Here is a 271,704-nt window from a genome sequence, read left to right as displayed (position 1 = left end):
ATCCTTCTTGCTCTCAGGAATCAGAAGCCCAGGAATTAGGATCTATTAGGGGATGCCCCTAATTGTTTCTTAGGATGCTCTAGAAATGGTCCTTATTCCCTGATAGGCCCCAGCTTGGATTTTTTTTTTTTAAATATTTCCTAAAGAGGTATATATATATATTTTTTTTTTATTTTATTTTCCAACTGTACAGCAAGGGGATCAAGTTATCCTTACATGTATACATTACATTTTTTTTCCCCACCCTTTGTTCTGTTGCAACATGAGTATCTAGACATAGTTCTCAATGCTACTCAGCAGGATCTCCTTGTAAATCTATTCTAAGTTGTGTCTGAAAACCCCAAGCTCCCGATCTCTCCCACTCCCTCCCTCTCCCATCAGGCAGCCACAAGTCTGTTTTCCAAGTCCATGATTTTCTCTTCTGTGGAGATGTTCATTTGTGCTGGATATTAGATTCCAGTTATAAGTGATATCATATGGTATTTGTCTTTGTCTTTCTGGCTCATTTCACTCACGATGAGATTCTCTAGTTCCATCCATGTTGCTGCAAATGGCATGATGTCATTCTTTTTTATAGCTGAGTAGTATTCCATTGTGTATATATACCACATCTGCCAAATCCAATCATCTGTTGATGGTTGTTTCCATGTCCTGGCTATTGCGAATAGTGCTGCAATGAACATATGGGTGCATGTGTCTCTTTTAAGTAGAGTTTTGTCCGGATAGATGCCCAAGAGTGGGATTGTGGGGTCATATGGAAATTCTATGTATAGATTTCTAAGGTGCCTCCATACTGTTCTCCATAGTGGCTGTACCAGTTTACATTCCCACCAACAGTGCAGGAGGGTTCCCTTTTCTCCACAACCCCTCCAACATTTGTTATTTGTGGACTTATTAATGAGGGCCATTCTGACTGGTGTGAGGTGGTATCTCATGGTAGTTTTGATTTGCATTTCTCTTATGATCAGTGATGTTGAGCATTTTCTCATGTGTTTGCTGGCCATCTGTATATCTTCCTTGGAGAACAGTCTATTCAGGTCTTTTGCCCATTTTTCCATTGATTGATTGGTTTTTTTGCTGTTGGGTTGTATAAGTTGTTTATATATTCTAGAGATTAAGCCCTTGTCAGTTGCATCATTTGAAACTATTTTCTCCCATTCTGAAAGCTGTCTTTTTGTTTTCTTTTTGGTTTCCTTTGCTGTGCAAAAGCTTTTCGGTTTGATGAGGTCCCATGGGTTTATTTTTGCTCTAATTTCTATTGCTTTGGGAGACTGACCTGAGAAAATATTCATGATGTTGATGTCAGAGAGTGTTTTGCCTATGTTTTCTTCTAGGAGTTTGATGGTGTCCTGTCGTATATTTAAGCCTTTCAGCCATTTTGAGTTTATTTTTGTGCATGGTGTGAGGGTGTGTTCTAATTTCATTGCTTTGCATGCAGCTGTCCAGGTTTCCCAGCAATGCTTGCTGAATAGACTTTTTCCCATTTTATGTTCTTGCCTCTCTTGTCAAAGATTAATTGACCCTAGGTGCCTGGGTTTATTTCTGGGTTCTCTATTCTGTTCCATTGGTCTGTCTGTCTGTTTTGATACCAGTACCACACTGTTTTGATGACTGTGGCTTTGTAGTATTTCTTGAAGTCTGGGAGAGTGATGCCTCCTGCTTGGTTTTTGTTTCTCAGGATTGCTTTGGCGATTCTGGGTCTTTTGTTGTTCCATATAAATGTTTGGATTGTTTGTTCTAGTTCTGTGAAAAATGTCATGGGTAATTTGATAGGGATTGCATTGAATCTGTAGATTGCTTTGGGTAGTATGGCCATTTTCACAATATTGATTTTTCCAATCCATGAACATGGAATATCTTTCCATTTCTTTCCATCTTCTTTGATTTCTTTGATTAAAGTTTTATAGTTCTTGGCATATAGGTCCTTTACCTCTTTGGTCAGGTGTATTCTGAGGCATTTGATTTTGTGAGGTGCAATTTTAAAAGGTATTGTATTTTTGTATTCCTTTTCTAATGTTTCATTGCTGGTATGCAGAAATGCAACTGACTTCTGAATGTTAATCTTATATCCTGCTACTTTGCTGAATTTATTAATCAGTTCAAGTAGTTTTTGGGTTGAGTCCTTAGGGTTTTCTATGTATAGTATCATGTCATCTGCATACAGTGACAGTTTGATCTCTTCTCTTCCTATATGGATGCCTTTTATTTCTTTGGTTTGTCTAATTGCTGTGGCTAGGACTTCCAAAACTATGTTGAAGAGCAGTGGTGAGAGTGGGCATGCCTGTCTTGTTCCAGATTCGAGTGAGAAGGCTTTCAGTTTTTCCCCATTGAGTATTATATTTGCTGTGGGTTTATCATAAATGGCTTTGATTATGTTCAGGAATGTTCCCTCTATACCCACTTTGGCGAGGGTCTTGATCATGAATGGATGTTGGACTTTGTTAAATGCTTTTTCTGTGTCTATTGAGATGATCATATGATTTTTGACTTTTTTTTGTTAATGTGGTGTATGATGCTGATTGATTTGCGTATGTTGAACCATCCTTGTGAACCTGGGATGAATCCTACCTGGTCATGGTGTATAATTTTTTTGATATGTTGTTGGATTCGGTTGGCTAAGATTTTGTTAAGAATTTTTGCATCTATGTTCATCAATGATATTGGGCGATAGTTTTCTTTTTTGGTGGTATCTTTGTCTGGTTTTGGAATGAGGGTGATGGTGGCCTCATAGAATGTCTTTGGGAGTATTCCTTCTTCTTCAACCTTTTGAAAGAGTTTAAGGAGAAGGGACACCAGTTCCTCTTTATATGTTTGATAGAATTCGCCTGTGAAGCCATCTGGTCCTGGACTTTTATTTGTAGGGAGTGTTTTTATGACATTTTCAATTTCATTTCTAGTGATCAGTCTGTTCAGTTGATATGTTTCTTCTTGATTCAGTTTTGGCAGGCTGTAAGATTCTAGCAAATTTTCCATTTCTTCCAGATTGTCAAATTTGTTGGCATATGGTTGTTCATAGTATTCTCTTATGGTTTTTTGTATTTCTGCTGTATCCGTTGTGATTTCTCCTTTTTCATTTCTAATTTTGTTTATTTGGGTTCTTTCTCTCCTCTTTTTAGTGAGTCTGGCCAGGGGTTTGTCAATTTTGTTCACCTTTTCAAAGAACCAGCTCTTGGTTTTATTAATTTTCTCTATTGTTTTTTGAATCTCTATTTTATTGATTTCCTCTTTGATCTTTATAATTTCCTCCCTTCTGCTGACTTTGGGTCTTTTTTGTTCTTCTTTTTCTAATTCATTTAGGTGGAGGGTTAAGTTGTCAATTTGGGATCTTCTTTTTTGAGAAAGGCCTGTATTGCTATAAATTTCCCTCTGAGCACTGCTTTTGCAGCATCCCATAGATTTTGAGAGGTTGTCTCTTCATTATCATTTGTTTCAAGGTAGTTTTTAGTTTCCTTCTTGATTTCCTCATTGACCCATTGCTGTTTTAGTAGCATGTTGTTTAGTCTCCATGTAGTAGGTTTTTTCTCATTTCTTTTCCTATGGTTGATTTCTAATTTCATGGCATTGTGGTCAGAGAAGATACTTGAGATAATTTCTATGCTCCTAAATTTATTGAGGTTAGCTTTGTGTCCCAATATGTGGTCGATTCTTGAGAATGTTCCATGTGCACTTGAGAAGAATGTGTATTCTGATTTTTTTGGATGTAGTGTCCTGAAGATATCAATGAAGTCTAACTTTTCTATTGTTTCCTTTAGGATCTCTGTTGCATTATTGGTTTTCTGTCTAGAGGATCTGTCTGTCCATTGATGTGAGGGGGGTATTAAAGTCTCCTACTATGATTGTATTCCCATCAATGTCTGTTAGTATTTGTTGTATGTATCTGGGTGCTCCTGTATTTGGGGCATATATGTTGACGATAGTAACATCCTCTCCTTGGATGGATCCCTTAATCATTAAATAGTGTCCTTTGTCTTTCTTTATGTCTTTTGTTTTAAAGTCTATTTTGTCTGATATGAGTGTTGCAACTCCTGCTTTTCTGTCTTGTCTATTGGTGTGAAATATTTTTCCCCACCCTTTCACTTTCAATCTATATGTATCCTTTGTCTTAAGGTGAGTTTCTTGTAGGCAGCATATTGAAGGTTTTTGCTTTTTTATCCACTCAGCCACTCTGTGTCTTTTGATTGGGGCATTCAGTCCATTGACATTTAAGGTGATAATTGATAGATGATTATTTATTGCCATTTCGAATCGAACCTCATGTTCCAGTTGATTCTATGGTTCTCCATTCTTCTTTTTTTTTTTTTGGTTGGATTGTCTCCGGTTATTATCTGCGCTTGAGTGTTTTTTTTTTTTTTTCATTTTTTGTGAATGCAATATTTGGTTTTGTCTTGTGGTTGCCCTGTTTTTTAAGTATGCTAACCCCTTCCTATAATTGTGTGTTTTAGCCTGATGGTCCTGTACCCAGCTTGGATTTTTAACTCCTGATCCTTTCTGGTGAATGAAGCTGGACAAACTAGAGGGAAAGTTGATGGTTCAAACTAGGCAGTAGCCACTAGATGCCCCCTCTCCGGGCCTCATGCTTTCCAAATGAGCTTCAGAATGTCTTTTCTTGAAGCCAATCCATCAAATAACCCAATTCAACCAGCGCTTAGATATTTATAGTCCCTTCACCACTCATATTCAGAGGCTCTTCTGCCTAATATCTTGATGGTTTTATTTTAGTGCTGGAGGTGGAGTTGCGAGAGAGCACTTCCTGCCTCATCCTCTCCTCCCTGGATGATTAGCTCATCTCCGTTCTCTGTTTCAGTGATTATCCTCCACATGTTCTGCTCTGGAGCCTCCTGAGCCTTCTCCATCACTCTGTCCCATGGCAGTCCTTACTGATGGTCACCTCTTCACCCCGAGGAGGTGGGAGCCAGGAGGAGGGGCTTCAGTATGATCACAGATGCTCAGCTCTGGTAGTGGTCGGAGCCACAGGTGAGACTGGACAAGTCACTCAACTGCTCTGGGATGGACAGTTCACCTGTGAAATGGGTCTATCTTAGGTCACCCCCAAGGGCTCTTGTGTATTAAAGAAGGTTATGACTTAAGTCTATGATTGTTCTTTTCTCCCTTTTCCAAATATTTTATCAGTGGTAAGAGCAGCTTTTCCCCCTTTCAGTAGGTATACCAGCTTTCCCTGCCCTTCATCCCTTCTGCCCTCAGGCTCAGTCACGACTTTATCACCTTGCATCTGGCCAACAGCACCTGCATTCCCTATTCTCTTTCCCAGTCAAAAATGCCTTCGCTTTAGAAGCTGATTCCTTTACCATTAAGTTCAAGTTATCCATTCTGTTTATCAAACTAATATAGCAGCTTAAAATATTTCCAGCATCCTTATGGATTCTGTGGGTCAAGAATTCAGAAAGAATAGCATGGGGATGGTTTCATCTCTGCTCATAACATTTGGGACCTCAGCTAAGGTAACTCGGAAGCTGGGAATAATGATCCTGGGAGTTGATGTGGGCTATTTTGCTGGGACATCTGCTGAGGCTTGAGGCCAGAATGCCCACAGGACCTCTGCAGGTGTTTTGCTGATGTAATTTTTAAGTGTTTTAAGTGAAAAGATTAGCTCTGGGGAAAGGGGGTTTCCACAGTGTAAGGTGGGAACCAAGAAAATTTTGTGCTTTCTTGTAGCCTGATGGCCTCAGACTTCTTACCTGACAGACCAGATCACCAAAGGCTGTCAAAAAACTCAGTCATGAACTGTGTTGCCTTTGATGATGTAGCCTAAACTATTACATCACTTCCAATGTGCTCTACTGGTCTATCAGTCACGCGCCCTCCCACATTCCAGGGAAAGGTATAGACTCCACCTCTCAATGGAAGTGGTGTCAAAGAATTTGTGGGCATATTTTTAAAATTTTTTAACTAAGTATAATTGATTTATGGTGTTGTGTCAATTTCTGCTGTACAGCAAAGTGACACAGTCATACATATATATGCATTCCCTTTCTTATATTATCTTCCATCATGATCTATTCCAAGAGACTGGATGTAATTCCCTCTGCTTTACAACAAGATGTCATTGCTTATCCGTTTTAAATGGAATAGTTTATGTGTACTAACCCCAAACTTCCTGTCCATTCCACTTCCTCCCCCCTCCCCCTTGGCAACCACAAATCTATTCTCTATGTCTGTAAGTCTATTTCTGTTTTGTAGATAGGTTTATTTGTGTGGACATGTTTTTAAACTGCCACAACTAATGACTAAGATAATTCTCTTCTGCCCCCACCCATGTGTCTTTATATGCACCCCAGTGATAACTACCATGTTAAATACATTACTTAAGCTATGATGGTGTAGTGGTGTCAATCCAGGGATTTTTTTTTTCTGGAACCCATTTCTCTCCCTTGGAAATACAGACAATATTTTTGGATGCTTTTACATTTGGATACAACGAAAACTGAATATACTGAAAAAATATTCTATCAGAAAGTTGAGTTTAATTTATACTAATGTAACTGGGGATCAAAAAACAAAGTTGTGTCCTACAGAGCGATATGTGTAATGGCATTGGCTTCTGTTGTGAGAGGGAAAATCTATCTTTACTGTTGGAAATGTACTAATAAAAGAGAAAAAGAACTTACCTATCAGTAGCTCTATATTTGAATATCTGGACAGCAAGAGACTATTATTCAAAGATGGAATTTCAGGCTCTGATCACATAAGAACTAAAAGAACAGTGACTAGATTCCAGCACTGACAAATCACGTTAATTGATTCTAGCAGTCATAAGAATACTTATAATATTGATAGATTTTCTTTTAAAAAGGGAACCTACAAGTGAGCCTGCCAGCAAGTTTTCTTTAGGGAGAATCCACTTCACTGTCAAAGGAATTTTTATTGGTCTTCATCCCAAACCTTGAAAAGCAAGAAAGGCTTTTGAATCCTTAGCACAAGGCTAAGCAATTGGGAGAGGAAAAAAATGATGGACTTTCATTTTCACATAGAAAATCAAGTCACAAATACCATATGATATCACTTATAACAGGAATCTAATTTCCTTCTTTTTCTGTTGAGAAAGAAAAGCCAAGATGGTGACATCATGCTTCCTGATTTCAAACTTTATAACAAAGTTACAGTAATCAAAACAGTGTGGTGGTGGCATAAAAACAGACACATAAGTCCAAAGAGCAGAAATAACCCCAGAAATAAACCCATGCACATGTTAATTAATTTACAACAAAACAGCCAAGATTATTCAATAGGAAAAGGATAGTCTCAATAATTGTTCTTGGGAAAATGGGAAAATCAGACAGCAAAAGCAGAAAACTGGACCCTTGTGGTCCACCATAAACCAGCATCAACTCAAAATGGATTAAAGATTTGAATGTAAGACCTGAAAACCTAGAAGATGGTAAGCTCCTTGACATCAGTCTTGGCAGTGATTTTTTTTGGATTTGACACAAAAGCAAAGGCACAAAGGCAAAAATAAACAAGTGAGACTACATCAAACTAAAAAGTTTCTGCACAGTAAAAAAAACTATCAAGATAAAAAGACAATGTATGGAATGAGGAATGAGGGGAAATATTCTCAAATTATATATCTGATAAGGGGTCAATATTTGAAACTTAAACCAATTTGATTTTTAAATGGACAGAGGAACTGAATAGACATTTTCCAAAGAAGATATGCCAATGGACAAGAGGTCCACGAAAAGATGTTCAACATCACTAATCATGAGCTATCACTTCATTAATTAATTTTTCATTAATTTTTCTTTAAATGTTTGGTAAAATTCACCCATGAACCTATTTGGTCCTGGATCTGTCTTTGTTAGGAGATATTTGATTATTGATCCAATCTCTTTACCAGTAATTCTTTCTTTAAATTTTCTATTTCTTCTTGCTTCACTCTTGGTGGATTGTGTATGTTTAAGAATTTTTCATTTTTTTTCTCTGTTGTCTAGTTTGTTAGTGTATATTTTGTTCATGATAATTTTTTATGTCTCCTTCTCTATGGTATGACTTGTAATTTCTCCTCCTTCATTATAATTTTGTTGATTTAGGTCCTTTCTTTTTCCCTTGGTTAGTCTAGCTAAAGATTTGTCAATTTTGTTTGTCTTTTCAAAGAACCAGCTCTTAATTTTGTTAATCTTTCCCATTGTTTTCTTGTTCTCCACTCTAATCTTTATTTACTTCCTTCTGCTAACTTTGGCCTTGAATTGTTCTTTTCCTAGTCCCTTGAGGCACAGAGTCAAGTTGTTTGAGATATTTCTTGTTTCTTAGTGTAGAATGTATTGCTATGAACTTTCCTTTTAGAATGGCTTTTGTGGCATCCGATGAGTTTTGGTATGTATTTTTTTTTCCATTTTGATTTGTCTCAAGATAACACCCTTCCATTAACCTTTTTCCTGATCCATTGGTTAATCAGGACAGTGTTGTTTAACTTCCATGTATTAGTGAGTTTTCCAGTTCTCCTGTTACTGATTTCTAGTTTTCTACCACTGTGGTCAAAGAAGATACTTGGGGGAGTTCCTGTCGTGGCTCAGTGGTTAGTGAATCTGACTAGGAGCCATGAGGTTGTAGATTCAATCCCTGGCCTTGCTCAGTGGGTTAAGGATCCAGCGTTGCTGTGAGCTGTGGTGTAGGTTGCAGATGTGGCTCGGATCCCGCATTGCTGTGGCTCTGGTGTAGGCCAGTGGCTACAGCTCTGATTCGACCCCTAGCCTGAGAACCTCTATATGCCATGGGAGTTGCCCAAGAAATGGCAAAAAGACAAAAAAAAAAGGTACTTGCTATGATTTCAATCTTGAATTTGCTAAGACGTTTTGTGGTCTAACATAGGGTCTGTCCTAGAAAATGTTCCATGTGTGCTTAAGAAGAATGTGTATTCTACTGTTGCTAGATGAAATGTTCCATATATCTGTTAGGTCCATTTGGTCTCTGTTGTTCAAATCTGCTGTTTCCTCATTGATTCTCTGTCTGAATGATCTATTTATTGTTAAGACTGAGCTTTTTAAGTCCCCAACTATTACTATATTGCTGTTTATTTCACCTTTTAGCTCTATTAATTTTTGCTTTATGTATTTGGTTGCACTAAGGTTGGGTGCATAAATATTTATAATTGTTATCTATCTTGATGGCTTGTCCCTTTTATCATTATATAATGCCATTCTTTGTCTCTTTTTACCATTTTTAGTTTAAAAGGTATTTTGTCTAATGTAAATATAGGTACCCTAGCTTTGTTGCTATTAGCATTTGCTTGAAGTATCCTTTTCTGCCCCTTCATTCTCAGTCTATTTGTGTCCATAAGACTAAAGTGAATCTCTCTTAGACAGAATATCTTTGGATCTTGTTTTTTTTTTTAAAATGCATTTAGGCATTCTGCTTTTTGATTGGAGAGTTTAATCCATTTACACTGAAAATAATCATTGATAAGTAAGTACTTATCATTTTTTTTTTCTTTTGAGGGCTGCACCTGACAGCAATGCCAGATCCGAGCCATGTCTGTGAACTATACCACAGCTCATGTCAATGCTGGATCCTTAACCCACTGAGTGAGGCCAGAGATCAAACCTGCGTCCTCATGGATACTAGTCAGATTCATTTCTGCTGAGCCATGATGGGAACTCCAGTACTTAAGATTTTGTTAATTTCTTTCTGGTTGTTTTATTCTTTTGTTTTATTTATTTACTTATTCAATGTGTTTTGGTATCAGTATACTTTGACTTCTTTATCATGTTCTCGTGTATAATTACTACATGTTTTACCCTGTAGTTACCATGAGGCTTACATAAAGTATCTTAACATTTTAACACCCTCTTTTAAGTAGATAACAATTGCATGCCTAAACTTGATACATTTATACTTCTCATTCCCCTAACATTTTAGGTTGCTGACATTACAGTTTACATATTTTAATGCTAAGTACCCAATAATAAGTTATTGTAGTTATGGTTATTTTTGCTACACTTGTTTCTAACTTTTATTTTATTTTACTTTATTTTTAGTTTTTTTTAAATTATTCAATGAATTTACCACATCTGTAGTTGTATAATGATCATCACAATCCAATTTCACAGGATTTCCATCCCACAACCCAAGCACATCCCCCACCCCCCAAACTGTCTCCTCCAGAGACGAAAAGTTTTTCAATGTCTGTGTGTCAGCATCTGCTCTGCAAAGAATTTCAGTCTGTCCTTTTTTTAGATTCCACATGTAAATGAAAGCATTTGATGTTGGTGTCTCATTGTATGACTGATTTCACTTAGCATGATAATTTCTAGGTCCATTCATGTTGCTAAAAATGCTGGTATTTCATACCTTTTAATGGCTGAGTAATATTCCATTGTGTATATGTACCACATCTCCTTGATCCACTCCTCTGTCGATGGACATTTAGGTTGTTTCCATGTCTTGGCTATTGCAAATAGTGCTGCAGTGAACATCAGAGTACATGTGTATTTGCCAGTTGTGATTTTCTCTGGATAGATTCCCAGGCGTGGGATTGCTGGCTCAAATGGTAGTTCTATTTTTAGTTTTCTGAGGAATCTCCGTTCTGTTTTCCACAGTGGTTGCACCAATTTACAATCCCACCAATAGTGTAATAGGGTATCTTTTTCTCCACACCCTCTCCAGCACTTATTGTTTGTAGACTTTTGGATGATGGCCATTCTGGCAGGTGTAAGGTGGTACCTCATAGTGATTTTGATGTGCATTTCTCTAATAATGAGTGATGTTGAACATCTTTTCATGTGTTTTTTGGCCATGTGTGTGTCTTCTTTGGAGAACTGTCTGTTTAGCTCTTCTGCCCATTTTTTGATGGGGTTGTTTCTTTTTTTGGTATTGAGCTGCAGGAGGTATTTATAAATTTTGGAGATTAACCCCTTGTCAGTCGATTCACTTGCAAAGATTTTCTCCCATTCTGTGGGTTGTGTTTTCATTTTGTTTAGGGTTTCATTTGCTGTGCAGAAACTTTTAAGTTTAATTAAGTCCCATTTGTTTATTTTTGTTTTTACTGTCATTACTCTTAAGAGGTGGATCTGAGAAGATGTTGCTGTCATTTATGTCAGAGAGTGTTTGGCCTACGTTTTCCTCTAAGAGTTTTATAGGGTCTGGTCTTATTTCTAGGTCTTTAATCCATTTTGAGTTTCTTTTTGTGTATGGTGTTAGGGAGTGTTATAATTTCATTCTTTTCCATGTGGCTGTCCAGTTTTCCCAGCACTACTTATTGAACAAGCTGTCCTTTCTCCATTGTATAGTCTTGCTTCCTTTGTCATAGATTAGTTGGCTGTAAGTGCATGAGTTTAATTCTGGGCTTTCTATCCTGTTCCACTGATCTATATGTCTGTCTTTGTGCCAGTACCATGTAGTTTTGACGACTGTTGCTTTGTAGTATAGTCTTAAGTCCGGGAGCCTGATTCCTCCAGCTCCATTTTTCTTTTTCAGGATGCCTTTGGCTATTCTGGGTCTTTTGTGCTTCCAAGCACACTTTAAAATATTTTGTTTGTCCTAGTTCTGTGAAAAATGTCCTTGGTAATTTAATAGGGATCACATTGAATCTGTAGATTGCCTTAGGTAGTATAGTCATTTTGATAATATTAACTCTGCCAATCCAAGAGTATGGTATGTCTTTCCATCTATTTGTGTCATCTTTGATTTCTTTCATCATTGTTTTATAGTTTTCAGAGTACAGGTCTTTTGTCTCTTTAGGTAGTTTTACTCCTAGGTATTTTATTCTTTTGGATGTGATGGTAAACGGGATTGCTTCCCTAATTTCTATTTCTCATCTTTCGTTGTTAGTATATAGAAATGCAGTCAATTTCTATGTATTAATTTTGTATCCTGCGACTTTGACAAATTCATGGATGAGCTCTAAGAGTTTTCTGGTAGAGTCTTTAGGATTCTCTAGGTATAGTATCATGTCATCTGCAAATAGTTATAGTTTTATTTCTTCCTTTCTAATTTGGTTTCCTTTTATTTCTTTTCCTTCTCTGATTGCTGTGGCTAGGACTTCCAAAACTATGTTGAATAGTAGTGGTGAGAGCAGACATCCTTGTCTTGTTCCTGATCTCAGTGGGAATCCTTTCAGCTTTTCACCATTGAGAATGATGTTAGCTCTGGGTTTGTCATCTATGGCTTTTATTATGTTGAGGTAGGCTCCTACTATGCCCACTTTCTGAAGGGTTTTTATCAGAAATGGGTGTTGGATTTTGTCGAAGGCTTTCTCTGCATCTATTGAGAGGATCATACGGTTTTTATTTTTCAGTTTGTTAATGTGGTCTATCACACTGATTGATTTGTGGGTATTGAAGAACCCTTGCATCCCTGGGATAAATCCCACTTGATCATGATGGACAATCCTTTTAATATATTGTTGAATTTGTTTTGCTAGTATTTTGTTGAGGATTTTTGCATCAATGTTCATCAGTGAAATTGGCCCATAGTTTTCTTTTTTTTTTGTGGTATCTTTGTCTGGTTTTGGTATCAGGGTGATGGTGGCCTCATAAAATGAGTTTGGGAGTATCCCTTCCTCTGCAATTTTTTGAAATAGTTTCAAAGGAGACGTGTTAGCTTTTCTCTAAATATTTGATAGAATTAACCTGTGAAGCTGTCTGGTCCTGCACTTTTGTTTGTTGGAAGTTTTTAAATCACAGTTTCAACTTCAGTTCTTGTGATGGGTCCGTTCATCTTTTCTCTTTCATCTAGGTTTAGTCTTGGAAGATTGTACTTTTCTAAGAATTTGTCCATTTCTTCTAGGATTTCCATTTTATTGGCGTATAGTTACACATAGTAGTCTCTTATGATCCTTTATACTTCTATGATATCCGTTTTTACTTCTCCTTTTTCATTTCTTATTTTATTGATTTGAATCTCTCTCTTTTTCTTGATAAGTCTGGCTAAGGGTTTATCAATTTAGTTGATCTTTTCAAAGAACCAGCTTTTCATTTCATTGATCTATTCTATGGTTTTCTTTGTTTCTAGTTCATTGATTTCTGCTCTGATCTTTATGATTTCTTTCCTTCTACTAACTTTAGGTCTTGTCTGTTCTTCTCTCTTGAGCTGCAGAATTAAATATTTCTGCTCTGATCTTTATGATTTCTTTCCTTCTACTAACTTTAGGCCTCGTCTGTTCTTCTCTCTTGTAAAGTTAGCTTGTTTATTTGAGCTTTTTCTTGTTTCCTGAGGGAAGCTTGTATTGCTATAAACTTTCCTCTTAGAACGGCTTTTGCTGCATCTCATAGGTTTTGGAGTGTCATATCTTTGTTGTCATTTGCTGCTAGGTATTTTTTAATTTTCCCTTTGATTTATTCAGTGATACATTGGTTGTTTAGTAACATGTTGCTTAGTCTCCATGTGTTTGCATTTTTTGCAGATTTTTTTCTTGTTGATTTCCAGTTGTATAGCTTTGTGGTCAGAAAAGATGTTTGATATGATTTCAGTTTTCTTAAAGTTACTGAGGTTGGATTTGTAGCCCAGGATGTGATCAATCTTAGAGAATGTTCCCTGTGCACTTGAGAAGAATATGTATTCTGTTGCTTTTGGATGGAATGTCCTATAAATATCTATTAAGTCCATCTGGTTTAATGCATCATTCAGGGCCTGTGTTTCCTTATTGATTTTCTGTCTGGTTGATCTGTCCATTGCTGTAAGTACGGTGTTAACGTCCCCCACTGTTACTGTGTTATTGTCGATTTCTCCTTTTAAGGTTGTTAGCAGTTGCCTTATATATTGTGGTGAACCTATGTTGGGTGCATAGGTATTTAAAATTGGTATATCTTCTTGGATTGATCGTTTGATCATTATGTAATGTCCTTCTTTGTCCCTTAAAATATTCTTCGTTTTAAAGTCTATTTTGTCTGATATGAGTATTGCTACTCCAGCTTTCTTTTGATTCCTATTTGCATGAAATATTTTCTTCCATCCTCTCACTTTCAATTTGTATGTGTCACTAGAAGTGAGGTGGGTCTCTTGAAGACAGCATGTAAATGGGTCTTGTTTTTGTATCCATTCAGCCAATCTGTGTCTTTTGATTGGGGTGTTTAGTCCATTAACATTTAAGGTAATTATTTATAGGTATGTTCTTATTGCCATTTTATTAATTGCTTTGGATTTGTTTTTGCTGCTCTTTTTTCTTTCCTTCTTCTCTTGTTCTTTTCTGCCTAGAGAAGTTCCTTTAGTATTTGTTGTAAGACTGGTTTAGTATTGCTGAATTCTCTCAGCTTTTGCTTATCTGAGAAGGTTTTGATTTCTCCTTCAAATCTGAATGAGAGCCTTGCTGGGTAGAGTAATCTTGGCTGGAGGTTTTTTCCTTTCATCACGTTGAGTATATCATGCCACTCCCTTCTGGCCTGCAGAGTTTCTGCTGAAAAATCTGCCAATAACCTTATTGGGGTTCCCTTGTATGTTATTTGTTTCTTTTCCCTAGCTGCTTTCAAGATTTTCTCCATGTCTTTAATTTTGGTCAGTTTGATTAATATGCGTCTCAGGGTGTTCCTCCTTGGGTTTATTTTATATGGTAACTCGTTGTGCTTCCTGGATTTGAATGAATGGTTCCTTTCCCATGTTAGGGAAGTTTTCAGCTATTATCTCTTGGAATATTTTTTCTCTCCCCTTCTCTCCCTCTTCTTCTTCTGGCACCCCTATAATACGGATATTGGTGCGTTTAACGTTGTCCCAGAGTTCTCTGAGACTCTCTTCATTTGTTTTCAATCTCTTTTCTCTTTTCTCTTCCACATTCATAATTTCCACTAATCTGTCCTCCACCTCGCTTATTCGTTCTTCTGCCTCCCGTATTCTGCTGTTAGCTGAATTTTTTATTTCAGTTATTGTATTTTGCATCTCTTCTTGTTTAAGTTTTATATCTTGTACCTCTTTGGTCAGTGTTTCCTGTAAGTTATCCATCTTTGCCTCCAGTTTATTTCCAATGTCTTGCATCATCTTCAGCATCAACAGTCTAAAGTCTTTTTTCTGGAGGCTGAGAATCTCCTGATCACTTAGCTGATTTTCTGGGGTTTTTCCTTTCTCCCTCATCTAAGTTAAAGTTCTCTGTCTCTTCATTTTTATAGGTTTTTGGCATGGTGACCTTTTTACAGATAATAGAGTTGTAGCCTCTCTTACTTCTGATGTCTGCCCCCCTGTGGCTGAAGTTGGTATGGGGTCTTGCTGTAGGCTTCCTGATGGGAGGGAATGATGCCTGCCCACTGGTAGGTGGAGCCTATTCTAATCCCTCTGGTGGGTGGGGCTTAGTCTCTGGATGGGATTAGAGGCAGCTCTGTGCCTGATGGTTCTTCAGGTAGCCTGTTTACTGAGGGGCGGGGCTGTGATCCCACTGGGTTGTTGTTTGCCCTGGGGCTTCTCAGCAGCTGGCTGACGGGTGGGGCCAGATTTTCCCAAAATGGCCACCTCCAGAGAAAGGCACACTGCTGAATATTCCTGAGAGCTTTGCTTTCAATGTTCTTCCCTCACAACAAGCCACATTCACCCCTGTTTTCCCAGGATGTCCTTCAAGAACTGAAGTCAGGTTTGACCCAGATTCCTATGGAGACTTTACTTTGCCCTGGGACCCAGTGCATGTGAAAGTCTGTGTGTGCCTTTTAAGAATGGGGTCTCCATTTCCCCCAGTCCCGTGGAGGTCCTGCACACAAGCCCCACTGGCCTTCAATGCCAGATGCTCCAGGGGCTCTTTCTCCCCATGCCAGATACCCACCTGTGAGAGTTTGATGTGGGGCTCAGAACTCTCACTCCTGTAGGTGAGTCTCTGTGGGGCTTCCTACCCAGGAGGTATGGGGTTGTTTATATTGCATAATCGCCCCTCCTACCTCTTGATGTGTCCTCCTCTTTTTCTTCTGGAGTAGGATATCTTTTTTAAGGTTTCTGGTCCATTTGAGTGAAGAAAGCTCAGTCTTTAGTTGTGAATTTTGTTGTTTTTAGGAGAGAAGTTGAGCGCCAGTCCTTCTATTCTGCCATCTTAATCCCATCCTCCCTCTAATATACTTGATTAATTGGTGTATGACCAATCAGATGAAGCTCTACTTCTTTTTTTCTCAGTGGTTGTGGAAAACAAGTATTTTGTTTGTTTTTGTTTTCCTTTGAATGGAAATGAAGTATGTATTTTTGCTTTCTACTGGCACCCCTCTTGTGACTGTGAGGGTATTTATCTTGAGAATTAAGCCAACCAGAGCTTAGGATTCATAGAGGAATAAATAATTGGATCTGGAGTCCTAACTAAATTATGTATTAGGTCTAGACTTTGAACTTTTCAGGTACCTAAACCAATAATTTCCATTATTAGTTAAGCCAATGTGAGTTGAGTATTTGTTTCTGATTTGTTTTTGTTTTTGTTTGTTTTAAGTTAGCACATTCTAAACAACAGAATTCTGAAATCTGGAGGGTGATGCACTGCACAGGCCAATATTATGTTCTTCAATACTAGACAAAGTAGAACTTTCAGGAAAGAGCCAATAAAGAGAGTTATGTCTAGCCAGCAAATGGAATCAAGGGGATTCAGTCAGATACTCCCTGCTAAATGTTTCTAATTGAAGAGATAAGTATTTTCTAAGAATATTGTGATAGAAAAAAAGTGCAGTGGCTTCCTGAAGCATTTATTTTTTTTTCTCCTAGGTACCCCAGGAGACTGTATTTCCCAGCTTCCCTGCAGATAGGTTGGGAATAATCTGTGCAATGTGGGCATAAGGTGCTGAGCTTTCTTCTAGATCTTACCATAAAATTCTTTGTATAAACTACCTCTCAATTTCCTTTTTTATGCTGACTTTGGTTGTTCTCTGTCAAAAATAGCAGAGTCATTAGAAGAATCATAGGTCCCTGAGTTACTACATGGAAGAATATTTTTCTGGTTACCAACTGCTGCATAATAAACCACCTCAAAACTTGGTGGCTTAAACAACAGTGTATTATTATCTCTTAGGATTCTATGAGTTGGCTGGGCTCATCTGGTGGTTCCCACTTGAGAGCTATCATGCTGTTGCAGGCAATTGTTGGCTAGGACTTCAGTCATCCAGGAGAATCCACACACACTGGCAGCTGACACTGGCTATCTGCTGGAAACCCCTCTGGGGTGGTCAACTGGAGTGCTTCCATGTGACCTCTTTGTAGCTCGAGAGTCTCTTAGCCTCATGCCTGGGTTCTAAGAGGAAGAGTCCCATAAGTGTGCAGTCTAAGAGGCAGGAAATGGAAGAAGCTAAAAGTTAAGGACTATATCTGAATGGGTACAGCATCATTTGTACATGATTCTATTGGTGGAAGTTACCAGGCCTGCCTTGATTCAATGGAGAAATAAATTCTACTTCTTGGTGGGGTAGTAGTAAGGTCATTTTGCTGAAGAGTTCATGGTATTGATGACATTGTCATCACCATCTTTGTAAATACGGTATTTTGTGCTCTCCCTCCAAACACCTCTTGGACTATGACTTGAACTAGACATACTTTTATATTATCTCAATCCACTGAGATTTTGGGGTTGTTACAGTGGTTACTTTATCCTGACTACCATGTACAATACTGAATCAACTAAGGGGACAGCCTCTTGTTTCTGGGATTTGCAGTAATGACTCTTCCCAGCTTGAGTAAGGAGCCTTATCTTAAAATGAAGATATTCATTTCAAGCAGAATATTTAGTCTCAGATGTAAGGAGGTACCTGCTATGTCCACTTATATGGTCACTTGGGTGCATCAAGTTCCCACTGCCAAGTTGAAGGTCTGGCTCAAGTTTACTGGGAAATAACCACATTATAAGTAGTGCCATGGAACAGGCACAACTGCCCATCTCCAGACATTTGGTTGGTTCAGGCCAGGCATCTACCTCAAATACTAGGTTCTGTTCTGCAAATTCAAGGATCTTATTTCAATTGCCAAGGGTTTTTCCAAGTGAAATTACCCCTAATTCCAAGTCTATATTCAAATGAATTTTATACATTACCTTGTTTGTAAGCATTCTTTAAGAGACTCTTAGAGCCCTCGCTGTACCCCATTCTGTGTAAGGCCCACACCGAATCATTTGCATGGTAACTTTATATTGGTCAAAGGTACAGTCTCATACTTCTACCTCCCAAGAGTCTCATTTATAATGTTTAGAGGCAAAAGAGCTGATACCAGAAAGAGTGTATGGCTACTGTTCTTTTCTCCAGTTTGTATGATGCTCAGTAGAAACTCTCCTTGGATTTCCTACACATATGCTATAGTCTGGGAGGGCCCACCCATTCTTGGCAACTAGTAAGGTGAATGTTGTTCCCTTGGTCAAGAAGGTAAGTTTGAACACAGACCATTTTTTGGAATATATAATTCTGCATTGAGATCAGTCAGACAGGATCTTGACCAAGGGACCTACCGTTATCTTACTAGTTTGCCTAAGATGGATGGGTTGGTGCAAAAGAGTACAGTTTTTGCCATACAGCCTCTAATAGCTCAATACTAGACTTCATAAACTCCTCTTTGCCTTTTGGTGGCTGCAGGAGGGCCAGCTTCATGGGCATGTGACCTGTGCTGTTTCACTGGACCTACTCTTAGCAGAGCTCCATGCTTAATTTAAGGCTCTGTTATTGCCATTTTGAAATTCTTTTTTTTTTTTTTTGTCTTTTTGCCATTTCTTGGGCCGCTCCCATGGCATATGGAGGTTCCCAGGCTAGGGGTCTAATCGGAGCTGTAGCCATCGGCCTACGCCAGAGCCATGGCAACATGGGATCTGAGCCACGTCTGTGACCTATACCACAGCTCACGGCAACGCCGGATCATTAACCCACTGAGCAAGGGCAGGGATCGAACCCACAACCTCATGGTTCCTAGTCGGATTCGTTAACCACTGCGCCACAATGGGAACTCCTGAAGTTCTTAATTTTTAACATTTTTCATTTTGCCCTGGGACATGCACATTATGTAGTTGGCCCTGGGTATACGGACCATCATTCTTGTAATCAAACCTGTCTACCTGACGATGTCCTGCTCTGTTACTGATACCTTGAGGATAAAATTCATCTGAATGAAATCTAGGAGTTGCCACAGGAGTTTATACCTTCTGATAATAGATGATATTAAGGCTGGAAATTTTAGAATATGCGTGGAATTCAGAACGATGTATCTCTGGATACCACAATTCAGTTTTGTTCTGTTCTGTTCTATTCTGCTCTACTCTACTCTATAAATAGTTACTGAGCACTCTCTAGGAATGAGGGATGTAGCTCAACAGAGAAAAAGTGATCAGAGACCAGTGAAGTGAACAAGTGTTGGTGGATGAGTTTGGAGAGGTAAGCAAGAGTCAGATCAGGCATGACCTTTTAGGCCATGTATGTGTCGGACACAGATTTTAGGTGCCTTTTCAGGTGTCCTCCTAGACTAGTAGCTACTTGCTTTACTGCAGTTATCACTACCTCTGCTTGACTCCTCTTGGGCCTTTTTCTGAGGCCAACTAGTTCCTTGCCCTTAGAGTTGTAAGTTCTCTTGCTTTGCCATTGTCATGTATCTTGGCCACCTAGCCACACACACCTGGAGTTTCCATCTCATTCTCTCCTGCACTTGGAGGAGACCCAGACCACAGGGCACAGGATCTGGCACTTAGATAAGATGTCAAAGGTAGAAAGTGATGCAACTTAAGTGCAGGAATTTGGGGGCCATTAGGAAAGATACAGAAGGAGGTGAGCTGGTAAATATCCTTTTTTTCCTGCTCAGAGACTGTCTCCAAACAGTTTTCCTTTTCAGTCCAACATATTGGCGGTATGAGTATTGGCTCCAGGGGAAGCAAATGTCTTGGCTTGAAAATTAGAGACAAGAGTCCTGAGGGAGAGATACATGTTTAGATCTAAGGAGCGAGTGCAAAGAAGATGGATCTTTGTGTCTCATCTTAAGGCTGATGAGAACATCTAGTCAGAATGTAGACTCAGCGTTTGAGAGGATAGGATCATCCATCCTATGGATGTCAGCCAGACCCTATCCTCAGCCACCCCAGTGCTTTCCTTAAAGGGCCCATAAACAGCAGCCCTGGTAGCAAGTATGAATTATGCACAGACCCAATGACCTGGGTTTTCCTTCATCAGGGATGAGAAGCTGTACTTGTCAGTGTATATGATTTGCTTTCCATTTCTTTTAAAAGTTTACTTTAAAAATTAGTAAATCGTGGATTTCCCTTGTGGTGCAGCAGATTAAGGATGGTGTTGTCACTGCAGTGGCTCGAGTTGCTGCCATGGCATGAATTCAAACCCTGGCCTGGGAACTTCCACATGCCTCAGGCACAGCCAAAAAAGAAAATTTTAGTAAATAAGTCAAAGTGTTTGAAACGGTGTCAGGTGCATAGGAAGCACTTAACGTTATCAATTGTCTTTGCCCTGGTTTCCTAGAAAACAGATGGAGGCAAAACTTAGGTGCTAACTCGTTATTAGTCCAATCCCAGAAGAGAAAGAATGATAGAAGAAGAAATCAAGGCAGAGAAGTAGAGGAAATATATGGAGTACCTTATTGAGTCACTGAATGCAGGTAGCTGAGGCCTGTAGATGGCTTTTTTTTTTTTGGCAGGTGAGGTGCACCTCCAGCATATGGAAATTCTAAGCCAGGGATCTAATCTGAGCCATAGCTGTGACCTATGCCACAAGTGTGGTAATGTGGGATCCTTTAACCCACTGTGCCAGGCTAGTAAATCAAACCCACACCACTACAGAGACAATGCCATATTTTTAACCTAGTGTACCACAGTGGGAACTCCAGATGTCTTTCCCTTAGGGGTTTCAGCCAGGGACCTGGTGCAAGGTTGGTTATATTTCATCTTAGGGTATAATTCTGGGTCAGAGTTTGCCTTTTCTGCCCACAGTTTCTCTGCTGGCATCACCAATTGAAGGTTCACAGAAAGTCTCACTGATGACAACACTGCCTTGAAGTAAGGTATCCATTTTATGGCAAAGATGGTAGGACAATGGGGGAAACACCAAAATGTGTATAGGTGCTACCTACCATGGACTCTCTGAGCAACAGCTATCCTGAAAGGGTGGTGAGGTGGCCTACTGGATACTCAGTCTTGCTGGTCATTTTATTTTTATTTTATTTTTTGTTCTTTTTAGGGCTGCACCTGCAGTATATGGAAGTTCCCCAGGATAGGGGTCCAATCAGAGCTTCAGCTGCCCGCCTACATCATAGCCATGGCAATGCCAGATCTGAGCTGAGTCTGTGACCTACACCACAGATCACAGCAATGCCAGATCTTTAACCCACTGAGTGAGGCTAGGGGTCTAACCCTTGTCCTCATGGTTATTAGTCAGGTTTGTTACCGCTGAGCCGCAACAGGAACTCACTTGCTCCGATCATTTTAAAGTCTTCTTCTTTTTTTTTTTTTGACTGCAGCCTGCAGAAGTTCTTACACCATAGCAGTGACCACCCTGGATCCTTAACCCAGTATGCCATAAGAGAATTACCATTTTAAAGCATTTTGAGGAGGTTACAGGGTCTATGACCTAGACAGTTTAGTCTTGTATCTCTCCTGCCAGGGAAGAAGGGAGGGCATTTACTCTTGGATATAATAAGTGAGTACAGGTGACTCTGAGTGAAGCAAGGGCTGCTGACTGGCCTTAGTTTAAGCACCACCCAGAGCCATGCATATGTTCCCGCCAGAGGGGGCCCTAGCATGGGATTGTGCTGGTAAATCGTCCTGGATAGAGTGGCCGCAGCCTGCCTTCCTTGCTTCTGCAGACTGAAGGGCTCATTGCTGTGGCTGCTCTTGTGGGCACAGTCCTGTGTTACACTCATGCCACGTGGCTGGCATGTTCTCTCCTGGGGCCTAAGATTCCTGCTGAGGCACCCATGTAATCCAGATGTGCAAGGGAATCTTCCTCCTGGAGCAAATTTTGACAGAGACATGAATTAGCTCATAAGTTCTTTTTTTATTGTCTTTTTTATTTTTTTATTAAAAAAATTTTTTTAGGGCTGCACCTGCGGCATATGGAAGTTCCCAGGCTAGGGGTCCAATTTGAGCCACAGCTGCTGGCCTATGCCACAGCCACAGCAACGTGGGATCCAAGCCGCGTCTGCGACCTACACCACAGCTCATGGCAATGACGGATCCTTAAGCAAGGTCAGGGATCGAACCCGAAAACTCATGGTTACTAGTCAGAATTGTTAACCACTAAGCCACTAAAGGAACTCCGATAAATTCTTTTTTTAAAGTTATTTTATTGACATATAGTTGATATACAGCATTTCTGCTGTACAGCAAAATGATTTAGTTATACATATATATTCTTTTTCATATTCTTTTCCGTTCTGGTTTATTATAAGATGTTGAGTAGTGTTTCCGCTGCTATACAGTAGGACCTTGTTTGCTCAGTGATAAATTCTTCAGCCTTCACCCAGAGAGATGATTGAGAAATGCAGTAGCTTTATAAGATATCAGTGAAGAGGCAGAGCAATGCGATTGTTGTAACCAAGCTGTGGCCAGTGTGGGGAGGCACTATCATGGATTCATTCTCCTTTCCTGCCTCCCTTGCTGCTTCCATCATTCTTGCACCCTTAGGATTGGACAGACCAATAACATCTTACCACCTATGGCTTTCCACAAACTCTGTTTTTATTGAACCCAGGCTAAGATAATTGATACAACATTTAAGTCTTACTGTGTCAGACACCATTTTTTTGTTATGGCAAAATACATATATAGCATAAAATTTGCCATTTTAACCACTTTTAAGTGTGCAACATCAGTATTATTTTGGCTGTACCTGCTGTATGAAGAAATTCCTGGGCCAGGGATTGAACCCATGCCACAGCAGTAACCAGAGCCAAAGTAACCAGTGGCAATGCTGGATTCTTAGCCCACTGAGCCACCAGGAAGCTCCTTTTGTTGTTGTTGTTGTAAGTAATTGTTAAACTTAAAAAAAAGTAAAACATTTATACAGACATGTGCAGAATTCCTAAGTGTACAGTGAGTGTCTATGAATTTAACACATCTGTTCAAGATACAGGCCATTACTAACACCAGAGAACCCCTCCCTTGTATCCCTGCTGGTCGTTCTCCCTTCCCAAAGATCACTATTATGATTTCCACCACCATTGTCTGTTTTTAAGTCTTTTTAAAAGATTTAAAGAACTCTTTTTAGAGTAGAAAGAACTCTTTTATGCCTGAATTCTTTTGTTTAACTTTGTGTTCTTATGGTTCACAGCTGTTGTATGTGGCAGTGCTTTTTCATTCCCATTGATAGTATAAGAATTCTAGTTTTAGGAGTTCCCTGGTGGCTCAGTTGGTTAAAGATCTGGTGTTGTCACTGCTGTGATGAGGGTTTGATCCCTGGCCCTAGAACTTCCATATGTCACACATGTGGCAAAAAAAATAATAATAATAAAAAAATAAAAGAGTGCTAGTTTTAAATTCTTGCTGACATTAGCTATTGCAGGTTTTTTTTTTTTTGTAATTTTAACCATTCTCTATGTATGTATAGTGGTATCTCAGTATTGTTTTAATTTGCATTTCTCTAATGGCAAAGAGGTTGAGTACTATTTTATATAGTTATTGACCATTTGAATGCTCTCTTTCATGGAGTGCCTATTTAAGTCTTGTCCAGTTTTTCCACGTTTGACTTGATTGACTTTTACTTATTGATTTATAAGATTTCTTTACATAATCTGTATATGAAGCCCTGTCAGGTAGATATATTGCAGATATTTTGTCTCACTTAAATGTCTTGCCTTTTCAGTTTCTTGGTGGCATCTTTTTATGAACTTAATAAAGACCAAGTTGCCTATATAATATAAAGTATCTTTATGTCCTGTGGAATAGGCAAAATTTTCTTAAATAGGACATAAAAGCCCAAATCAATAGACTAAATAATTGTTGCCTATCTCAAGTTCATGAATATATTTTTATATTATCATCTAGAAACTTTGGTTTATTGATTTTTGTGTATAGTGATGACATATTGAAGATCAAAAATTAAAATGGAGTAACTGGGTTTCAGGCATCCAAAATGGAGCTGGGTGGATCGTTGTGGTCATGGCTTCAGGCATGTTCTTGCATCACCGAGAACTTGACTTTTCTGAACTGTATCAAACTCGAGGATACCAACAGCCACTTCAAATTAATATCTGTCAGCAGCTGCCAGCTGCATTCTTATGGTCTCAAGGTCTCCCCCTATATTTGTGCACCATTTCGGACATCAACCCACCTTGTTTAACAAGCATATTTACTTTTTAAAAAATTTCTTTTAATTTTATTAATTTATTTTTAAATTTTTTTCTTTTCACAGCCGCACCTGTGGCATATGGAAATTCCCAGGCCAGGGGTCAAACTGGAGCTGCAGCTGCTGGCCTATGCTGCAGCATGGAAATGCCAGATCTAAGCCGAGTCTGCAACCTACACCGCAGCTTGCGGCAATTCCATATCCTTAACCCACTGAGTGTGGCCAGGAATGGAACCTGCATCCACATGGACACTGTGTTGGGTTCTTAACCAACTAAGCCACAGTGGGAACTGCAGCATACTTACTTCTTGCCAGCTCCCATCCTAGTTCTTGACAAACAACTTTTGTAATTTTGTGGGTTTTGCCCATATAAGCCTCCCCCATTTTGCAGTCTGGCAGAACATAGTTCAAGTGCTTCTTTTTTTGGGGGAGGAGAGGTGGGGCATACCTGCAGCACATTCCTGGTAGGGATCAAACCTGCACCACAGCAGTGCCAGTGCCAGATCCTTAACCCACTAAGCCACTAGGGAACTTCCTCAAGTACTTCTTGAATCTGTTTTTCACGCTATAGTTCTCAGCGTGGTCACACCCGCAACATAGGGAAATTCCTAGGCTGGGGTTGAATGAGAGCTACAGCTGCTGACCTACACCACAGCCACAGCAACATGGGATCCAAGCTGCATCTGCGACCTACACAGCAGCTCATGACAATGCTGGATCCCCAACCCACTGACTGAGGCCAGGGATGGAACCTGAGTCCTTGTGAGTACGAGTCTGGCCTGTAACCAGCTGAGCCACAATGGGAACTCCTCCCTGTATCATTTTTGTTAAATTGTGTTTCTCAAGGAATTTATCAATTCCATCTAAATTTTCTAATTTATTGGCATAAAATTGTTCATCCTCTTATTAACTGTCTAATATCTGCTGAACAGTATAAATGTCCCCTTTTCACTCCTAATGTTGGTTATTTATGTCTTCTTTTTTACTTATTTTTTTCTTGATCAGTTAGACTAAAGGTTTGTTAGTATTATTAGTATTTGCAAAAAGACTCAAATTGGATTTACTTTCTCTGTTGTATTTTCCCCAATTTCATTGATGTCTATGCTTTATTATTTATTTCTGTTCCCTTGGATTTAATTGCTTAGCTTTTCAGCTTCTTTAGATTGATACTTATATAATTAATTATCAATCTCTTATCATTTCTAATATTTGTATTTAATGCCATTTCTTTTAAGAATGGATCTACCTGGATCCTTCACATGTTGATATGGCATTTTTATAACAATCAGTTCAAAAATATTTTCTTATATCCATTTGGTTTCCAGTTTAATCCCTGATTATTTAGAAGTGCATTGCTTAAATTCCAAATAGCAAATATTTATTTGTTAATTGTTTCCCCTGCAGTATGTGGAAGTTCCTCAGTCAGGGATTGAAACTATACCACAACAGTGACCCAACCTGCTGTAGTGACAATGCTGGATTCTTAACCAACTGTGCCACAAAGGAATTCCATATTTGGGGATTTTTTTTAGTTCTCTTTTTTCTTATTTAATTTGAATGTAGATTAGATTTCTTGTTTAATTCTAATGTAGTCAGAGAACATACTTTTTATGATTTCAGTCTTTGAATGTGATGATACTTACTTTCAGGTACAGTATAAAGTCAAGTATTATAAATGACATATGCACTTGAAAAAAATTCATGTTATGAAGTTTTGGGGAGCAGTAATTCATGTATTTCAATGCGGTGAGATTTATAAATCATGTTTTCCAAGTCTTGTGTATGTCTTCTAATTTCTTTTTGACTGCTTATTACATCAGTTAATGAGAGATATGTGTTTAAATCTTCCTCTGCAATTTTAAGTTTCCCTATTTCTCTAAATTTGTGTGATTTTATATAAACATTTATTTATAAACAAACCACATATATACGTGTATATGTATATACATATACACCCATACATACATGTATACATATTTGGGGATTTTTGGGCCCTGCCTATGGCATGTGGCAGTTTCTGGGCCAGGGATCAAACCTATGCTACAGCGACAATACAAGCTGTGCATTGACAACACCAGATCCTTAACCCACTGTACCACAATGGAACTCTGTTCTTTTTTTTGTTTTTAGTCTTTTTAGGGCCTCAACTACAGCATATGAAATTTCCCATCAGGGGTCCAATGTGAGCTGCTTCTGTGACCTCTACACCTCAGCTTTCCACAACACCAATTCTTATACCCCCTGAGCGAAGCTAGGGATGGAACCCAAATCCTCACAGACACTCTTTTGGGTTCTTATCCTGCTGAGCCACAGTGAGAACTCCCTTGTTTTTCATTTATACATTTTGAGGTTGGTTATTAAGCAAGTAAACATTTAGGGTTGTTACAGCATCTTGTTGTCTTGACACTTTTGTCAGTATGAAATGGCCCTGTTAATATCTCCTAATTAGTAAGAAAGCACTTTTTTGTTTTGGGCTGCACTTGGGGCCTATGGAAGTTCACAGGCTAGGGGTCAAATCAGAGCTACAGCCTATGTTGCAGCCACAGCAATGGTGGGATCTGAGCCATGGCTGCAACCTACATCACAGCTTACTGTAATGCCAGATCCCTGGCTCATGGGAACGAGGCCAGGAATTGAACCCGCATCCTCATGGATTCCAGTTGGATTCGTTTCTGCTGTGCCATGAAGGGAATTCCCAGAAAGAAAGTACTTTCTGTAACTTCAGCTCTTTGAAGTGGGCAATAACCACTCAGAATATGCATTCGCTGTCTGGTTTAGAAATGAATTCAAATATGTTAAGCTGCAAATCATTTTTTTTTTTGGTCTTTTGTCTTTTTAGGGTTGCACCCGCGGCATATGGAGGTTCCCAGACTAGGGGTCTAATCAGAGCTGTTGCTGCCTGCCTACGCCACAGCAACATGGATCCTTAACCCACCAGGAACTCCAACGCTGCAAATCATTTTATACTTGAGTCTAGAGTAATGGTAGAGGAGTCATTATTGAAATCTATTAAAATTTATGGGTAAACTTTCCCGAGGGGATTTTTACAAATTTATTGGTAATCTTTTTATTTGTAACAGTGATTAGGGAGATGAGGCTTTACTGACTTCAGTGGATTAGGGCCAGGCATTTTATGTATTCTGTAAGTCATAGGACAGTCTTTTACAAAGACTAATAATTACTGTGTTTTGCACAATTTTTTTTCTTTTATGGCAGCTCTGCCCCATGGCATATGGAATTCCTGGCCAGGGATCAAATCCAAGCTGCAGCTGCCACTTAAGCTACAGCTGCAGCAACACACTGTGCCGGGTGGGATGTTTTCCACAACTTTGAATAGCTTTTCTGGATATTCATATGGGTGATGTAATGTGCTGATTCCCTTTTACCTATGAACCTAACTTTTTTTTTTCTGTGTCTCTTAGATAGAGACTGAATTCTCCATAAATTATACACAGAGGGAATACTGTGTTTTCTTTGGAGATTCATGGAGAGTTAGTCACAATTTTGGAAAAGCATATCATTTACTCTATTCTCTATTTTTGTTTTTTGTATAACTGACATTTTGTCAGCAGTAAACACATTGTAGGTATGTTGAAGAGGATTCCAGATAGATGCAAACATCTGATCACTTCATCTTCTACATTTCATAATGAAACAGTTATAAATTTCCTTCTCTGTTTTCTTCAAAGTTGGAGCATTGTTGTGTATATTGACTTAAAATTTGGGGGGTAGGTACATGATTTTATGTACAATTTTAGCTCAAGATTATATTTCATTTTAGGATTTTTGTTCTAAACAGAGAGGTCTGCGATTTGGCAGGTTGACAAGTTGAGTGGAATCACGATGTATACTAAGATCCAACACAAACAAGCCTTCTTATTACTACTATTTATTGTTATTTTTTATTTTTAAAAGTTAGTATTGTTAGCTAAAGTGATTTTGATTCCAAGGGCCCATCGCCTCAGGGCGGGGAACATTTCCGCCCCAGGTTAGAGGCACTCCTTAGCAGTCCAGGTTGAGACCCCACCCGGAACCTTGGTGCCGTGACGCTAGTTTCCGGCGGGCTCCTTAGAGTGTGGAACAGCTTTGGGGCAAAGGACCATGAGAGGGCCGGAGCCGGGTCCCGAACCCACAATGGAGGGGGACGTGTTGGACACACTAGAGGCGCTGGGGTAAGTAGTCCTGGGACCGATTTTTCCCCCCCGAAAACGTAAGCTCTCCCTCCGCTAGGCTGCTGCAGTCTCCTCCCTGTGGGCCTCCGCCAGGCTCCCGCCGCTCGGCGCAGGCCTCTTTCCCCGCCTCGCTGCCTCCGGCGCCGACGGAGTTAAGAGGGAGGCGGGAGAGAAATCCGTTTGAGGGGTGGAGCAGGGCTGGAGAGAGCTGGGGAGCGTGGCCCCCTCTTCCAAACTCCTTCCGAGCTCTGCACTGGGGCCCGCAGAGAAGGCGTGGAGCGGCCTGCCTGGCAGCACTCCTTTGGGGAAGCGTGTCCCTGCCCTGCGGGTCATATTTTTGTTGACGTGGTTGTTGTGCCCAGGGCGGGGGGTGAGGTGGGCACTGGGGACCAGGGTGCAGCTGCCGACTATTGTCTCCTGTGTCTTATAACCTGTGGCTTACTTAGGGCGCCAGAGACAATTTCTCCTGCTTCCTTGACTTAAGAAAGGGTTTTAGTTCAGTGTAAGTCTATTCCTTCAACCGTTTCTCGTTAATGCATATTTATGTGCTAGGCAGAGGAAAAAGTTTTCATATTACTAGTAGTTTACTTAGTCCTGGGGACTACAAAGAGCCTGCTGGTGTTTGCAATTCAGAATAGTACGTGCTATGAGAGTTCCTGGAATGATGTTAATACTTTCAGGTCTGGGGATCAATATATGCAACTTAGGCTCTCCCTCAACATCGGTCTTATTCTTCTCCACAGCCCTTGTCCCTATCCCAAATTATCTTGTCCTGCACATTTGTTTATTGTCTCTTGAACATCCATCCCCACCCTCCAACCCCTAAAAGTCAGCTCCAGAACAAATGCTTTACCTGTCCTCTGCCCAACAACATTCTGCAACTGTTGTGTAGTGCAATAAATAGTGGTTTGGTGAATGGGTAAATGAATGAAAAAGAAGAGTTCAAAATAGAGAGTGCACAGAGGTGAGTACTCTCAACTATATGGCTGAGAGTGAAAAAACACATTAATTAAAGAAATTGGCGCCATCTGCACAATTGTGTGCCCTGCCACATCCTGGGGTTTCTTGAATAGAATAGGCTGTCCTTTGCGGTGTTGTCCTGGAGCTCCAACTACCCCTCCTCCCTCCTTTATTTTTCTTAAAACTGTACTTACTCGTCTATCAACTGCTTCTTGTGGACCCTGACAATATCCACTTAGCAGTGACTTACTGTTACTGAGCCTCTCACTTAGTAAGTCCTGACTAATGAAAGAACAGAACCTGTAATTAATTATTTAGGGGCCATTTTTACTTGTGTGAAATCTCTTGGAAATTTTTACTTAACTTGGTTACTAGTAACCAAAACAAGAAGTTCAAATACTCACTCAGTTTGTGGTATACACCAGACAAAAACAGTTTTTTACAAGCTCCAAACATGATTTTGATGCACAGATGTTAAAATCAGACTGTTAGAACTGAGACTTCTGAAATCATCTGTTCCACCCTGTTCCTTTCAAAGATGAGGAAACTAAGTTATTTCTACCCTCTTTTCATTTATAGTGTACTTCACTAAATTGTTCTTTCACACAAATTTTCCCTTTTAATTTCTCCATTTAATTTTCTTTTTTTTACCTGTATACACTTTTTTAAATGGCCACACCCACAGTATATGGAAGTTCCCAGGCCAGGGATTTAATCCAACCCAAGCTGCTGCTGCAGCACCTTTAACTCACTGCACCAGGGCTGGGGATCGAACTCTTTTAATTTTCTATTTTATCTGACAAACTAAAGTGCCTTCACTGATATCCTATATGTTTTAGTCGCAGTAGAAAATGCATTATTCACCATCTATATGGACATTTTGAAACATGTTCAATTACAAAATATATTGTAAATAAACAATTACTCTTTTTTTACATTCATTATACAGGAAATATCAAACTTAAAAATCTTGCCCACAATTATTCCAGGAAAAATAATCCTAAAAGTGTGTATACTGTTTTACTTTACTTACTGAACAATCTGAAACTAGTTTTGCTTGCTAAAAGTCAAAATTAGAGCAAACTTCATTTTTCAAAACATCTATAATGTAAACAAATTCAAGGAATGAAGGAAGGGAAAGCAAGCCCTGATTTTCCATTTTTTAAATAAACTATTTACAGAATCCCACTAGTCTTATCTGTAATACTTGGGGGTTCAAATTGTTTGAGGCCTAAACACAAACTGAGTGAATCATAATCTTTAGGGGTGTAGTATAGGCGTGCATATTTTTAAAAAGCTTCACAGCCTAGGTTGAGAACCACCATCAAGGAGGGAAGTTTATTTCAAACATTTATTGAACACAACTCTATATTGGACACTGTTCTGAGAAGTCACTGGTGAGCAGAACAGACTTTGTTCCTGTCCAGGTGGAGTTTATAGTCTAGTGGAGAAGAAGACATGATCACACAGGAGTTTGTGACATGGCTCAGTGGTTAACTAACCTGACTAGCATCCATGAGGATGTGAGTTTGATCCCTGGCCTTGCTCAGTGGGTTAAGGATCCAGCATTCCTGTGAGCTGTGGTGTAGGTCGCAGACTCAGCTTGGATCCCAAGTTGCTGTGGCTCTGCGTAGGCCGGCAGCTACAGCTCCAATTTGACTCCTAACCTGGGAACCTCCATATGCTGCCAGTGTGGCTCTAAAAAAGACAAAAAAAAAAAAAAAAAATGAGCACACAAATATTTATGAACTAAAATAAGTGTTTTAAAGGAAAATAACAGCGTGATATAACAAGACAAGAGGACTTGTATATTTCTAGGGGTTAGGGACAGATTGCTGAGGAAGTGACACTTGAGTTGAAATAGGGAGAATAAGTAGGAGTTAACTAGGTGAGGTTGGCTGGGAAAGGAGGACAGAGTTGTCTTTACAGTGAAAACAAAACATGAAAGACCTTGAAATGGAAAAGAGATGCTTTATTAGGAGAATGGAAGGAGGCTGCTGTAACTGGAGAGCAGAGAGCAAGGGCCAGTGTTAGAAGGTTGGATTGGAGAGTTAGGTGAGGAACGGTGTGCAGCACCTTTTAGGGCATGTTGTGGATTTTTGGTTTTTTGTCATAACAGCAACGGTACATGATTGAAGAATTTTAAATAAAAAGAGTGATTAGATGTCTAGTTTGAAACATTACCTCTGTCAGCAAAGAAGAGAATAGATTGGAGAATTCTGTTAGTCTAGGCAAGAAGTGATTGGTTGCTTAATGGCAGTGGTTGTGGAAAGAAGTGCATTACTGGTCTTAGTGACTGGTTGGATATTAGAGCTGAAGGAGACGACAATATCAAGGATTCATTTCTTCAGTAGGTATTTATTGAGCACCAAAATGAAATGATACACATTGGAATTTCTATTGGACAGGGAAGAAAAGTGAAGACAGCCAGAAGCTGGTAAATACAGAGATTGTGGAGGGACCAATGGAATTGAGGTGGAGAGGCTATCAAACGGGTGGTCAAAAGAGCAAGCTGAAAGGATAGATAATAGGTTGTGGTCAGAGAATGACCTGTAAGTGATTTCAGAAGTGGTGTAATTCCAGGTTTGGGCATAGCCTGGGCATGGCTTACTTATGTGTAGTGGCCAAGACTGGAAAAGAGGAGCTTAGGGAATTGAGAGCTTAGGGTATTGGAAAGGGTGTACACATAGACTTGGAAGAAACTCAGTATAATTGAAATAAATAGGAACAGAGAGGAAAACTGAGCACAGGAAATATTGAGGAGTGTCCAAGAGATTGATAGATGAAAACCATGAGAGAAAGAGGGTGGCAAGTCTGACTGGGTTGAGCCTGGAGATAACAGGAGATATTTCTAAGATAGTAGGGGAGCAACAATAAGAATGCTATATGGGGAGATGAGGAGGACAAAACCCCCACCATTTGACCTTCAGGAACTTTGGAAAGTAAAATAGTTAGATAAATCCTTCTGAGAGGACATTGACAATATAGGACAGTTTTTTGTGTGGGTGGAACATAGTGGAAGAGTTTGGGAACCCGGAAGAAGTGGAGAGCTGAATCAGAGGCAAGCCTTAGGGATGGTAAATGATGGGTTGGGGTTGGGGGTCATGGGGAGAAAGCAGCTCATATTTTATATGTTGGCTGATGAAAATAGAAAACAGTAAGTAAACTAGATCCTAGCTGTGTCTTTGTGAAGGTTCACCAGTGGCCCTACTATACTGAAGATTTGGTTCGCCCAGCTTGAAACAGTGTCAGATCAACAACTATGGTTCCAATGTGTTTGGCTTTGGAGGATTCTAGGCCTAGGAGAGGTGTCCTCAATGTTTAGAATAAGAGTAGCACTTTCAGAGTTCCTTTGTGGTGCAGCAGGTTAAGGATCTGGCATCATCACTGCAGCCACTCAGGTCACTACTGTGGCACAAGTTCAATCTCTGGCCCGAGAATTTCCACAGGGTGTGGGGCCTGGCTGAACCTCCCCGCCAAAAAAAAACAAAAACAAAGTAAGAATTTATGGAACAAACTAAGAGCGTAATAATAATAATACCTATCTTATAGGACACTGTGGCAATTAAATGAGGTAATATACCCACAGCACATAGGTTGGCCTAGAAGAAGATTGATCAGTTTATAATGTTAGTTGCTATTATGATTATGATTGTTATTAGATATCCTGGTTTGTTAAATGATTTTCTTTCTTTTTCTTTTTACCTGATTGATGAGCTGAGGCATTAAGGATTATGTATTCAGGATTTAGTATTTAGTAAGTTTTTGTTGAATTTTATATTTCAGTAAAAAGAAGCTATCACTAATGGTATGAAGTAGTTGATTTAAGAGTTTATTACTTTGTTGCAGAAATGAAAACAAGTAGGTTGGTAAGTTTCAATGAGAGGCATTGTAAGACATGGTAGAAAGGAATCTGTACAGGGTAACTAGTCTTGGCTGGAGGAGAAGAGATAGTGGTCTAGTCCCAGCTCCCTTTATCTGACTGCATTACCTGGCCAGCTTATTTGCTCTGCATCCTTATTAGTGTAGACAGAAGTTTAAGAGTTCACACAGAACATTTGAGGTCAAATCTGAATTTAAATTAGCGTGTCATCACTTTTTCATCTTTTGATGTTATCTTTGGTCCTACAGAATTAGGATAATACTAACTTCAAAGCATTGCTGTAGGGAGTAGATAAATTACATGTGTGTGTGTATATCTATCACATATATACACACACACGCACATATATACACACACATATGCATACCTAGACTGATGTCTGGTCTGCTACTTAAGGCAGTTATCCCAGCTTTGTTAAGCCTTAATTCTTACCTGTAAAATGGGGGTTTGAAAATACTGACCCTTCGTGAGCTATGACCAAAGAATTTAGAGAAAAAGAAAGGCAAATAGCCTTTAAACATATGAAAAGATGTACAGTCTTACCATGAAAGGAGTGTAAATTAAAACTCTGCTGAGATACTAAATGGTCAAAAATCCAAATTTTTGGTACCTTTGGTGAGTTATGGGTAATGGAATACTATTCTACTTTAATGGTACAATCTCTGCAAAGGAAAATTCAGTAATATCTAGCAGAGTTACTAGATATACAGAGTAAGTACCCATTTACCCTTTGATCTAGCAATTTCACCTCTAGGAACCTATCTTAGATATACACTGACAAAAATTTTCTCAGTTTTTTATTGTAGCAAAACACTACAAAAACCAAAATGTCCTTCAGTAGAGGTATAGCAAATAAAATGTGGTATGTTCAGACAGTGAAGTACTAAACGACTATAAAAATGACTGAATAGTATCTCTATAGGTCTCTATATAGATAATGTTTGTGAGTATATGTGCTTAAAGCAAGGATTAGAATAGTAGAAAGTGGCTACTTTTTATCTAAAGTGTCTTTATATGTAAAAACATTGTTGGAGTTCCTGTTGTGGCTCAGCAGTAGCAAACCTGACTAGTATTCATGAGGACGCAGGTTTGATCCCTGGCTTCGCTCAGTGGGTTGATTATCTGACGTTGCTGTGGGCTGTGTAGGTTGCAGACATGGCTTGGATCTTGCATTCCTGTGGCTATTCCTGTGGCTATGTAGAACAGCAGCTGTAGCTCTGATTTAACCCCTAGCTTGGGAACTTCCATTTGCCAGGGGTGTGGCCCTAAAAAAAGAAAAACAAAATAAAAACATTGTTTTTAAATATGTATTTGTTTATATGTTTATACATACATACACACACATTTTTTTTTGTTGTTTTAGGGCCACACCTGTGGCATATGGAAGTTCCCAGGCTAGGGGTCAAATTGGAGCTGTAGCTGCTGGCCTACACCACAGCCACAGCAATATGGGATTTGCGCCATGTCTGTGACCTACTCCACAAGCTCACAGCAACACTGGTTCCTTAACCCACTGAGTGCCAGGGATCGAACCTGCATCCTCATGGATACTAGTTGGGCTCATTACTGCTGAACTATGATGGGAACTCCTATATTTATAATTAAAAACATTATGGGGAGTTCCCATCATGGCGCAGTGGTTAATGAATCTGACTAGGAACCATGAGGTTTCGGGTTCAATCCCTGCCCTTGCTCAGTGGGTTGACGATCCGGCATTGCCGTGAGCTGTGGTGTAGGTCGCAGACACGTCTTGGATCCCGTGTTGCTGTGGCTCTGGTGTAGGCTGGCAGCTACAGCTCCGATTGGACCCCTAGCCTGGGAACCTCCATATGCCGCGGAGTGGCCCAAGAAATGGCAAAAAGACAAAAAACAAAACAAAACAAAAAAACATTATGGGATGACAGCTCCAAACTAATAAATACGGTTTCCTGTGAGGGAGGGAGGGAACAGAATAGAGGGAACAGTATTAAGATTGCAAGCTATTCTCCAAGTCCGTGATTTTCTTTTCTGTGGCACCATGCCATACAGTAGAAAAAAATATAATGTACTGGGGAAATAAAAAATAAATAAATAAAAAAATACTTGAAAAAAAAGAAATTCTACTGATCTTATGGTGTAAAAAAAAGATTTCAGGTTAGAGTTGTCTGAAAGTACTTTGTTTTGTAAATTAGACTTTTCAACCATATAAATGTTTTACTAATTATAAAAAATTAAATAAAAAATCAAAACAAAAAAAGAGACAAATCCCCTAAAAATTAAAAGCAAAATGAAAAAATGTCTGTTATATTGAGTAAGAGGTTTAATCATGGAAAGGAATTCTTTTTCTATACATCCTTCCTAGAATATATTCTAAAGATAAAAATATAAATTGTTTTCACTGATTTTTATTGTTAAAAATAGTGCTGGTGTTTCTATCCTAAAACTATATGTAATTTATTTTTATATTTACTGGGATTATGTAAATGTGATAAGAAACCAGAATTTTCTTTAAGAGAAAATAGCTAAAAATTTAAAACTATATAGGTAAAAATTCTGCAATTCTAAATTTGAATTGGAAATACCAATGTAAACTCCTGATGTAATTGCTCTCTCTCTCTCTTTTTTTCTTTCTTTTGGGCTTTTTAATGCCTAACCTGCCACATATGGAAGTTCCCAGGCTAGGGGCGGAATTGGAGCTGCAGCCGCTGTCTTACACCACAGCCACAGCAAGGCCAGATCCAAACCGTGTCTGCAACCTACACTACAGCTCGTGGCAATGCTGGATCCTTAACCCACTGAGCGAGGCCAGGGATTGAACCTGTGTCCTCATGGATTCTGGTTGGCTTCATTACTGCTGAGCCACGATGGGAACTCATTTCTCTTAAGAAGGTAAGTGGCTAATGTTTAGGACCAGACAGTGTACTCTAAATACCACTGAAAAGAATTGGGGCCTCTTGGAGAGATGGCTGATTATAGGTATAGGGCAGGAACTTCTTGTCACAGGGAGCAAGGAAAATATTCAGAGAATACTGGGGACAAGTCACAGGACTCATTGACTAGCATGAATGGGCTCCCACTAATCAGAGATAGGAGAGTTTGAGTATCAAAAGAAAAATAACTGCAATGGAGTAAAACACATTAAATGTGCTAAGACTTACAAGTTTATAATGTGAAAAAGAAAGGTCAGTAGCAAAAGAACAATAAAGGTAGAAATCTGGTATCAGATTCAGTTAAAATAATAATACATAAAATAATAAATACATAAATAATAATACATAAAAATAGTTTGAAAATTTAAGGTTTATTCAAATACGCTTTGTAGCAATGTTTATTTTTGTTTTTTTATTTTTATGGCTGCATCTTTGGCATATGGAATTCCTCAGGCTGAGAGTCAATTTGGAGCTGCAGCTGCAGGCCTACACCACAGTCATGGCAACACCAGATCCTAGCCACATTTGTGGCCTACCCCAAAGCTTGTTACGACACCAGATCCTTAAACCCACTGAATGAGGCCAGGGATCTAGCCTGAGTTCTCAGGGACACTGTGTTCGGTTCTTAACCAGCTGGGCCATAACGGGAACTCCTGTAGCAATATTTAAAAGTGCAAAATTATAAAAGAAATTGTTTTTTTTTTTTTTGTCTTTTGTTGTTGTTGCTATTTCTTGGGCCGCTCCCGCGGCATATGGAGGTTCCCAGGCTAGGGGTCGAATCGGAGCTGTAGCCACCAGCCTACGCCAGAGCCACAGCAACTCGGGATGCGAGCCGTGTCTGCAACCTACACCACAGCTCACGGCAACGCCGGATCGTTAACCCACCGAGCAAGGGCATGGACCGAACCCGCAACCTCATGGTTCCTAGTCGGATTCGTTAACCACTGCGCCACGACGGGAACTCCCAAAAGAAATTAAGTTTAAAATAATCTCGGGAGTTCTTGTGGCTTAGCCGATTAAGAACATGACCAGTATCTTTGAGAATGCAGGTTCAATCCCTGGCCTTGCTCAGTGGGTTAAGGGTCCTGGCATTGCCGCAAGCTGTGGTGTGGGTTGTAGATGTGTCTTGGATCTGGCATTGCCCTGGTTGTGGCGTAGGCTGACAGCTGCAGCTTCAATTTGACACCTAGCCTGGGAACTTCCATTTGCTGCAGGTGCAGCCTTCACAAAAATAAATAAATAAAGAGAAAATCTCGTAGGTCCTTTGCAGCTTTAATTTTTTAAATTTAAAATTTGCATCCATTCTTTTTTGGCTATATTTCTTTTGTTTTTATTCTTGTAGCTAGTGTAGTTATTAGGCTGTATTTGACTTTATAAGTAATATTTATCTTAAAATTGGTTGATAATTTTACTAAAATTTTTTTTAAAACAGAGAAAAAGTCAAATGTTAAATATATAGAGCAGAAATCCGCAAACTATTTCCATAAGAGACTAGATAGTAAAAATTTTAGGCTTTAGTGGTCATGCTAGCTCTGTCACAAATACTTGAAAGCAGCCAGAGTAGGTCTGTAAATGGATACATTGGCTGTGTTCCAGTAAAACTTTATTTACAAAAACATCCAGCAGACCTTGATTAAAAAGTATTAGGTGTATTAGGGTTTTGCTTATTTGTTTTAATCTTTTTATGTCTTCCTTTCTAGGTACAAGGGACCACTGTTAGAAGAGCAAGCCCTTATCAAGGCAGCAGAGGGTGGACTTGCTTCACCTGAGTTTTCAGAGCTCTGTGTTTGGTTAGGCTCTCAGATAAAATCATTGTGCAACTTGGAAGAAAGTATCACTTCAGCTGGTATTGCCATTGAGTTTTATTTGCTTTACTAGTAAAATGAAATCTGTTATAATTTATAGTTGTATCTATAAGGTGCTCACTGTACAAAGAAAAAGACTTAATATGAAGAACTTCAGTATGTGATTTAAATATCTTTGGATTAAATTTTATATTGATTAATTCAAAATCGTTTCTTAAATTTTTACAAAATTATAAACAGGTACTGTTTATCTGCTGTCTTGAGCGTAGAAGAAGAGTCTGAGTTTGGTTTTTAAAAAGTTTAATTTTTGAATCCTAGTTATTTTGAATTAAGGTTTGTTCCTTTTTTCCCCTAAAGTTTTTTTAATTTTATTTTTTATTGTTATTTTTTTAACAGTTATTTCCCCAATACAATTTTTTTCCTACTGTACATCATGGTGACCCAGTTACACATACATGTACACATTATATTTTCACACATTATCATTCTCCATCATAAGTGACTAGACATAGTTCCCAGTGCTACACAGCAGTATCTCATTGCTAATCCACTCCAAAGGCAATAGTTTGTATCTGTTAACCCCAAGCACCCCATTCGTCCCCTAAAGTTTTAATTTATTACTATCTTGGCTGCTGGAGTTTTTGTGGGTCTTTGGCAGTATTTCAGACAGTGTAATAAAATGAAAAATGAAAAGTTATTGGGTATTTGCTAGGAGACAAAGTAGCCTTCTCTTCTGAAAATATCCTTACTTTTAAATTGTTTTTTTCTTGCCAAATCTAATAGAAATCACTTGAAGCCAAGTAAAATAAACTGAATTCAGAACATTTGACAAAGTTCCCACATACTTAGATTATGAAAGAAAAATAAACCCTAAGGCTTAATTAGACCTTTGCATTTATTATCTGTATCCACAGAGATACTATAGAAATGGGTTATTTGCTCTGAAGCCAATTAATTATTATAGCCATAGTAATGCTTTTAATATTTTAGTAATAAATATTGCCTCTTACCTGTTTTTACTGAAAGCCCATTGGAAGATACTTATCAGAGAATTAAACATAAAAATACTGGAGTTCTTCTATGGTGCAGTAGTTAAGGATCCAGTGTTGTCTGCAGGGGCTTGGGTTGCTGCTGTGGCATGGGTTTAATCCCTGGCCCAGGAACTTCCACATGCCACGGGTGCAGCCAAAAAAAAAAAAAAAAAACAAAAACCAAAAAACAAATATTTATAATCTCATGATTAGATGGTTATGTTCTTGAACTTGAGTTACTTTCTATATGTAGTAGAAATATGTTTGGTTACTTTTACCTAAGCTTTTGGAGTCATACATGTAAGGATTTAAAGTCAAAGTAAAAATTCAGAATTGAATGTGAAATTAAAATCAACTAGTAGATTTGATAGTATCAGATTATATGGCAAATATTCAGTAAATGTTTTATGCTTTTTCTATTTTAAAGGGAGAGATGATCTAGAAAGCTTCCAGCTTGAGATAAGTGGTTTTTTAAAGGAAATGGTGTGTCCATATTCTGTACTCATATCAGGAGATATTAAAGACCGTTTAAAAAAGAAGGACGACTGTTTGAAACTTCTACGTAAGTTGTATTTCTTTGAACATTTACATTCATGTATTTGATCTGGCTTTTGTTATTTTCAAGTCAAGATTTATGAACTTTAGTTACTGAAGCATTAGACATTTTGTGTATTTGAAAGTTTTTAATATTTGTCTTAAAATATGAAACTGACTCAGGTATTTATAGAAATGTAGTATTCTTCTTATGTATTCTCTAAGATTTCTAACAGTTATGATTTATTTGGCCAATATAGGATGTCCTGTGTTTGTGATTTATATAGTACTTTATTAAATTTTCCTTTACTTAATTCATCTCTTTACATTTGTGACTAGTTGACTGAAGTAGTCATCTCCAAAGCCCTAAATAGGGCTTAAAGCTCTGTGAAACTAGGCTGCAAAGCATATTATTAGATGATAGGCATGGAATGATGTTTGGTTCAAAAATATTTATTATTCATCTGCTGCTTTACAAAAAACTGCTCTAGGCATTACGGATATATCAGCTAAATACAAAAAAAAAAATTGTGGCCTAGGGCCACTTAAATTCTAGTGAGCGTGACCTGTTTTTGTCAGGGGTGAACTCAAAGTGCAGATTATCCTAAAACAATTACTGTAAATAACAGATCCATTTAATTGTGTTGAGTCTCTTAGATTATTATTATTATTTTTTTTTTTTTTTGTCTTTTGTCTTTTTGGTTGTTGTTGTTGTTATTGTTGCTATTTCTTGGGCCGCTCCCGCGGCATATGGAGGTTCCCAGGCTAGGGGTTGAATCGGAGCTGTAGCCACCGGCCTACACCAGTGCCACAGCAACGCGGGATCCGAGCCACGTCTGCAACCTACACCACAGCTCACGGCAACGCCGGATCGTTAACCCACTGAGCAAGGGCAGGGACCGAACCCTCAACCTCATGGTTCCTAGTCGGATTCGTTAACCACTGCGCCACGACGGGAACTCCTAGATTATTTTTTTAATTCAGTTAATTTTACACTATTTCGTAGGTTCTACAGTGACCACTTGAAGGAATTTTCTCACATCTTCTATTATTGAAGATTTCTACTTTTAGGCTGTGCCATTTATAAAAAGATGCATGCCATATATTCTTTCTGTGCTCTAGTATTATAATGTTAGTTTTATTACAGCAGAAATCATGTGTATATGTTTAACTAGTGGTGGTGATCGAAGTGTTGACATTTGAATTACTTTGTATGTGTTGGCAGGGAGTGTGGGGGTGGGTACAAATTATGTGCCCTTCCACTTTTTACACTTTTTCCTTGTCTTACACCCATTCAGTGTGAGTCACTGATTTAACAAACCATTGTTATTAATGGGAGGTCACAGTAACCCTTAAGTGTACTGGGACGAAAAAGAAGCTAACAAGCACTGGCCATGAGGAACTTGCATACTCTGTATGTTAGTCAATGAGAACTATATAAATCATGTTTCCCTTTTTTACCTTAGCTTCTAAGAAGCTCAGCAATAATAGTAATATGTTTCTGGTCCAAGTAAAAGTAAAGAGATATAAGAGAAGTTGGTATAGTTTTACCTGATCATGAAAATACATGCTCAGGAGACAGGGTGAAATGGGGAATTAGTGTTAAATGGGTAGAGTTTCAGTTGGAGAGGATGAAAAAATTCTGGAGGTGGATGATTGTGATGGTTATACCCATGTGAATGTACTTAATGCCACTGTACACTTAAAAATAGTTAGAATGGTAAATTATATGTCACATGTTGAAAAATTACATGCTCATCATAGAAATCTTACAAAGTAGATAAATATGTAAAGAAGAAAATCATTTATAATTTCACTCTTCTGAGGATAATGAATAACTTTTTGGTGTATTTCCTTTTCCTTTTTTTTTTGTATATATACACACTTAAAAAGATTGAGACCTGTTGCAGATGCAGTTCCTGCCCTTCCTTCCTCCTCTTCATTTAATGTATTGTGAGCATTTCTCATCGCTTAGTATTTTTTGAAAAAATAACTTAAATTGGCTACAGAACGTTCTATGCTATGGACAATTTTATTTAATAGATTTCAGATTTGGAGGTATTTGGATTTTTTCTATTTTAATTTTTTTCATATTTTTGGTTACTTTTCCTTAGACAAAGATTATGAACATTTAAAAAAATCTCTGGTCTAGATACATATTGCCATATTTTGCTCTGGAAAGGTTATACTGATTTACTGTCTTCCTAGCATCTATTTCATCTTTATCTTTAGTTTGACTACCTTTAAAACATACTGATATAGGAGTTCCTGTTGTGGCATAGTGGGTTAAGAATCTGACAGCAGCAACTCAGGTCACTGTGGAGATGTGGGTTTGATCCCCACTGTGTTGCAGTGGGTGAAAGGATCCACAGCTGCAGTGTAGCTCACAGCTCGGATTTGGTTCTCTGGCCTGGAACTTCGTAAGCCGTGGGTGCAGACATTAAAAATAATTTAAAACATACTGATACAGTAAACTTCTTGATGTTCTTAGAATTGTGTGCAACATATATAAAGTAAAAAGGGCCAAATTCCTTATATGGAGAGGCTTTTTATTTTAAAATTTTTTGGCTGCACTCGTGGCATATGGAAATTCCCAGGCCAGGGTTGAATCTGAGCCACAGCTCTGATCTATGCCACAGCTGCAGCAATGCTGGATCCTTAACCCACTATGCTGGGCTAGGGATCAAACCCATGCTGCCACAGAGAGAACACCAGATTCTTAACCCACTGCATCACAGCAGGAACTCCCCCCAAAAATATAAATTTCTGAAGAACTAGTTGTCTGTTCTAATGAAATTTTAAAAGCAGAGGGACCTTAGCATAGTTCTCATAAGCAAGGTTTAGTACATACTGGTTTTCTTGTGGGTTCTTTAGATTATCATGTGTAGATTACATGAAATAAAATCTTAAAATAGTGGCTCTCAATTCTGCCTGCCCATGAGCATCACCTTGGGGCTAAAACCACACAGATACCTAAATCCTTCTTTAGAACTACTGGTTCAGAATCTTTGACGGGTTACCTGGTACTTGTACCTTTAAATAGTTTCTCAGATATTTTTTTCTGCTCAGCTGAAGTTGAAACTGTTGTGTTAAATTGTGTGTATATAATTAAAAACAAAGTTGAAATATTTTAACTGTACTGTTTTGAAAGTTAATTTAAAAAGACTATAATAATTTAACTTTTTGCTTTCCAAAATGGTATTTTTTACTGTCTTTTAAAATTGAAATATGATTCACATAAAATATTATGTTATTTTCAAGGTGTACCACATAGTGATTTGACATTTGCATACATTATGACATTATGACATATGATTTTAGCTCCTTTGAATGTATATCCAGAGGTGTGATTTTTAAGGTGTTCTTGTACATTTTTTAACATTATTTTTTAACATTATTTGTTTTTCCCTTTTCTCATAGTATTTTTAAGTACAGAGCTTCAAGCTTTGCAGATAATACAGAACAAGAAATGCAAAAATTCTCAATTAGATAAAAATAGTGAAATTTATCAGGAAGTTCAAGCTATCTGTGATACCCTTGGTGTTCCCAAGTCAACAACTTCTGACATTCCACTTATGCTAAGCCAAGTGGAATCAAAGGTATTGTATTTGTTTTATTTTTCCTTTCCCTCCAAATTCAACTAAATGCTAACATGTAATTGTATAAAAATGAAAATACAGTTGATCCTTGAACAATGTGGGGGTCAGGGGTGCTGACCCTCTGCAAAGTCAGTAATCTACATACAACTTCACATTTGGCCGTCTAAATCCATAGTTCGTATCTATAAACTCAACCACCTGTGGGTCAGGTAGTACTATAATTTTATATAGTGAAAATAATTCATGTGTAAGTGGACCAGCACAGTTCAAACCCATGTTGCTCAAGGATCAACTGTATTTCCTTTAAGTACAAGATATATATTCTAAGAAGTTTATCTTCATATAAACTAAATTTTTCATTTGGAGTTAATTTGCGTATGACCCAATTTGTCTATAGGTGATATCCAGGAGTCAGATCTTAATGAATGAATGCTAGGCTTTGTGAAAGTTTGCCCTGATAGAAATCATTTTGCAAACTTAAGGTCCCTTTTTAAAAAAAGGTTGTAGTACAGTATAATGAGAGAAGTGGAGTTACCTTACAGAGTCAAAGGATAACTAAATTTCTTTTAATGGATGTTGTTAATAGAATTGAAATGTGGTTGTCTTTGGCAGTGAGCAAAGAAATCCACAGTTTCTGGTAGATAAGTTTAGCGTTTGTTGTGTAGTGAACAAATGAATGGGTACCCTGATGGGTGGTTAAAAACGACTACAAATTCCAGCTTTTTGATTTTTTTTTTTTTCAGTTATTAAACTATGCTTGTTCCCAGTCAAGCCATAAATTAGAGAGAATGCTATTCTCGAAGATGAAATTCTGGCCTAGTTCCTAGGTTTTTATTTAGTCCTTTAGGGAAATAATATAGGATTCATTTTTAAAGAAAAAGAAAATTCCCAGTTTCAAGAATAAGTACAAAAATCTGCTTTTAGACATGCCATTTTAAACTTTTGTGTGTGTGTGTGTGCTTTTCAGGGCCATACCTGTGGCATATGCAAGTTCCCAGGCTAGGGGTCAAATCAGAGCTACAGCTGCCAACCTACACCACAGCCACAGCAATGCCAGATCTTTAATCCACTAAGCGAGGCCAGGGATCGAACCCACAACCTCATGGATCCTCGCTGGGTTTGTTAACCACTGAGTCATGAAGGGAACTCCCTAAACTAAATTTTTCAATAAAGTGCTCTTTTGCATTGATAATTTATGACTGAAAAATAGACTTGTTTTAATGAATGTAATAGAATTTTAGTGTATTTAAGATGAAAACGCAATATTAAAAAAATTTTTTCTCAGAACTTGCAAACCAGAGAATAAGCCTGTGAATCACAGCTTAAAAACATTGTTCTAAAGTTAATAAACTACTCTTCAGAATTTGTTCCTCTGGATTAAGAATAATCTGGGCTTGGCTAAAATATCTGGGACTGTTTCAAATTGAGACAGATTTCTAGACTCTTCCTGATCTCCCAATTCTTCCACATATTGATCACAAAGAGCCCTTTCCCTTTTATGTGTTCCAGTTAGTATTAAAAATATCCCCAAGCCTTTTCTCCCTATTTAAAGCAGGCTGAAATGCCTGTGTTCAAATGCTGGCAGGCTAATTATAAGGTAGTGGTTACTATGGCCATCGTAGCTAAATATTTAGCTAAAAGGATGTCCTGCTCTATTCAGTTCCTCTCTATAGCAAAAATTGCCATATTTTCTTTCCTCTATGTGTGGTGTGTCCAGAAGACACTTTGTCACTATTTGGGAGGAAATTTATCATTATCCATTATCTTGTAGCTTGAAGCTGTTTGGATGCGAATCTAAAGTAATTATAGAGATAATTAACAGTGAACATATATAGCAGATGCTGTGCTAAAGGTGAATATGTAATAACTTAATGAATTCTCACATCACTTATAGTGACGTAGGTAGTATTATTATTTACGGTAGCCATTTGAAGAAACTGAGGTACTGAGAGATTTAATAAATTAGACAAACAGGTTTCTAAATAGTAGTGGCAGGTCTGAGTTTTGAACCCAGGCCATCAGCCTCCAGAGTCTGCTCTTAACTCCCTCTCTATCACAAGTAATTCTCAAACTTATTAAAAGCATTATCTAATGTTGAAATACTGGGAACATGATTATAGGTAAGAAACCATGAGCATGCATTTAGAATCCCTCTTGAGAATGGAGTTATGATTAAAGCTTTTAGTGGTATACGAAATAATATAATCAGAGTCGAAGGTATTTACAATAGTGAGGAATCTACAAAAATGGTATATTTTAAGAAAATAAGTTAATGATTCTTTATAGTCTGTAAAAATTGTAACACTAATCATTGTTGTAGTTGTAGATTTACTGTGAAGCTAATAAAGCTTTTGTGTTCAAGTTCTTTCTAAGTTAATTTTTCAAAAACAACTTTCTCTTTCACAATTTACATGCCACAGAATTCACCTATTTAAGTGTGTGATTCGGTGAATATATATTTACAGAGTACAACCATCATCAAAATTTTAGAACATTTTCATCACTCTGAAAAGAAACCATTTGCCCATTTACAGTCACTTCCCATTACTACCAACAGTTTCCATGCTAATTTTGTGTTCATAATTTTTAATTCCCTTAAAGAGGTCCCCCAACATTAAATAAGCTTCATCCTCCTCAAACTCTGAACAACTCCTGTTTTTTCCAGTTATAACAAAGCAGCTATAAATATTTCATTCTTTTTATTTTTTATTTTATTTTATTTTGGTCTTTTTGCCTTTTCTAGGGCTGCTTCCTGAGGCCTGTGGAGGTTGCCAGGCTAGGGGTTGAATCAGAGCTGTAGCCACCGGCCTACACTACAGCCACAGCATCGTGGGATCCGAGCCACGTCTGTGACCTACACCACAGCTCATGGCAACGCCAGATCCTTAACCCACTGAGCAAGGCCAGGGATCGAACCTGCAACCTCATGGTTCCTCGTCAGATTTGTTAACCACTGTGCCACGATGGGAACTCCTGTAAATATTTCATTCTGTATGAATGACGTCTGATATTGCTAAAGCAAAGGTGAATGACTAAATCTAGTTCACCAAAATAAAAATGTTTCAAGTAGTTCAAATCAGTGGTTTGGCAAAAGTAGTGAAATGTGTATATGGTGACTGATTGAGAAGGCTTGCTCTCCTGTGTTGTCTGGCAGACAGTGGAATGTGTACCAAATATTTGAGTAAAACCAGTGTACTCAGCAAGGTTTTAGTATGCCCTTTGAGAATGCATAAGGTTATAAGAGAGTGCTATCTTAAGAAGAAACTCCAAAATTATTTCATGTAAAACAGAGATTCTCATAATAAAACCTTTTCGTAGCTACTACTTTTATTGTCCATGTACATTATTTCTTACTCTGGAAAAGATGTGTTATAACTTCAATTAATGTAACTAATGCTTCTTTGATTGCTATTTTTTTTTTGGCTGTGGCATATGTAAGTTCCCAGGTTAGGGGTCGAATCAAAGCTGTAGCTCCCGGCCTATGCCACAGCAACGCCATATCCGAGCCGTGTCTGTGACCTACACCACAGCTCATGGCAGCGCTGGATCCTTAACCCACTGAGTGAAGCCAGGGATCGAGCCCACATCCTCATGAATACTAGTTGGGTTCATTAACCACTGAGCCATGATGGGAACTCCACTAATGCTTCTTTGAGAAAGATACTCTGCATTGTAGTGATATTCCTTCCTTGTATGTGAAGGTATATTTTAATTATTCCTCTTTAACATTTTGTTAATTCTCTAGCATTTGTAACATTTTAAGTAAGAATAAGATTGTTTTATATTAGGGATATACATTTTCACAATCTTTTATATTTATTTTTAGGTGAAAGATATTCTCTCAAAAGTCCAGAAAAATCACGTGGGAAAACCACTGTTGAAAATTGATTTAAACCTGGAACAGGCGGTAAGCCACCCCCACCTTTTTTTTTAATTAGTGTTATTTAATTAGTGAATATGATTTAATTTTATAAATGGACATTTAGATTTACAATGTGTGACATGCATTTAGTATTTTGGAGAATTAAAATGGGTTAATATTCTAGAGCAATAGGTCCTAACATTTCTTCAGGTTAATAGTTTAAAAAAATACTTGGCTAAAAGTATTTATGGTGCCTAATATATTAGCATAGTTGTAATTTGAAAAGTATAGTAACTCAATGCCAACAAGATGAGAAGTTGTTGGCATTTTCTTTCCTTGTTGGTCCAGACTGCTTTGCAAGTAGACATTTTTCTTAAATTAACATGTTTAATTGAAGATGAGGTAAACTCTACCAGTTGTAGAGTTTAATTTGTATGTTTAATACCCTCTGAATATCATAAATGTTCTATCAAATATCTTTATTATTTAAATAATTTACTGTTGAGTTTTAGGGATGACTATCAAGTACAATCTTTTGAATTAGTTCAAAGTATTGACCACAACTTTCAAATTTCTTTTCTGTGCATAATGAGTCTAAATATTATGACTTTTATTTCCACATTCTTTAGGAACAACTGGAAAGAATTAATGATGCTCTTTCCTGTGAATATGAGTGCCGCCGGCGGATGTTGATGAAACGATTAGATGTAACGGTGCAGTCCTTTGGTTGGTCTGATAGAGCAAAGGTAAGGCTGTTCTCCCATCTGTGTCCTATAGGTGGTACTCTTTGACAGCTCTTCAGGCTGTCTTGCCTGGTGTTATGTGTCTCTGCCACATGTGTACTTACCACTCCAGCTAAAGCACCTGCCCAGGCCAACTACTGGTCTTAAATAATGATTAATGATCCTAGCCCTGTATAAATTTTGTTTGCAAATGTCTTAATTTTTTCCCAGAGTTTTATTTAAAACTCATAGATGTTATGATTTATGCAAGGATATACATAAAAGAAGGCATCATATGTGGTAATGAGTTAGATTATAGTGAGGAACTTGTCAAGAAAGAAGGATTTAGGAATAGGTACAAGTAGTAATGATGCCTGAACAAATGGGCCCACATTCGGCCCTCTCATAAAATCCATCTCAAGGTCCTTAACTTGGATCTGTATCTGCAAGGTAACATATTCACAGGTTCCAGGGATTAGGATGTGGATATCTCTGTAGAGCCATTCTACTTAACCAGATGTCTTATTTTCTTTCTAACTGGATTTTATTTTTTCCCGCCTTGTATTTCTTTATCATATGCTATTGCTTTTTTCTCTCTCTCTTTTTTTTTCCTTTTTAAATATACTTGGAAAAAAATCAAGTATTCTACTAAGTCCTCTTTTCTGTATACTTTCTCTCTTAAAAAGCTCGTATCCTCCTTTTGCAATTTGGGCTGTTTGCATAGCTATCCTTGGCTCCTCCACTATTTTCTGGATCCGGTTACTGTCTCTTTCATTGTTTATTCCTGCAATCTGCCATAATAAATCCACAAGTAATTTCCTAACAAAGGGTACATAGGATTGATTTTTTTTTTTTGGAATCCTGGTATTCTGAAAATGTTTATTCTGCTGCCACACTTGATTGATGATTTGGGTAAAAATAAAATTCTAGGTGAAAAACATTTTTCATAAGAATATTGAAGGCATTGCTTCATTGTTTTCTAATATTTAGTGCCACTGTTGAGAAACCTGATGCCATTCTCTGTCCTTTCGGATGACTTGTATTTTTCCCTGGAAGCTTCGGGCTCTTTTCTCTATCCTCAGAGTTCTTAAATTTCACAGCATATGTCAGCATGGGTCTTTTTAAATTCATTGTACTAAACATTAGGTGGACTTTTCAACCTGTAAACTGTTAGCTTTCATTTGTTTCTTTATTATTTTCTCCTTTTGTTTTCTCTTTCTGAAACTCTTATTCAGATAGTAGACCTCCTGGATAGATCCACTTAAGCTGCTTTATTTTCTTTTTCATTTTCCATCTTTTTTCTTTCAGATTGACACTCTCAGAAGTGTCCTCAATTTCATTTTTTGATTGGCATTGGTTTTTTGTTTTTGCCATTTTTTCATTTATAGAAAATCTTTTTGCTTCTTGAATTTTCCTTTTTCATGTTTTTTGTTTGTTTGTTTGTTTTCTTGTTTTATGGATGCACTATCTTCCTAAATGGGTATGGGGATGAAAAAAAATTTATAAAAGAATTTTTTTTTTTTTTTTTTTTGCCTTCAAACCTCTGTCTTAACCAGAGTCATTTTTGGCTTATTTTTCTTGATCTCTCTCTTGTTTTTCTTCAAATGCATAATGGTGCTTGGTTGTCCATATATAAGAGAAGACACTGAAAAATTGGAAACTAGTCATTGATCGGGATTGTTGATATCAGGTTTTGGAGCTGGCTACTGTGTTGTGGAAATTCCTAATGCTCACTTGTAGAAGTCTTTCTCTCTGTAGCTGCTCGTTTTTTTCTCAAGGTCAGAAGCCTAATTTTTTTCCATAGGCTTTTCTCTTTTGGCTAGGGAAGGAGAAGTGGCAGCATGGCACCAGGGGCTGGGGGAGTAGACTCTTCCACAAACAGACTGAGTTAACCCCTATTTTTGGCTCTCCACTGCATTTTCTCAGATGCTGGTTCCCTTCTAATCTGTATCTTTCTTTTCCATTCTCTTTATTGTAGTATATATATATGTGTATATATATATATTTTTAATAGTTTAGTGTGTTTAATTTGACCTATTTATCTAGAAATACTCCTTCATATATTGTACATAGAGTCTCCTTCCAAATACCTGGCAGATACAAAAAATTGAAGAGTAATTAGAATGGGATTGCTGGTAAAAACTATTCACAGAATTTTTTGGAATTCACAGAATATTTCACAATTTTTTTTTTTCTAGCCATGTGGAAGTTCCTGGGCCAGGGATTGAAACTGCACTGCAGTTGTAGCCTATGTCACAGCTGCAGCAGTGCGGGATCCTTAACCTGCTGCACCATAAGGGAAATTCCTCACAGAGAATTTTTTTAGCATAGTAATAGAATAGATGTAAGGGAGAGTTGAGCACAGTCATTCATTTATTTTCTTTCAATAAGTGTTTATTTACCTCATATGGATCAAGCACTGTAATGTACTGATCTGGATGAGCATCTCATTACCCTATGTAATTAGGTATAGAACATTTTTAGAAGATTTCAGTATTGTAGTATCAGCTTCTCAGAAGGTTAAAACCTGTTTCTCTTCTGTGAGGATAGAGAGAAACTCCAGATGTGTGTTGTGTGTCCATGTCATTGGAGTGTCTGTTGTATGCAAGAAACCCAGATGCTCTGAGAGTTGTAAGTTACCAAAGAAGTAGACGACATGATTGCTGATCTAAAGAAAGGGAATAGAATTCAGATATGTAGGAGGTACCAGTTTTACTGATTTCTGGAAACTTCATAGAGATTGTATACATGTTGGCTCCCCAGTTTAATCTGTTAGAATTTTAATGAGAAAAAGGAATTTAGGAATATAGGAAAATGGTGAACAGTAATGTATTAAAAATATCTATACATACTAACTCGAGGTAAGTTTTCAGTGTTCCAAAACAAATGAGTTTTAACATGTTCTTTTCTTTGAACATTCAGAATGGCATGGACTCATGGTCATGTTGACTCTTTACTAGCCTTAGACCTAGAGACTTGGAGAAAATAGGCCTTTAGAAAATGTCTTAATATTTTATCTTCTCATCATGTTTTTTTTTTTTTTTTTTTTCATCATGTTTTAGAACAAGGGGGTTGTGTTTTCTTTTTTCTTTAGTCTGGAAGATTTTTTTAAAATATTTTTTTCTTAAGACTATTTATAGGTCAGATTTTGACCTTTCATGTCATCCTTTTCAATTGATTATATGAGTATATGCATTTATACCCTGAGTTTTCATTTCTTATTAAATTTAATATATCTTTATCATATCCCCCCCCATTTCATGTGTCTGATATTGTTGAATAACTTACTAATACTGTTCTACAGCATTTAAAATCTTTGTGGAATATTTTATCATATACTCTATTGACTGACACTGAGATGATTTCATTTAGTCTCCTTTAACCTTGTAACGAAATTCTTGGCAGCTAAATTTTTGTTCCTGCCACAATGTATTCCTAAAAGTGACATTTCTTGATCAAAGAGTATGTATTTTCATGCTTTTGATGTGCACTGTAGAGTTGCCCTTCAAAAAGATTATATGTATTTATTAGTATGGTTAATTTGGTTTCTTTGTTATTTTGCTAGTATTGAAATAAGACAATATAGTTTAATAGTTTGCATTGTTCTTACTGTATATATTGTGATTATTGTCCCATATCTCTAAAAGTTCTATTTCAATACCCTTTTAAAAATTAATTTTTAATTAATTTATTTTTTGAAATATAATTAACCATCCTAATGTATACAGTTCAGTGGTCTTTAGTATATTCACTGTATAGGGTAACCGTGATCTAATTCCAAAATGTTTCCATCACTCAAAAAAAAAACCCTGTACCTATTTAGCAATCATTTGCAATACCCTCCCCTCCCTTTTCTGGTATTCATTACTATAACCTTCTTTCTGTTTCTTTGGATTTGACTATTCTGGATATTTCATATACATATGGAATTATACAATATGTGGGTTGTTTTTTTTTTTTTGTCTTTTGTCTTTTGTCTTTTGTCTTTTTAGGGCTGCACCGGTGGTATATGGAGGTTCCCAGGCTAGGGGTCTAATCAGAGCTGTAGCTGCTGGCCTATGCCAGAGCCACAGCAACCTGGCCTACGCCAGAGCCACAGCAACGCAGGATCCAAGCCGTGTCTGCAACCTACACCACAGCTCATGGCAATACCAGATCCTTAATCTACTGAGTGAGGCCAGGTGTCGAACCCGAAACCTCATGGTTCCTAGTTGGATTTGTTTCTGCTGTGCCACAACGGGAACTCCCAATATGTGGTTTTTTAATGTCTGGCTTCTTAGCATAATGGTTTCAGGGTTCATTCATGTTGTTTCATGTATGTAATAGCACAATCAGCCCTCCCATGTCTGCAGATGTACAACCGCAGATTCCTAAATGGAAATTTACTGTGTCAAAGGTTATGACTCTTAATGCTCTGATTCATATGGCCAAATTATTTTCTAGAAAGTTTGTATGAATTTAAACTCCTACAGACAGTGAAATTTTGTCTTCACTTTAGCCTCTTTAATATTCAGAATATTAATCAATTTTATGGCTAATAGTTAAAGAAAGACTAAATTGTTTAAATTTGTATATTTTCATTATTGGTAAAGTTGAGTTTTTTCATAAGTTTATTAGTCATTTGAATATCCTCTTTTTTTTAAATTTCTATTTTTGTTTTGTCTTTTTTTCCCCCTTAAGGGCTTCCTGTTTTCCTTCTGATTGAGCTTTTTATGCATTAAGGAAGTTAGGTAGTTGCTTTTTTTGTTGAAAATATTTTCCCCAGTTGTCTTTTGATTTTTGTGTTTTTTTTTTTTTTTGATGTGCAGAATCTTTATAATATAGATAAGTTTTTCAGTTTAAAACTTTAACAAATTATTGTATTTGGAATCACCTTTGTTATATGGTGTATCTTATTGTTATTATTACTGTTGCTACTATTGTTGTTATTACTATTATTATTCTGTTAGCATATTCCAGCACCATTAAAAAAAAATCTATCCCTTTTTTTCCACTAATCCTTGATACCTCCTCTATCAGTTTTTACATTCATGCATTTATGAGGCTCTCAATCTCAATTGCCTATTTTGTTTCATCTGTTTTTCCCTCTAAGTCCCATTTAATTAGGCTGAAGTAGTATAGTATACTATTATCTGTACAACAATGCTATATGGATATTTTGAGGATTAAAGAAATGATATTAAATGAGTATTTTGGCACATTTAATGAGTACTCAATGAATGTTAGTTGGTAGGGCAGTGATGATAATTTCATATTACATATTAATAGCTGGTAAACCTTTTTCAAAGTTGTTTTAGTCACTGGGAATTCCTACTGAGGCGCAGTGGGTTAAGGATGCCACATTGTTGCTGCAGCAGCTCAGGATGCTGCTGAGGTGTAAGTTTGACCCCTGGCCCAGCATGGTGTGTTAAGGATCTGGCATTGCTTCAGCTGTGGCTTGGATTTGATTTTTGGCCTGGGAACGTCCATATACCACAGGCGCAGTCAAAAAAATTATTTTAATCATTCATACAGATTTCATTTCTAAATTAACTTTAGACATCCCCCTCTGTTTGTGGAGGAAAAGTTCCAGGAGGATTCCAGTAAATCAGGAAACTGCCAATACTCAATGTCCCCATCCAGAAACTTGATATTTTTCTCCATTTATCCAAATTTCCCTTTGGTTTCTATAGATTTCCTAACCTTTTCTTCTTCTTCTTTTTTTTTTTTTTTGTCTTTTTGCCATTTCTTGGGCCACTCTCACGGCATATGGAGGTTCCCAAGGCTAGGGGTCTAATCATAGCTGTAGCCGCCGGCCTATGCCAGAGCCACAGCAATGTGGGATGCGAGCCAGGCCGCGTCTGCAACCTACACCACAGCTCACGGCAACGCTGGATCGTTAACCCACTGAGCAAGGGCAGGGATAGAACCCGCAACCTCATGGTTCCTAGTCGAATTTGTTAACCACTGCACCACGATGGGAACTCCCCTTTTCTTCTTAATAAGGATTCTGTATGCATTTTCAGTAAAGCTCTTTTTAGATATTTTGCTTTTTGTTAACATGAATGGACTCTTTTGTGTTACTTGAGTTGTTACTGGCAGTTATGTATTCTTTTAGTGTCTCTTGGCCTTTTTTTTCCATTCTACTTACAGATTATCAGATTTTCAAATGTTTTGCTCTTCTCTATTTCTGTGCTGGTGTTTTATCTCCTTTTTTTCTTTCTGAAGATTATGATTACCATTGCTTTTTCACTGAAATGTTCTTTGGTTTCCCTTTTACCTGACTTTTTTCATATAGGTAAAAACAGATGACATAGCAAGAATTTATCAGCCAAAGCGTTATGCTTTGTCACCCAAGACAACAATAACATTGGCACATCTACTTGCTGCCCGAGAAGATCTGTCCAAGATCATCAGGACAAGTAGTGGTTCCAGCCGGGAGAAGACAGCATGTGCCATTAATAAGGTTGGTTTTTCTTTCAGTACAGTAGAGAATGAATTTATAATATCTTTGTTTGATGTTTTTATGGATTTTAATCCATTTTTCTAATACTATAAAAGAGGGAATGGTGGAGGGGCTTCAGTCAATTTAGGATTAATTATGTTTTCTGTGTGCATGTTTATTTTAATTTCTGTATTCATAAATTAAACTATAGTTTTATCTGAATTAGGGAAATTAATAACTGTTTTATCAGTAGCTTTTGCAAGAATTATTTGCCTTCTTTCCAAGAATGTAATTATTTTTTGTCAGTAAAAATCTGTAGGAACATTTTGGGTACTGACAGGTGCCTTAGATCCTTGGTGTAAAGGGAAGAGTATGTGCTTTGGAGTCATATAGTTTGGATTCACATCCTAGCTCTGTTAGAGCAATCACCTTGCATATGTTATGGAGTCTTTTGAAGGTTTCATTTCTTGATTCACAGTATAGATCCATTTCTCTGACTGGTCTTTTTTTTTTGCTTTTTTTAAGGCCTCAGTCATAGCATATGGAAGTTCCCAGACTAGGGGTTGAATTGGAGCTGCAGCTGCTGGCCTACGCCACAGCCACAGCAACTAGGGATCCTAGCTGCATCTACGACCCACACTGCAGCTCACGGCATTGCCAGATCCCTGACCCACTGCGCGATGCCAGGGATCAAAACCGCATCCTCATGGATTCTAGTTGGATTTGTTTTTGGTGTGCCAGAACGGTAACTCCCTGTCTCACTGGTTTTAAGCTGAATCTGAACTTTTTACTTTACAACAGCAGCAGCAATAATAAACTAATTTAGAATGTTTATGTAAGCTTGACTAGCATATATTCTTTATTAGATAGAGCACTTATGACAAACTTTACTACAAAAGAGCACAAGGACAAAAGTAAGGGATTTGGGTAAATTTTTTCCTTTTTTTTTTTTTGGCTGTTTTAGGTGCATACCCTTGGCATATGGAGGTTCCTAGGCTAGGGATCAAACTGGAGCTGTAGATGCCAGCCTACACCATAGCCACAGCAACTCAGGATCCAAGCTGCGTCTGCAGCCTACACCACAGCTCACGGCAATGCCAGATCTTTAACCCACTGAGTGAGGCCAGGGATCAAACCCGCATCCATAATGGATCCTAGTCGGGTTCGGTAACCACTGAGCCATGAAGGTAACTCCGGATTTGGGTAATTTTAAAGCATCATTTCCTACTCAATGCAGTGAAAAAGGTATCCTGTATCAAGGGATATTTTCATATAAAGTCAATTTGTTAATTATCGCTAAGCTAGGCACCAGTGTTTGGGCTTTCCTGTTTCCATTTTAGATTAGCTTCCTCTCTTCTGAAAGCGTTCTGTTTTTAAATATGTTACTTAATAACTTGCATCAGGTTATAAGATAGTTTTGCTGGATCAAGGGTTCTTTTTGTTTAAGTGATATTTCCCATCTTCTTTCTTTTTTTTTTTTTTGTCTTTTTGCCATTTCCTTGGACCGCTCCCGCGGCATATGGAGGTTCCCAGGCTAGGGGTCGAATCAGAGCTGTAGCTGCCAGCCTACGCCAGAGCCACAGCAATGCAGGATCCGAGCCGCGTCTGCGACCTACACCACAGCTCACGGCAACGCTGGATTGTTAACCCACTGAGCAAGGGCAGGGACCGAACCTGCAACCTCATGGTTCCTAGTCAGATTTGTCAACCACTGCGCCACGACGGGAACTCCCCATCTCATTTCTTATTTATAATTTTTAGTCTGATTATTTGAGGGCAGCCTTTTTATCAGATTTTGGAAGAGCATCCCTGTACATCCACCAACATAGTATGTTTGGTGGAGAGCCCAATGAGAATAACAACCAGGGAAAGCTGGTTTTTTTTTGGATTTGGTAGTTAAGACATTATTGCTAACATTCAAAGAGTGTTTGCATACTTCAAACTTTGTCGCATAGTGAGGATGTTAGGCTTTTTGTTTTCCATTTATGACATGAAGTAGTAAAACATGGTTTTGATAAGAGAATCAATGGAAGTAGAACACAACTGATTCAGAGATCATTTTGGTTGAGGCAGTTATTGGTTTACCTTTTTTCCTGAAACACACTAATGGGAAACTCTGCTTCCTCTTGGCCTCTGTTCATGGGCATATAAAGTAGCTCCTTTCTACAGAAGGTTGGGGACTTAAAGCAAACACTTCATTGGTTTATCCTTCAAAGTAGTATAAAGCCTAGTTAAGGAAGTATATCAAGTCTTTAGCACCTAGTATCATTGAAAGTTAATAGCTTAAGTTTCTCATAAAAAAGAGAATCATTGAGACTCTTGTATCTTTTTTCAGTGATAACCTTGGATTATGTAGCCTTTATTTAATCTCTGATCTCATTGCACCCATGTCATATGTGCTTCATACTTTATTGACATAAAATGTGCTTAGAAATACAATCTTTTATTGGATAATCTATAATTAAGCCAATGGTAATAGAAAGGAAAGAGTTGTTTATAAATGGATATGAAGTTAATTAATGTAGGGTATGTAGTTTATGTATATTTAAAGTGTTTTGCTAAAAAAAAGTTCTTAGTGTGATGGGTACTACATTTGCTATAAAATTTGCTAAACAGGATTTCCTATTGTGGCTCAGTGGAAATGAACCCAACTAGGATCCATGAGGATGAGGGTTCGATCCCTAGCCTCGCTCAGTGGGTCAGGGATCTGGCATTGCCATGAGCTGTGGTGTAGGTTGCAGATGTAGCTTGGATCCCATGTTGCTGTGGCTGTGGCTGGCAGCTGTAGCACTGATTAGATCCCTGGCCTGGGAACTTCCGTATGCTGCGGGTGTGGCCCTAAAAAGCAAAAAAAAAAAAAAAAAGCTAAATAAATTTAAACAAGTCCTTAAGTTTCAGAAATATTCCTCTACATTGTTTAAAAATAATACCACATTGTGGGGGATTTGTCACACATCACATTTTATATTTTCAGTATTAATTCATACTGCCATGTCTGATACTTTCATGTCCTTAAATATTTGGCTTCTGTTTCTCTATTAGAACAATAACTTCAATATTTCTTGTAGCCTTTATGTAAATTTTAACCTTTAAAATAATGGAAACTAAAAGAAAATATTTTTTCACACAGGTGCTGATGGGAAGGGTGCCTGACAGGGGAGGACGGCCGAATGAAATTGAACCACCACCCCCTGAAATGCCCCCTTGGCAAAAGAGACAAGAAGGCGGCGGAAGGGGTGGTTGGGGTGGTGGAGGTGGAGGTGGAGGTAGAGGAGGTGGTGGGGGTGGAAGAGGTGGTTGGGGAGGTGGAGGAGGTTGGGGAGGTGGTGGGGGAGGAGGAGGGGGGTGGAGTGGAGGTGGAGGAGGGGGTGGTAGAGGAGGGGGTTTCCAAGGCAGAGGAGATTATGGTGGTAGGGGAGATTATGGTGGAAGAGGGGGATATGGGGGAAGAGGGGGCTATGGTGGAAGAGGTTATGGAGATCCATATGGAGGAGGTGGTGGTGGATATAGAAGATACTAAAAACTACAAAATATAGATAGCAGTGCTGACTTCTTGATACATTAGGCATAGTGTTCTAAATAACTACTTGAAAGTCATCTTTGAACTAAACACCATGTTAGATTCCCTGATACATTCTTAGATTGGGTTTAATATGTAAAGAGGATTGTTTTATACTACTATTTGATCTCTTAGACAAAGTGATGATTTTTTCCATATTCTGTGTACCCTTGAGCATGTTGTCTTTTTAAAAAACAAAAAAATTAGCAAAAATTATTTTTAAAAATGTAAATATATTATTACCATCAAACTTGGAAAATGGAAAGTATTTTATTGCCATGATTGAATTTAGATTGTAACCTGTATTTTTATTCAGGTGTGAGACACTTAATAATTGACCCTACTTTGTAGTGGAAAGGAATATAGACTATTGCCTCATCTGTATTCCTGTGGCTCTGTTTTGTATTTGTTAATTCTACTTTACAAAGTAGGGAAGGAGACTGATAGTTGTGTTCAGTAGGAAGTTGTCCTGACTTGTTTTTTCTTTCATGTGAGCAGTTCCTCTGGCCAGATTTCTGTTAAATTTCCATTAATTGAAGCCCACATCAATTTTGTGCTATGCATATTTAATTTATTTTCCAACTGGATTTGAAATATGTGTGATTTTATTTGACTGACAGAGCAGAATTCAAGATTAAGGTCATAAGTACTCAAAAGGGACAAAGACATGTAGTAATTTTACATGATGATCTGAGAAAAAAAATTCTGTGAATCGGTTTCTTCATCATTTGTGCTATGGGCATCCAAATATTAAAAGGCAGGCTGCACTGTTACATAGGATTAGGACACTTCAGGTAGCTGTGAGGTAAGGCTAAGGCATCCCTTGGCAGTTCTGATTCATAGCCAGATTTGGGAAACACAAGGTTTAGGGAATGGTTAAATGTGGTTTGGTGGTTGGAGCAGTCAGAGGCTTGGGGATAGGAGCTGTGAATTTGAATCATGGCACTAGCCCAGGGGTGCTATGGCTGAAATGGTCATAGCTTTCAAGGATTGATTAAATCCTTATTTGTCAAATGAGGAATGGGACATTTATGCCCTTCTCAGGTTTTTTATAAAGACCTAAGTGCAAGTCCAATTTGTTGAGACCTGCTGTGAATGTTTGAGGTGGCCCAGGTAATGCATTTTTCTCCTAGTATATATAGAGAAAAAGATACAGTCACATTAATTTTTTTCAATCCTACTATAAATTCTGTAGGCTTCTGTTCAACCTCTGTGCATAACAACTTTCTATGGTCTAATCAACTTAGCAGATAGACGGTTGAGTGCCAGTGGACAAATGGTTATTCTTATATGTTTTATAGAAAACCCCAGTGGCAAAATCTAAAATAATGTTAAAACTTTGTTAATTTTTTTTAGGGCCGCACCCATGGCATATGGAGGTTCCCAGGCTGAGTGTCAAATCGGAACTGTAGCTGCTGGCCTACACCACAGCCACAGCAACGTGGGATCTGAGAGCTGCAACGTGGGATCTGAGAGCTGCGACCTACACCACAGCTCATGGCAATGCCGGGTCGTCAATCCACTGAGCGAGGCCAGGGATCGAACCCTAGTCCTCATGGATGCTAGTCAGATTTGTTTCTGCTGAGCCACAACGGGAACTCCATGTTAAAACTTTAAATAGTGTGTATATCACAGTCTTGGTCATATATTTTTCAAGCTAATCCTTCAAAGAAATTTGTTCAGGATAGGAAAACAAATTTTTTTGATTATTTGTAAACTTAGATTTTTAAAAAATGTTTATATTTAATGAAGAGGCTTAATTTCATTTGTGGTAGTTGAAAAAAAACCTTTCCATATTTAAGGAAACAATTTTATCAATAGCTATAAACTGAAAAATAATTTTTAAAAATATATAAGCAAAGAACACTAAAGTAAAAATATCTGAAGTTATTAGTTAAAACGTTCATTTAAAACCTTTACATTTTTGCTTAATTTCTTTTCAGGAGCTTTAGTTGCTGATACAGGTCAGGTTACAACTACTTTGCAGCTTTTTTTTTATCACTAAAGGTTTATGGCAAATAATGGTAGAAACATTAATTTATCAATTTCTGTAAGGTTTCTTTGTACTTTCACAGGAGTGCTACTCACTATAAAACAGTGTAAGTTTAGCACTTGCTCCTGGAATCATGTTGAAGCTGGAACCGTTCTTATTTACACATTCCTATAAACTTGACTTGAATGAAGTGGTCTAGACCATAATAATACCTTTTCTTTCCTATGAGGTAGGATTTTCATTGTAACCTTCTTTCAGTTAAAATTTCTTTCTTAAAAAATGTTTGCTAAGCAGTATCTAGAATAGCAGTAAGGCAATTTGGGGCATTAACGTGAAAGACCATAATGTGCAAATTCTTTATAAGTTGAGTGCAGAACAAATGTAAAGTATGATAAATAGCATTTCACTCCATCCTAAAATCTAACTACTTTTTCTGTGTTACTTCATCATCATTTTTTTTTGCCCTGTTGTCAGGTTTTTTTTTTTTTTTTTTTTTTTTTTTTTTTTTTTTTTTTTCCTACTATCTCATTTTCCCCCTCTCCTTTTTTCTTCTTTCTGCTTTGGTCTATCCTGTCGTATCTAATTGCACCTCTACATTGACCTTACTGGAAGCTTCTGGATTAAAGAAGTCACTGGCCTCTTACCTGGACCTGTTTATCCATACGTAATTGTCACACCATTAACACATAAGTTGTCAGTAAAGGAAGGGATCAGGTGGAGTTATGCTCTTGGCGCAGTGGATTAATGATCCAGCTTCTGTCTGTGGAGATGCTGGTTTAATCCCTGGCCCAACACAGTGGGTTAAGGATCTGGTGTTGCTGCAGCCGTGGTCGCAGCTCATAGCTCTGGTTCAAATTATGGCTGTCTCTAATTACTTTAAATAAGCATGAGGACAAATAAATTGCTCTGGGTGGTCTGTACACTGGATCAAACCATTGTCTATCAATTACACCCACAGTTTCAAACTTTCTCTTCCTTACTTGCCTAGTTTTCTTAGATAGAACTGTGGAACTAAAGATGAAAGCCACAGAGAAATGACAGCTTCGTCTCCTTCAGTGTTAAGTATTTATAGACAATATCAGGGGGTCACTGTTAAGTCATTATGCAATAAGATAGGGAAAGGTTGAATATTTCTGTATATTACCACTTCACGTTACAAAAAGGTTTAGAAAAATGTATACTGAAGAATTAGTTGCTTTGCTTTTCCCTTCAGGAAGATTTTGTTAATACATTAGAGAGTGGTTTCAGTTTTTGATTATAGTAAAAATTCAGGTGAAGCTTTTACTTATTCATGAACTAGAAAAAACACAAGACAGACATCTATGTTGCAGGGTTCCTAATGCCTTTATCATATAAATATTACACAAAGAAAACTTACATGAGGTATAAAAAAAAAAACAAACACCTTTATAATCTATACATATTTTACCTTGCAGTTCTTGTACATTATACATCTTGAAACAGAAATTCACAAATGGACAGTAAAAGGGCAAATCAATTACCCAAGAAAATTCTGGAATGCTTGAGACATTAATTAATTTGACTAAGGATTCTGTGATCTTTTCAATTCTCTAGGTTATAAATTATTTGCACAGAAAATAACCTGGGCTCTGTATTTTGGATGGGGGGTAAGAATAAAGAAATTCAATTGTGTTATGTAATAATGCTAAAGAAATTGAGCTGTACCATCTTCGCTTTATATCAGAGGAAAAGAATAGGTGAAGAATAAGATTAGTATAAAATAAGCTGTGTGTTGCTAGGAATTTTTATATGTATGTTTTAAACTTACATAGTGCCCAGTTTTGTCTTGGGGAGTTTTAATGGATGCTGGAGCTAGGGTAAAGCTACCTTTGTCATATAATTGCAAACCTTTCCAGTAGCTCAAAGGAATTGGCTCCTCAGGCCATCCACCAGTGAATGTGTGACCATCTTTTAAGAAACGATCTGTTGGGAGTTTCTGTCCATTGTAGATTAAATTTTGGTAACTTTTGTTTTCCAAATATTTATTCATGTAGCCTCACATGTCAACTATAGGTAGGAAGTTCTTCATTTTATATATATATATATAGTATAGTATTTCTTGCCTCATTCTTAATAAGCCAGTTTTTTATTGGCTTGGAGGAAAAAAGATTATTATAAACTCATGTTTGTTCCATATAAGGTAAGTATCAAAGTATTTCCTATGAGATTATACATCAGGTGATGGACTTAAGCAGCCCTGCCATAGAGATTTCTGTGTTGGATTAAAAAAAAAAGGTATATTTGTATTTAAAGTGATACCTTAAAACTAACTGAAAGCTAGTTACCATCTTTCTCAATAAAGCCCAGTACAAGGAGTTATGCACATGGGAGCTGGTCTTTCATCAAAAAAACTTTTTTTTGCATCCTTCAAGGAAGCTATACTGTATATATAATTTATTTCTCATTATTAAGACTTGGTGTTGTTGGCTTTAGGTTTGGAACTTTTGGTTGTTGAGATTATATTCTGTATAAATTTTAAGTCAGCTTGGTATCGGCATGAAAGCATGGAGGGTAAGTTCCCCCCTCCCAAAGAAAATGATCGCATGAAATTTTTTTTTATAGAAATAAAGAGTCTGACAAGTTTGTGAATAGTTGCCCAGATAATTAAATGAGCCCATTTATCATTAACCATCATTAATAGAAAACTCAAAAGGACTCTTACTTATGATTTTGCTAAACAGTGCAGTTTACATTATAAAGAATTTCTTCATCTTGCAACAAAGTGAACTTTGTGAATTTGTACATGACCAAAAGTCGTTTAATTCACTTCATATTTTATGAAGGAGGAAACAATTCTAAGTCACATGCATGTCTGATATTGTATATACATAATATATACATATGTACATGCTGTCAGCTATTATTGAAGCCTCTGGTCCAATTAGCTTATTTCTAAATAGTATTAATAGTGAAGACAGTACAAGCACAAATTCAGTTCAAAAAGTTACTTCAAAAAATATATAAGGATGGCACATGAGAGTTAAACAGATCATTTTTTAAAAGCTACAAATATTTAATTCTATCCAATGTAGGTTATATGAGGGACAAACATCATGTTTGCATTGTTTATTTTTGCTAATTAGCCAGCCATGTATGAGATGCTAATAGCCATGTTTCCAGGTACTTAATTTAGTTACTTACTTTATTATGACTGTGAGACAAACTTTGAACTGACCTGTAATTGGATGATGTCATGTTGTTTAATAACCCCCAAAGTTTGTGGCTACATCTCTAGAGGTTCTCTTATAGGTAGATATTCTCATCTGTGTGAGAATGTAGTGAGGAAGGAGGGGAAAAGGCAAGTCGATTAGATCTGAGGTAGTGAAGTGGGAACCGGATTCATAAAGAATGCTGAAATACATAGAAAATGATTCTACTTTTGGAAGGTGGTTATTTTTCCATTATAAGCAGACTTTGGATGGAACAAAGTAAATGCCTCAGAAAAAGAGGAAGGAAGCAAATTAATATTCCAGGGATTTTAGTTCTAAGGAAGAAGCAGCCGGGCAGGCCACATAGAAGAAGCTACCTTGTCAGAAAACTTTAGTCATGTTTTTATCATGCTTTTGACATTAGTCCCAGGGAAAAAAAAGTTTGTGGTATGAAGGCAAAAATTTTGCATTCTTCAGCTTTCTTCTCCTTTGATTCAACAGACTGGAATACACCACACATTAAGAGTATTTTAGGTTAAAAAAAAGAGTAACCAGCTTTCTTTTTTTAAAGTATCATTTTTAAAGCCAGTCAATCTAAGGTTCCCCAGGTCTTTGTGTTGAGAGGTTTATTAGGAAATGAGATGGATCTCTGATATCCTCATCTATAGGTTGTGCTGCTTGAATTTCTGGGCTAAGAACAGTCACCGTGCTCCATCTGAGCCAAGACATGATTACTTCTTGCAAGCTGGAGGGTTTCTATCTTCTTCTGTGCATATTTCAGTTGGATCTTAAGAGCATTATTATCTGCTTTCAGGGTGTTTATTTCCTAAAAGGAAAGGAGAATGAGGTATATTAATATAGCAGCAATGAATGGCAAGTCAGTTAGAGTATTGGAAGTACTATGCTTGACTGGCATATATTCACTCTGGCTGAAAATTAAAAAGTATTTTCAAGGCAGTTATTTTGCCCTCAATAGAAAATAACAAGTTAAATAACAAATGAGTATGTGTAAACAGCAATTAGTTTTGTTATATCAAAGATGTGAGTGGCTCACAGAAAAAAAAATTCCTGGGCAATAAATGGATAACGAGAAAATCTTTGAATATTGTATAGCAGACCTAAACTTAGCAGATAAGAGTCTCTGGTCAGGTCTGAGGTATGAAAGCAGTGACTTAGAATACTATAACATGTGATACTACAGTTCACATGAGATATTATATATTATCATATACTATATATTTTCTCCTCCAAATCACTGAAAACTCTTGATAAAGGTAGGAATTTTATCCTACCCCCTTAAACTGGGATTTAATTACATTATTTGCAGCTATTGATTTCTGGTGTTGTAAATGACAGTAATTCTTTTTATGGCTGAGTAATATTCCATTGTATCTATGCAGATATACATACACATAAACCTTCTTTATCCATTTACCTGTCAGTGGACACTTAGGATGCTTCCATAACTTGGCTGTTGTAAGTAATGCTGAGAACACTGGGCATATGTATCTTTTTGAATTAGCGTTTTCATTTTCTTTGGATATAAACCCAGGAGTGGAATTGCTGGATCATATGGTAGTTCTTTTTTTAGTTTTTTGAGAAATCTCCATACTGTTTTCCATAGTGGCTGCACCAGTTTTCATTCCCACCAACAGGGAGTAAGGGTTCCCTTTTCTGCAGGTCCTCATCATCACTTGTTACCTCGTCTTCTTGATGATAACCATTTTAACCAAGTGCAAGATGATATGGTATTGATTTGCATTTACCGATGATTAGTGACGTTTAGCGTCTTTTAATGTACCTGTTGGCCATTTGTACGTTTTTCTTTGGAAACAGTGTCTATTTAGTACTCTTTTCTAAAAAAAATTTTTCTAAAAAAAATTTGTAAAATTATAGTTGGTTTACAATGTGCAAATTTCTGCTGTATAGCAAAGTGAACCAGTCATACTTATATAGATACATTCTTTTTCCTATATTATTTTCCATCATGGTCTATCCCAAGAGATTGGATATTTAGTTCTGATTTTTAATTGGATTTGGTATTGTTATTGAGTTGTATGAGTTCTTTATATATTTGAAGAACTCCTTATTGAATATATCATTTGCAAATAACTTCTCCAGTTCAGTAGGTTGCCTTTTCATTGTGTTGATGGTTTTGTTGTTGTTGTTGTTTGCTGTGCAAAAGCTTTTTAGTTAATGTCACATTTAGTTAATGTAACAAAGTCCTGTTTGTTGATTTTTGCTTTGCTGTTTGTGCTTTTAGTGTCATATCCAAAAATTCATGGCCAAAGACTAGTGACAAAGTTCTTCTTCCCTACATTTTTTCCTACGAGTTTGCTAATATTATGGCTCATGTTTAACTCTTTGATCCATTTTGAGTTAATTTTTATGAGTAGTGTAAGATTGGGGGTCAGATTTCATTGCTCTGAATGTGCTTTTCCAGTTTTCCCAACACTGTTTGTGAAGAGATTCTCCTTATCTGCCTTGAGTGCTCTTATCCCCTTTGCTGAATATTAGTTGACTGTATATGCAAGGATTTAATTCTGGGCACTTTTCTGTTCCATTGGTCTATATCTTCTTTTGTGCCAGTACTATACTGTTTTTATTACTGTAGCTGTGTAGTATAATTTGAAACTAAGAATGTGGGACCTCCAGCTTTGTTGTTTTCTGTAGGATTACTTTGGGTATTCAAGGTCTTTTGTGGTTCTATACAGATTTTAGGCTTTTTTTTTTTTTTTTTCTATTTCTGCTAAGAATTCAATTGATATTTTGATGGGGATTGCACTGAATCTGTAGATGGCCTTGGGTAGTATGGATGTCTTAACAGTCTTTTTTTTTAAAGTTTATTTTTTGAAGTATAGTTGATTTACAATGTGTGTTAGTTTCTGTTGAACAGCAAAGTTATTCAGATATATATATATATATATATTTTTTTTTTAATATTATTTTCCATTAGGGTTTATCACAGGATATTGAATATAGTTCCTTGTGCTATGCAGTAGGACTTTGTTGATCCATTTTATATGTAATAGTTTGCATCTGTGCATCCCAAACTCTCAATCCACCCTTTCCCCCCTTGGGAACAAGTCTGTTCTCCATGTTTGTGAGAACATATGTAATATGTATTGCATTATCTGTGTATGTATGTTGCACACATGTTTATCAGTGGACCCTTAGGTTGCTACCATGTCTTGGCTATTATAAATAGTGCTGCTGTGAACATAGGGGTGGCACATATCTTTCCGAATTAGTTTTGTCCAGATATATGCCCAGGAGTGGAATTGCTGGATCATATTGCAACTCAATTTTTACTTTTTTGAGGAACCTCCATACTGTTTTCCCTGGTGGTTGCCCCAATTTACATTCCCACCAACAGTGTAGACGGGTTCCCTTTTCTCCACACCCTCTCCAGCCTGTTATTTGTAAACCTTTTTTTTTTTTTTTTTTTTGGCCAGACCTGTGGCACGTGGAAGTTCCTGGGCCAGGGATTGAACATGCTGCCAGGATTTGCAGTGCTGGATCCTTAACCCACTGTGCCTCAAGGGAACATCCTGTAGACGTTTTAATGATGGCTGTTCTGAGCAGCATGAGGTGGACCTCAGTGTAGTTTTGACTTGCATTTCCCTAATTATTAGCAATGATGAGCATCTTTTCATGTGCCTCTTGGCCATCCGTATTTTGTCTTTGGAGAAATATCAAAGTAGACATTTAGGTCTTCTGCCAGACATTTTAATGATTTTAGTTCTTATCCATGATCACAGGATGTCTTTCCATTTGTGTCTTTGATTTCTTTCTGTAATTATTTTGTTGTACAGATATTTTATTTCCTTGATTAGATTTATTCCTACATATTATTTTTGATGCTATTGTGGATGGGGTAGTTGTGTTTCTTTTTCATATGTTTCATCCTTAGTGTATAGAAATGCAACTGATTTCTGTAAGTTGCTTTTTGTATACTGCAGCTTAACTGAAAATGTTTATTTTGACTTTTTTTAATTTGTTTAGTCTTTGGATTTTTCTGTATATGGACTTATCATCTGTGAACAGCGACAGCTTTGCTACTTTCCCAATTTGGATGCTTTTTATTTTCTTGTCTTGCCTAATTACTTGCAGTACTATATTGAGAAGAGTGGTGAGAGTGGGTATCCTTATCATGTTCTTGATCTTGGCTGAAAAGCTTTGACATTTTCTCCATTGAGCATAATGTTAGCTGTGGGTTTGTCATATATGGCCCTTAGGTATGTAGAGGTATAGTCCTTCTATCCAGTCTGAACAGCATATTTTGTATTTTGTCTCTTGTTTTTCTGTATCTGTTGAGACGATCACAAGATTTTTCTCTTTCATTTTACTAATGTGTTGTATTACATTTATTGATTTGCATATGTTGAACTATCTGCATCCTGGGGATAAACATACCTTTCATGGTGTATAAAATCCTTTTAATGTGTTCTTGAATTCAGCTTGCTAACATTTTGTTGAGAATTTTTGCATGTATAGTCATCAGTGATGTTGGTCTACAGTTCGCTTTTCTTGTTGTGTCTTCATCTGGCTTTGGTATCAGGGTAAAACTGCCCTTGCCAAATGAGTTCTAGAAGTATTCCTTCAGTTTTTTGGCCTCCTTTAAGGACTGGTGTTAATTCTTTGAGGGTTTGGTAAAATTTGTCAGTGAGGCTGTCTGATTCTGGGGTTTTCTCTCTTGGGAGAATTTTGATTACTGACTCAATGTCTTTGCTTCTTATTGGTCTCTTCAGGTTTTTTTTTTTCTCCTTGATTCAGTTTTGGTAGGTTGCGTATTTCTAGAAGTTTATCGGTTTCTTCTAGATTATCTAATTTGTTGGTATATAATTATTCACACTAGTCTCTTATGGTCCTATGTATATGTGTAGTAACAGTTGTGATATCTCCTTTTATATTTCTACTTTTACATATTTGAGGCTTTTCATACTTTCTTAGTGTGAATAAAGGTTTGTCAATTTTGCTTATCTTTTGTCAATGTGCACAAAGTTTTGGTTTGCAATGGTGCATCTGAGTATGTTAAGGGCAGATGATTATTCACAGTTAAATGATTATTCACAACTGTTAATTTTGTTTATCTTTTTTAGTTTTTTCAATCCTTTCTATTTTTTCCCCTATTTTATCTATTTCCACTTTGATCTTTATTAATTCTTTCTTCTAACTTTGTGCTTAATTTGTTGGTTTTTTTTCCTTAGTTTCTTATCTGGAGATGTAAAGTTTATTTGGGTGTTTATAATTTTTTGATATATCACTTTCATCTTTCCCCTTAGAACTTCTTTTGCTGCATCTCATAAGTTTTGATATGCTGTATTTCCATTTGCATTTGTTCCAAGACATTTTATTTCACTTTTACTTCTTTGACACACTTCCATTTTCATTTGCTCCAAGATATTTTATTTCACTTTTACTTCTTTGACACACACTTTTAGAAGTGTGTCATTTAGTTTCTGTATATTTGTAGATGGTCTAGCTTTTTTCTTACTGATTTCTATTTTATATCACTGTGATCAGAAAAGATAATTGGCATTATTTCAGTATTAAATTTGCTGAGATTTGTTTTGTGCTCCGTCAGATGCTCTGTCTTGGAAAATGTTTTGTGTGTATTCAAGAAGAATGCGTATTTTGCTGCTCTTGAATGGGATGTTCTATATATGTCTGTTAAGTCTATTTGTACTACAGTGTGGTTCAAATCCAACATTTCCTCGTTAATTTTTCTGTCTGGATGATCCATCCATTGCTGACAGTAGAGTGTTGAAGTGCCCTACTATCATTGTATTGTTATTTCTTGCTTTAGCTGTATAAGTATTTAATACATTTTAGTGCTCCAGTGTTGGGTGCACGTATACTTAACAATTGCTGTTTCTTGTTTATGTATTGACTCTTTTTCATAGTGTAACAACATTGTTTCTCTCTTTTTATTGTTTTTGCCTTGAAGTCTGTTTTGTCTGATTTAAGTATGGCTATATTTGCTTTCTTTTGGTTTCCACTTTTGCATGGAATATCCTTATTCCCTTCACTTTGAGCCTGTGCATCCCTGTAGACAGCATATGGTTAGATCTTGTTTATTTATCCATCTGGCCATTTTGTGTCTTTTAATTGGTAAATTCAGTTAATTTATATTTAGTGATTATTGATATGTAAAGATTTAATACTGCCATCTTATTTTCCTTCTGGTTGTTTGTATATACATTGTTCCTTTTTCCCCTCTGTTTCTGTTTACTTTCATAAAGTGGTAGTTTTCCAAAGTGATTTGTTCAATATCTCTTATTTTTTAATGTTTCATGACTCTACTCTAGATTTTCACTTTGTGCTTATCATTGTGGCTTACATAAAACATCTTATAGGTAACATCTTTGCTCACCTATAAAGACTCTACCCTACTCTACTCTTCCCCTTTTACACTCTTCATGTCATAGCTTACCTCTTTTTATGCTGTGAATTTGTTGAGAAATCATAGTAGGTATCATTTTTAGTGCTCCTTTCCTTAAGCTTTTATACTATAGTTAAGGGTTAATTAACCATTCTAACCTAGAGTTATAGTTTTCTAATTCTGTTTTTTAACTTTTTTATACAATTGTGTACTTTCATTGCTTTTGTTTCACCAACATCTTTTCTTTTTGATGCCCTTCATATCTGAAAGATAATTTTGCCAGGTAAAGTATTTGTGGCTGGCAGTGTTTATCCTTCAGCACTTGAATAAGTCATTCTATTTTCTGTTGGCCTGTAGAGTTTCTGCTGAGGAATATGCTGATAGCCTAATAATAACTCTGTAGGTTTCTTTCATTTTTTTCCCTCTGGCTTCCTTTAACATTCTTTCTTTATTATTACTTTTTGGCATTTTCATTATAACATACCTTGTGGAGTCTTATTACGTGCCTTATTTCATTATAATGTGCCTTGCATTAAGATAATTATCAACTTCTTGGTCTTGTAAGTACAGTTTCTTCCCAGGTTTGAGAAGTTCTCAGCTATTATTTCTCAAAATATGCTCACTGCTCTCTCTCTGGTAGACCAATTATTTTTCTGGAGTTCTTGTTGTGGCTCAGCAGTAAGGAATCAAACTAGTATCCTTGAAGACATGGGTTCAATCCCTGGCCTCACTCAGCGGGTTAAGGATCTGGTATTCTGGTCGTTGAACTGTGGTATAGCTCTCAGTTGTGACTTGGATCTGGCATGGTTGTGGCTGTGGTGTAGGCTGGTGGCAACAGCTCCAATTCAACCCCTAGCCTGGGAATTTCCATATGCTGCCACAGGTGTGGCCCTAAAAAGACCAAACAAACAAACAAAAAAACCCCTCCTTCTGTTCATTAGTTTTATTTCTGAGTTCAGTGAAATGCCTTTTTGAGTTTTCTTATAGCTTATTCACTCTCTTTGGAATAGCTAATTTGATTTCTTTATTATATTCTGTGTCATTTTCTTTTTGTGATATATTACCATGATTTTTCATAGTGTTTGCCTCAACTGTCTGAAGTAGCGCCACATCTTTCTTAGTAGTTTACTTTGATTGTTACAGTCCAACAATCTGGTAATTAGAAACCTTTATTTTTGTTTTCTAGAAGGTAGCACATATAATAGCTTGTTTTCATTTTCTCCACCTGAACTGGCTGTAGGGCTGCACCTGGGAATGCATGTAAAAAAAACTGGCATATAAAGAGCCAGGGGCAGAGCAGGGGTAGTTGTGGGCTTAGCACCTGGGGTGTTGTGTGTGCCCAGGGCACAGTAGGCAGTACTTGGACCTCCCTCCTGCTGAATGAAATCCTGAAGCAGACAGTAAGGAGCACATTCTTTCCACACCTGTTGTTCTTGGCTGCCTCTTTCTTTTTTCTAGTCACAGAGGTCCCTCAGAAATCTGGGTACTGCTGGAGAGAAATGAGTCCTTCCAGCTGGGTGTTCAGTCACTCACCACTTTCACTTTCCACCTTTTCTGAGGGAGAAAACCCAGCACATTCACTCTGGGGAGGGGGACTGACACCTTGAGTTTCTCCTTTTCCCCTGCCTCCAAACTTGTCTTTATCTTGTTCTGATGGTGTGTCTGGTTCTCCTGTCAGGCTGGCTGGACCTCTGCAAATGCTCTTACATATCCACTGCCCTGCATTCTCTCTTCACTTTTTCCTCTGATAGCAGCAAGTCATCTTGGGGCAGGCTCACCAGTTCCCTTGGCTCCAGAGCTCTTTCTGAGGTCCTCTGCACCTATTTGCTGAAGCACAGGTGGGTAGAAATCTACTGGGTGTTCTATAGAGCCACTCTTGTTTGTTTATGAATGACCAATAAGTTGTAAATAAAAGGGGAGAGGATAAAAGGAATGACACAGGCCACCATGATGCTGATGTCCCTGGTCTTAAGACTTTGAATCTTGTGTTGTTACCTTATATCACATTCATTACCCCAACAAATATGAGGCTTAAAATTTGGGAGGCATCCAGTTTTCCAATGCAAATGATTTAGATTATTGTTTATTAGTTACTTAGTAATATGAAGCATTTGCTATGTGCCAGGTACTGTGTTATGTAATGATAGTTTCAGACTGAGGATCTGAACCCAAGAGGCTTTGTTTGTACTTTGTTTTATCCTATGCTGGTTTAGAGGTATATACACACAAAACAATGTGCAATATTTATTACCTTTATAATATTAGTATTACATATTATTTTAAATACTCTGAAACATGCATAGTGAATCCTAGTCCTGTCCCAATGACAAGGATAAAAGTATAAAGAGGTTTTATCACTGGTTAGGAATTGTTCTGGACCTAACTCATCTGAAATCCTTCTACTACCCACTTCTTGCAGCAAGAAGTCGTTGTTGCCAATTATGTTGCTCCTTATCACGGGCATGTCAAGTGTCAGGATCTGAAGCAAACCACAGTGAGCATGGACTCCTAGCCTTGTATTTTACAGAGGACCAAATAGGTGACATTTTAACAGCAGGCGTAAGAAATATAATCTGGGGACTAGAAACAAAGGTCTTTCTTCCCAAGACAAAGTTCTTTCCACTTGATTAAGTTCAGTTTTCAAGGTTTCTTTCATTGTTCTTAGAAGTTGAGGTTCTGACCATTTCTACCCCTAACGAGAGAGGGCTTTGCTACCTTCTGATTGACTTGATTCTTATAGCATGTCTTAAGTACTTTCTCATTTGGAATTTTTTTTTCATCCAGGAAAACCTGTTCTTTTCTCAAATGTTCCTCCTAATATTATGTTCTTTGTTCTAGGCACCAAAGCAAGAGTTTTGCATACATTATCTAAATTGTTTCTTCAATTCAATGCCTAGGAGTCTGACAGGGAAGGTGCAACACTGAGAACAGGGCACGGAATCCTGAGACTCTCTTGGGCAGTTTTACTATGTAGTTTGTAGAATTATGTAGGAATTCTAGCTGTTTGGATATTGGGTTTGTGTCTGTACTGCTAGGCCTCCAAAAATACATTGCCAACCTTGATGTTTTGGGCAAAAAGGCAGACAGGCATTCTTCCCCTTTAATAAAGTAAATGATGGTATCTCTAAAGTGACTAAGTTACCTGTCTTTGGTAAGAAACTCCTGTCCCATGACAAGAAGTCTTTCTAAGCCAGCTCTCACTCTGAGCTCTGTACTCTAAACAAAAAGAAGTACATCAGTGATTGACCCTATAGAATTGGGAATTTGGACAACTGCCTGTTGTCCCCAGTTGTCCTCTTTCCTACTTTCCTGTCTTTTCCTTTCTTCTTTTTTAACCTTATCCCCTTCTTTCAAACCTTGGCATCATATTCCTAAACTCTTGTTCTCCTTTTCTTGGAAAACCTTATTTTGTCTTTTCTAATGCCTCCATTAGATTCCTTATAATTAGGACATTGTGACCCTAACAGAAGAAAAGCAACTCTTGGTACCACAATTTTAGCACTTAATAGAGTACATTGCTAAATACTGTAATCAGCTGTGCATTTTCCAGCTACTGGTGATTTAGCTGTTCACATACATATAAGCACATTTTCTGATGTTTTAGAAACGAGTTCCTTCATTTATATTAAGAGGGAGGTTTTTCCTGTGGTGAGCTCAATACTCTTTTTTTTTTTTTTTTTTTTTTTTTCTGTTTTTGGCTGTCCCATGGCATATGGTAGCGTTCCTTAGATCAGATCCAAGCTGCAGTTGGAACCTATGCTGCAGCAAAAGCCAGATCCTTAAACCACTGTGCCGGGCTGGGGATAGAACCTGTGTCCCAATGTTGCAGAGACACTGCTGATCCTGTTGTGCTGTCATAGCAGGAACTCCATCTTCCTTTTTTTGATGGCACGGTAATCACCTCCCTTCTTTTAGGGAGATGCCCATGAACCATGAAGGCCCCCAAATATAACCCTGATGACCCAAAGACCTCTGGTGGGGAGGGGCAACTTGCTTCTAAGTTATGTCTAGAGAAAAGGCTGTGGTGTCAGCACAGTAAAGCTGATCAGCAGAAACTGGTTTTTCTCAAGGAACCTACTGTGAACAGCTTTGGGCCCTGATACCAACACTCTGAAATTGTACCTTTATGGCAACTGGGAGCTCTGTCTGTCCTGTTCTACTTATATAATGTGAACCAGGGCCTCCACCGGTTTCTTTCTCTTTTCTTTTTTTTTCTTTTCTTTCTCCCCCCCCCGACCCCCTTTATCCTGCTAGTAATCAACCTGGTTTAGCCCCACTTTCCTGAGAGTCTGAAAAAAAGGAAAAGGAAGGTACCTGTTCCAGCTCTTGGTAGGTGGGGAGTCTGAGGTGACGGAGCTCTTCCTTTGATTTTATGAGGGATTCTTTATTCTCCCACTTGACGAAAGCCCGCTTTCTGACCAAGACTGGGCTGGGACACGGAGATGTAGGGCTGGGAAGCACGTACAGAGTATCCTGGGCTGTCTTCCTTGGGGAAGATAGCACAAAGTGACCAGAAGGGCCCTCGCTGCTAAGCCAAGACAGTGATTCGGTCTGAGTGGCCTTATGGGCAACAGTCCTCTTCAGCCGAACAGAAATCTTCTGTGAGGACACTCCCATGAGCATGATGGTCCGATCCTTACTCTCCTCACTGTGTTCCACGGCCTCCCCATTGGGGAATGTGAAAGGCCCTTCCTCAGGTGCTGTAAGAAGATGCATGATATGTTAGTACTATAGCTCAGAAAAGCAAAGACTCAGTATTGACACATTAGTTTCAAGTGAGACCTTTCTTATTGATTCAGAAGTTCCATAGGCCCGAAGTAGACTCATTTTCAGGCAGCCAATTTAGGGGGTGAAGGAGGCTGAAATCCAAGGGTCTTGCTGGCCAAGCTATGGCCACAGGTGTCAGGTTGCATCCGCCTTGAGGAAAGGCCATGTTTTTCTACTTGCAGAAAAGCTGACTAGAGGTTTTCTGTTTCTGCAGGTAAGTTGAAGGCCCTGCCTCAAAGAGAGCAGGGTTAGTATATAGACATAAATGTTCCAAAAATACTTTGGGAACTCTCAGCAACCAAGTTTTTGTTCTGATACAGGACAACTTAACAGCTTAACTGTGAGAGGAAAGTTCTAGCTTTGTCAAAGTGTGTTCTCAAAAATGTATTGTCCCTATTTGATAGTGCTTGGAAAAGGAGAGGCAGAGTCATTTTGGTTTTCTTCTTTGAATCAACAGACCTCTGCCCAGGACCCAGCCTAGATAGTAACCATAAAGAATAACTTCCTAGAAAAGCAGAGTAAAAGCAGATGTATTTGAGATGGTAATAAGCTTTAAGATAGACTGCAGAGCATCTTTGGTTACCATTTTGCAAAGACTCAGCAGTAATTCTGGGCTCTCTAAATGAAAGTCATTAGCTCCCACACCTCATTTATTAATAAACACAATTTTGGATTCTGTTTATTCTTTCTAAATAAGGATAAAAAAATATTACCTTCCAGGGGTTGGGGAATGAAATTATTATATAAAAGAAAGTGGTTTTTTTAAAAGTATGCATTTCTGTTAAAATGTTATATATATTATTTCAATTATTAAACTTTCTAGCCAAGGCACTGGATTGTAGTCAAAATGGCTTTGGACAACAAAGTTGTCTAATTAGCATTTGTAATCTGAATCAATAGTTCTAATATTAGAAACTTTACAAGGATCCTAGCTTAATTACTCCCCTATAGAACACAATTTAAATCTACATTAGGAGTCCCCCCCCCCCAATGGCACAGTGGGCTAAAGGATCTGGCATTGCTGCAGCTGTGGCTCAGACTCAATCCTTGGTCCAGGAACTTCCATATGCTGTGGGTGTAGCCATAAAATTAAAATATTTTTAAAAAGTCAACATTAAATATTTACCCAAATAAGGGCCAAGGTTATAATTATATTGCTTTTTAGTACCAGAATATTTAAGTTGTTATGTCACCTTAAAATAATTATAGTCTTCTTTTTATGGAGGAGTATTATGGATGATAATTTTCTGTAACACTCTTTTTACTAACCTGCATTATAAATGTATAAACTGGAGTTCCCATTGTGGCACAGTGGAAACAAATCCAACTAGTATCCATGAGGATGCGGGTTCGATCCCTGGCCTCACTCAGTGGATTGCGGATCAGGCGTTGCCGTGAGCTGTGGTGTAGGTTGGCAGCTAGAGCTCTGATTTGACCCCTAGCCTGGGAACTTCCATGTGCCTGAGGTGCAGCCTTAAAAAAGAAAAAAAAAAAAAAAAAGGAGCAAAAAAATTTCATATATATATGTGTGTATATACATATATATATACATATGTATACACACACACACCTATTAGGTGAACTTCCTAGATTATATAGAAAGCTTGGGACAGAATCTTAGGTACTCTGCCTTTTTAGAAGCAAAAGAAAAAAAGCAAAGAAAAAAGCAACAGAAAAAGAGCCCTTAAAGTGACAGGAAAAGTTCCAGGAGACCACAGCATTGTAAGAGTTGTGAGAGGTATTAAGTTTTAAGAATATTAAAATAGATAAATATAAAGTTATAGGAAGATGAGAAAGATGATAATGGGCTAAAAAGAATCCTTGGAAATTCCAGTTTGATGAGCAGATGCCCAGGTTCCAATCCAGAGAATTATTGTTAAGAGATGGAAGCAATATGAATGGATGTCAGTGATATCCAGCAGTCAGCTTTTTCATTACAAGCAGACCTTGCCTTATAGCACTTCTACAGCAATTTTCATTCATTGCTCATTGTACACCTATATTTAACCTATGTATTTAGTCTACTTCCTGGTAGTTCTAGGAAAGCTTCAGGAGTCCTCCTCTGACCCGTGTGGGGCAAAGTTTCTGGGACAGGGGAGATATGGCCTGCAGAAGAGAAATCTCTAGGTGCAGCCCCTCTTCAGGCATCACACTCAGGCCCCAGACCTTCATACGGTTCTTTGCCACCTTTCTCCCAAAAAAGTCTGCGTTGTATGTGACACAACTCTTAAAATAACTGGGTGCATAATACACAGGAATGTCTTCCACAAGGGTATTTGTGGCGGTTTCTATTATGAGTGGTAAGGATAAGGTAATTTTTCCTCCCCCAAAACTGTATTCTTTCTCCTTCACTTTCCAAGGTGAATGTTCCAAACCCCTGCTTACCGTGGAGCAGATCTTTGGCTCCCAAGGAGCAAAGGTTGGGCGTTGGCCCCACAGAGGTGCTGTTCTCTGTGGGAGCTGTTGAATTCTTGGCTCGCTTCTTGCACTCGAACACAACCAGATCTTTGCACTGTTTGTGGCAGTTCATCCCACAGTCTGTGGACAAGACACCATGCTCAGCAAGTCTTTCATTTTCTTCTCCAGGGCTTCACAACCACATTCAGGCAGTGCTCTCACCACACACACCTGTCCTAACTTGTGGAGGGAGGACACCTAACATGAGAAGTGAACCTGGCACTCTTCTCACTGGTCAACCCTGGAGCTCACAGTCTTATCACAGCCTGTAGCATGAGTCTGAGAATCAGAAACGGCATCTTGGTCATCCTGCACATACTTCCTACTCTGAGGGACCCTCTGGAGGCACCCAGCTGTTAGGGCTTATTCTTTCTCCCTTATTTACTAATGAAGGGAAGGCTGACAAGCACCTTTGGTAATCACTTATCTTCTGTTCTAAAAGTTATGCGGTATCTATCTTTGGGGACCCATGCCCATATCGGGGTATAATCTACCAGCCATCCCTCTTTTCAGGGCAACCAAGGAAGAGAGAGGATCTTTTAAGAGGAAGCTGCATACTTAATCACTTGGGGATTCCTCTCTGTGGTAGAGTCACTCTTGGAGGTGCTCTAGCAAAGCCAGTTTGGGGTGAGCTGGGCAGAGGAGCTGCGGACTAAATGGACAACTACTATGGGTAAAACATGACATGCAGGTGAGTCAGACCAGGGAAGACAGCACACTTGACAAAGCTGGAGCCTTACCTTTACACCGATACCCTTGTTTGATCACTCCCCAGAGCTGTGAGACAACAACAGACAGTTAGGATACAGCACATGCCCTTCATCTACCTGGCAGGAGGCCAGACCGTGACCTCCATTCCTTATTTTCCCTCATCCTGCTCTACCTCAGATGGGAGGGAAACCTCCTTTACCTCTCATGTCTTATCCCTCCTGGCCTTAAGCTGAACACCAGAAAAGTGTGCTGATCAGAGTCAGATGCTCTCAGGAAGCTTACTACAGTGGATTTAGGGCCCAGGCCTTCTATAGGCCTGAGGCAGGTTGATCATAGGACACAAAGGCTTCTTGAAACTCCAGCCAGAGAGCAAGTATGTAGAATCCTGGGGCTAGGGGCTGAGTTTAGGAGGAAACTTGGCCAGGGGTAGGGCATAGCCCAGGTGACTTCTTAAAGGCAGTTCCTTTTGAGGGGGAGGGGTGGGGGATATGTCTCATATTTCTTTATTCTAACATTTGAAACTGCACATGGGTATAATATTTTAAAAGTATATCCCAAATTCAATATTTTGTTACCATTTATCCCAGGCCCTGTGTACTAGAGGACAAATAAATCAGGAAGAAATGGTGAGTGATGAGTGCAAGTAAAGCCCACACCTTTGAGAACTAGGTTATTGTAGGTGTCATGCTTAGGCTCATCCTAGCTGATGCAGGTGTGTGAAGTCTGTGCCTGGCTTAATCATATAAACTGTCTTGTACCCCTTCCTGAGTTCAACCCCAAAGTAAGTACTCCAACAACAACTTACAAATCCAGCACAGTTGTCACAGAAAGTAGGCTTCAGGTAGGTAGTCTCTTGGAAGTTGTGAGGAAAGCCCAGGCCCAGCTTGGAGTATATTGAGCTTGCCCTCATGAAGTAGGCTGTGATCTCATCTCTGCTGATGAGGCCTTCCCTGCCAGCCAATGACAGAGACAAGGATATGAGCAGGGCTGGGTAGCAAGGCTGGCTTCCAGCCTTTGAAACTCGTTCCCTTTGTCCTTGAGTGGTGGTACAGTTTGTATTAGCTGACAGCTACTTCCATGAGTACTCTTTTTTTTTTAGGCCCACACCTGCAGTATGTGGAAGTTCCTGGGCTAGGGGTCAAATTATAGATACACCGCAGCCACAGCAATGCCAGATCCGAGCTGTGTCTGTGACCTACACCATAGCTCATGGCAACTCTGAATCCTTTAACCCACTGAGCGAGGCCAGAGATCAAACCCGCATCCTCATGAATACTAGTTGGGTTCTTAACCCACTGAGCCACTATGGAACTCTGCATGAACCCTCCTGGATAGCATGTAATAAGTAGGTGAGATGGCATTACTCATTTCTAGAGTTATTCTTGGCTAAACCAGGTTTTCCTAACTAACTTAACCACTATCCATAAGACGTGAAAAAGAAGTGATAGAAAAGTGGGTTTAAGGGGGGAAGTACCTTTTGTGTGGTTTCTGACTTTAGTACATACTACATAACTGGGACTCACCAGCCAAACATTTGGTTTCATAAAGAGAAACAACACAGAACTTACATAACCTTGAGAACATGAAATATGCAAAGTATTAATATTAGTTGTTTCTCAGTCTGTAAGGACAAAGCAAGAAAGAAGACTAAACTGTTTCTTGCTTGGAGTTGACTATTCCTGAACTGGCAGAATCTTCAATTCTAAGGCATTTAAAAAAGCATGCACTCTTCATGGTCCATTGTGCTCCAAAATGAAGCAGGCCAAGCATTTCCTTGATGATGGCTCTCTTAGTGCTCAAACTCATTAAGTCACCACAGCAGCAACACAGCTGAGTTTGCAGATTCTTCTAGTGACACACCAATAAAGCATTCCCACCAACAGGCTCATAGCCATGCAATCCTATACACAAGCCCTCACCTGTCTTTGTCCATTACACAGAAGGAAAATGGAAAACTTGCAGCAATCTTTTCAAATTCTTCCTGGGAGATGTATCCATCCTGGTCATGATCATAATTCTTGAAGACAGACTGTGAAAAGAGGATTTTCTTTGGTGATTAACAAAAGAAACCAGTCATTGCTCTCTTTAGTCAAATGACAAAGGGGCTGGAACAGCTGAAAAAAGCCTCTCTGTCTGAGTGAGCAGAACAAGTGAACATGCTCTTTAAGTTGCAGCAGGTCACATCCCAGGTCTTTGCAGGTACCAGCATCTAGAGACCGGCCAGGTGCTCTCCGTTCCATAGCATGTCAGGCCACCACGTTGGCTGCCCCATACCCTTAGCTCATTGCACTGAGGGATGCCCACCTGCATTGCACAGCTCAGACTGCAGCTTCTCTGTGTAGTTTCTACTAACAGCCCAGTCGTAAGTGCTCCCTAACCCCCTTACTTAATCTTCCACTAATTGTTCCGTCACTTGCTGGCTCATAATTTTCTCGTGTGACACTGAAATGGTCCACAGGATAAATGTAGAAATATGAAGGTATGTGCCCTCCTCCCAGCATCTAGCACAGTGAATTCAATGGGACAGTGCCAAACTTTTTAGTTTTAGATTCTCATCACCATTACTTAAACTCAAAGCTTTTCCAATACTTCTCTGCCCCCAAATCAATTGACAACCTTGAAATACATGCTCTCTTGGGAGAACTTTAAGAGGTATACCTCTCCCCATTTGAGGCCAAAGTGTGTTGGCAAAATGTAACTTCTGAATTGCTTTGTAGTCAGTTCTGAGAAGTATGGTTCCAACCTGTGCTCACACAGGAATTAGTTTCAAGTTTTTTATCTTTGTGTTTCTACCACTGTGCTCCCCTCTCCCCACATCCAGAACTAAGCCAGGCAATGCCTTGCTTCTGTCTGTGAAACCACAGCTGTACTTACATCCACCATCCTCTGCACGTGTTTGCTTATGGTCTTTGGGTCAGGTTTGGGAGATACTCCAGAGGCCCAGTCCACTACTACTGGTGGCTTTGAAGGTGTGAGTGGCTAAAATGAAATATCCAGAGAGTCCCATGACTATAATGCAGTGTTATAACCTTCAGCTCTTTCCTATTACCGATGGCCGCGTCTGGGGACAACCCTCAACTATGCAGTTGCAAGAGGCAGAGGGCATTATTACTAAGTCTAGAACAATAACTTGGCTAACACAAGCATTGTGCTTCACAGTTTATATAGCGCTCCTCAGTATGCCTGAGTTTCAGTTCCATCTCCATTAAACCTTTTGTTGATGCTAAAAGAGAAAAGTAGATAATTTAAATTTCCTTTCTGATCTCTAATATTTAGTAGAGATGTGGATGAGAGAACTAGCTAAAAGGCAGGGAGACATACAAGAAAGAAAAACTGAGGCCTAGATAAACTAAGATGGAATCCATTCCTAAGTATTTGAGAATTGATTCAGGTTAAAATGTCTTTCCAGAGAAGGTTCCCTTTCTGTTGGAATGCTAACACCCTGAAGATGGAACCTACCAGTTATTTTCAATGAGCATCTTTGATTACAATAGGACACTAGAACTTGAACTTTCTGTATAGAGGTAATGAAATTTAGCCATCTGAACTGATAAGCTGAATTTCTTAAATTACCTCTACCCTTTAGAAGGAAGACTGAAGAGTTCCCATTGTGACTTAGCGGTAACGAACCTGACTAGTATCCTTGAGAACATGGATTCGATCCCTGGCCTCACTCAGTGGGTTAAGGATTCGGCGTTTCCATGAGCTGTGGTATAGGTCGCAGATGTGGCCTGGATCCCACAGTGCTTTGGGTGTGGTGTAGGCAGTTGCGGCTCCAATTCAACCCCTAGCCTGGGAAATTCCATATGCCGTGGGTGCAGCCCTAAAAAGCGGAAAAAAAAAAAAAAAAAAAAAAAGGAAGACAGATTATTTCACCTGCCTGTAGGGATACAGAACTAGGTAACCTTGTGAGGCCCCTATATTCAGCCAGGGCTAGCACTGTTTTAATGACTTCTCAGCACAAGAGGTCAAAAGACCCAGCAGACTGTTCTTTCTGACCCACAATGGGACTTTCCTATCTACCAAGCTGGAAATTCTCTGAAGGTAAGCTTCTGATTAATAAACATATCTAATCATCAAGAAGTCATGAGGAGAAACAACGGATGTGAGAACACTTTATAATCAATAGGAGGAAGAGGTCACTTCAGTGCGCAATGTTGTATCCCTTCTCTAGTTGGTAAGCCATCGACTGATTCCCCTACTCCTGACACTCCTGGTATATAGTTTTTAACTATTCACATATTAGCCGTATATCCTCCAGGAGTGTGTCAGGAACTATTCCTCATACATATGCTGAAGCTCTCCCCATCCCTGGCATAATGTTGGGCACATACTGGAAACCTAATACGCTTATTAAACTGAACTAAAGTCTGTTCCTTAAGGTGAATGACCTTGAAGAGCAGTTTGTAAAGGACCTGTTACATGTGGGAATCTTAATATGAAAAACTCACCGGAGCCTTGTGGTTCCTGGGTTCCCGGGCATAGGAAAGCTCATAGATTTCATCTTCAGTGTAGTAGAGATCTAAGGATAACTGCAGGTCACAGAGAACAGAGTTAATTACTAGGATGCTGTTTGCCTTTCCTAGGCCTGATGTGTTTTTTTCTTGGTTCTTCCTCTCCTTGGGTTTACCATTCTATGATTAGACACTAGCTAGATGCAGAGCCTGGGGCGCTATCAGAATAATCCTGTGAGGTAGGAAGAGTTTATAGTGATTATTCCATTACGCAAAAAAAAAAAAAAAAAAATCAGGAGTTCCCATTGTGGCTCAGCAGAAACAAATCTGACTGGCATCCATGAGGATGTAGGTTCGATCCTTGGCCTCGCTCAGTGGGTTAAGGATCTGGCATTGCTGTGAGCTGTGGTGTAGGTCACAGATGTGGCTCAGATCTGGCGTTGCTGTGGCTATGGTGTAGGTGGCTACAGCTCTGATTCAACCCCTAGCCTGGGAATCTCCATATGCCTTGGGTGTGGCCCTAAAGAGACCAAAAAAAAAAAAAAAAAAAAAGATTAAAAATTGAGAAGTCATCCCAGAGCTGAATCCCTCTGACTTTACAGAGAAGGAAACAAAGAAAGTTATGTGCCCACAGCCACACAGCCTGGAAAGGAATTCATCTATTCTCACGCTGCTTGCAAAGTGCAGATCATGGTCCTCAGCACTGCAAGTGTTCACCCGTCCTTGACTTGAATATTTGGGATCCAAGCCAGTAGAGGCAGGACCCAAGTAATAATTAACCTTTTCTTTTTTCCCCTTCCTTTCTCCCTTCCTTCCTTCCTTTCTTCTCACTGCCTTGTCTTTTTTAAATGTGAACCCACTGTCACCATGTCTTACGAAGCCTTGTATCCTGATTTACTATCAGTTCCTCCTGGAGCTTGGCACTGGCTTTTGCTGGGGGAGGGAAACACTCCTGAAAAGTCCAACCGGCATACTGCTAAAGGGCACAGCCCTGGAGTCCCACCACTGGAGTCTGAGCCCAGGCTCTGCTGCTTCACAATGTGTGGGCTTGGGCAAGTTACATCTTTGTGCCTCAGAAAGGTGGTAATAACAGCACCCACTTCACAGAGTTTTTGTGGGGCTTAATTGAGCTCATGTTTGCTAAGGTGCAGGGAGTGGTGCCTGCCACACAGGAAGTGCTCAAGAATTTGTCTTTCATGGAGCCTCACCGTCAGCAGATGCACCAAGTCCTTGTTGGCCTCCAAGGGCGGGGCCACCTCCTGCAGTTGGACCAGTTCGTTGATATGATTGTAAAGGGCCAGCAGCTTGTGGACGTTCACCTTGCCCTCCTCCAGATAGTCAGGCATGGCTTCGTACAGGGAGATGAGGTCCTTGAGGTGCACCCCCAGGATGGGGATCTTGAAGTGGGTGCACTCCCCATAGGCGCGCCGGTAGTTGTCATAGTTTCTACAGGAGGACAGCAGCTCGGTCATCTCACCCAGAACCTACAAAGCAGAGGAAGAGACCCAGTCACAGGTACCCTCCAGGCAGGCTATGTTGCCTGTACCTGCTGCCTTTTGACTCTCAGCTCCTCCCGTGATTTCACCCCATCCCTAGTTTGTCGACGGGTGGGTGACCCATCTGAAAGTGCAGATTATGATTCCCAAGCTGAAACCAGCTTACATCAGGTATCACAAAGATTTATAAAACAACAAGGTGTGCTTCACCTGATTCTACTACATAAACAGAAAGTTTGAAATGAGGTTGTATTTACCACTTTTATACTAAAACTCTTCCTTTAAAAATAAATAGCATAAGCACTTGATACAAATTGTAAGTTACATGAGTATACAGTGCATAGTGAGTGTCCCTCTGACCTCCATCCTCAAACCCATGCAGTCTCCTTCCCATGTGTCTTCTGAATGCTTCCAGAGACACTGCCCTGCATAACACTTGGTGTGTTCTGTCCCTGTGGCTGGTGTGGGGAAGTGTGTGTTTACAGTGTGGCACTTTGGTTGTCTGTCCCATGCTCTTGAATCTCCAGATGGGCCTGTGTCCAGGAAGCAGGCAACATTCCATTCACAGACCAAAACCCTGAATAGGGAGACTGAGTAAACTAGACCAGCTCCCAACAAAGGACCTGAAAGAGGACAAGGCAGAGGTCCTGGGGAGCTCCAGATCAGAGCCCACTCCTGCCATGGCCTGAGGCCGCTCGGCCAGGAGGCAACCTCATCTGCTCTTCTTCCCAAACAGCTGGTTCAGGTCAGCACAGTACACAGAACCCCACCCCCATGTGGGAAGACCAGATTTCTTAGAAGCAAGACAGGAAGGAGAGACTCCCTGCCAGTCATGTCACAACACAAAATAACCACTTTAAATACTGTGCCAGAAACTGTTTCACTAAAACCATGGCCTAAGAGTACCATTTCTACCAGCGAAGAACCCGAGGTCTTGGAGTTAGCCTCCCACAGGCACCTAGACTGGCAAGAGCACCTCATCACACAACTGGAAAACAGGGCAGGAGAGTGTCAAGTGTGGAAATGTCACAGGACAAGAGACTAACAGCAAAGATGAAGGAGATTTTTGTTCCCCTTAGAAGGTGAAATAAACTCCCAGGGGAACACCTGCTTTAACCCTAGATTCAGGAATTCATTATGCAGACCACCCTGAAGGGCAAGCCTCTAGAGAAAGGAAGCCATGCTGTGGCGGACCCCAAGCAGCAGAGTGGCAAGCTCGATCATGTAAATGAAATGAAGGCATCTTAATATCCGTGATCACCTTCCTCCATCATCTGAGACAGGGGCAGTCTCTTCAGTTGTTCCACCTGGTCTCAGCAGCACTATCAAAGAGTTAAAAGGTGAGTAGACCATGAGGAGGTGAGGGTGGGGTGGCATTCCCAGACCCCAACACTGTGGGAGCAGGGACAACTGATAAGACTTCCCAAAAGGAGGCTGAACATCTGGGAAAAATGGATGAAGCAACAAGGCTTAGACTCTCTCCCTCAGAAGAGAGCCTCCCTCTCTTGTCAGCTCCAGAGGACTGGGGTTTGAGTTCAGTAAGGGAGGCCTGGCTGGTCCTCTTCCATGAAATGAAATGTTCAGAGCAGTCATTATCAAACCCATACCATCCACAGGTGCACTTATATCTGTACTAATATCATAGTGTTTTATATGTGTATTGACAGCCCTGTATCATAAAGGATTAAAGTCATTTTCTTTTTATTGGCCTAGAGTTGCTTGTAGTCTCTTACGATCCTTTGTACTTCTGTGGTGTCGGCTGTAACTTCTCCTTTTTCATTTCTAGTTTTATTGACTTGGGCCCTCTCCCTTTTTCCTTATTGAGTCTGGCTAAAGGTTATCAATTTTGTTTACCTTTTCAAACAACCGGCTTTTAGTTTCATTAATCTTTTCTACTGTTTTTCTGTCACTAATTCATTTATTTCTGTTCTGATATTTATGATTTCTTTACCAAAACTTGGGTTTTGTTTGCTTTTCTTTCTCTAGTTGCTTTAGGTGTAAGGTTAGGTTGTTTGAGATTTTTCTTATTTCTGGAGGTAAGCTATAAACTTCCCTCTTAGGACTTTTACTGTAGATAGGAAGCCCAGAAATAAACCCATGTACCTATGGTCAATTAATCTACAATGAAGGAGGCAAGAATAGACAATGGGGAAAAGACAGTCTCTTCGGTTAAGTGTTGCTAGGAAAGCTGGACAGCTACATGTGAAAGAATGAAATTAGGACATTCTCTCACACCATACATAAAAATAAACTCAAAATGGATTAAAGACCTAAATGTAAGATGGGATACTATAAAACTCCTAGAGGAAAACATAGGCAGAACACTCTTGGACATAAATTGCACCAATATCTTTTTAGATCCGTCTCCTAGAGTAACGGAAATAAAACTAAACAAATTAAACTTAATTTAACCTAATTAAACTTAAAAGCTTTTACACAACAAAAGAAACTATAAACAAAATCAAAATCAAAGGACAACCTATGGACTGGAGACAATATTTGCAAATGATGCCCTTAACAAGGGCTTAATTTCCAAAATATACTAACAGCTCATACGACTCCGTAACAACAACAAAACACCCAATCAAAAAATGGGCAGAAGTCCTAACAGACATTTCTCCAAAGAAGACAGACATATGGCCTAAAAACACATAAAAAAATGCTCAACACTGCTAATTATTAGAGAAATGCAAATCAAAACTATGATGAGGTATCACTTCACTCTGGTCACAATGACTATCATCAAAAAGTCTACAAATAGTAAATGCTGGAGGGAGAATGTAGAGAAAAAGGAACTCTCCTACACTGTTGGTAGAAATGTAAATTGGTACACCTACTATGGAGAACAATGTGGAGGTTCTTCAAAAAACTAAAAATAGAGTTACCATATGATCCTGCAATCCTACTCTTCGGCATATATCCAGAAAAAATTAATTCAAAAAGATACATGAACCACAATCATCACTGCAGCACTATTTATAATAGCCAGACATGGAAGCAACCTAAATGTCCACTGACAGATGAATGGATAAAGCATATGTGGTATATATACTCAGTGGAATATTACTCAGCCATAAAAAGAAAGAAATAAGCCATTTGCAGCAATATGGATGAACCTATAGATATTAAGTGAAGTCAGTCAAACAGAGAAAGACAAATATATGATATTGCTAATATGTGGAATCTAAATAAAAAGATACCAATGAATTTATTTACCAAACAGAAAGACTTATAGATACAGAAAACAAATTTATGTTACCAAAGGGGAAAGGTGGGGGAAGGATAAATTAGGAGGTTTGGATTAACATACACACATTACTATATATAAAATACATAACCAATAAGGACCTACTATATAGCACAGGGAAATCTACTCAATATTTTATAATAACTTATAAGGGAAAATAATCTAGAAAAATATATGTATGTATAACTGAATCACTTACTTACACCTGGAACTACCACAACATTGTAAATTAACTATACTCCAATTTTTAAAAAGTCCTTTCTATAAAATCTAATTAATAATGTACAAAGTGTACAGAACACTTAAGAAAAATACCCTTTAGTAGAAAATAGTATCTGAAAAGCCCATTTCCAGGTATCAGGGAAAATTCAACTCTCCAGAATGTTACTCTCCAAGGGTTCTGGCTAGTTAGGTATCTAATGTGTCACATGCAAACTCAACCATGGTGACTGAAACGCTGTTCCTTGCTGGAGCAAGGGAGTCAGTGCTAAAGATGGTAGCTGGACACTCAGTGGCATTACCACCATGGGAAAGGGGCATATGTTGTTTCAAATCACCAGTGGGAATGGGTGCAGTAGCACTGAGGCCAGATGGAATCAGGGTCACTCTCCAGTCTGACTTTCCCGTCCCATGGGGGTTGCCTCCTTGGTATTTTGCCAGGTTCACGAGGGATGGCATGGTTCAGAAATGCACTCTGGGTGGCCCCTCCAGAAGGAAATGGAGACACTGGCCCAAGGAATGATGCTCCCTAGGGGCCTGGGAAGAGATGGGGGAGCACTGACCTTATTGATTTCATGCGGGACATGTGAACTTGTCTCCTTGAGTCTGGAGATTGAGCTATGACATAGCCCTCCTATCACAGCCATCAATGTATTGAAGTTTTGTAGCTGGTGGAGTTTCTGTAACACAGAAAACAGACACAAGCAGAGTCGCTCTACTGTCAGTTATACGGCAGCTTAGTGGCCACCTCCTGTTTCTGTACTAGGAGCTTCCAAAGGCTAGCAGTCAGGTATTGCCATTTTCTGGCCATTCCTTCCTATAGGCTTAATTCCAGACCAGTAGGTCCCAAGTCCAACAAAGTATCACACCTTCCTGCTTTTGTTGGAGCTGGTCGTCTATAGACCATGCTCTACATCAGTGTTTTTAAGAATCACCCAAAATTCTTTTTTAACACAAATATTTCTGGACCCAGGTCCAGATGTTCTGATTCCCTAGAACTGGGGTTGAGCTTACAGATCTATGCTTTTAACAAACCTTTAGTTAATATCAGAGCAGGTGGTCCATTACCACACTTAAAAAACACTGGTCTGGAACCTCTAAAGCTGGAAAAATATATCATTCTGTGTAATATTTTATATCCTTCACCTCAAAGTAACAAGACTGGCTTATTTTTGAGGGCAACGCTAGTGCCTATATAGGACAGTAACTAGGATAGAGATGCCTCTGTGGAATTTCAAATATCCATTCATAGTACCTATTTTTTTCTTATCAAATGCTTAAACTCTGCCCCTTAAACATTAAACTCAGCCATTCAATTACAACATAGGCTCAAAGACCTAACTCAGGCTGGTGCATCTCCACCAAAACCTGGAATTGCTCTTTTCTTGGCCATGTGGGTCACATTTGGTAAAACAATGTAGGCTGGTAGTCATCTTCTGAAGAATGATAAAGATCTGAACAGATCTAAAACTTATCCCAACCCTGAAGATAGCCTGTATGGTCCTCTCCATATTGTGTGGGAAGTAGTAGAGCCCCCATATCCAGATCTAGGAACAGTGGGAGGTATGCAGCTCCACTGGGACGTTCATGAGGAGATGGAGTAGGCTGGGGGAAGATAGGATCATTTACCTTGTAGCCCAGGCCAAAAGTCTTAATCTAGTCACTCACCTGAGCCACCTGGATGAACTTGATGAAGACTTCGGCTCGGAGCTGTGGGGTGGGGCGGCTGAGAACCATGAGTTGAACCCACTGGGAGATGCCGTTACAGAGGGCAATGGACCGCTCCATGGTGGGGTTCTCCTTCACGCAGCTATTCACTAGGTAATTCTGATAATCGGAGAACTGGGGAAAAAGAAACTCATCAGACATGCCGCCCCAGTATTCTGGGAGATCCAAGGAGCATCTTACCTCTGCCCAGCTGATGCCAAGAATCTGCTATGGGACAGAGGTCTTGGCCCTCCTCTCCTGAATGTCCTCCGCTTGGTGGATAAGACTGGTAGGAAGGTTATCTTTCTTTTTATTTTATTTTTTATTTTTTGCTGTTTTAGGGCTGAAGCCATGGCATATGGAAATTCCCAGGCTAGGGGTCGAATCAGCAGCTGCCAGCCTACACCACAGCCACAGCAAAATGGGATCCCAGCCGTGTCTGCAACCTATACCACAGCTCATGGCAATGACGGATCCTTAACCCAATGAGCGAGGCCAGGGATTGAACCCACATCCTCATGGATACTAGTCAGGTTTGTTTCTGCTGGGATCATGAAGGGAACTCCCAGAAGGTCATCTTTCTTATTCTACCCACAGCCTGGTCTCCTTCCATCACAAGTCATGAGCCATAAATAGATGTGTACACATATGAGTTAATCCAAATATTGTATTAAGTAGATAAGGACAGCGTCCCTTCTAAATTCTAAAGAGTCCAGTATACAAGAAAAATCTCAGTACCAGTTACGGCTTTGTTGCTAAAGGGAAAGGGGGAAAAAAGATAATCTCACAAAAATCTACCCACCCCCAGCTGTTTTCTTAACTTAAAAATGGGATGACATCTACCTTATTTAGGACATGAAATCATTAAGACCAAACATGACAACCTGTGAGAGCAATTTAACTTTTCCAAGTGCTACACAAAGTGTGAGGTGGTGCCAATGGGAGAATTATTAACGTCATGTTGAACCAAAGCTGTGTTCATTTCCTTCTCCTCACCACCTGGAGCAGACGCCAAGGTAGTGGGGTGCCTGAAACCTGGGGACCTATGATTTGATGACCACAGTTTCCCAGTCACCTGGACAATGGCACTGACTATCCTGGACAAAGAAACAAACGGAAATGTCCCTGAAGATCACTGTGGAAGTCATGACTGTGGCTATTGTGTTCCTGTCACAAATGATGCTGCTCAAAGAGGATAAGAGTGGGGGGAGAGGCTGCCCTGCTCTGACACTCCCATGCAAGTTCTGAGTGCTGCTCCCAGCTGTTTCCAGCTCTGTGTTTCTCGACTCTCCCCTTTGAGATCACATGTGCTCAACCACACAGCTTGGCCAGCAGAATGTGGGTGGAAGTGATGTGATGATTTTTGAGGGTAAGACAAGAGAGACAGCGAATAACTGGTTATATTGCCTTTCCCATCTGCAGAGGGAGTGGTTAACACACTGAGCTTGGGTGGGAAGGGGTTGAGGGGTTGTGTGCATACCTTACTCCTGCCTGACTAGTAACACACTGATGAGGAAATTTCATAACCTAAATAAAATGAATGAATGCGAATTAACTGAGTCCCATTTTGCTGTGCTGTGATTGCTGATGGCTGGGAAAATATGAGTAGACCAACACTAGCCCTTAAGAGACAGATATACAGCAGAAATCTTACAGGTCTAAGAAAAAATTTTTATACTCAGTGGATACATTTGTATACCCCTCTCACTATAAATATAACACATTTAGTCCACTTTTAACTAAATTAACTCACATAATTCTTTTAAGTGAATTATCTCAGTATAATTCTCCTCCTAATAAAGTATAATAATCAGAAGCAGAAAATATCCAACGCCACTCAATTCATAGCAGAGATAGATTTCCCTCCAACCCTATGTTGGAGGGACATTATTGTTTGGAAAAATTGTTTAGAACTGTGTAGCAAAAACAAGCAAAATCCCTGAAAAAGTCATCTTCTATGAGGGGGACCAGGCCATTTAAAAGAAATGGAGGTTCAAACTGACGTCTCACTTGCAAATAGAATGCTGTCTCAACCCTGGGGAGCGTGGCTCAGAGTCCTCATTCTGTACTGACTCTTCCCTTCCATCTCCACTGACTCCAGCACCCACAGGACTGATGGAGCAGCCCCACCAGCTGGGCCTCAGCACAGCTCCAATTTCCAGTGTGATAAATGGCTCTTTTCAGTGTCCTTCCCCCGTGACAGGGGAGGCACTGCCAAATGGAAATTCCCCAGGCGGAGCTTTCCAATTGGGGCCCGTGGTGGTTCTGTCTGAGGGGTGCCAGGGAGTGTACTGTGGGACCTGTGCAGATGAATGCTTGGAGACTTATTCCCAAATGGGGCTTGGGGGTGGGAGGTTCCCGGCTGATTGGCCAAGTCGCTGTATGAAAGCAGGGACAATGACAACACTGTGGGAGAAAAGATATAATAACCCCTGAAACCTGGTTGGCAGCTCTCCTTCCAGATACAACCAGGCTCAATAAATTGGTGCTGAGTGACTGAGAGTGGCATGTGACCCTGGCCTCGGCTCTGACTCTAATAAACTGTGTGACCTGGTCCACAGGCCTCCATCCCCTCATGTGGGAACGGGTCCATCTAAGAAATGAACCCAGCCACTAAGTAGTCTCTAATTTTAAAGCAAAGCTGAAGACTGTATCTTTGGGTAGGAATGGGGTGAGTGGAGTCAAGATGTCGCTTCTCTTTTTTTCTTTTTCAGCTGTGCCCATAGCCCGCGGAAGTTCCCAAGCCAGGGACTGAACCCCCACCACAGCAGCAACCTGGACTGCTGCAGTGACAATGCCAGATACTTAACTTTCTGCACCGTAAGGGAACTCCCAAGGTGTCATTTCTCCAGAAAGCATGTTGGCCAGTGAGGGTCTGCTGGCATCTAACATTCTCTCTTGCAGCAGGTGTTCTTGGGTATCTAATGAGGCGCTTCCAAGAGCAAGGACTGAGTGAGCATTGTTTATCTCTAGAATCAGGGGTGACTGCCAGGCCATGTCAGAACCATGGTAAGCATTTAGGTAAATTCTGGGCTGGACCAGTGGCACCTGATTTACTTTGAGATTTCCCTGCACTATCCAAAGCCTATCCTAGAATGAGTTAAAACTCTTACAAGACTTACCCTCATTTTTTTTTTTTTTGGAGGAAAAATTAAATTCTGGAAGCCTAGTGATTATCAGAGGTACTGTGTGTATGTGTGTGCATGTGTGTATACTTGTGTGCAAGGCATCACGTATGCCCATAGTATTGCCACGTGAGTGAGTATGGATGGGGTGAGCGAGGCTTGCAGGATGGGAGCAGAGAGCAGAGCAGGAGCAACAAATAATCCCGTGTGTCCTGGTTTCCTGACTAGTCACAGGTGATGGGAAAGCCTACCAGCACTGAGGAGGTGGACCACCTATGAATCCCTCTGCCTATTTTCAGAAATATAATATCCCAGGGAAGTCTTTCTCCGGCCCCTTGGGTACATACCGATATCCTCCGGAAGGACTTGAACTCCAGGTAGGTAAGGTGCTCTGAGAGCTCTTCTGGCTCCAGATGGTCAAAGAGCAGGGAGACTTTCCGTTTCTTGCTGGTGTTAGATTTTATCCTTTGAGTCAGTTTCCTGGACCAGTCACGGGAATTGCTTTGGTGGGGAAAAGTGAAGGGGAGAAGATAGGGAAAAAGAATAAGTCAAAACTGGTCTTTAATGCAAGTAGATCCGTTTATGTTTCCCACATGAACATACAAAGCACCGTTAGTTAATTTTCCTTGGCCAAAACAATGCCTTAACGGAGTTTCCTCAAATCATCTCTTCCTATGGCAGCAACCAGAAAGCCTTGCTGGTTTTCCATGAACCTTTTGAATGTGCCATGGGAATTGGGTAAAATGTGTCTACCTGAAGGCGATGGGAAAGACTGAGTCTGGGTGTCAGTCACAGTGTCCTGGATCCTTGGTCCGGCCCTGATATGTCTGCTTTCTCCATGCCTCCTGTGTGTTCCTTCATTTCATGAGGGTGATGGGAACTCAATCTGGTGGGAAATCTCAAAAGTAGTGGGGCAGTTTTCACGCCAGAAGAGCCCAGAGAACCATGGACAGAAGTCACATTGGGGAACTGTGTGTAGGAATGTGTGGTCACTTTGGGCAGACTTGTGGCATTTTCCTCAAATGTCCTCAGCCACTGAAATGACCAAGGAAGCTTAGCTAACCCAAGAGTGTCACCCCACCCACACTCAGTGTCTTAGAACCAATCCATGTGTTTCTTATTAAACTTTCAATTTCCTTCTCTAAAGGAAGCAAAGGGAAGTAGCAGTTTTGAAAGGTAACAGGTTGCAGCTCCGAGTTTCCCAAACTGGAACTCTAGAGAACTTTGTCTCTTGACAAAGGGGCTCTATGGTCAAATGAGTTTGGGAAATGCTACAAATTCTGCAGCCCCCTTAGCTGAAGAACTGAGATGCAGTGCAAAAGGGAAGTTCAACTCACTATTTCTCAAGGACATCCGGTCAGGCAATGCCCCACTGACTAGTTCCTAAAGAATATACTGTGGAAAGTATGGGTGGAAGGAAGTCAGCCAGGAACAAATTGGGACAAGATCAGGGTTTGAGAACTGCCCTTGAGCCCCATGTGCTGCATTTTTTAAATGTAGACATTGTTACTTCAAAAACTTCTTTTATCTTTCAAGTTATTATAATTCTAAGCGAAGAAGTACATAGAGTCCTAAATGATATGTAGATTTATTGGGGTCTCTGAAACATGATTCAGAAATCATTTCCACATGGCCATGGCGCATGAAAGCCCTCATAGTCCAGCTTCTGCTCTGCCATTAACTTAACTCTCTCTGGGACCCCAGGTGAGCCAGCCTTACTGAGCCTTAATTTCCCAGGACGTTGGATGAAATGATCTTCAGAATCTGTATCTTGGCATTTGTACTATTCCAAAATAAAGCTGCCACATTGTGAAAAGCTTAGCATACAATGAATGTGCCCTCCTCTCCCAAAGCTAGGACAGACATTTGTTTTTCCAGAGTGGGACAATCTCATAAATAAGAAATACAAGGAGTAATGTGAAATATTCCTGAGATCCTTTCCATGTTTGCAGGTTTAAGCATCTTAGAAACCCTCTGCTGGAGTTCCCGTCGTGGCGCAGTGGTTAACGAATCCGACTAGGAACCATGAGGTTGCGGGTTCGGTCCCTGCCATTGCTCAGTGGGTTGGGGATCCGGCGTTGCTGTGAGCTATGGTGTAGGTTGCAGACGTGGCTCGGATCCCGCATTGCTGTGGCTCTGGCGTAGGCAGGTGGCTACAGCTCCGATTCCACCCCTAGCCTGGGAATCTCCATATGCCGTGGGGAGCGGCCCAAGAAATAGCAAAAAGACAAAAAAAAAAGAAAAAAGAAACCCTCTGCTGGATCCATTTGCTAACAGCTCCTTCCCCCTTTATATATTCAGGGTACCTCCAGGCATTAGCTGCTGAAGAAGCATGAATTTAGTCACTGCACCTTCAGTTTTTGCGATCTAGATAAATCTTTGTCACTATTTTATGACCTAATTTCTTTTTCAATGGGACTTTTTTCCCCCTGCTCTTGGAGAGTAATCACATACAGCATTATCACCAAGGGGCTCTTCTGCTTTCCTGGAAAAATGTCAAGCTTTTCTCTTTGGTTGGGCCAGTTGAACCTGCCTGTCTGGGACCTTCTTGGGGTGGGGAGAGCAGCTGTCACAGTGGAGCTCAAACCTCATAGAGTTGCCCAGATTGTGTTTCAGAAAGGAGGTGGTTTTGAAAGCTGAGTCAAAACCCTGACACTCACATTTGAGTTGTGTCAATCAGGCGGCTGTGGAGCTCCTCGCCATTAGCTTTTACCAACTCCTGAAACTCCTCCATGGTGTGTGCCAAGCTGGTATCCATTTTAAACATGATCCAGAATTCCGTTATCCAGTACCTACAGGGTGGGAGTTAAACAACACAACCCCAGGAGTTCCCTTTGTGGCTCAGTGGTAATGAACCCGACTAGTATCCATTAGGATGCGGGTTTGATCCCTGGCCTCGCTCAGTGGGTTAAGGATCCAGTGTTGCCATTAGCTGTTTGGTGTAGGTTGCAGATGAGGCTCTGATCCTGTGTTGCTGTGGCTGTGCTTCCATATGCTGTGGGTGTAGCCCTAAAAGCAACAAAAACAAACCCCCCCCCAAAAAAAAACCCAACCCCAAACTGAAGCCAGGGACTCACTCTTTTGTGGGTTCTTCCCACAACAAGCACTCAAAAAAAGACAGGGGATGGTTTGTCCCTCTGTATTCCTGGGAATGTAGAATGTATATTCTTCTACACACAGAGTATAAGGAGCTGGGGTGGGGGCAAGGGGAAGAGAAGAAAACCACCTGCTGACAACCCTCTGCCTCATGTGTGTCAGAGAGAATGAGAAATAAGACAACTTCAGACAAATCAAATGTCCAAAGATGGGATGATGCATCTGTATGTTACATGTTATTATATCTTAGAGTATTATATGGTCATTAAAAGTACTGTTTACAAAAAGTTTTTAATGACTAGAGAAGATTCCTATGATTTAAAGTTAAGTAAAAACTATAGGATACAAAACTTTATCTCTACTATGTGTGTGTGTATACACACACACATACACACTACTTGGAAAAAGACAAAGTAAATATACCAAAATAGGTAGGTAGCTGGATATGAGTGATTATTATTTACTAGCGTTATATATTTTTTTCTGTATTTTCAAAATATTCTAATATGAGCTACATTACTTTTCCGTTTAGGAATAAAAACAAAATAACCTCTCCCTAGTGTCACTTGATACCAAAATGCTGTAAGACTGATGAAAACATTGGCATAAAAATATTAAGCTTAGGCACATGAGAAAAAACTGACTTTTCTTTGTCGAAGAATTTCCAGTATTAACAGTTGCCCTTTCCAGTCTGCCCAGAGGTGGTGTACAGATGTTAGGAAGGGAAAGACAGGGAGGATGAGGAAAGAACTAGAGTCTCTTGCTCTTTCATTTCGCCCTACTGCACAAAGTCCCAAATGCATGCAAAAATTGTTACCTTACAAAATAGCAGATCTTCAGGCAAAGCCCTGGTGAATTCTTTGCCAAGGCATCCTTATAGGTAGGGCTGTGGTTAAGGGAAATGGAATCCTGTTACAGAAACCAAACAACTTCTCATCTTTGGAAGTATTTGCTATAACTGTCCCTTCCAGCCCCACCCCACCCCCCAAATAATTTTTTAAGAAAATGTTTTCTTAGCTCTCTGGCCATAAGATAAAACCAACTCAGTGTGTGCAGCTATATCCTTATCATGACCTGGAAGGGTAAAGATAGAGATTTTATGTAGCCCATGCTGAGATGGCTAATGGAAGAAGGCCACACCATCTCCTCTGCAGATGTAGAAATAGGAAGTCAACAGCATGGCAAGGCTCCAGCAGTTACCTGTAGGAAGTGAAGATGGGGCAAGTGACCTCTGCCCATGCTCAAGACTAGGAGTCCGAGGGAAACAACAAGCTAAAAAGAAGAGCCCCTTCTTATCTTTTCAGCAACTGATAAACAATCTGCAGTGAACTAGAAGAAAGGGAAGGAATAAACAATCAGATATACTGTCATGAAAATTAAGACAATAATAGGAAAATGAAAATCTATACCTAAAAGATATACTGATCTTACAGGCTGTAGGTCAGTAAGACAGATCTTTAGGTTGTAATGGCAAGTCAGACAAAGCCATGTGAATGATCCAAATACATCTGGAGAGATCACATTAAGGATCCATATCATTCAGAATATTCCACAAGAGTGAAGCCATCCTAAGAACATGAAAGAATAGCAAAGTTCCATCTTGTCTATATGTTTCTAGACATATATGGAAAGAACATTCATTCACTGTAAGGGTCGAAGACATGCAAAATCCAATCAAGTGATGAACCTGGGTGGTCCTACCATCTTCCACTGAGGAATCGGGCTATGTGGGCTGTGTGCCCTGCAAGACACTGCCTTTTTTCTCCTCTAAAAACTTTGCCAAGTTAACCACAATTCAGGGCTCTGTGAATTCGAACAGGGCTCCTGAGAAGAATCCATTGAGCAATCAGTAGATGTCTCGTTTAACTGAGGCTGAGCAGTCTTCTTCCAGTGGGTATGTATATTTTAACCCCTGGAAAACGTAAGACTTAAATATAGCAAAGCAAAAGACAGTCCAAATCATACTACTGATGATTTGGAATCTTTGCATTTTGAAATTTTATATATCTGTAGTGTTTAAGAGCATATCAGAATGATAGCCTTGAAACTTCAATTTGGAACATACAATTAAGAGCTCTAGACTTGTGGTTTTAAACTCAGATCTAATTAAGTTTATGCACAGCTTTGGAACATCTAAGATAATATGAGCTTTACTGTTTATAACTTTAATCTACTGAAGTTATAAAAACTATTTAGAATTCAGAAAGGCCTCTGAAGTATTTAAAAACCTAAAATATAAAATTCATAATTATATAAGTACATACCTATCAATAATTTCTGTAAATGTAGATGGATTAAATGATCCAATCAAAAGACAGAGTGGCTGAATGGATACAAAACAAGATCCACATATATGCTGCCTACAGGAGAAGAATTTCTGGTCTAAAGACACATAGACTGAAAGTTAGTGGATGAAAAAAGAAAGCCAGGGTAGCAATACTTATATCAGACAAAATAGACTTTAAAACAAAGACTGTAACAAGAGACAGAGAGGTCATTACATAATGATCAAGGGATTGATCCAAGAAAAGGATATGACAATTATAAATAAATATGTACTCCAACATAGGAGCACCTAAATAAATATGCTCCAACATAGGAGCACCTAAATACATAAGACAAATATTGACAGACATAAAGGGAGAAGCTGACAATAACCCAATAATAGTAGGTAATTTTAACACGCCCACTTTCATCATTTTTTTCACCCAATAAAAAAATGAATAAGAAAACACTGGCCTTAAATGGCACATTAGACCAGATGTACTTACTAGATATATGAGGAACAGTCCATCCAAAAGCATATACTTCTCAAGTGAAAACAGAAAATTCTTTAGGACAGATCACATGCTAGGCCACAAAATGAATCTCAGTAAATTTAAAAAAACTAAAATCATATCTAGCATTTTTTCTGACAACATTATAAAACTAGAAATCAACTATTTTTTAAAAAAACTGCTGTGAGAAAAAGAATGGGTATATATGTGTGTGTATATATATGACTGGGCCACTTTGCTGTACAGCAGAAATTGACAGAACATTGTAAATCAACTATAATAGAAAACATAAAAATCTTAAAAAACACAAAAATGTGGAGACTAAACAATATGCTACTAAACAACCAATAAGTCAGTGAAGAAATTAAGCAAGAGAAAAATATACCTAGAGACAAGTGAAAACAAAAAACGCAATGGTCCAAAATCTATGGGATGTTTATAGCAATACAAGCCTACCTCAGGAAACAAGAAAAATCTCAAAACACCTCATTTTACACCTAAAGGAACAAGAAAAAGAAGAACAAACAAAATTCAAAGTTAGTAAATGGAAAGATATCATAAAAATAAGAACAGAAATAAATGAAAGAGACTAAAAATAATAAAAAAGAGTGGTGAAGTTAAGAGCTATTTTTTTAAAAGTTAAACAAAATCAATAAACCTTTAGCCACACTCATCAAGAAAAAAACAAGGGAGAGGGCCCAAATCAATAAAATCAGAAGTGAAAAAGGAGAAGTTACAAGTGATATCACAGCAAAGATCATAAGAGGTTACCATGAACAATTATGTGCCAATAAAATGGATAATCCAGAGGAAGTGTACAAATTCCTAGAGATGTATAATCTCCCAAGACTGAACCAGGAAGAAACAGAAAGTATGAACAGACCAATTACCAGTAATGAAATTGAGCCAGTAATTTAAAAAAAAAAAAAAAACAATCGTGACAACCAAAAAGCCCGGACCAAATGGCTTCACAGGTAAATTCTACCACACATTCAGAAAAAAGTGAACACCCATTTTTCTCAAACTCTTCTAAAAAACTGCAGCAGTAGGAACACTTCCTAACTCATTCTACAAAGCTAGCATCACCCTGATACCAAAACCAGAAAAAGATATCACACACAAAAAGAAAAGTATAGGCCAATAATCACTGATAAATATATAATGAACACAGATGCAAAAATCCTCAATAAAATATTATCAAACCAAATTCAACAGTATATTGGAAGAATTATACACCATGATCAAGTGGAATTTATCCAATGCATGCAAGGATAGTTCAAGATCCACAAATCAGTCAATGTGATACACCACATTGACAAACTGAATAAAAATCATATGATCATCTCTATAGATGCAGAAAAATTATTTGAGAAACTCAACATACATTTATGACAAAAACTTTCCATGAAGTGGTATAGAAGGAACATAATTCAGAATAATAAAAGCCATATATATAAGTCCACAGCTAACATCATAATCAATGTGAAAACCTGAAAGCATTTCCTCTAAGATCAGGAATTAGACAAGAATGTCCACTATTACTACTTTTATTTAACATATACTACAAATCCCAAGTCACAGCAATCAGACAAGAAAAAAAATTAATAAAAGGAATTCAAATTTGAAAGGAAGAAGTAAATTGTCACTGTTTGCAGATGACATGATACTATACATAGAAAGTCCTAGGAGTTCCTGCTGTGGCATGGTGGGTTACACATCTGGCATTGTCTCTAGGTAGTGTGGGTTTGATCCCCAACACAGTGCAGTGGGTTAAGGATCCAGCATTACTGCAGCTGAGGTGTAGATGGCAGCTGTGGCTTGTATATGACCCCTGGCCAAGGAACTTCCAAATGCTGTAGGTGCAGCCAAAAAGAAAAAAGAAAAAAGAAGAAAAAAAGAAAAAAGAAATAGAGAAAGAAAAAAGATGCTACCAAAAAAAACTACCAGAGCTTATCAATGAATTCAGTAAAGTTGCAGGTTACAAAATTAACATATAGAAATTCATTGCATTTCTATATACTAACAAGGAATTTTCAGAAAGAGAAATTAAGAAAACAATCTGATTTACAATCAAATCAAAAAGAACAGAGTATCCAGGAATAAATCAAACTAGGGGGGCAAAAGACCCATACTTGGAAAAATTTAAGTCACTGACAAAAAAAAAAAAAATTGAAGACAACAGAAACAGATAGATATACTATGTTCATGAATTAGAATATCATTTAAATGACCATACTACCCAAGGCAATCTACAGATTCAAGGCAATTCCTATCAAAATATCAGTGGCATTTTTCACAGAACTAAAATAATTCTAAAATGTACATGAAAATGCAAAGACCTCAAATAGCCAAAACAATCTTGAGAAAGATAGAGCTGGCAGTACATGGTCTCTCACTTAAGAATATACTGCAAAGCTATAAACATCAAAACAGTATGTTATGAACACAAAAACACATAGATCAATGGAAGAGAGCCCAGAAATTAACCTTTATGGTCAATTAATCTATGACAAAGGAGTCAAGAGCACACAATGGAGAAAAGACAGTGTCTTCAATAAATGATTTTGGGGAAACTGGACAACCCCAAGAAAGAATCAAACTGGACTATGCTGTTGAACAATGCACAAAAATATATTCAAAATTGATTAAAAACTTAAATGTAAGACCTAAAACCATAAAACTTATAGAAAACATAGGTGGTATACTCTCTGACATCAGTCTTCAGAACTTTTTTTTGGATGTATCCTTAGGCAAGGGAAACAAAAGCAAAAATAAACAAATAAGACCACATCAAACTAAAGAGCTTTTCCACAGAGAAGGAAACTATCAAAAAATGAAAAGGCCACCTACTAAATGGTAAAGTTATTTGCAAATGTTACATCTGATAAGGGGTTAATATCCAACATATATGGAGAACCCATTCAACTCAACATCAAAAAAAAAATCTTTTTAAAAATTATGCAGAGGAGGTCCAGTCTTGGCTCAGCATAAATGAATTTGACTAGAATTCATGAGGGCACAAGTTTGATCCCTGTCCTTGCTCAGTGGGTTAAGGATCCTGCACTGCTGTGAGCTGTGGTGTAGGTCCACAGACACAGCTCGGATCTGGTGTTGCTATGGCTGTAGCACAGGCCAGTGACTACAGCTCTGATTTGACCCCTAGCCTTGGAACCTCCATATGCCACGGGGGTGGCCCTAAAAAGATTAAAAAAAAATTAGGCAGAGGCTCTGAATAGACATTTTGCCAAGGAAGACATACAAATGGCCAATAGGCACATAAAAAGATGCTCAACAGATGCTCTGTGGAAAACCTCTTTAGTTTGATGTGTTTATTTTTGCTTTTGTTTCCCTTGCCTAAGGAGACATCCAAAAAAAGTTATGAAGACTGAAGTCTACATCAAGAGATAAATGGGTAATATTCCACAATGGAATATTATTCAGCCATAAAAAAGAATAAAATCTTATTACTTGTGACAACATGGATGGGGCTAGAGGATACACACTAAGTGAAATAAGTCAGACAGAAACACAAATACTGTATGATTTCACTTATGTGGAATCTAAAACAACTAAACAAATGAACAAACATAACAAAACAGAGTTATAGGTACAGGGAACGAACTGGTGTTTTCCAGAGGGGGTGGGCAGTAGAGGGAGGAAAAAATGAGTGAGGAAGATTAAAAGGTAAAAAATAAATGAGTCATAGGTATAAAGTGTACAGTGTGGGGGATACAGTCAATATGTAATATCTTTGTGTAACTGGACTTATTGTGGTGATCAGCTTGAAAGGTATAGAAGTATCAAAATCAGTATGTGATGTCACAGAAACTAACAGTGTTGTAGATTGATTACACTTCAAAAACAAACAAAGTAAAAAAAAAAAGAGATGAGATTGGTGGTGACCAGAGGCAGGAGGTGGGAAGACGGGGGATTGAATGAAGGCAGTCCAGAAGGTACAAACTTGCAGTTATAAGATAAATGAGTACTAGGGATATAACATACGTCATGATAAGTATAATTAATACTGCCCTATGTTATACATGAAAGTTGCTAAGAGAGTAAATTTTAAGAATTCTCATCACATGAACCCAGTCAGTCTCCACAGGAGGGCCGAGCCCGTGGGCATGCAGATGCCAGGCACTAGGGCAGAGCCTTCAGGCCACAGCAGAGGCTGCCCCAAGCAAGCATGAGGTGGACACCTGCTTTCCCACTTGGAGAAGATGAAGCAAAGGGCATCAAGCACATGCAGGCAATAAGAGGTTCAGTTTGGGATTAGCAGGTGCAAATTAGAATATACAGGATGGATAAACAAGGTCCTACTGTAGAACCTAGAGAACTATATTTGATATCCTATGATAAACCATAATGGAAAAGAATATAAAAAAGAATGTATGTGTTGTGTGTGTATATATATATATAGTATCACCAAGTCACTTTACTATACACCAGAAATTAACACAAAATTGTAAATCAGCTACACTACAATTGTTTTTATTATTTTATTTTATTTTTTTTTGTCTTTTTAGGGCTGCACTCAATGCATATGGAGGTTCCCAGGCTTGGGATCAAATCAGAACTATAGCCTCTGGCCTACACCACAGCAACACCAGATCCTCAACCCACTGACTGAGGTCAGGGACGGAACCTGTGTCCTCATGGATGCTAGTCAGATTCGTTTCCACTGAGCCACGCTGGAAACTCCCTAAATTTTTTTTTAAAAAAGGTCTCAGGCATTTGCTGACCTGGGACAATCATTATTGTTTGCGGGAAACTTCAGGCTCCACATCTTTTCTTTCTTTCCACAGGCAGTACTGTGGCCATGAAGCCACAATGCAAAGCAGGTCGGTCTGACTGTACTTTTCAGGCAGCCGAACTATTCAATTTTTCTCTTTTAGCAGTGGAAAAACAGGAAACAATAGGAAGCCCTCTGTGCTTATTTAACAAGTAAAATGATCCATTCCAGCCTGCTGTGTTGAGAAGTTCAGTGTGGGGGAGCTGAGGATGGAGCAGAAGAGACAGACCTGTCCCAGGGGTTAGACTCTGGAGGCCCAGTTCCCAACATCACTGTACACCTGCAGAAGCTCTGACACATGGCCTACCTGATTTGTTCTTAGGAAAGTAACCATCGAGGAGGCGGGTAGCTGTGCAGGTGAGAAGCCCAGTATAGCATAGTTGCCAAAGCGAGAGACCGTGGGGTCCCAAATGAAGGCAGAGGCACAAGAATGGGGAGAGAGAAAGAGAAAAGAGTCATTGCTGAAGCAGGAACCCTGGGATTGGGTGGCAGACCCGGTGGGGTGAAGGGCAGGAGGGATGGAGAAAGCTTTGATTGCTGCTATTTTAGACCATCAGCCTGGAAACCAAAACTGAAAACACAAGGTGTGAAAGCAGAACTCAGGATAGTAGGAGTTGGGGTGGGGTGCTAGTGAGTTGAGTTTGGAGCATATGAAGACTGAGGTGTCTGCAGGACAAAGTAGTCCAAATATTAAAATGACAAGTTGTTTGGGTTAGAGAGACATGGACTTGAGAGGAACGGTCATGGAAATCCTGGTGAGAATTCACCCTGGGAGAGCAGAGTGAGCAGAAAACCAGGATGTTCTCCACTTCTGGAAGGGGTGCTCCAAGAAGAGGCTGGCCAGGAAGCTGGAGGAGGGGCTGCGGGTGGGGGAGGGGAGGCAGAGCCAGGAAGGGGCAGTTTCAGGAGCCCTGCAGGGAGTCTGGAGAGGCTTGGGGGTGGTCAACAAGGCCTCCACCGATAAACAAGGATGGAAAAAAAAGACACTAGGCTTGGCCACGAGGAGGTCACTGGTGACATCAGAGGAAAGTCTGAGTACCGGGTGGAGGCCACGGCTGGGTGAAGGAGCAAGTGGGAGTTGAGAGATTGGAGATAGTGAGTGCAGGCTATTTTAAGAGGTTTGTGCAGTACATTGCTAACCCTAACAATGGAGGGAAGGGGAGGCAGGGTGAGAGTTTATTTTTAGGTTGGGGAGATTTGAATGTGTTTTATAGGCTGAGGGTCAAGTGCCCCTGAAAGTTTAAGAGGACAGGAGAGGGGAGATGACCCCAGAGAAAGACTCTGCCAGGACCAGGCGGGAGTGAGATGGGAAGGGAGGATGATGGGACGGAGGATGACTGGTGGGGAGAGAGGACGATGAGGACGGGAAGGAGGAAGAGGAGAGGGAGGGAGGAGGACCAGAGCGAGAGGGCAGCTGGGTGGGCAGGCACCCCACACACAGTTCAGTCCTTAGAGCCGCAAATGTTCTTCACTAACGAGTATTTCATCACTGACATTGTTTAGAACTGCTGGTACATGGAGTTAATAAAAAGTAGACCAAATTCAAGACTGTCTTATTAAGGTTTTAAAATTCTCTACAGACCAGATGCCTACTATATGACCTGTGCCTTTCATTACATGGACCCCACCTAATGCTGTGCCTAAATGCCACTGGAAAAACCTCCCCTGAGGTGAGAGGCAAAGGACTTCTAAGTAGGTTGAGGGAGAAGATTGGGTCCTGATGGCTTTTATGGTTTTTTTCTGTAGGTCATTAGATGAAAAGAGAGGGTGGAGGAGAGTGGTAAAGGATTAGAACAGCTATGAAGCATGACTCAGTGCCAGGGACCTGGGCTTCGAGGTGCTAAACAGTCTCACCCCACCTACAGCCTACATTGTCATCATCAGTCATCAGGGAACAGGAGAAGGCAGCTGTTTTCTCCACCCAACTCAATTCACACCCCATATGAAGGTTAGAATCCAGCAGGGTCAGCTTGGCACGTAGTAGCCTCTCCAAATGCTATGGCACCCGGTGGATCTCTTCAGAACCTGGGGAAGGTTGAAGAATTGGACAGGAAACAGAAGGTAGTTTATCATCCAAGTCATGCTTGCATCCTTGTCAATTTACATGGGATGAATATGAGTTTTGATTAATCTAGAGGAAAAGTATTTTTCACCAGCAAGCGCTAGTGTAAAAGACCACTGGCCCGTTGATTTCTTTGACCTCTTCCTGGAGCAATTGGCATCAATAACATTGCCCCACCCAACAAAAGACACGCATACATCTATATGTACACACACACACACACACACACACACACACACACACACACAATTCCCTGAAAAGTAAACAATCAAACCACTCAGGATTATGCCAAACTGATCAAAATGAAGGCATACTTCCAATTTCAAGATACTTTGAACGAACCCCATTAGGGGATTGCCAGCCACTGCGCTAAAGGATATAGGGTGATCACTTTTTGCAGCAGTTCAGCAGAGGAAATGAGAATTCGGTGCATGGTCAGCATGACTTGTAACAGCTGGTTACTTCGACACAGGTTTCCATCTGCATCTGAAAACATAAAGAGCAGCATTTGAACAAGGGCCCAGAGAGGAGCTAGTTGGCAGGACACCTGCCAACCCCCCATCACTCAAGGGTGGAAGGCCAGAGGGCAGCTGGCAGGCACAGTGCCCTCTCCCTACGGCATCTGTAATCCCTACCCTCCTTGCTTTTCTCATCCTCCTACTGCATTCTCTCCTTCCCTAAATGCTCATTCTGATGCTCATTAATCACCCCATGTGAAAAATGGTAGAATCTTGGGAAAAGGATAAAATTTGCACCAGTACCTGTGAGCATCTGTTGAAAGCAGAAGTGGATCTAGATTTCATGGTGCCTAAAGGGCATATAAAGGAGGGGGGGGGAGGTCCCTTCTGGGGTCAGAGTGAAAAAAAACTTATAGTCGTAATGGATTACAGTTAAAAATACCTTACTTTTGCAAATTTTATGAAAACATATGACCATATGACTACATTTCTAGGGCTGTCCCATGGTCTTGGAAGGGACTCATGCAAGTGAGGGGCCCTGAAACAAAAGCTTCCCCAGTTTTATGGGCAATGTGCTTCTGGATGGGAATAAAAGAGGAAGACGGAACAAATGTGGCTTTGGGGTATTATGGGTGGGTTACAGTATCCATGATGACTGGTATCAAAGAGCATGGTTAGTTCCTTTGTTGGGTTTTCCAAATCTTGCTGGAAATTGCATATTCCGTACACTGGCATTGAGTATAAAGACTCCCCCAGCATGGTTTTCAAAATCTTTTAAAAAATTTTTCTTTCTTTTTTTTTTGGATGTGCCTGTGGCATGGCGTAAAGTCCCAGGCCAGGGTTCCCGGGTGAATCTGCACCACAACAGTGACCTGAGCTGCAGCAGTGACAACGCTAGATCCTTAATCTGCTCAGCACCATGAATTGCATCAGCAGGCTCCCTTACCATCCAGCTTCCAGCTGGGTTCAGCCATTGGGAAACATCAGCAAGTGATAGGAAGAGAGAGAAGGGTATTTCTTTCTCCTTCCCTCCCTGCTTTGGCCCCACTTCTCTTACAGCAGCTACAGGTCTCTGCAATGAATGATCCGCTTTTTGGCCCCTTTCTCGGGGCTCCAGCTCTACTGGGATTGAACACCATTCATCTCCCTTGACCTTCTGGTGCTAAGGAGGTCATAACTTCTGGTTATGGTATCTCTTAATCCCAACTCTCATTTCTGTAAGCAGCTCTGCTCCACTGACGTGTTCTCATTTAAACAAACCATGTGAATTCTGTTCCCTGCTGGAAACTTGGACGATTCAGGGGAAAATATCAAGAATATACATGAATTGTATTATCACTTGCTAGCCTTTGAAGCACATTATACAAAAGGGGTTGTTGTTTTCATTCTTTCCAAGTGTTCCAAATGGCACATGAAGGACATAGTGCATTTGGGCTTAGGATTCAGAAGTCCTGTCTCACTCTCCGGTGATGACCTAAAGTCACAGTTCATTGAGAAAATATAAGTAGATTGACAGGATCACTCACCTTCCTATCACCAAATCCATCAACTTACCCGCATTTTGTTACTTTTACTGCTTGCCTTCCTCTGGTTACCATGGAAGGCACATTAGAGGCCAGTGCTTTCATTGAGTTCTCTGTGTCCTTTTTCTCAGGGACAATGACCCTGTCTTTGTCCACTTTCTCTCTGCCAATATCAACTCCTCTTCCCCGCCCCTGGTTCACTTCTATTGGCATTGAGACATGCCTCAGAATTTCCTATTTAAAACAAAATGAAATAAAACAAAACCCGAAACTCTCATCCTTTCTAGCTACCTCTCCATCCTGTTCCCCTTTTTAGCAAAACCTGGCATCACCTTTTCACCTCCCATTCCCTTTTAGCCATTCCATTTTGATGTCTACCTCTTATTCCACTAAATCTTTTTTTTTTTTTTTTTTTTTTTTTGTCTTTTTGCCATTTCTTTGGCTGCTCCCGCGGCATATGGAGGTTCCCAGGCTAGAGGTCTAATCAGATCTGTAGCTGCCAGCTTACACCAGAGCCACAGCAACTCGGGTTCTGAGCCACGTCTGCGACCTACACCACAGCTCACGGCAACGCTGGATTGTTAACCCACGGAGCAAGGGCAGGGACGGAACCCACAACCTCATGGTTCCTAGTCGGATTCGTTAACCGCTGCACCACGATGGGAACTCCCCACTAAATCTTTTATCTTCAAGGTCACCAACCCGGTCCATATTGCTAAATCCAAGAGTTCATCCCTCTGTCCTCATCTTACTTGATGACTCAGGTTGCATTCAACTCAACCCAAGCTGACAACTCTCTCCCTTCCTGGAACACTTTCTTCTCTTGGCTTCTACACCATCACTCTCTCAGCTTCTTTCTCTGGCTCTTGTGCTGTCTCCTTTTCCTTTGCTGAGTTTTTAAATGTCATTGTGCTCCGTGGCTTATACTCCCACTTCTTTTTTTTTTTTTTTTCTAACAATTTAAACATTTTTAAACTTTAGTTTTAAATTTAAAAATTTAACTTTCTTCAAAGTAGGTGAACTCGTCCATCCCTTTGGCTAAAATGCAACCAATATGCTCATGACTGCCCAACATACATCTTCAGCCCTCAGCACAGAATCCTTACATCCAACACCCAGTTTGGCACCTCCATGCAGATATCTAATTTCAAGATTAACTCATCCAAACAAAAGTCTTAACCCCCCCTCCCCCAATGCATTTATCCTCATCTCAGGAAATGGCACCACCAACCACCCTCTCAGTTACCCAAACAAAAGACCCAGGAGTCATCTTTCCTTTCTCGCTTCTCCTCCCTCCAATCGATTAGCAAGACTACTTTCAAACTATATCTCAAACCTCTCCGTCCTCCCCGACCTTTGCCAGCACACTAGTGGTAGCCATGACCAAGATGACTAATTGGCCTCCCTGCTTTCACTCTTGTCCCTCCACCCACCATCCATTCTACATGGCCACCAGGGGGGAACTTCTAAAGCCCATCAATCAGGCCATGTGCTCAATGCACTTTCGTGGATTCCACTGTACTTGTACTAAAACAGCAGTTCCTTACTGTGGCCCACAGAGCTCGATATGTTCTGCCCCCCTTAAATCTCTCGCATCATTTCCTACCACGTGAATCCGCTCTACACCATTATTTATACCTCAAACCCTCCGAGCTTATTCCCACCTCGTTGCCTTTGTGTTGGTTATTTCCCTCAATGTGGTCTTTCTTCCCTTGGCATGTTCATGCTGTTTATGGCTCAGTTTCAATGTCACATTCTCAGAAAGTTCCTCCATTTAAATTACCAAAGGCAGCCATGACCCAGACGAAGTTTCTTCACATTACTTATCAGTGATCTGCAGTTACCATTTCTATTTAATTTTTAGTTTCTGGGTCTCTGCTAGAATATCAGCTTCATGAGATTTGACCTTGTCTGTTTTTTTCCACAACCATATCTCCAGGGTCTAAGACAGTGCTGACACATGATAGTTACTCATCAAAACATTTGCCAAGTAAATAAGTGAACTATACCAAAGAGGAGACACCTTAACTTTCCATGTATCTTTGGATATTGAGTTTGCTTTCTTCACTAGCTATTTTATTAATGATATATAATATACACACTTTGTTTCTTTTATAAACTGTGTCCAAGAAGAAAAGTTACAGTCTGATAAATCATTTTAATGAAGTATTCATCTAGCCTATAATAGTTTGTAAATCTTTGATTGATTCTAAGCTTTCTCTCTGGTAATGTACAGTTAGTACCACTATCTCTATGTTTTCTGGCCCACATCATTTCTGTCTTTACACATAACTTCTCTAATATTTATCTCCTGCTTCAAAAATCCTACAAAACAAAACCACCCCAAAATTCAGATACTGAAAACAGTAATCTTTTTTTTTTCTCAAGTGTCTGTGAGTTGGCTGTGGGTGGCTGCTACGGGCTAGCTTTGCTAGGGATCTAGCCCTACACACTTTCCTGGACCTGTGGGCTAGCCAGGGTATATTCTTCTCATGGTGATGGCAGGGCACTGGCAGGCAACTGGAAATGTCCACAGCCTCATAAGCCTAGCCTTGGAACTGGCATGCTGTCACTTCTGCTTTATACCACTGGCCCAAGAAAGCCACTGCTGAAAATCTCAAGTCAAAGGGAAGAAACTTCAAGGCCACATGGAAAAGAACACAGATTCAGAGAAAGTAAAATCTGGTGGGGGTTGGAGGGCAATAATGTAATCAAATCTACCTCAATTATGGGGATGTAAATTTTCCAGTTCAGCATTGGACAATACAGTTTTTATAATGCACCTTTCCTCACCAAAGTAGTAGTGTTCACATTTGCATATGCTATGGTAAAAAGCAGGAGAAGCCGAAATATATTTGTAGGATATGCAATAGGACATTCATAGGAGCTGTGGACACAGTCACATACTTATTCAATATGGACAGAACCTAAGACCTGCAGACTCAGCTGTTCTTTGTGGCTGGCTATATAGTACTTATATATTTGGGAAGGGGGCTTAGATTTATCTTAGGAAGATGAAAGCCAAGTCACAAAGGGAAGGATTCAAGGAACCAAATACATTTACCGTGGAGAAGACTTAGGAGATTAAAATAATCTTCAAATATTTGCATTGTTATTTGTGGGAGAAGGTTTAGACTTGCTCTGTGGGGCCAGAAATGGCAGAACCAGAGAGGATGAATAGAAAAAGTTATAGAAAAGAGAGCTGGGCACAACACGTGGAAGAAAATTCTAACCATTAACACTGCCCAACAATCAAAGCATTCCATCACAGAAGTATTCAAGACAAGGCTGTGTCAATTACAATTATTGTAATTGACGCAGCACCTATTACTTACTGAATTCCTTCTAATTATTTATTTTATTATTTTTAATGGCCACAACCATGGCATATGGAAGTTCCTGAGTGAGGGGTCGAATTGGAGCTGCAGCTGCAGGCCTAGACCACAGGCACAGTAACTCCAGATCTGAGCCAAATCTGCGACCTACCCTACAGCTTACAGCAGTGCTGGATCCTTAGCCCACTGTGTGAGGCCAGGGATTAAACCTGCATCCTCAGGAATATTATGTTGGGTTCTTAACCTGCTGAGCCACCATGGGAACTCCCTGAGTTCCTTTTAAATACCAGGGGCTATGCTAAACATTTTAACAATGCTATTTCTTTCTTTCTTTCTTTCTTTTTTTTTTTTTTTTTTTTTTTTTTTTTTTTGACCACAGCCATGGCATGCGAATTTACAGGGCCAAGGATTGAACCCAAGCCACGGCAGTGACCTGAGTCACAGCAGTGACAATTCCAGATCCTTAACTGCTGGGCCACCAGGGAACTCCAATAATGTCATTTCTAATTATCACACAGCTCTGCAATATAGGTACTGCTCACAATTTATAGGTGAGGAAAATCAAAGCAGAGGGAGAATAGGTCATCTATTCTGGGTTAAAGAAGAAGTGGTGGAGGAGCTAGGATTTGGCTCATGGTCTATTTGATTCCAGAACCCTAGCTCTTTTCATAACACTACACGACTGTCAGGAGAGGGAATTCAAATATTAGATGGGGGAAGGGGGCTAAAGCAGATAATCTTTAAGCTCTCTTTTAGTCCTTAGGGCTACAAGTTTAGGAGATGCCACTAGGATACTGGATTGAAACCAATGCACTTTTGGAAGAATAGCTTTTGCATTTGATGATTTCTGGAAAACTCTGTATGCCTTGGTGGATTGCCACTGATCATTTAAGTTGCCTCTCTAATTAGAAGGGTGCTGTGCCTAAGACCTACAGTCATAGTCACTCTCCATTTTTACCTGGCACCCCCTTGTCCACAGAGTTCTGTGACAGCCCCCCACTCTGGCTTGTTAATCTGCACATGCTCTCTGTGGGAGTGTGAGCTGGCAAATGGTAAGGCCTGGAGGAGTGACTCACCCAGCAAAGGGAGGCAGAGATGGATGAGGGAAGAAGCCTCTCACATCTCATCCACAACTCCCCTCTTTTCCACAGGAGAATGTCTTGGTGTGTTCACTAGCCCTCATTCCCCCCACATGACCGCCCACCTCCATGTTCCCTCATCAAGGATGCTCAGGCCTCCTGTCCTCAGCTCAGAGAGCAGCACTTCTCCCTTGGTGGGGGAGGGCCTCCCTTTGAAAGCAGATTTCAAAGTGGGTGGTCAAGGGGAAATGTACCTTCCAGGCTGCTGGATTTTATCTTGATAATTTGATATGGTTGCTCTAAGCTGATTTAAATATTTCGTTGAATAATTTTGTTTGCAGCTTTTAAAAAATGCAGGGTGGCATACTAAAAATTCTAATAAGTAGAATGTGCAATGCATAATAAAATGTGCATATTTTCTCATTACCATCTGCTTCTTCTTCTACTTCAGGGGAAGACATCTTTAAAGGGCTGAAACCTCAGTGGGACATGAAATGCCAATCTTACATACCCTATCACTGGACGTGGGGAGTAACGTGTGTGCTAGCGAAGCATGCTAGGCAAAGACCCACCTGACCTGTGGGCCATTCACTCCACATAGCAAAGGGAAAAGCCACGGGGCTTCTAGAGACTCATCCTTCTGTGAGACCAAAACTGGTTTTCCATTATTAGACTTAGTGCTGGCCATAACTATACTTCATGGAATCACAGAATCTTGGGGTGGAAAAGACTTTAGTTATCTTTTACCTCAACCTTCTAGCTGATGCATCACTTACTCCTAAAAGGATCACCAGGAACTGGCTGTCAAGGCTCTACCTAAACCCGCCCAATGAGAGGATATGGCTAACTACTCTATAGAGCACCTTTTCATTCTACTTTAATTAAAAACATTTTATAGTTAATCTACTTGGTGCAGGGCACTGTCCTAGGTACCAAAGGAGATAGGAAGAACTCTAAGAGAACCCTTGTCACTGAGGAGCCCACAGTCTACCTGGGGAATAAGACACCCAAGGTGCATCATGATATCAGGCAGTCCATGTTGGAAACAAAACCTTTGGAGACCATGCTGAAAGGTGGTAAAGTTCAGAGGAAGGAGAGAGAGCACCCAGCTGTGGATGGGATGGAAGAATCTTCCTCTATCTGCAGTGAGATGAGCCAGAGCTTCAAGATTCAAGAGGCCATCAGGTCCAGCCCTCTGCCTCTCAGTCAGCCTGTAGGTGTTCTTCCTTTCTGTGATTTAATCTTAAGCTTCTTGCCATCTAGAGTGATGACCTACTCCCTGATGTAAATCCTTAGCAATTTGCAAAGGGCTTCTTTCCTGCCCTGCTCCTTGTTGACGAGGGGCTGGGGGTGGCTTTCCTACAGTGAAGACTTGTCTGGGGGATGGGGCGGGAATGACCCCCTGCAAGATGGCTACAAAACCTGTCCAACACCAGAGAAACTCCACAACAGAGTCCTTCCCATTCCTTTCTGTTTCCATAGAAATCCCTTGATGTGTGAAGGGATTCTGTATATTCTAAAGGAAGAATGTCAGAAATCGGTAATTGAGGGTTGGCAAGCTGTCAGCACTGGGGTGGGGTGGGGGCATCACACAAAGTAACAGGTGCTTTGAAACAGGGGCCAGAAAATGGTAATGGGAAAGCTAGTATCAGAAAACAGGAGTTCCCGTCGTGGTGCAGCGGAAACGAATCCGACCAGGAACCACGAGGTTGCGGGTTCAATCCCTGGCCTCACTCAGTGGGTTAATAAGGATCTGGCGTTGCCATAAGCTGTGGTGTAGGTCGCAGACGCTGCTCTGATCTGACATTGCTGTGGCTGTGGTGTAGGCTAGTGGGAACCTCCATATGCTGTCAGTTTGGCCCTAAAAAAGACAAAAGACAAAAACAAACAAACAAACAAAAACAATGGGAGCCAGTTGGATCTAGAGCCCATAGCAGGGCTGCAGCTGCTAACGGAGGTCAAGATCTCCAGAAGGAGGAGAGGCTGGATCCAGGCAGAACCTGACAGGTACAGAGTTCTGTTCCAAAGAAACAAACCTTACTTTACAGCAAGACTGTTATACTCATTAGTTCCTGTTTGGAGAGTGTAGAAGAACTGGCAGGCTGAAAGTAAGTTCACCGGTTTGTTGTGGCTGTTTGTTTCGTTCGCTTTTTTCAGTGCTGATAGCTACAGCTGGGGCAGGAAGTACATGTGAAGAAAGAAGGTGGTGACACATACAGACTTTGAACTCTCAGAGCTGCTACTACCTGAGCGGTTTAAAACAGGCATTGGCTCCACCTTCATCTTTTTTTTTTGGTCCCCATCCCCTCAAGACTTCGGGGGAGGGGGGAGGGAGAAGGAAGGAACAATCAGGAGAAAGCAAGCGCTCTGCTAAGGATGGAGTCTGACTTCAAAGGGCAAATGTGAGGACTAGTGTGATGGCTGCAAGGGATGCTCTGGTAAGGCTTTAAACAACAGCTCTCCCTGGGGGTGAGGGGGACCCTGATTTGTAGTGCTTGCAGATTTTTGTGTTGTAAATACTCCCACCCTAGCCAGTTCCAAGTCACCAACATGTGGTAGTAGCGTGGAGCTGGGAGGAGATGCTTGCAGCCAGCATTTGGCCCGCAGGGTGTAGCTGCTCCAAGATGCCACACTCGCAACAGTGGACTGGAGGTTCAGCTTCCTTCCCACCTGGGCTCCTCCTCGTTCCTGTGAGCTCCCAGACCTACTTTACTCCTCATCTCACTCCTGATCTCATGCCCTCTGACCTGGCCAGGTGACTGACTGACCAGCCAGTCCCAACCAACCCGAGCCTTGAGAGGCGAGGAGGACGAATGCGAGAATCCTTTCCTATGCCTGGACCATGACAGCGACTTCTTGGGGGTGGTTAGAGCTCTAACCCAATGACAGACATTTTAATGTAGAGTGAGAATTCAGGAGAAGGGACGCACAGCTCCTCATTAATCTCGCCCTGATCTGGCTCCTCCAGGATAACCTGGCATATCATACCCAGACCCATGGGGGAAGCCTGCCACAGAGTGAGAAAATGTAGGTCTAGTTGGAATACTTTCCATTCCTTGGCCCAGTACCATGTCTGGGAGCTTGGAACATCTTGGTTACAATGAGCTTTTAATGGTTTAATTTGCATTGGCTGGGAGACACCATGGTCAATAAGCAACCTTGGTTTAACCATGACCTACACTTTCAAACTTCTGCAACATGCCTTTAGGCCACGTCTTACCCAGTTAGGGAGGGGCACACTGGGCTCACCTCGTCTCTCTGGGGGTGATGACAGCCAAAGCCAGAGACACACAGAAGGGATAAACCTGGCTCACTGACCCGTACATAAAGGGGATTTGGTCTAATCAGGCTTCTCTCAACTTCTGTTACTGGAGAGGCCCACCTGGAGGCACTTGGTGAAGGAAAGGAACTGTGTTTGCTCCCCTTCTGCTCCTGGGTTTATTCACTGTTCTGGGGGGCCATGGTTCTGGAGCGGGAGGTGGGCAGGCATTCAAGTTGTGCGGCATCTAGACAAACACGTGTGCACATATAGAACATGTACACACAGCCATCCCTGAAGCCCTCAGCATCTAGAGACCCACTACATTCCCTGAATGGGAACACCTGAAAGCAACTTTGTTTTTGATAGCACTGAGGTTCAGCAATCACCTGTGCTAAGCATCTGAGTCCAGAGAGAATCACTTGTGCTGAGCATCTGCGTCATTATAACTTTGCGGTAGCAGGGACTGTGGGCTCAATTTTATTTTATTTTTCTTATTTAATTATATTTTATTATTATTATTAATAGTTATTTCCCCAATATAAATTTTTTTTTTCTACTGTACAGCATGGTTCGCTCAATTTTAAAGATGAGGACATCGAGTTATTGTGTACTGACCATGGTCACAGGGCTGGTGGGTGGAGGATCCTGGACAGGCATGGCCCTCTGGCTCCCAGTCCAGGGGGTCTTTCCCTTGCCTCTCCTTGGGGGATCAGGAGGTGAGTGGGGTGAAGACAGGGGACACTGGAAAGGGCTTTGACTTTCAGCCATCTCTGCTATAAGGTTAAACCCCTTACCCACACCCACATCTCCTTTTCTCTCCAAGGAGCACTATGACCGCAGACCGACCTTGCCCTTCTCCCCACAATCATGAGTCAAACTCTAAAATCTCCCTGGAGACCCTGACCCATAAGCCCACCACTTCTCATGTCCTCAACAGGCAGCAGCTGTTACCAGCACCACTTAGCTGGGAAGACTAGACCCCAGAGAGCCTGTGGCCAGTGGCCATGCTTTGTGGATGTAAATGCCCGGTCCCCTGAGAGCTCACAGGCCCCCGTGTGGCCCACCTCTCCCTCCTCCTGCAACAGATGCTCCTTTCCCTCTGCCAAGCCAGGCAGCAATGGGGACAGTCTTCCCTCAGCCTGGCTTTTCTTCCAAAGCGTGAAGCTCTATGTAAAGGATGACCTAGATTTTTTGGATGAGTGATGGCAATCTATAAATGTCTAACCAGGCGCATGAACCGCCTCAAGTGAAAAAGAGCTTTTAGCTCTATTGCCTCTGCTGAGCAAGGCAGTGGCCTTCCTTGGGGACTGCAGCCTCCATCTGGACCTGTCACGTCTCAAGAATCAGAGGTCTGAGAAGTCGTGAGGGAAGCCGTTGTCTTCACTTCTGCAAATTTGATTCAGTCCTGGGTGTGGAGGTTGGGGGGCTGGGCTGGCACTAAAAGACAGGGACAGGAGGAGGCGTGACAGGTGCTGGGCAGACCTGGTGATGGACTCTGGGATGAAGTCATGACCCCAAACTCTAAGATCCGTTGCTCAAAGGCAGCGCCGACTGAATACCTGGGTGAGCAGCTGCTTCTCAGGGGCCCTTTCAATCCCCTGGGGCCAGTCAGATTATCTGGCTGGATAGAGAAGCTGTGACTTGATTCCTTGGGGAGCTGCTGGCAATGAAGCCCATTTGGCTTCCACAGTGACCACTCCCCTACCCCAGCACTAAAGGAATTTGCCTGGTGGGGGAAGATAGGTAGCAGGGTCTCAATTCAGCTTCCCAAGGACACAGAGCTGCTTGTAGGTGGCTGGAGAAAGGCCATCCAGGGAGGAGTGGGCCCCAGACAAATGTGCCAAAGAGGGAATTTGGGGCTCGCTCTCTGCTTGCTTACTGGAGCGTGTTCCTAGTGCTTCAATCTTGTCTGTGACATTCTGGGCTTTTTTGCATATTTGACAGGCTGGATAGGTGCTAAAGCAACTCGGGGAACTTTCCAAACACTGGCTCGGTAAAACACCAGGAGGCCTGTCTGAGACTTACCGTCTAGCCATGAACTCAGCCTTTTTCAGAAAGTTTTTCTCAATGTTGACTTGCCCCCAAAAGACCTAGGGGCCTAGATAACCTTGTTCCGGTGCATGACAGGACTGAAGCAATCCCTGTAGGTTAACATCGAAGAACGCTGTACCCAATACACTCTCACCACAAACTTGCTTTCACCACAGAAACTGTCCTTGGCTCATAATTCTCTACAATGAATAGGCCTGGACAAAAACCATTATCATACCACCACGTATGGTAAAAGGAACTGAGCAAAGTCTTTTGTAATCAGATAGAAGATATTCTGAAAGCCTCCTCGCCCCCTTCTTTGGTTCTAGTTAAGATTAGATTATGTTTGACGAAATATAGAAAAATGCTTAGTACATGGCGAAGCGCTGGAACAGGGGTGGATTGTACTTATTCCTCTTGCTGGATTTCTTTTCCTCTTCTTCTTCTTCTTCTTTTTTTTTTTTTTATAAGGGCCGTATCTGCGGCATATGAAAGTTTCCAGGCTAGGGGTCAAATGAGAACTGCAGCCACTGGCCTATACCACAGCCATAGCAACTTGGGATCTGAGCCACATCTGTGACTACACCACAGCTCACAGCAACGCTGGATCCTTAACCCAATGAGTAAGGCCAGAGATAGAACCCATGTCCCCATGGATACCAGGCAGGTTCATTACCACTGAGCCAAGACAGGAACTTCCTCTCTTGCTGGATTTGGAACACTACCTTGTTTTTAATCTTTCTCCTGTTAGTCTTTGGCTATTCCAGCATGGGACAATAATTTTCCAGAAATACTTTATTATAACCACAACTCAAAACAGGGGCTGTCCACTGTGGCTTGTCACACTATCCATGCCAATGGGATCAGAAGTGGTTTCCTCCAGGCATGGTTCCCTGCATGGCAGAGGATGTGGGGGCCTTCCACACTTCTTTCCAAGTCTAGATTTTAAGTTCATGGGCCCCTCCAACCCCCAAGACAGAAGGACTTTTTAGGGTTTACTGAGATGCTAGAGAGAAATCTGCACAAGGGCCCAGAGCATTCTGAGGGAGAGAACTTCCCAGGTGGGTGAACAATCTCTTATGAACTGAAGGAAAGAAAAAACCGCCCTCTACACAGGAACCAGGAGCCAAATAAGAAGGGGTTTCAAAAGAGCCCAAGTCATGAACTGGTGCTATGTCACCATCTTACAGAAACAGCAAAAATGTAAGGCTAAAACTCACAAGGGTGATACCCACTGGATGAGGGAGGAGCCAAGGAGAAATACTTGGTATTGCTGAAATACAGCCTCTGGTGGGAACAAATGAACTACATTCAAAGTTGAGCCTGACTCTCTCTCTCTCTCTGTCTCTGTTGCTCTTCTTAAACATATCCAGGCCTGTTCCAAGGGGATTAACTCCACAAAGTAGGTGGTACTGTCATCTGACAGATGGAGAAACTGAGGCAAAAAGGGAGTCAGATAATGTCCAAGTTTAGCTAGTAAGTGGCAGACCTGTGATCTGACCCCAGGCTCCCTGGCCCTAGAAGAGGGCTGTCATTGCCAAGCCTCAGTGTGCTCGGTTGCTAGATAAGAGCTTGATGCTATCTTGCTTCCATCCCTCCCAGCAGGGAGAGATTCAGAGATCAGACAAGATAAAGAAAGCCCTTTGATATCTTTGGGGGAGAACAAGGTCCTGAAATGAGTCCAACCACCATGATATCTGTTTGACTGGCGGGTCCTAAATATCTAGGCTGCCTGGCAGTAGTCACGTAGCACCTGGAACCTCACTCCAGTGTTGAAGTCCTAACAGCCTGCCTTCGCGAGTGCTTTCTTTCCGGGCACATGTGTAAACTTATCCGAGCCTCATATGAACTTCGTGGGGTGATATTCTTTGTATTATTTTCCAGATCAGGAAATGGAATAAGGCGAGGTGGCCTGCCTACAGTCACACACATGACCAAATGCCTGACCTGAGTCCAGGTCTTTCGACTCAAGCTCTACTCTTTCCACTGGATCCCACTGCTGCTCCTTCTGGGTTGTGAGGATGAAAAGCACGTCTTCTCCATCTCAGCTCTGGAGGGTTTCTGGCGCCAGCATACCTGGGACAGTTCTGAGCATCCATTGCCATGAGCCCGCTTGGCTACTACAGTGCCAGCCCTGATAGCTGTGTTTTTGTGGGGTTTTTTTTGGTAGTGAGTGCCTGACTTAAGCTTTGACTTCTGAGGCATCCATTCAAAGATACATCCTTCAAAGGTGGCTATCTCTCAAATAAATCCACTGCTAGCCACAAGACTAGATAAAGAGCCAGGCCACCATGATTTTAGAGATCTTACTTGATTTCACTAACTGACCATTGGGCTACTTGGTTTTTTTCTCTCCTCGTGCTTTAAATTCTTGCCCTTATGTTTTAAATTCACCAATAAAGACTGAGCCCCTCAAGCCCTAGACCCCCCCACCTTTATCCTAATAAAACCCCAAGCCTGTGCACCCTCCTTCTCTCTATCTGCAACCTTGCTGTGTGGCCCCAGGTGGGCCATGAAATCTCCAGGTCTTGTAAGCAATAAACTTTTATCTTTTCAAGGTTTCCTGATGGTTACTGTTAAACGGTGTCTCGTGATCATAAGGACCGCAAGGGCTGAGCCAACCACAGCAAGGTTACTGATAGGCTGAGGCACGAAACAGCCACGTGGCAGGCAGTCTGATTTTCACCACGGCTCTGCTGGGTGGATGCTCTCTGCTTCACCCAAGAAGAAACAGACTCAAAGGAGGTTATGTAACTCCTCAGTGGTCTCATAGCTGGGAAGTGGCAGGAAGGGGCTGCAAATGATTGTCCTGGTTATTTTCTCATTCTGGGTCCAGGGCTGTAGTTTCCAGCAGTCCTCCACTGCCCCCCTAGGACAAGGGGGTCCCCCCAGGATAAGGATAAGGGACTCCCTTCAGTCTCTGGTCCCCTGCTATGCACATCACACTGGAACCACTTCTTTCACCTTAAATCCCAGAACAGTGATTTTCTGCAGGGGATACACTCCAACCCTCCCCATGGATGCCTGAAACCAAAGATAGTACCAAACCCTAGATACACCATGTATGTCTTTCCTACAGTAAGGAGTAGGTAGAGTCTACAGTGTGGATCTGCTGGACGAAGGCCACGACTCACGTCCCAGGCAGGATGAAGGAGGACGATGTGAGATTTCATCACAATACTGAGAATGGTGTGCAAGTTAAAGCCTAGGAATTGCTTATTTCTGTAACCTTCCACTTAAAATTTTCAGACTGAGGTTGACCTTGGGAAACTAAAACCTCAGAGAGCAAAGCCTTGGATAAGGGGGGACTGCTTTGTATGAGAACAGACAGCAACCAGCAGCCAACGATAAACACACAACTCTGGCTGAGCACTTAATAGAAAAGGTATATGTCTTTGGAAGCAAGAAGTAGCTAAGGATTGGTTTCCTAGGATCTGGAGATGTGAGGGGATGCAGGAAGTTATGGTAAGGGAACAAATGGTTTTTAAGAAGAAAGAGTAAAAAGAGGAATCAGCTTTTAGGACAAAGCAGGACCTAAGATTCTGGCTCTTCTTTCAATCTGCTTAACGCCACTGGCATTTAATTCCATTTACAGCTCTAGACAGAGCAGCCCCCTGATGTGGAGTCAGAGATGCCCGGATACCTACAAAGATCCTAAACTTTAAGGTCATTATGCAATAGAACAAGTCTTCTCAAGTAAGGGAAAGCTTAGAAGCCAGTTCAAAAAGCCTTCCCAGACTGGCAATTTTGATAAGAATTCTCCAAATCTATCCACTGAAAAATGGACATTTTTAGGACCGAAAGGGTCAGGGGAGATACTTGAAGAAGCTCATATCCTGAGTTCCTGTGGGACTGTGTAGGTAGATGCCAAGAGTTCTTTGATTTATTGTGTCCTGCTCAACTGATCAGCAGCTCCTTGGTTGGCTTGGAGCCTGTTCTGAGCCGAGCAGAGGGAGTACAGAGGGCGGGGGTCATCAACCCCACAGGGCACTGGAAATACCACTAAAGCGCTGGACACTCCTGAGCACAGCACTTGTCACCTTACACAATCCTTCCACATGCCTGGTCTCCTTTGACTATCATAACCACCTTATGAAATTCATAGGCATGCAGCCACTTTACAGAGGAGAGAGGCACAAAGACGGGGCTGATGTTCCTTCTGCCCAAGTGCCATCTGTGTGGACGGATGGGGCCTGTGCCAAAATACCAGTTATGAAGTATTTTGAGTATCACCCTGGACAAACAACTGGCCCTTGGATAACATCACCGCCAGCGGCAAGGTTGACGTGCTGGGCTGGATGTTCTCATTACAAGTTCAGGAGGCATCTGAGGTAAGCTTTGAAGAAGGGGTCACATCGGAAGTTCCCATTGTGGCTCAGCTGTAATGAACCCAACTAGTATCCATGAGAATGCAGGTTCCGTCCCTGGCCTCGCTCTGTGGGTTAAGGATCTGACACTGCCACAAGCTGCGGCGTAGGCTGCAGATGCAGCTCGGATCCCACATTGCTGTGGCTGTGGTATAGGCCGGCAGCTGTAGTTCCAATTTGACCCCTAGCCTGAGAACGTCCATGAGGCCCTAAAAAAAAAAAAAAAAAGGAAGGGGTCAATGGTGCCAAATCTTGACAGATGAAGGAGATAAAGGCATTCTGGGTGAGGGGAGAAATGGTTCCCATTCTTAGAGAAGAGAGTTAAAAATACATTCAGGAAAGGATATGAAGTCCATTATGGTTTCATTAGAAAGATTTGTGGATAGGAAGTATGGAAACGCAGATTTGGGTCATAGTGTTGGAGACCTGACATACTAAATTGGGAAGTTGCCCTTACTTGGACCTTTAAGATTTTACAAAAGCAGGTAGTCTGAATACACAGAGTGGAAAGCAACACCCTCTCACCTAGTAATCTTTTATTTTTTTTTAATTAAAATTTTTTTTTTCTTTTTACGGCTGCACCTGTGGCATATGGAAGTTCCTAGGCTAGGGGTTGAATTGGAGCGGCAGCTGCCAGCCTATACCACAGCCACAGCAATGTCAGATCTGAGCCACATCTGCAAACTATGCCGCAGCCTGTGGCAATGCTGGATTCTTAACCCACTGTGTGAGGCCAGTGATTGAATCTGCATTCTCACAGACACTATGCTGGGTTCTTAACACACTGCCAGAATGAGAACTCCTCACCTAGGAATCTTTAAGAACTGCAGGTCGTTGTGCCTTACAACTTGAGCCCTAAAGGCTCTTTTTGAGGTCGATCATTTCTTTATTTTTTTTTGTCTTTTTGCCTTTTTCTAGGGCCGCTCCTGTGGCATATGGAGATTCCCAGGCTAGGGATCCAGTTGGAGCTCTAGCCACCAACCTACACTGGAGCCACAGCAACGCGGGATCCAAGCAGCGTCTGAGACCTACACCACAGCTCACGGCAACGCCGGATCCCCAACCCACTGAGCAAGGCCAGGGACCGAACCCACAACCTTCTGTTTCCTAGTTGAATTCGTTAACCACTGAGCCATGATGGGAACTCCCTGAGGTCGATCATTTCTAAAGAACCTTGAACCTTATTTTAATTTCTATCTGCATCTGCTTCCCTAGATGCACAGCTATTGAGGGAAGGCTAGGGCCTCTGTGAGGGTGTGGGGAGGGCAGCATATGTGTACACTTGCTGCTATGGTGAGGTCATATCAGAGTATGAAATAAAGGTTGGCTTTTGCCTGACACGACTAATTTTGCTCTTCCTCAGGAAGCTCAGTTACTTGCAGTTAATATTTATTCCTCCCACACTTTGCCAGCATCAGCATCTTAACCCTCAATTTCCTTCCCTTTCAAAACCCCTCACTGCCTGCTTTAGAAGCTAAGGAACCATGCGGAAAGCCTTCCATGATTTCGAGAGAATGACGATGCCAGGACTTCCCAAATCTGTCACAAGGATGCTGGACCACCCACTTTTAAACAAGTTCAGACCCCCAAATGGACAAGAAGTTAGCAAGGACGAGGCTGAAATTTGGCAAGGCTTTGGCTTCAGCAGCTTGGCTAAGAGTTTGATCACAGTGGAGTCAATATCATTATTTCCTCTGCAGCCCCTCATGCGTACCAGCTGACGCGTGTGCCCCAGATAACACTAGTGATTTAGGTAAAATTTTGAACCTGGAGCCAGTCTGGACAGTCCGGAATAGACTGTCAAGTAAGACGCACTTCAATGCTTTCCTCACTTGAAGTGTTTTTCCCCTTTACCTTCCACCTTTCTGCACATCTGATCACCCACAGAAACCCTAGGAAAGACAAACTTGTGTGAAGGTCTTGGAGATTTCAATGTTTTTCCAGTCAAATCTGCACAATAACTGTCATCCTGAGAGGAGATAACATAATGAAAAAATTCACACTAGGTAAAATTTTGGGCTTTTGTGGGTGATTTTTTTTTCTTTTTCTAATGAGGAGGAGTTAAGGTTAATGGAGAGTTTCGGGGGAAAAAAAGCAATGGTTTTCTATCCTAGGATGAATATGTTCAGGCTTATCCAGAAGCAAATGACTATATTAAACCTGACTTGATTTTTTTAAGACCTCCTGGGTAGCTTAAAAATAAGTCAAAACAAAAAACAAACCAAACAACTTCTCCCCAAATAGATCCCAAGCCCTTATCTCATGCCTACTGCATCAAAACATTCAGGGATGGGCAAAGAATTTGTATTTAAAAAAAACCTCTCCAACGATATGATGGTCAGTCAAGTTTGATTAGACTGCTTTAGGCCACGTATTATTTCTGTATAGCAAAAATTGGAACAACATTGTAAATCAACTATACCTTAATAAAAAAATTTAAAAAAATACATTGGCCTACTTTCTAGCATTCAGTGTTGCTATTGAGATATAAATTGTAAATTTATTCTCCCCTTAAAAAAATCCGAACATGTCTTTTTCCTCTTCCTACCATCCAACTCCTGGGCCTTTTACCATTCATCATATTTCTGCCAGAGAAAGGACCCACAGGGTTATTCAGCAACCAGAAGAGACTCAAAAGTATGATTAAAATGAAATGTGTGGGTTCTTGGTGAACTTCAATGAACCGCTCTTCTGTATTGGCATGGTTTTGTGAGTTAACTTTCAAGTAGTTTGCCATTTTACCTCTTTAGTTCTTGGGGTGTCCAAGATTATTTCACTAGCAGCATGTCTCCTGATTAAATAAGGATATTCTTGGTGGGGTTTTATTTATCTCCCCACCCCTTCCCAGGGATCATCAGAAGGGGGCTCTGGTTTCTAAGTCACTGGACATTCTGTCCCTCAGATCTTGGCCCTTACACATTTAAACACACACAATCATAGAGGAACCCAAAAGATTAAGCCAGAGGTGAAACACAAGTTAGTCACCTATGGACACTCTTGCATAAGTCATATCATGGACATGTTTTCTTTCCTCTTGCATGAATGCCTAGGAATGGAAGTGATGGGTCATAGTGTAGGTATAAATTTCTAAGAAATTGCTAAATAGTTCTCCAAAGTGATTGTATCATTTTACCACTCCATTCATAATATTTAAGAGTTCTAGGTGCTCCATGTTCTCACCAACAGTTGGTGCTGTCAGTCTTCTGATTTTAACTTTTTCATGCCCTTGTGGCCATGATTCATATTTTCCAGTGCCTAATGATGCTCAGGATTTATGAAGAGTTTGTTTGCATTTAGATATCTTCCCATTGAAGCATGAGTTCAACTATTTTGTCCATTTTTAATTGTACTGCTTTTCTTTTTATTATTGGGTTGCAGGAGTTCTTTATATATTTTGAATAAAAATTCTTGTCAAAGATATGTATTACCAGGTATTTTCTTACATTCTTCAGCTTAGCCATTATTTCTTTAGTGGTATCTTTTGATTTTTATGAATATATCATTTATGGTAAGTTCTTAGCACCTGTCTAAATATACATAACACAATGTTTCCTATTTGCAGAATTTTTTTTATTTTTTAATTTTAATTATTATTTTTATTTTTTTGCTTTGTAGGGCTGCGCCTGTACCATATTGAAGTTTCCACATGAGGGGTCAAATTGGAGCTGTAGCTGCTGGCCTATGCCACAGCCACAGCACCAGATCCTTAACCCACTGAGAAAGGCCAGGGACCAAACCTTCATCCTCATGGATACTAGTCAGGTTCATTTCCACTGAGACACAACGGGAATTCCCTTTCAACATATTTTTAAAACCTGTTTTAAATTCCCTATTTACCAATTCCAATATTTGTGTCAACTCTGAGCCCATTTTATTAACTTTTTTTTCTTCTGGTTATGGGTCACATTTTCTTGCTTTTTAAAATACCTTGTATTTTGTATTACATCCTGGGCATTGTGGATGCCCATTCTCAACATTGCTGTTGAGAATTTGGATCACATTCCTTTATTGAGACATTTAATTTCCTGGAGCCTTAAACCGACCCTTTCCAGTCTTGAATTTAGGCTTTGTTATGGTGACTCAAGAGTAGCTCTTATTCTAAGGCTGCAGCAAGCCTACTCTGAGGGTTTGGTCTTTTTCATGTCCCAGCTGAGTGCTCCAGGTATTACATCCCTCCATTTGGGTTGGTTCCAATCTGCAATGTTTCCCAGACTCCAAGACTTCTGACTCCCAGACTCCTAGGAACTATCTGGTGGCATGTACTCTCACCATATTTGTACACAGTTTAATATTTGGTCAAAGACTAAGGAATTCCCTTCTTTCCAATACCCTAAGCCACAAATTCCAGCCATCCCCCGAAGCCCTGAATACAACCTTCCCTCTGGTAGGCAAGATGCTTCTCAATGAGTTCTAGTCTTCTGTACAACAATTTGTAAAGTGCCTCCAGGAGAAACCAAAGATAAGTTTTGAGGTTACATCATACCTTTTCATTTTAGTCACATCACAAGTCTGTCCTGTTTTTGAATACCTAAAAGTAGTTGCTTCACATGTTATGCCCAGTTTTAGTTGTTTACAGCAAAAAATAATTCCAGTACCCAATAATCCCTTATGGCCAGAACTGGAAGTTTATGTTTTCATATTTAATACATGTATAAATGGGAAGTTGCAGTTCTTTGCTGAAATGTTAATCCATTTACTCTGTATCAGTCCTCTTGGAGGTAAATAACCGATACTAACTCTTCTATGCTTAATATTACCTAGTCATACATATGCTTAACACTGTTAAGACTAAGAAAAAGAAAAAAAACACTTATTTGTCTTCTTTCCAGGTGCTGCCATCTTATATCTGCTCTAAATTTAGTAACACCCTGCACTCTAATGTTTGGTCAGATCTTAATGTAATACACATAGTGTTTTAATGTGCCCAGAACCTCAACATTCCATTGGGAAAAATTTCTCCCCCATATTCAATCATGTGGTTCTAGAGAGACATGCTCCCTTTTTAAATTATTCTACCCTGTGGCCATAATTGATTGGTTCAAGCAGTAGCCCCCTACCCCAATTTGAATCAATCAAAATTCTTCCCTGGTGATTTTTTTCCCTGAACTTGAACACAAACAAACATACCTTCAGTCTCTAATAGTTAAAGATGTAGGATTTGCAGCTGTAGTGCCATATTCCAGGGAGGAAATGAATCTTCGATGAAAGAAAATGATTAGCTGACAAGCAGAGAAGCAAGTCAGAGACAGAAGACAGAGACAGAGAAAGACACACTGGTGTCTCCTGATGGTATTCTCTAATGATATTCCCTAATTTCACGATCCCAAGGTCTACAGGTATCTTGTATGCCTCCAGTGCATCAGTTACATGAAATACCTGTATTTTTTCAATAAATTCCATAACATAATCATGTTGGATTTCAGTCATTGTCCTAATATTTTGAAAAATGAGAGAATTACTTTTTGGGATCTTGTTTACTGAATCTCTATTAATATAGCTCATATTCATGTAAAATATAAAATTAGAGTACTACCTACCAGGTCCATAACTACCTAGGTCTATCATGACAGCGCCTGGTAATTTTTTGGACACAGCCATTTCAACCAGATAGTTCTGTCTTGTACATCCAAGAGGCAATTCTGGATCTTTGGCACTTTGTATTATTAATCTTTGCAGGTGATACGTTAACATTCAAGCCTATAGTAATAATGGTTGTTAATATCTTTTTTCTTTTCTGGCTGTGCCTGCAGCATGTGGAAATTCATGGGAAAGGGACTGAACCCAAGCTGCACCAGTGACAACACTGGATCCTTAACCCACTGAGCCACAGAGGAACTCCTGATTGTTACTATTTTGAGCATCTACTATATCATGGTATTTTAATGGCTTTATTTCTACTCAAAGAACAATACAGAGATTATGTATTAACTTTCGTACTGATAAAAACTGAGTCTTAGAAACAATAAGAAAGTTGCTAAGGGCAAAAAGTTCTTATGTGCCAACATTAGGACTAGACCTCAAAATACAATCAGAATATTAGGTTCTGAACCTGGAAAGTCTACTTCTATTAATGCAATCTCAGATTATCTTAACTTTTTGAGAAGACACATGATACTACTGGCTCATGTGGAATTTACAAGCTACTAAAATCCTTTGGTATTTTTCATAATAACATCAATTCATCTTTTTCTCCATATAGAAAACATATGAAGCGGTATTATTCAACTCAAGTGCAAGAGATTTATTCCTATTGAAGTCTTGTCCAAGTTCTTTGTTCCTTATTGATCTTCTTGAACTTTGTTTTTCCTCTACGTATTTATTTCCATCAGTGTGTCTCATGAAAATGTCCAGAGCTACTCACACGTGTATTTTTTTTTTCCTTTTCTTTTTAGGGCCACACCTGCAGCATATGTAAGTTCCCAGGCTAGGGGTTGAATCAGAGCTACAGCTGGAGACCTACATCACAGACACAGCCAACACCGGATCTAGGCCACTTCTGCAACCTACACTTCAGCTTATGGCAATGCTGGATTCCTTAACCCACTGAGCAAGGTCAGGGATCAAACCTGCATTCTCATAGACACTATGTTGGGTTCTTAACTTGCTGAGCCACAACGGGAACATCCACTCATACACGTTTATACCTGCAGAATGACATCCATCCAGCCCTATGTATCTACACATTTTGAGTCTGATTATAAATCAGCTCTGAATCTGTCTCTGGATCTACATGTAGCCCATATTTGCCTATCTAACATTTATTGAGCATTGACTTTTTCACTTTGTGGCTGAGCTGTCAGTGTCCCACAAATATACTCTCAGACCTTCTCGTTACAGTGATTGCTCACCAAATCCCACCTGCTTGAGGGCTGCTTTGGAGGATGGTCCTGTACCCACCTGTGTACACTGCAGGCAGATGTGCTAAAGAATCAATTCCCAACCCCCAGAAATAATCCTTAGCCAATGATGGATGGAACTTGCTAAGATAAATACCCCAGCTCCTTTGCTTTGGGTAGGAGAGTTCTGAAGTCTTCTACCCTGACTCCAGAGTAGTGGTGCCCTTGACAATGCATGCTCTATAAGTGGCCTTCCCAGGTTTTCCCTAGGATCATCTTCCAAAGTAAACTATTTGTATCCAAATCCTGGTATCAGGATCTGCTTCTGAGAAAACCCAAACAAAAGCAAACATTTAATTTTTCACCCAAGCTCAAGTAACCTTTAAAAGTTTTCACCATTATTACCAATTTTGCAGATGAGGAACAGGCCCAAGGCCAACATCTGGTAAACGGCAATCAGGGGTGGGTTCCTACACCCTCCTCTAGAATCTGTCCACTGCCTTGTTGGGATCAGGCTATACAATGGCCAAGGCATGTGTGTGTATGTGTGCATGTGTGTGGGTGTGGGGAGGGGTGTATGTGTGTGTGTGGTGGGAGGAGAATATTACATATTCTCACTTAATGCCACCTCCTGCCTTTGATAGTAGGGCTGAAGATTAAAGTTTGCAGTTTTATTTTGTCTTTTTGGATACCAGGAATTTCACATCCCAGCGTTGAACAGGGAATGGGCTGACTGTGATGTGGGAATGTCACACACACAGGGCATGAATAAGGCCTTTCAGTGCGGTGTGACCCAAGTGCCCTCTCCTCTTCCCTATTTAAGACAAACATAGCCCGCTACTTCATCATCCAAGAAAACCAGACTATATTCCTTTGAATTCTCTGTTATTCTTAGTCATCTTTCTTAGGTTTGAAAATATTTTCTTTTCAAGATCTCATTATGGAAAATTATAAGCATATACCACAGGAGGCAAAAACGATGTAAGGGACCTCCATGGACTCACTCAGATTCAACAATGATCAGCACATGGGCCAGTTTTGATCCATCTACACCGTACTCGCTTCTCCCTCCCATACTATTTTAAAGCAAATCCCAAACATGATATTTAGTCAGTAACTATTTCAGTGTATGTATGTGTGTATATATATATATATTTTTTTTTGTCTCTTGTCTTTTTAGGGGTGCACATGGCACATGGAGGTTTCCAGGCTAGGGGATGAATCGGAGCTGTAACTGCCAGCTTACACCATAGCCACAGCAATGACAGATCTGAGCCACATCTGCGACCTATACCACAGCTCTTGGCAACGCCAGATCTTTAACCCATTGAGCGAGGCCAGGGATTGAACCTGAGTCCTCATGGATGCTAGTCAGATTCGTTTCCACTGAGCCACGATGGGAATTCCCAATATATTTTAAAAAATAAGAATTCCTAAGGAAAAAAAAACCCCCAATGCATCATTAACATGCCTAAAACAAAATCAATAATTCCTTAATATTACCAAATATCCAGTCATCATACAAGTTTCCAAGTACATATAATTATATAATAATTATGAGTATGTGTATACATTTACATAATTTTTAGAAAGAAGGTTCACACATTATGACTGGTTGAAATCCCTTTAAGCCTCTTTTAGTCCAGAGGAGCCTCCTTTATTTTTCTTGAAAATTTGCAGGCACATTTTCTCAGTTAACTATGGCTAAGCCTATCTCAGGTAGACTTTGGTGGCTGCTGGCCAGGTATCAGGACTCTGGGGCCACTGTGGACAGAGAGAGCAAGGGAGCCACAGGCACAGTAAGTGTGGGGAGCTCTTCCTCTGGGGTGTATTTTCTTTTGCTTCTTATTTTAGGGCCGCACCTGTGGCATATGGGAAGTCCCAGGCTAAGGGTCAAATTCAAGCTACAGCTGCTGGCCTACACCAGAGCCATAGCCATGCCAGATCTGAGCCACATGTGCAACTTACATATCAGCTTACGGCAATGCCGGGTCCTTAACCCACTGCGTGATGCCAGGGATCAAACCCGAATCCTCATGGATACCGGTCAGGTTTGTTACCGCTGAGCCACAATGGGAACTCTACCTTTGGGGTTTATTTCAAGCAGTCAAGTGAACCCCAGCCACCAAGCGCTTGGCTCCTCCTTGGTCCTGCAGCCAAGAGTGTGGGAACTAGAGCTATCTTCTGGGAAGCAGCACATCAGAGGCTGTTGAGACCCTCTGTGTGGCCTGAACTACCTGGGAGTGGAGGGAAATGGTGAACTCACCAAGGCAGATTTGGATGGAGAAAATCTGGAACCTAGGCTGCTAGTGAGCTGGGGTGGGTGAAGGTGAGGGAGCATGAAAACTCCCCTACGTGTTTTGCATTAAATAAATGAGTGGAAAATTAACCAAAAGGATTAACTGCTCACCAGATTTAAGGATGCTCTGTAGCTTGTAACTACACTCTCACAAGATAAACTTGTAAATCATAAGGCTGGGACGTTTCATGGCTTCCTAAGTGTTCTGGGTACCCCTTAAAATGGGGCTGTTGGCAAGTTTACAAAAAGCAAATCCCGAGGGAACAGAGGTTCAGAGGGAACAGTGAAGGGAAACCAGACATGGCTACTGAGGCTCCCGAATGACTTAATCCCTGTCTGCCTTCCAACTCTGGTTATCCCACTCTCTCCTTCACTATAAAACCAGCAACCTCTACTTGCCCTTCTCCCCCAGGAACGGTGCCTCTAGTCCCTACACCCTTGGTTCTTTTCAATTAATCACTGGTATCCCTCAAATCCAAGCTCTACCCTGGCAGCATCTTCTGCCTGAAGATTTTTGTTAAGAACCTCAGCAGTCTTCCCAGAGCCCGTGACCACTCTCTGGAAAAAACTAAAGTAAGACAACACAGCCTCCTTCCTACCACTGCCCATCATCTCTTCACTCTGTACAAGAGTCACAGGGGCGCCAAACTGCAGCATCTCTGTGTTTCTTCTATGTATCTTACCTGGTTGCTATTTTAGATTCTCTTAGAAAGTTACTAGAGACACAAGATTTTTCCACTGTTTCTGAAAGTAAAGCCTCTCTTCAATAAAACTCATCTGAATTTCCCTGCACATAAAAAAAAGCACCTCTAGACTTTTAAGGTAATGGAATCATTTTTTTGTTTCCTTCATTTATTATAACTATAAGCAGTCATGGTTATCATAATTAGCATTTAGCATGGGAAAGGAATGAGTAACTATTCTTCTTTTCTTGTAATGTCTTTAATTCCTCCTTAGAATCATTTTAGTTGCCAAGCAACCTTCACTTTCATGTCCCATATGTGAAAGGATCATGCCAGAATTGTTTTTTAAAATCCATTTTAGGATGGAATAGCAACTTTGTGTGCTAGCACTCCTCTTTAGAAATACTAACAATGATTTTAAGATACTAATTGTTGAAAATGTGAGTTAGGGAAAGCAAAGAGTTCATCAGAGTGAATCTACTACAAAAAGTTATATGGTTGTGATACACGTAAATACACATGGAGGAGAGTCTAGGAAGATATACCCAGCCATGTTGACAGCACTTATCTTGCTTTTGGTGGTAGGATGAATGATTGCAATTTTCTTCATTTTGTTAGTCTGTATTTTCTAAGTTTTCTATAGTGAACATAAATAATGCTGAAAGTTGTTAACATTTAAAAAGTAAACATAAGAGCTGAGTTAGAGTAAGATACAAACACAGAAAGACGATGTTAGCAGAACCTATGAGTGATCATTTCACAATATATGTCAATCAAACCATCATGCTGTCTACTTTAAACTTAGTGATGTACGGCCATTATTTCTCAAAAAAAAAAAACTGGAAAAAAGGTAAATATGTGAGCTGAGTTACAGTTAGGTCTTTGTAAACACAAGAACATAAAATGGTGGGAATTAAATGAGAATATGTATATAAAATACATTAGTATCAACACTGTTGTTCATACTAACTACTTAACTACTAGTAAAAAAAAAATTTTAAGTCTACAAAAATGATAAATTTTATGTTACATGCATTCTGCCATAACATAATAATTTTATGTTACATGCATTCTGCAGTCTATATTAATAATTTAGGAAAAAAAGGATTTAAATTTGATTGCGCTTATAAGTGTCCACCTTAAGGATATTGGTTCTTTTAATAATCAAAAGTACTTTCTTTAAAAATACACAAATTCTGTGGAAAGGTTCATTTGTGCCATATATTAGATTCCAGATATAAATGATATCATATGTCTTTCTCTTTCTGACTTACTTCAGTTAGCATGAGAGTCTCTAGTTCCATCCATGTTGCTGCAAATGGCATTATTTCATTCTTTTTTATGGCTGAGTAGATCCTGCTGTGTAACACTAGGAACTATGTCTAGTCACTTATGATGGAGCATGATAATGTGAGAAAAAATAATGTATACATGTATGTGTACATGTGGACCATCCATCACCATGCTGTACAGTAGAAAAAAATAATTTATTGGGGAAATAAAAAAAATACACAAATTCCTGAAGGACTTTCACGTTCACATTCAATATCATGATTGAGACCTCATCACCTTCTCCCAGACATTTTCAGTCTCAGAAGTCATTTCAGGAGGATGAAAGTGAGAGGCACAGTGGAATATGAAATTACATCATACAGTGGACTTAATAAAGCTTTTTTTAAATGACAATGGAATATTCACTAAATCTTTGGAATAGGGATTTTTGTCAAGTTGAGAGTTAATAAAGGAAAAGATAAAAGGAAATATAAACAAATTTAACTACACTAAAATGTAAATTTTCTACTCATTAAAATCCAAAACCATCAAAAAAAAAAAATGGAAATGAGAGGAAAAAAAATGCCTGTAGCTAATGCTAATCAAAGAGTTAACAGGGTTTTTCGTTTTTTTTTTTTTTTTTTTTTAATATAAGAAGCTTTTGGAAATTTTTCAGGAAAAAGTCATTAAGAAGCAAGTGGTAAATATGCAAACAATTTGAAAAGACAGTTCATAAAACTGGAGGTACAGTTAGCAAACAAACTTAAGAAAACACACTCAACAAAAGCTTGGTTATAGGTATATCTATATAATAGTACCTGTTACCCCGAGGTGGGAAATAAAGGCAAATGATCAAACAGATGGAATCGAAACAGAGACAGTATATAATACATGAAGAACAAAAGTCACAAAATTGAGGTTTGGTTAGTCAGAAAGAAGGGAAAGTTTAATCATGGAGAATTTTTAGAGGAGGTGAATTAAAAAAAAAAAAAAAAAAGCCAAAACCACTGAGTGATAACTTCAACTTTAGAAGAGAATCTCTCAGTTTTAAAGTTTCAGCATCACATCTCCTTAAAAAACAAAACAAAACAAAACCTGTCACATAAGCTGCAGGTGAACAACACTGTAATTTGACATTTGTATACACTACACAGTGATCACCGCAAAGTCTATGGACCATCCATCACCAAACGATTGACCCCACTTTACCGCTTTTGCCCACCCCCAGCCCCTTTCCCCTCCTGTGATCACAGATCTGTCACTTCTCTAAGAAAATTTCTCAACTTCACCGATACTTGACTTCCTCATCTCTAAGGTATATTGTTCCTCTTCTTTGAAGAACACATGGAGAGTTGTTTTATAAGATACTACGATGAGAGGAGCAAAACAATGGCAAATATTACTTTCTCCTAAATAGGTAATGCAAAATAAAATTTCCAGTTTGCAGTTTCCCACCTTGGTACTCTGCTGTGGAAGCATCCTCTGCAGCTGGAGGAAAGTGCTGGTACATGTTTAATAGTGGCCTCTCTGGGGGTGGAGGTTAAGAACCCTTGATTAGTAGTGTTTGTCCATTTCTGTGGTGTAAATACTCCCAACACAGGCAATGTCAAGTCCCAGAGCTGGGCAGGAACACCCATGTCTCCATAACACCGCATGTGTATGCTGAACATGGACAGCATATAAACTGTAGAGCGTTTGCACCATACAGACACAATAGAAAAGATTCCAGGAGGATGGATGACAGGAGAATGTGGTAATATATTAGGAAATGATGAGTGCTGAGAGTTTATCTTTAAGATAATTCTGTTTATACAATTTAATTTTTAATGATGGCTGTGTCTAACAATGGGCTTGTGAAATTCCTGAAGCTGTTAACAACCTACCCTTGCAGAGTAAGACTTTCAAGTCTGTGACTGCGTTCAATGGAATATGGGGCCTTGTGCATCTGCAGAGGCCGTGTGAAGCTGGCCCTACTTACAGTCTTGCTCTGTCCCTGCTGTCTTCCTCACAACTAGTCTAGGACAACCCGAGGTAGCTGGTAGCCCAAACTGCCTCCCGACTAAGGCACCAAGTCCAGCAGATGGAACAGCTCCAGGCAGAAGGAGCAGGAGCTCTGACCAGTAGGAAGTTGATCAGGGGCTGGGCCTGCACTTCAGAGGACCCTCCCCTGTGGTCTCCCTGCCAATCACTGCTGTTCCAGCCAACAACTCAACACACTGCTTTAGCTGTCACATTATTTCCTAATGTGGTGCTGTCATGGACTTAATAACCTTCATGTCAACACAGGGCCTTAAAAAGTTGGTTAGAAAGGTGACGCTTTTGAAGAAGTACTCAGAGGAGTCACATCTCTAGTTCCCCCAGCTAGGCCACTACTTCTGGGTCTCTGACCCATGGGGAACAGGCACAAGCTAGGGGGCGAGACCCCTCCAGCACCACAGTAAACTGGTCTGAGTGTGGCTTCAAGGTGGAAGTGCAGACTAGGAATGCTGCCTTTGAGTGCAAGGAACCACACGATAGTAATAACAGACGCAAACTTTGTTTACTTCCGAAGCCCAAGGACTGACAGGCAGGAAGTTTTCAAGGGAGTTCCTGCAGTTGAGAAGGGAAAGAGATGTAGGAAAATCTGACAGACGTGCACCTAGAGTTGCAAACCTGTTCAGGGGCAAACCTCTCTCTCATGAGATCTAGACTGATGGCTTGAGAGATGCTTTGGCTTTATCAGGACTGTCTAGTTCACACAGTGAAAACTGATCTGATCTCTTCTTTTTCAGAGGATTTGTGCTCTTTGAGTATTCCATATTTTCCTAGAAAGTCTGAGAAAACACTCTGGGATGTACAAGAAGCAAGTGTGCTCAGGAATCACCTCCATCAAAACCACAGCGACTGAAGGCTGAATGAAAAGCTCTGGAGTTGACCCTCAGGAATTTGAATGTTGAACACACCTCACTGTGATCACTGTTTATGATAAAGTTGGAGAACTTCCAGGAGAGTGGAGAGAACATGTGCCTTGGAGAGCAGAGTTCAGATCTCAGCAGCTCTCCCACTAAGGAGCTGGGCCACTTCCCACAGGTTATTTAATGTCCCTGAGCTTCAGGTCCCTGCAAATTAAAAGAGCAAAATAATATCCACCTCACAGGGTTGTTGTGAAGATCAACAGGACCAATTCAGGTAATTGGTAATTAATGTACCCTAGTGAGCCTGCACCTAGGCTCCGGCCACCATCAGTCTGCTATCTGTCTGTCTCTGTCTCTCTTTCTCTCTGGATGGTGTCACTGAGCTGAGATGCTGGGCATTCCTGAACATTGATAACCTTATGCACAGACATTGTCCTGCTGTTACAGAGGGAGGTCTGCTGTAAACACCACCACACAGCAAAGCACAGATGAGATGTGAGTGGAGGGGTTTCCCCTTCTCCCTCCTCAGGCCTGACAGTCACTGTATCTCACACCCAGGAGAGGGAAAGCCTGTTGAAAATGTAGCCAAGGCTCCTTGGCATACATAGCATCCCAAACAGAGAATACGAATTCATTCCAGAGACCTAAGAATAGTCCTGCCTGGGAGCTGCTTTGATGCCCAGGAGCCTCAGAACAGGGTGCTCCAAGGACCTTTACATGTGAAACCTGGATGGAGTTCCCATTGCGGTTCAGCAGTAATGAATCTGACTAGTATCTGTGAGGACAAGGTTTCAATCCCTGCCTCGCTCAGTGGGTTAAGGATCCATTGTTGCTGTGAGCTGTACTGTAGGTTGAAGATGTGGCTTGGATCGGGCATTGCTGGGCTGTGGTGTAGGCTGGCAGCCTAGCCTGAGAACTTCCATAGGCCATGGGTGTGACCCTAAAAGACGAAGATGAAGACAACAACAAAGAAGTCGAAGATGAAGAAAGAAAGAAAGAGAAGAAGAAAGAAAAAGAAGAAAGAATGAAAGAAAAAGAAGAAGAGGAAAGAAACCCAGTAACCGTGATTCCCAGAGACTAGGGATCCCGCTGTGCAGGCTCCTGGGACAGCTGTGGTCTATGTCATGAAGGGCAGCCTTCCTGACCCTACACTCTACTTTCTTCCTTGGAGAGGCTGGTTCTTGGGTCTGAGCACCCTTCAACATCATGGCCCTTGGCTTCTGTCCTCATGTGCTTGTTGCCTCTGGGCACTTGGATTGGGTGCACATTTTCTAAGCTGCACAGTGGTGAGGAACCATGAGCCTTCCCTTTGCCATGGAGGGAACTAGAGTCCCAACAAGTGTGTGTTTGCCTTCTTTGGACCCAACTTTAAAAACACATGTAGTGTTTTACCCTTAAGAAACTGCAGTCTAGACAATGCGTTTAACGTCAAACTGCTGCATGGTACAGGAGATATACCTGTTGCTCTTGAGGTTTTTCTAGTTGGGGAGAGACAATGCACACACTGATTTTAATTAATTCATAGTTTGTTTGAAAGGGAATTTCAGGCAGATACCTGGCATGTAGCTGGGGTCCAGTAAATGTTTCCTACATTGCAGTTTAATCTCTACTCTAGGGGACGCCAGGGCTGCAGAATGTAGGCACAGTGCAGGCCTATTCTGTGAAGGGAGGCCTGTGCTAGGAGAGGAACCCAAGCATGGCTCAACCTAGGTTCCAAGAAGCTTCTGGGGGCAGAGGAAGAAGGGAGCGTCTGGGGGCAGAGGAAGAAGGGAGTTGGGGTATGAGGCAAGTTGTTTTAATTCTCAGAGGCTCCATTTATTTTCCCCTTTGCCCCTGGAGACAGTACTACCTGACTTGTATATTTCAGAGTTTTTTGAGTTTAAAAGGAAATCAGGAGTTCCTCTATGGCTCAGCCAGTTATGAACCCAACTTGTATCCATGAGGATGTGGGTTTGATCACTGGCCTCACTCAATGGGTTAAGGATCTGGTGTTGCCATGAGCTGTGGTATAGGTCGAAGACGCGGCTCGGATCTGCCATTGCTGTGGTGTAGGCTGCCAGCTACAGCTCCAATTCGACCCCTAGCCTAGGAACTTCCATTTGCTGCTGGTGCAGCCCAAATAAGTAAATAAAAGGAAATCAATACAAATAGCCCTCCAAGAAAAAATAAACAATACTCCATACATAAGACACTAGCTAAGCTGTGTTTCTGTTCTCAATGACAGGTAAGACAAAGAGTCTTATGCTGAGTTTCTTCCCACACACTCCACCTGGGAGCAGGAGGCCTCCATGCTGAGGGTCCCCTTTCTGCCACCTGTTTTCAGTTTTCTTTCTGATGCTCTCAGAAGTTGTCTTGCATTCAGCAGGTAGAATTTGGCCCTCTGAAGCCCGCTGTTTGGCCCTCAAAGCTGGCAGCCCTCTTACAAAGTAAAAACATAAAAAGCTTGGGTGACCTCACAAGTCTTTCCTACCTCTGAGATAGATGGTGTGATTCACATTCATTTGACACAAATACAAACATACCAGGTTGTGAGGATTTGCTTCATTATGCTCTGTGGAAGAGTGGATTAACCAGCAATAATACGGTGAGAATGTAAAGCATGACCTCTGATTAAAACAGAAGGTAGGAGTGGGTAGTTTCTTGGTTATAGCAATGAACTATGACTCAAGGCTCTGAGTTTCTAATCACAGATCTGGAACCTTACATGTGACACTGGAGGCTTGCTAGAGGTCTTTAAGAGTACTCTTAATTTGTACCTGCTGGTCACCCATTCTAAAAGCATGGTAATAAGTCCTTCCTCTGTGAACAGGGTGGTAATTAATGGTTAAGGATACTAAAGGGAGAGCCATCAGGAAAGAATGCAAAATGCCCAGGATGCCTTAGAGAGTATTCAGAGGCGCAGCCCCAGCTGCTAGAAAAATGCTAACCTCACACTGCTTTTCCCCTTTGGGTCAACCATCTACCCGACAGATAGTCCACCACTATTTGACAGAATTTCTGCGAAGAAGGGAATCTTTTCTATTCACTCTGTCCAGCAGCAGGTACCACTCGGGGCAGTCGAGCACTTGAAACTTGGCTGGTGAGGCTCAGGAACTAGATTTTACATTTGACTTAACTGTAATTAATTGAAATCTCTATGTAAAGGGCTATCTGTGGGTAATGGCTACCATACTGGACAGCACAGCTGTGGCCACTTCAAATCTCAAAGCATCAGCACTAAGGTGAGGTTGAGAAAGCAGCAAAAAGCAAATTAACTAATTAGTCAACCCTTATGTTCAAAAGAGGTTTTTTTCTCCCCGCCCCCCTTTTCAAGTTTGTTGGAGGAGCGGCTGAAACTTGAGTCTGAAGGGGAAGATAACCCCCAAAAAACTTTCCCCACACTTCCATAGTGCTATTTTCCTCTTTTTTCATAGGTATTCAAATGAGAAGGATTCTAAACTCATGAACACAATGCTAATCGAGACTGCTTTATTCTAAAGCAAAACTCTTCCATACTAACTTGAGAAAATAACCAGTAAGGGAGGTTTCAAGAGAACTAGTGCCTCGCTGGGTGCTATTCTCCAACCACCTCTGAGAGCTACAGAAGCACAAGCAGTACTTTGCGGGAATGGTTGCTTGTCGCAGTATAGCTCCACACCCCTCCCCCACGAGATACCTCAACTGATCACCAGAATCAAAGTCACCAACGACGAAGCAAGTGCTGTCTCCCATTCCCTCCAGACCTGGGGTGCCTTTTTCTTTTTGCTTCTTTCATGTAAATTCTGTGGCAGGAAACTCTGCAGTACATCAAGGACAAAGCCTTGAGATCTCAGCTTCCTGCCTTCCCGCAGCATTCCCACGGCCCAAGGGGAGTTTGGACAGACAATGGCTGTTCTCCCTAATCCTTGTCTGCCTAGTTTAATGAATGTAGTTTTCCCACACACCTGAGCTTAGCATTGCCCTGTCTTTTGTACATCCCCCCACCCCCCAACTGTGCATTTCTCAGGTATTCTCAGATTGAATAATGGAACGGTTTGGTTGTTGTAATGCTCCTTATGCAATGCCCAGCCCAATGTCAGATGCAAATAGGGGCTATTGACGCTTGGTGACAATGGATAAAAGACTTAGACTCAATGGGATTTTCATAGCTTTGGGATTTTAAGGTACTTTCAGTTCAACATAACCCAGGAAACAAAGTATCTCTAGCCCTTGGGGGCTGCATTGAGGGGAGTGGATCAGGCTTGGTTCTTTTGCAAGAGGACTTCAGAATAGGCTGGGTGTTTTTCAGGTTGATGTCATGATGATTTGAAGGTTAGGACAACAGCCCTGAACTCAGCAGGCAGTAGCATGACTGTCCTGGGATGAAGAAAGACAGCATGATAGACATTGTTGGGCCCCATTTCTTCAACAGTGAAATTATAAATATGCTTTATTCATGAAACACTCACAGTGCCTTGCTAAAGGCCAATAAATAAGATTACCACAACTGTGTAAGAAACTTTAGAGCTTATCAAGTTGGGAACCAGGTGAAAGTCAAGTACATGATACATCATGGCTCATCACTGCCATGCTTCCACTCATTCCCACTGGCCTCTAGGTTATCTCCTTGTGTGGATATTTTGCAAAGAGATTATTTTGAAATAGAAAACCATTCATTCTGTTCCCAAATTCATCCTTAACTGAAAGACCTAAGTGTAAATAAATAGAAATTCAGTTAAAATTTAATGCTAAATAAGTAAAAAAAAAAAAAAAAAAAATGCTCCCTCTTCCAAGTTCAAGTCTGTAACAAACAATAAAGTGGTGATTCTCAAAGTGGGGGTTCTTGGATCAGCTGCAGCAGCATCACCTGAGAACTTGGTGGAAACAGAAATTTGGGGGCCCACCCCAGACCTGGTGGAGCAGCCAGTTTTAGGGGGGCAGCAATCTGTGTTACCAAAAATCTCTACATGATTCTGCACAAGCTGTTGAGAACCGCTGCTTTAAACCAATGTTGGAATCATTGAAACTATTCTTCAGTGTGTTGTGAAATTGTACTAAATGAGAATCCCCCTAAAGTCAGTTCTTTCCCAATTCTACAAGTTATGAGTGAGAACTACCCAGGTTCACCCAATGAATAATCCCAGTGCTGAGTTCTAATAGCTCTATGTGCTGTACCACCTGGGATCTGATGCCCTCCACCCCACCCCCCAGGGCTGGGGTGGGCTGGCGCTTCTGAGATGAGCTCCATGCTCATCTGCTCTATGGTGGGAGGCGGAAGGGTTCAAAAGGGGGCACAGAGGAGGACTGGTGATGCTGGAACTCTGAATTTTCCATCATCCCTTTTTTTTTGGGAGGGTAACATGTTTAATACTCTTCAATTACCATTTCACAAATAACAATCAAAAGAAAGTGCTTAGAAAATTCACCAAAGAATAGGGCATCCTTGCCAATAACTGCCTGTCAGCTGCACTAAGTTGCTTATCCTTCTTGGTGAGGATGAGTGATGACAGATGCAGCATCTACATCACTCCCTGCCAATTGCCTCAATCCTCGATCACATCGCTTATTTACCAGTATCTCCCAGGCACAGCCATTCTGGCTTTGGCCGGTCCTTTCCTATTCCAGCACAACTGCCCTCCAGATTGTGGAGGGGAATTATTAAGACCGGATTGTCTGAATGATCCCAAAGCTTTCCAACTGCTGTGATAACAGCATTTGCTCATGTAACCTCGCCTCTGTGTGCCCTGAGAACACCAGGACAGAAAAGCACCAGATGCACCAGTGCGTTTTAGTATATACTTTTCATCACGAGATAAAACCTCCATCCTAAGAAAAATGGAAACACGAATGCTCCTCAGTAACTTTTCTCGCTTTAAATCGCACCTCTCATCACGACCTATTACACCCACACAGTCATGTGCCATGGGCACTGCACGCTGTCTCCAACATTTCAAAGGCTCGAAAGCTATTTTTAAACCCCAAATGCAATCTAGGTTGCTATTCCATAAAGCACTTTTTAAGGAAGAACAAAGTAAGAGAGCAATTTTTATGCATGTGGGCAGTTCGCCAACTCACCGAAAGATTGAACACAGCTGTCAATGAGATCGTCCAGGCTGGCTCCTTTGGCTAGATGTCCCAGAGACACCATCATTCGGAACTGGGTGATCTGGGCCAGGCTGGGATGGGAGGGGCAGGGGCTGCTGGCTGGCTTCGCCTCTAGTCTTGTTTTAGGGGCAGCTCTGCTGCCATGAGAAGGTTTCCTGGGGAAAGAGAGGAGGTGGGGAGTGAGAGCAGAGCAGCCAGGAAGGACCACACTGGCAGATCCAAAGCTCTGCAGGCAGATTGGAGAGAAAAGAAGAGATAAGACAATTAATCTTGGGAATTAGGCTGATAAAAGACATACCCCTCCCACTTGGCAAATGCACCAAACTGACTGGCTGGTTGTTAAAGAGACATCTCGCCAGTAGCAAGGTTGGTTTTAGAGTTGCAAACAGATTTTAGCTTGGGACTAGGATTGCTTCGGCCTGCTTTCTCCAGTTCCTGAAGAGGAGAGGCAGACGCGAGACTAAACTAGCTTGGCAGTTTTTAATTCCCATCAAGAATTTTTTTTATTTTAGCCCTGAGACTGACTTGGGTCTTAAGAATTAAATTGCTCTCATCTTCAGCTAGACTCATTCATCTTGAGCAACACCAGAGCTACCATAGAAAGTCAGGTGGCCACAGATACATCTTTAAGGATTTGAGGGGAGAAGTCAAAAAACTGAGGGCCTGAGTGCAGGGGGTAAGGGTTATGGCAGTAACATGTAGATTTCAAGCTCTCCCTGCGTTTTTCACAAATCTTGATTGGTTCTAAGAGTCCGTTTTTCATTGTTAATAATACAGGTAATCATTCTGAGTCATTTCTATCCTTAAGCATCATGCTATCAAGTCTTCCCTTGGGTCCTTACTGAATGAAAAAGTAAGCATAGCCCATGAGTGGGCTTTATCCCAGAAGTGAATGCAAATGGATGAGTCTGAATCTGGAAATGGCTTAGGAGTCCAGTTGGTCACCCTTGTCCACTTTCACTTCACTTTATTTTTGGTCATGATCTCATCAGTACAAGTCAAGTTGTTTGGCAACATGATTATTAGTCGGCTAATTTAGCATTTAATTTTCCTTCCATTAAAAAATATACACACACAGAGAGACATATCTATCATCTCCTAAGATTTACTAGTGATAGGCATTGTTGCTTATAACTTCTTTGAGCATGTTCTCCGCTCCTTACTTTGGTTCTTTCATGTTTACTAGCAAAGAGGAGACAAAAAGAAACATACTGCAGATCATAACTTCAATCACTACCTATGTGATAAACATATGACGGCATCATTTAATTCTATTATCAAGACATTGTGATGGATCAGAGAGAACCAGTGAGATAGTCTGAAAAGGTATTCCGCAAACTGAAAAACATGCTCATTATATGTTAAATGATGTATATTCCTGAGCATATAAAATATACTCATTATATGTTATTGTTGTAGTATGAAGGTAATCTGGAAGTCCTTTAATACAAAACTCTAGTTGGAGAATCAGAACCAGGCCGTGAAGAGATAACTATAAATCTTAAATAACTGTCCTGCGAGTGTCAAGGGTAAGAAGTGTGGAGAACTCGTTCCAGGTGGAGGGTTGAGGGAAGGCTTCTCGGCAAGATGTAATCTCATCCAGAAGGGGCCGAAGAAGTACTCAAATCAAAAATAAAATGCTGGAACACACATGGATTTTGGGAAACCACCCTGTTACAAGACAGTGGGAACGCTTAGAACACTGCCAGACTCATGGAGAGAACACTTTGCCCTTCGAGTTCCCCTTCGAAGTAGCTGGTCAGGCAGTGGCTTCGGCTGTCTCTTCCAACCTAGGATGGGTTCAGTGAAATCCAATCAGAACGTGGCTATTGGGACCAGGTAACCCCAGGGGGTGTTTTCTGAAAGATCAAGTTGCTGTTATAGGACTTGATCGAGTTTCTGGCCAGTACTGATTTTTAGCCAGCCCTGTGATAGTGCCCCGATCTGATCAGCATCTGAAAATGAAAGGAAATAATAATGGCCACCCTGAATTGAATTCAGACTCATCCATTTGCATTCACTATCATAGGTATGGCTGCAGATTTACATGGTCTTTAAAGCTTACAGCCCAGAAAGATATCTCCACTTTATGATGTCGAAGCTGAGTCTGAAAGAGACTAAAATAACACAGTCAAGGATGTACAACTCATATTTGGACTTGACCTCTTTGGTTTTGTTTAGTAAATATTTACTGTGCCTGGAACTGTGTACCTTTCACGACATCAGAATTAGCAAGAGAAGCTGAAAAGGTCAATTCCACTTAAGACCAAAGTAAAATCCTCCAAAAGCATAGCCGACAAGAGAAAGGCTGAATCTCGGTCCTTGCTTTTTTTACAGGTCCCCCAAAGTCCTCAGACCCCGGAGCTGGATGGTCATTCTCCAAGCCCTTCATCCATGCGTGTAGAGGTCTGGGCTCAGAAAAGCAATGTGGCTGGGCACCAGTGCAGAACCCAGGTAGGAGCCAGGCCTCCTGTGCCCATGCCACGCTCCCCAGCCCCAGGCTCCCTTCTGGTTAGAAGGCTCGCTTTGTTTTAGGCCTTCCACTTTACTTCTCCATAGCCCCTGGAGAAGAGGCCACTGCAACTGGAGTGGGGCTGGGAGGTGGGCATCCTCCTCTGTCTCTCAACTGGCCAACCCAGGGAAAATTCCATTTTCCCCCTCAACTGGTTGCATCAACCACAGAAGACTCCAAAAACTGCCCTGGCTGGAATTCCAGTAATGTTTCCCAGTGTCACCCATAGCAGAAACCACTTTGGTTCAGGAGGTGAGTCTTGAGGTGGATGCTTTTACCAGAACTAGGAGGGACTGGTAAAATTCAAGCATAAGTAAAGAACTTGACAGGAGCATTTAGGGGCGGGGCAAGGGAAGGTGAGAGATGTGGTCCTGGGAGTATGGAGACGGGAGAGACTTGGAGGATTAGGCAGGAGAAACCAGGGAGAAGAGAAACTACTAAAGTCCAGAAAGCATCCCGAGAGATCAGGAAGATGGGGGGTTAAGTGCACCTTAAACTAGGAAACTCAGCAATTTTGCTGTGCAGTCTCCTGACAAACCTTCAATTTGTTCTGTCTTTTCTGCTGAAATAAGAAGGATAAGGATTTATAAAATGCTATTTTAGGCAGGTCTAAGGGTGTTATATCAATCCATAGAAGGAATAGCCTCTAAGTCAGCAAACGGCATATGTATTTTTAAAGGGTAGAAAGCAAATGTTTGCTCACCAGTTCCCTTGTGTATTAAAAAAAAAAAGAAAAGAAAAACGCCCAGGAGGAAAAAAATTAACTTGAAGGTATTTCCCGAGGCTAAAACTGGCTAAGGCGCCAGCCAATTTGCTGCAGGAGATTGTCAAAAGTCTGAACTGGTTAGGGTGAAATCCGCTTCAGCCACAGGTACCTCCGCAGAGGTCACAATTTCGGGTTAAACTTTTAATGAAATCCAGCCTAGAAGAGTAAGGGGTGAAATGAACACAGAGAACGAACAGAAACTTCCACAACTTTCTTTGCTGTGGAAGATGGTTTTTAACGGCTTGTAGCAAGGATTTCTTCAGGCCCCAGGCCTGCCCTCTCCCAGCTCCCATGATAACAGACTCAATTTAATTTCCTGAAGCTCCTCCTCTTAACCTGGTGCAATTTAATTTGCTGCAGCCTCTCCTTTCGATTTGGTGCAAGGCACAGCGCAGGACCTTCAGGGGACAGAGGTCAGGTAGGACATAAAGTGCCAAAACCTTTTAGCTTCATAAGGTTCAACTGGGCAACGCTTCCTGCCTCGACTGGGCCCAGCCAGGCACAACAGAGCTCGCGTGTACAGAGGTAGGATGAGCATTGCCTGCCCAGGCTCTATGCTGAGCCCAGGTCATGGTCGGCAGCTGCCTGGTTCCGGCCCTTTCAGGGCCAATCTCAGGTGCCTGGCCCCTCCTGCCTTTTCACTCGCGGTCACTTTCCCTTCATCTTTTGTCACCCCCAAGATCCTCCTAAAACACGTCTAGCATCACTGGATGTGGGGGATCGCGGGGTCTCCACCCAGGAGGTTGTGCGACTCTCTGGCCCCTGCGCGCTCACAGCAAACGCAGTTGGCCTCCTGAGTCGGGCCGGACATCCGCAGGGCCGGACAGGCCGCCAGGTGGCGCCGCCCGAGCCGAAGCGGCAGCAGGTGCGGGGGGCGCAGAAAGTCCGTGAGTAGGAGTCCCAGGGGTCCCGCGCCCCAGGTTGGGGGACCCGGTCGCTCGGCACGATTCCGGGGCTCGCTCGGCACGATTCCGGGGCTCGCCCGGTGAACTCTGGCCGCGCGTCCGCACAAACCAGCTCCGTCTCCCGCTAGTCGGGCGAGATGCGCCAAGCGCGCCGGGTGCATCTGTCCCTTGCATCCGTCTCCCCTGACTTCGGCGGAGACCCCGGCCGGCCTCACCCGCGGCCAGCAATTTTCCATAGGAGGAGGTCAGGACCGGTCACCCCGCTTCCCGTCTCGGCGAAGTCCCGGGGCCGCGGGCGCCGTGCCCTCCCCCCAAGAAAGGAAACGGGCGCCCCTACTCACCGCGGAGCCTCTCTCGTCTTGCCCAGGGTGCCCATGGCCGCGGCCGCGCTCCCGGAGCCGCCTCACCTAGCGCGGCGGGACAGGCTCGGCAGGGAGCGGCGCATCTCCAACGCCGCCACCGCCGCCTGCCGAGCCCTTCAGTACTGGGCCGCCCACCCTCCACTCTCTGCTCTCTGAGCCGGTCGAGCCCGACGGCTGCGCACCCGCAGGCACAAACTTTGTGTGAGCGCGCCCCCTCGCCCTCCTCCTCGAGCGCGTGCACATTCGCAGGCACAAACCACCTGACAGCGCTGATGTTATCGCCGGAGGAAATGTGTGGCGCTCTTCTGCTCTTCCCTGAAACCTGCCCCCATTACTCTCTAGTCCCCAGAGCCTGCCTCTCTTTCCGATCTCGCCTTTCGCCCCTGCAGGCCACCTCTGCCCGCCCAAGGCTGAAGTTCGAAGAGGAGTTGGAGGGACGGGGAGACCCGGGTGCCCTGGATCCCAACCCTCAATCCGCGACCGGAGACGGGGTGGGGGCTGGAGGAAACCGACTTCGCGGCCAGTTCTTGGGGTAACCCCACCTTCCCACATTTCAGTACTGGCTCTCGAAGACCCCTTGTCCCCTCTCAGGCCTTTCTTGTATATATCAGAGCTCAGAGGAGGGGGTGGGATAAGGAACGAATACACAGGTGTGGGTCCGCCTTAGCCTGTGCCTTTGGGTGGCTTCTTGGTAGCAATTTGCAAGACTGGAGATCCGTGCTCGGTACCCTGAGGGAGCAGCGAGTGTGGAGGTTCGCTCTGGGTGTGATGCCTATCAGGCAAGACACAGCTGCCTGGCCTTTGTGGATGTGGGAGATGTGGGGAGAAGAGGACAGGGCTGAGGATGGGTGGGGAGACTTTTCTGACAGCCTATCGGGCCAGGAATGGCAACGTACTCCTAATTGCCCCAAAGATAGTGATAACAACATAGCCAATGTTGATTGAGTGCCTTGTGTTAAATGCTTTCTGTACATAACCTCATTTAAGCCACTTCCCCTAAATACCAAGAGGTAACTCTTTTAAAGATGGAAAAAATATTAAGGTTCAGAGAATAATATGCTTCCCATCTGCAACTAGTAAACAGCAGAGAGAACCAAGATCTGACTCCCTGTAACCACTGCAAACTGTCCTAGTAACATACCCATTATCACTGTAACATGCAGTAACTCCAGCCACAGTATTAAGTTCCTTTTATATATTCCCTCATATGTATATGCCAACTTATCCTTGAAAAAAAAGAATTCAAGATAGCTTACAAAGGTGTGTAACTCACAAAAAGAAGTGTATAAAATGAAAAGTGAAAATTAAAGCACATAAAATGGAGCAGAAATGAAAGTGTGTGTGTATGTGTTTATTGCAACCCATAGCATTCAATACACTTGCTATAAATGGGACCAAACTTTGTCTCCTGGATTTCCAGCAGTCATGATCAAAAGGGAGGCCTTTTCTAAAATTCAATTCCTATCACAGGCAGACAAAAAAAAAAAAAAAAAAAAAAAAAAAGATTGCTCGAAATCAACTCTTCTTGATACCCAGACCAAAAAGAAATTTCTCCAGAGAAACTTCATGAACATTGGGTAATGGAAGCAAGCCCTCAGTCACAGCCACACGCATAGACAGAGCATGTGATGTTAAATTATGACACTCTTCCAGACTCACACAGAATATACATAATGTCAAATGGATAAACATATACCTTACATAAATGCGTAATTATATGTAAATATGTACTTAGATACAGAGATAAGTTACTGGCTGTATTCACACAATACTAAATACAGTTGCAGGTAGGTATACACTTGCACACATATACACTTGCAGTCCATTATACAATAAGGATAGAAATTATAAGCTATTCATTCAAGAAGTGAGGCTTGTTGAGGGTTTTTTTTTTGTTTTTTTTTCCCCCACTTCTGCCCAGGAAGCATCTTCCTTTCTGGCTTCCTGAGAGCACTGCATTCTGCTTGCACCTGAACCTGTTTTGGGGCCCACCTGAACTCTTTGAAAAGGCTTTCTGGTTGTTTCTACTTGAGCAATTTGTCTTTTCAAATCATCAAAAAAATTAGACGTTTGCTCCATCTCCTGCCATGTGGTCAGTCTCTGGTAGTGTCTGAGATACCTTGACCTCAGGAACAGAGTTCTTACTTTCTTCTGTTCTCTTGTCTCTCTTCTGCTTCTCCAAACCCTTTGATGGGGAGTTGTCAGCATCTCTGTAGCAGCTGAGAAAGGTCAGGGACCATTGTTTCCTTCTGCTCCCCCTTTAGGTAAGGTCATTCCTTGGGACCCTTTTTCTGTTATTCTTCTTTCAACCAGAGGCTCTTAACTGATATCACGGGACCTTTTATTTGGCTTTTTAGCAAGTATCTGTGAAGTCTTTGCAATTAAAAACACCTGCTTTCATCACATTTTCTATATGATCCGCTATTCAAATTAGGTATTTATAACTTCATCCATGACTTCAGCAGGACCCCAATGACGCTCCTGTTGAATATCCAACCTTGAACATCCAAAATCGCACTTCCAACTGGTCGCCTCCTCTAACCATCTGCCGGGGTTTCCTCTCCATCTTCACGGCCACCTATTGGTCTTGGCCCGAATTATCTCTGCACCTGAACAAGTGGCACAACCTCATAAATGGCCTCACTAACTAGAGAACCTCCTCTTCTCTGATCCTTCTTTCATGTTGTTTTCAGTTACCGGATCACGTCATTTCTGTGCTCCCCAACTGCCAAGGAATCCCCAGTTACCTAGAGGATAAATTATAAACTTCTTAATACTGCTCACCTTCACAACTAAACTTACCTGTTCAGCTTGGCCTCCAAACATGCCATTCCAGGCACCTGACCTCTTAGGTTGTAACTCCGTCACTCCTGGTAATTGTCAGGCCCTGTGCAAGCCTCAGTGCTTTTGCTCTTGTACTTCCTTTCACCTGCCGTCTCTTTTCACCTGTGCACAGTGGCACAGTTACACCAAAGGACTGGCAAGTTGCCCCCAGGGGCACACATGCAGGGCTGCCTCCCAGGTACAGAGGGATGCAAGCTCACCCTGTAGGATTTGCCTGATGACTGGTCATGCTTGGAGAACCTACTGGCTACCATAGCTTCCACTCCGTGGTCTTTTTTTTTTCATCCAGTTTTGATACATTCACTGGGTGCCCGCTTAGCGTCAGATGCTGTCTTTGGCATTCAGAATCTGATAGAACAAGAAAGACAAGAGTCTTGTTCACGTGAGCTCACATGTCTAATAAGCAGGCAGCAACCAGGTCCAAATATGCTATGATGTTACACCCTGATTTGCAGAAGGTGCCACTGCAGAGTCAGGTCACTCCTGCCCTGGTAGAAACCCCATGAGCTATCCCGGTTGAGGCACCCACATTGAGGACTAAGCTGCCACACTGAGGGATACTCAGCTCCTCTGGAGAGTAAAGAGAGGTGGCAAAGGAAAGGGGGAGCATGGCACCACCCCTTTCCTCTCCTGCTGAGTGCTGCTCCTGTTTCTAAGACAGGGAGAACTGGCCTCATTATGTTATTATTGTGACGGGCCATCCCACACTGAACACCAATATCCCTGTGGCTGCTCTCCTTGGACTGAGCTAGAGAAGTAGCTCCTTTTGCTCCGGGTTGGAGGATGGGGGGGCCTGTGTTTAAATTGCTGTGTGTTCCTCTGTCCTTGGCATCTTCCTGTGGATACAGCATGGGCTTTTCTAGGAGTCTCTCCATCCGTGAGCCAGCTGTTCCGGAGAGCATGCTATTTCCCTGAGGTACCCCCAACATTCTCCAAAGGGAATTTGATGAATGTCATATAAATGATATTTTAAGATAGCTCATTCCATATATAGGCTCTAACTATGCATATCCATTCTTGTTCTCAGCTGAAGGATGCTGCTTGTCTCTGTCGAAGTTCTTCTCAGAGGCCCCCTTCCCCAAGTCAATTTCTTCATGGCACGGAGTCCCTCTTTTTTTCCTTAGGGCTGCACCTGTGGCATATAGAAATTCCCAGGCTAGGGGTTGAATTGGAGGGGCAGCTGCCAGCCTACCCCATAGCCAAGCAATGCTGGATCCAAAACACATCTGTGACCTATGCCAACATCACCAGATACTTAACCCATTGAGTGAGGCCAGGAATCAAACCCATATCCTCCTGGATACTCGTCAGGTTCTTAACCCGCTGAGCCACAACAGGAACTCTGTGGAGCCCTTATTTTTGATTTGATTTTGGAATTGTTTTAGGATATTAACAAACAAACAGGGTTTGCCTCATGGGTTTTACTTAGTGGGCTGGGGTCCCTGGAAGACTCTGAACCCAGGAGGGAGGGGACCTGACTTCCGCTTTCCAGGGTCCTACTGCTGAATTCCAAAGTGACTCACGGGAAGTAAGGGAAGGAGGTTCTCTGTGGAAACGGCCTTCATAATGTCTAACTTCTGGGTCTGCCTGGCCTTACTCTGGTAAGACACAGGAACTTACTCTGGTTTTCAGACAGTTTTGAATATTACTCTGGGTGCTTGGGTTGAGTGCTGCTGGAAGAGGGCTGACTTAATTACCATTCAATACCGGGCTTCTTTTCAAAGGGCTGGCATTGCAATCAGAAGAGCAACAATTTAAAAGCTAAAACTAGCTTAGTAATCCAACCACTATTTAAAAAACCACTAATGTGCACCCAGCACCATTCTAGCATGAATACCACTTAATAATTTAACACCTACAAAGAAACATGGGTAAAAGCTTGAAAAAAACCCAGTTAATAGAAAGATACAAATGGCCTAGACCAGGCAAAGGATGTGGTTTTCTGAGTACAAAAACTGTTTAATAAGCATTCAAAAAAGTACTGTGATAAGCACAGTATTGAAAGGAAAACTCCTGAGTATTAAATAAAGACACTTGTATGTGATCAATGAAGAAAATCATTATAAATTTAATATTGGCGGCTGCTTTGCACATGGGGAATGTCAATAGACATTTCCTTAAGTGTCAGGAAGAAAAAAAAATTTCCCTTTAAAAGGGACCATAAATGCTCATATTTAAGAAATACTCAAGTAGGCCATTTCTCTACAATCTTCAAGCATTTTACCTCCTGATTGGACAACAGGGTTCTAACACCCCATCCCACTCCCCTGTGCCAAAAGCCCAGTTTTCCACCCCACATGGGTTAAGTGCCTTTTTATTCAGTCTGATTCTTTCCCATGGGACTAGAGAGTGAAACTCTCATGAGCAGATAGTAGGCTTAGGAAAATATAAATTGGTATGAAACAGTCTGTCCTCTGGATTTGGAGGGGGGAAGTCAGGCTCTTATCTTAGCCAACTAAGAAGGGTGTGTCTTAACCCTGTAGGTAGCTGTGTTCCCTGGGCACAGAGTTTGTGTTTCACAAATAAAGTCACACCCAAGAAAGCATCGTGAAAATAAGAAAAGCATTGGTTAAAAAACCTGAAAGCTTAAATTTGCTGCCAGCATGGATCATGCTTGATCTGTCTCCATGTCTACCTGGTGACTGACTCAAATATTTTGGTTGAAGTAACTTCTTGACATCCATGGAATGATAGCCAAAATTTCCAATAAAAGTCTTTTTTGTTTTGTTCTGTTTCTGCACTTGCATCAAGCTGAGGGAATTCAACTCTGCATGAAGCTTGTAGCTGGAGGACTTTGCATGATGGCTTCGTAAGAATGGGTGGAGACCTAACCATCAGCTGAAAATGTCCACCAAGTATTTCAGCTTAATTGATTTTACAGGAATCAGTGAGCAGCATTGCCATGTGTTGTGATAAAGCCATGCAGCACCCGTTTATGTGTGATTTTCAAGTGCCCCAGGACTGAGGCTTTGCTTCCCAAGGTTTACCTCATGCTGGATCTTAGTTTGGCTCATTCAGGTGGGATCCCAATGTGGTATTATTGCTTTGACATCAGTGATTTGGGTGGGGGTGTGAAGAATTCTGGGTTAGACTTAGGACAGAAATAGACAAGTTCTATATAATTCATGTTGGCAGATGTTTTAAAAATCCTCGTCAGAATCTAAGTCACTGTGACTTTTATCCTGTAACAGCCAGAGGAAGAAAATGGGTCGAACAGGAGGTGGGGTGGCAGGTGGGTGGGTTGGCCTCAGGCACTGCCTCCTTAGAATCCCGCTAACCTTGGCAGGAGGGGTGGAGCCACAGTGTGATATTTGAGGGTCCCTTCCCCCATAAAAATACATTTTAAAATCTATTTTATGGTTGTGTTGGCATAAAGATGGATAGAATCCAGACTGGAGTCATTATTAGGCATGCATTCTTATTGCCTTCCCTTTTCCCCTTGGATTTTATAAGAAAGGAAATCATTTTCGAGGGGCTCCTCTGAAGCCAGGGACTCTTGGGCCACACCTCCTGGATGAGTCTCCTTCGTGAAAGACAAAGTGCTCTTTCCTGGCCTTGAGAGGGTAGTGGCTTTTGGCTATAGAGAAATGTTGGTGTAAAATAAGGGGAAAGGTGAGTTTCCCTCTGTCCCTTTTGAACATGCAGGAGGGAGGAATATGAAAGGTGACCCGAAGGGCAGTGAGGTGAGAAATGGCATGAAAAGTGGAGCCTTGCCTGGGGAGGAGAGATAAAACTAGGGGCTCTGGAGGGTCATTCAAGGCCAGAGGGCCCCACTCAGAGGAGCCAAAAAGAGTACTCACCTACTAACTTGCTGTTGGTGTAGGGAATAAGAAGTACTGGTTCTGTGGCAGGGAATAGGTAGGTGCCTACTGCTTCTGGGTCAGGCTTTAACTGGGAACTACAGTACCCAGAGGCCCAGCTAGCAAGGACAGGGCAAGCCCCGGGCTATTGCAGAAAGCAGGCTAGACTGTTGAGCACAGTTGGTAGGCAGCAGAAACAAATAGCTAAACAGAAAAGGGCCAACTTACATGTTAAGCTTTGCTGAGCTGGATTCTACAATCAAATGCTTTTTACCTTTTTTTCTGTATTTTCTCCTTACTCCTTATTTTACTTCTCATAATGATTACATGAGCCAACACATTAAGCACTTCCCACATGTCAAAAATTGTGCCAAGAAATAAGTACCCTTCATTTCACATCATCCTCACAAAAAAACTTGATGATGATTTACCTAGTTGTCCTCACTTTACAGATGGGGAATTTAAGGCTAAAAAGGTTAAGTGACTCATCCAAAGACATATAGCTGGTGAAACGTGAGGCTGGGTGTCAGTTCAGTGTGATTCTGCAGCCCAAGCTTATCACCGTTTTGCTACACCACCCACTCATAATATATTAGATGCTGTACCCAAAACATCTGAGCTTGTTGGCTATGAACTATTATAAGATTCTGGGTGAGGTAAATAGGATAAGAAACCAGCACGAACCATATTGTCGGTGGTCTCAGTGAAGTGCTAAGCTTTTGGCTGTCTTATCAGCTACAAGCTCAAACCTGAGCATCATATAGGTCAGAATCTTCATCTAATTACACTGCTCTTTGGCTTGGCTCAAGCTAGAGCTGCCTCTGAAAAGACTTGGCCATTGGTTGGCGGAGGGAGAGCTGCTAACTTAATAATTCTTCAGGCCCAAATTTTCACTTTCATTTATTTGAAAAAAAGTGTAACTGTTGTCAATATGCTATCAATACATTGGTTGGGGCCTTGTTATTTTATTAATTGAGTCTCACATGACAGGTGCCATACCTCTCGTGTGTGTGTGTGTGTGTGTGTGTGTGTGTGTGTGTGTGTGTGTGTGTGTCTACCCCTGTGAATGTTTCCTCAGCAGACTGGGCTAAAGATGCAGTTCCTGCTACAATTTCTTCTCCATAATTCCTTTTTTTAGGGTCTTTTAGTGGGTTTAAAAAATAGAGAATTGTTAGATCAAGTGATTCAAGCATTCTTTCTCATGGCTTTGTTACTACAACCAAGAGCTTTGATTTATTTGCTTAATAGTTTGTGTGCAGAGAGTTTTAGCTCATCATTATACTTCAAAAAAATTTCTCATGAGTAAGTCACTAATGGAACTGGACTCCAATCTTAAAACCTACTCTCAACAGGTGTGAATATTTTTCTGAGGTGCCAATATATATTCAGTCTTTTGGTCTAACCCAGTCAAATTAAGAATTAAGACATATGTGGACTTTTCTGGTGTTTGTGTTTTTTGTTTTTGTTTGCTCTCATCTCTCAATTTGTCTGGACCATTTTTTACTGGAACATCCCAGAAATCTAGTGTCCTCAGAATCCCTTGACCCTGTTGTCCTACCTGGCCTGTTTATAGCTCTGATACAGAAGGAAAAGGGTCCCTCACTTGCCTTGCTCTCAACACAGCAAATCATATGCTGGGAAGCCCCTGACTTAGTGGCACTACTTCTCTTCCTGGTTTCCAGCCTGGAAGATTCCCATGTGACACATCAACTTCCTTGTCTTGCCATTTCTTTCAGTGTCTCTCCTTTTCTTTTACTCTTCCAGGACATTTGAGGATCACTCTGTAACTTTATCTTCTATTTAACATGATGTCTGCATGCCAAACTCTGTCCTTACAAACACTGGAATACACAGAGGAAGGGTCAATTAGCCAACTCTCCACAATGCTTATAAAACAGGGGACTAGAGGTAAGGAAATACATGGAGATGTAGTAAGCGCTTTCTAGCTTCCGTCACAAAGAAGCATGATAGCTCCAGATTTCTGAAAACTTAACTATGTCCCACCCTACTCCATCCTCTGGGCAAAGATTTTTTTCCCTCTGAACAGTCTTGTAATTTTGCCCTCCTCATGCGGAGGCAGGGAGTTGAGTTGCCTGAGACTGACAACAGTCTTAATGTGTGTCACACCATATACTTCACTAAGCTAGTGGCTATCCCAAACCTAGGATATGCTTCTGAGCATCAGGGATGGCTTTTGATTCAGACTCTCGAGACCCAATATTTTTGGCAGACCTAGCTCCTTCCAAATAGTAAGTCATTGTTGAGTGACATGAATAGGACCAAAGCTCAAGGAAATTAAGGTTTCACAACACTCTCTAAAACAAAAGTCCTTTCAGTCCCTGGTATTTAGGATTTCACGCCTCACTGAGCCAAGGTTGCTCATTTTGTGGGGAGAAAGCACACGACACTGTGCTGTGGGGAATCCAAAAGTGCTTGATTGGCAGGTTTGCCACCCTTTATGGACAAAAAGTGCTCATTGCTGGGTATAAAGTTCATATGGAAGAGGAAGAAACAGATAACACTTTCCTGCCTTATCTGCACTTATTCTCATCTTGTATTTCATGAGGGGCATGGCTGTAGTTACAGGTATGAAACAAACATAAAATACCATTGTCCCAGTAGAGACTAAAACTCAGAGAAATGGTTTGCCAGGGTTTTTCTTTCCTATGTCCTTCCCCCCCCCCATTTTTTGGAAAATCTGCTGAGGTGGAGTTGTTTCTTAAGTTTTAACTCAGATCTCAGCCAGAGCTGATCTGGAAAAACCAGGAAGGTCTTATCAATTGCAGTGCTGATCTTAGGAAGTGAATCCTGTTCTGGGTGTGGCTGGGAGGACCCAGTACTCTGAGATCTGCAAGAACTCTATCTATGGGCATTTAAGGATGGACTGGTTTCCTGGGGGAGAGTTAAGGTCGTGAGAGTCCTCCAGAAACATGCTAGACCAAGCCATCAGGACTGGAGCTTGGCTAAAACAGGAACTTTCAGAGTGGAGCAATGAGAATCCCAAAACTTCCTGAGTTATTCCTGGGATTCCAGTAGACAGATGGTCCCTCTTCATTCACAGAGAACGTTCCATCCCTGTTCTTCATTCATTAGTCACAAGAGTCCGTCCCGTGGCGTAGAGGTATATGACTTGGTTTGGGCCACAGGGTGAATCAATAACTAGTTGAGAATTGCATCATGTCTTCCACATCTACCTTGGCCTCCTGACCAAAACAGCACTGGGCCTTTCTGGAAAAAACTGTCACAGGTGGTAAACTTTTGTCTTTGCCTTTCTTCATCTCATTTCTATTTCTTAATTTCTAGCAGGTTATTATATCTGAAGAGTCTGGTTAGTTTGGTAATTGATTCATATTATACAATTTGATTTGTACATGCTTCCCCTTTGCTGAGTTATTTTTGTTTTTTTTCTTTTTAGGGCTCACTCATGGCATATGGAAGTTCCCAGGCTAGGGGTTGAATTGGAACTATAGCTGCTGGCCTGCACTACAGCCACAGCAATACGGGATCTAAGCCGAGTCTGAGAACTACACCACTGCTCACGGCCACATAAGATCCTTAAGCCATTGAGTGAGGTCAGAGATTGATCCTGCATCCTCATGGATGGATCCTAGTTGGGTCTGTTAACGGCAAAGCCTCTCCAGGAGCTTTTATTTAGTTACTAGAATCTTGCTAACTCAGTCTTTGGTGCTAGTTGACAAAATGCCTAGTTCCTCTGGGGTCAAGTTTAAATTGACAGATGTGATATACATCTACTTTCCCTTCATCCTATACTGACTGTGGTGCTCTAAGGATAAATAGACGTCCTTCCAAAACAAATATTTTTGGGTGTGTCAAGTGTTCTTTGTCCATGGGGATGACTCCCTGTCACATAATTTGGATTTTTCTGCTTCTAGATATTATTTAGCATTTCATAGTTGCAAAGTCATTTCCAGCTTAACCCAACCTGCCCATCCATCTGGTGGTTCTGTCTGTCAACCCTGGAGCAGTGAGGTCGACACTTGCACAGGGCAAAGACTTCCTCACCACAGCTCAGGAGGAAGAGGGATAGGGACAGAGGCTTCCAAAGCCCTTTCTCTTTCCAGGTAGACAGATACCAAAATGATATCAGGGTTCTTGCACGACAATAGCTTCCTCACTCACTGGCTCCAAGGTCTGGAATCCCTATAGAGTCTCAAACACTCAAAATTCCCTTTATTTCCTTAGTCTTTTAAAATTTTTGGCTGCCCCCATGACATGCAGAAGTCCCCAGGCCAGGGATTGAACCCATGCCACAACAGTGATCCAAGCCACAGTAATGACAATGCCAGATCCCTAACCCACTAAGCCACCAGGGAACTCCCTCAAAGTTCCCTTTAAAAGGCCATACCAGTTTTCCTTCGTAAATTTAAGGCCATAGTATATGTGTGTGTGTGTGTGTTATGTATTATAATATAGTAATAATAATTATCACATTATATAACATAAAAATATACAGTATATTGATTATAGATTTATATATTTTATATTAAATATATTAGATTATTATGTGATATAATATTTATAAGTGAAATGTTTTATATAATAATTTATATATAATAAGGAAGTTGAAACTTTCCAAAATATGGCTATTCAATATTATGAACATGTTTTCCATATAAATAATTTCCTTCCCTTCCAGTATTCTGTGTTTGGAAATGTACCAATATTTGTTCAGCTACTCCTGTCCTGCAGGTGCTTCCAATTTTTTTTTCTTTTTTAAGCCATAGTAGGACGAACACTCTTGAAACTTTCAGAAATCCATTACTTTTTTAGGATAACTTGCCTGAAAGTGAAATTGCCAGATCTAAAGGGTAGAGGAGTCATTCCGAGGCTTTTTAAAATATAAAATATAGTTTCTTTATGTATACAATGAAAGGGTAAGATGAAACTGGTAACTTACAAGCTTTTTTTTCCTTTTCTTTTTTTTGCCAGTAGACTCTTCCAGCAGAAATGTCTGCAGAGAACTGAGAAGCGAATGAATCAGAAGTGAACCCACTCTGGTGGGAAGGGGCTGGGCCCATGTGTTGCTGCCTCCCTGTCCCCTCAGCTGCCAGGGGCTCCAAGGAACTTCCAGGTCCCCGAGGCACAGAGTCTGCAAACCACAGGGTGAGGTGACCTCACATTCCTTTCCACTGACACCTTGCTATCAGGTGCTTTGCTATCAATGAACTGCTGGCTGTCTAGACGGGTCTGAGATCAGCAATGCTGGGGCCGCCATGCCCGCTCCCTAAGCAGTCAGTAGGTACCTGTTTGTCTTAGACAGCAGCCATTTCACAACAGGTGTGAGGCAGAAAGGGTCCTGCAGGCCAAGGTGAAAGGGAAGAAATAGGGCCACACTTGAGGGAGGTGAGTCTGGACCCTAGATGGGACAGATGAATTAGGGGAACTGCTGTGACTCTGAACTTGGGGAATGTCAGTGGTATATAATCAAAAATCATCTTACATATACAGGTGATTTTGGGGACATCGAATCCAACTCCTCTATTGTGATGGACCCAGAGAAGGTAAAGGTCTCACCTCAAGGCACATAGCAACTTAAGGCATAATCAGGCGTCCTGAAAACTACACATTGTTTCTTTCACTTTTACTACTTTTGAACATTCCTTCCCTACCCTCCATAAAGGGAAAAAGACAGGGAAGGGGGAAAAGATTAACTTTTTTTTAATGTCAAGAATGTCTGCCTATGCTTTCCTTTTCTTTTTAATTTACTGAATTTTACTATATTTATAGTTGTACAACCATCAAAGACTAACATTTAAAACATTAATTATGGGTGCTGCCGTTGTGGCTCAGAGGTAACAAACCCAACTAGTGTCTATGAGGATGTGGGTTTGATTCCCTGGCCTCGCAGTGAGTTAAGGGGGTTAAGGATCTGGCATTGCTGTGGCTATGCTGTAGGCTGGCAGCTCTAGCTCTGATTTGACCCCTAGGCTGGGAACTTCCATATGCTGCAGGTGTGGCCCTTAAAAAATAAATAAATAAATAAATAAATTTAAAACACCAATTATGTGTTGGACAATGATCTAGACACCTTCCTTATACTTGGCTCACTGTCGGGTTGGGGCATTGTGCTGTACGCACATATTCACATATTTGCCCCACAAGTTCAGTCTGGAGGCACCCAGCGGGGAGTGCCATGCTGCCATTTGAACTCAATTTCTCACTCCAAAAACCATCCTTTTCCAACTTGGATCTATTTTATTAACCTAGAAAGTTACCTGTTGCCTAAATATCAGATTGCAGTGGGATTTGGGAAGTAATTTTAAGACTAAAGAAGGTACAAGATGATGAACAAGAAACTGACATGAGGCAAGACTCTAAATAGGATATAGACACAGTGATTTTGATTCAAAAAATCAGGTTAGGAGAACATGGCCTGAAACCTTGCATAGAACGCATCCCTGGGGGTCCTTTCTTGGCATCAAAGTTGGTACTGCTGGAAATGGTGTAAGATAAAGAGAGAAATTCTCTCCCTCAAGTCAGACTCTTTTGGAAAATTCCATCCAGTTTTTGACATTCTGATGTCCTCTGTGCCTAGGCTACCTAGGGCACTCTTCATGAGAACATGAGGTTTAAAGGTAGCCCTCCGGTCATTCAGAAGCCTTGGGCAACCAAAATGCAGGCCAAGGGATGGAACCCTCTGGGAGATGAGGGGCCACAGAGATGAGGACAGATGTGTCATTAACTTGAGTTTGAACTCTAGCACCACCTTTTGTCCAGCCCAAATCTATAGTGACCTTGGGGCTGGAGCCCTACTCTGCTTCTCTATGCCTCCAAAGAGTGCATTCCAAAGCCACTGCCCTTTGCCCAAGTCACATAAGAGTTGCTTTTTATTCCTGAAAACTCTGAGCTACTACACCAGTCTGGAATGGTCTCCTTTGCCTCCCTACACTCACACCTTCACGGATGCCCATGCCCTGTTGCCTTCCTGGCACTATCACCTCCTACTGTCTTCTCTATGCTCAGCACATTGGTTCCTTCTTTCATCTCTCAAACAACTGAGACTGTCACTAGCTGCTATACTGCAGTGTTCTCTAATTTTTTGTGTGTGCAAATCCCATTGAACACAAAATTCATACATTTCTTGAGATTAAGGCAGAGATAGGGTAATTAATCTGACTACCATTTCTGGGCAGTAAATCTTATAGAATGAATGCATGAGAGCAGGACTTTAAGTCGGAGAGCCTTGATCAAGTTACTTAACTCGCCTGTGCTCCAGTCTCCTCATCTATAAAATGGGCATAATAATGGTACCCACCTCACGGGGCATTAATTAAATCAGAGAATTCATAGAAGTGCCTGACACATTGTAAGTACTCAAAAATATCAGCTGCTCTTATGATCCCCATGTGCCAGACACTGAGTGGGCCATTTCCATCCACCATCTTATCTGTTCATGGCAAGAATTTGGTGGCATGGTGTAGTAAACAGCATTGGTTGTCTGTTGCACCAGCCAGCTACTGCTTCTTCCTCTTCCACAAAGTCCCACTATTATTCGGGTCTTTGTCTTTCTGTGCCCCTGTCTTGGGAAAGGTGATTAGGACTCACCCTAGGAGTAAGTGCTGAATACTTTAAACCACTTACAGCATCCATCACTAGTGATTGGATTGTAGATATCACGTGACCCCATTCAAGGCAGTGAAGGGTCAGGGGAAGCCTAGCCAGTGGGGATGGGGGAGGGGGTATTGGGAAGGTTTCCTCATTGATGAAAAAGAACCATGTAGGAACAGACATCCCTCCCAGCTACTCTGTACTTTGTGGTGCCTGGATGTTTGCTGGCACTTTTACATAAAGGAAGTCCACACAGAGGGACAGGCAGAGCCACACGAAGCAGAGGCAGGCCCCAGTGCCTGGCATTCCTGCACACTTCTTGATCTGTGAGATGTGACTGACCATGGCTGTTAAAACACACGAGTCACGTTTTTTCTGTAACATACATTTTGCAAAGCATCCTAACAGATACCCTTAAGTACTTTGCCCCCTCTCCTAGACAAGGAAGCTGAAGTTCAAAGAGATTTGCATTATTTACTCCGAGTCAGACAGCAAGTGGTCATGCAGTGTCCTATGTTCCCTGTGGCCTCTAGTACCCAGGGGATTATAGGACAAATATTTGTTGTTTAAGCAACTCAGACTTGTGGTGTTTACCAATCTGTATTACCTCCAGACAGTCTAAGAATTCTGGACCAGGAGCGCTGAATGTGACTTTCCTACTCAGCGTGTATAGTGAGTCTCATGAGTCTCTTAAAAGCAAGAAGAATCATTATCTAAGTTGATTCTTGGAATTCCCTGGGGCTTAACGGATTAAGGATTTGGCATTGTCACTACTGTGGAGCAGGTTCCATCCCTGGCCCAGGAGCTTCCACATGCCACTGAGCACCATCAAAAATAAATAAATAAATAGATTCTTGTTTCCAGGGCATACTGCAACACTCTCTCTCAGCTCTGTCATAAGTAATGCTTGCTCTTTATTTAAATGACAGGCTCTGGCTTGGTAGTTACCACTTCTTAATGTCATCTTCTTTTAAAAAGACAAGATCCCTGCTATAAATGCTTATGACGTCTAGTTCTTTTCTGCTGCAAATGGTGCTAAATTGATCTCAATGTTTATCTCCACTCTAAGAGAGTCCTCTAACTGGGGATCTGGTGGGAAAGCTTGGGTGGGGTACATAAGAACAAGATTCAGTCAGGGTGCAAAGGGGATATCTCAGATTTTCCTTAATTGAGGAGCCTGTGTTGTGCCTTAATAAGATGTCTCTTTGATTTTGTCAGGGGATGGAATATTAAAATACACGTTTAATTCTATGAAAGCTAAGCAGGGGTGAGTAACTGCCAGTGACGAACTGCATAGTCCCAGAGGCATGATTGGGTTCCCCTTTGCATCCCTGCTTCACGTCAAGCTCTAGCCAAGCTCAGACCCCAGTGAACATGCACCTGGGCCAGAACTTCAAGGAGCGTGACCTTGAGTGAGAGAGCAAGATGAGGAGTTACGGGCCAGTGGGCTATGGTTGTAGCTGGGCAATTGCCTCAGTATCACACCCATGGTAGCCAGATTAATTGTTAAACCCTCCCCCAGCTTAAGAAATAATCCTAGGAAAGAAGTCAATAACAATAAGGCAATAGATAATACTGAGCCCTTAACACACATTAGGCTCTGTTTTAAACACACTCTCTCTATACATTTTAAACAACAGAAATTAATTTTCTCACAATTCTGGAGGCCTGAAGTTCAAGACCAAGGCAGCAGCAGATCCAGTTTCTGATGAGACTCTTTTCCTGGATTGCAGATGGCCACCTTCTCCCTGGCCTTTTCTCTGCTTGTGCCAGGGCGGGGATCCTATGCATAGACTGCAATTTGAAAATCATGCAACCTGTGTTTATTAAACTGTCACATGCTTCTATTTATTACTATGCCTCTCACAGCAGAGATGGGAAAACTGAGGCACTGAGACATGGCGTAACTTACCCTGGGTTTCAAAGCTAGGAAATGGCAAAGTCACAATTTAAATCCCATCCAGAATCCAATTCTAATCACCACCCTCTGTTGCCTTAATAGGCGAGAGAGTTCATGAGAAAGAACAGATGGTTTGAAAATGGTAAACAGATGGTGAAGAGCAAAACACTTTGATCAAGCCAGTTGCAGTTCTCCCTTAACTGTGCCTGAGAGGCAGCGGGGCGCAGAGCAGAGAGCCTGCATGTTGTGCTGAGACATCTGGAGCCTAGTTCAGGATTCTGCCGTGACTGATGCTTAAGGCCCATGGAGGCTAAGCACCACCTACCCCTCTTTTTGATTCTGGGGCTGAGTACAATGATTTACAAACTTGGAAGTATATTTGAATCACTACTGGTCTACAGTTTTTAGGATGGAGGACATGCAGCATTTCTAGCAAGTTCTCTGGGTGATTCAGATGCAAGCAGACTTTGGATCAGGTGTGGAGACCAGGTGATCCTTAGGGCTCCTTTCTGCCCCTTGGTTAGTGGCAGCAGGCTACTTGCCCTGAGGTTGTGCTTCTGGTCTGCTTCTGCCTGGAGAAAGAAGCAGGAGCCAGTGGGGAAAGCAAGGCTGGGAGTGCCTGCAGCTTCTTATTATTCACTACCTCCAACCTTTTTTTTTTTTCTCATGTAAAATGGGACAAAGGAGACCAAAAATCAGTGGCATGGAATAGAACAGCTACTCAGTGATGTCAGCAGCCACCCCCTGATCATCACAGTTGCATTCTGGCCTATGTTCCCATATTTGGGTTAAGCATGTTGCAGAGAAAAGCTGGAATCTAAAGAGTCCCTAATTCTTCTTTTTTTTTTCTTTCTAAGTTCGTATCTTTTATTGATTGATGGTGGTAAGAACAGTTAACATGAGATCTACCCTCTTAACAAAAATCTTAAGTGTCCGATAGTGTTGCTGGCTATAGGTAAAATGCTGCAGAGCAGATTTCTAGAATTTATCTTGTATGACTTAAACTTTCTGCCCACTGTACAGCAACCCTATTTTCCCTGTCCTCAGCCCCTGCAACTATTTTACTCTGTTTCTATGACTGTCTTAGAAACCTCATATATGTGGGATCATGTAGTATTTGTCCTGCTGTGACTGACTTATTTCACTTAGCATAACATCCTCCAGGTTGATTCATATGGTCACCGTGTTGCAGGACTTCCTTTTTGGAAAAGGATAAATAACATTCCTTGATAATTATTTTTTTTTGTATATTACACCATAAGCACAAATAATTAAAGCAAGAATAGGTAAGTGGGACTATATATATATATACACACACTAAAAAGACCCCGGTTCATAAGTAATAGAAGTTAGAACTCTGTCTTGCTCTCTTTCTTAGTTTTCTCCACTCCCTCCTCTCTCTTTGTTTTGGCTGCACCCATGGTATGTGGAAGTTCCCAGGCCAGGGATCAAACCTGTACCACAGCAGTGACCTGAGCCACCATGGTAACGATGCAGTATCCTTAACCCACTGAGCCACCAGGGAACTCTGACATCAACCCCTCTCTTTAAGAAGATTCTGTCCAAGCTCCCCTAGTGTGGGTCTAGCATATGCATGGTATTTTTGCAGATACACCGTTCATATCCTTTCTTTGGACCAATCCTGCTAGTTGATATTTTCCCGTTGGCCTAAGTGCAGCCTCAGTGCTCCAGGAAGTCTCTATCAGTGAATTAAAGATGCTTTATAAGTCCTAATCCCTGTGCAAGGAAACTTTTAAAACTGTATTTAGTTCTTAAACTGTGTCTTTTTGAGAGTCAGCATGATCTGGCATCTGGTCTAATCTTAGGATCATATCCGAGAACAGAAACATAAGAAAAGATTTTTACTGGTAGCTATCAAATTGTGGAATCTCTACTGTTAGAAAATAATTATTTAAAAAGGCAAAATTATGACTCTTATACAAATTGAACACATTAGGTATTTATGTAACTCATGAATATTGAGAGAACTAATGAGATATGACAATTAGTTCAAAGGCAAAACCAAAGTCTAGTCATTTATATAGTCAATCAGAGATACTGATTTAGGAGTTCCCGCTGTGGTGCAGTGGGTTAATGATCATGCTTGTCTCTGTGGTGGTGCAGGTTCAATCCCCAGGCTGACAGAGTGGGTTAAAGATCCAGCATTGCAGCAGCTGTGGTGTAAGTCATAGCTCCAGCTGGATTTGATCCCTGGCCTGGGAACTTCCATATGCCACAGGTGTGGCCAGGAGTTGGGGGGTGCGGGGAAGAAATACTGATTTAAATTTGCTACTAGATGCAAAAACAGCTTGTCCCACAGTGTGGAAATCAGTTTTCTTTTCACAGGACAACATTCATTTGATCTTTTTCATGGACAGGAATCCTTTGCTTCACTCAGTTCTCTGCAAATTAAAGTCTGTTTCCATAGAGGTGCAAAATAATTGAAAACCAAGAAAGGCACAGACCTCTAATGAATCAGAAAACCCTGGAAAACCCTAGACAGTGTCTTGCATTTCACTGGAAGGATACTCAATAACCTTTCCACTCATTTCAAAGTTTTGTTCTATTTTTCCTGACTCTACTGTGTGCTTAAATCTGCAGAGGTGCTAAACAACCTTTGAAATCATGGCAGAGAATCCTTGGTGGCACTGCTTTCCCCTCTTGCAATGTTGGTATGTAGTTGAAAACTAGTTCAAAGGAACATTACGTTCTCCTTGAGACCTGTACTTGCTCTGCCTCTCCTGTCTCTCATCCACCTGACCCAGCCCACTGAGATCTAGTGCCAGGAACTGGACCACAGGAGATGGTTCTGTCTTGCCTCTCCCTACCCACCATCCAGCATCTTCTCAGGGAGTCCTTGAAAAGGAACTCAAGGATGAAGGAGAGCAAGGGGAATTCAAGTCTTGATTAGGACTCAAGTTTTCTGATCACTACTTTGCCCCAACTTCTTAGAAAAGGAATAACACTAGGACGAAATGCATGGGGGCACACCTGGTGTGTGTGTGTGTGTGTGTGTTGATGGAGAGTCTCTCTGTTGGACCCAACTTTAGTCAGGTACCTCTTTCTGAGCTCCTTTCTCTGGAAAGTGCTGACCTTGTCCCGTCTTGGGCCTATTTGGTGAAGTTATAGCAAGAATCCTGCTAAGTCAGTTTAGCAAGAATCCCCCCATCCTTGGTATCTGATTAACAACTTCATCCCCCACCTTTGATGTCTAAGTCCTTGGCCTACCTTTGGCAGGCAAGAATCTTGTTAGGCCAGTCTAGCAACAATACCCTACCTTTGATGTCTCCTCTTAGTAATTTTCCATCCACTGGACCTTGGATTTAGCTCCCACTGGCCCTAAGTACAGTAGAACCAGCGGCCCATCTCACCTGACTGAGAATGCAGGGGGAGGAGGCAGGGCAGTGCCCACCTAGTCAATGCTCCATTGCCAGGTGGCAGCTCAGCTTCCTCTCCCCAGGCTATCCCTTTAGACTCAGTGAGGAGACCATCAGGACAAAGAGTCTGGGAGGAAAAAAGTAACACCAGCTCTGCCAATCACTATACTAGCTGAACAGGGAATTGACTTTACCTTTCTCTTCCTCAGTTTTCTGGTCTGTAAAATGGACCTAATAATAGTACCTATCTCAGAGCATTGTAATGTGAGTTTATTACTATGAATTATATATATGAAATACAAACATTACTGTTTTTAAGGAACTTATGGGCATTTCATGTGTATGTTTGATCTTATTATTTAAATAACTATTTATTATTTAAAAGTGTTATCTTAAACTTTAAGATAGGTATCATTTTCTTCCTTTCTCCCTCCCTCCCTCCCTCCTTTCTTTTTTTTTTTTTTTTTGGCTGCCCTTGTGGTGTATGGAAGTTACCTGGTCAGGGATCAAACCTATGCCACAGCACTGACCCAAGCCCCGAGCTGCTGCAGTGACAACAACAGATCCTTAAAGTCTGCGCCATGAGAAAACGCCATGATAAGTATCATTTTTAACCCAGGTAGAGTGATAGAAATGGTACAAAGGATATTATACTCAGCTAAGAAGGGAAATAAGTCATTTAAGTAGGGGTGCTTTGCTCTGCACTGGGTAGTTAAAAATCCTTAAGAAAGCATCCTTCACCCTGTAATGTTTAGCAAGTTAATTTTGCTCTTTCACTGAGCAAGAGAGAGAGAGAGTGAGAGATAAAAGAGATGGTAGCAGGCTGGGCTTCCCAGAAATGTGACTCAGAAGTGCTCAGGGCTGACCATAGACTACCAACCAAATGATGAAGTGGGCAGTCCTCAGGCGGCCAGTTCCTGAAGAGGAACTGTGCGGAAATGCACTGTCTCAATGAGAAACATCTGCTTTGGGGGCCCTGGAAATAGTGGAGGTGGGAGGGTGGAAGTGGTGACTGTGGATCCCCTCTCTATGCTTAGGAAGCTGCTAACCCATCTCACTCTTGACAAGCCCTCCTGGAATAAATACGTTCCTGGAGTGTGGAAGGAAGCCAGGACCACTGAGGAAGTGATGTCTGCAGCCTGCGGGCCAGAGAAGGGGCTGACCTTCTGGCACGTCATCTTAAACACTGATTCCTGGAAGAGCCTCTCGGATCAGAGAAAACTTAGAGATGAGAACCTGAGTGGGAGAAAAATTCTGGGAAGCCTAGGCCATGTTTGATCATGAGAGAAGGAAAACACATTATGGAAAGCTGCCAGTCTTTTAAATCCTCCCTCAACCCAGGGTGAGGACAAAGACAAGAAAAACCATCTAAAAGAATACTGCTTCTGGGGAATGGCCACAGGCACGAAAGCTCATGCGTTTCCCCAAGTGCGAAAGGCGTGCAGTAAACGGAAAACTTGGATCAATGAATTTAAGCTGGATGCTAAAGGGGTAGAGCCAAGAAGTGTAAAATGGATTCTTTCAAGAGAAGTTGCTTTGTAGATAACTGGGGAGCTCCAGCCACTGATAAGAAGGTGTGAGAAAGTAGTTTGATAATGAATATGAAATGAAAGTAGTTTGATCCTGTGTGCAGTGGTTATCAGTTGGTTGGTGAATTAACCTTCTCTTTTCTCTTAATGCCACCACCACTGTTCCTGGCAACCCCAGGGTGAACTTTCCATTTTATATAGAAAATGTTGATTTCCAGAAAGCCAGTTCTCCCAGAAAATTAGAGAAAGTCCTCTTTGTGGGGAAAGCTGCAACGTGAGGAAGGAAAGGAGAACCGTCTTACTCCTCATGCCACTGACCTTGACCTAGATAAATGAAAAGTCTGGAGAGAAAAAAATGAAAAGAGAAGGCTACCTGGAGTTGGAGAGAGAAACTGTAAATTTACCCTCTTAATGCCTACTTCAAATCTTTCAGGTTTCATCCTCCTTCATCTTCATCTGCTTCCAAATGGCACACAGCAATGTCCTGAAATCTTAAGATTAGTATTACTTCTAGATATTCCTTTAGGCCAAAGAAACTGAGGATCAAGCAAAATAGAATGAGGCATATATTTTTAGTTACCTATGTCCCTGAATGATTTTTTTTTTTTGGCTGCATCCATGGCATGCAGAAGTTTCCAGGCCAGGGATTGAATCCATGCCACAGCAGTGATTCAAGCCACAATAGTGACAATGCTGGATCCTTAACCTGCTGGATCCTTAATCTGCTGTGCCACAAGAGAACTCCCTGAATGGTGTTTTTAACACAGTCTAAAATATTTTCCAAAGAAATCACTGTATGATTTTTTTTTTCTTTTTAGGGCTGCACCCAAGGCATAAGGAGATTCCCAGGCTAGGGGTCAAATCGGAGCTACAGCTGCCAGCCTACACCACAGCCACAGCAACATGGGATCCAAGCCATGTCTGTGACCTACACTACAGCTCATGGCAATACTGGATCCCCATCCCACTGAGGGAGGCCAGGGACTGAACCCACATCCTCATGGGTACTAGTCAGATTCATTTCCACTGCACCACTGCGGGAACTCCCACTATATGATGCCAACCAATAGCATATAAAGAAAGAATTTGTTGGTCAACCACAGGCTTGTGGAATACAGGGTTAGTGTGAATCATATAGAGCAGTAAGATTGCTCAAAGTCTTTAATAAATTCATGCATATTATAAATTAAGATGGGGTATCTGGTGAGCAGTAATTTCCAAGCTTGTTCTTGGAGTATCATGACGCAATCGTGTTTAAGGAGCACATTTTAAGAGATGCCGATTATGTCTCAGTCAGTAGATTTCACTATTTGGAAGGTTCTTTCTACAGTTTTCACCAGGAGCATAGAGAGACATCATGGGGCAGTGAAATGACATGTGATGCAGGGGACCTGAGTTCTGGTCTTTATAGTTCTTCTTACAACCAGTGGCATTAGTACCAAGTTACTGGGCCACAATTTTATCATCTGTAAAGTTGAGAATAGTGGCTTTACCTTGCTTGCAGGGCAATAGTTGGTAATCAAATGAAACATTTGAAATAACACAAATATAAGTTGGTGGTTGTTATGCCTGGGCTGAGATATCCCTTATCTTGTTCATTTGGATAAGGCCTAGGGGCAGCAGGGTCTCTTCTTGTTCTTTATTTACTCTTTATCAAATCAACAAAAGTCTGAATGCCTCTTTTGTATAAAGCACTGGTTACACTGATTCTAGAACAACTATGCTGAAATTCTTAGCAATCCTCTGGAAATGCTTAAATTCCCCAGCTAGGTGTGGTGCCATTATGCAAAAATATATAACTCACTTCAGTGTCTGGACAAGCTCAGTCTGATTGTCCTTTCTGTTATTTATGGTCATTAATGAAAGAATTCCTTGTTAAATGGAGTAGTGGAGCAAAACCTGTGACTTCAGGAGCAGAATGTGCTGTAGGGCATATCTGCCTATCGCTTCTGTGAACACAATTTTCTTCTTTTAAGACCTGGTTTTGTAACTACTTTCCCCAAAATAAAAGCATTGCTTTGGGTCACTTTAGAATACCCCTGGATACTTCGACTGGGAATCATCCACCATTGTTGTCTAAGGGTGTTATCATACCTGCACTGGAAAAGGATAGGTTTACAGAGATTGTTTGGGTTTGGAAATTGTTTGAGGCACATGTTCTTGAAAGAAGAGGGCCAGACAAACAAAGTCGGGAGTCAAGGGCATAGTGTACTAGAAAACCGGAGCAAACATGGTTGTAATACGGCTTGACTAATAAAGCCATTTGGAGGGGTTACTTTGGGCAGCCAGGCACTGCTCCATGCACTTCATGAACATTAACTCCTTTAAATCTCAGCACCATGGGGATGTGCCATTATTAGCCTGATTCTATGTGTGAGGAAAATAACAAGCTTACATGATTTCTCCAGGGTTCTGTTTCCAAGGATAGTAACTGATGTCATGATAATGATGGACATATTTGGCAGTTTATCTGTGACTCTCCTGGGTATGGAGGATCTGTTCCTGGATGGATACCTGACTCAAAGCCAGCCCATTCATGCACTAGACATATATTCTCAAGAATTAGGAGTCAGAGATAAGAATATAAAAGCTCTAGGGGTGAGGCAGCCGTTTTGGAACATGTGCCGGTAGATGAGAAGGTTGAAGGAGGTCTTCTTCTGAGAGAGGCAGAGAACCACATGATGCTGAGAAATGAAAGGAATGGTTAAAAACTTCAACTCTAGGGGATGAGAGGCTAGGGTTCTAATCTGGACCCTTCTGTGAACATGGACAAATTACCTAAATTCTCTAGGATTCAGTTTCCTCATTTTTAGAGTAGGAGTGATGGTGTTGCCATCAGGTGAATTGCTCAGCACAGTGCCTGGCACGGGAGAATCACTCACAAAATAACAGCTAGTATCCTTATTAGTTCTCTTTCTGATGGCTTTTCAGTTCTTCTAAGGCTTGACTTTACTTGAGTTCTTTTTCCAGGGTTCCATCATCTCTGTGTCCTCATCATAACCCTCCTTTTACTAGGGTGAGACTTGATGGGAATGCATGAGTTGTCACACGGCGCAGTGATAACTAACCCTCTCCCTCACTTTTCAAAAATAGACTTTATTTTTTAGAGTAGTTTTAGGTTTACAGCAAAATTGAGCAGAAGGCCTGGAGATTTCCCATATACTCCCACCCCGACACATGCGTTGCCTCCCCCGCTACCAACCTCCTCCAAAGTGGTACACGAGTTACCACTGATGGGCCTGCATTGATACATCACATCACCCAGAGTCCACAGTTACTTTTGGGTTCACTCTTGGTGCTTTACATTCTGTGGATTTGGACAAGTTAATACCAACACGTATCCATCATCACGGTATCATACACGGTAGTTTCACTGCTTTAAACATGCTTTGCACTCTGCCTACTCATCCCTGACTCCCCAGCAACCTCTGGTAAACTGATCTTTTTACTGTCTCCATGATTTTGCTTTTTCCAGAATGTCACAGAGTTGGAATCATACAGTATGGAGCCTTTTCACATTGGCTTCTTTTACTTAGTGATATGTACTTGAGCTTCCTCCATGTTCTTTCATGGCTTAATAGATTATCTCTTTTAAACATTGAATATTATTCCATGGTTCAAATGATCTATGATTTATTTATGCATTCACTTACTGAAGGACACCTTAGTTGCTTCCAAGGTTTGATAATTATGAATAAAGCGGATATAAATATCCACACTTGGATTTTTGTGTGGCCATAAATTTTCAACTTATTTGAGTAAATACCAAGGAGTACCGATGGTGTGGTAAGAGTGTGTTTAGTTTTGTAGGAAACTTCCAAATTGTCTCCCAGAGTGGCAGTACCATTTCGCATTCTCACCAGCACTGAATGAGAGTTTCTGTTAATTTACATCTTTGTTTGGTGTGTTCAGTGCTCTGCATTTGGTCCTAGACCTCCCCTTTTAAGACCAGCTCTTTAGAGCATGGTCTGGGTCATGTGTAGGATTTGTTCCTTACAGAATCAAAAGGAAGATAGTATAAATCATTCACTCTCCCACCATTCCATTTCCTTCTTTCCTCATCAGCTATGGAAATCTAGCATTAATGATTTATTATATCTTCACTGGGTACTCAGCACTGCACTGGACTGTGTGTGTGTGGGGGGCAGTGGGGAGCCCTGCTCCTGGTCACAGGAGCTGATACTTGGTAGGAAAAACAAAAGTAGCAAACTCCAAACAATAAAAACCCATATGACAACATGTATCAAATACAACATAGTTCTTTAGAGACCAATGATTCTTTTTTTTTCCCTTTTTTTTTTTTTTTTTTTTTTTTTAGGGCTGTACCTGTGGCATATGAAAGTTCCCAGGATAGGGGTCAAATCGAAGCTACAGCTGCTGACCTACACCACAGCCACAGCAACGTGAGATCCAAGCCATGTCTGCCTCCTATACCACAACTCACAGCAATGCCAGATCATCAACCCACTGAGCAAGGCCAGGGATTGAACCTGCATCCTCATGGATACTAGAAGGGTTCACTTCCGCTGAGCTACAATAGGAACTCCTAGAGACCAATGATTCTTAAATTAGGGTCTATGGGTACATTAAAAGACAAACAAACCAAACCAAAAACAAAAGACAGATTTCTCATCCTCACTCTTCAAATTTCAAGTTCAGTCTGAAGAAGGTGATGGTAAATCTTTATGTTTACTTATTTATTTTTGGTCTCTTTTTTAGGGCCACACCTGCAGCATATGGAAGTTCCCAGGCTAGGAGTTGAATTGGACCTACATCTGCAGGCCTACACCACAGCCATGGCAATGCAGGATCCTTAACCTACTGAGCGAGGCTAGGGATTGAACATGCATCCTCATGGATACTATTTGGGTTAGATGCCACTGAGCCACAAAAGAACTTCTGGTGATGGTAAATATTTAAAGAGCTCCTCTGAGAGTATTTTTTGCCCCAGATTTTGGAACCACTGCTATAGATTACAAGTATAGTTAGGATTTCTGGAGTTCGGAGTTGTCAAGTACATCTTGATAGGAGGTTAAAAGAGCTGGACCTCAAAATGTATAAGATAGAAAAACAAAAGGAGGGAACATTTCAGAAAAGGAGGAGAAAATGAAGGGAATTTGGACTCTCCAGGGTATCTACTAGGGGGTGGGTGTGGGTGAAGTAACAAGACCTAGGATATGGGAGCAACAGGTCCAAAAGGGAAACCCACTGAGACCCCGTACCATGCTTACATTTTGCGTTTACATTTGCAGAGTCAGTATCATCTTGGCCTGTTTTTGCAGCAGTCTTTTGTAAGATAGGTGGAGCAGTGTTCCTGCTGGTCCAGGTGGTGAAGCTAGGTAACCTCCATTTAGCTCTGAGAAGGGCTCATCCATTCCTCGTCTCCACTGTTAGTGCCGTAAAGCAAACCCTGCTCCAGGTAAGAGGAGGTGACCACTGGTGTTTGCTGAGGTGCTACCTCATCTTTGCAGGGAAGTTCTGGATCAGCTGGTTCAAGGTGCCTGGAAAAGCTACTTCAGTCCAGCTGAGCCCAGCTGTGGACCTGGTGATGGCCTCCAGGAAGTTGGCACTTCAGCTCACTCACAACTTGGTTTTGTGGTACAGATACCCTCTTTCAGGAAAGTATTATGGAGGACAGAGGAGTCTTAGCTCAGGAAGGCTTCTGAGAAACCAGAACAACTTTAAGAGAAACATTTGCCATGTGTCTTTGCTATATATAACTCCACGTTGAACACAGTGCTGTTGGCTCCCTTCTTCCCAGTAACCAGCAGCCTGTAAACTGATCTGACGCAATCCCTCTGTCTTTTCTGAGGGATTGCTTCCTCCAGGACCTGGCTGCCTGAAGCTTTGCCCCACCTGCTCTTGTTTGTGTCATCCCAGAGTCTGGAAGTGGTCTGTCAACTTTTCCCTTATCAGGTCTCCCCTATCCTGTGTCCTTTGAGATCAAGCCCAGATTGCATCTAGGCAGAGTAAATCCTATAGCAAATACAGCAAAAGCTCTAGCAAATTCTATAGTGTTTGGGGGCTGTGACTGTTCTCTGAATCAAAATATTTAGGGCCCCAGGACCTACACAGTCAATGATGATTGGTGTTTCTGATACCCACTGCCCTTCATGGCTATCTTAACTGAATTTCTAGAGACAGCCTACCTTAGTTGACGTTCCATGGCGAGAATTTCTTACTTTGTGGTATGGAGGGAGGGGAGAAATATTATGGGAGTAGAAGGCCTCCAAGGCCTTGTAGGCTTTAGGTTGTCCTTTGTGAGGAGACTCTTACTGTCAATGGGTTTGATGGGCATTGTTTGTTAGTATGGACAGAGTCACACTCAGGTGTGCTCTTTGTCTCCAATGTTCAGGTATGATATGCCTTATTGCTATTGTCCTTTTCTTCCCCACATATAAAGAATTACAACAAAACAGTAGACCTATAACCTAGAACCTCAACTGACCAAACTCTCTTATTATAAGTGAAGACAGGAACATTTGCTATGTGAGAAATTTTTTTTCCCCTCCCTCTCTAGGTACACAGACCTGATGTCATTGCTGGGGAGCACTGATCTGGAGGTGGACTCAGGTGACTCATGAAGAGGAAGCATCACCTTTCTCAAGAGGCATGAAATAGTCCCCAACAGTAGACTTTCAGGACACTTACTAGGCCTTTTTTGAATACACTGTGTCATAGAATGGGTGAGTCCATGTTAGTGGAACAAGTCAGAGTTCTGTACAAGTATTTGTGGCAATTGTTTAGAAGTATGATGGACCTTCATGTTAAGTAGTAAAGAATATCACTGTGCCAGTTCACTGGGCTACATCTCTGAGAGGTCCAGCACAGATGGGACCTAGCTGAGGGACACTCCATAAGGTAATAAATACACTTGGGTTCCTTGAAGTGCTGTGAAGGTGACAGCCTCATCTGTCTTATTCACCCTGGTGTCCTCAGTGCCTATAGCAGTTTCTCAATAAACCCATGTTGCATGAGTGAATTAATTGCCTTTGATGGACTGAGTATGGTACTAGAGATATGGTTGACTAAGTATGGTATGGTATGCGTTGATTAGAGGTGTGAGTTGGCTAAGGCATGGGTGCTGTTCTTGAAGAGTTCTCAGGCTACTATGTAAGGTAAATAGCGGGGCGGGGGGGATAACACAAAATGTAGTCATTGATGTGTATAAAGGTCCCAAGAGAGTTCAAGGAGAGAGTTAATTGTGGTGTGTGGGGGTGCTTGCAGATGGATCAGGGCTTTGAGCGGCAGACAAACTTGACAGGGACTTGTGAAAGCTTGAGAAACATGTGAAAGATTGAGAAATACTAAAATCAGAAAGACCTCATGCTTCACCAAAGGAATTGAAGATGAAGTGGATCATGAAAGATGTGAGGGGAACATTAGGAAGCATATGTTACAGGATGTTCCAATGGGACCATTCTTGCCTCTGTTTTGACTGAGGCACCCACATGGTAATTGTCAGCTACCAAAGGGAATAAAAAACCAAACCAGCCACCTCCACTCTCCCTGTAGATTTACAGAAGAAATAACTCTGAGAACCTCCTCAGCCAGATCAAGGACTTCCCAGGGCAAGGCTGCCATAAATGCTGCCCCGAGTTCTGTGGACAAGATGAAGGCCTCTTGGGAGAGAGCTGACAGGCCTCTTGGCTCCTGTCCAGTTAGAAAGGTCCTGTCTCAAGAAGAAAGTGGAAACTCCACCAAAAGGGGCCAGAGACGCATTGCCCAATGCCCAAAGCATAAGGAAGGAGCTATAAGAGGCCAGCAAGAAGAGAGATGTGTTCACCAGGTCAAAAGGGACTGTAGGGGAGAGGGGTCTAGCAGGAGACCCATGATGAGCTACAGAAGCACTTTATGAGAGAAAGAGTTCTTCTCCCCAAGGACACCAACGATAGCCAGGTGCCAGACCCAGAGAGCCCAGAGCCATCCTGTCAGGTGAGTACTGTCCAACCCCCGCACCTCTCCCCTCTGCTTCTGTTTTAGGTATGACCATGAAGGAGCGAGGACTGTGATGAAGTGGAAGGCTGAGGTGTCGACCCTCCATCCCCACTGTGGCCTCCCAGCCTGAGGAAATCTGAGAAGAGAGGATTCAACACCAAGTTCAGCTTCTTAATTATTACAGGGGACTGGGCATTATCATGACCAAAGTGAGAATGGCCCTGTGGCTTAAAGTGACTTTAAGGAGTTGGCAGAAAAGCCACAATACTCGTCAAGGTTTTTATCCAGGGGCAGAAAGATGTAACCCACTGAAAAACCATTAAGAGACAATGGGGTTAATAGATGCAAACTACTGCATTTGGAATGGATAAGCAATGAGATCCTGCTTCATAGCACTAGGAACTATATCTAGTCACTTGTGATAGAGCATGATGGAGGATCATGTGAGAAAAAGAATGTATATACATGTGTGGGTATGACTGGGTCACTTTGCTGTACGGTAGAAAATTGACAGGACACTGTAAACCGACTATAATGAAAAAAAATCATTTTTTAAAAAAGAGACAATGGGAACCTTTCTACGCTATTGGTGGGAATGTAAATTGGTGCAGCCATTGTGGAGGACAGTATAGAGGTTCCTTAAAAAAAATAAATATAGAGCTGTTATATGATTCAGCAATCCTACTCCTGGGCATCTATCCAGAGAAAACCATAATTCAAAAAGATACATGCACCCCAGTGTTCATAGTGGCGCTATTCACAACAGCCAAGACATGGAAGCAACCTAAATGTCTACTGACAGAGGAATGGATAAAGAAGATGTGGTACATATACACAATGGAATATTAGCTGTAAAAAAGAAGGAAATAATGCCATTTGCACCAACTTGGATGGACCTAGAAATTATCACATTAAGTGAAGTCAGTCAGAGAAAGACAAATTTCATATGAGATCACTAATATCTAGAATCTAATAAAAATGATACAAAAGAACTTACTCACAAAACAGAAACAGACTCAAGGATTTCGAAAGCAAACTTATGGTTACCAAAGGGGAAACATTGTGGGGAGGAATAAATTAGGAGGTTGGGCTTAACATATACACACTACTATATATAAAATAGATAAATAACAAGGACCTATTGTATAGCACAGAGAAATCTACTCAATAACCCAAATGGGAAAAGAATCTGAAAAGGAATGGATATATTTATACGTATAATTGATTCACTTTATACCACAAACTGACACAACATTATAAATCAACGATACTCCAATAAAATTTAAAGAAAAATAAAATATGACACAGATGAGCCTATCTATGAAACAGAAACAGACTCACAGACATAGAGAGCAGACTTGAGTTGCCAAAAGCGGGAGGTGGGGGAGGGATGGACGAGGAGTTTGGATTAGCAGATACAACTATTATATATACATTGGATAAAAAACAAGGTCCTACTGTATAGCACAGGAAACTATATTCAATATCCTGTGATAAACCATAATGGAAAAGTATATGAAAAAGAATGTATACAGATGCATAATCGAATCACTTCACTTTGCTGTACACCAGAAATTAACACAAAATTGTAAATCAACTATACTTCAATAAAATAAATTAAAAAAAAATAGAGAGCCTGCCATGAGGCATGCTGTCAGGGCAGGTTCCTTTGGGATATGCCTCAGCTTTGAAACCCATTAAGAACTGCCCAGCACCATGACTGGGCTGAGCTGGGAACAACCAGCCATTTCTTCTCTGTTAGCAACCATTGCCCCTGAATGTTCTACCCAATCCTCCTTCCTGTTCCTTTCCCATCACAGGTGTCAGACCTCCATCACTGTCTCAAGCCTTTCCCTACCTACTCCTGCCCTCTCTCTCTTTCACAAGTCATACCTCCAATAAACCTCCTGGACTCTTAACTCTGTCTCTGCATCTGCTTCCTGGGGTACCCAACCAACCTACTGTGCAAAAATAGCTTTTCTTTCCTTCCTTTTTTTTTTTTTTTTTTCCCTGACTAAACCCTCAGAATAAGGAAGTTCCTGGGCCAGGGATTGAACCTGCACCACAGCAGGTTGACAATGTTGTATCCTTAACCAGGAGGTCACCTCTTTGCAGAGGTTTATCCTCATTTCTTACTGAAGAGCTTTCCACTTGCCTTTGTCTTTCTTTTTCTCTGAATGAAACCATCCCTGAGGCTCTGTTTTCTCTAATGTAGGCCCACCTCAATCCCAGAAATAAAGGATATGATAAGGGACCTTGGGAAGTAATCAGAGTAAAACAAATACATGAAGGGAAATATTGGGTAACTGGCATTTGGCTCAAAAATACCCCTAACCTGGAGTTCCTACTATGGCGCAGCAGGTTAAGGATCTTGCATTGCTGTGCTGAAGTGTAGGGCACAGCTGCAGCTTGGATTCAATCCCTGACCTGGGAACTTCCATATGCCATAAGTGCAGCCCCAAATAAAATATATCCCTGGCCCTGGCACAGCTTGGGAAAGTCCTGGGCTGTCTTTCATGGGGGTAGGCCTTCTGTTGTGATGAGAAGATAGTCATCAGTGGACAGTGTGCAGCCTCATCTCCAGCAAATGCTATTGGGCTGGTTTGCAAAGTGAAAAGAAATGACAGAGTGGGAATGCCCTTCCTAACACTGGTACCCTTAGTGAGTTGCTTACTCTTCGAGGCCCAACTCATCTGTCCACTTAGCTGTACAGATGTTTCTGCTTGCTCAGGGAGCATGGCCCACTCCTTCAGTGCCCCTACTGCCGGTGGCTGCAGTTCCCACGTGTGTGGGGGTTACTGGAATATCTGGCCCCTCTCTAGCTAGGCAGGGAATCTTAGGGGAGGGCTGGTGTCTATCTCAGGCAAGTTAATATCCACCTCATAGGTATGGACCCAACACTTTGTAGGCACCAGTTGGTATTAGGTGAGTGGAAGATGCCTGCCTGTCTGGAACAAGGCAATGGGCTAGACACCTGTTAGGAGGTTCTAGGGCCTGTGATTCTGGACCCATGCTCAGCTCAGGGCATCCTGTGCATCTGGTTGGTTCAGTGAACATTGACCCTTGTTCACTGCATGGTGAAGACTAAAGAGAAAAGAGAGGAGGAGAACAGTCTTGGCTCCTCTCTGGGCTTCAATGTCCTTATTTATTAATCAAGAGATCAGGTTAGATGGTTTGTGAGGACTTTCTAGCACCACAACTCCAGGTTTCTGTGTCTGAGGATGTGTGACTGTGTCATCGGCCAGCCCATTTGCTTCCAAGGCAGATGTGTCTGCCCTGGAGAGGATACCCTCCTTACTGTTGCGTGAACTGAGAATATCCTCCATAACTACTTGGTCAGGCCAGGGAGGAGAGGCTCTCCTGTCTCCAGCAATGATCTGTCATCTGTGCTCAGAACCAAAGGGTAATAAAGAGGAAGAATAAACATTTATTGGGGTCCTATTATGCTTGGTGCTTTCACAAACATTATAATATAATTATTATTGCCAGGGCACTAAAGCTGACTCCCCAGGTGGTCTTTAGGTAGAATTTTAAACTTGGACACCATACTGAAGTCAGAGCCTTGGGATGTCTTGCTTCTCACCCCTCTGCTAGCGTGTGCTATTGCTGGCAAAATTTTATCAATTATTTATTATTATTTCCCAGGGGCGTCTTGATGCTGGATTCTGATATCATAGAAAATTCTTACCTCCTCTGAAGAAATCTTTCAGAAAATTCACAATTCTTTTTTCTCCAAATGAACATGGGTGCCTCCGTGACCAACCATAATTCAAACCCAAGGATAAAGCTAGATGGATGCCCTCAGATGTTTTGTCACCAGAGTCCAAGAATACCCTTTGGTAGAATTTAGAATTCTTCATTCACAAAGCTCTCTTGTAACAAATCCACTGCCTTTTAAATAGCAAATGTTTGGATTTTGTATCACAATTCAAAAAGTTATCTCTGTCTACAACAGCTCTGTGAAGTTACTAAGATCTCTCATTTTAAATGTGGAGAAATGAAAAACTCAGTGGTTTTTTTAAAAAAAATCACCATAGATCACACAGCTAGTGAACTAGTAGAGGTGAGATTTAAAGCCAAGTGTCTAGACACCTAGACTGGTCTTCTTCCTTGCTGTTATTCCAGACAGATGGCAGGTATGAATAAAGGTCCCACACTGGAGAGGCACAGAGGGAGCTGGGGAATTAGGGAATCATGCAGGTGGAGGGTAGAAAGCAGAGGGTTTAAAGGGGAAGGATGTGAGATAAGGCTGGCTGTGAGAGTGCCACATATCAGCCAGGGACGGTGAACTTGCTGAAATGTGTGCACTAGGAAAACATGGACAGTTTTGAGTTCAGGTATGAATCGTGTATTATGGAGGTTAACCTGGCTCTGGAGTAAAGTATGGTTTGAGGGGGGAAATATGAAAGACCTCTCAGAAAGCCTATGGAAACAGCCTTCGTCAATGATGAGTCATTTAACAGACATACATCTATGTACAATACTGTGTTTCACAAAGACATAGCATGAAACAGATGTGGGGCCTGCTTGCAAGGAACTCACCTCATAGTAGGGATATAGCACCAAGAGGACTATTAGGGCATGTGGTCTCATAGACATCAGTGCCAAGGAGGTATAACCACATCCCTTCTTTTATAGAATTTCCCATTGGAGGAACCCTCTCGTTTTAAAGGGGCAAGAAGTGAGTTTCTGGATATCTCTCTGTACCAAAAAGTGGGTTTCCTTTCCTCCTGTTCACTTGGATGTCTGAGTGCCCACTTCTCAGTGTAAAAATAAACTGTGACTTCCTGCCTTCTCTCCTTGTCCTTTAAGCCTCCACTCTCCTTCCTGTGTGGGTCAAGGTGTCAGAGATTTTGCTCTGGTCAGTGTTGGGTCTGTGGTGCAGAGGTGGAGGCTGGCAGAGCTCCCTCCCTGCCCATCTCCACCTGGAATTAAGGACCCTTCTTAGCGATTCCTCCTCCCTTTCTCCGCCAAGACCAGGACTTAAATCTCCAGGTGCCTTAGTTCACTACTGGCCTTGGCCTCAAAGCCCTTGGTCTCAGGAGGTGTGGAGTGGCTCTCACTTGTGTGTTCTCTTTGGTTTAGCTCATCTACTGTTTGTCACTGCACAGGTGGCCTGGACGTTGCAGCCACCTTCAGTCACCCACAGGGTATTTAAGTACCGGTTCTTTGATGTTTAAACAACATTTTAAACGTTTTAGGAGGGACACTCCCAGCTTTGAAATAGATCTCCTTTGAATGAGACATAGAGGCAATAGAGGAACTGACACATTCTTCTTCTAGGTTTCACTTTTGCTTTGTCTCCTTTTATTTGTTTAAGTTTTTCTTCTGTGCTCAGGAGACCTGAGAGATGAAGCAGGAGGCAGTGTTGTTTATTCGTTCATCAAAATTTTGCAGACTGCACCATGCCACACATTTTCCAGAGAACTTTCTCTTTGGGAGTCCACCTCCTCAGCAAAGAGCTGCCATGGGTTAGGTTGGCACCCATGCCGTTAACCCTGAGCAGCTGAGATTTTCTTCCTTTTTCTTTAGAAGTCTCCCTCTTGTCCTGAGAACCACTTGCATCTCACACAGTTGCTACAAGGGAGAAGATTTCATGGAGAAACAACTCTGAAGCGAAGAGGAATTCCAAACTGAAAATCAACAACAGATGTTTACAAGGCTCTATATCCTGGCTGGTGGCCTTGTCATTGACTTCCTTATTGAAGACTACTCGGGGGAGTTCCCTGGTGACTCAGTGGGTGAAGGATCCAGGGTTGTCATTGCAGTGGCTTAGGTCACTGCTGTGGCTCGGGTTCAACTTCTGGCTCAGGAACTTCCGCATGCTATGGGGTTGGCCAAAAATATACATAAATGTTGCCACTTAGTGCAGTCACAACTCAGGAGTAACTATGGGACTGTCTAGCTAAGGCATCTGTGGACATTCAGGTTCAAGCTGGAAGAGAGGACTCATATAGAAGCATCTTTCTGTTTAGTCTCAGAAAGCTAGAGGAGATGACCCTGACAAAATGTGACACATGAACAAAGAAAATTCATGTTAATAAGATGGTATCGCTAACTGCTCCCAAAGTTCATTGTGGTTACACTCACCTACTCATCTTCTGCTAATTCTGACAAATCAGGGTTTAGGGTCAGTACCCTGGAGGATTAAGGAAGGAAATGGAATGTTTCACAGTACTTATTTCAAAGCACAAAGTTAACATTCAGGAAAAATTTCAATCCCTAAACAATACACAGCGTTGTATCTAAACACAATACAATGAATAAGACAGACCTCCAGGACAACACAATACAATGAATAAGACAGACCTCCAGGACAACACAATACAATGAATAAGACAGACCTCCAGGACAACATTCTACTCTGCGAAGGCCAAAATTAATATTCTGTAACATGGATAGACCTAGAAATTTTCATGCTAAGTGAAGTTAGACAGGGAAATACCAACATCATAGGCTCTCACTTCTTTGTGGAATCTAAAAAAAGGATACAAATGAACTTATTTGCAGAACAGAATCAGACTTACAGACTTTGAAAACAAACTTATGGTTACCAAAGGGGATAGGTGGGGGGTTGTTGGGAAGGATGGACTGGGGATTGGGGACTTGCGTATGCACACTGAGGTGTATGGAATGACTGGCCCATGGGGACCTGCTGTATAGCACATGGAACTTTACACAATATTCTGCGATAATCTATGTTGGAAAAGAATCTGAAAGAGAATGGATGTGTGTACATGTATAACTGAATCGCTTTGCTGTACAGCAGAAATTATCACAAGCTTATACATCAACCATACTTCAGTAAAACTTGAAAAAAATGGAAAAAATTTTCCTACTAAATAGCTGTCACTTATAGTACATTCAGGAGTCAGTAATAGATATGACGCAGGACGTGCACATTCATAAATATTTTATGCTTATTACCTCATTAATTCTATGTAACACACTTACGTGGTATTATTATTTCCAATATGCAAAGAAGAGATGAAAATTAGATAGGCAAAGATCTTACAGCTGTGGGGAAATGCCTGATTCCAAAACTTTTTCTCATTCCACTATTTGAAACTGATAGAGAATAAAACTATGTAATCTTATTAGAATGGAAAAGTGTACAAATTCCAGTTCTATTATAGCAGGAAATAGGGGATAACTATAGCCTCTTTATCATAGATTTGTTATGAAAATCAAACAAAACAATGTATGAGAAGATTTTAGCCCATGGCAAATATGTAATAAACATTAAATATTATTAAACATAACTTCAAAAAAAGAGATTTTGTCGGTTTTGGGAGTCTTATTTTTAGGGCCATACCTGTGGCAAATAGAAGTCTCCAGGCTAGGGGTCAAATGAAAGCTGCAGCTGCTGGCCTGCACCACACCCACAGCACTAGATCCAGAGCTGCATCTGCAACCACAGCTCATGGCCACATTGGATCCTTAACCGACTGAGCGAGGCCAGGGGTCAAACCCACATTGTCATGGATAACAGTTGAGTTCATTTCTGCTGAGCCACAATAGGAACTCCTTGTGGGTCTTTTTTGAATGGAACCACAAGGGCTGGGAAGATGTCTGGCTGCACTTCCCTGACTGCAGAGAGAGGGGGAGAACAAGGATACTGTCTGTACCTGCTGCAGCACTCAGAGCCCACTGAGGGCTCACTGTCATTTCCTCTTGCCCAGATTGTTGCATGAGCCTCTGAAGGGGTCTCCCTGCTTCTGCTCTTCTCCTCTACAGTCTCACAATTCTCACACAGCAGCCAGAGTCTTCTCGTGAAATGCAGATAAAGTTGTGTCACCTCCTGGGTTAAACTGTCCAGTGGTTTTCCACTGCATTTAGGATGAAATATTATCACTTTAGCTTCCTACTCTGTGTATGGAGCCCTGTGAAGCCTTGACCCTCACCCACCTCTCCAGCCTCATCTCAGTCTACCTTCCCCTTATGGAATATGCTCCAGGCATGGTGTGGCCTTCCTTTTGTCCCTGGGGAAGGTGGAGAACATCCCTGCCTCAGGGCCTTTGTACTTGTGGCCTTAGCCACTCTGACCTCAGTTCTTTGAATGGCTGCCTCCTTCCCATTCTTCTGGTCTTAGCTCAATGACACCTCTACCTTGAAGCCTTATTTGATCTATCTAAGTTAGGAAGTCTCTCACAACTACATCACCCTATTCTATTTTCTCCATAGTCCTTATTGCTTTCTAAAATTACGGTCTTTATTTAATGATTTACTCATTTATCGACTTATTCCTAACACTGGACTATAAACTTCAGAGAGTACACTTGTAACTGCATTGTACACTGCCATATATGAAGAGATAAGTTCTTGGCACATAGTAGGTCCAAAATAAATAGTTTTGTGTAGAATTGATGAGACTTAACCCATTCTCCCACTCCTCCCCTGGAACTGACATGTTCCATGGATGGGACATCAACTTTTCTTTGTAAAGTGGGTTGAAGTGCCTGTTTACCTTGGAGGAAGGGGCGGTCCATGGTACACATTAGCACACTTTTCAAGCACTTAGTTTTAGGCAGGGCTCAGGCACAGCACCTAATATCACCCTTAATTGTGATAATTTCCAAAGATGGCCATGACTAATTCCTCCCCTCCTTGTATATGCATGCCACTTCACCCATCAAGAAGTGGAAACCTGGAGTTCCTGTGGCGACTCAGCTCAGTTTGGTAATGAACCCGACTAGTATCCATGAGGACACAGGTTTGATCCCTGGCTTCGCTCACTGGGTTAAGGATCTGGCATTGCCATGAGCTGTGGTATAGGTTGCAGACATGGCTTGGATCTGGTGTTGCTGTGGCTGTGATATAGGCCAGCAGCTGCAGCTCCTATTTGACCCCTAGCCTGGGAACTTCCATATGCCATGGCTGTGGCCCTAAAAAAGACCAAAAAAAAAAAAAAAAAAAAAAAAAAAAGAGGTGGAAACCGTTTCCCCATTCTTTGAATCTAATCAGTCTTGTCTAATAAATAGAATGCAAGAGAACTGATATTCTAGGACTTTTAAGCCCAGGCCCTAGTAGAATTCACAGCATCTGTTTCTTACATCTTGGAAGCCAACTTCCACTTAGGAAGGCCAATACCCTGAGAATGTTATGCTTTGAGGAAGCCTGAGCTCTCTATATAGAGAAACCCTGTGGAAGAGCACTGGGCACTAGAGATGTGAGTGAAACCTTGGACCGTGCAATCCAGTCAATGAATGCAGCCTAGTGACCCCAGCCCATGCCACCCAAAGCAGAAGAACCTACCAAGCAAGCCAAACCAACCCCCAGAATCATGAGAAATAGACCAGCAGTGTTTCAAGACACAGTCAGTTTAGAGTGGCTTGTTATGCCACAGACAGCTAATGTCAGCTAAGTGCTGAGGCTTGAAGAAAGTTTGAGCTTCTCAGGCTTTAATTTGCAAATAAATCACCAGGGCACCTTGTGAAAAGGCAGGTTCTGATTTCATAGGTCTAGGGTGGGGTGGAGATCCTAAGTGATGCTCAGGCCAATGACAGAGTACGTGGACTATATTTTGAGCTGCAAGGCCAGTTCCCAGCCTCCAGGAAGTTCCACACTTAAATCACCGCAGAAAACCCCAGGCTTTCCCCATGCACATTTGAGAAAAGACTATTATGAAAAGGGTTCTGGTCAAATAAGTTTGGGAAACTCCACCTACTATTTTCTGCTGCTAGAGACCCACAGTATATATTCGCTAACCCAAGCCCCTTAGAGCTCCTCCAGTAAAGAGATCTGTTCAACTCCATTTAGCACAGTATTTCCTGAATACTAGACGGTACCAATTAATGTCTTAGGGATCTCATGTTCTAAGGGACGTACTTGAAAAACACAAAACTACCCTGTGTTTTGCTTGTTTTTTTTTCTAAATTAACTCAGCCTGTTTCTCATTGTCCCCCTATATTGAACACGTGTGTCACACGGTTTTGCCTTCTGGAGCTTTTTTTCCTTAGATATAACCTAACTCCTTACCCATCACTGCAGTGTGAGAAGTCACTATTCATTTCTCATAGAACAGGAGGACAAAGCACTTCTCTGTTATTTAGCCCTTCCTTGAAAGTCTCTCCTCCTTATCGACGTCCTTGATTTTCCAGTTCTTTCCATTTTCCTTTCCATTTCCCGGCATCTTATTGTTCTTTTTCCAAGCTTTACCATTTAACCAGCGGAGTGACCTTGGATTAGTTTCTTGATATCTCATGGTGTAAATATACCCACTTGTAAAATGAAAGTACTCCTAGTCTCGGGGTATTAATCAATCTCTGGAGAGCGCTCGGCATAAGGCCTATGTATCTTAATCAATAAATGCCAACTCTTGTTGTTGCTGTTCTGGCTCTGGGGCCCCGCCTCTTAGAGCTCTGTGGGTGCGTGTCTTGCAGAGGCTGGGAGGAGGTAAGGGACTGGGGGGACACGTGGCTGATTGAAACTCATCTAATTCCATCATCTGATTTGAGCTGCTATTCTGAGCTGCCTTCACACCAAATCTTTCCCTCGGTATGGCTGAGCAGCTTCAGAAAGTTCAGGCTAAAGTTAGAATCTGAATCTGTGTCTCTGGAAGTCCACCCACTCCTCATCTCTGGAAGCTGTTCTTTGGGGCTGACACTGGTGTTTCAAGGGTTAGCCACTATTTTTACATTTTGATCATCTCTTTGCTGAAACAAGTCCCAAACTGCCCTCCAGAAGCCAGACTCAATACGTGTAGGTTTTGCACCGAACATGGTGAACATGGTTCTGCACAAGATCACGTCTCCTGTTTATCCCTTTATTCCAGAGACTGCCTGTAAATATGGCTGGGCTCCTTGCTTCTCTCATCCCTCATTTGCTTAAGAGAGAACAGGCAGCTTCTCATCCATATTAAAAACTTATGGCACTTTTCTTTTCACTGGCTCCTCTCTCCTGCCATTTGCAGACCCCACTAATAGCATCATACTGTAAGCCTCTGCTCCTATAAAGGGTGCGAAGCATAACTCAGGCTGTCCTTAGTTCTCTCTTCCTTGGCCTTAAAAGGAAGTAGCTCTGGTCACAAGACAAACTTCCTTTTCCATGAAGTGGGAGAAAAAAACCTGCTGGATTACGTTTGTCATCAAGCCTGATTGGGTTTCTTAGAATATGCAGATATGACATAGCTATTATTGTATTTCTTTGTGGGTACAAGTTGCTAACCTTCACATGAGGTAGAACTCAAGCCAGGGCTGAGGGTAGCATGTACTGTACTTGAAGCAGTGATTCAGCTTTTCTCTGTATGGGACATGAAGGCTAGCATTTCCATCGAACTTAGAGGTCAACGAGGGCCCAACACAATAGCAACTAGAACGTAATGTTACTGATGTTCCATGCATTGTGATTACTAGACACTTCACCTATAATCTCATCTGTATATCCATTTACATGCCTTTTCTTTTTTTCCTTTTTATGGCCACACCTGCAGTACATGGAAGTTCCTAGGTTAGGGGTGGAATTGGAACAGAAGCTGAAGGACTATTTCACAACCACAACAACACTAGATTCAAGCCGCATCTGTGACCTACACCACAGATTGAAGCAGTGCTGCATACCTAACCCAGTGATCAAGGCCAGGGATTGAACCCACAACCTCACAGAGACAATGTCAGGTCCTTCACAAGTTGAGCTACAAAGGGAACTCCATACTTTCCATTTGTTTGTTTGTTTCTTTCTTTCTTTCTTTTTTTATAGACGGTATCTGAGAGGTCTAAGGCTTAAAGCAAGTGACATAACTTGGTCCCAGAGCCAGTCAGTGAAAGAGCAGAGAGGCAAACCAGAGCCTGGGGAGCTCTGGGATAATGTCCTTCATCCTGCCCACTATGTATGGAACATCTTTTTGGAAAGCCAGCTGGGGCTGTTCAAGTGGGCAGTGCAGAGTTATGGCCCCTGAAGGGCTGCAGGGCCCTCTTGAGGCCACATAGCCCATTTCCTTGCCTCCAGAGAACATGTCAGGTAGCCAGTCTACTAAGATGGTTCTTTTTGTAAGTAGCTGTGAGTTAGGTCATTCCACAGCAGAGCCTGACAAATCCATTGGGCTTCATGACCTTTAGACAGGAAATGCCAACCTGAGGTTTCTGACTGTTGGTGTTTGAAAAAAATCTGTGTGCTAAAATGTGAACCACTGTTATTTTCTCTTTAGCTTCCCACAGATAGGAAATGAATCCAGAGATGCTGCAATTTGAAACTGGAGTGCACATATGGTGCAAGTCTTAGGACTACTGGATCCAAAGAAAGTTATTACCAGTTTCATTTCAATTTTTATTTTGCTTATGATATGAATTAGAAAGTAAAAAGTGGCAATGGCTTTGACTTGAAGTTGGTTTGGTCCTGTTTTTATTATTATTATTTTTTCTTTTTTGGCTGCACCCGCAGCATGTGGAAGTTCCTGTGCCAGGGACTGAACTTGTGCCAAAGCAGTGACAATGGCAGATCCTAAACCTGCTGAGCCACCAGGGAACTCCATGGCTCTGTTGCTATTATTATTAGCCTTGCTCCTCAATGTGTGTCTCAAGGACCAGCAGCATCACCTGGGAACTTACTATCAATGCAGATTCTTAGGCCCCACCCCAGAACTATGGCATCAGAATCTGCATTTTAACAGTTTTCTGAGCTTCTCCATGTACATAAAAGGTTTGAGAGGAACTATTTTATGGAACTTAAAGCTTGAGGGAGGGGTGCAGACGGCTTGGGTGTGAAGGCAATTGTTCACCATATTGGCGGCAGAACTTTAGAGCATATTAAAAACTGGGCCTCAAGGCTCAAGATTCTGCATTACTTTATCTGGGGTAGATATGGGCCTGGGAACATTTGAAAAGTTTCTTGGGTCATTCTAATGTGTAGTCAGGGCTCAGCACCACTGCCCAGGGAAAAGCAGACACAGAGTCCTGGCTCTGTGTCTGGCATCACAGAGACATGGGTCTATGTGAGGACCAGGGCTCTCTCTGCTGGACTCCATAGCCAAGGGGGGATGTTGGAGATGAGACTCAAGTAAGGACAACAGAATAAATATGGAAACATGCTATCAAGTCCTGAGTAGATATTTTTTTGAGGTGGACACAAAAGGGGAACCATGGAAAGTATGTTCAGACAGAATCAGTGTTTGGAAAAATGCACCATTATTCTTCTAACTCAGTGGAAAGATGTTCATGGAGAAGATTTAATGTCCTTCATCCAAGATTTTAGCATCTTTCATTCAGGATGTGTGCCTGTTTTAGGGTTGCCAGATTTAGCAAATACAAGATATGGGATACTCAGTTAAATTGGAATCTCAGTGGAACTGAGTTAACTGTTTAGTATAATTTTCTAGTGTGCAATATTTGGGACATTTTTATGTTAAAAATTACTCACTAGTTATCTGCCACTCACGCTTAACTAGATGTTCTGCATTTTATCTGGCAGCACTAGCCTATTTAGAACAGTGAATCTTAATGCTTCAGGACACTGTACATATGAAAAAAGATGTTCTTGGTGAATTGTGAAGGTGAGCAGCTGTGTGTGTGTGTGTGTGTGTGTGTGTGTGTATGTAAAGGGTATTGAAGGGGTGGGGCTGCTTGCCATTGACAGTGAGGAGAGAGAGACAAGTTTCAATAATGGGAGGGAGAACAAGAATTCTCCCAGTATGTCAGGAAAAATTTCCCTAGAAGTTATAGACTAAAAATAAAAACTGAAGAAGGCTTCATAAAGGGAATTTTTTCCCATGAGAAATAGATTTTTGAGTGTGTGTAAAATTATCAAAGGGTTACCTGCTTATAGAATTTTCAAATTGTTTAGGCAGGGGTAAAAAGGAAGACAAAAGTATCACAACCCCTTATTATCAGCCCTAGAAGTTACCGCTTTCAATTTTCACGTCCATGCCTTCTAGAAATTTCTTGGACATGGATTAACATTTATATACATATGAATTATTTAATTTAAAAAGTTTTCAATTTTATGCACTTCTGCAATTTGCTTTTATTTTCACTTAACTGTACACTTTGATATCCTTTTACATATGCTATATAGACACACCTACCTCATTCTTTTTGAACAACCATTACAGCTTATTTAATTACAGAAATATTTTTGTTTAGCATTTATTTAAAGGACACTTAAATGTACTTTCTCTCTGTAGAGTTTGGCATACATGGTTGCTTCCCCTCATTCAGTATTTAATTCATCATCAATACTTGGCATCAGCCCAAATATCATCTGCTCAGAGGGGCCTTTCCTGCTCCCCATGGCAAAAGCAGCTTTGTCCCTCCCCACAACCTTGCTTTTCCTAACAAATTACCCTGGGTTTTTTTTTTTTTTTTTTTTCAGTGGTGTTTATCTCAATCTGAAATGATCTTCTATGTTGGCTGGTTTCTTTGCCTATTTAGATCTGTCTTTCCCCATAATCACATAAACCTGAGAACGGGGATATTGTCTAGTTTGTGGCTATCTCCTCAGCACTGAAAATGTTGCAAATATACAGCGGGTACATAAAACCCTTCTGTCAGTGGATGAACGATTGAGTGATTGAATTGGGCATACTGTGGCCTATATAAAGATAAAATGGGCTGACCAAGAAACGTATGCTTTATTGAATAGGCACAAAATATGGAAATAATTTGAACTCAAGGCATGCTGCTTTTAAGAAAGGGATAAGAGTTCCTGCTGTGGCACAACAGGATCCAGGGCATCTCTGGAGTGTGAGGATGCAGGCTCGATACCTGTCTGGCACAGTGGGTTATGGATCCTGCATTGTTGCAGCTGTAGCATAGGTCATGACTGCAGCTCAGATATGATCCCTGGTCTGGGAACTCCATATGTCACAGTAGCCAAAAAAGGGGGGAAAAAAAAAGGAGAGAGAGAGAGAGATAAAATGAACCCTATGGGAACCCATTGAAGGGAGCAAATCATATACAGTGGGCAGACTTGAAAGAGACAGTTTGGGGATGAAATGACAGCAGGCAGGGACTGGGGGTGGGGTCCTGCAAGGCAGAGAACATGCATAGACAAAGTTAGGAGGTGGTCACTACCTGGACTGTTGGGGAGGGGCAGGTTGGGCCACTCTGGCTGGAGCTCAGGATGCCTGTGGGAAGGCATAGTGGACTGTGGAGGATGTGAGGGCTGTATTGAGGAATGCAGGTTGTTGGCGCTAAGTATTGGAGAGCTATTAAAGGGCTTTGACACAGGAGCAATAGGTTAATAAAACGGTTGACCCTTGAACAACACCAGTTTGAACTCTACAGGTCCACTTTATAAGGAGATTTTTTTTTCAATAGAAATTTTACAGAACTATCCCATCAGGGGTTTGTTGAATCTGAGGATACTCAGAGGGTCAGTATTATAATTCTCATGTTGTTCAAGGGTCAATTGTGTATTCCAAGAGGATAATATTGTCAGCAATGGAAATATTTATTGGATAAGGGAAAGACTGGGGTCAGAAGAGGCATTAAGAGAGAAGAGGAGATGAGGACCTGAACTAGGGCAGGGTGGAGACAGATTTGAAGGACCAGACTTTTTCTTTCTTTCTTTTTTGTTTTTATTATTTTTTTTGTCTTTTTGCCATTTCTAGGGCTGCTCCTGTAGCATATGGAGGTTCCCAGGCTAGGGGTCCAATCGGAGCTGTAGCCACCAGCCACAGCAATGCGGGATCCGAGCCGCATCTGGGACCTACACCACAGCTCACGGCAACGCTGGATCCGTAACCCACTGAGCAAGGCCAGAGATCGAAGCCTCAACCTCATGGTTCCTAGTCAGATTCGTTAACCACTGAGCCAAGATGGGAACTCCAGCAGCCTTTTTCAAATGGGGAGAATCAGCTGTGTTTGCTGTCTTTTATTAATATCAGGAGTCAACAAACTATGGCCTGTGGACCAAGTCCAACCCCTCAACGTATTTTTTAAGTGGAGTTTTATTTAGAGACAGCCACACCTATTCTTTTACATATTGTCTAATGCTGCTTTGGTAGTAGGTTAGCTTGGTAGAGTTGAGTAGCTGTGACAGAGACCTTATGGCATGCAAAATCTAAAATATTTACTGCGATGTACTTTTGCTGATCCTTGGTCAAGAGCGACAGTATCTATATATTCTAGATTTAGGTCTTAGATGCTCTGATTGGGGTCATCTTAAAAGAGAGCAATGTCTGTTCCTGTTATCTGGGAACCAAGGGCCACAGTTGGCCATCAACCAGCTACTGCCCTTTGCCTTGAGCTTTGTCCTAAATCCTAGTGAAAATAGAAGCCTGGGAGCCACAGAACCAGAGCCATGAGATACAGCTCTGAAAGGCACATGGGGAAGGAGACTGGCTTGGTCAATTGGTTTGGTCTGGCCAATGACCAAACTGTTCAACCTCCTTAAGAACTATTCTTTGCCTTTGTGGAGCCGACTGGATTGCCCCTTTCAGGATGCTGCCTCCTTCAACATCAGTGCTGCTTGTAACCCAGTCCCCTATCCCATCTTGGACTTTCTCCAAGGATAATTCAAAGTTTTCTGATTTTCTTTAGCAAAAAAAGAGGGCAGCAGTGACATGGCAGCCTTTCAAAATGCTGATGACCTCTGTATGCATAGGCACATAGAAACCCATCTCCAACAGCCTTAGAGCCTCAAGTTCATGGCAGACAGCCTTTTACCAGCATCCCTGTTGCTAGGATACATGTCGTCTGATTAACGTTTCCAAGATCCTTTACGAAATCCCTTTGTCTCCTTTGTCTTTAAGGATATGTCTTCAGGTTTTCTGTTTTAAATTGAGTTTGTGGTTGTGTCAAACAAAATGGGCTGACACTTTCAAAGCTGAAATCATTCCTCCATTAATAATGTGATGCAGGAGTTCCCATTGTGGCACAGTGGAAACGAAACCAACTAGTATCCACTAGGATGTGGTTTTGACTCCTAGCCTCGATCGGTGGATCGGGGATCCAGTATTGCCAAGAGCTGTGGTGTAGGTCGCAGATGCATCTTGGATCCCATGTTGTTATGGCTGTGCTGTCAATCCCTGGCCTGGAAACTTCCATATGCCATGGGTGCATGGGTGTGGCCCTAAATAAGCAAAAAAAAAAACGAAAAAAAAAAGAAAAAAAAGGTGATGTAGATTTTCCATTTTGGCAAATGGCCCTATAAGTTCCTCACTTCAAGGTACTGGGTGAATGGGAGTTTCCTTGCCCACTTTTCTTAGCTTGTTTTTCCCTTTGACCTACCCACTTAAAAATCATTGCTTGCCTATAAATAGCTCATACTTATTTCTAGAGTCAAGAGTTTGTAGGTTGTTTACTGGGATGTCATCGGCCAAACTGCAGTGTCAGGATACTCAGGGGAGAGTTAATTTCCTTTTGAAAATTGCAGTTCTGAAAGCTGCACATATTTTATCTCCATCATCAATACAAACCAAAGTACGTGTACTTCATGCTGAGTGATACACCAGCAGGCTAAATAAAAATAATCCTACTTCTGCAACTAAAAATAGATAACACTGATGTGAACTAATTCCACTGTGGCCCTCACAAAATTAACTTTCAGGCTCTCTGTGCCGTCATCCTTCAACAAGAGGCCCAGGTGGCCGCCAAACAAGAGAAGCAAGCCATAAGCAGTAAGACTCAGAAGAGAGGAAAGAAGCAGTAGTTTCAAATAAGCTCCAAATTGAAAGTGACAAGGACAGATGCTTCAATTCACAGACGATGATTTGCAAATGAGCTATTTTACACACAGGCGACTCTAGGTAGTACGCTTCAGGGCACATAGCCTAGGGCAGTGATTTTGTCAACTGGAATGATTTTGCCCTCACTCTACCCTTGCCTTCACCAGGGAATATTTGATAATGTCTGGAGCCATTTTTGGTTGTCAGTATTGGAAATGGGGATGCTGTTGTCATTTAAAGATGCCAGGGATGCTGCTAGACATCCTACATTCCACAAGCTAGCCCTCCCCACCAAAGAATGATCCAATTGTCAACAAATTAAATCTAGGGATTTAGTCCTTTGACGGTAGTTAGACGTCTTCCTGTGCATTGCCTGGGTGGACAGTTAGTACATGTGTATTTAGTAAAATGTATGTTCCTGCTGGAATGTGTCATTGGTGGGTAGTAACTAGTGAGACCTATGGAACCCGGGTTCAGTGGGTCCCACTTGGAGGAAGAGCCAGAACTTGAGGAGTCCCGAGTGGGATGGAAGGGAAAGCCAGAAGTGAGCTTGGGTGGGGCTGGGCTTTCCATGCCCAGGCTTGTGGAGTGAGAAGTTTGGTTTGGGATGAGCTGAAGAAGAGTTTGATAGAAAATAGGTGATCCTGTAAATAAGGGAAGAGAAGCAGCTGATGACTTGGTGGCAGGCAGAAACCTCCTTACTAGAGCACAGATGGCTTCATCTTCATGGAAGCCAGAGCCTCTGCTCCCATTCCTGCTCACAGAGTGATGCTCTTAAAGGAACCCCTTCTCCATGGAGGGAGAATTTCCACCACACCTGGTGCTCCTTCTGCTTGCCGTTTGGGGCTCCCTTCTATATAAACCTATAGGAAAGCAATAACTCAATGTTTCCTGGGAAATCCCTGGGCAGCTCTCAGCAAATGAAAAGCAGTTCTTGGGAAATGAGGTCCTTTTCTAAATTATACAAGCTTGCTAAAAACCTTTCCAGTTGAAATCAGGAAGAAGTGGGATTGCCTGTCATCAACAGTATTATTAAATATTGGTTTAGAGATACAAGTGAGTGCAATGATATTTTAAAGAATGAAATGATTGTAAAAACTTTGGGAAAGAAATAATCTCTTTTGCTGGATACGCAGTTATATACTTGGACAATTAGAATGTTGAGTAAAAAATACTGGAATTAATAAAAGAATTAAGTAGATGGTTATCTATAAGATAAATGCATACAAATCTTTAAGTTTTCTCTATATTACCACAAGCACCTAAAATGAACATAGAAAAAATATTTCATTCTCAACAGCAATAACAATTTAAAGATTTATAGGAGTCCCCGTCGTGGCACAGGGGAAATGAATCCAACTAGTAACTATGAGGTTGCGGGTATGATCCCTGGCCTTGCTCAGTGAGTTAAGGATCTGGCATCACTGTGAGCTGTGGTGTAGGTCGCAGACGAAGCTGGGATCTGGCGTTGCTGTGGCTCTGGCGTAGGCTGGCAGCTGTAGCTCTGATTAGATCCCTGGCCTGGGAACTTCCATATGCCATGCAGATGCAGTCCTAAAAAGACAAAATAAATAAATAAATAAATAAAAGATTTATAAAGACATACTTTGTTCTTGGATAGGAAGGCTTAGAATTATAAAAAATCTTCCTAAAATGAATGTAAAAATTTAATTAAACTTCACTGAGAATCTCAATAGATTCCCCCTTGGAACTAGATGAAGCAATCTTAAATATCACATACAATAATAAAAGTCCAAGAATAGCTAGAAAAGGGGGAATAAAAAGGGGGGGGTTCTTGAGTTGGTTTTGCTTTATCAGATATCAGAATAATTTTTAATCATATAAGAATGATGTTTTAGGGACAGAGAAGTAGATCGGCATAGCAAAATAAGGAAACTAGAAAACAATTGGAGCATATGGAGGATTTAATATACTTCAAAGGTGATTCAGTGAGGAAATGATGGATTATTAAATAAATGGTGCTGGTGCAACTGTTTCTTAATCTGGGTAATGATAAAATTAGCTCTCTCTCATAGAAATTCAAATAGATTTAGGATGGATTCAAGATGTAAATATAACAAAATACAATAAAATCAAGGAAACTTCATGACTAGGACACTTTCTTAACTAAGACATGAAAACCAGAGGCTGTAAAAGAATAGAGGAGTTCCCCTCATGGCACAGCAGAAACAAACCCGACTAGTATCTATGAGGATGCAGGTTCGATCTCTGGCCTTGCTAAGCACAGAGGGTTAAGGACCCAGCATTGCCGTGAGCTGTGGTATAGGTCTCAGATGTGTCTTGGATCTGGCATTGCTATGGCTGTGGTGTAAGCTGGTAGCTGTAGCTCCGATTTGACACCTAGCCTGGGAACCTCCATATGCCATGGGTGTGGCCCTAAAAAGACAAAAATAAAATAAAATAATAAATTTTAAAAAGAATAGATATAAGAGTATAAGAATACACACACACACAGAGAAATAAGAGTGACTTCAAAGGAGACCATAAATAACATTAAGAAACAAATGATAAATATGGAAAAGTATCATTCTAAAGTAGAAGATTTTATCTATAATATTTGAAGAGCTCTCATAAATTAATAAAAGACAAACCATCCAAGAAAAATAAGGCAAAGGATATGGAAAAACAGTTCACAAGGGAAAAATCAAAATGGTAACAAATACCTGAAACAAAAGCTCACTCTCACTAGTAGCAAGAGAAATGCCCCATAAATAACAATAAGCTATCTCTTTAGTCCCATCAGACTGGAAACAATTTCTAAAAGCCAGCAATCCCTTTCCTGGGCACGCAGCCCACAGAAATAAAACACCAAAATATGGGGCTGTACATGTAGATCTCATTACAGCCTTATTTTTAGGGCTTAAAAAAAAAAAGAAAAAATATGGAAACAAGTAAGTGCCCACTAAGAGAGGAATGGATAAAAAAATTGTGGGCCCATATATCATAAGGTATTATATAACTCTAAAAAGGATTTAGTCTAGTGGAGGAAATTGAGGGGAATATAAGTATTCTATCCTGGGTTAAGTGTTTTCCTTGAGGTATGTCCAAAAACTATTATAGGAAGATAATGTCGCAGGTGAGCAGTAGCCAGGAAAGGCTTAACAAAAAGAGTGATATTTGAGAATTCATCTGGTTAACTGGTGAACAGATAATAAATGGCAATATGTACGTGCTGGTTGGAAGAAAATGTATGCACAGGAAGACAGATACGTACAAAAAAAACCCCAAAAGCCTAAAGGTGAACAAACATTGATATTTATAGTACTGTTTTTGGTATAAAAATTAACATGATTTGACTAAAAAAAAATTTGTACAAGTGCTATCGCCCTGGGTTAGCTATAATAGTTTGAACCCAGTAATACTAAAGAGTAGAAACAGTCCAACAGTTTATGGGGATAACCAAATAAAGTATTTTAAATCACAACTGTGATAGCCAGCCTTCAGGATGGCCCCCAATGATCCCTGTCTCATGGTTTTTATACCCTGGTATAGTCTCTTTTCACCATACAGCAGGGTTGGTCTATGGGACCAATAATTTATGGAAGATGTCATATATGTCACTTCTGAGATGAAGGAACAAAACTCAGTGGTTCTGTCTCAGGCTCTCTTTTTTGCCTTGTTAGATTACTCAATCTGAGGGAAGCCAGCTGCCAAGTCGTGAGGATACTCAGGCAGCCTTTGGAGAGGCCCATATGGAGCAAAGCAGAGCTGCCAACAACCATGGGAGTAAGCTTGGAAGCACAGCCTTCAGCCATCCAGCCTCAGATAACCACAACTCTGACCGATGGCTTAACTGAACCTCATGAGAGGCCCTCAGCCAGAGCCACCCAGTTAATCTGCTCTAGGATTCCTGACCCATGGAAGCTGTGACATAATAAATATTTGCAGTTTTAAGATGTATTAAGTAGCAATAGATATTTGTCTCCCCCCCCCCTTTTCCTTGTCTTTTTGCCATTTCTTGGGCCACTCCCACGGCATATGGAGGTTCCCAGGCTAGGGGTTGAATCGGAGCTGCAGCTGCCAGCCTACGCCACAGCCACAGCAACACGGGATCCGAGCCGCATCTGCGACATACACCACAGCTCATGGCAACGCCGCATCCCTAACCCACTGAGCAAGGGCAGGGATCGAACCCGCAACCTCATGGTTTCTAGTTGGATTCATTAACCACTGCACCACGACGGGAACTCCTTCTCCCCTTTTTTACTTTTCTGTGCATCAATGCCCCTTGCTATATACACAGTACTAGAGGTAGAATATATTTTTCCGTCCCACTGATGTTGAGCTTGGTCATGTAACTTCTTTCAGCCAATGAAACACGGACAATTGAAAATACATGTTCAGTCTTAGTTATCTGGACTTAAGGTAAGGTGTCTCCTGGATTTCTGCCCATCTTTCCTGGAGTCTCCATCCTTCTCCATGAAGAAGCTATTAGCTACTGCCTTAGAAGATGATGCCCTTTCACCCTGGGCCCCATAAGGGACAAATATTAACACAGTCACTCCAATTTGCAGACCAGGAAGTCTTAGAATAAATTATTGTTGTTTCAAGCCATGGAGCTTAGGGTGATTATTACACAGACTTAATGGGGTAATAAATGATGGATGCCCCTTTAGACATCTCAGAAGAAAGGAGATGTGAAGACTGGAAATCATCAATGAGATTGAAAGTCTAGGTCATGATTACATTTGGAGGGGCCTTGAGAACAAGTTATGTTTTTTTGTTTGTTTGTTTATTTATTTATTTGTCTTTTTGCCATTTCTTGGGCCACTTCTGTGGCAGGAGAACAAGTTATGAAGTTCAGACTTTATTCTGTAGGGCACCCAGTACAATTTATTTTAGGAAGAACAGTTTGGTGTCAGTACAGAGAATGGATTGAAGAGGGCAAGACTAGAGGCCAAAGTCCAGGTAGGAAATTTTGCAAGAGTCAAAAAAGAGAGGTGATAAGGGCCTGAATTAGGACAGTGACAGGAGAGGATAGAATCAACCTGGAGACCATCTCCTGGAATGACCTGTTTACCCAGGGAACATGTGAGGGAAAAGTCTCCCACTGCATATTTATGCCAGCATTAAGGTAGGAAGCCCATTGGTTGGAAGGGTTGAACTAACATGATTAAATTTTCAGGTAGAGCTCATTATTTACTTCTGGATCTAAGAAATAAGTGCAAGTTAGTCCACAGGAAGTTGGGCAAATCCATTGCCCAAATGCCTGCTGGGTACCTCTGAGCCTACAGTGGGTGTTCAAGGGTCTACCTTACTCAAGAAAATATTTCCCTTTGCATAGATGTGGGTAATGTCCCTTCCTCTCCTTGACCACACTCCACCATGTCCTCCAAAGTTAGGGGAGTATAGATCAGCTGTGGGTTTCTTTGGTAAAGGAACTCTAAAATGAAGTTCAGAGGTTGCCCAAGGGACTCTTGGTTGGAGTAGGGCCAAAGGCTTCCTGAGAAACCCTTCTACCACTATCTATGAATTAAAATGAGAATTTCAAGTAGGACAGGTTTGGGAGACATCCCTCTTCACTCTAAAGTCACATGCTGGGCTAGCAAAATTTGGATCCATCTGGTAATCTCTACACATTAGTTGGGAGGAGTTTTTTGTTACTGCCATAGGCTGAGACTGATGATCATTCCTATGTGTTGGAACAAGGATATATGTTTCCCACAAGTGGGAATATGTTAAACAAAGCCCAATAAATATTGTAAATATGAAATTTTTTTTTCTTTTTCAGCCATATCCACAGCATATGGAAGTTCCCAGACCAAGGATCAAATCTAAGCTGGAGTTGCAAACTATGCCATAGGTGCAGCAATGCTAGATCTTTAACCCACTGTGCCGGGCTGGGGATCGAACTGGTGGATATTGTTAATACGAAATGTTCACAGAATGAAACTGGCTTAGTCCACATTAACAGAATCATGAAGATTATATTCTTAAGAGTGAAGATGAAATTTGGGGAACTTGTAATTGGATCAGGGATTTCCAAATGTAAGAGACTTAGAGCCATGGGAGAGAGTATCATGTCATTTTGGTGTCTTGTGATCTAGCCTCAGGCCAACTTGTGATGTAGTAAAGGGCAGTTCATGGGCTTCCTGTCTCAGTTGTGTCACACAGAAAACTATTTCCTATAGAAATTTCCCTATCGGTCTCTTGAGAGAATTAAAGCAGTATTTGCCAAGAATTTACAAAGACCTTTGAAAACTGGACAGCAGCTAAAGAGTGCACTATAACAGCCATTTCATCCAAGTTTGGGGGAATGAGTTGGCTGTAGACATCTTTGGTAAACACACTCTGAAGCCTGGGACGGAAGAGATTATGAGCGACAATAATTTTTTGTGTGGTGTGAAGTAGCAAGTCTTAGAACTGTGGAAAGATTCATCCAGGAGACTGATATGAGTTGAAGAGAAGTTTGAATAAGCAAGAGGTGGAGTACAAAGACCTGCTCTGAAACCACAACCACCTGTTAACTTGAACATCACAGCAACCATGGCTTTGCAGCAATCTTCTCTGGAAACAGTGCCGTTAAGTCAACAAGGGCTGTCAGGGCCAGCGATGGCAAAGACCCCACAGGTTGTGCACACATTATCCTCAGTGATAAGACTGGATGTGGTTGTCCTAAGAGATACACTTCTACTCACATGCCATTTGCTGGGATTAAAAAATAAAAAATTCTGTTGTACTTCTTATCTAGATCAGGGATTCTGCCAGGGGACTTTTCATAGTACCTAAAAGTAGCAAAGGTCCCATGAGGACTCTCACTTAGAGGACAAATACGGAGGCCAAAGAGGTGAAGGGACTGCCCAAGGTCATAGCACTTATTTGTGGTGATTTTGGAGCCTAGCACCAGGTCTTCAAATTTCTAATCTATTATTTTTATGGTTTTACCACTTTGGTCCTTAACTTCTTGTAACTGATCATATCCCAGTCTGACTCCTAGAAAGAGGCCTCTGCCTCCTTCAAATGAAGTAGATAAACCTAATCCCAACATCCTTGCTCCCTCCTGATGAGTTGCTCAGAGGTGTCCCTGACTCCACCCAGTGGGGTGGCCCATCTACCTGGGCTTCTCTTGCATCAACCTCACCAGACCTGGGAGTTCCCATTGTGGCTCAGCAGGTTGCAAACCCAGCTAGCATCCATGAAGATGTGGGTTCAATCCCTGGCCTTACTCAGTGAGTTATGGATTCAGTGTTGGCCTGAGCTGTGGTGTATGTTGGAGACATGGCTCGGATCTGGCATTGCTGTGGCTGTGGCATAAGCTAGCAGCTGCAGCTCTGATTTGATCCCTGGGCTGGGAGCTTCCATGTGCCACAGGTGCAGCCCTAAAAAGCAAAAAAACAAACAAAACACAAAAAAACAAAAACAACCTCCCCCCAAAATCTCATAAGAACTGACTTCTCTTCTGTATACTTTCACTCCCACTAGCAGCCCCAAATCTTTTACCCTCATATTTTATGTTACCCTTCTCAAGGAATATTTGAATTTTGCCAGTTCCTTTTAATATAAGAACCCAAGGGATGATTAATGGAGGAAAGCAGGTTCTTGGAGAATCCAATGAGGGAATTAAGTTAGGACATGCTGAATTTCAGGAGTGCAAGAAATTCATACCTTATAGCTAGCCCCTTAGCACACAGCTAAACTTGAACTCCAATACTTTGTCTTAAAGGGAAAGGTGACTCATAGTTCTGGGTATGCTTAGATAAAAAGTAAATCAGTATTACAGTGGTAACCCATTCTGTGATATACTAAACAGAAAAGTAGAACTAGAGATAGGCCACCATGAACATGCTGGCTAAAAGGTAGTTAGTCTATAGCAAAATGTAAGTCAAGTCAGAACAAAATTGTTAATATCATACCAACTTCTTGTAAATGTCCATTACAAGAAGTTAAATGGGGCATGACACCCTCTCTGAAATATAATTACATTTTTTTACACGTCATCACATCAGAGAATAACAACTGGACACTTTCTAATATTATCCCTTATGTCTTTGGACAAGTAAATTGACTTTCCCTTATTCCTCAGTATCGTTTCCTCTAAATAAGGCTAATGGCTTATCACATTTAAAAAATCAAGCCCTTTAAATTTAATCTCCTCTAAATATTCTTCAATTAATTGTATCAGTTATCTGTTGTCCACAAAAATCTTTTTGACATACGATGATGACCTTATTAGAGGTTAGCTATCCACCATGTCAACAGTGAGACAGACTTGAGTCAAAACTCCCTTCATCACCCAACTCCATTAGAATCCTATTCTGACTCATGGACACAGTGGTGCTTTGGATCTCCAGGAACTAGTGAATGTCCAATAATCCCTGAAAAATCTGATGATTATTTTCCCTTCTCCAGTGCACAGTCACTTTGATAAATGGTCATAGGTGCCTTTGGGGGAAGTTAGAAGGATTTACAATATAATTTTTTGGTGTGTGCAGCAGGATCCTTACTCAAGGGAGCCCTTCTTTATTCAAGGGGTTCTGGGTCTGTGAACTAGTTCAAATCTGGGAACTGGTTATTCCTGAGATTTCTTCCTTCCTTGATTTTTCCCTTCTTCCCTCCCTCCTTTCTTTCCCTTTTTTTCTTCTTTTTATAGCCGCACCTGTGGCATATGGAAGTTCCCAGACTACCAGGGGGCGAACTGAAGCTGCAGCTGCTGGCCTATACCACAGCCACAGCAACATCAGATCCAAGTCACATCTGTGACCTACACTGCAGCTTGTGGCAATGCCAGATCCTTAACTCACTGAGCAAGACCAGGGATCAAATCTGCATCCGCACAGAGACTATGCTGTGTCCTTAACCAGATGAGCCACAATGGGAACTCCCTGAGATTTCTTTTGATGTAAAATGGCAAAATAATCCAAACCCTTTGGTGTTTATTGCACCTCCTGAAGTCACACTTTGTACCTTGCCCTCTTGGATTTTCTTGGACTTGAGTCTAGTTATAGGAGCAGTAAAAGTTGGTGGAATTAGGTCCTAAGAAAGATCAGCGATTCCTTGCAATGCAAAATACTTCAGAGAAGGTGATTACAGGTTCTGCAGGCAAAAGGACACTAACCTTAGACAGGGAAGACAGCAAAGTAGGCTTGGTAGAATTTAAGGATTCAAGTTGTCCAGCTTCAATGGAATTTACCCATAAAACCTCATCCCAGTATTCAAAGTCTTACTTGTTGACAATTATTGCTCTGACTTTAACTCAGGAAACTCCAAGGTAAGAAAGTCAATTTGCATTATGTTTCAGCCACCTTCAAGAGTAGACTTCGAGTGTGATTTTGGAAACCTTGACCCTTAAGGCTGTAGGAGATAAACTTTCTATTATGGAACTTGTGTATTATAGGCCTCTATGCAGATGTGGAGCTGGGAATTTAAAGCTCTGAGCTCACCATTTCTTTTTACTCCTCCAATGCATTTAGAAGCAACAACCAAACCACTCCCAGTATCAAATTTTGTATTAGTCAAGGCTCAACCAGGGAAGCAGAAACCATTATGAGCAATTGATTATCATTGTATCATAACAAGGAATTTCTTATAGAAATTTGACCATAAACAGCTATTGGAGTTTATATGCAACTGTTGCAGTTGTGTATATATGTTATATTCTTGTTATTTGTATATATGTTATATATATATAAACACATAAAACATAGAAAATATAGACGATACAAGTACATAGAAAATATACACAAACACATACATGTATATAAAGATACATGTATACGCACATACACAACTACTTAGAAAATACGTGACTTCTGGTAAAAAAGTAGACTTAAGAGAATCAGAAACTCTCCTACTACAAATTCTGAGAAAAGCTAAATACAATGTTTAAAAATTCTTTGAAATGTATGGCCAAGCCTACAAGAAAAAAAAAAAGAAGGGAAATTCCTAGATCCCAGAAATGAAAAGGGAACTGAAAACCAGATCAGTAAACTTGTAAACAGACCCTGGCTGCCTTGGTGGGGATCATGGGTTCTTGCAACCAGGGCCCTGGGCTTTGAGAACCATAGTAGGTGAGACAAAGAGCTATCATTTACATGATGAAGGGAGTGAGGTGTCCTTAAAAGTTAGGACACTCTCAGTAAAAGGAGGAAAGGGGAAAAAAATCTACATCATGGCTAAAGACTCAAAAAAGGAAACTCCCCTGTTTGTCTATGGCTCTTGGTGAAAAAAAAAAAAAAATCTGACCTGAGAAAATGCAACCACAGACCTACTCTTGGCATGGGCTTGATATCCAAATTTACATCGCCTACATGATCTGGGAATTCAAAATGCAAAATAAATGATATGAAATAATGAGAAACTGATATGGAGCAATATAAAAAATAACAATAACAGCATAAAAAATGATGAGTAACCTGAGAATATAATTTCAAGTAGAAGAAAACAATTGGAGGGTAGGAGAGAGTTTACCCAATTTAAAATGTTCTAGTGTTCTACTACGTGAGGAAGTTAGGAATATTATTAAAATTAGCTTTTGTTGATTAGTCATGTATATGAATTTAGGAGTAATCCTCAAATATAGAAAGAAAAAAATACAACTTCAAAACTGGTAGGAAGCAAAGGAGGAAATAGAAAATATGATAAATCCAACAAAATTTAAGGAAAAACAGCAATGAAAAAGAAGGGTAAATAGAAAGCATAAAATAAAATTATAGAAAATAGATCCAGCCAAATAGATCAATAATCATGATAAAAGTAATTGGGCTAAATTCACTGATTCAAATACAGAGACTCAGATTGTGTTTTTAAAAACCTACAATCTTATAGTCTAGATATATGATGGCTTCAAAATACATAAAGTATAATGTCACAAAAAAGTTGAAGATAAAATGCTGAGAGGAAGAGATACTATGAAAATACCAAACAAAGAAAGCTGGGATCACTACCTTAATATCAAATCAAATCATTATTATAAATGAAGATAATTATTTTAAAAAGCACTGAAAAGGAACACATTTTGAGAAGCTATTACAATGCAGTATTAAAGTATATAAACCACAAGTTTAAGAACTCCAAGGAGAAATTGGTAAGTCAGCAATACAGTAGGACATTTTATCACTTATATAACTTAGAAATGGACAGATCAAGAAGATAAACAAGTAAGGACAAAGGAATTGTGACTATTAATTAATTTGCATAGTAGATCCGATAAGTATTTGTAAAACCTTGTATCCAACAACGACAAAATAAACATTAACTTTAAGGGCAATTGTAGGAGTTCCCAGAGGTTAACAAACCTGACTAGCATCCATGAGAATGCGGGTTCGATACCTGGCCTCGCTCAGTGGATTAAGGATTCGGTGCTGTCCCACGAGCTGTGGTGTAAGTCACAGATGTGGCTCGGATCCTGAGTTGCTGTGGCTGTGGTGTAGGCCGGCGTCTACAGTTCCGATTCAACCTGTAGCTGGGAACCTCCATGTGCCATGAGTGTGGCCCTAAAAAGACTAAAAAAAAAAAAAAAGAAGAAGAAAAGGGGCAATTGTAGCATTTATCAAAGTTGATCACTTGGATCAAATTGACCTGCAGTGGGTCTCAGGGGTCTGTTTATTATTTTTTTTTAAGTTCCCAAACAGATTCTAATGTGCAGTCAGAGTTGAGAATGAGTGTATTACAGCAAGTAAAAACAAAGAACCATGTGTTTTTGCTTTTTTTTTTTTTTTTTTTTTTTTTGACATTTCTTGGGCTGCTCTCTCAGCATATGGAGGTTCCCAGGCTAGGGGTCAAATCGGAACTGTAGCCGCCAGCCTACATCAGAGCCACAGCAACGTGGGATCCGAATCGCATCTGCAACCTACACCACAGCTCATGGCAACGCCGGATCCTTAACCCACTGAGCAAGGGCAGGGATTGAACCCTCAACCTCATGGTTCCTAGTCGGATTCGTTAACCACTGAGCTACAATGGGAACTCCCAAGAACTATGTTTTTGTATATTGATATATATTGATACATCTGTGTGAAGCTAATGTTGAGAAAAAAGACCAGTTACAAAGGACACTCTACTCATGTTATTTGAAAACAGAGAACAACAGTCTGCTATTTCTAAGAAAGAAATAAAACAAATGCAGCAAAGTATCAACATAGTAAAATCTGGTGACAGGTGTGTGGATAGCTGTTATATGATTTTCCTACTTTTGCATATTTGAAATATTTCATATTTTAAAAATTGAACAGAAAATATATTCATAAATAAATTAAATTTCATACCCACTGGGTAGTGCTGAGTGGAAGGAGGTATAATGGGCTTTTTCTTGCAAGAATTCAGAGTGAAATGATCTTGTTGATTCTACTACCATGGAGCTGGATGTTTCAGGCTCAAAATTCTGACTTGTCAGCAAACCAATTCACAGTGAGAAATAAAATGGTTCCAGGAACCAAAATGCTCCTGCTGTATGGACACCTTCTCAGGCTTATATAATGTTGGAAAAGAACTCCTAAGGAGAAGTTTGCTTAGTGAGCCCCAAAGTAGACAAAGTGTAATTGTTTAAATAATGTTTTTGTTTAACAGCATCAGGCTCTGATAAGATCTCAGAATTGGCTTGACCTTGGCAATGTGACTGGAAATTCTCAAAGTCCATTTATGAAGTTTCTCTCTCATAAATGGACACAGCTGGATGAGCAGAGTCTGTATTTGACTTTGTGAACATCATTTTTTAGGCTTTCAAAGCTGAACAATGCCTCTCTCTTACTTCCACCCTCAAACATCTTTAGATTAGTTAATAGGTGTTCCAGTCAATTAAGACTTGAGACATTCTGCTGTTTATGCAAACTTTCCACATCTCTGCTTTGATGTAATTTGGGTTGATTTCATAATTTTCCTCTAAGTACCATCTTGTTCTCTTATTTCCAAAGAATTTAAGAAGGAGCAATGGACTGTATGCCTCAAGAAATGGACACACTAAATGCAGTATTTTCATGCTTAAAACACTTCAATAGCTCCCTTTGTCCTAGGCTAAGTTCAAGTTCCCTGCAATGGCGCAATATGTCTTCTGCCTACATCTACCGTCTTGTCTCTTGTCTCTTCTGGCCCAGCACTTACCACTCAGCCATGTCACACGACACCCTGCTTTCTGTTCCACACACACACACTCTGCTGTCTCTTGCCTCTGCCTTGGTTCCAGCTACCTGGGAGGCAAACCCATCATTCACTATTCACCCAGCTGTTACCTTTGCTAGGACGCCTTTGCTACCTTCCAAGATTCCCATCCTGGATTCACCACCCTCCCTCTGCACTCCCAGAGCCACTTTTTGCACATTTTAGCCTGCACTTAGCACACACAGAATACTTGAAATTTTCTGTTTCAGTGTGTCTGTATCCTCACCTGGATTGATTGTTTCAGCAAAGACAGGAAGCATATAATTTTAATTGTCTATCCTGTAAGGTTCTTTTTCTTTTTCTTTTTTGTCTTTTTAGGGCCACACCCGCAGCATATGGAGGTTCCCAGGCTAGGGGTCAAATAGAGCTGTAGCCACCGGCCTACATCACAGCCAGAGTAATGCCAGATCTAAGCCGTGTCTGCAGCCTACACCATAGCTCATGGCAATGCCGGATCCATAACCCACTGAGCAAGGCCAGGGATGGAACATGCATCCGCATGGATGCTAGTCAGATTTGTTTCCGCTGAGCCACGACAGGAACTCCCTATCCTGTAACATTCTTAACCTTGGTCCCTGACTATTTCTCTCTGTTTATGGGCACATGGTAGGTTGGATTTCCTGACACCCCGCCGCCCCACAACCCCTTAAAGTCCAGACTAGTTCTGGCCCATGAGTTATGTTGAAAGTGAAAATATATCCATTTTGGGCCACAGAACTTATTTGCCAGTGGCAGACCCTCTAGACTCTGGCTGTTCCCTTGACTGAAGTAGGACTTCTTAAGTGGAACCTAAGTGGAACTTCAAGGAAATTTCATTAAGCAGCCACTAATATTTATTGAATATGTGATAATGTTCCAAGCATTTACAGAGCATGTAAGAGAGAAAGAAAACTCTCACAGGCAACAAATAAAGTGTCCAGATAAACTTGGCACAAGAATGCACTTGCAAATGTACGAAGGATTACTTGGCATACATGCTAGGCAAAGATTAGGCATGTGCGTTAGCGTGTGTGAACGTGTACCTCCCTTCTGTGTAGAAAATTGCTCTTACGTAACTGTGCTAAATGAAATGCCTGTGTGTGTTAACTGGTAAGATTCGCACTGCTTTTCTCCTCCGGGAACAAGAGCTGCAAGGGCCCAGGAGAAAGAAGAATGGTGCTCCAGATCTCAGAGGCCAAGGTGGAGGATGGGCAGTGATTGGCAGGAGAGAGCTTATGCTAGTGTTGCAGACAGTGAGAAGGATATCATGAAAAGAATGAATGCACAAGGGGAGAGGCAGAACAAACAAACAAATAAATCAATAAAACACAGAACTCAGCCACAGGCAAGACTATAAGCCAGTTAAAACCAAAACTCCTAACCCCCCCTAGAAGAACCTTGGTAATCTGGCTCCTGCTGTCAACCTCAGCCACCACATCTCCCTTCACTCATAGGGTTCCCACTGTACTCACGCTCCTTAAATATTTCAACCTTTTTCCTCTTTGAGCAACTTAGCCCTAGATGTTCCCATTGCCCAGAAATCTGTTCCCTTGATCTTCTTTCACAATGGCTGGCCTCTCTTTTCAGGTCTTAGTTCAAATATCACCATCTTGGAGAGGGCTTGACTGAGTGGTACACTCTAAACGGAGGGTGTCTAGAAGTGTAATGAACAGCACAGGAAAGGAAATGGTGTGCTCTGCTAGGTGTTTTGGCAGAAATGGAAACCAAAGGCACCAAGTATTGAGGAGACATATCGTGGGTTATCCAGACAGATCTGGAATCTGGCATTCTGACTCAAAATGTGCTGCTATTCAAAGTCTGACATGAAGGAGCTCCCCTCGTGGCTCAGCAGTAACAAACCCAATTTGTATCCATGTGGATGTGGGTTTGATCCCTGGCCTCGCTCAGTGGGTTAAGGATCCGGGGTTGCTGTGAACTGTGCTGTAGGTCATAGACACAGCTCGGATCTGATGTTGCTGTGCTTGTAGTGTAGGCTGGCAGCTGTAGATCTGATTCGACCCCTAGCCTGGGAACTTCCATATGCTAAGGGTGTGGTCCAAAAAAACCCAAAACAAAACAAAACAAAGTCTGACATGGCGAACTAGGGTCTGGAGATATACCTCTTGGGATTAACTACGTGCACCCATGTTTTGTTATCAGTGACATGTGCAGTCTTTTTTTCCCTGGCCTTTGGGAGCTTCTTTAACTCTTGTGTGCTTTAGTGTTCTTGTCTGAAGATACAAAAATGTATGCTTAAAAAAGTTTATTTGAACTGGAAAGACATAGTTGCAACATACAAAAATGTATGTTTAAAAAAGTTTATTTGAACTGGAAAGACATAGTTGCAACTTATATTACAAAGATCCCATACCATAGTGTAAAAGAGCTTCTAAAACAGAAAAAACACACAAATACACCTATGAAAAATGGGCTGGAAATATTAGCAGATTGTTCACAGAAGGAGAAATAGGCAACCTTATTTATAATAACAAAAATACACATGAAAGTTTCACCGAGATATAATTTTCTCACCTACCATTTTGGCAAAATTCTGAAAGATTGATAACATTTTATTGGTGAAGCTTTGGAGAAACTGACAATTTCATACATTTCTAGTTCAGAATGCAAAATGGTATAAACCCAATGGATGGGAATTTGACATACCTAGTAAAATTATATATGAACTTGCCCCTTAATCTAGTAATCCAACCTATAAAAACATCCATAAAATATGTTGTAAAAATATTTTATACATGATCATACATTATAGGATTGTTTATAATAGCAAAAGATTAAAAATTAATTGGATAAACTATGGAACATACTTCCAGTAGAATACTATGCAGCTATAAATAGGAAGAAGGCTTTTTTTCAAACATTATTAATCTTTTTGTTCTGAGATTCATTAATTGCCTAAGTTTCTTAGAGTTTTTTGGTTTGTTTTTGGTTTTGGTTTTTTTTTGAGCCACACCTGTGTCATATGGAAGTTTCCAGGCTAGGGGGTGAATTAGAGCTGCAGCTGCTGGCCTGTGCCACAGCCACAGCAATGCCAGATCCAAGATGCATCTGTGACCTACACCACAGCTGTGGCAATGCTGGGTGCTTAACCCACTGAGCAAGGACAGGGATTGAACCTGCATCCTCACAGATACTAGCCATGTTCTTAACCCTCTGAGCCACAATGGGAACTCCAAGTTTTTATTTTTTAATAGCATAGTCACCAAAATTACTACTGACCTTTAAAATTAATAACCAAATATAGGTCCAATGTCTCTGGAAGCTTGGCACTGAAACAGTATTATGAAAGTTTCATTTAAAATCCAGATATCAGTAAATTGTACCCTGCCTCAAGTTTCTATCATACATGGTAAACACCCAGATAATTTCATATGAAAGACAGGTCCAGCACCCCAAATTCCCTTAACTGACTGTTTGCAGGACCATAATACCTAAGGTTGTTCAATGTTAAAAATCCTAAATTCTAGCCCTCTTCTCTCATCCTGTTTTATCTTTTCCTCTCCATTATTTTTCTGTACTTATTCCCTAACCTCATGAAAACCCTGTTCATTGACTACCATTTTTATCATTACTAGTCTACCTAGATTAACTTTCTTCTTTGTCTAGCCATACTTTTTTTTTTTTTTTTTTTTTTTTTTTTTTGGCCAGGCGCATGGCATGTGGAAGTTCCTGGCCAGGGACTTGAACCCCCACCACAGCAGTGACAATGCTGGATCCTTAACCACCAAGGGAACTCCTAGTTCATTCATTATTCCCTCATACTGGTATCTAAAATCTTCTTGCCTTTTTTCTTTGTTCCATTTCCCCCAGCATGCTCTCCACTCCAGTTTAGTTTAGCCATTTGCTTTTTCAACTCATGTATATATAAATGTAACCAAATCCTAGCAGAGAAAACCACATAACCAGATTAGTGTGCTGGCAATTGTTATGGTCTATAATGTAGCTCAGCCATTCTCTCCTTTTCCCAACCACGGCTTACTTTCACCATTCCTTAAACTTTCTACCCCAGTTTTTTTGTTTGTTTGTTTGTTTGTTTTTTAGTCTTTCTGTCTTTTTAGGGCTGCACCCATGGCATATGGAGGTTCCCAGGCTAGGGGTCGAATTGGAGCTGCAGCTGCCAGCCTACACCACAGCAATGCAGGATCCAAGCCATGTCTGTGACCTATACCACAGCTTACGGCGACACTGGATCCTTAAACCCACTGACTGAGGCCAGGAATTGAACTCACATCCTCATGGATACTAGTTGGGTTGGTTAACCACTGAGCCACTATGGGAACTCCCTCTATCCCACTTTTGACCTTATGCTTTCAGCAGCCAGCTTTGCTTTTTCAGGGGAAATAAACACTCAGATGCGAACTACAGCACTGACTGCCAGTCCACTTTAACTTCATCAGCAGACCTCCATCTCTCCTGTCTCAGACAAAGAGGTAAGCTCTTTTCTCTCCATAACGTCTCCTGCATGTGTTCTAAATTCCATCCATTCCTTGTCCATTGGGAACTTGCTTCATTATTTCACCTTTTCTTATATCTTTAATATACCCTTTCCCCACCTTCCTGCACCAGCTCCATCTCCCCTTTCCAAAAACAACAAATCCAAAAAGAAAACTTCACCAGTTGGATTATTTTCTGATTTCTCTCTTGCCTCTCATGAAGGCTATCTTTATACATTACTATGAAGTGATCAGCTCATTAAGAATTTAAGAGAAAAAAAGGAGATAAAAAAGTGGTATTATTATAAGATTTATTTTAGAAAGGGTGATATGAGTGAATGGATGTGTACTTGCTGATATTCAAGGAACCATAAAGTAAATAAAACAAGTACTTAAAGGAATAAGAAGGGGGAAGGTAAAGAGAATACAGATGGATGTTAGACTTTTCTCAACTTACTTTGTTATATAGATATAACACTGATACAATGTAAATGTCTTAGGTTCTTATTTAAGCATTAAAGAAGCTATTCCTAAAAAATAAAAACCAAGATTTACAACAGTCATGTGACCATACAGTCCTAATCTGGTAAATGGTGAGGATAACAAGAACTGCCAAAGAAACCAAACAATAACAATGACACCAACAACAAATGCACAGAAACTGGTACTGTTCTTACCTGAATGGTTACATAGGTTGTAGTATAAAATAAATAAATGACTATGTTAAAGAAATTAGAAGTTTAGATTTTTCATGTCAGACCAAAAAGGATACAAAATCACCCAAGCAAAACCCTGTGATCTCAAGGTTAAATTTAAAATGAACCTATGCTGTATATTTTTTAGTACTTCTTTCCTGGTTCCCGCCATAAAAAAAATGTCAACCCATTAGCCATAAGCACCACTTGGGGCTAGATGTTATCTAAATAACATTTTCCAGGAAAAGGAACTTGGAAAAAAAGGGATTTTTTTTGAGAAATGGATTTTTTTTTTTTTTTTTTTTTTTTTTTTTTTTTGAGAAATGGGTGATCCAAGTCTGAAGGCAGACAACAGACCAGAGGAGCTTGGTTGTCCTGTCTTACCAGACTACAAGGAATTTATCAAAGGCTCTTGGGAGCCAACTTGAGCTTCATATTGGCCAAAGACGAGGCATTTGAATGTCAGAAAAGCTGAAAATCACAATGAATTAAAATACTTTAGCTATCAGACTCACAGACACAGGGAATAGACTTGTGGATGCCAAGGTGGAGGGGGAGGGAGAAGGATGAACTGGGAATTTGGGGTTGGTAGATGCAAACTATTACATTTTGAATAAATAAGCAATGAGATCCTGCTGTATAGCAGAGGTAACTATATCCAGTCTCTTGGGATAGAACATGATAGATAATATGAGAAAAAGAATGTATATGTATGTATGAGTGTGTCACTTTGCTGTATAGCAAAAATTGACAGAACATTGTAAATCAACTATACTGTTAAAAAACAAACAAACAGGAGTTCCCGACACGGCGCAGTGGTTAATGAATCTGACTAGGAACCACGAGGTTGCAGGTTCGATCCCTGGCCTTGCTTAGTGGGTTAAGGATCTGGCATTGCCTTGAGCTGTGGTGTAGATTGCAGACGCAGCTCGGATCCTGTGTTGCTGTGGCTCTTGTGTAGGCCGGTGGCTACAGCCGATTAGATCCCTAGCCTGGGAGCCTCCATATGCAGCCAGCTTGGCCCTAGAAAAGGCAAAAAGACAAAAAAACAAAACAAAAACAAAACAAAACAAACAAAAATACATCAGCTATTCTAAAACCCATGAATTCATGAAGATATTTTTGTTTTTGCTTTTGTCTTGTTTTTGGCCATGCCCATGGCATGCAGAGGTTCTGGGGCCAGGGATTGAATCTGCACCATAGCAGCAACCAGGCTGCAGCAGTGAAAATGCTGGATCCTTAATCTGCTGCGCCACACAGGAACTCCATAATGAAGATGTCTTTAAAAAGGCTAATCAGTCATCCATCTTTGGAGTTTGCTGGAGAACCAAACCATTATCCTGAATCATTCTTAAGTAGAGGGAAAAGGTCAAGCCTTTAATCTTTCTTTCCATGTGAGAATTCCAACCCAGGGTAACCAAATAGTTAATGAGAACAATTTTCTCTCTCTAGGAGTATTGCAGTAAATAACAATGAGTGAGAGGACTGGGTAACATGGTTTTGCAGTTCCTAATTGAAACCATGGATCCAGGTAATGACCATCAATGGCTGCTAATATCACCAAAAGAGAGACAGTCATAGGCCTCCTGTTGGCTGCACACACCACCACCTATGAAGTATTTTTGTAAAAAGCTTATAAATCCGAGTCAGACTAGGTCTCAAAATTAAACAGCAGTTTATGCAGGAAGTCGAATAGACAAAACTGAAACACAACTGTGAGGATGCAATCAGCCAAATCCAGAAGGTGAGAATCTCGCCAAGTCAAGCAACCCCATCTATTCAGCAAATAAATCTCAAAAAAACCCCAAAAGATGAAAATAGATAAGGTCAGTTGCAGCCAAATGCAAAGGGGCCCAGTTTAGATCCTGACTTGAACAAATCAACTCTAAAATTGAAAATTATATGCAAATGTAGTTCATGTTCACATTTTCCCGGTCATCTCATGAGCGCAAATGTAGCCTGGAGAGCTTATGATTTTAAAGAATTACTGTTAATTTGGGGAGGTATAATGCTGTTACTGTGATTAGGTTGAAAAACTTAGTCCTATACTTTATACTGAAAACTTTTTTTTTCTTTTTATCTTTTTTTTAGGGCCACACCTGTGGCTTATGGAGGTTCCCAGGGTAGGGGTCAGATCAGAGCTGCAGCCTATGCCATAGCCACAGCCACAGCAACTCGGGTTCTGAGCCTCGTCTGTGTCCTACACCACATCTCAGGGCAACGCCAGATCATTAACCCAATGAGTGAGACCTGGATCGAACCTGCATCCTCACGGACACTAGTCAGATTTGTTTCCTCTGCACCACAACAGAAACTGCTATATTGAAATCTTTGTGGATAAAATGATGTCTGTGATTTCCTTCAGAATTGTCCTAAGTATGTGTATGTTTGGGGATGGGGGAGAGGGAGGTAGTTTGACAGTGGTTATAGATGAAATAAGAGGGACAAGAGTTAATGACTGTGGCAGCTGAGTGTTTATGGGGTTATTCTTTGTAGTGCTGAGTAGATCCGGATCTTATTTGTTTGAGACAGGACCTGGCACTCAATAGATGGGCTCCTCAGGGGGTCTGGGGCTTGAACATTCTAGAAGCTCTGGGAAACAGAACAGAATACATACAATGTAGAATACATTCTCTTGTAGATCTTAGATAATCTATATATGCAAAAAAGGGAGGAGTTTGTTTTTTTTTGTTTTTTTGTTTTTTTTTTTTGCAATAGTAGCAATCATCTTTCTGTCCTTGCTTTTTATCACTTATTAATATCTCTTGGTGATTGTTCCATATCAGTGCCCAGAGAGCTTCCTCAATTCTTTTTTTTTTTTTTTTTTGCAACTGTTCAGTTTTTCATTTATGGTTACACCCTGTTATATTTAACCCAGACTTTATCAATGTCAAAAAGCAAATGGTCTGTACCCATTTGCTTTTTCCTTTTGAGGGCAGTAATTAAGAACTCACTCTTATAGAACAGAGATAGGATTTTATTTCCTCCAGAGAGCTCCAGGGCTTGGTAACAAATAAAGACACTCTCCTGAAGCTGTAAAACCCCACCCCACATCAAAGAAGCACCCTCCACAGCTCTTTCACAACAACAATAAATCAACTTATCTTTGAGTAAGCACCTGGAGGGACACACCCCTCCAGTGTAGGTTTAGGTAGTTCTGATTGGGTGGGGTGACAGATGGGTGGGGCAGGAAAAACACTTCACTAGTGTTTGTCATGTGTGACTGCCCATCTTCTTCCCTAGCTCAGGCCAGAGTCTCTGAGCTTCTAAGAGGCATTTCTAGAACCCCTGGAACCTTCAGAGAGAACTGATAGCAAAAAACCCTCAGTGGGTATAAGAGAGTCAAAGGAAGTGCCTTTACACCAGGCTGCTTGGAAATGGGGTGAGCTGCTAAATTAAAAAAAAAAAAAAGTGCAAAAGCAGAAAAGGGCCCCGGGGGTATTTTTAAACCTCTTACAAATAGGAGCAAGTCCAAATTTAACATGGGCTGGTTGTTTAATGTGGCTTTCTCTTTCACCCACCTTCCCTTCAAAGGGATAGTTTTTTTCCCCTCTCTGCTGAAGTACACAGGGGCTGGGGAGCAATGCTCAGCTCTGACAAGAAAAGCAAGTTAAAGCTTGTGCGAGTTGCACCCCAGTAGCAAAGGAAGCTGAAGTTAAAATCAAACCACACCTCCTTCCCCTCCAGGTGACAAAGATAACCTTCTCTGGCTAGCCTTGATGCTTCAGCAACGAGCAAGCCCACGTGAGGGGCTGCGGGACTGGAAAGAGGAAGCAAAGCCAGGGTCATCCCCACCCATTGCCCAGTCCTTACTCCCCTTTGCCTGCCTCTCCAGTGCCCATCTCTGCCCAGATCTGGCCCTGTGCTTACATGTGAGAGAGGGAAACTTTTCTTTCTCTAAAAACTCTCCCAGACACTTTACACCTCTGTTCTTTCTTCCCTCCAAGGGTTTGATAAAATGCATTAACACTAGGGTATAGAAGATATTGTAGAATCATCTATAATATAATTTGTGAGCTTTAATGTCTCATTTCTTCCAAGGATATTCTTACCCTTAAGCTAAATGACTTAGTAGGGCATTTCAGGAATCATGTATGGGACATAGAGTGGGCAGACAGTGCTCTGGATTTTAAGATCAAAAGCACATGAGTGGCAAAAAATGGCAATCTATATGTCTAAACACACTTAAAAACATGCACAAAACATTCACTTTTATTTTTTTTAAGAGTTGCATCTGCAGCATCTGGAAGTTCCCAGGCTAGGGATCGAATTAGAGCTGCAGCTGGAGCCTGGGCCACAGCCACAACAATACTAGATCCACCAAGCTGCATCTGCGACCTACACTAAAGCTTGCAGCATGAGTAAGGCCAGGAATTGAACCCGCATCCTTGTGGACACTAGTTAGGTTCTTAACCTGCTGAGCCACAACAGGCACTCCCAACATTCACTTTTAAGTGACCTGTGTTCCAACACTCCTCCACAGAAAAGCAAAGGCCCTTTGATTTGAGTGGAACTTGCACTTCTCTGCAGCGATCAAGGCCCAGGGCAGGCCATCTTCTCAATCTACAACATGCTGGGTAACTCTGGCCTCTAGGCCTGGAGGTTTAAGTTGTGTGAAATAAGATCAGCCAGCGTAGGTCAGAAGCTTAGTGTTACCTCCCAAAATAAAGGTATTTAATCACCCACTTCTTGATTCATGTTCAGTGTTTTATTTGGCCCCAAACCCAGTGTAACCTGTCTGGATAGGAATCTCTGCCCCATCTCAGCTTCTGTATTCTGGGACCCCTAGTTTGGGACAGAGATGACGCAAGGTGCGTGCAGGTCTTGTCTGCTGACTAATTCATAGAATAGATGACTCCCTGGCTTTAATCCTTGAAACTAATTTGCTTTGAGGGTTGGAATGAGAAGGAACTCAAACTGAAAATGTATGCAAAACAGCATGCAGATTAGAAGCACCACCAGATTAAAAGTAAGTGAGTAAACGTGCAGGCCTTCTCCTTCCTCCTCCTCTACCTTGGTCTGGAAGCCACTCTCTTGTAACCCAGGTTTGGGTAGCTGTCAAAACCCCAAACTGAAAGCTATTGGCTCAGTGATTTAGACTCTGGGTTTTGGGGTCAGGAAGTTAGGCTGGGGAGGGGGGTGGAGTTTTTCTGTGGCTGTCTGAGCGACTACAGGAGACTTGTTTGATTTTTGCAGGCTCCAAAAATGATAACTATATCCAGTGGGCCTTTGGGTGACAGGCCATGGCAGGGGTACTTTTTACCTGTCTTTGAAGAATGTGAGTCTGGATTAGCAATTTACACTCAGAGGGGCAGCTCTGAAGGAGAACCAAGCACCAGAGCCCAGATAAATATATGATGCCAAGGAGTGTAATGAAAGGAATCCAGTTCTCACCATATAATTCTGTAAGCTTGTTCTAGTGACCTGGCTTCAAACCTGCCAAGATCCTTTGAACTCTCACTATGCAAAGCAAGAAACTGAAAAACCTTCGGGAGAGATCTGTGGACAGATGCTGGAATGATGTCACTGATAAGCAAGGCTGGCCCACAGAAGTCTTGTATTCTCTAACTGGCCACTCTAACAGAAGATGTATATCCAGGAGAAATGCTTTTCTCCATTCCTCCAAAGAAAACAGATTAAGTCAAATCTTTTCATATAAGGGTGAGAATAAATGCTGCTCTTTCCTAAACCCCTGTGGTGAACTGATAGCCACCTTTCCCCTTGCCAGCCCCAGCCCTTACACAGAAGGCCAGATTAAGACAGAAATAAATACAGGCTCTTGAGTAATTTCCTTGTTTAAGGAGATAGGGAGGAGTTCCCGCTGTGGTGTGGTGGGTTAAGGATCTGCATTGTGCTGCAGCTGTGGCATAGGTTGCAGCTGCAGCTTGGACTGGATCCCTAGGCAGGGAACTTCCATATGCTGTGGGTGTGGCCAAAAAAAGAAAAAAGATTAGGGAGATGTGTCAGAGTCAGCTTGCAAATGCAAATCATGTCTAAGCAGGATAATCTGGGTGGTAGTTCTGAAAGAAGGACACACAGGAAAGCAGGAAGCCACTATGCAGCACGCCCAGGGAGAAAGAGCTGGAGAAGGGCCCATCAGCAGGACCAAGAGAGTAGGCCCCAGAGAGGAGAACCACACAGTAGGATGCCTAGGAAGAGTTCTTCAGGACTTAGAGAAGCAGGGGAAACCACTCCTTTCAACCTTAGCCAATCAGGCATCTCTAGGGCCATAGAAGAAAACTTAATCCTCTGGAAACTAAATGGAGCTGACAGCATTGTTCTATGTGAGAGTAGAAGAGAGAAGCATGATTTGAGTAAAGAATTGTAACCTGGATCAATTCCACAGATATATAACCTGAGCCCCATATATAAATTTAAGTTTTCCAGGAGCTGCATTATATGTATATATATGTATATGTTTCCTTTTAGGGCCGCACCCGTGGCATATGGAAGTTCCTGAGCTAGGGGTCAAATCAGAGCTACTCAGCTGCCAACCTACAACACAGCCACAGCAACAATGGATCTGAGCTGCATCTGCAAACTATGCCACAACTTGCGGCAATGCTGGATCCTTAACCCACTGAGTGAAGCCAGGGATTGAGCCCACATCCTCATGGATACTATGTGGGTTCTTAACCTACTGAGCCACGAGGGGAACTCCCAGAAGCCACATTTTAAAAGGTAAGAGGAAACAAGTAAAATAATAAATATAAATAGTATCTGAGATATTCTACACTAATATTTCAGTGTCGAATGAATTAAAATTTGATAATTAAAAAATTGGTTCCTCACTAATTACACACTTTCTGAGGGCTCAAAAGCACATGTGACTAGTGGCTAGAGTAGGTCTAGAATATGAGATCTCAAATTAGGAACAGTTTCAGCATTTTAAATTTGGATCCAGAAAACGAAGTTATATGAACAGATGTGTGTTACCTGAACATGTGAGTCTGTATTTTCTCTTGTATAAAGTAGCTGTGTATACTTGAACAACCATGTGTTTGGGACTGTGGTGTCCAAGGTGGACAGATTGTATCTTCAGGAGATTATAAGAATGTGGGAGAGAGTCAGAAATGATAGCTATCTTTATCAGTCAGGATAGACTAGGTTTTTCTTCAGGAACAAAGAACCCCAATGTGTTGATGCTTCACTCAACCAAAGTTTATTTCTCAGATGAGTTGGTGAAAGGAGGCTTTGGGGAGATGCAAATACCCTCTCTGCATCCTTGCGGCTGATCCAGTCTGACAGAGCAGGTACTATCTAGAACATTGCTGGTCACCAATGTAGAGGGGAGGATTGCTCTGGACAGCCTGACAACTAAATAAGTGATGGACCCGGAAGGGACTTGAGTCACTTCTCTTCATCAACTAGAACAAGTTTCATGGCTACACCCATTCCCAGAGGGACTAGGAAGTACAATTCTATGATGTACCCAAAAGGCACACAAAGAGATGGAAAACTTAGTGAACAGGACTTCTGATGGTCTCACTGTCTTTCTGGTCTTGGCTAGTTCTTGTGACATTAAATTATATACAGGGGCCAAAATGGAGTACCATGTTGAGCTTTGTTAAAGAGGCTGGGCCGTCTTGTTAAGGAAACACTGCCTGTGCATTTGTGCTTTTCTGCAGGGGAAGGCCCAGAAGAGAAATTTTCAGGTTGATGTGGTTCAAATAGGAGAAAGACACAGGGGAGCACTTTTTTTTTCCTCCTCTGCCAAGAAATCAGAAACAGTTTCTCAGTTGCTCTGGGACAAGAGCCAGAATTTCTACTCAGATACCAGGCCTTATAAAGGAGAGAAAGTAACACACAGGTATTGCCGATGTTTGAGGAGGAAATTCATCCCAAGCACTAAACCAATGTAAAAATAACCAAGACCAAATGCATTTTCAAAGGCAGTGAATGTGAAGATGTTAATGGGGGGGGGCGATTTAAAATGGAAAATATTGTCTCTCTCGTTTATTTTTGAATCACAAAATCATCATTTTTGCAGCAGGATGTCTTAAACCTCATTTTATAGAATGGAAAATGAGGTCAGAGAGGTTAGAAACGTTGCTTGAGATTGGCGTTTAGTTTTGGATTCCTAATTCCCTGATTAATGTTTTTTCTATCCTGGTGACGTACTTGACACCCTGGTAGAATCAGGGGCTCCTCATTATTTCCCACCTTTCACTTAATTTCTCAATCTGTCTTCCCTCTTGATAGATGGAGATAGAGGTAAGTTTCACGAGAACAGGGCCCATGAATCTCCCTCTTTCTTTAATTGGCATTTCTGTGTGTAGATAAAAATAAAGCTAGGGACACATTATGCACTGAATTGTGTGCCTCTGTCCTTCTCCCCAGTTCATATGTTGAAGCCCCAGACCCCTATGTGGCTATAATTGAAGACAGGGCTTTTAAGGAGATAATGGTTAAATGGGTCATAAGGGTGGGGCCCTAATCCCAGAGGATTGGTGCCCTTAGAAGAAGAAGGATGCTCTCTGTGAGCAGAGGAGAGGCCATGGTATTTCGTTATGAGGGTCCAAGCTCCCATAGAACCTACCCCATGATTCACTCCACTAGTCAACTAGTCGTAGAGAATGTCTTGCTAGGACACAATGGACAGATATTCACTCACTACCTGAATTCAGCAGGACCCATATTTGTAGTTGGCACCAAGCTGGATGCTTAAGAGGAAAGGAAACACGACAAGACACTGCCTTCAAGGAGTGCAGCGATGGAGACAGAGGAACAACCATGGCAAAAGTCACTGCAGTCTATAAACAATAGAGTGGGGCCAGGAAAAGCAAATTCTGACAGGATGTTGAGAAGCTTCTGTAGAAGCAGTAGTGGTTAGCCGGAGCTTTTTTCCTTTCAGCTCCCTCCTCCTAAATTATCCTTTCTGTTTGACTTAATTTGTATGTCACCAACACACACATACCACGTCTCAGTGAAGCCAATGTGGGCATATTTATTCAAGAAAAAGAAACTAACGTTTATTGAACATCAACTATGTGTAAAGCACTTTTAGATCTCATTTCTCAGAAACCCCCAACATCTCCATTTTGTATTTTTACGCCCACTTTGCAGATGAGGAAACAGACTTCAGGTAACTTGACTAGGAGGGTAGGCTTGTTAGTAATGGTGATGAGATTTGAACCCAGATTGGGCTGATCCAAAAAAGCCCAGCATATTTCCCCATAAATTGAAAACTATTACTGCTAGAGATTTCAGATAAATTTTTCTCAGAGATCATTTATTGGTGGACTTGACATTTCATTTTACCCATGAGCTTATTTATTGATTTTCCTAAATTTAGATGTCCTTGCCTCTCTGTCAGTGATCATTGCGTGTTTTTTTCCATGTGTATACCTTGATCAGTGCCTGACATATGGCAGGTGCTTAATAAGTATCTGTTGAACAAATCATTGCTTTTAGCTGTTTTAAAAGATATAAAATGTAGCTTTTTGAACAGTAAATAGATACAAGGTCAACTGATCTCTCTATTTGGCTGAAATGCAAAGGGGTAGGAGGCTTGAAGACAGAGATGGGTGAAGAAGTTCTTTCAGGCTGATGGCATACTGTGGAATTTGAGGAGTCAGGGGATCTGAGGAGATAACCAAGTGGTACCTGGAAAAGTCAGCCTAGAGATGGAGATATGTTGGTGGGGCCATGTTCAGAGGAGGGAGCTGAGGTTATGGAGAGGCGGAGCTGAGGGAGAGAAATGTGGAAGGAGTGAAAGTCCAAGAGACCCACTAACTTCCTGTTATTATGAGGCTCATGTATCTCAAACTGAGCTCTTAGGCCCCTGAATTTCTGCTCTTCACGCAAACACAGGGATCTCGGCATTTCTAATGGCACATCCCCACCCCTCTGCAAGTTGGCTGATATGCAGAGCTTTTTGGAGCATATCTGCCAAACATATGTATTTACTGATTCTTTAAACGACACACATACAACTGCTCTAAGACATTATGTAGAACAGGGGGAAATTTTAAATGATGCCATAAAAAGGAAATAAACAGTATTTAAGAAGATCATGCTAATTGTCATGTCTTCATGTTATTATCAGTTCATATCACAAGGCAAAACATTCACTTAGGGATATGGCTCATATTTAGCAACAGTGGATGTAAATCTACATTTCAAGTGCTTTTTCTTTTTTGGTAATTTCAAAACATTGTTGATACCCTCCCATATGTGAAAAAATCACCCTGTGTTTATACCATATTGAAGCTAATGAAGAGTTTGTCCCAGAAGAGGCAGAAATTTCAGCCCTGCCACTTTCTTGTAGTTAATTTATACTCGAATCAATAATATCATTTTTAATTCATGGATAATTTACCAAAAAAATTCATGGCATTTGTCCATTTTGTGGGTGTTATATTAGCTAATCTTTGCTACCGAATTGATAAATCCATTTAAGTGACAGATAAGCTCATTTGTCACAATTATTGGAATGTAGAGCAGCCACTGTCAACTCTTCTTCTTTGTAAAAATTTTGTTTTTTCCCTCAGGACACATGACTACCTGACATATAGCCCAGGTGAATTCCAGTGTCAACCCTCTTTGGGGGTATTTGGACCCCTTATCAGAGAAGCAAGGTCCCATCCATAGACCAAAGCACTTGACTGATTACTCATTGGCTTGAATTGTCCTGTTTCACACATGCTTCTCTTTATCATCTCAAGTTCTTAGTAATACTTAGTCAAGATGACTATGTTGTTTGTCTATTGGTAACATGCTTTAGCTCCTTCCTTCTTTATTCATATTACTTTTTCAGCAAGTTTGAGTCCAAGAGAAACTAGTGTCCAAAGATTAATTGAGTGGCCAGTATTTCCACTGTGATACACGTGAACAAACCACAAGAGTGGAGTCCAGTTCTTATACCAACATCTATTGTGCTTTCTCTCTGGATTTCTCCATTTACATCTCTTTTCAAGGAAGGGTTCTCTCCCTAAAAGCCCTGCATAGTGCTCACTTTATAGCTGTTAATTAGAATGTTCTATTCTTGTACTCTGCCAATCTCCCCTCCTCCCTTCTCCCCCCTACTCCCAGCTCCTTATGCAGCACAGAATATCTCACCTGATGTTTACAAAAAGAAAACACACACACACACACACACACACACACACACACCCAAGACACAGAACAACCTGGAAAATTACATTTTCACTTCTCTCCTCAAGATAGCAATTCAGAAATAGCACTTTCTGTGCAGTCTATATTCAAGTAGCATTTCTTTGCCTGAATCTCAGCATGGGCACCTCATTAAGTGCTCTTCCATTTGGTGTGATGACTGAGGCAGACTCACCTGAGCCCTTTCCTGTGTGCTATAAAGTCACAGATAATGACTGACAGGGGTTGAAAGACCCCTCACTGTGGTGACCTTGGGCTTTGTTCTGGTTCTTTCTATTCATAGTGGGGGTTAAAGTCATTTCACTGGTCTGTATATTTCAATACAGATGAAAATCATAGCCACTTTGTAAGCTTGTTTTCAGGATCATTGAAAAATATTACAGTAAACATACTCTGAAAGTACACATTTTTGAACAGTGTACACTTGCTGCCCAAACCCCTAAAATGTCTAACACCAAATGAACCCTAAAGGAAACTGTGGCCTTTGGGTGCTGATGTTTTGTCAACATAGGTTCATTGATTATAACGAATGTGCTACTCAGGTGAGGGATGCTGATGATGGGGGAGCCTGAGCTTGTGTGAGGGGTATATGGGAAATCTCTGTACTTTCCCCTCAGTTGTGCTATGAACCTGCTACTTCCCTAAAAAAGAAAGTCTATTGAAAAAAGCATATGGTGTTATACAAATGAAAGATGTTACAAGTTTCCTCTCTTCTGCAAATAGTCTCCATTTGTCTGCTTTTATAACCCTGGGCAATGGGTAGTACTTACATTTCTTCCCAGGAAGAGGTGAGATGCATGGGGAAATTGATGGGGAATTTACTGTTTTTGTTATTGTTTTTAATTAGTGCTTAGAGGTTGGTTTAAAGCATAGGAATATCAGCGGTAGCTCAGAGTGGTATTTTAGACTGGAGTGAGGATGGGACATCCTTACATCTTTGTTTTCTTATATCTCCTTCATCTGTTAGCCCAGTCTTTAACAGTGGCCATATGCTCACTTATACAAAATATAAGTATTCAGGCTAAGGAAATGGTATTATACCATACCCTAGATACCCACCTGATTAATTATTTATTCATTAGTTAATTCAGCAATATTTATTAAATACTAATCTGTGCTAGAAATTTTCAAGGTGCTGAGGAGAAAAAGATCCAGGTATAAGAAATATTCTCAGGAGTGCCCATTGTGGCGCAGAGGAAACGAATCCAACTAGTATCCACGAAGATGAGGGTTTGATCCCTGGCCTTGCTCAGTGGGTCAGCTATCCGGCATTGCAGTGAGCTGTGGTGTAGGTCGAAGATGCGGCTTGGATCCCCTGTTGGTGTGGCTGTGGTTGTGGCTGGCAGCTGTAGCTCTGATTCAACTCCTAGCCTGGGAACTTCCATATGCTGTGGGTTCAGCCCCTAAAAAGCAACAACAAAACAAAGCAAAACAAAACAACTCTATTCTCAAGGAGCCCCAGTTCATGACTTTTACTGTCCTTCATTATTGAATACACACATCAAATCATTTTCTCTTAAATATATGCTGGACTCCTGCAGATGTCAAGTCACAGGCCGAATGTTTTATTGAGGTCTGGGTTGTTGCGTGTGTGTGGAGTTAAATTTATTCAGATACCCTGAGAAATAAAACCTATTGTAAACCTATTGTCTCGGTTCTTACTTCTTCTTCTTCTTTCATGGTGCCCACATCAACCTAGCTAAGAATCTTCCCCAAGAAATCCCCATTGCATCACTAAGTTAGGAAGCAGTCTGCATGCAGACTAACCTAAGACTAGCAATGTCTTTCTGGGTTGGGACCATCAAGCTGGGTTGGGATGTTTCTTGAGGGCCTCTGATTTTTGATTTTTAGAAGGAGATTATGGCACTTCTATTTTCAAAGCACTTATTCTAGTCTTGAAAAAATCCTATGACAGGGGCAAATATCACACATTTTACCATGGAGAAGTTGAGGCCAAGTTGAAGTAAATAATTATCTATTGTCTGAAACTCCTAAGTTTTGTAGAGTTAAGACTAAAATGCTTCCATAGAAATTATTCTATGATAACATGCTGCTTCTCATCATTTGCTGCCTGAATTTCATGCTATGTCATTCCATGTCCTCCCATGACATGCTAATTTCCTTTTCCTTTTTAAATTGACAAGTATTTATAGAGTACCATTTCATGCAAGGTGGCGATTCATAGAGATGGACATGGTATGTTGCTTTGGTTCAAAGAATTTGCAATCTATTGTTTATGTTTCTACTAATGCTTCCAACTCTTATTTGCATTTAGCAAAGGCACCTACTCCTGATGGCACAGTTTGGGTTATTCACATGTTGGGGAATCCAGGGTCCAGCAGAATTGTAATGGTGAGTGTCCAGTGGCCCTGGATCCAGACGGTCTCAGTAAAGCACTGCAGATTGCGTGACATATTTTTTGAGCCTGGTTTTCATCTTTCTGTCATTTTTCTGATATCTTTCCAAAAATTTATTTTTCTTTGTAAGCTAATGTTAGTTTCTGATGAATTAGACAAGAACCTGATACATTCTTCCCAGTTTATAAAAAAAATATATAATTTTAATTTGTATTTTATATATACCATATATAATTACAATTTTATTTACATGTAATATATGTAAATATATACATTTATATATATTTTGCACATGTGTTTGTACATGTGTATGTGTACAGAAAGAAATACTTATGTTAAAAAATTATATTCCAAAGGAAGATTCTAATACAAGCAATTAGAGTCTATGTTTCCATGGTCACTCACACATAGAATGCCCCCATAGGTAGCCAGTTCCATGCTGCTGCTCCTAGTTCTCAGCCCTGTCCTCCTTGCCCTCCTTCCCCACCTGATCCCGAGTCTCCCATTCTGTACCGAGTACATACTCAGTTTGCAGACTTAGAGAGAGAACAGCTACTGAAAGCAGCAACTATTATCACATGAACTTATGCCCTTCTCCTTGAAGCAAAATGCTGCTAGTCTAGTTCTAAAACCTGGGCTTCTGGGAAGGGGTGCAGTGCATCCATTATCAGATATATCTGCCTAGAGCCAGACTATTTTGCAAAAGGAGTTCCAGGGCCATTGTGAATGGGAAGAGTTTGTGGTCAATTTGGAAAAAGGTTTTGATAAATGACTGTCTTAGAAAACCACAGAATGAGATAGAAGGTAGCACTTTCTATAGACAAACCAGAGTGCATTGTCTGTATCAGAAAAATGGTCCTAAATTCAGGAATTTTCTATGGACCCTAGAGTCATCTACTATCATCTACAGGTCTTGGTTTTATGTCCCACATGGGGGCCTGTTCACACATCCAAAACTTTTGACCAAATTCATAGGCAAAACTAAATTTAACAGAAGTTTCTACAGGATAATGTTGTTAACCTATCTATAACATGAGGAGTTCTCATTCATGGCTTCACATCAGAAACACTGAGCAAGCCTTCCTAAAAACTGATGCCCATACTTAGAAATTCTGATGTAATCAGTCTGCCTTTTTTTTTTTTTTTGTGGCGGGGTGGGTGGGATTTTAATGTGAGGCCAGGTTAGGAGCCATTAATATATAAGAACTGAAATATCAACAACAAAAAATTGTTGATTCGTCAGAGTTTAAGGCAAGGGAGAGAAAAATGGGATGGCTTAAGATAGGAATTTGAAATTCAGAACAACCCTTAAAAATAAGACATTTGCAAATCATGGTTCTCTTACTAGAGGCATAGTGTGATCCAGGAGCTAAAGTTCTTGGACCTTCTCAATTCTACAGATGAGAAATCTTTGTTTTCTTTCACTTCCAAAAAAGTCCAGTGGAATGCTGAGCTTGGAGATCTACTTAGATAAGAGCAACACTTTGTGCTTTCTTATACTTCTATCCCTTTGCTTCCAGCATTCTTTCCTGTTCATTTTAGGAATATACTCAACCACTTGCTCCTCCACTGGTGTCATCTGTCAGTAGGCAGATAGCTTAGGACAAATAAATTCAAACCATACAGTGTCAGGAAGCCAGAAATGTCTTTCGATGTGTTGATTCTTTTTCCTTTTCCTTTTTTTTTTTTTTTGGCCATGCCTGGAGCAGGTGGACATTCCCAGGCCAGGGACTGAATCCATGCCACAACAGCAACCCCAGCTGCTGCAGTGACAACCCCAGATCTTTCACCTGTTGTGCCAGAAGGGAACTCTTAGATGGATTAAATTGAGAGCTCTAGTTCTTTTCCCTCAAGGATCCAATCATAAGGGCAATGCCTTGCTTGTACATTCAAAGAGCTCTTTTCCTTTTCCTTCTTTTTGAATTGTGGGGCAGAGGAGAGGAGAGCTCTGGATGAATGCTTATAGCCCTGTGGTTTGCACTGGTATCTATACGCACACGTGAACACCTCAAATGTTCTGAATCCCCATCAAGAACAGAACTATTTAAAAATCGTAATGCTCTCCATTGACACCTCCAGCTGAAGAGCAATTTTATAGCATAATTATAATGTATTGCATAATTTGGAAAAGCTTTTGTTCTCATTGTGATTATCCTCGGAGAGCTCCTTTCTCACCTCCCCCTTCCCACATTGACTGAATTAAGAATATCCGACCCTTCAAGGTTGTTTTCCTTCATAGAATAAAAACGATGCTTTAAGATGAAGTGCATAAGTGATGGGTGGGAGAGAAATTTTGGTGCATGATTCACCTCTTGATTGTGGTGAAGACAATTTACTGTTCTTAAGAACGTTCTTCCTAGGATTTCACCGGGGAAAAAAAGACCCATGGGAGAGTACTGTAGGATCTGGTTCCTGGGCCAGGAACTTCATGGGATGCTGGGCATCCACAAAAGAAAAATAAAATAATACAGATGAATTTATCTATGAAATACAAACAGGCTTGCAGATATAGAGAACAGACTTGTGGTTGCCAAAGGGCAGGTGGAGTCAGGGAGGGATGGATTGAGGGTTTGGGAATAGCAGAGGCAAACTAGTATATGTAGGATAGATAAATAATAACAAAGACCTACACACAGGGAACTATATTCAATATGCTGTGATAAACCATAATAGAAAAGAATATGGGAAAGGGTATATATACATATATACACATACATACATACATTATACACACACACACACACACACACACACATATCTGAATTACTTTGCTGTATAGCAAAGGGTATATATATGTATAAAACTGAATCACTTTGCTGTCCAGCAGAAATTAACACAACATTGTAAATCAACTATACCTCAATTTTTAAAAAATGTCCTCATCCTTGAAGAGCTTAACTTAAATGTAAAAGGTGGCCATCCATTAGTTATTCTTACTCCATACACTCACAACACTAACACATTACTTTTTATGGGCTTACCTGTATCCTTTATAATGTAGTCTGTGCTGGTCCTAACTTCTTAACCCAATCAACTACTTGAAGGCAGATGTGATCGTTATTGCTAGTCTTCCCACAGAAGCTTATGCAGACAGAGTTCTGCCCTGGAAGTGTGCTCAGTACATACTGCTGATTAAAATAACTGGAGAGACACATTCCCATCCCCCAAATTACTGTTAACAATTTTGAACTGTCAGTGCCAAGTCACAGTTTTGAGGAAAAAAAAAAAGATATCGTTTCTAGTCTAGCTGAGTGCTTCTGTTCACCTTGAGGGAGTGTTAATTAACTGGTATCTAGTGTGTCTCCACCATCTCTTGAGAGTTACCACCTTTCTTGGCAATAAACCAAATAAGTTGGCATTAAGCTTTGCAAAGATTAGATAAAGACCAGATGAACTCCATACACTTTTTTTTTTTTTCTGGATGTAGACTTGGTTTTTGTGTTGTCTAGTATGAAGTCTGATGGTTCTTGGTTTCTGATCCATTCTTTCATCTGGGTGGATAAAAATGCAGAGCACATATTGGAGGAGATGTACTTGGAAGAGAGGGAAAATGATTGTGTAATCTTGCTGGGGTCTTTTCCTTGCCATGGTAAGGGGGGGGGAATGAAAGATACTGAAATATTAAAAGCTTAGGAATCTTCTGGGATGTGAGGTAGGCATAATGCATTCCAATCAGCTTGGTAAAATTGGCTTCCCAGGCTTTTGATTACTTTAACAATTAGCTCTTATCCATTTTTCGACAAGATTTGTGATGAAGGACCTCAAACACTCAGAGTCTGCAGTGCATTTTGAAAATCATCAAATGAAAATTCAGTTTAATTCTATATAGTCCTCAGTTTTTGAACAGTGGCTGGCAATCTATTTGGCTAACAAAGTATTCCATTTCCTGACTATGGCGGGTCATACATCTTATTTGTAAACTCAGAAAGGAAGTCGTTTCTCCTCCATCCTCTGCATTCAGTCTACTGTTTGTGGGTCAGCTAAGTGATGAATATCCATATCTACTTGGTGATGAGCCCAAATCAGCACCCTTTTAACTGGGGTCTCACCCTGGCCCACCCTTAGAACATGTCCTCAGTTCAAATGGGGGTAGGAAACTTAAATCTCCTGGTAATCGAGCAGCCCCTCTCCACTACTACTCTGCAAATGATTGAATGCAATTCCCATGCACTGAATCAAATTCTACTGGACAAATTAAATATTGGCTCTATGTATTTTAGTATTTTTTGGGGGTGAGGAGGATGTGGTAAAAGCAGGGGCTTGCCTAAGTCTTACCCAGTGGGACTGCAACTACCAACCACATAAAAGGGAGGTGGTTATTCTAGCAGAGGGGCTCCTGAAAATACACACGGCATTTTTTTCAGAGTCCACGACTGCCATTTTCTGGTAAGTGCCAAAGGAAGTGTTGTGTAGGAGGTGGCATGTTACAGGCTTACTACTGCCTCAGGAAAGCTGAGCACATCTTTCATAATGAAGAGCTGGTCTGCAGCTCTGATGGAGGGAGCAGTTTCTAACATGGAATTAATTGCAGAGGTGGAGATGGGTATTTATTTATTGGCTTCTAACTTACTGTCTGTCCACCTTGATATTTTACTTGAAACACAAACATGACCAAGGAAGAACTAGTCTCTGCAAAGGCTATTTGGCGCTCCCTCTCAAATCTGGGGTGGCATGAAAATGGTGAGGCCATTTCCCCCTCAGCTGGTCCTATGTTCTCTGTCCAGGTGGCTGTGAAAGGCTTCACCCTGAGGGTGTTAACTGATCAATCTCTTTGGCTGGGCATGCTCTGTTCTCACAGCGATTGCCCAGGAAGCCTTGCGAATAATCCCCTCTTTTCACGTGGAGTGGATTTGCAGGTCTGGAGTCTGTGAAGCCAATTTTCATTTTTAATCTGGTTTGAGCCGATCTCATTAATCAGTTGAGGCCTCCTTTTCACACCTGCCTTGGGACACAAAGGGAACCCAGTTATGAACTGTTAATTAGCTATTAGGGGAATGGGAAACTTCCAACTGGTCATTATTCACACTGTTTGAGGCTAATACTTATTTAATTAGAACTATTGCTTTCCCGTCATAAATCCCTAGTTAAAATAAATTTAGCTCAAAATGTCATTTTGGCTTAAAAAGAAACTGGTGGCTAATTCCAATTCTACTGTTTTCTTTCTTACTTTTTTCTAATGGCACAAAGGCTTGAATGAGTGCTGTCCTGCTGAGCCAAGCGTAGTGACTAGGAACTGGCCAGAACTCACATTTCGGGGATGTGGATGGGTCGTATCTCTAAGATGGAGAATGCTGGTGAGACCCAGGAAGTGGGTTCTCCTTAGGTGCATATCACTCTCCCATGCGTTTTCTTTAGTCTTTTGAAAACTGTTGAGAACCTAAGATCTGAACATGGTAGAGGCCAGCGGTAGGAGTGGGGCAGAGCAACACTATCCTTACAGACTCCCAGGCTGTGTGCCCCACCTTACTTTGTGGTCATGCACTCTTAGATCCGGGATTAGCAGAGGCACTTTGGGAATGGAGTGTGCTGACTAATGACATTTCTAGATAGACAAGGGTTCAGCAGAAAGCTTTTGGTTTCTGTTATTTACGCTCTGTGGAAAAGGAGTTTCTATATTTTTTTCTTGTCTCGGTTATCTATGGCTGTACAACAAGCCACCACAAAACTTTGTGGCTTAAAACAACAATCATTTTATTGGTGAGTCACGAATTTGGATAGGGCTCAACTGGATGGTTCTTAGCACTCTGTGGAGTCTGCTGGGGTTCACTTGGCTGCATTCAAGAAGGTTTTTTTTTTTTTTTTTATCACGTTGGCTACCTCAGTGCTACTCCACAAAACCTATCTATATGTCTGTCTCTTTCTCTCATCGCTAGCTTGGGCTTTTGCACAGCAAGACAGTCACAGGATAGGTGGATATCTTACAGAGTAGCTGGGTTCTAAGAGGGAGTGTTCCAAGTGGCATGATAGAAGTTGCAGAAATCCTAAGGCCCAGCCTCAGAAGTCATTCAATGTCACTTCCACTGCATTGTGTTAGTCAGAGAAGGACACATGGCCAACCCAGCCTCAAGGGAAGGGGAAACTGACTTCATCTCTCATTGGCTGCCCAATGACAAGAAATGCTATCTTTAAGGTACCACACAAAACTTGCCACATCCAAAACTTGACTTCTATTTTTCGATGGAAAGTTTTATGGGGCCTTACAACCATCATTCAAGATGTGAATGATGAATGCATAGTTAAGTGGATGCAGGAGATGTGACAGATCCCAGCATCAGTTAAAGACGATGATTGTGGCCAGTGATGATTGTGGCTGTTTGCTTCCTAGTTCACATTCAGTAGGAGAGAGAGACACTATTTCTGGTTTTTCTTAAGAGTAAGAAAAAGTTTTTCAGAAGACCCCATCAAATTTCTTTTTTCTTTCCTTTTCTTTTTTTGTCTTTTTAGAGCCACACCTGCAGCATATGGAGATTCCCAGGCTAGGGATGAATCAGAGCTGTAGCTTCCGGCCTATACTACAGTCACAGCAACACCAGATGCAAGCCACATCTGTGACCTACACCACAGCTCACGACAACACTGGATCCTTAACCCACTGAGCGAGGCCAGGGATGGAACCTTCATCCTCCTGCATACTAGTCAGATTCGTTTCCCCTGAGCCACAATGGGAACTCCCCCATCAAATTTCTCCTCATGTCTTACTGGCCAAGATTGGTTTACACATGCTTATTTCTGAGACAATTATTGACAAGAGGTATGGGATTATTCTTATACCAGTCTGTTCCATCCTGAACCTGAAAGTGCATTAGTTTCCCTTAGAGACATTGTCTATGTAGAATAAAAACAAAGTTGGGGTTATTAGGAAGGAGGAAGATGGCAATTTGGGGATAGAGAGCCAAGAATGCTATTGTATTGCTTTAACGAGATATCTATGACATCAATTTATTTTCTTAAGATAGAAAATGAAAATTCCTCCTAATTGAGGATTCAGGTTAGGGAGAAATTAATACAGAATGGGCAACATTATGAAGACAAACCTGTTGAGAATCCTGATTCTGTACCAAGATATTCATCTCTTTAAAGTCTGTTTTCCTTTCTAATATTAGGATAATAGTTCATGCTTCTCAGGGAAAGGATTAAACACTGAAAATGTATGTAGGATGCTGGGACAAAGTAAATAGTCCTATGCTTGAGAGCACAAAAACAAGGGTCCACTTGAGCAGACAGTGGGGTATTTCTGAAGGACCAGGCGGGAGAGGTGATATGGGGCATGGTAGCTTTTCAAGGCAGAATATAACCATTTCTGAAAGCCCAGAATGTAAACTTTCACAACGAGAACCATCTGGAGGGGGAGGCATGGTGATACAGAGATCAGGCAGATTCCTCTGGGTGTTTCCTCCTCCACAACATGTTTTTTTAGAAGTGAAATCAGAAGAGCATCAGGGCAGCTTCGAAGGGGAAGTCATAAAAGGACAGGTTACATCTTGGGGACATGAGAGTATTCTGTGCACTCCTTGAGGAAGAGGGTCGGGGAGAGCAGGTTCACCTTGGCCTTGCCTGATGGCCTATTAGGTCATTAAGGATGGTCTCACCTCCTCCATGCCTCCTGGTTCTCCGAGTCATCACTCAGTCTGAGAACCAGTGGAAATGTTCCAAAGCTTGGGCTAGGCTCTGGATCTGTTCTTCCCACCTGAAGGCTGACTGCCATCCCTCTGATTCCCACTATTTCCCACCTCCTATCAACAAAGCACAGTTCCTCTCCTCCCCTCTCCTTCTCTATTTTTCTCTCTTTCCCTCACTCTAACCACCCCGCCATGTCTCCTCTCAATGATGGCAGGACCTTTATGCTCTAAAAGCATATTTGGAAATTAAAGAAAGCAATTCTCAGGAGGAGAAGTTTCCATCCAGATACTATTTCATTAGAATTGTTTTTTTTTTTTTTATGTGTGCTACCTCCAGCCAGTGTCTGATGCCCCATAAGGATGTAAAATTATAAGGCAATGTCTTCTTCAAAGGTGAAAAACAAGCTCCAGATGTTTCCAATAGCAGGTAAGAGCCACAAAACATTTTAGAAAGTTTAGAAAACTTTGACTCTAGCTCAGGTGATCTAGAAAAATAGCTTTAGAAAGTCCACTTTAAAGAGTAATATTTTGATGTTGCATGTAGAGTTAGCTAAAGCTTTGTATTTCAAATATTTGAGGCCATTTGGAGTATGTTTTGGGGTAACAATTAAACTTGGAGTGAATGCCAGAGACTGACTGCAGGACAGCAAAAGCCAGAAGTGTTTGTGGAGTGGGTGTGAGGAAGCAGCAGCCATCTGCATATCCCTTATCTGTATAGAAGCTGTGAGAGAAGTATAACCATCCCATTTCCCAGATGAGAAGATAAGCTCAAGGGGTCAACATCAGACATGTAACTGACCAAGTCAATTTCAGTCCTTCGTGTGTTACACCAGCTTCCTGCTGACACAAGGATCTATCTTATTCCTGTTTAACTGCCTGCATAAGGTTATGTTTTCACCAAATTGGGAAATGTGGGTTCCTGCCCTAGTGCTGCCCCCCATTAACAGGGAGGAGTCGAATAAGCCACTTCCCCTCTCTGAGTGAATGGGCCGGCTCAACAACAGTCTCTGAAAGCAGAATCAGCTCTGAAGGGCTGAGGTCGCTTGGGTTACTTTACGTGCCCATCTGAATGCTTGTTTAACCTAAGCCTGCCCATTAGTTCTCCTGAAGGCACGTGGCTGAGGCAGAGCCTCCTGCAAATGTCTTGGGAGGAAGGAGCAGCTAAAAGAATCAGATCTTTCTTGGCCTTGAGAACCACCCCTAGCCAAGCCTCCTCTGCATGCAGCACTGGAAACAGGCACTTTCAGTGAATACCTGGGGCTGTGATGGGCTCTCATCCCAATGTCACACTGTCAAATGTCTGAAGATGGAAAAATCAAGGAGGTTTTTGTTGAGTTGTGATTAAGAAACCTTACATATATCTCAAAAAATGACTTTGCTGAGCTTACAAGGCAATAGATAAATGAGGTCACTCTGGCATATGCTGGCTGCTTACAAACTGGGAAAGGTGGAGTCAGTGAGTGAGGCAAGTGGGTGAGACTCATTGGCAGGCTTCTCAGAGATGGGCAGTTTTGGTGGAAAGGAAGGGCAGCTCCAGGCATGGTACAGAAATGTTTCCTGATGGATGGGAGCTTTCAGAGTAGATGGGGGAGGCAAAAGGCTGAGGGCAAACTATGAGGACAGTGAAGATGCTTGTTAGAATTGGGATTCATAAAAGGTGATAAGAGATCAACCTGGGGCCTGCTGGATGACCATCTGCTTATTTACTCTGCTTTTTCTTCTAGGACAGTTGCATGGGGTGGAGGCTGCATTCAGATATCTAAAGGAGGTGGCTGGACCTCAGCAAGTGACACTGGGCTGGGAGATGGGGGATGAAGGGTACATGCTGAGGTTGGAAGCAGATTAAGAACTTTCAGCTCCCTGAAGGACAGCCACACTTTCTTAGAAACATTTCCTTTATTTTCATCATCTGAGGGCAACTTGCAACAGAGTTGCTGAGCTCTGATTTTTCATTTTAGTTGCAAGCTGGACCTTGAAGGAGGAGAAGGTGGGCTTTTCAGTAGCATTTGCCTGTAGATGCCTCTCGTTTGCTAGGGATGAAGATCTCACATTGCCTGTGGTGACTGGTCCAGTAAAGTCCTGGGAGAACAGGGCTGCAAAGGGCTCTTTCTTGTAAAGAATGCTTTGAGGTCATTCCCAGTGGTAATGAATCGACTAATACCCACGCAGATTAGGGTTCAATTCCTGGCGTCACTCAGTGGGTTACGGATCTGTCATTGCTGTGAGCTGTGGTATAGGTCACAGATGCACCTCGGATCCTGCGTGGCTGTGGCTGTGGCATAGGCCAGTGGCTACAGCTCCAACAGGACTCCTAGCTTGGGAACCTCCATATGCTGTGGGTACAGCCAGAAAAAAAAAAAAAAAAAAAAGGAATGCTTTGAAAGTAAGTAAGGACACAAAATCCACCCCTGGCCCTGAATACTCAGGCTAAGAAAGTTTTCAAGGCTTCATTTCGTTCTGAGATACTTGGGGTGAAAACTTGTGATACTTGGACTGACCCTGTTGCCAACTCGAAGTATACACTATCACAAACCACACTGATCAACTAGTACAAAGCAGAGGTAAAGCCCACCTTTGTCTAAATTGAAAACCACAAAATCATTGGCAGATGTCCTCTCCCACCTAATGGGGGTGTTCTTTAATGGTATCGAAGATAAACGGCTATGAGCCTCTTCTTCAACATTCCTTGTGACGAGAATCTCAACTACTATTCAAGGTACCCCAGTGACCTATTGTTGAAAGATGTTCTTCTTTATATAGAGCTGAAAAATGCCTCCTGGTAATTTCCACCCACAGATTCTAATTCTGGAACAACATACACAAAATCTTTTTCCTCTTTCAGATGACAGCCCTTCTGATATTGTGTGACCATTATCTTGTCCCTCTTCTATTCTTCCTCATAAAAGTCTGTTTTTCTAGGTCTGAATTCTCTCAACTGTTCCTCAGTCTTTTTTTTTTTTTTTCCTTTTTAGGGCTGCAGGTGTAGCATATGGAAGTTCCCAGGCCAGGGGTCGAATTGGAGCCACAGCTGCCAGCCTACGCCACAGTCACAATGCCAGATCCTTAACCCACTGAGTGAGGCCAGGGATAGAACCTGCATCTTCATGGATACTAGTCGGGTCCTTAACCGCTGAGCCACAAAGGGAATTCCCTGTTCTTAGTCTTAATGGACTTCTACACTCTTCTGGAGATGCCCTAGATTGTTATTGCCCCAACTAAAAAGAATTATCCTAGAGGGATAAATGTTACAGATAGGCCTGCCCTGCATAGAGGCTAGGGTCTCCCCTGATCTGGGCATTGAATAGCTATTACCGCTCATCTCAAAATATGTTAAATGAAGAAGCTAGACATAAAGGATTACAAATAGTCTGACTCCCTTTCCGTAAAGTCTAAGAATAAGCAAAACAAGCCCCTGATGGAAATCAGAAAGTAGTTCTTCTGTCAAGGGGGATGGCTGAATTCATTGGAAAGGAGCACAAGGGAATAGTCTGGAGTGAAGGAAAGTTTCTTGCTTTGTTTGGGACAGTGAATAATGGGTGTATAGTTGACAAAACTCATCAAATATGATCACCGATCTGTGTATTTTATTGTAAGTTATACCTCAATACAAAAAAAACGCAGGTATTTTTCATATAGCAAAACACCCTTCCCCCCCCCTCAAATTTTCTTTCCATTTGTTCAGTTTGAGGTATTTATAAGACAGCAAAAGTGCCACAATGTATATCAGGAAGAGCAGCTGCCAGCTTTGCTATTGTTAGTCAATTAAGCATACACAAATTTGCTTTCTTCATCATGTGATTTCACTTTTGCGTATTGAAATGAAAAAAAAAAAACCCTAAATCTCAAGCACAAGTAATATTTCAATGCCAATTACCTTCACAAAAACTAATTGCTCCTTGGTATTTTATTAAAATACAAGGATTATAAAGGGATTAGAAAAACATCTCTATTGAACTGAAATAAGACTTATGCACCCTTGTGATGGGGGAGGCGGTACCACTCAGACAAATGCTAATTAAATAAAAGCTGATAATAATTGCTAGGTTTCTTTATAGGTTCTATGGTACAAAGAGTAGGTCTTTCTTTTTCTTTAAAAGCAAATATTCCAAAACTTTTTCTTCTACTTTTTCTGACTTCACTTAGAATTTGAACATTAGCTCAACCCATTAATAACAGCAAGAAGCTGAGGTTTTCCAGAGATCAGAAAGAACCCTCTTCAGTCAGTAATTGGGATGATTTTCAAAGTTATCCAAAACAGGATAAAAAAGCCAAGGAAGCCCCATAACCTCAGTCTTATCACAAGGAAACTATCAGACAAATTTCAATATGGGGCATTCCATGATATATCTGACAAATACTCCCCGAATCTGTCAAGGCATCACGAATAAGGAAAGTCTAAGAGATTACTACAGTCAAGAGGAGCCTAGCCCGGAAATAAAACCACAAGCCTACAGTCAATTAATCTTTGACAAAGGAGGCAAGAAGATACAATGGAGAAAGGCAGCCTCTTCAAAAAGTGGTTTTGGGAAAGGTGGATAATCTCAATCCCTGGCCTCACTCAGTGGGTTAAGGATCTGGCATTGCCATGAGCTGTGGTGTAGGTCACAGAAGCGGCTCAGATCCTGCTTTGCTGTGGCTCTGGCGTAGGCCAGTGGCTACAGCTCCGATTGGACCCCTATCCTGGGAACCTCCATACGCCACGGGTACGGCCCTAAAAAAAAAAACAAAAACCCCCAAAAACCAAAAATCCAGTGAAGTTAGAACACACCCTCACACCACATACAAAAATAAACTCAAAATGGCTGAAAGACAAATATAAGACATGATACCATAAAACTCCTTGAAGAGAACATAGTCAAAACATTCTCTGACATAAATCCTACCAATGTTTTCTTAGGTCAATCTCTCAAGGCAATAGAAATAAACGTAAAAATCAATGAATGGGATCTAATCAAACTTAAAAGCTTTTTCACAGCAAAGGAAAACAGAAACAAAATGAAAAGACAACTTATGGACAGGGAGGAAACATTTGCAGATGATGCAGCTGACAAGGGCTTAATTTCCAAAATATAGAAACGGCTTCTACTCAATAAAAAAATAAATAAATAAAAAAGAAAGAAAAAGCAACCTAATCAAAAATGGGCAGAAGACCTGAATAGACATTGCTCAACATTGCTAATTATTAGAGAAATGCAAATCAAAACTTGAATGAGGTAACAGCTCATACTGCTCAGAATGGCTATTATTAAAAAGTCCACAAACAATAGATGCTGGAGAGGGTGTGGAGAAAAAGGAACCTTCCTACACTGGTGAAGGATGAAAATTGTGGGAACGTAAATATACATAGCCGTTATGGAGAACAGTATGGAGGTTCCTCAAAACACTAAAAATAGAGTTGCCATATGATCCAGCAATCCACTCCCAGGCATATATCCAGGCAAAACTCTAATTCAAAAAGTACATGCTCCCCTATGTTCATAGCAAAATTTGCAATAGTCTAAATGTCCGTCGACAGAGGAATGAATAAAAGAGATACAATGAGTACATACAATGGAATACTACTCAGCCATAAAAAGAATGAAATCATGCCATTTGCAGCAACATGGATGGACCTAGAGATTATCATACTAAGTGAAGTACGTCAGAATGAGAAAGATAAATACTACATGGTATCACATATATGCAGAATCTAAAATATGACACAAATGAGCTTATCTATAAGACAGAAACAGACTCGCAGATATAGAGAACAGATCTGTGGTTGCCAAGGGGGAGGGGGCATAGAGGAGTGGGAGAGGGATGCAAACTGTTGTATGTAGGATAGATAAACAGTAAGGTCCTACTGTAGAGCACAGGGAACTACATTCACTATCCTGTAATAAACCATAATGGAGTTCCCGTCATGGCTCAGTGGCAACAAATCCAACTAGGAACCATGAGGTTGCGAGTTCAATCCCTGGCCTCACTCAGTGGGTTAAGGACCAGGTGTTGCTGTGAGCTGTGGTGCAGGTTGCAGACGTGGCTCAGATCTGGCATTGCTGTGGCTCTGGAGTGGGCTGGCAGCAACAGCTCTGATTAGACTCCTAGCCTGGGAGCCTCCAAATGCCGCGGGTGCAGCTCTAGAAATGGCAAAAAGACAATAAACAAAACAAAACCAAACAAAAACCATAATGGAAAAGAATACACACACACACCTGAATCACTTTGTTGTACACCAGAGATTAACACATTATAAATCAACTATATTTCAATAAAATAAATTTAAAAAAAACCAACAAAAAACAGAAGCCTAAGGAGACATGACAGTTAAGTGTAATGGGGTGTCCTGGATGGGATCCTGAGAAAGCAAAAAGGACATTAGGGAAAAACTAAGGAGACTGAATAAAACATGAACTTTAGTTAATAATAATGTATAAATGTTGGTTCATTAATTATAACCAATGTACCATACTAATGTATGATGTTAATAACAGGGGAAAACTGGGTGAATGGCACATGGGAATACTCTATACTATCTTCTTGATTTTTCTGTAAATCTAAAATTAAGTCTAAAAATAGTTACTATACACCTAGTATAGTATGGAATAAAATCTAAGAACTTACACATTGAAAGGTTTTCAGAGGTTACACGTCTTTATAGTAAGATTTTTTTTTTTTAAAGGTTAAAGCCACCAAACAAAGTGTTCACAACGTGAACCCTTTACAAGACTCTTTGGTTCTGAGAGAGGGAAGTGTTAGCTTCTGATCCTGTGCTTTGACTACACCAGGTCCACCACTGGAGGATTATGAGATGGAGTTTGGATCCCCAAATCAAATGCTCCACATTTTGGCCAATATTTGGTAATGTCAGTCTTTCAGATAACAGCCATTCTAATGGGTATAAAGCGGTGTCTCCTCATGGTTTTAATCTACATTTATGAAGACAACTGATAGCAGCAGCTTTCCATGAATTATTGGCCATTTGGAGATTTTCTTCTGCAAAGTCTTTCATTCTGGGAACCCAGCCTTTCCTTCCATGGTTGACTCCAAATTTGAAACCTGGTTACTAGTTGTCTAGTAAGTAGGCAAATTTGAAACCTACTTACTAGTTGTCTAGTAAGTAGGCAACTGATCTTTGGCTTTTTACTAGGGCAATTTCCTTAGCTTCTTGGTCATCCATTTTCAATTTATTGTGGTGGTAAGTTGAAGAGAAGCTTTGATGAATCCCATTTTGTCCCTAGAGATGCTGTGTTCTATTAACTATTTCTATGACTGTCTTGGTCAAACCCTCTTGGGCTATTACTCCAACCTTGCTACTCATGATAATTAGATCCATTCTGACAGGTAAGCCTCCTTACCTGGCCTCTATTTTTATTTTCTTTTATTTTGCTTTTTAGGACTGCACCCGTGGCATAAGGAGGTTCCCAGGCTAGAGGTCAAATCAGAGCTACAGCTGCTGGCCTATGCCACAGCAACACCAGATCCAAGCCACTTCTGTGACCTATACCACAGCTCACAGCAATGCCAGGTCCTTAACCCATTGAGCTACGCCAGGGATTGAACCCACAACCTCATGGTTCCTAGTCAGATTCATTTCCGCTGCATCACGATGGGAACTCCAGGCCTCTATTTTTAAATAGGAATTCTTAAATAGAGTTCCTACGATCTCTCTATCACCTTAGTTATGTAATAGCCTTTCCTACCGTCACCAGTGGTCTACAAAGGAGAGCAACCCCAACCTTAGTGATGCTGTGGTGCCTCGCACCTGTGTACTTATGGCTTTCTATGAAATACAATGATTTGGTGGATATTTTGGCCAAACACAATGTCCAGTGTGAGCCTTTCAGTCCTTTCCTCCAGCATCTGCTGTGGATATTCTGGCATTTCACCTTACTGGGAGCCACTGTATTTTCCGTCCATCTAGAATATAGCCTAGTAGCAAGTATATACCCTTTCTTAGGGTCCTTGCCAGGATATTAAAATCTGTATTTCAGAAAAATGCTTCCAAACCAATAAACTTCCTCTTATTCAGGGTTGTGTGTTCTAGCCTCCTGGATCAAGGACCCTCAGAATCTGATCCCATGTGTGAACCTGCCAGGTAGGGGCTAGGCACTCCCCTGGGGGTTGTAGTCCCCTTTTTTTTTGTTATTAGGCCCAGTATGTCTGCAGGTGGGTGAAGCTGCTACTTCATCCTCATCATAGACTAAGTGGTCAGAGGGGAGGTAGAGGCCTCTACCTTGTCTTTAAGCAAGTGTGTGGGCCCAACTCTTAATGAGAGAGGTGGATCTCTTCTTCAGCCTCAGAGGGTTTAGAAGAGTCTGGAGAATAGTTCAGGAAATCAACCCAAACATTCCATCCCATGGGTCAGGATTCATCTCCCCACATTCCTGACTTTGGTATAACAAACCTGCCTTACCTGGGAGTTGTAACCTTCACTGGGCTTCCCATTAAGGCCTAGGCCCCAACTTTCCTTGTCCTACATCTCCAGGTGAGGAAAACCTCTTCATTTTCCTTCATGGGGAGCCTCTGGCTTTACCACGTGGCTTTCAAGTGCCTGCTAATTCCATTTTAACTTAGCCTTTTGCTGAGCTAAGTTCTTTCATTAGAGTGTAGCAAGAGGCATCCCTTCTCACTGTCCTCTAGGTTACTCTTTCCTTGATCCTTTTTTAATTTTTTAAAAAATTATAGTTGATTTACAATGTTCTGTCACTTTCTGCTGATCCTTAATACACATCACGAGCTCTTGCATGCCCTTTCTCATGTGCTATCCTATTTCAGCAAGGACAGCTTCTGTGATGGCAACAGGGGCTATCTGTACTCCAGCCACCAGGGATGGGTCCTCTTTGCCAGCTGGGTGGGGAGTGACCCAGCCTCTAAGCTTCGTTTTATTGCCAGCTTCCTTGGGCCACTCCTGGCACCAACCTTCCCAAGCCAACCCTAAGATGGAGTTTGGTGTGCGGGAGGTTTATTAGGGAGTGCCCCTGGGGCTGATATCCATGGAAAGAAAGAGGAGAAGATGGGAAGGGGTAAGAGAAAAAGTTATTTAAAGTTTTATACTACAATGGAGTTCCCACTGTGGTGCAGTGGGATCGGCGGCATCTCTGAAAATGCCAGGACACACGTTTGATCCCTGGCCTTGGCACAGTGGGTTAAAGGATTATTGTTGCCGAGGCTGGGCACAGTTCACAACTGCGGCTTAGATCTGATCCCTGATCCCAGAATTCCACATGCTACAGGGTGGCAAAAAAATGACAAAAAAATTTTTATATTGCAAGAACTACATTATCATTGTAGAAAATTTGGAAAACCATGAGAAGCAAAATGAAGCAAAAATTTCCCACAATCCTAACACTGCTCATCTTTTTTTCTTTTTTTGTCTTTTGAGGGCCACGCTAGCAGCATATGGAGGTTCCCAGACTAGGGGTCCAATTGGAATGGTAGCCGCTGGCCTACACCACAGCTCACTGCAATGCTGGATCCTTAACCCAATGAGTGAGGCCAGGAATGAAACCCAAGTCCTCATGGACAATAGTTGTGTTAGTTAATCGCTGAGCCAAGACAGGAACTCCAATACTGCCCATCTTTTGATGAAGGACTGTTTTCCACCTTCTTAGATAAATGGATAAATAATTCCTTATTAAAAGTGGTTTCACACTGTACATCATGGTTCACAACGTGCATATATTATGAACGTTTCCATGAGAGTAAATATAAATCTTTTTTTTTTTTTTGCCATTTTAATGGCTGCAGAGAGAGGCCTACACACCCCATAAGATGTTGGACAGTGCATGTCTAAGAGGGCAGACTTGGGCCAGCTTGCCAGGAGGCCAAGGTTAGCTTCACAGTGGCTAGCTTTATTACCTGGGATGAGTTAGTGAGGCTCTCTGCACTTGAGTTTCATCTGTACAAAGCTGACAGCAATTGTAGTAATTCTTTGTTTGGGAAGGTTAAATGAGTTAATACAAGCCAAGTGTTGAGAACAGAGCCTGGCATTCAGTAAGAGCTACGTAGGTGGTGTTAGTGCTTTGTATGAATCACCAGTGTTTATTTCACCAAAGTCCCTACTTCTGGACATTTGCTCTCAAAAATAACGTGGTCAAGAATACCCTTCTCCACGGCTTGGATCCCGCATTGCTGTGGCTCTGGTGTAGGCTGGCGGCTGCAGCTCCGATTCAACCCCTGGCCTGGGAACCTCCATATGCTGAGGGAGTGGCCCCAGAAGAGGCAAAGAGCCAAAAACAAACAAAAAAAACCCACTGAACTGTTGCACTTTAAATAAGGGAAGATGGCAAACACAATCTTATTTGTTCTATAATAAAGGATCTCTAAGTCAAATTTTATTCATTTGAAATTTACAATAAATTTGGCAGGACAAAAAGTTTTATAATGTAAATGAATAAACAATATTTTGTGAAAAATGTTTAAGAAAATTCATTGCACTTTTTAAAAACGCAACTTTTGTCTGCCTGTATAACTTTACTTACCAGGTTGAATTGTAACTGCCTATCTGGATGTCTTTTTTTTTTTTTTTTGGTCTTTTTGTCTTTTTGGGGCCGCACCCAAGGCATGTGGAGGTTCCCAGGTTGGGGGTCGAGGTGGAGCTACACCACAGCTCATGGCAACGCCAGATCCTTGACCCACTGGGCGAGGCCGGGAATCGGGCCTGCAGCCTCATGGTTCCTAGTCAGATTCATTTTGGCTGCACTGCAGTGGGAACTCCTATATGTCTCTTATCCTAGACAAAAGTTCTGTCCATAAAAAAGTCAGAGTTTCCTTATTTTTACATTTCCACTGCCTGGTACAGTGCCTGGCAGATAGTATACCTTCATTCAATAAATATTTACCAAAGGCTCTTACTTCAAATTACCACACTCTGAAGACTTCTGATTCCATTTACCTAAAAGCAGCTGGTATGCATATCAAAAAAAATTCCTTTTGATTTTTTTTTATAAAAACAACTTTATTTGGAAAATTTTGTTTTCTTTTAGTTGTATATTTCTGTAAGTTATTAAACTTCACATCCACACTTCTTTACAAAGTATGGTATAATTTAGATTTTTCACTAATTCTGTCCTTTCCAAAAATTAATCTGAACTAGTGAAGTTTCACTGTAATAAACCAATACTTCTGATTTCAAAAAAAAAAAAAAAAGAATACCCTTCTCTTCAGGGGAGGGTCAGGGGCACTTATCTGCCTCTTTCCCCCAGATAAATTCCTAGTAAAATTGCTGTGTTAAAAGGCAAGGGCATTTTAAATAAATTTAGAGGGACTTCCCATCGTGGCTCAGTGGAAAAGAATCTGACTAGGATCCCTGGCCTTGCTCAGTAGGTTAAGGATCTGGCATTTCCATGAGCTGCGGTGTAGGTTGCAGACGCGGCTAGGGTCCTGAGATGCTGTGGCTGTGCCTGTGCCTGTGCCTGTGGCTGACAATGGTAGCTCTGATTTGAACCTTAGCCTAGGGACTTCTTTCTATATGCCATGGATGAGGCCATAAAAAGCAAAAGGCAAAAAAAAAAAAAAAAAAAAAAAAATTAGAATTTTGTTGACAGAGAGGCAAATCAGAAAGTGCAGCAATTTCCAGAATCAGCACTAGAGTGTGAGACTGTTCCGTTCCTTAGACTGTCTCCATCCCATATCACCACTCATGGAAAGCTTAGTCAGTCTGTTCAGTGGAAAATGAGATTTCAGTTTATACTTATTACTAGAGAGGCTGACTTTTTCTTCATAGTTTTATTTGTCAATTCTACTTCTATTGTAAATGACTACTGATAGCCTTTGCCCATCTCTTCAAGAAGTGTTGCTTTCTCTTGATGAATTTGAAATCATTCTTTATTATGGATATCTGCAAATTTTCAAGTCTTAAATGCAACACTGGCTTATAACACTTGAATGTAATATTGAAATTTGAGTTAGGCATTAAAGCTTTGTTTGGTATGAAAGAGATCAATTGATTTTTAGAATTCCCTTCTGAAGTGGACTAGTGATCCTGGGTAAAGGGTAAATGAGTGTTCTTTCCACTGACTGGTGGGTTACTGGTGCCTGTTTAGCCCAACCACTAAATACCTGACTTCTTTCCTTCACTACGTGTGTGGCAGCTATGAATAGATCTCATGGTCATCTCCACAGCCAGCCTGAGACATCAGTCTGTGAGCTGGTTCTGCTGAGACCAGCTGCCTGCAGCTCTGCCCTTCTCTGGCCTGACCTGGGTCTGTTGGAACAACCATCTGTCTGCTCTGCTGTCATGTGCTCAGGACTTGGCTTGAAATGCTAGGAAACAGTAACTTTGCCTAGCCTCCTCAGTCATGGAGTCTGCTTTTCTCCCCACTGGTCCCAGGAGGATCAGAGGTGATAATGCAGTTTGCATTATGCCTCTTATGCAAAGGCCCACTCACTTAGAGGAAAAAGATCTCACTTATAGTTCCATCTCTGCAACTGGAAAGCTGGTCCTTGGTCAGATGAACATACATTCTAGGTTATGCAGCAGAAACATACTGCTCTCCCCCAATCTCTATGTCAATTCAGTAAAGGTTTGTGCTTCCTACCAATGTGAGCAGTGAAGATTTTGGGTCAAGCACCATGGGGGCTAGTGAGGGCTCTGCTCCACAGAGTCACTCAGGGAGTTCAGACTAATGGGCTCTCCCATCTGTCATGTCACCAGCCACCACAGAAAAAGGAGACAGACATGGAGAAATTATACTCCCTTTTCTTTTCTTTGGATGTGAAGTGTCATGTGTGGTACCTACTCACACACCATTGCCAGGAACTAGTCAGAGGGCCCCACTGACCTGCAAGGTGGCTGGAGCATTGTGCAGAAGCCATAGATCACATGGCAAGCTTTGCTGTCTCTGCCTACTCCCAGCATTAGCCTCTGGATGCTTCCTCCCAGCACTGTAATTTAACAATTTATGATATTTTGTTCATTGCCTGTCTTGCTAGATTTGGAGGTTTAGGGGTTTGGGCCTTTGTCTTTTTGTTCTCACTGCATTCTTCATGTCCAGCCAGGTACCTGGCACAAAGTACAGCAATAAAACTGGGACCTTTGATGCCACCTAGTGGCAGCACACATCTATTACAGAAGTTGTTATTTTGTGACAAAGAAGCTAAGGACTCAGACTTAATTCTTTTGGGGGGTGCCAGTGCAAGTGTGGGAAGGTAGAACAGAGGGTTAGAAAAGGAGAAGTGTTTCATGATTTCAGCAGACAAATTTTCTAGAATAAGAACCTCCAAGACATCATCTCCAATAGTTATCCTATCAGTACTGACCCCTCCTCAGTTTTATCCTTTCCCCAATTTGGCTGGTGAAAAAGCTTTGGGAGTTTCAGAGTTATAAGGAGACAAAATGAGTTAAAATTACAATACCAAGTACAACTTTTAAACCTTCCCATAGTGGCTAAATTAGCTGCAAAATACCCTGGTCTACTGGTCTATCTCAAAGCTGGCCTGCCCACTCTCAGCCCTGGGACAGAAAACAGACAGAGCCAGTGATTCTTTTCCTCTGTCTGGTACATCACTTCTTCAGGATCCATGTTCAAGTAGCTTCTATCAAAGCTGAAAATGTTCAAGGTATAGAGCCAGGCTAAAGTTTCTAAAAAATGATCTGCCTCCAAACTCTGAGATTTCCGAGGAAGGTCAGGCCCATCTCTGGCTGCCGACTGCTGTGCCAGATGAAAGCCAGTGACCCTGGGGGGGCAGACAGAGGGTTTTAAAGAGCAAAGCTTAATTGGAGGTAATTGTGGGAGAGAGGAAAAACTGGAAGGCAGTAATGGAAGGAGTGCATTAGTGCAGTTTCTCTGCTGTCACCCTTTACCCAGAGACTGCAGGCTCTTTTGTGTAAGTGGCCCCTTGCTCTCTGGAATCCATTATCTCCCCAGGATGCTCCATTTTACGCTTAGTGAGATGGAAACCAAGTGCCCTGCTGCTGGCTCTGGGGAGGAGGAACCTGGGGCTGACAACATTTCCCAGAAAATAAGAAACAGAACAAAACTGAGTTAACCATGAAGAAAGAGGAGGCGATCCCCCTTTGGATTGTAGAGTAGGCTGGGAAATTTACTTTGTTGATGAGAAGCCAATTAACTGAAGGTGGGCAAGGTGATGAAGGAAACGATAAAATATACCTATCTTAATACCATTTGCAGATATAGAGAAGAAGCAATGAGAGAAAGTTCATGGAAATGGAAGACTTTTTTTTTTTTTTTTTTTTTTTTGGCTTTTTAGGGCCGTACCTGCAGCATATGGAAATTCCCAGGCTATGGGTAGAATCAGAGCTGTAGTTGCTGGCCTACACCACAGCCACAGCGACGTGGGATTCAAGTGGCATCTGTGACCTATACCATAGCTCATGGCAATGCCAGATCCCCAACCCACTAACTGAGGCCAGGGATCAAACCTGCATTCTCCGGGATACTAGTTGGGTTCATTACTGCTGAGCCACGACAGAAACTCCATTTTTAAATTATTTATTTATTTATTTTGTCTTTTTTTTTGACTTTTTAATTAGTAACTCATATGTTAATTAATTAGTAACTCACTTGGTAGGTGCCAGGTACCAGGCTAAGGGTGTCTGTGTGATTTATCCTTCAATACTCTTGGGTGCTCTGTGAGCCAGATGTTGCTATGATCCCCATCTTAGGAGAAATGGGCTCAAGAAAGTTCTAAAATTTGCCCAGAGTTCCTGCTGTGGCACAGCGGGTCAAGGATCTGGCATTGCTGCAGCTGTGGTGTAGGCTGGCCCCGAAACTTACAGATGCTGCGAGTGCAGCCAAAAAGAAAAAACAAAAAAACTGCCCAAAGTCATGCAGTTAGGAAGGGTGGGACCAGAACTCCATGCTGCTTCCAGAGTCCTGGCTTTCACAGCAGGTTTATACGGTTGACATTCTGTCCTCTCCTATTCCCTGAATCCTGGCTTCTAGATCCTAGCATCACCTACTGACTCATTTTGTCTTTCACTGCTGCCCTCCCTGGACCCCTCTTTCTTCTTTGCCTCATGAGTGGTAGAGAGCCATAATCTACATCATCAAAATATATTTATTCTGCTGTGCTGTGGGCTGGGGAGGTAGTCATGTGTGAAGGAGGGGCCCACCGTCCCCAGAAATGATATGTTTGTCTAACCAAGGTTTTGCAAGGCTGGTTCCTCAGTCCCTTGATTGCCCTTCCCCCACCCTTCCCTCCAACCATCCTTTCTTGGCCCCACCCCACACTTCAAAACCCTGAGCTCAAAGGGACCCAGAGCCAACAGCCCACCAGCGGCCCCAGAGCCACCCTTTCCTGCGAGAAGATTCTTAGAATTCTTCAAAGGGTTTACCCAGCGTTACAGGGTTAACCTGAGGCGTTAAACACCACGCTGAAGTGTATCTTATCTTCTTCAATGAAGTGCTTTAAACCTGTTGAAACTCAGTTTTCTGAAGATTATGGGCTTCTTTGGCTCTGAGCAGGGAAAGTGTAAAAGGCAATTCAGAATGAAAAGGTCAGCTGGGCTCTGAATTTTCTTTCTTGCTGTGTGAATAAATGTTTGCACCTACAAACATGAAAAAGACTGACTGAGGGTGGCAGAAACTTCTCTGCAAAGCTGTGGGAGAGTGTGCTGAGAGTCAGGGTGTGTGAGAAGCCTGAGTGGGGCCATGGTGTGTGGGGGCTCATAGGCTGTATTTTGTAGTGCAGGTAAGTGTGCTGGGGCTGGCTGTCTTCTTGGAGTTAAACATTGAGTCACTGTTAGGGACAGAGTTCAGAACCAGGAGCTGGAAGGTTAGGGCACAAGGTTTTACTTGGCCACTGACAATCTAAGATCCTAAGCACATCATTTAATGGCTCTGCCTGAGTTTCCTTACCCATACAATGGGGGTGATGGTGCTGTTATTCTGTCTCCTGGATTTTGCTAATCAACTAAAATCAATCAAAAGTAGTAAATTATTTTGAAATACTCTGGTCAAAGGTCTTAGTTATAAGTAGACCTGATCACCTGAAAAAATCTGCCATGTTCTTGGCACAAAATAATGCCATTTGCAACAACATGGATGGAACTAGAGACTCATACGAAGTGAAGTAAGTCAGAAAGAGAAAGACAAATACCATATGATACCACCTATATTTGGAATCTAATATATGGCACAAATGAACCTTTCTACAGAAAAGAAAATCATGGACGTGAAGAACAGACTTGTGGTTGCCAAGGAGGAGAGAGAGGGAGTGGGATGGACTGGGAATCTGGGGTTAATGGAATGGATAAATGGTGAGATCCTGCTGTATAGCACTGGGAACTATATCTAATCACTTATGATGGGGCATGATAATGTGAGAAAAAAGAATATATACATATATGTGTAACTGGGTCACCTTGCTGTACAGTAGAAAATTCACAAAGCACTGTAAACCAGCTCTAATGGAAAAAATAGAAATCATTATAAAAAAAAACTACCATGTTCTTGGATGGAAAAAACACATATTGTTAAAATGACCATTCTACTCAAGGGAATCTACAGATTCAAAGTGATCCCTGTCAAATTACCAATGACAGTTTTCACAGAACTAGAACAAATAGTTTTAAAATTTGTATGGAAACAAAAAGGCCCCCAAATAGCTAAAACACTCTTGAGAAAGAAGAACGGAGCTGGAAGAATCAGGCTCCTTGACTTCAGGCTATACTATTAAGCTATAGTCGTCAAAAAAATATGGTACTGGCACAGAAACAGAAATTTAGATCAGTGGGAGATGAGAGAAAGCCCAGATAAATCCATGCACTTACGGTCAATTAATCTATGACAAAGGAGGCAAGTATATACAATGGGGGAAAGACAGTCCCTTTAATAAGTGGTGCTGGGAAAACTGGATAGCTATATGTGAAAGAATGAAATTAGAACATTCTCTCACACCACACACAAAAATAAACTCAAGTGGATTAAGCCCTAAATGTAAGACCAGATACTACAAAGTTCTCAGAGGAAAACATAGGCAGAGCACACTTTGACATAAATGGCAGCAATATCTTTTCTGGATCCATCTCCTAGAATAATGGAAACAAAAGCAAAAAGTAAACAAATGGGACGTAATTAAACTTAAAATCTTTTGCACTACAAAGGAAACCATAAGCAGGAGGAAAAGACAACCTATAGACTGGGAGAAAATGTTCGCAAATGATGCAGCTGACAATGGTTTAATTTCTAAAATATACAAACAGCTCATACAATTTAATAACCAAAAAAATTAGCCCAATAAAAAAGTGGGCAGAAGACCTGAATAGACATTTCTCCAAAGAAGATATACAGATGGTCAATAGGCACATGAAAAAATGCTCAGCATCACTAGTTATTAGAGAAATGCAAATCAAAACTACAAGGTATCGCCTCACACCAGTCAGAATGGCCATCATCAAAAAATCTACATACACAACACTGTAAATGAACTATACTTTAATAAAAAAATTAAAAATGGCAAAGTTGTGTTTATAGTACCATTTCTAGGACAGGAGAGTTGGAGTTGGAAAAATCTTATTTCTGTTTTCAAAAATTAAAATAAGTAGGGGAAATTTTATCCCATGAACTAATGAGTTTCATATTGATGTATTTATATGGAATTCAATATTGAAAGTCTGAATTCAGAATACAGATGCAAAAGTACTAATCCTGAAGAGTCAGCATTAACTCATCAAGAATAAATCATGCTAATTCACACATCAATTTCTTTGACTGAGCTATAAAATATTAAATAAGGAAAAGCTACTCATTCTTTGAAAATACACTGAATTACCAAAGAAGGGCTGGGCCATATGCTAAATATATGTAGTGGAGATGTAAAGATAAAAAAAATTCAATTCCTTTCTTTAAAAAAAATATATAAATAGGAGTTCCCACTGTGGTGCAGGGGGTTAAGAATCTGATCGCAGCAGCATGGGTCACTGTGGACGTGCAGGTTCAATTCCTGGCCTGGCACAGTGGGTTAAGGATCTGGCTTTGCTGCAGCTGTGATGTAAGTCACAGCTGTGACTCATATTCGATCCAAGGCTTGGGAACGTCCATATGCCATAAGTGCGCCAAAATAAATAAATAATGAATGAGTAAGTAAACAAGTAAGTTTAAGTCTCTAATTAATAATATGCTGGGGAGGGTGTGGAGAAAAGGGAACCCTTGTGCACTGCTGGGAATGTAAATCGGTGCAGCCACTGTGGAGAACAGTATGGATGTTGCTTAAAAACCTAAAAACAGTTAGCATATGCTCCAGCAATCCTACTTCTGGGCATACATATGGAAAAGATGAAAGCTCTAGTTAGAAAGGATACATGCACTCCAATGTTCATAGCAACACTATTTACAATAGCCAAGACACGGAAGCTACCTAAATGTCCATTAACAGATGAACAGATAAAGATGTGAATATTACTCAATCATAAAAGTAATGAAATAATGCCCTTTGCAGCACATGAATGGACCTAGAGGTTATCACACTAAGGGAAGTTAGGGAAAGACAAACAACATATGTTATCACTTACATGTGGAAGTTAAAAAAAAAAAAGGATACAAATGAACTTATTTTCAGAACAGAAATAGACTCCCAGAGTTTGAAAACAAACTCATGGTGACCAAGGGGAAAGCGGAAGAAGACGGATAAATTTGGAATTTGGGATTAACAGATACACACTACTATAAATAAAATCAATAAGGGACAAAGACCTACTGCATAGCACAGGAAACTATATTTGATATAATAACCTATAATGAAAAGAATCTGAAAAAGGTATGTACATATAAACCCGAATCACTCTGTTGTACACCAGAAACTAACCCAATATTGTAAATCAACTATTCTTCACAAATGTCATGATTACAATGTAACCATGATTTGGTATTATTTATTTATTTTTTGGTCCAGGCATGCAGTGGCTTGATGTGGGATCTCAGTTCTCAGACCAGGGATTGAACTCGAGCTGCAGTGCTGAAAGAGTCAAGTCCTAACCATTAAACCACCAGAGAACTCTCATCCACACTTCAATTAAAAAAAAAAAATCTTGGTTCACAAGATAGTGCCATCTTTTAGCATGGTAGACAAGTTCCTTTACCACCCAGCTGCAAGGTCAGGTCCCTCCAGTCTCTGTCAAGTGCCCTATTCAGCTGTCCCTTGGTATCCATGGGGGATTGGTTCCTGGACCCCCATGAATGCCAAAGTCTGTGGATGCTCAAGTCCCTTATATAAAATAGTATTTTATATAGGTGTAGTATTTACATATAACCTAAGCACTTCCTCATGTATACTTTAAATCCTCTCTAGATTACTTATAAAACCTAACACAACGTAAATGTTATGTAAATAATTATAAGTACTACATAAATAGTTGCAAGTACAGTGCAAAATCAAGTTTTTTTCTTTCCTTTCTTTCATTTTTTATTTAATTTTTTAGGGCTGTACCTGAAGCATATGGAAGTTCCCAGGCTAAGGGTCAAATCGGGGCTGCAGCTGCCAGCCTACATCACAGCCACGGCAACTTGGGATCTGAGCTGCATCTGTCACCTAAGCTGCAGCTCACAGCAACACTGGACCCTTAACCCACTAAGAGGGGCCAGGAACCCACATCCTCATAGAAACTATGTTGGCTTCCTAACCTGCTAAGCCACAATGAGAAGTCCTCAAGTTTTCTTTTTGGAAGCTTCTGGAATTTTTTTTCCCCAAGTGTTTTTGATCCTTGTTGGTTGAATCTGTGAATACAGAACCCGTGGAAAGAGAGGGCCAACTGTACTCCTACATCTATCTGGAGATCTTAATTAAGCACACTTCTTTGTACTTCTGTCGAGATGTTTCCTTTGCCTGTGATCCCCTAACTTACCTTGTTTGCTCTGGAGCTTGACATTAATTGATGCCCATATACACCTCCCTCCACAGACACCCAAGTCCTTCCTTTACGAGCTGAATGAACTCACCCCAGTTACTCAGCTTATCTGAGCTTTGATTCCTCATCTTCGAATTGGAACTAATAATAATTCCCAAAGGTGTGGATGGTAGTGGAGGAAGTGAGATGGAACACAGTTCTCCCCAAGACATGACTTTACTTAAGACTAGGATGAGAGGACATTAGAGGAGGCAGTGGGAAAGCTGCGTCTGTTCAAATGCATTTGAAACATCTGTGGCCAGAACAAGAGACAACGGAAGAGAGGGCCCAAAGATAAGGCCTTTTTAAAAATGTGTTCCCTCTCCTGCACGCTGGACTCTGCCTGCCCCTGCTTCTGATGTAATTTCCAGTCCAGCTGATGAGAGGGTTAAGGAAAGTTTTTGCAGCATCTGGCACAGGGATGGACACATAGAGCTCAATAAATACTAGTTATGACTGTTATTTTTTATTTGTTTCATCAATGCTCCTGTGGTGTTCTGTGCATAACATATTACATTATTTATTTGAGGGAGTTGCTTACCTGATTGGCACTCTGTGTCCTCATCTGTGAGATGAGAATGAGAACAGTCTTACCTGTTATGGTGTTGAGAAGACAACCTGAGACAATACGTTAAGCACCCAAAGGAGAGGCTGTGAAAATCAAGGAACATGCATGATTAGCTGGGCCTAGTAAATCAGGTACCTTTGGGAACAAATGTGTTAAAGCTCCCTCTAGTGATCCTCTGTAGAAGTGCAGCCAGTGCCCCCAGCTTGTGATTCATGGGCACCCACCCTGGCGCTGATTGAAGGCACAAATAGCAGCAAGAGGCCTTTGAGCTCTGAGTCTTCCAGCCTTTGCTTACTTCCTGGGATTGACTGGGAGACTGAAGGAGAGACAGAAGGATTTCAACTGTAAAAGTCATGAAAAACATCACATATCATGTGCCCTGAGACAGACTGTGCTAGCCTTCCCTCTTGTAGTGAAATTGCTTGTGGATAGGAGACTCTGGAAAAGATTCCTTTTCCAAAGTGCAAACCAAATAAAAGTAAATGTGTGTATCATTATATTCAATTGAACTTCTTCAATGCCCTCTAGTTAGTCTGGGTAACAGGTATTGATCAGAAAGAAGAGTTACTAGGGATTGTATTGAGGTCTATGCAGCTCAAAAACGTGCAAGGGGATTAAGGGTACAGGCTGAGGTCTGAGGGGGAAAATGCACACCTCAACCAAAACCCTTTTGGTTTCTTAGCCCCCCCTGTGTAACTCACCACTTTTCCACAAGTCTGCCTTTTGATGTCCCTTTTTTTGAACTATTTCCCTACAAAAGCAGCCCTGGGAGGATGACTAACCCTGGGAGAAAGAATGCCATGGGGCCAGGTGGAGAACATCAGGCTATCAGCCTGTGGAGCTGGAGAGAGGATAATTCAGGATTGTCTTCCTTCTCAGAGGACACTGTGTCTCTAGGAGCCATGGAAAAGGTGAGGCTGGACCAGGGCTTACTGGTAACTGTCTCTACCAGTCCCTCTCTTGGCCACCTTTCTGCAGTCACAGCCCAGGCAAGGGTGCCTCGAGGGAGAAGGGATCTGAAAGAATTTTATTCTCAGACCTTGGGCATGATACTCCAAATAAGAAGGTAAACTCTGATTTCTTCCTCAAAGGTACTCAGTAGGATTCGACCTGGTCTTCCAGGGTACATGCAAAGAACCAGAGCAACCTTCGCTCAAAGCTTGGGACCTTCTAAAAGCAGGATGCATCACGGGAGAACCATTCTGTGTTGGTCTTAGTCTGAGGTGGGAAAGTATTGGGGCGAGGGGACGTGGTGATAGGGACCCAAGAAGGAAGTGTGTGCTACTGCCAGAGCAACTGAAGAAAATGCTAGCAGTTCTTATTCTAGAAGCAGCTTACTCTTCAGGGAAGCAAGGACATGCTTTGACAGGGTTTCAAAGGGAAGAACATGAGTGGGATTCCCATGAGGATGTGGGTCAGGGAAATAGGGCAGAAAATGTCATGTGGTGGCCTGATGGTCTGGTTTAGACATATGCTTTGCACTTTGGAGCTTCACAAACCCAATGTTAGGGAAAGTCACTGAAAGGGGAGAGGGATCTAAGCCTGTCCATCAGGCAGCGTCTTTAACATGCAGCAAAGTGTAAAAAGCATGCAGTAGTCTAGCCTAATCCATGGAGAGACATTCCAAGACTCCCCAAGGATGCTATAAACCACATATAGTACAAAACCCTATCTACACTATGTTTTTTTCCTACACTCACATACCTACGACAAACTTTAATTTATAAATTAGGCACAATGAGAGATTAACAACCTAATAAAATATAACAATTATATCAATATACACAAAGTTATATGAATGTAGTCTCTTTCTCCCTCAAAATACTTTGTAATGCTTTTTCCATTTTAAGTAAGCACTTATCACATATTGGGGCTGAAACTTTTGCAGTCTGTGGTGTGAGAGCAAGACTAGAATGAGTGACTTTTCCCTTCTTCACAACTTTACAGATAGAAAATACGTTCTTCCTGTAGATGAACCTCAGCGTGTGATTTTTTTTTCTTTCCTTGTTAAGTCAAGGACTTTCCCCTTTCCCTTAAAGGAAGCACTTTATGGCTTCTCTCTCTGTCTCTCTGCCCACATCATGCAGCAGCTTTATGTGGGATCTCAGTACCCAGACCAGAGATTGAACCCAGACAATGGAGGAAGCCTGGATCCTAGCCACTAGACTGCTAGGGAACTCCGTACAGCTTCTTTGGCATATCTTCCCTGCCCAGCATCACTCCTTCTGCATTTGGGGGCCATTATTAAGAAAAATAAAGGTGACTTGAGCACAAGTACTGCGATATCAGGGCAGTCAGGTAACCCAGGAAGCTACCAAGTGACTGATGGGTGGGATGCACCAGACAAAGGGATGACTGATGTCCCGGGCAGGAGCCAGGAAGGTGGCACACCATTTCAGCATGCTATTCAGAATGGTACACAATTGAAAACTTGAGAGTTGTTGATTTCTGAAAGTTTCCACTCAGTATTTTTGGACTGCGGTTGACCACGGGTAGCTGAAATTGCAGAAAGTGAAACCACGGATAATGGGGGACCACGGTGTTTTACTCATGGGAATGCATATGTAAAACCATCATGGGAAAATTCCACGTGAGAAAATAGCAAGCATCAAGTAGATGTGTCCTAAAGTCAAGAAGAGCAGATTGGCACTGCAAACCAAAATGCTTTGTCCTCCTGGAACCTCAACACAGATGCAGGCATTGTTCCTGCTCCTGAGACCCTGGTCACTGAGCACTAGTTTATGTCTCATAGGGTGTGCTTATCTCTGCTCTTGACAGAGCCTCCAAATTATACCTTCTATAACTGTGTTACTCTTTTTTTTTTTGGCGGGGGGTGGGGTGGGGCACAGCCACAGCATATGGAAGTTCCCAGGCTAGGGATCTAATTGGAGCTGCAGCTGCCAGTCTACATCACAGCCGCAGCAAAGCGGGATCTTTAACCCACTGACTGAGGCCAGGGATCGAACCCTCTTCCTCAAGATACTAGTTGGGTTCTTTACCGCTGCACCACAACAGGAAGTCCAACCGTGTTATTCCTTTTGTGCCACCAAGTCTTATGCTCTGTGTTAACTTAAGGCGATTAATTTTACCAGGAAGAAAAGACAGACTAGCCTTGACTTTTCTCTTTCCAGATGCTGTGACTGCCCAACCAGATGCTCCATTCCCATCACCTCCCAAGCACTTGCTTAGGACTGTTGTGGAAATTTCTAGCCATCTCAGCTTTGCAGGTTAGTAGAAACAAACAAGCCCTCTGCATAGCTGCCTCGATAGGGCTAAATGACAAGAACCTCCCAAGAAACACATATTTCTGGTGACCACTTTTCACTGGAGATTTGACTATTTTACTGTGACCAAATGGTAAAGGGGCCTTTCTAATGTTTAACTTGGATGCCCCAAATGGAAAATGACTGAAGACTCAATTCAGTTGAGTTAGGCTCATTAGTCACTGAGTTTATTGCCTAGATGAGATTTACTAGACATTTAACCAAAAATCCAAGACAATCTAGATTCCTCATTTTAGCTGTGAATTTCAATAACTCTCCAAACCTCAAATCTGCCCCTTCTTTCCAATTTTATTTTTTAAAACTGGAAGCTGACAATTGACTAGATAATGTTCATTTTGGGGGATTGTGCTGAATAAGAAAAAGAGAGAAAATCAAGGTGATATAGGTAACCTTAACAATCTACCTCTCATCCAAGTTGAAAACTGTTTAGAAACCCAGTGGTCTGATTCAAATAATCTCCTGGTCATCTTTCAGTCTCTTCTTACTCTTGGCTTTTACTGGCTTCCTCAAAAAAAAAATTTTTTTTTTTTAAGGGTGCACGTGCGTATGGAAATTCTTGGGCTAGGGGTTGAATCCAGCCTATACCACAGCCACAGCAATGCTGGATCCGAGCTGCATCTGCGACCTACGCTGCAGCTTGAGGCAATGCCAGATCCTTAACCTATTGAGCAAGGCTGGGGATGAAAAACCTGCGTCCTCGCAGACACTGTGTTGGGTTCTTCATCTCTGAGCCACAACGGGAGCTCCTATAGGCTGCCTTGGAGTTGGGCATGACTTGCCTCAGCTCTGCCACTTCCGTATGACCCTATCATGTAGGATGCTCTCAGCAACAAGGAATGAAAATGCCAACTCAACCTTCATTAACTCAGAAAGTCCAGAGAGAGGGCGGTTCCCAAAGTGGTTGTGGCTCCTGATAGTTACTTCTCACACTTGGGACACTCTTGTGAGTCTGCTGACTTGAAGATGTTCTGAAGCTGCAGTGACTTTGCTCCCAGAGGTCTTCATGGAAGCTCTCTGGAAATAAGATCTTCCCACAGGGTTTCCAGCCTGGGCTTGGAGGGTCCTCATTACTTGATGCTTCAGCCCTCGTCCTGGCTGGGGTGGGAGGAACCCAACACAGCCTTATGCTTGATCTGGATTGTTCCACAGGACACCCAAGCCTTGCTGCCTGGTCCTGCTCTCTCTGCCAGAGTCCACCCTTGGGGAGGGCCTCCCCGGAGTCCAGTTATTTGCTTTATCCCTCAAGTCTGACCCCCAAGGGCATACCAGTCCATCCAAGTCATTCATCTGAATATGCCTTTTTTTTTTTTTTTTTTTTTCCAGGGCTGCACCCACAACATATGGAAGTTCCTGGGCTGGGGTCAAAATGGAGCGGCAGCTGCCGGCCTACGCCACAGTCATAGCAATGCAGGATCTGAGCCTCATCGGTGACCCACACCACAGCTCATGGTAACACTGGATCCTTAACCACATTGAGCAAGGCCAGGGATCAAACCCCCATCCTCATGGATACTAGTTAGGCTTCTTACTGCTGAGCCAAAGTGGGAACTCCTGAATACGCCTTTTGACATTTCCTTCTACAAATGTCAGCTGCCAACTCTGTGCCAGGCACCATCTGAGGCCCTGGGAACACAGCAGTGAACAGGATGGCCAGTGCTCTGCTTCCATGAAGCTCACAGCTTGTGGGGTGACACGAGGCAGGAAATAAGCAAACCAGAGTAAATCGTGCCTGACAGCATAAGAAGAAACAGAGGATGGTGAGATGGCAAAAGCTTGGGGTGGGTGGCTGCTTCTGAGAGGGCATCAGGGAAGGCCTGAGGGGAGATGGTTGAGCTGAGACCTGAACGAGAAGAGTGACCCACCTATCTAGAGAGCCAGGGAAGAATGTTCCAGACAGACTGTAGGAAAGGCCTCTGAGGTAAGAACAGACTCAGGCTGTGGGAAGAAGAGACAGAAGGCGAATGGGCTAGAGTATAGGGGTCAGGCGCCAAGCTTGTTCCAAGGGTACATGTGGGGTGTAACTCATCTCAGGACATAAATGGACACCTGTGTTCAAGACTCATAAAAGGTGATGGGACAGCTGAGAAATTTCCCAGGTGTTCTGTGCCAGGAGCCTTGCCTTCCCAGAACATGTGAGACTCTCTCAGGAACAATGTTACCTAACTACCTGCCCACCTAAACATCTCACCTTCCATCTTTCAGTGTCACTCTGGGTCTAGTTCATTAGAAATCAATTGTCCTTTGCAGTCCTTTATATATGAATCTCTATCCCCATGACAGTACGAGAGACTTTCCCCCTGCTGAGAACTGACTTACATCCTCAGGTGACAAGAGCTGGTGGCACAACATGTCTGTATATCCCTGGATGGGGCACAACACAGCAGATACTCCCAGCCAACGCCTTCTTTCCTGAGTTGAAGATCTTCTGCAACCTGTGACTTTATTTTTGCTATCATTTTGTGCACTCAAGATGACTAGCCTGTATTCCCGGTGAAGAGACTGGATCCATGACCTGGGCTCACCACAGTGAGAAGGAAGAGAGGATTTGCCACTATTCCCCAAATGTCAGGTGGTTGACATGATGTCTGCAGCTTTGTAGCCAAAACTTGGGGGCAAATCTCTCTCGTTCTGATGGTGACGAGGCCTATGATCCCTCTTATGTGAGAGCTTGTCATATAGTTGAACTATTAACTTATTTATGAATGCACCCAAGCTGAAATGGGGGAAGCTGGTAGGACATGTAAAGGTGCCCACGTATTGGGTATTTTGAGTAGGTGCAGAGTTTTCTAGGGATGTTTCACAAAGTAGATCAGGAGCAAGGAGAGAATTATGTGACTTAAATAATAGAAGCCACATCTACCTGTAATCAGCAATTGGAGACTCCGCAGGGTCAAATAACCTTGTCCCTTGCTAGCAATAAGCAGCAGTAGAGTCCTCTGCCAGTCTTTGTTCTTAGAGTTAAGTGTGCATGTGATTAGAGACACTGACAATTCTGGTCACTGCAGTGGTGCTCTTTGAGGGCAGATCTGAGAGGAAAGCCCCCTCCTAGGCTTAGCTGTAGGCCAACACCCTTAAGCAGAAACGCAGGGGGCATATGTTCCCTGTAAGAGCTGCCAGAGTAATTCAGGTCTGGGGTGGGCTGGGGGGGCCCTTTAGAGTAAGACTTGTCTTCCAAGCCACAGAGCTATCGTCTGGAGCTAGTTAGCTGCTGATCAGTTTCCTTCCTGCTATCAACTGGTTTTGTATCACTCAGGGCTATTGTCAGTGACTTAGCCCTGGAGAGGCATATAGAAAAGATAAAATGAGGAATGTTTTGGCATCACCACCAAAACAGCTTCCCCACCAGCAAGTTTGAAGTGTCAGAGGAAGATGTGACCACCACTGGTGTTTTGGGTTTTGTGGCATGAGTAGTAAGAGCCCTTTAAATGAGGGGTACTGAACACCCCTCCCCAGCAGTCTGGCTGGCCAGACTGTAGGGCTGTGAGGTGGACTGTGTGTGCAGGAAGGATGCTAGTTGTCAGGGCCTGGCTCCCAGACACGGCCTCTAGAGCAGAGGAAGGCAAGATGAACCTGAGGTGCTATTGGCCAAATGCAAGCCAGTGCTTGTTGGACCAGGCTGATGCCTCCTTTCCTGGTTTATTCATTACCTTCATCTTTCATGCCCTGGCTTTGGAAGCCGTACACTCTGCTGGATGCACAGCTGTGCAGTGTGCCCCTGGGTTCCAGCCAGCCCAGTAAGGCCCAGGGATGGAGGTCGGGCTGATCAGGAGGCTGGTCTGCCTGGGGCTCTGCTGGGGGCTGTGGCCTCCCGGCTGAGAGCTAACCACTGTGCTGACTCACCATGACTGTGGTTGAGAAACAAACCAGCAAGTCAGTGGCTCCCATGAGCTCAGGAGCCGTGAAATATAGGCCAGGGAGCCTCAGCCGGAAGGGGCTTCAGTTAGTAAGAAACCAACGTTTTTGCCTTCTCGCCATATTCTGATGTGGAGTTACAAAGGGCCCTGGAGGACCCTGGGCATTTCCCTCTCTTGTCCCTTGGGGGACCGTGAAACCACATCAGGAAATAGGCGAAAGGGTGGGAACAGCATTTGTGTCCAGGCCTTTCTTGGTCTTTCTGCTGTGGCCAAACCTGCTAGGCTCTTTAGCTTCCCTGAGAATTGCAATGACCTCTTCAGAGACCTTGAGCACACTCCAGACCAGGGTGAGTGCTGGTGAGCCAAGGGAGTGAGAGGATGGTGCATGAGTGGATGGTGGGTAGAGTTCATATTGGATTTTGTGTAAATGGTGCTCCCTGAACTACTGCAAAGGACAGATGTCCCTGTGTGCCGCCCCTCCCCTCCACTTCCCACCGCAGCCTAACGCCCCTGATAATGGCATTTTAAACCAGCAGGTAGCCCTGGTCCTGCTATAAAGTAATTCTCGTTGACTGTATAATGGTGTGGAAGACACAATGACAGGTCTCCAAAGATGTTCACATCCTGATCCCCAGATCCTGCACATATGTTACCTTACTCAGCAGGTGTGGTTAGCACATTGGACCTTGTGCTGGAGAGGTTATTCTGGATTATCGAGTGGACTATTCTAACCATGCGAGTCTGTAAAAGCAGGAGACCTTCCCTGGGAGTGCCCAGAGAGAGAAACGTGAGCGTGGAGAAGGCCAAAGAGAAGCTGTGAGAAGGATTTGATGCCTCGCTGGTGCTGAGATACAAGGGGAGGCATGAATGACCAGCAAGAGCCCTCTGAGAGCTCAGGGAGACCTGAGCTGACAGCTGGCAAGGAAATGAGGACCTCAGTCCCACACCCCCCAGAAACTGCCGACACCTGGACCAGCAAAGAAATGGACTCTCCCTCAGAACCTCCACAAAGGAACGCAACCATGCTGACACCTCGATTGCCCCATGAGCTTTGTGGGATCTGGCCCACAGAACTCGGACCAAAAAAAATCTGTGTTTGAAGCTGCTAAAGTTATGGTAATTTATTATGGCAGGAGCGGAAAACTAACACAAATGGCTACAAAGTGTAATGCATTTAATTAATTTATTTATTGTCTTTTTTAGGGCCACACCCACAGCATTTGGAAATTCCCAGGCTAGGGGTTGAATCAGAGCTGCAACCTCCAGCCGCAGCCACAGCCACAGCCACAGTCACATGGGATTCGAGCAGCATCTGTGACCTATATCACAGCTCACTGCAACGCCGGATCCCTAACTCACTGAGCGAGGCCAGGGATCCAACCCGAGTCCGCATGGATCCTGGTCAGGTTCAGTACCACTGAGCCACAAGGAGAACTCCCATGGAATGCATTTTATAACTGAGTATAATTTTCTTGCCTTTGGCATCCTGATTTCCTTGGTAGCTCTCAGTGGTGGGGAAGTCCGTTTTCACGGCTGGCTGTTTTCTGGGAGAGGGAAGGCATGTGCTTCCTGGCACATCGGAGTTTACTTCTCTGCTGCTGCTGATGCTGGCCTCGCCTCTGGCCTGGCCCCTGGTAGAGATTCTGCTAGAGGCCGGCCTTTTCAGGAAGCACAAAGGACCTCCTACTGCTTCCTCTCATTTCTGCGGCTTCTGAGAAGCAGCCCCTGGCCCCTCGCCCCTGGCAGGGGGTCCACACCCAGCCCACATGCTCCTCTTCTCTTTATCCAAATGTCCTCTTGGGGCTGGCAAGTTGGCTCAGGTTCCAGTTAAGGCCTCCAGACCACATGTGACCATTACAAGGCTTGACTCTAGGGAGCCTGGAAGTGGGCTCCGGGCTCTCCTATCTTACCGTGCCACGTCTTCTCCCCACTGGCCCCTCTCCAGGCAGAGGTGTCTCACGGGGCTGCCTAGGAAACTCCAGTTGGGGCAGAGCATACGAACTCTCTTCCCCTCAGGAGCTCTGTGGGGTGTCCTGCTTATTTCCTTCCTTCTTCCTACCCCACTCAGGACAAGGCTTGAGGGTTGTTGGTGGTGATGATGAGGATGGCAGGGGAGAAGCTACCTGCCCCTTCCTATTTTTTTTTTTTTTTTTGGCCATGCCCAATGGATGTGGAAGATCAAACCTGCACCCCAGCAGTAACAACACTGGATCCTTAACCTGCTGTTTAGCTCTTAAGCTTCTCTCTCCCTCTCCTTGTTAGTCCCTTTTACAGCTCACATGCCAGCAGGGAAAAAAGGAAAGAAGCTGTTCCTGTTCATATAGCCTGTAATCCTTAGTGGTCATTAACTCACAGCTGGGGCAGTGTCCTCTGAATCTAGCAGTTTGTGTTCAGCTTCGAGTGCCTTCTTCCTTCGCAGTTTTTGTGGGGCTGGGAGCAGAGAAAAAGAAATAACAGATGATTTGATTCTTCAGGTTCTGTGTGCAAAAGTCAAAACCCTACCACAAGCTTGTGAGTGGATGTGGGGTCTGAACAACCAGGACGTCAACAGGACAGCTGCCCAGGAGGTCTGTCTCCTCAGGCCCATCTAAGCTCTCCAGGCCTCACTTCCCATGGGCTGCTGTTTCCCTATTCTAGGCCAGAAAGAATGTGTGGTGCCTGGTGAAAGATGTCCAGTCCTTAAAGACTTTCAGCCTGCAGTCTCTTCCTGTCAGTTCCCTCAGGGTCCATGGTGGCCTGGGACTGGGGGTGGGAGGAGCCATAAGATGCCTGGACTTGCTGCTCTGGAGGCTCCTTAGATTTCTATGGAGACAAGCCCTGGCCATGGTTTACACTTTGGGCCAAAAAATACTTATCAAAATTAGAGTCAGAAGTAGATTGATTAAATGGAGCCCCTCAAGGTTCCTTTCGTGGTTACGCACATGAGGGGAACGGGCCAGCCTTGGCTTACAGACAACCAAGGCTAGTCAGTTATTTTGGGTCAGTCACTGCCCCCTGGCTTAGGTCCCCTCCACCAGGACCTTTCAGAGGTCCCCCTTTGGGTGGCAAGAATGTTATTTCTAGGTGCGACCAACATGGGTGAAATAGTGGGGCCCGGTCTAGGCTGCTGGCTTTTCTGGGGTCCAGAGAAAATGCTGTGGCTTCCAGTTGGAGGGCCTTGGTGAGGAGGACCTTGCACCTCTGGTGGCCCTCGTTCACTAGTGCCTCCATGCTGCAGACATGGTGCTGTTCTCTCCACGGGTGTCACCTTCCTTCACCCCAAAGCCATCTGAGGAGGCAATGTTCATCCTCACGAGAAGGGGGTGGGATTTCTTGGGAGTCAGCCTGGGGTTATGGGAATAGTCAGAGTGCTGAGTTTTAATCCCAACCTCCTACTGTGTGGCTTTGGATGAGATATATACTTGCTCTGAACCTTTGTTTCTTTTCTATAAAATGGGGGTGAGGGTTCCCTAATTCATAAAGCTGTAAGGATTCAATAAGATAAAATCCATAAAGTTGCTTGCCCAGAATAGGTGTGCCCCCATCCCTTAAACACAGAGCAAAGTTTTGGTGTGGGCCTCCCATAATTTCAGGGCTGACAATAGCGTCAATCAAATACAGTTGATCAGAGTCTCATCCAGTGTTGTCTAAAGCCTCCAACCAGGAGAATTTAAGAACACGACCAGGGGCTCGGTCCTACCAGAGAACACCCTCACTCTGGCTCCCCTCCCCCATCCCAGGGGGCTGGACTCCAGCTGGGGAAGGCCAACAAGAGACTCCTTTGCCTTTCAGCATTGTGTGGTCTTGTACATCTTTCTAGATAATTTTGCAGATGTGGTCAATTAGTTTTTGGCTAACCTTTCAGTGAAATAATGTCTAATGGAATTCCCTTCCATTTTCCAAGAGCTGTATTCCCACAACTCCATTTTCTTCAGGAATGACTTCCAACCTGCATCTTTCTACCAAAAGGCCTAGTTAAACAAGCTGTACCCCATGGTTCAGCTTGATCTCCAGGCTCCTCAAATGGCGGCAAGTCATATTGAGAGTGAAACTGCCACCTAGTGGTCACTGGAGGTGTGACTGCCTTGCTACAAACTTGCCTGTTACTGGTATTTAAAAAAAAATTTAGTTAATGATTTTCTTTTAAACTAACTTAGAAGCTGTGGAGTGAGCACACGAAGCAACGTATATGCTTTAAAACCTTATTGGAAAGAAGTTGAGTATATACAGATATTTTTCAAATCAAAATGAGTCATGAAATAAAAAAATCAGATTGATTCTCACCAGAGGGCCAAACTAGGACATTTTTTTAAACTATAACTTAAATCCAAATGAAGTCCCACAAAGGCAAAACAAGCAACCAACAGATAGATCACCTACACCAAACAACTCAATGATCAAAAATCAGACTGATATGCACCAGAGGGCCAAACTAGGACACTACATTTTTTTTTTTTAACTATAACTTAAATCCAAATGAAGTCCCACAAATACAAAACAAGCAACCAACTGATAGATCACCTACACCAAACAACTCAACTTCATTTCTCCAGCACACATATACCAAGTGCTAGGCTGGATCTGGTTAGCACCCAGAAGTTTAGTGGACACTGGTGCAGCTCATCACACTATACTGTGCTGATTAAAAATCAGGTAAAGGAGAATGCAGTGGAGACCACAGAGAAGCTCTGCTAACTCTGCAGAGCAGTGAAATTTGAGGTGATCCGTCAAGGAATCCCTGAGGTTCAGGGATTGTACCCTCAACCTCATTGTTACCAGTTGGGTTCATTTCCACTTCGTCACAATGGGGAACTCCCCAAAGCAGCACTATTGATAATAGCTTTGGTCAGGTTGGAAAGATAGAGGCAGGAAGGTTTTCCACCATAGGAGGGCAATTCAGGTGTTGGGATGAGCAGCATGGCTGAAAAACAGAATTCAGTCTAAAGCCTTCTACCAACAACGTATTTGCGGATTACCTATTTTATACACTTACTAGCTACCTATTTTGTTCAAAGTAGATATACAAAAGTATGAGACATGGAGAGAAATTCATGAAGACTTGGAAGCATGTTGTAAAGATATCTATTCTCCTCACTTTATAGATTTAGAGCAAACCCAAATACAAATCTTATCAGTTTTTTTCCCTTTTAGAAGGATGGACAAGCTCCTTCTAAAACTCATTTAGAAACTCAAAGGCCCAAGGATGGCCAAGACCATCCCAAAAAGGAGAACAAACTGTAGGACTTTTATTAACAAATATCAAGACTTTTAATAAAGCTAAAGAAATGAATTATTAGAACACTAGCAGTATCTACTAAAAATGAATATTACATGCAGCCTCTGACCCAGCAATTCCACTCCCAGGTATGTGTCCCCTCCAAAAAATGCATAGATATTTAACAGAAATTTATACTAGATCATTTAAAGCAGCACTATTTTTTTTTTTCCTGCTTTTTAGGGCCGTACTCTGTATGGAGGTTCCCAGGCTAGGGGTCGAATCAGAGCTGTAGCCTCTGGCCTACACCACAACCACAGCAATGCCAGATCCAAGCTGTGCCTGGGACCTACACCACAGCTCATGGATCCTTAACTCACTGAGCGAGGGATCAGGGATTGTACCCTCAACCTCACTGTTACTAGTTGGGTTCGTTTCCACTTCGTCACAATGGGGAACTCCCCAAAGCAGCACTATTGATAACAGCTCTAGACTGTGACTATTCAAATGCCCGTTGACATTGTGGTATCTTTGCAATATGGAATTCTACACAGCAATGAGAACAAACAATTTACAAGTACATGCAACCCTATGGATGCATTTCACAAACCTAATGTCAAGGGAAAGAAGCCAGAATACATTCTGATGATTCTCATTAATAAAGTACAAAAAATAGCCAAAACTAATTGTGGTAATTTTAGTGTATTACTAGTTCTGATTCTTCATCTTCCCTGCTCTCCATGCCCTTTGCCATGTGACTGTAGCTCCTCTCACTAAGGATATGGAGCATATTTCCCCAACAGGGCCAGCACTAGGTTGAGACCAGTAAGGCATTTGCTTACCCTGGACACAAAATGTAAAGGGTCACCAAAAATCTCAGTAGTAAAGAAAAAGATTTTAATGCCATTTAAAAAAAATGATAGCTGATTTACAATGCTGTGTCAATTTCTGCAGTACATGTTTTTTAAATCAAAATTAATGCAAGAAACAAGAAACACCCCATGGTGAACAAAATATCAAAATTACTAATAAAGACACAAGCTGACCCTGTACTTGCACAACTCACTTTTCTAGCCTCCTGTTAATTCTGGTTCTGTCAGGCCCTGTCTTGCATGATAAACAGGTGGCTTGAGTATTTCTTTCTGTTCTTGTATCTTTTGCTATGACCATGGCCATACCCTGGCTAGCTTGCTGGAAGAGCTGTCCTCTACCCCTAGACATGGGAGAGAGTCCAGCCAAGATGACCAGAGTGTCCTATACAACCAGTCCAGGTGAGAAAACCACAGTCTTGATTTTGTGTGCTACTGGAGTTTTATGGTTGGTTGTTATGCAGCAATAGCCCAACTGACACACTAAACCATGTAGTTAAAAGTCACGATAGCGGTTACACTTGGAAGTAGTCAGTGACTTGAAGGAGGTGTAACTTCTGAGGGGCTGGCAGGAACTCCCAGTTCAGTTTCTTGATTTGGGTACTAATTACACAGTTGTGTTCAGTTTGTGAAAATTCGCAGAGTTGTATGTCTATGATCTGTACATTTTCCTGTATTTTTACCATATTCAAATACAAAAACATAAAAATATAGGAGACATGGACTTTACCAAATTTTTTCAGTACAACTTAGCACAGATAAGACACACAAAAGAAAAGTCTGAAGGACTGAAATAAAAACCCAGAATAAATTGAATTTGAATCAGTACTCAGAAAATCTGTGTAATTATTGATTTTGAACTCTACCACTATATATATATATATATAAAACATTTAACATTATTTGGATCATTATTTTTAAATATTAGGCCCAGATAAAATCAAAACATAAGAATATTTTCTGAACCAGAGTTTCATTTGCCTTGAGTTTTTGCTAAATTCATCTTTCCTGTTAGCTTTAAATTAGCCTCATTTCAAAGAAAGAAATGTTTTTTCAACCGTAAGTTTACTGCTAACGTGTGTAAGATCAGAAAGCATGACTTTTCTATGCACAGAAATTACATACAATGATATTTAGCATTGATTGTTTGAAGAGCAATTCATTATCCATCTAGCGACCCAGGACCTACCTAGAGACCCACCATCTACCCAGAGACTCAGGACCTATCTTTCTCCACTCCTGATGGGAAGAAGTTTGGCAATTAGAATTGTAATTTTTGTGGTTTCCCTGCTGTGGAAATTGCCTTGTTCTTTTAGCTAGTTAGGATCCACTGTGAAGTGGGTGGGAAGATCTTGTCACCAATTTGATGTCAAAGAGGAAGTATCTTGAGATAAAAGGGGAAACATGTACCTAAATAACAGCACTTGTGATTTCTTCCTGCATCTCCCAAAGGAGTAACTTCTATTTGCTTTTCAAAAATACATACGAATATTATGTTGTGATCTTTCTGGAGAAAAGAACTTTGTACTCAGTATTAAATTTTCTATCTAGCCCATGTGCTCCCTCTTCCTCTTGCCCTGATAGTTCTTCAGGGCCTGCCTCATGTTCTGCAGCAATGAAGGCTGGGCGCAGGGCCAACAACTTCAACTACATGAACTCACTTGGTTTTTGTTTTTGTTTTTGTTTTTCCTTTTTTTAAGACAGAACTCACAGCATATGGAGGTTCCCAGGCTAGGGGTCCAATCAGAGCTACACTGCTGGCCTATACCACAGCCACAGCAACATGGGATCCGAGCCGTGTCTGCAACCTACACCATGGCTCATGGCAATGCCAGATCCTTAACCCATTGAGACCAGGGATCGAACCCACAACCTCGTGGTTCCTAGTTGGATTTGTTTCTGCTGCACCAAGACGGGAATTCCACTTGATCTTTGAGACTTCCTTATGGGATCATATTATCCTATCTCCTTTTTTACAAACAGAGATGTTACTTCACCTGTCCAGAGTCACACAGTGAGAAGCTGGCAGAGCTCACACTGAACATAGCTGTCAGGCTCCAGATCATGTGTTCTTCATCACCAAGACTTGCTCTCAAATTGTACCATAAGCTCACGATTTCAAAGAAGCTATGATAAATCCTGTTTTAAAGCACATACTTACTTATTTTATAAACAGAGCCACCTTTCCCTAATGTACAGCTGATGTAAACCTAAGTTTTTATATACATCAGGTTTAATTAATGAAGGAAGGGGCATACCTATAGTATAAATTTATAATAATTGAGATCATTCTGAAACTGACTTTAAAATTATCTTTTAAAATTTAAATGTACAGGAGTTCCCGTTGTGGCTCAGTGGTTAACAAATCCGACTAGGAGCCATGACGTTGCAGGTTCGATCCCTGGCCTTGCTCAGTGGGTTAGGGATTCGGCATTGCCGTGAGCTGTGGTGTAGGTTGCAGATGTGGCTCTGATCCCGAGTTGCTGTGGCTGTGGCGTAGGCTGGTGCCTATAGCTCGCTTCGACCCCTAGCCTGGGAACCTCCATATGTTGCAGGAGCGGCCCAAGGAATGGCAAAAAGACAAAAAAAAAAAAATGTATAGCTTATTGTATATTATCCCATTTTGACCAAATCACACAAGTCTGTGTGGTGTTTTTTACTTACTTGCAGTTTCATCAATCTATGTCTCAGTTACAGCTGAAAGCCATGTAGGCTAACAATCAGCTCATCCTCTTTGTAAAGCTGTTGTATCCAGCACACATGGGAAGACAGAAGGTGTTCAGAGCATGTGCTTATAGATTGACTAATGGGACTAGAGTTGGTGTCTCAGAGCTTCGCAGAGAGGCTGGAGAGAAATGGAATAAAATGCAAATGGTGTTCTGTGAAACTGACTAGTGGTACACACGTAAGCCACTCGAACGCTTTCAGCAATAGGAAAGCAACAATAGTATTTCTGGCTATAAACCTTTTTCTCTGTTTCGCCCCTTCTGTACTTTCTATTTGTAGTAGACTTCCTCTCCTTCTCACCCTCCCTTACCAGTGTGAGCAAAAGCAGAATCACAGAAAGTTGTAGCAGATCATTCAACAGACCCCCGTCTGAACTGATTTGTCAAAACACTTCACCTCTCAGGAGGCCAGGATCTTCATTCTCTAATTTAACATCTATTCCATTCTCCTCTCTGGGAGCCTCATAACACCCCCATTATCTACAAAAGCCCTTCCTTTTTCACTGTCACAAGGATGAGTTGCGAGATTTTGGGGATATGGTAGGAAAGTGAGATGTTTCTTCATGTCCCCTAATTCCTGCTCTGCTTTGTGCCCAGTTGAGAACTGTTTCTGGGGAAGCCCATTCCTGGCTCACATTTCTCCCAAGTCCTTCGGTCATGGCTAAGAGGTCACAGCCAAAAGGATTCATGACAACCTGTATGAAGACTGTTATCTTTTTGTAATTTCTATCCTTAGGAATTGCAGCTTCTATTTTAATCAAAGGGCTGGTTCTAATCACCTAAAGTGGCAACACATCCTTGCTCTGTAACCAAATCAGTCACCAATTTCTTTCAAAACTTCGGCTACTATCTATGAGTTTTCACTGTGGGCCAAGTTCTATTCTAGGTGCATCAAGGCATGAAAAGGCAAGAAAGCAAGTCTGTGCTCCGGACACTGGAATCTGCTGGACAGGAAATTAGGATACACAGCACCTGATCAACTCTAATACTGTGACATGTGGACTCTGATGAGGGACATGAGAGAGGGATGAACTCAGAGGATGGGACAGGTGGATTTTGACAGGGGGTGGGGTAAAGGATGGCCCTCTCTTAGAAACTGGATTCATGAATCACTTTGAAGATAATGTCCTTTCGATTCCCATCGTAGCCCTGGCATTTTTTACCTCACGCCAATTTGCCACACATGCATTTAATGTATCTTCCAACCTTCAGCTTTGCTCCGCTAGAAGCCTGCTTCCTCACTGCCACAGTGAAAATTCCAGAGTTACCCAGACAGTCCTTGAGCCAGGAGGGTTTCCTCCCTGGGTCACTGGGCATCCCACTCCCCATCATTCAAGACATTTTTCTTCCTAGACTTAGACTTTGCTGAATATTAAAATGATCTTAACTTTCATAGTTCATATAGAAAGGATTTGGGAAGAAAGCAGTCATAGGTATATGATTATGTACATGTTAGGTAACTTCTTTATTTGAAAACAGCCTGCCCCAAAGAAAACCAGTTAACAGTCAGCAAACTTTCATAGTAAAGCGGGCTTACCTTTGATGATCTGGAGCTGAAGCTGCGTTTCTTGAAAGTAATGTGAGACGGACAAGGAGGGAGTTTTACAGAGTCTGTGCTCTCTTCTCAGTAAGAAACAGCCGTGAACCTCCAAGTGTTACAATTGTGAACTCATGGGCTGGATTCTTTTAGAATCACCTGAGCAGTACTTGGAACCTGCGGTTTGAGTCCAGCCCTAGAGCTTCTGTTGTAGCAGTTCTGGCAATAGAGCTGAAGACCTTTGTTTTTAAAAAGCTCTCAGAGGTTTTCTGTATAAGCCAGGTTTGGAAGTCAGTATTGCTGCGACTGAGTGACTGGCATGTCAAGTTCCTGGTGATTAGGAATACTGGATTAAAGCTCTTCCTTGAGTTCAGTTCCAGGGGTCCTTATATACATGATCTACAGATGATTTAGGGGAGAAAGAGAATGGTTTGTAGGGCAAAGCTAATAGTGGTCACCATGTGTGTGAACTGGTGTACTTTTTTTTTTTCCATGAGGGAGAATATTTCCTGTAAGCATGATACACCATCACGAAGTGAGGTTATGTATACAACATGTAAATATGAAGTGATACTAGAAAGAAAAGTCAACCTTATTGTTGCCATCTTTATACATTCCACATTCCACTTTTCCTCATTCCTTTCTTTTTATATGATTATTAACTGAATTCTCTACTTTTATCCCCTTATTAGTATTCTCCTGCAACTTTACTCACATTGTTACATAAGCTTTTTTCATTTTCTCTTTTAACCATGTGTATGTTCTAGCCAGGTTTTAGTGTACCTGGTGTACACCACATTGGTGAATTTTAATACTTGCAACCAATAAATCTCCCAGGGATTGGTGGGAAAGCTCTGTTCACACGTCCATATTTTAGGGATGGTTCACTAAGAGCATTACTGGTTTGATGTACTTTAATGACCTGAAAGTCACAACTAGAAGTGTTCAGCTCTCAGTGTAACACACCAGACATAACCAGGAGATGGCGCTGTGGGTCAACTTTTCCCCCACACCTCCTGCACTGAAGGTGGTTTCCAAGAACCAAGGCGAACTATCAAAAGTTTCCGATACTTTTCCTACTGGGGTTAATGAACTGCTGCTGAAATCCGCAAGTTAAATGAAATCATTAAAATTAAAAAAAATTAACTTTTAGCTAAGGTGCGAAAGATGATAATGCACTGGTTTGGAGTCCTGTTCTAGAGATACAAAATTTGAACTTCACACTGAATTTGAACTAGGAAGAGACAATGAGTTGGGTGCATACTGGTAACTTCCAGTTGTTAAGAAAGAGGTCAGAGAAAAATTTTTGGGACGCTTAGAGGCCAATATGAGTCTGTCTGCTGCCCTAAGAGCAGGCATAAAAATTGCAATATATATGGAGCTCTAAAAAATAGGTATATTTTATGCTGTCTTTGGTTTAATCATGAAAATATTAGGCAAAATTTGGTATCTACAAAAATCAGCATAAGGAAAACATCTGATGCCAAGGGCCATAGCATTCCACCCGAGCCCTTTGGAACCACTGATGCAGCTGGCCCACTTTCCTAGGCATTCTTAGAAAATGCTAACAGACTGGTTGGTCTCCCTCTTGTATATTTATAACTACTTCTGGTATTTGTAGTTAGAATATGGTCTGCTAGAGTGGATTTTCCTTTCTTATTTTCATTTAAGTAACATGACCATGACCCTATAAATTTCCCACAGGCCATTTAAAGACATAGGGCTTGTTATCTCAGAGGCAGGGGTCCTCCATCATCCCTATGAGTGCCTAAACCCATTAACTCTGTTGGTTGGAGCATGGCTGTAAGACATTCAAGGTCCCCATAACCATCCATGGCAAGATCAGTCAAGTTAAAGAGAGAGAACCTGTGTATTCTAGGCAACAAGATGCATGTGCTCTAACTCAGGCAAAATGTGAGTTACTGGTAACATGGAAAAGTATGAAGAGCCTGGCTCAATGTCCCTTGATATTTAACAGAACAGGCACTCAGTGACATCATCAACAGCAGGACCATTTTTGTCTCTTTAGGGTAATGACCTTTCTAAGAGTAAAACTGTATGAGCCTTTGATTCCTGGCACAGAGTTTTATTTATGCGACTCTTCACACAATTTCCCATGTCTCCTGGATGATTTACCATCACACACAGCAAATAGGAAAAAATGGAAAGATAACTGCTTGTTGATAGAATCAGGAAACAGTTTAACAGAGTGGATGGTTCTTCCACTGGAGGGCCCCCATCAGCCGCAAACTTTTAGGGAAACTATGCAAAACAAGTTTCCCATCGTTTTTACATGCTTTCTGCTGGGTCTCTCTATCAGCCACTATGATCCAGATATGTACTTGAGTTTTACAGTTGTTTCCTTGGGAAGCAAAATCTTATATGAAACAGGAAAAGGGATTTTTCATATAAAGAATAAATATTTGTGTTCACAATGGGAAAGAAAGTCTTTCTGAGCTGAGTTTCTGCTTCTGGCTGGTTGAATGTCTGGTACGTAGTAATAGCTCACATTCATTACTAAGGGGCAGGCTCTATGCTCAGCACAATACAAACTTTACTTCTTTTTAAAAATTAAACATTTTTTTTTTCTTTTACAGGCTGCACCTGCAATTTATGGAAGTTCCCGGGCTAGAGGTCATATTGTAGCTGTAGCTGCCAGACTATACCACAGTCACAGCAATGGCAGATCCAAGCAGCACCTGCGACCTACACTGCAGCTCGGGGCAATGCCAGATCCTTAACCCACTAAGCAAGGCAAGAGATTGAAGCTGCTACCTCTTGGATACTAGTTGGGTTCTTAACCTTCTGAACCATAATGGGAACTCCTAGATTTTACTTCTTTTAATCCTCACAAAAGTTTGCGAAGTAGGTACTGTTATTATCTGCATTTTTAAGGATGAGGAAACATGCTCTTAACAATGAAGTGAATTCCCTGGGCTTCCCTGTCAGTAAACAGCAGGGCCATAATTTGAACCAAGCTGAAACTATGTCAAAAACTCTAGACAACAAGCCCCATTTGGTATCTTGTGATAGGGGATCACTCCACTCATTTTTAGTGCTCAGTAAAATGAAGCTCTTATAGTTAATAGGAGATACCCCCTGAAGGGGTATTTAGGCATCCATATATCATTACTTGAGCCTATTTTCCAGGATTTCATCCATTCAAAGTAATCCCTTTATCTCTTGTGATATGAACACTATTCTTGCAAAGTAAAATCTCCCATAATTAATTATCAAGAGAATAA

At 41.4% G+C, this 271,704-nt stretch overlaps 2 protein-coding genes and 2 long non-coding RNA genes across 10 annotated transcripts; 3 read left to right on the top strand and 1 right to left on the bottom strand.

The window, feature by feature from the left end:
• Positions 28,170-61,263, top strand: FAM98B (family with sequence similarity 98 member B). The gene is made up of 8 exons (XM_005659764.3): positions 28,170-28,318; positions 37,771-37,916; positions 39,334-39,468; positions 42,861-43,039; positions 46,866-46,946; positions 47,531-47,647; positions 53,901-54,068; positions 57,178-61,263. Exons 1-8 carry the CDS (start codon positions 28,248-28,250, stop codon positions 57,565-57,567), a joined length of 1,287 nt encoding a protein of 428 aa, XP_005659821.1. The 5' UTR covers positions 28,170-28,247; the 3' UTR covers positions 57,568-61,263.
• Positions 60,925-144,966, bottom strand: RASGRP1 (RAS guanyl releasing protein 1). Of its 7 annotated transcripts, none has more exons than XM_013993196.2 (17): positions 144,691-144,869; positions 140,137-140,392; positions 104,445-104,550; positions 95,251-95,313; positions 93,998-94,129; positions 91,685-91,838; positions 88,174-88,347; positions 87,069-87,185; positions 82,752-83,027; positions 81,541-81,621; positions 79,964-80,068; positions 79,009-79,118; positions 77,895-78,039; positions 77,119-77,155; positions 76,307-76,459; positions 73,469-73,854; positions 60,925-63,595 (listed from the first exon to the last, which is right to left on the bottom strand). In XM_013993196.2, exons 2-17 carry the CDS (start codon positions 140,210-140,212, stop codon positions 63,461-63,463), a joined length of 2,250 nt encoding a protein of 749 aa, XP_013848650.1. In that variant the 5' UTR covers positions 140,213-140,392; positions 144,691-144,869; the 3' UTR covers positions 60,925-63,460. The 7 variants fall into 7 exon arrangements, with proteins under 7 accessions (XP_013848650.1, XP_005659819.1, XP_013848651.1 ...); XM_005659762.3 differs by lacking the exon at positions 144,691-144,869 and adding an exon at positions 106,077-106,279 and having other exon boundaries at positions 140,137-140,321; XM_003121603.4 differs by having other exon boundaries at positions 60,928-63,595; positions 140,137-140,321; positions 144,691-144,966.
• Positions 143,066-174,331, top strand: LOC110261469. The gene is made up of 4 exons (XR_002345564.1): positions 143,066-143,862; positions 156,309-156,479; positions 171,202-172,416; positions 173,714-174,331. It is a non-coding gene; the product is annotated as an uncharacterized LOC110261469 (long non-coding RNA).
• Positions 208,600-232,833, top strand: LOC110261470. The gene is made up of 3 exons (XR_002345565.1): positions 208,600-208,810; positions 230,937-231,026; positions 232,324-232,833. It is a non-coding gene; the product is annotated as an uncharacterized LOC110261470 (long non-coding RNA).

Source organism: Sus scrofa, chromosome 1 (assembly GCF_000003025.6).
Source record: "Sus scrofa isolate TJ Tabasco breed Duroc chromosome 1, Sscrofa11.1, whole genome shotgun sequence".
Taxonomy (NCBI): Eukaryota; Metazoa; Chordata; class Mammalia; order Artiodactyla; family Suidae; genus Sus; species Sus scrofa.
This window is presented reverse-complemented; position numbering and strand designations above follow the sequence as displayed.

Coding starts and splice junctions, on each gene's coding strand:
- FAM98B (XM_005659764.3), top strand. CDS start 28,248: ATGAGAGGGCCGGAGCCGGGTCCCGAACCCACAATGGAGGGGGACGTG. Junction 46,947..47,530: donor ATTTAAACCTGGAACAGGCG/GTAAGCCACCCC, acceptor CACATTCTTTAG/GAACAACTGGAAAGAATTAA. Junction 54,069..57,177: donor CAGCATGTGCCATTAATAAG/GTTGGTTTTTCT, acceptor TTTTTCACACAG/GTGCTGATGGGAAGGGTGCC.
- RASGRP1 (XM_003121603.4), bottom strand. CDS start 144,725: ATGGGCACCCTGGGCAAGACGAGAGAGGCTCCGCG. Junction 88,348..91,684: donor AGTCCTTCCGGAGGATATCG/GTATGTACCCAA, acceptor CTTTTTCCCCAG/TTCTCCGATTATCAGAATTA. Junction 77,156..77,894: donor GTGACAACTGTGCTGGATTT/GTAAGTTGTTGT, acceptor GTTGTCTCACAG/CTCTGGGGAGTGATCAAACA.